Source organism: Pan troglodytes, chromosome 7, assembly GCF_028858775.2.
Source record: "Pan troglodytes isolate AG18354 chromosome 7, NHGRI_mPanTro3-v2.0_pri, whole genome shotgun sequence".
Lineage (NCBI taxonomy): Eukaryota > Metazoa > Chordata > Mammalia > Primates > Hominidae > Pan > Pan troglodytes.
In genome coordinates, this window is record NC_072405.2 from 113,347,853 (window position 1) to 113,636,210 (window position 288,358).

General features: G+C 41.2%; 3 protein-coding genes, 2 long non-coding RNA genes, 2 other non-coding genes and 2 pseudogenes across 18 annotated transcripts in view; 6 read left to right on the top strand and 3 right to left on the bottom strand.

The window, feature by feature from the left end:
* The first annotated feature begins 16,704 nt into the window (after positions 1-16,704).
* On the top strand, positions 16,705-43,478 carry LOC129135794 (uncharacterized). The gene is made up of 4 exons (XR_008536938.2): positions 16,705-16,880; positions 39,888-40,252; positions 40,454-40,652; positions 41,693-43,478. It is a non-coding gene; the product is annotated as an uncharacterized LOC129135794 (long non-coding RNA).
* On the bottom strand, positions 40,258-206,389 carry LOC112204210 (uncharacterized). Its single transcript, XR_010159320.1, has 11 exons — positions 206,305-206,389; positions 193,781-193,845; positions 141,581-153,984; positions 139,135-139,273; positions 133,648-138,725; positions 115,254-133,483; positions 110,102-110,172; positions 86,811-87,092; positions 79,244-84,311; positions 48,557-77,251; positions 40,258-40,664 (listed from the first exon to the last, which is right to left on the bottom strand). It is a non-coding gene; the product is annotated as an uncharacterized LOC112204210 (long non-coding RNA).
* BAALC (BAALC binder of MAP3K1 and KLF4) lies at positions 46,260-161,053 on the top strand. Of its 11 annotated transcripts, XR_010159315.1 has the most exons (6): positions 46,296-46,664; positions 47,169-47,217; positions 47,404-48,360; positions 90,669-90,773; positions 120,225-120,391; positions 135,284-137,603. XR_010159315.1 is itself a non-coding variant. In XM_001155565.8 (3 exons), exons 1-3 carry the CDS (start codon positions 48,201-48,203, stop codon positions 135,392-135,394), a joined length of 438 nt encoding a protein of 145 aa, XP_001155565.4. In that variant the 5' UTR covers positions 48,028-48,200; the 3' UTR covers positions 135,395-137,603. The 11 variants fall into 11 exon arrangements, 4 of the variants coding, with proteins under 4 accessions (XP_001155565.4, XP_001155628.1, XP_009454033.1 ...); XR_010159317.1 differs by lacking the exon at positions 135,284-137,603 and adding exons at positions 153,882-154,436; positions 158,973-161,053 and having other exon boundaries at positions 46,288-48,360; XR_010159318.1 differs by lacking the exon at positions 135,284-137,603 and adding exons at positions 153,882-154,076; positions 158,973-161,053 and having other exon boundaries at positions 46,288-48,360.
* On the top strand, positions 61,901-62,010 carry MIR3151 (microRNA mir-3151). Its single transcript, NR_106618.1, has one exon. It is a non-coding gene; the product is annotated as a microRNA mir-3151 (primary transcript).
* Positions 195,797-196,372, bottom strand: LOC134810829 (tigger transposable element-derived protein 1-like; annotated as a pseudogene).
* LOC134810830 (tigger transposable element-derived protein 1-like) lies at positions 196,506-197,950 on the bottom strand (annotated as a pseudogene).
* Positions 206,390-206,717: 328 nt separating the features above from the next.
* On the top strand, positions 206,718-240,974 carry FZD6 (frizzled class receptor 6). Its single transcript, XM_001156783.7, has 7 exons — positions 206,718-206,936; positions 207,890-208,218; positions 226,493-226,689; positions 232,392-233,409; positions 236,172-236,320; positions 237,766-238,176; positions 239,450-240,974. Exons 2-7 carry the CDS (start codon positions 208,042-208,044, stop codon positions 239,616-239,618), a joined length of 2,121 nt encoding a protein of 706 aa, XP_001156783.3. The 5' UTR covers positions 206,718-206,936; positions 207,890-208,041; the 3' UTR covers positions 239,619-240,974.
* On the top strand, positions 216,958-217,003 carry LOC129135907 (small nucleolar RNA ZL63). The gene has a single exon (XR_008536975.1). It is a non-coding gene; the product is annotated as a small nucleolar RNA ZL63 (small nucleolar RNA).
* Positions 240,975-279,251: 38,277 nt separating the features above from the next.
* Positions 279,252-288,358, top strand: part of CTHRC1 (collagen triple helix repeat containing 1) — an 11,449-nt gene continuing 2,342 nt past the window's right edge. The window contains exons 1-4 of one of the 2 annotated variants that reach the window (XM_003951326.6): positions 279,252-280,138; positions 280,600-280,737; positions 283,811-284,032; positions 286,108-286,324. In XM_003951326.6, coding sequence (XP_003951375.2) covers positions 279,731-280,138; positions 280,600-280,737; positions 283,811-284,032; positions 286,108-286,324 — 985 coding nt within the window. In that variant the 5' untranslated portion in view covers positions 279,252-279,730. The remainder of the gene's footprint in view (positions 280,139-280,599; positions 280,738-283,810; positions 284,033-286,107; positions 286,325-288,358) is intronic. The other variant, XM_001157002.8, reaches the window with a different exon arrangement.

A 288,358-nucleotide genomic window follows, 5' to 3' on the forward strand; every position in this document is an offset into this window, starting at 1 on the left:
TGTTAATGTTGATATTCTTTTTTCTTTTTTGAGACAGGGTCTTACTCTGTCACCCAGGCTGGAGTGCAGTGGTGTGATTTCAGCTCACTGCAACCTCCACCTCCCAGGCTCAAGCAATCCTCCCACCTCAGCCCCAAAAATAGCTGGGACTACAGGCTCACGCCATCATGCCCAGCGAATTTTTGTAAAGATGGGGTTTCACCATGTTGGCCAGGCTGGTCTTGAGCTCCTGGCTCAAGTGATCCCCCCGCCTTGGCCTCCCAATGTGCTAGGATTACAGGCATGAGCCACCACACCTGGACTTGGTATTTTGAACTCCTTCCATAAATCACAAATGTTCTTAATGGCATCTAGCATGGTAAATCCTTTCCAGAAAGTTTTCAATTTACTTGGCCCAGATCCATCAGATGCATCACTCTTTATGGCAGCTGTAGTCTTACAAAATGTATTTCTTAAATAATAAGACTAGAAAGTTGAAATTACTCCTTGATCCATGGGCTGCAGAAAGGATATTGTATTAGCAGGCACAAAAACAACATTTAATCTCCTTGTACATGCCCATCAGAGCTCTTGGGTGACCAGATGCATTGTCAATAAACAGTAATATTTTGAAAGGAATCTTTTTTTTCTGAGCAGTAGGTCTCAACAGGGGGCTTAAAATATTCAGTAAACAATGGTGTAAACAGATGTGCTGTCATCCAATTTTTGTTCCATTTGTGGAGCACAGGCAGAAATAATTTAGCATAATTCTTTTAATTATTTATTTATTTTTGAGACAAGGTCTCACTGTGTCGCCCAGGCTGGGGTGCAGTTGTGTGATCAAAGCTCACTGCAACCTCAAACTCCTAGTCTCAAGGAAACCTCCCTCCTCAGCCTCCTAAATAGCTAGGACTACAGGTGTGTGCCACCATGCCAAGCTAATTGTTTTTTTAAAAATTTTTTTGCAGAGATAGGGTCTTGTTATGTTGCCCAGGCTGGTCTTAAATATCTGGCCTCAAGTGATCCTCCTGCCTCAGCATCCCAAAGTGCTGAGATTACAGATATAAGCCACTGTGCCCAGCCTATATAATACATATATGTGTGTGTGTATATATATATATGTGTGTGTGTGTGTGTGAGAGTGCGTATTTTTTTTTGACATGTAGTCTTGCTATGTTGCCTAGGTTGGTCTTGAACTCTTGGGCTCAAGCAATCCTCCCACCTCAGCCTCTCAGGTAGTTGCAATTACAGTAGCTAGAATTACAGGCATGCACCACTGTGCCTGGCTCTTTGATTTAGCATAGTTCTTAAGGACTCTAGGATTTTTGGAATAATAAATGAGCATTGACTTCATCTTAAAGTCAACAGCTGCATTAGCCCCTAACAAGTAGGTCAGCCTGTCCTTTGAAGCTTTGAAGCCAGGCATTGTCTTCTTCTGTCTAGCTATGAAAGTTCTAGATGGCATACTCTTCCAATAGAAGGCCATGTTGTCTACACTGAAAAATCTGTTGTTTCGTGTAGCCATCCTCATCAATGATCTTAGCTAGATTTTCTGGATAACTTGCTGCAGTTTCTCTGTCAGCACTTGCTACTTCACCTTGCACTTTTACATTATGAAGATGGCTTCTTTCCTTATACCCCATGAACCAACCTTTGCTGGCTTCCAACTTTTCTTCTGCAGTTTCCTTACCTCTCTCAACTTCATAGAATTGAAGAGAGTTAGGACTTTGCCCTGGATCAGGCTTTGGCTTAAGGGAATGTTGTGGCTGGTTTGATCTTTTCCAGACCCCTTAAACTTTCTCCATATGAGCAATAAGACTCCCTTCCTTCCCTCCCACCCTCCCTCCCTTCCCCCTTCCTCCCTCCCTCCCTCCCTCCCTTCCTTCCTTCACTTCTTCCTTCTTTTCTCCCTCCCTCCCTCCCCCACCCCCACATTTCTCTTATGTGAAGTGAAGCAGTGAGAGTGGAGAAGGAACAAAGAATAACTGGTTTTAAGTAATTAGTTATAAGCATGAGCGTACTTAGATCAGCCTGGTTTCCTTTCTTATTATTCATGTATTCACTGGAGTAGCACCTTAAATTTTTTAAAAAACTTCTTTTGCATTCCCAACTTGGCTAACTGATGCAAGAGGCCTTGCTTTCAGCTTCAACATACCTTCGTCACTAAGCTCAATCATTTCTAGCTTTTGATTTAAAGTGAGAGATGTGCAACTTTTCCTTTCACTTGAACACTTGTAGGCTTATAAGTTAGTAACCCTTATTGTAGGGTTACTAACTGATGTAATTTTAATATTGTGCCTCAGGGAATAGGGAGGCCGGAGCAGGGGAAGAGGGATGGGGAAACAGCTGGTTGGTGGAGTAGTCAGAACATACAACGTTGATCAATTAAGTTTGCCATCTTATAGGGTGCAGTTTGTGGCACCCCAAAACAATTACAACAGCAACATCAAAGATCACTGATCACAGATCACCATGATAGATATAATTATATGAAAAAGTTTGAAATATTGTGAGAATTACCAAAATGTGACAGAGAGACGTGAAGTAAGCACGTGCTGTTGGAAAACGGACTTGATCAATGCAGGGTTTTCACAAACCCCCAATTTATTAAAATCACAATATTTGCACAGCACAATAAAATGAAGTACAATAAAATGGGGTATGTTTATACATAAGAGATCAAATTAATAACCTCCAAGTGCAACAGCCATAGGCCACCAATGATGTTGAAGTTATTAACATATAGAGTGTAAAGAACTGAACTTTGATTCTTACATAATTCCTGCAACAGACCTAATGGTAATGAACTGGGGGAAATTCAGCAAGGCCTGTTCAGATTCATTTCTGTGTCCCCTTGTCTTCAGGGATGAGAACGTTCCTTTCCTCTGGGTATAGGGAGGGCATCCCTTGTGTGTCCTACTTCAGGGGGAGGTCAGAAAATCCTTCCTAGGTTTTATGGCCTGCTTCATGGGAGAAGGGTGGAGGAAGGTGAGAGTGACCTTCCTGCTCCTGCTGTTTTCTCAAGTGCCAAGATGCCATAATTCAGGGTAGCGTATCCTGATTCTCATCAGCTATTTATTAAAACATAGAGCAAAACTTCATCTTTCTAAATAGACCTATGTGTATGTAAATGCCTAGGAAAGGCCTAGAAAGCACTGTCTGCTGGGAAGGGACCCAGGGTGGGAGTGAAGAGTGGGCCACAAGGACTTCTACTTGACCTCTATGGTGGGCATTTTTTATAGTGAGTCTCTATTTGAGTGTAGTATTATTTTCTTAATCAAAACTTTTTTTCTTAAGTAAAGAAAGAAGGAATAAAATATCACAAAGCCTGCTATTATAATATACTCTATAACATGGAAATTTGTTTTATTCTCCTTAGCACAATTCAATTATTATAACTGACTTAAAAATATCCTTTGTATTAATCCTTATTAATTTATAATTACCATTTAATCCAGTGTTTTTTAAGTTGAAGACTAAGATTTATTAGGAGTTTGTGAAACCAGCATATGGAGTTTCCATCAGTACTTTCTTAACGAAAAAGAAAAGAAAAAAAAGAAAGAGACCAGGCATGGTGGCTCACCACCTCATGGAGGCCAAGGCGGGAGGATCACTTGAGGCCAGGAGTCTGAGACAAGCCTGGGAAATACAGGGAGACTCTGTTTCTGCAAAAGTAAAAATAAAAATGTAGGCTGGCATAGTGGTGCGTCCCTGTGGTCTGAGTTACTCAGAGGGTGAGATGGGAGGATTGTTTGAGCCCAGGAGTTCGAGGCCGCAGTGAGCTAGGATCGAGCCACTGCATTTCATGAAAAGAAAAAAAAAAAAAAAAAAGCAAGTGAAGGAGGGAAGGAGGGAGTAAGACCTAGAGTAGAACAGAATAGGATAAAATAAAAAGCATTATTGTGCTATGCAAGCCATAAGAGGAAATATTGTTTTGCAAAACCTTGCAATGTAAAATGTATTTCTTGCTGTGGGCTGTGGCCACGAAATTTTGAAACTCACAGACAAACCACTTTCTGCTTGACTTTGCGAGGTGGCTAAACAAGACTGAATTTGTTCTTTCGTGTAGTTGTAGTGTACATTATCCTGAATAATCAAACACTGAAAAAAAAACAAGCACTGCAGTTTTATTCTTGTTCATTCTTGCCATTTTCTCATTGAGTTCCCCTTCGAAAAGCAGAACTAGGAGAGACTGTAGATGTTGATGGATGAACTTTTCTGCTCCTTACCTGGGCTCATTAGCACAGTCAAAGAATCTCTCAAAGTGAGGCATTTAAGAGACTTCTTCTGGGTTCCAAAGTGCACCATTCTTTTTTTTTTTTTTTTTAACATTCTTTTTAACTTAATGAGGAAACTAGCCAGCAACTAGATGATCAGTCAAGAATTTCTTTTGGCCTAGATTTCCTATTGCAAGATATCAAAGAGATGCATTTAGAATCATGAGTATTTCAGATTTGTCAATAAAGAACCCAGAAGTCATACTATTATCATTTCTTAAAGAACGGATGCCTTCTTTTGCCTTCAATTTGCCTTTTTAAAATTTACTTTTAGGCTGGGCGCGGTGGCTCACGCCTGTAATCCCAACACTTTGGGAGGTCCAGGCTGGTGGGTCACTTAAGGCCAGGAGTTCGAGGCCAGCCTGGCCAACACAGTGAAACCCCGTCTCTATTAAAAATAGAAAAAATTAGCCGGGCATGGTGGTGTGCACCTGTAATCCCAGCTACTGGGGAGGCTGAGGCATGAGAATCGCTTGAACCCAGGAGTTGGAGGTTGCAGTGAGCCAAGATCATGCCACTGTACTCCAGCCCGGGCAACGCAGTGAGACTCTGTCTCAAATAAAAAATAAATAAATAAAATTTACTTTTATTTTCAAACTGTTACTTCCAAATGGATCCTTTATTTTTATTTATGCATGATTCCCCCATTTTATTTTATTATTTGTATAAATGTATGGGTTACAAATGCAATTTTGTTACAAGCATAAATTGTGTAGTGGTGCTGTCAGGGCTTTTAGGGTATCTGTTACCCAAATAATGCACATCATACCCATTAAGTACCTTCTCATCATCCATGCCCCTCCCACCCCCTCACCCTTAGAAGTCATGTTATCTAGATGGAGGAATTTAGAAGATGGATTTTCTGAAGTCATGTTTTCTAGGATAAGGCATATATTGTCTTTGCTGTGCAACGATGCAGTTATATTTATCCAAGTAAACCTAGTGAATTGTATTAATCACATGGAATATGTTTAATAAGAGAAGTTTCTGAGCTGAACACACCACATACCTTTAAACATGGAAATGTAACTGTCTCTTCTCTTCTTCTTTCCCTGATTCCAAGCACCTCACCTTACCCGTTCGCCCTTGAAGCTGGACCACATTAGCAGTTGAAGCATGTGCTGCAGTACAGGGATCTTAATCAGAGCCTGGAGAAGTCTCAGTGTGACGGAGTGAATGAGGCACTGAGACAATCTCGCTTCAATATGGCTAATGCCTAATTAATTTAGTTCTCTGTCATTTCTATTTCCCGCAAAAGAGAACAATTCAAATAATCCATAATCCCACATAATTGTATTTTTTATAATGCATTACATTATGTATGTATGTAGTATATGTGTGTGTGTGTGTGTGTATATATATAGTGTGTGTGTGTGTATATATATATCATAGTTGTGATTTTTTTTAAATGTCCTATTTGGTAATCTGTTTTCACTTATCTAGCACATTCTTATTTAGTGTGTCTGATTACCCACTCTTAATTTTAGTGCAAGTGTTCAGGCTATTTCCTTTTAATAGAAAAGGAAATGGAACAAGATATAGATGATCCTGTTATTTAAATCTATATTTATCTATAGAAGCAGGGTGCCTGCTGACTTAGCTCTAAGAAACAGCAAGTCTTAAATAGAAAAGCAACAACCAGCTTTGCCTTATTTACTACTGAACTAAATTCCACCTACCAGCATTCTCAGAATCAAGTTCTATTTCCAATCTGCAGTGTTCCTTGGGCTATTCTACGTAGACTTGTGATGGGGAAATCAGTTCTAAATTCACACTTCACATGGTATTTTGCTAGTGATCATTCTGGTGGCAGGGCCTGAAGTGGCTATGAGCCTTTGATATTCTAGTATGATTGTTTGCTTGTATGATGGGGGCTGTAGAGTGCCCCACTGTCTTGGCTTGAGGAGTAGCAAAGAGTTGAATCCAGAGCAAATCCTCCAGCTAACCGTGTCCAAGGGCAAGTGTGAGATGTTTCCCTTCCCCATGCTATTGTCCTGATGGGTTCTAGGGACCTCTTCTCCTCAAAGAGGCTTTATGCATGTCCTGCAACATTAAAAGTAAGTAGAAAGGGACCAAGTCTTGGGTGCAGACAGGTGCCACTCTTGGAAGACGGCTAGTGGATGACAGACAACCTATCAGAGAGGTCGTCGCATACACTGATGGTTTTCTCCTTAATAGAGTAGCTCCATATTCCTTTTCCATTCATCCCTGTGGATGAGCTACAGAGTAGCTCCATATTCCTTTTCCATTCATCACTTTCCCCTATAGAGATAGAATATGCCAGATATTCCTAGGCTCTATTGCAGCTAGGGGAGGGCACATGTGACCCAGTTCTAACCAATGAGATGTAAGGGGAAATCAGTTGAGAGTTTCTAGGAAAGATTTTCCTCCTTGCTAAAAGGAAAGATGCACAAGAATAGCACTCCTTCTCTGCCTTCTGGGGTTCTGTCTGTGGATGAAGTTACATGAGGGTGTGATGCTTGGAGCTGTGGCAGCCACTTGCATCCATGAGGTAACAGCCTAAGAGAAAGCTCATCCCTCTGAGACAGCAGGAGCTAGAGCCTGGGTTCTTGATGGCAGTAAGCTGCTGAACCAACCTTAAGACCTCTTTTTCACGACTTCTTATGAGATAAGTGTCTCTGTTAAGCTGTCTTTAGACAGAAGTGTTACTTGCAGCCAAAAGCATTGTAACAAGAAGTCAGTGGGAACGACCTTCAGAAAGCTCCTCTGCTCTGGTGGTGTTTGGTGCCCACCAGGATGGAGAATGAGGCTGCTGAGTTAGCTCCTGAACCCATGGATCTTTCAGGAATAAGGTCCCCTTGTCTTGGGCTCCATTAACCTCTCCCTTTCTCCCTTCATCCCTGCTGCCCTCCCAGTCTCTACTTCCAACAGCCTGGGAAATCTCTTTGTTGTCTGAGAGTATAGAAATCTGACCCATACTCATCATAATTTTTCTGTGCTCTGAATTTTCTCTGGGCCTAAGCTTTTGAAACTAAAAATTGACCTATTTTTGAGGGTTTTGTTTTTGTTTTTGTTTTGAGGTGGAGTCTCACTCTGTTGCCCAGGATGGAGTGCAGTGGCACGATCTTGGCTCACTGAAACCTCTGCCTCCCGGTTTCAAGCAGTTCTCCTGCCTCAGACTCCCAAGTAGCTGGGATTACAGGTGCGCGCCACCATGCCCGGCTAATTCTTGTAGTTTTAGTAGATATAGAGTTTCACCATGTTGGCCAAGCTGGTCTCAAACTCTTGACCTCAGGTGATCTGCCCACCTCGGCCTCCCAAAGTGCTGGGATTATAGGCATGAGCCACTGCACCCGGCCAATAGACACCTCTTTTTTTTTTTTTTCTACCATAGCGTCTTTCAATTTGCAGAATATTCTAGATGCTTAAATGGGAAGAAAGCCAAGAGGATATGTGTGTATATGTTGTAGTGGAGAACAGGGGTGGGGTGGGGGAAGGCTATGGTGGTGGCGACAGAGGATGTGGCAGATAGAAGAAGAAAAACAGAAATAAAACAGTGTTGAGGAATATTTTAATCCTTGTATCCGGTTTCAAACTCTAGCCTTTTTACTTATTTTTATTTTATTTTATTATATATATTTTTGAGACAGAGTCTCACTCCGTTGCCCAGGCTGGAGTGCAGTGGGGTGATCTCAGCTCACTGCAACCTCCACCTCCCGGGTTCAAGAGATTCTCCTGCCTCAGCTTCCCAAGTAGCTGGGATTACAGGCACCCGCCACCATGCCCAGTTAATTTTTGTATTTTTAGTAGAGACGGTGTTTCACCATGTTGGGCCAGGCTGGTCTTGAACTCCTGAACTCAAGTGATCCGCTGGCATTGGCCTCCCATAGTGAAACTCTAGCCTTTTTAGAGATGCTTGTCATGAACATTCACAGTCTTAATATTTAGAGGAGGACATGAGTAAAATCACAAATAACATTTTAAAACTTTTAAATTTTGCCCTTTTGTGATCTGCCAAAAAGGCAAAGCCATTTTCAAATCCGATAAATAACTTTCATTTTCTCCAGTCATTAAAAAAAATAGTTTCAGAGCTTCTGTGTGCTAGGGTCTAGGTGCTAGGGACATAGCAGTGTATGAAACAGAAAGAAATCCTGCCATCAAGGAGTTTATAGTCTAGAGGGGCAAGGCAACTAACAAACAAAGCAAAAGAAAGAGAGAGAGAGAGAACCAGGAAGCACTGGAAGACGCTGGGGAGGGACTGTCATTTTGAATAGGATGTCAGGGTTCCTGAGAAAGTGAGAGATCTGAGCAAAGGAGATAAGGAGGAAGCCACGAAGATACCTGGGATAGGAGCTCTGGGGCAGAGGGAAGAGCAAGTACAAATACTGAAGGCAGGAGACCTCCGGGCATGGATGAAAACAGTTTATATTGGTGTGGGTGGAATGGAGCGGGCAAGGGGAAATTAGGAGGAGACCAGGTTTCCAGAGCTGATGGGCAGCCAGACTGAGGAGGGCCCTGCTTCGGGCAAGGGAAGCTTAGAAAAATGCCTCTTGGTTGACTTCCCTCTGAATGGCTGGCTAACTGACACCACATCCTGTAGTCTTGGTTGTCAGAGGTCCCAACTTGCCTCTGGGTTTATTCTATGCTGTAGTAGACAACTTTAAAGTCACCTGCATATCATGCAGCTGATGTGTAGGAATTTCTGGAGAAGCCTGAAAATTCAGACGCCATTCCCTCAGGCACTAGGCAATCGAATTTTGTTTTACTTCTTTTGTACTCCATCTCTGGCACATTTCTCTCTCTCTCTCTCTCTCTTTTGAGATAGTCTCTCTCTGTCACCAAGGTGCCAGTGTAGTGGCCCGATCTTGGCTTACTGCAGCCCGGACCTCCGGAGCTCAAGCGATACTCCTACCTCAGCCTCCCGAGTAGCTGGAACCACAAGCACACACCACCACATCAGGCTAGTTTTTAATAGAGACAGGGTCTCACTATGTTCCCCAATCTGGTCTTGAACTTCTGGGCTCAAGCAATCCTCCTACCTCAGCCTCCCAAAATGCTGGGGTTGCAGCCACCACTCCCCGTCCTTCTGGCACATTTCTGTTCGTGATATTTCTCCTTCCAGAGGCAACAGCAACATTGAATATCTGCCATGTATATATGTATATGTATATATTTGCTGTTGAAGATAAAAGGAAACCAAAGTTTGCATTTTAAAATCTTGGTAAAAGAATATGTCATCAAAAGTATGTATTTATCATCAATCCTTTAAAAAGTGTAGCACTTCGGTTGGCTTCTGTAGCCCCTTCTCCTTGCTGTGTGTTGATATGGCATCTCTCTTATCTATGCGGATGTGGCTGTGGGTAATTTTTGTTCTTCTCTTGTGGAGGAACAGATTTAGCAGGAAATCCTGCTGCTCCCTACGTTGGTCCATCTCTCCCTTTGCATTTTGTCACATTGGGTCTTTCCCCTGGGTGGTATGGTGGTGCAGCAGGGCGTCTGGCTGCAGAAGGTGAGTTGAAGGCTGGGAGGAGGCCACACTGGGGAATTCTGCAGGTTTGATGGGAACAACGGATAGAACTGAATTTCTTCTCCTGTTGTCTAGTATTGACCCCACCTGTAGTGCCTCTGAAATTTTGACCTGGTATAAAATCTTTGAATGAACAGGGATTCTGAAGGACAGCCCATTTCTGCCTTTATCATCCATACATGGACTCAAACTGTTCTTGGCAGATGGGCAAAGGATTGAATAATTCCACCATGTTAACGTATTTGTTTTTCACAATCTCTCTGCTCAGTTAACATTTACTTAATTATTTGTACCGTGTTCTAGTTAGAAATGCCCACCAGCTGCTCATCAACTACATACCAAACCTTGGTGTTCTCGAAGGGAGATCTGAGTGTGCTGAGTGGGATGATCATGTCAGTCATTCCTCAATAGACATCTATTGAGCGCCTGCTGTGTGTGGGTCATTGTTAGTTGTAGGAGTTACAGAGAAAAGAAAATATTTTAACTCTGGAGAAGCTCATGGGTGTTTTCCTAGCAGTATTGAAAGGACTCAAAAGATGGTTCATCCTTCAGCCCCAAAGTCCATTTTGATCCTTTCCTTGTGGATTGAGGATTTTTTTTTTTTTTTTTTTTTTTTTTTATTGGCGGAGTTTTGCTCTTGTTGCCCAGGCTGGAGTGCAATGGCGTGATCTCGGCTCACTGCAAACTCCACCTCCCAGGGTCAAGCGATTCTCCTGCCTCAGCCTCCCGAGTAGCTGAGATTACAGGCATGCACCACCATGCCCGGCTAATTTTGTATTTTTGGTAGAGATAGGATTTCTCCATGTTGGTCAGGCTGGTCTCAAACTCCCAATCTCAGGTGATCCGTCCACCTCGGCCTCCCAAAGTGCTGGGATTACAGGCTTGAGCCACCGTGCCCGGCTGGATTGAGGATCTTTATGTCCTACTGGGGCCAGAGGCTGGGAAGGCAGCTCCAGTTAGAGATGCTGATGATGATCTAGAAAGCGGTGAGGCTCACAGAAGGCAAATGCCACCCCAGGGTCACCTGGTGGTCTGGTGAAGATGTTGGGGAGGGATCCCAGTCATTGCACTAAAAAATATTTTGGAGACGCCTGAATTTGGAAGTAGGAGAAAAGCTTAATTGCTGTGATGCAGGAACATCTCCAAGGAGGGGGGGAGGGCTTGAAGCCTGCAGATGTTCCAGAACAGAGAAAGCTCTCTCCTCTCCTTCCTCCTCTTACCTGGCATGCTTCCTCACCCCAGGATCTGGAAGGAGTTCAGATGCTCTCCATTCTGGGGCCTGAGGACAGAACTCAAGAGTTAATCAATGTAATGTGCTTAGAACCACACCTGGCACAGAGTAAGTGCTATGTAAATGTCTGTTTATTGCTGTTATGCTATGATGATAACTGGTCCCAATGATCTAACCAGGCTTTTCATCTGAGTGGCTCATCAGCAGTGGTGTTGCTGGGCTGAACCCTACGCAGGCCACCTTTTCACAGATGGCACATCTCTGCTGCAACCCTTGCCGGTACCATGTGACTAGATCCCTCTGCAGCCTGCGATTAGTACTTACCTGGGAAGGATAGGAGCTGGCGGAAGCTTTTGGGCCCCACCCTCCTTAGAGCAGAACAGAACAGAGGGTTACAATGAGATGACTGCCATGGTCATTCTGGTTCTTTCCACATAGCAAAGAACCCCAGGACACATTTTGTACAGAGGGCAGCAAGAGGATTCCAATCACTTTGTGAGGAGGATGGAGGTTCTTATTTGGGAAGGGGGACTCTAGAATACTCAAAAAGTGTCAAGAAATCCCAACATACCCTGCTGTTGGAGAGGATGCCCTGTAACTATGGAGTGGGCAGGTTTTCTCATGTCCTTGGTGGTGTGAGACCTGTTGGGTTATGTCCTGGTGGGTTAACCAATCCTCCCGAACCTCGCCAGGACTCTTCCTAGAAGGTGCTCAAGAATTTATCTGGAAACTGGATTTAAAAAACAAAATGACAAAACAAAACCTCCCCAAAACAGGTAATTAGGGCTTCCCTGACAGCAGGGGGCTCCAGTCACCCACATGATAAATGTAAAGCAAACATTTCCATTACAGATTTGTTTTGGTAGCTTGGTTAGACGTTGAGTTTAAGATACATGCTTAAAATTCTTTTACAGAGGAAATCTTAAGACTGCCATTATAGAAGCTGCCTAAAAAGTGAGACAAGAGTAATTACTTACAGTATCCAGTATCTACCAGATATGTGGCATGATAATTATTACAAATTCATAATATCGCTATCACCCACATTTCTAGAAGGTTTGCTAAGTGGCAGGCTCCATGCTAAGAAGCGCTTTACAGTCATCATTTAATTGTCGTAACAATGCTGTGATGGTAACACATCACAGGAGAAACTAGATGCAGTATCACTGTGGCCTGCCCGAAGTCACCTTCCTCAGCCCTGTCTGGCCCCAAAGCTGTGTTCTTAGAACCACTAGGCCAGGCCATACTGCCTAATGCCTGGAAAGCCACTCTTTTCCTTATGAACGGTTATTTGTGTTCTGGAAACCAGCCAAGCCCTTATAGGAAGACTCTTGTTTTAGATTTTGAGGAGCAGGGAGAGAATATGTATCATGATCTGAAATACAAGGGGGAAAAAAGGGAAATGGTCTGATTTGTTCTGAAATCTGAAATTGAGTGGAAGGTAGAATCTTTTCAGCCAAAGTGGGTTTTTGTCTCCTGCTGGGGTATTTTCCCAGAGGTCCATATTTTCAGACCCAAAGTCCTTTTTCCTCTCCTGTTGCTTCGGGATTAGGCCAGGAGGCAGGAAACTGGCTTCTAGCCCAGGCTTCTCTCCTTAGCTTGGGTCAAATCCTTAGCCTCCTAGGATGTTCAGGGGTTTTATTTGCATGTCACGTGGGGATACTCACACTGCCCCTTTCAGAGCTCAGGTTGGCAATGCCGAGTGTTGCACAGACCTGCTGCATCACTGTGGTCAGGAAGATGCAGGCAAAGAATCTAGGCACTCAGTATAGAAGATGCACGCAGACTTCCTTTTAAGGAGGGCCTGAGTGAGGGAATAGGCACGCTAGAGAGAGCAGAAAGCTTCGCAGAGGTATATTTTTGGGACTGATGCAAAATTCCATGCAGTGACGTTCCAGTGACTCAGCCCAGTGGGTGGAAGTGATTTTAAATAATGACAGTATCATCATCTCCCTCCTCCTACAGTGTCACACATCACCAAGCACACACTCACCGGCCCCAGCTCTCCACAGGGCTGAAATGAATGGAGCCAACACATGTGGTTCTCTGAGCGACAGTGTAAAATAATACGTTTTTTGTGCAAATGCTTTCTCTTCCCTGGAAACCAAATCCAGGTAAACAAAGGGTGATTTTTAAAAAGTCACCTTGCACATCCTCAAATTTTAAACAGTCCTCTGGGAGTTAAGTGATTATAATTATAGCCACCACCATCAGGGAAGAAGCCACTTGAATTAATTAGAAAGGGAAGCCACCCAATTTCGGTTAAAAATATTTAGAAATTGGTAGCATTTTAGAAAAAAAACCCACAGTAATTGGACCAGGCAGCTTACAGATGCCTCTTTTCGACAGAACAATAGGGGAATCAGCCCAGGAAAGAGGGTGCAGGTCATGACCGGGTTTGGATCTAATAAGTGACCAGTGCACGGGGTGGCTCCTGGAACCAAAACAATGCCCGGCACAGTGGGGAGTCTTGTGTCCTCCTGGAACCCGGGGGCCTCGAGAGGGAAAGGGTCAGTTAAGGACGTTGCTGGGGCTTCTGAAGGAGTGCAGTGACCCCAACAAAAATTAAAGCCCTGGAGCTAGCAGTGGGGGAAACAAGAGTGGTTTCCTAGGAGCTGCCTCCTTGTGAATAAAAATGAGTCGGAGACAGAAAAGGTTGGATCGGAAAGGAAAAGAAATGCTGAGTGGCATCCACTGTGGGAGCCAGAGGTGGCGGGGAGGGGGGCAGGGTTGGAGCCTTCAGTTTCATCCTCACCTTTGCTCATCCCAGAGCCTAAGTCTCCAGATCGAGAGCTGGAACCAGACGTGATTTATTTTGTATGCATCATCTTAAGAAACAGTTATTGTGTACTTTAAGGCCAAACATGAATTAAAAAATTAGAGGCTTAAGTCTCCTTGTTAAAAATAGGAGATTTCTCTCCCCTCCTTTTTCTTGGAGCATTTACTTCAGAAACCTTGTCATTGTAAATACTTTCTTCTCTCTTTGAAATGTATATAAACCCTTTCGAAGTCTAGATTGGCATTTCCCAGCTTTATAACCTAGGAATGTCTTTCTCAAGGATCAGGAGGCCATCTCTTTGCAATGTAAGCATTAAGGGAGGTAGTAAACCTAGGTCCCAGTTTCTGAGGGAAGTGAGGGGCCTAACCTCAGTGGGCACCTTGCTCCAAGTTGCAAAACCACCTTCTCTCATAAAGATAGGGGACGTTGGCCAGGCGCGGTGGCTCACGTCTGTAATCCCAGCACTTCAGGAAGCCGAGGTGGGTGGATCATGAGGTCAGGAATTCAAGACCAGCCTGGCCAACATGGTAAAACTCCGTCTCTACTGAAAATACAAAAATTAGCTGGGAATGATGGCATGTGCCTGTAATCTCAGCTACTCGGGAGGCTGAGGTGGGAGAATTGCTTGAACCAGGACCTGGGAGGCAGAGGTAGAAGTGAGCCGAGATCGAGCCACTGCACTCCAGCCTGGGCGACAGAGCAAGACTCCGTCTCAAAACACAAACAAACAAACAAAAACAAAAAAGTGGACGTTTGTTCTTCTTCTGAGTAAAGCCAATTAGCTAACACAGGCAAATAGTTCTGTCTAGTCCTCTTACTTGACAACTAGTTATTGTTGATCTTGAAAACATGTATGTATGGGTTATACCTACTTGACTATATAAAGGGATGAGATTTCTTTCTGTCTTTGCAATCTCTCAGCAGATTGCCTGCAATGTGCGCTACATTCTGGTTTAATGCTTATTCAATTCTCAAAGTGTTTTTGTTTTCTATTACTTTTGTGGGGAGGATTTCTGGGTTAGGAGAAGATTTAGTTTTTGGTTATATTTCCCCAACATATCTTACCATATGTCTGGTCTGTGCCTGGCCTCCTGGACTCAATCCATATTTGGTAAGTACGATGTATGTCACCTTGGCTTTTTATAGCTAAAGTTCTCTTAAAGGACTCGAACATTTCCCAAGAGATTATCTTAAAGCTTGGTGAAGTAAGAATCAGATATTATTACTTTCATTTTGTGGTGGTCCCAGAAGGTAAGGGGCCTGTCCAAGCTCATGTAATCTGGAGAAAAGCAAGGAATTGTTAAATATTTGTACTGCAAGACACTCCATGCCTGCTGCCATATCTCCCACCCTGCAGGAACCCATGCTACGTGGATTTCCACTCTATTATAATATTACAGTTTTCTTTTCTGTCATCTGGAATATTCACTTTTCCCTCAAATCTCTGCTTCTGCTCTGTATCAGCATATTTGATCCACTCCTAAGTATAATATGTGTGCAAGACAAAGGGGGACACATGTCCACAGAAAGACCTGTTCATTAATGTTCACAGCAGTTCTATTCACGATCGCCCCAACCTGGAAGCAACCCAAACGCCTATCAACAGGCCAGTGGCTAAACCAGTTGTGTCGTATCCATACAATGGAATACTACTCAGCCACTCAAATAAACTACCTATACATACATTCAATAACATTAGTGAATTTCAAAAGTGTCATGCTGAGCTTAAAAAAAGCCAGATACAAAAGATTGCACATGAATCCATTTATGTAAATGTATGTAAAAGATTACCGGAGTCCATGTACGTAAAAGACTACATATGTGCCCATTTATGTAAAATTCTGTAACAGGCAAACTAAACTATAGTGATGGGAAGCAGCTCAGTTGTTGGCCAGGGTGGGAGTGAGAGAGACTGACTGCAAATGGACACAAGAACACTATGGGATGGAAGAAATGTTCTATCTCTTGGTTAGGGTGCAGGATGCACACACGTATCATTCGTCAAATGTCAAAATGTGCATATAAATTGGGTGTCTTAGTCTGTTAAGGCTGCTCCCCCAAAATATCACAAATTGGGTGGCTTATTAACTACAGAAATTGACTTCTCACAGTTCTAGAGGCTGGAAGTCCAAGATCAGGGTGCCAGCACGATCAGGTTCTGGTGAGGGCCCTCTTGACAACTTCTTGCTAAGTCCTCTCATGGTGGAATAGATAGGGGAGCTCTCTGGGGTCTTTTTAACAAGGGCATTAATCCCACTTATGAAAGCTCCACCTTCATGATCTAATAGCCTCCCAAAGGCCTCACCTGCTAATACCATCACACTGGGGCTTAGGTTTCAACATACGAATTTTGGGGGGAACAAAAGTAGTCCACAGAAAAGGGCATAGTTGATTGTATATAAGTTATACTTCTGTAAAGCTTATTCAACAAATAATTATACATTTTTGTCTATGCACAAAATTTGAAATAAAAAAGAAAAACAATAACAAAATGCAGTTTGCTTTCTCAGCCAAGGTGACCTAGTTCACAGATGACAGGAGAGCGACCTTTCTGCAGAGCCCTCTGCGTGCATCACAAGGGTTGCCCCTAGCCCATCCCCAATCTCTGAAAAGATGCAGACAGAGGGCTGGTCATAATAACCTGCAGCTGGGAGTGGTGTGCTCCCAGAGTTCTTCTCCCGCGAAAGCCTGCATTGTCAGGAGAATCACATGCAGCCCACAGCTGGCGGGCTTTGTGTTGAATCATGATGCTTTTATAGGAAAGAAAGGGCTGTGATTCACATGTGTCATCGTTGATGGGAATATTAAGGGCTCCCTTCTCCTGGGGGAAAAATAGAAACCTCTCTCTTTAAATATTGCATTTCTTTCAAAACAAAAAGTCACTTCAGCTCCTCCCCACTGATTCATTTGAGAGAAAAAGCTGTCAGGCCCCGTAATTGGTTAAGGCAAATCCTTTCTCAGAACAAGATAGTGCTGTGTGTAGGAAAATCACCTAACTCTTGTCAGTGTTTATCAGATGTGGAGAGAAAACCTGCTTCTCTCTTTGTCATGTGACCCATCGCTCCTGCTGAAATCGTGCCATCAGCTGAGGGGTGACTGGGTTTCCCACCCACAACAAGGGTTCAGGTAGGGGCCATGGGCCTGAATTGTAATTCAGTGTTTTGAAACAGATAGCACAGTTACTAGAGGCTGGGAAGGAAGGGGGATGAAGAAGGATTGGTGAATGGGTGCAAATATGCAGTTAGATAGGAGGAATACGTTCTAATGTTTGATAGCACAATAGGTGACTGTAGTTAACAACAATGTATTATGCATTTCAAAATAGCTAGTAGAGAAGACTTGAAATGCTCCCAACACAAAGAAATGATAAATACTCAAGGTGATGGATATCCCAAATGTCCTGACTTGATCATTACACATATATGTTTCCAAATACCTTATGTACCCTGTAAATATGTACAAATACCATGTATCATTTAAAAAATGAAAAATATAAAATAGACATCACGAAGTCAGCAGATATCAGAATGGGATCTGAGAGAGATTTTAAAAGAGGCCTTTGTACACAAATCAGATTTCTATTCACCTTAAGTATGGGCTTCCTTGAAGTCTTAAGGAAAGAAAATGAACCAGACTAGCATTTTTCAGTCCAGAAATCGCGGGCTGGCAAATGATCTAAATTCTCTCCAGTAACTCCAGGAGCAAGGGAGCTGAGAAGAGGATTGGAGGGCCTGAGGCAGAGGGGACTAATATGGGTATCAACAGCCTGAGGAGCTGCTACTGGGGACAACTGGAGGCACACCAAGGTTACCCTCTACCCTGCCATCCTCACGTCCCTCTTGGTTTTGGAAACCTCAAGTCTATGAAGCCAGTGAAGCCTCCTGAACCACCTCAGAGTGGTTGGGTTTACTTTAACAACCAAACCCATCACCCTGTCCCCAGGGAGCTTAAGACAGAGGCCAAGGTGATTGAAGAAAAAAAGGAAGGAAAAAGAATAAAGACAAGAGTCAGCTCAAAAGCTTCCCCTTTCCTGGAATTAATGGCAGCCTCAATTTATTCTCATCTGTATTAAAAATTGTTAAGTAATTAATGTGCGCATCTCTTCTGAAGCAGATGTCATGTAAGACACTAGGAAAACTGAGACCTAGTCCTTACTCTCAAAGAGTTCCCGGCTCAGTAGGGGAAGCTGATACAGAAACCCGATCTCATCATTCGGTGTTTTAGAAACAGTAACAGTGATAACAGGCTGGTGGGGTGGAGTTGTGTAGAGAAAACAGAGACAGCATCCATGGTTCCAGACATCCTGATGATGACAATAATAATAGTTTACATTTATTAAATGCCTACTGTGTACCAGACATTGTGGTAGGTTTTTATAGCATATCTTCCCTTTTCCTTCCAGCAACTCTTTAGAGGAAGCAGTATCATCATCTTCAGGGTCACCTTGATGGCAGAGCCCACTCTACTCTGGTGGCCCTGGGGGTAACAGGCATCCCTTCAGGAAGGACTGTCCTTTCACCAACACCACCCATGGCTGACAGCCAGCATGGTTCATTTCTAGCTGTGCTTGGCCGTGAAGTTCAGCTGATCCTGCTCTAGCTATTTGGTCTGGTGTTGAGCTTTGAGATGGCCCAGGGAGAGGGAAAGCAGAGACAGAGGTTGAGACCTGAGTAATGAAACGGAGCTGTCAGGGAGGTGGGGGTGGGAGTGAGAGATTTATGGACAAAGGCAGTGGTTTTGGGCTTGAATTGTGTCTTCCCCAAAAGATAAGCTGAAATTCTAACCACCTGACTCCCTGCAGGATAAGATCTTATTTAAAAATAAGATTGTTGCAGATGACTTTAGGTCATACTGGAGTGAGGCTTTTAATCCAATATAGCTGGTGTCCTCCTAAAAAGAGGAGAAAGACCCACGGAGAGAAGATGACCGCGTGAGAATGAAAGCAGACTGGAGTGATGCAACGATAAGCCAAGGGACACCCAGCATTGCCTGTTGTTGCCAGATGCTAGGAGAGAGGCATGGAACAGATTCTCCCTCAGAAGGAACCAACCCTGCTGACACCTTGATTTCAGATACCTCCAGAACTAGGAGGGATCGATTTCTGTTTTAAGTGCCCAGTTTGTGGCCCTAGGATGCTAATCATATACGCTAGCATGAGAAAGGGCTTGGTGTGTCTGAAGAAAGATCAGAAGGCTGGCATGGCTGGCGGTGCTGAGTGAGAAGATGGGAGGGCCTCCATGACCCCTCTGGCTGGGCTGTGGGCTGCTGTGGCCAGCGTGCCTGTCACTGCCCCCTGGTGGCCACCGTGGGATACTCCGAGCTGCACACTGGCCTTGGGCCAAAGAAAGAACGTTCAGATTGAGTTAAGAGAGCTGGGTTGAGCCTACCCCTCAATCTATTTCTAGTTAGGTAACTCGCATCGCCACTTTGCTCCTCTGTCACATAGGAGGATGATTATGACATTTGGCCCATCCATCTCTCAGGGTGTGAGTGGGGAGCAGGGGAAACTGTGTTTGGATGCTTATTGTGAATCATTTCTACCAGGATGTTAGGTGCAATTTCTCCTGTTACTCCACAGTTTCAGCAGAGACCCAGAGGGAAAGAAAAATAGCTGCTTATCTATGCAGGACTCATTAAACGATTATAAAATCCATTTTGAGACTTTTAGGTCTTGGTCCTTACCTACCGGGCGACTACACAAGAAGAGGCTGGGGGGACAGAGCAAGGGACAGGCAGAGGGGAGTTCTTTAGAATGAGAGCTGTTGGAGGGATAAGGCAGGAGCGTCTCCCTGTGCCCCCTTCCTGTCCCCACCACCACCCCACAACAAGCCCCGTGAGATTTTGAGGCTTCAAAACACCCCGTAGAGAGCTTGACAGGTGCACTGGGGAGTTGGAGGGACAAAGGGACTCATACTTGAGCCACATTTCAAACCCTAAAGGCCGAGCCTGGTTAGAGTGGCCTATGGTGGCAGGATGAAGAGAGGGGGCATGCAGTGAGCTGCACTCATAGCCACAGGATGCAGGAGGGTGCTTCCCACGGCTGGATGAGGACCCCACAGAAGAGAGCAGGCACTGAGTTAACTTGAATGGGACTCTGCCCCAAAGGACCATCTGCAAGGCAAGGTGATCCCAGCAGAGTAACTCAGGGGGGAGTGGACTTCAGAAGCCAGGGGCTGGGGAAGTTACATGACATAGCTTGAGGAACATCATCGGGGACCTCCAAGGAACCTACAGGAGTCCACATGGGAGAGAGTGAGCATGGGGTGTGTCATGCCCAGGGCACTGATTCCAGAAAACTCCTGCAGTCATCAAAAACTGCACTGGAGCTTTCTGCTCCTTATCCACATCCCCAAAGTTGGAGATGTCAGGAAAGTATTTGAGCAAGATAAGGAAATTGAGAGAAGTCCCCAGTCTTCTCCTTCCCTATGTTGAGTTTTTGAGCCCATATCGGTTCTGAGTTTTAAAGTGGATGTGGGATTATAGCTTTGGTAGTCAACCAAACTATCTCAGAGTAGACTGAACTATCCCACAGTTTTATGGGGCCTCATTCTGCCCTATTCTGGACTTTCCAGTATCTGAAAAAGAAGACCCTTCATTAATAAAAGGGATGACTGGAAAAGCTATGGGACCTTTCTGAGAATTCATCCAGGCGCAGGGAAAAATAATTTGAGAGAAGTTGCTCAAAGAGGTAGAGGTCAGAAAGAGTCAAGACTTTTTCTGTTGGTACCATTTGGAATATACTCTCTCAACAAAGAAGTGTGGTTAGGTAAATGTTAGCCTTGGAACCTTCTTTCCCAGAAATAAAAGGATCAACAGGGCCCACTCTCCTTATTGTATAGCCCAGTGAATATTTACTTAAGGGAACTAGCCCAGTGAGTATTTACTTAAGGGAAATGTTTTAAACAGTTATCAAATATGGAGTATTAGAAGCCATTGTTCTCTTTCATTAATTTTATTTAGATTGAATCCTGATTTAGCAATAAAAATGCACGTCTCCACTTAAGAAATGCTATTTGCCTTCAAAGAAGGAAATGAGACTTTCTTAAATTGTGCTTTGCTATGATGTTGTTGAATTGAGATGATTGGAAGATATTATGATTAAGATATCAGTGTCATATGTCATATAGGTTTGTAGGCACTTTGAAATGAATAGGAATGCATTAAGTCATAAAATATTATTAGAACAGCTGTATAGTTTACAAACAATCTGATGTATACTGAGTACCACAAATTCTGATGCTTGAGTCTCATACATACTGCTGTTGGCATTTGTCAGAAATTCTTTGGCTAAGAGTAAAAGGAACCCAATTTAAATTAGCTTGAGCTGAAAAAGAATACATTGGTTCATATAATTGGGAAGTGTCTAGGGGTGAACTTGCTTTCAGAGATGGCTGAATATAGGGCTGCCTCTCTGTGTCTCAGCTCTGCTATTTATGTTTCCCTTCATTTCAACAAACTTTCCTCTTAGGTGGGCAAGATGTCTCTTGGTCCTTTCTGACTCCCATGTTCCCTTCTTCCCAGCTCAGCAAACACAGTAGAAGGGAGGCTTGTTTCAGCAGAGTCCACAGAGCTATAAATCCCAGAGGCAATTCCACCCCTGAACCAACCTCTTTGGCCAAGAGATGGGAAGCCCTTATTGGCCAGCTTGGGTGATGTGGCCATCTCTGTAGTGGGAAGCTGGTGCACAATGATCTACAGTCCTATTAGGACCTCACAGAATGGGCAAAGATCCCTAAGGGGAACCAGCAGAAGGGGATGGAATAGAGTGCTACCTCAGCCAATACAAGCCCATTTTTCCCTTTATTCACAGAATTGGCACTTTCTTGCCTGGAATTGGAATTGAAATGGCATCCCTTCACTGTGAGCCACTATTCTTCCCATCCACTGAGTTAGTCTGCCTGTCTGAGACCAAATCATGCAACTACTGGCCTAGAGAAAGAAACTACTTCGAGTATGTGTAGTTTTCTCCCCAAAGCACCAGGGTTTTATTTTTTAACCCATCTATCCGTTTGTTTATTAATTATGTGCATACATTTGCATTTGGAGAGGATTCAAGGCATCTTATAACAGCACAAATATGATATAATCAGTAAGATGAGGGCTAAAAACAGCAAATACCAAGTAAGAAGGGCATCAGGGAGATGATTGTCTAAAAGAGTCTGAGCTAAACATGGCGACTTGCAGTTCTCCTTTTGATACTGGCAAAAGAAGCTCTCGTTAGACCAACCCTCCCACAAATTGTACCTATAAACTCTGGACAATCAATACTTGGAAGATGGAAATAGCATGGGGTGAGTTTTTTTTGTTGTGTTTTCATGGCTTCTCAGCTAAAGGCAGGCCTCATTGTACCACATGGCAGATAGCTAAAATGCCAATCCAAAAGCTACAATCCTTCTGGCCTGAAGAATCAGATGATAACATTCAGGGCAACCACAACTCCTGGAAAGTGAAAGAGGGGAAATCCAGACATGGAAAGAGCCAGAGAGCCCCGAATTCCTTATATTTTGGCCGACTCTCTGACTGACCATTAAATCATGCATACATAGTGCAAATTTCAAGCAACCCAGTGAACTGAGATTTGAGCCACACCCCGAGAGACAGAGTTTGCAGTTGGAATCCAACCAAGTTAATTCCCTGCTAAAAGAAAATCAACCTTCACTGGAGGAGTATGGCAGAATCCAGACTCTGCACAGCCCAGCATTCACAATGTCCATGATAGCATCCCAAATAACTCAACACACTAAGAAATAGGAAAATGTGCCACATCCTCAAGAAAAAAAGATAATTAGTGGAGATTGATTTGGATATGACCCAGATGTTGGAATGAGCAAACTCATAAAAGCTTAAAATAATTTTCAAAGCAGGTATTATAATTACGCTAAATGATACAAAAGAAAATATGTTGTGATGACTTACAAAAGAGGAAATCTCAGCAGAGAAATAGAACAATAAAAATAACCAAATGAAAATTATAGAACTGAAACAAATATATACTTGAAATAAATTAAGTCATTAATGGGCTTCATAGCAAAATGGAGATGAAAAGAGGGAAAAGTCTGAATTTAAAGATAGTCTAATAAAAGTTATCCTATCTAAAGGTGGGTACTTTCACTTAGCAAAGTGTAGCCCTAAGTTTACTGTCCACCAAAGCACAGAGGGAAACCAGGTGGGCTGTCAACTGAGTTGCTCACCTGAAGAGTTGTGACATTATGTTTAAGGGGCTCTAATAGCCAGCACTTGCATATCCTGAGACACACCTTGGGCCAATTACTAATCTCTTTTCCCTCCACTCCAACACCCTCCTATTCTCTGCTCTGTGATGCTGGGGTGGATATTCTGCAAACTGCATTTCTTTTTTGCTGGCTAATTCTTTGTTAGGTTCTGCCGCTTGGGCAACAGAGGGAAACTGGAAGACTGAAGGACAGAGAAGGGACCTCCTTTCTATTTGTTTGTCACTCTGTTTGCATTTCCCCTGTAGCCCCTTCCCTACAGCTGTAAGTGGTCTGGTCTGTGGTTTGTTCCAACACGCTCCCTCTAGAGCTACCAGCACCTGCTGGGCAGTGCAGTGTCTTCTTCTTAGAGGTCTGTTGTGCCATTTGTATGGGTCCGTTTTTTAAGCATTTAATTTCTGACAACTTCAAACTCTTTTCTTTGTTCCCGCAACCTTAGAAATGATAGCTGCTTCCTGCATTTACGATCTCTGTGTAATCTCAGTTTTTCTTTTGAAATTTTGAGTCCTCTAATTCTTATTTTAAATTTTCTGTTAAAACAACTCCTGGGGTTTCTATTTTCCTGACTTACCCCCTACTGATCTATATCCCTTTTTATTGACTGATGTAGATCTCTGATTACCATATGTAGGGCTGGCAGTGGAAAAAATTGTGAAGAACGAAGTTTGTTCTTGGATCCAAGATACCTCCTTTCAGAGCCCTGATGCCCAGATATCCACCACAATGATGCAATGTCCCAGGCTCCTGCCAGCCCTAGACCCCTTCCATTCCATCACTCATACCCCTAGGGACTGCATTCTGATAGGTAGCAATAAGTGATCATGGATTTTGGTGAGATAAACTAGTTCCCTAATAACGCAAGCTAAAGTGTTTCCCTCCCATATAACCTACTTCCTTGGCTTAGATAAACATACTTGTTAGAAAGGCCTTAATGGAATGTCAAAAATGGAGGAAATCTCAGATGTAGTAGCTAACCCATGGTTTTCATGCAGTAGACATAGAAATAGCCATCTCCTCTGTTCACATGTAGAAACATGGGTGCTTGGATATTCCTTCTTCTTGTGACACCTTTTTATCTGGGCCACTGGGAAAGTTAAAGGAGCTCAGGCATGAAAAAAGAAACAAAACAAAACAAAACAAACCAACAACAACAAAAACAAACCCTAGAGTTTCACAGACACTATTTGTTAGAAATACAGCAAATTATTTTTAGCTGGTTACAGATAAATTAGTTTAATTTTCTCAAGTAGTCAGTTGAAATAAAATGTTCTAAACTTTGCTTTGAGTAATTGAATGTAATTTGAATTAGGGGTTGTGTGTAACTCTTGTATGTTTGATAATCAACAACTATCCCCACTTCTTTCTGCAGAAAAGAAAGGATTTTATTTTCTGTGACTTTCAGATCACATGCCTTATGTATATTTCCATGCTCAGAAATATCCTCCTAACCCTGCAATTTAACCAACAAATCTAATGCTTTAAGATACTTCAAGATAATACAAGCAAGTCACAAGGCATATGGCTCAGTAAATGGTAACTATAATAATACTGTGTCCTATTGTATTTTCCAAAAATGGTCTTAACAATCTTTTCCTCCCCACATATTCTTTTGAAACCTTGCCACATCTCCATCAGGAAGGGGAATCTATGTCCCCTCCCCTTGAAACTGGATGGGCTTTTGTGACTGTCTTCCCTGGTAGAGCAGGAAGAAAGTGATATCTGAGACTTCTGATGCTAGGGCATCAAAGGTGATATTGTGCCTGTCTTCACGCTGGACAGTCTTCATTGCAAAATGACATAGAGATAGAGAGGGTTGCTGTAGGAACTGGTGGTTCCAGCCATCAGCTATTTGAGGCTTCTCATCCTAGGTGCAGACACACCAGTGACCCTTCAGAGAATTCTAGCCCCAGTCACCATCTGACCGTACCTGCATGAGAGAGAGAACCCCTAGACTCATGAGGTAATAATAAATTATTGTTATTGTTTGAAGCCACAACGTTTTGGGCTCATTTGTTATGCAGCACTGGCTAATGGATACAATATTTAATGTTTGGCAGGTATTGATGATGAGTCACTTACTATGCTAAATGCTTTGCAGGGATTACCTCATTTAATTCTGATTATCCCAGAGATAAGCATTTTTATCCACCCTGAGAGAAGTTAAGTGATCTGTCCAATGTCACACAACAGTCAATCTGATATTTCAATCCAGACAGTCAGACTCTAGAGCCCCGAGCATGCAAATACTAAGCCCTACCACATGCAGCGTTCCCCATATTCACTGCTTTTCTGCTGGGTAACAGCATCCCCTCTGACCCTGGCACACCCATTGCTCTGTCCTCCAGCAGCAGAGAAGCATGGTGGGTGAGCAGACAGGTGCCAGCAAGGCCATATGGATCCAGCCAATGCTGAACCGCAATATTATCATTTTATTCCTTTGGCTTTAAGACTATGTGTTGTGTTTTTTAACTGGTGGTGACAGTGGTGGATGGAGACATGCTATGTCATATTGCCCGTTTGCACTTGGTAAGGATGAGTTTGTAGGATGTCTTCCTATTGGAAGGTTTTAATGACATCTGGGGACAGGAGAGGGAAAGAAAAAGAAGAAAAAAGAGAGGGAGGGAAGGACGGAGGGAGGGAGGGAGGAAAGAAGGAAGGAAGGAAGGAAGGAAGGAAAATAGTGAAAACATGGAACAGACACCCAGAAGGGAAAGGGTTTGGAGGAGGTCGAGGTGCCAGAGGCAAGCATTCATTTGTGTAAGATTCATTCATTCATTCATTCATTCATCGTCATTCAAACATTGTGTTGAATGTCCACTGTATGCTGTGCCCTGCGTGGAATGCTAATGATGGATCTACCCTCTAGCAAAAGGTAAGTCCTACCCTAGTTCATTCATACAAATAGAGGTGCACACAATGTATCATGGGAGCACTTATTCCTCAACAGGCAGATGGATCAGAAAAGGATTCCTAGAAGAGGCGACAGCTGAGCTGAGGCTTAAAGGATAACACAGTTAACCAGGCCACAGGTGGTGAGTGTCAGGCCAGGAAACAGCACGAGCAAGGGCATGGGATACAGCGCATGGGAGCAGGAGCACTTTTGAGCTGTTGGAGGTAAAATGCAAGTTAGGAAACACTGAGAGATGAGCCTGGCTTAGAGGTGGCAGCGAGGGCCTTGGTGGTCATTGTCAGAGTTGGGGTTTTGTCTTGTGAGTGATGCGGAGCCACTGAAGGGTCTTCAGGGGACTGTGAGAGACCATACATCACCAGCTCTTCCTCTTTCTTCTGCCAAACTCTGCCCAGGAAGATTTGGTGTCTAAATCCTGCACATTGAAGACCAACCCTTAAAATGAAATTTGTTCAAATTCCAGTGGCAAAATCAGAGAGGAAAATGTTCTATCAGAGAGAGGAAATATTTCCCACCATGTCTGCAGCCCTTAATCCGTGAGGTCAACATGCCCAGCTGCATGGTCTTCTGGCAGAAGTGTTATTGCAGTCATCCACAGCATGCTTCTAGGGGCAGGACTTAATTGAATTTAACAGCAGCTAAATGCTCAGCTGAAAAGAGAAATTATGGGCCGGGTGCGGTGGCTCACGCCTGTAATCCCGGCACTTTGGGAGGCCGAGGTGGGCAGGTAATGAGGTCAGGAGTTCGAGACCAGCCTGGCCAACATAGTGAAACCCCATCTTTACTAAAAATACAAAAAATTAGCTAGGCATGGTGGCGGGCACCTGTAATTCCAGCTACTTGGGAGGCTGAGGCAGGAGAATCGCTTGAACCCAGGAGGCGGAGATTGCAGTGAGCCGAGATCATGCCATTGCACTCCAGCCCGGGTGATAGTGCAGGATTCTGTCAAAAAAAAAAAAAAAAAAGAGAGAGAAGTTATGGAAAACCGTGATGCTGCAGTGAAATGAAATCAGGCTGCTCTGTGTCAGGCTGAGATGTGGGGCCCTGTGTCCTGAGTCACACACCAAAACAGGAAATCCCCTATTCTCATCTTGAAAAATTTATTAGTAAAATAAAGTAAATAAGACCAAGAAAAATAAGGCTGCTATTATTTGAATCATTTAGTGAAAAAGAAAAGCTTTCTAGAACCAACAGAACATGCTAATGAACACTCTGCCCCCATACTTATCAGTCTGTATTGGCATTTTCTGTGTAACATACCTTTCTTTCCTACTAGAAACAGTTTCTCTAGTTCGGGATATATGTCTTATTTATCAACTCCCAAAACTGTCCCTTCTTTGAATTCCTTTGATACTTAATACCCAAGTCACTCATTTGGCATTTATGTTACCTTGTATGGTCTATTGTATTTCTATTCTGTTTATACATACTGACTCTTGAACTAGACTATAAACTCCTTCGAGGTAGAAGTCTTGCTTTGAACATTTTGTGTCCCCATTTGTTATTTGTTGAAAACAAGGCATGGCAAGGAATGTGCTAAGGGCTGGATATGGGATAAGAGACCCTGGCCTACCTTTGGGGATTCACAATCTGGGGAATTTCCTCAGGCAGGGCACAAAACCTATGAGACAATCCTGCTTTCCTGCTGAACTTGGACCTGGGACGGGGTGGGGATGGGTGAGGCTGGAGCTGCTGCAGCAGCATGCCTCCAATGCCTATAAATTTCCCTTTGGCTCTCATCCGTCTGGGCTGAATTTTCTATCAACCAATAGAAAATAGACAGGTATTATGAAAGAGGGTGTTAGGAAATCCCATGCAATTATTATACATGTCACAAATGTGTGGGTGCATATGCACCTGTGTGTGTGTGACAGACAGAGAGAGAGGAAGTGCACTGGGAGGAAATGCCATCTGAACTGAATCTTGAAAGACAAACGGGAGTTAACCAAAGATGTTCCTGAGAGAGTGGCAGGTCTGTGCTTGCATCCTGACGTCAGAGTCAGATAAATTCCAGAAGCCTCAGGGCCTCTGCACTCTATCCCAGTGCTCCCCAAACTTCTGTTGAGGGCAGACTCTTTTAGAAGATGTTAATGAATGGATGCGCAGAAGAAAACCATCTTCTGAGAACAAAATTGCTCTAGTTTCTACATTGCTGGTTTTCTCTGAACCTTTAATATGCTGATAGGCACCCAACAACAGAATCCTTTGTTGGCAGAGCACAAATTACCCTCTGTCTGTTGAACAGTTTCAGAAAGTTTATGAAACACTTTTCAATGAGGTGCGGAGTAATAAATGATTCAGCAACACTTAAGTCCTGCCACCCTAGGCCTAACTGGTTACACTGTCATGAAAATTTACAAATTACATGGTACCAAAGACACTATAAACACAATCTATTGGGTAAACAATTGCATGATGGATTACTGTAGACTTATTAATAGTTATGGCATAATTCAGTCTTTATTTTTGCATATGAAAGGCTCTCACTCAAGCATTTTTCTGTAGCTCATTGGAATACAGTATAGATGGCCTGGATCAGTGCAATGTGCAACAAGAGGACTATATCGTCTCAGTAAAAACCTTGAAGAGATGAACCCATTTCAGAGACCCAGCAAGGGATCACCTGCATATACAGGCATCAGCAGAAACAGGAATTTGGGATTTATCCTGAAGGTAGTGGAAGCTTTTGGAGGTCTTAACCAGGTGAATCCAATGATCGGGTATATTTTAGAAAGCTCATTCACAGGCAGAGAGGACTTGAAGCAGTGTTGTTACTAGAGACAAAGAAACTAGTTAGGAAGTTATTTCAGGTAATGAGGGAGACATAATTTAGGGGCTAAACTAAGGAAGCGACAATAGGAATGGAGAGAAGGCACAGCTTGCGAAGCATTTAGGTGGTAGAACTGATTGACTCAGCTCTGAGGCAGCTGTGGGGGTGAGAAGCTGGGGTGGGTGAGGGTGGGAAGATGGTGGGGAGGGTTGGAGGAGTCAAGAATGAACCATGACTTCTGGTTCGTGCAACAGAGTGAAGAGCTGAGGCCCCATGGTTTCCAGGCAGCCTGTGCCAGTGAGAGAAATGCCGAATAGAGTTTGATTTGAACTCTGGCTCTGTCAACGACTTGGTACTATGGCCTTGTGCAAGCAAGTTAATGTCTCCAAGCCTTACTTTTATCTTTTGTAAAATGGGACGATGATACCCCGCTCTTGCATGTGTGAAATAACTAATACATAGTCTGTGCTTCAGAAGTGAAGTCACTGCTACTCAGAGAACACAGAAGGAGAAGCAGTTTACAGAGAAAGATGAGTTTCATTTCAGAAACACTGCACTTGAGGTGGCTTGGACAGCCATGTGGAGGTGTCCAGTAAGGCATTAGATATATAGGTATGGAACTCAGGAGAAAGATCTGGGCTGGAGAGAGTTCTAGGGGCCACTGACTTTTTGATATTAGGCCAAGGCAAGGAGGTAAATGAGAACAACCAGAGAGAGTGTGGAGAGGGAGAGAAATGCAGGCCCTAACGGACAGCCTTGGGAGCATCACCATTCAACAGCTGAGGAAAGGAAGCAGAGCCGGCAAGGGAGATGTTCTGGAGCCTGTAGGGCTGTGCAGTCAGAAGGAGGCGCAAACCAGAATCTGAAGACGCAGGTTTGAGTCTCAGCTCCCTTGCTGACTAGCTGTGTGATCCTCGCAATTCAGGTAACCTCTGTAAGCTTGTCTTCTCATTTGTCAAATGGGAATGCTGCTGATAATGTCTACTTCCTGGAGACTTTGGTGAGCTAAGGTGTATAATTTTTTTTAAGCTAGAGAGCCTTATAAGTGGTTCCATGTGGTCATTTTTTCCCCCTAGACTGAATAGGCTTGCATCTAAAAGCAAGGTCACTTTAAGAGGGTCTCTGTGACTCTGGCCTTGCTTGCTCAGCAGGAATTCCAGCCTGCTCAAATTCCTCTAGGCAGCTCTGGGATCCCTGGGCAGGAGGTACAGTACCTGGTGCCTGAGTGCCCCAAGCCCCTTCCGAGGAAACGGGGCCTTAAGCACAGGCCCTCACGTTGTCCCACTTGACTTCACCACCCTGGCTACACCTGGTGGGAATTGGGATGGGCCCTGTTCCCAGGGGAGCTGACCAGCCGACCAGCCAGCAGCTCCCCACGTCTGCCCAGGGTGAGACAGGAGAATACGGTCTGGAGGCAGGGAACATAAGACTGATTCATGCTGACTTCCTAGAACTAAATCAAATGGAAATACTTCAGCTATTACAGGAAATATCCTCACCATTGACACAAGGCGTAAACCCAGTAAATGTCTTTGTAACTTTACTTGATCCTCTTCATTTACACAGGGCGTACACCAAGTAACCAATGGAAACCTCTAGAGGGCATTTAAACCCCAGAAAATTCTGTAACGGGGCTCTTGAGCCCCTGTGCTCAGGCCCACTCCCACCTCATTTTTAATAAATCTCTGCTTTTGTTGCTTCATTCTTTCCTTCCTTTGTAACTTTGTCCAGTTCTTTGTTCAAGACCCCAAGAACCTGTACACCCTCCACTGGTAGCAAGGGGGCCATGTGATAGAGATCCTGCCCCTCTCCTGCACGGACATTTGGACTCAGCAAGCGAGGCCAGAGTCACGGAGACCCTCTTAAAATGACCTTGCTTTTAGATGCAGGCTGACTAGTTGCCGAAGCCCAGCAACTGGCAGAATGGGAGACATGGTGACAGTGTCTGGGTGGCTCATGGAGCCCCTCACAGCCATGGGTGGTGGCAGGAAACGGGCAGAGGTGCCTGGTGCTCAGGGTGGGGCTACTCTCCACCTGCCTTTGTCAAGCTGCTTCCCAGTTTCTTTTTTTTTGGTCTGTGTTCTTGTGTGTCTCACAATGCACTCCATTTGTTAAAGTAACTTGAGAACGTGGCCGTGTCTTGTGGCTTAGAGGAGCCTAATTGTCACAGGAGACTCTCACGATCTCTCAGGAGGGAGTGGAGTTTTCTCAGAATAAAGAGCATCAGCTACAGTGAAGAATGGAAATGGGGCTAATGTCTATTGACTGGGGACTGGTGAGCAAGATCATGGCACCTCCGCACACAATGAAATCCTGCAGCTGGAAAACAGAACAAGGAAGCTCTTTGTGTACTGATAAGGAGTGATCTGCAAGATATTTTCCTAGGTGAAAAATGTGTGCTTCAGAATGGTGTAGCAAAATGAAACTCAGAAAATATCTTTAGAATATTACACTTCATCTAATGACGCTGGTTGCCTATGAGGAGGGAAGCTGGGGGCCTGGGGGCAGTGATAGGAGAAGAAATTTTCACTAAGCATTGTGTAATAATTTTCCTAAATCTTGAATCATGAAATTCAGTCACCTCTTTAAACAATCAAATCAGAAAAACATCTATTAAGAACATGACCTATAAAGTTGAGCAAGTCCTATGCTTGGGCTTGCCTCCACAATTTATTGCTGGGTAAAGTTGAGCAAGTTACTCAACCTCTCTGAACTCATTTTGCTCATCTGTAACATAATCACAGGAATAATACCTGCCTGATAGGGCTGATTGGTTATTGTTGTTGTTTTGTTTTCTTTCTTTCTTTTTTTCATTTTTTTTTTTTTGAGATGGAGTCTCGCTCTGTTGCCCAGGCTGGAGTGCAGTGGCACAATCTTGGCTCACTGCAGCCTCCGCCTCTCGGGTTCAAGTGATTCTCTTGCCTCAGCCTCCAGAGTAGCTGGGACTACAGGCGTGTGCCACCGCGCCTGGCTGATTTTTGTATTTTTTAGTAGAGACGGGGTTTCACCGTGTTGGCCAGGCTGGTCTTGAACTCCAGACCTCAAGTAATCCGCCTGCCTCAGCCTCCCAAAGTGCTGAGATTACAGCTGTGTGCCACCACGCTTGGCTGTTGTTACTGGTTTTCACACAAGGCATTTTCCATTTCCCATTTTCCTCTTAGCCTAATAGCATGCTCCTTAAGCTACAAAACTGCAAAGCAGTGCTATCCTTTGTTTGCAGTTTTCCTTTTTTTGTTGGGTGCTCTCCATAAGATAAGGGCCATTGAGGTTGGGCCAGGTAAATTAAAACCAGCCTCTACTGTACTCAAAATTATCTCTTCTATTTGGAATGGGCTCATAGTCTTTGGACCCAGCCCATGCCTGATGCTCTCTTTCTTTAAAACGAGTTCTTTTCCTAGCCCCTTCTTGGTCCCTCCTGCAAAGTTTTCTATGGATTACATAAGCACTTCTAGATTCCCGGTGAACACAGTTTACCTTAAGCTATTAATTAAAACATTCGTTATTATTATGGCACCCATTTCCCATTATCTTCAATCACAGTATTTTGTGCATTGTAGTCACTGAAGTGTGACCAACATTTCATTCCCGCATAGTGATGCCTCCAGGGCTCGTGGACTGGACAGTCTAGGGTCGTGCTCTGCTCTGCAGGAGACAGGGAGCACCCAAGCCAAGTTGGTTCCTACCTTCCCGGCACTAGGGGGTACTATCTTGTTTAGCTATTTCCTTAGTTTTATTTTTGCCTTTGAATAGATGTGCCTGCTGCATTTACATCTCCCTGCAAGGATAGCAAAAGCTATAGGAAGATGATTGTGGAAAGGAAAATAGGGTCTGTGCAACGAGCTGTCTGGCTTCCTCTCTGTGGGGAATGAGCATTAAGACATTCCCAGGCTCAGTAGGTCTGGAATGGGACCGAGATATGTGCATTCTAGTAACTATTCAGGTGATATTCAAAGCCACAGATGGGTCTTTTATTTCATTCGTGATTTGCTTTTCCCATCTTTTCTTTAAAATGTGTCTGCCGACTCTCACTCATGGTGGTATTGCCCCTCCTGGGCCTGCTGATCTCTGACTGTGTATTTATTAGATCTTCATCTGTGGGAGTCTTCTCGGCTTAGGTTAGTCTTCTCGGCTCTCTTTAGGGAAGATTTGCATCTGCTTCTTCTGAGAGCCATGGGTCACTGCCAGCTTGGAACCATTTAGAGCTCCTCGTGAGTTCTGGTTTAATGAAGGTCTTAGGTTTGGCCTCCCCTCCTCATTGCCGGCCCAAGAATGAGGATCTGGATCATTTGCTCTTAGGGTAGTTCTGCTCCTCCCTGCTTGCTCACTGCTTCCAGCTCTAATTTCTACTTATAGTTTGCTCCATTTCATGTGGAGGAGTCCCTTGGCAACATCCTCTATCTCCTACAAGCCCATCTCATCTATGTTTTATCTAGGATGTAATTGTTTTGCAGAAGGAGAGCTGTATTAGTCCATTCTCATGCTACTAATAAAGACATACCTGAGACTGGGTAATGTATAAAGGAGAGAAGTTTAATTGACCCATAGCTCCACAGGGCTGAGGAAGCCTCAGGAAACTTATAATCCTGGTGGAAGGGGAAACAAGCACATCCTTCTTCACATGGCGGCAGCAAGGAGAAGTGCCGAGCAAAAGGGGGAAAAGTTCCTTATAAAACCATCAGATCTTGTGAGAACTCACTCACTGTCAGGAGAACAGCATGAGGGTAACCGCCTCCATGATTCAATTACCTCCCACCGGGTCTCATATGTGGGGATTATGGGATTACAATTCAAGATGAGATTTAGGTGGGGACACAGCCAAACCATATCAAGGGCCTATGAGAATATTTGGTCTGAGATGTTATCAGTGGAAGTCTTTTTTTTTTTAATGTAGATGTTCTTATTTCTATGAGACAAAATGGTAATACATCTATTGTGAGGGAATTATTCATCAAACATATGCAGTTTTATCATTCTGCACTGTAGGAAGGTTGAAGGAACACGTGTCTGGGTGTAGTTTGTGTGTTACTTCTCACAGAATTACTGGTGTATTATATTATATTCTATTCTGGGTGTCTTGAGGCCTGATAAGACAAGCATGGCCATGAGAAATTCTATAATTCCACTTGTGTCTCCACCTACCTTTTTCTTCCCTTTTGTCCAGTAAAGGAGGTGTCTCTGTTGCATCAAAGCCCACCCCACACAGTGGGTTCTAGATCCCGTCCCCTTCATCTTCTCAAGGACCCTGCTCCATTGGAATCCTCCCTCTGCTGCACCATCAACTCCCTCGCAGGGAGACAGTTCCCATCCCACATTTTCCCATCTTTAAAAAACCCACCCTTGGCCAGGTTTGGTGGTTCACGCCTGTAATCCCAACACTTTGGGAGGCTGAGACAGGAGGATCACTTGAGCCCAGGAGTTCAAGACCAACCTGGGCAACATGGCGAAACCCCATCTTTACAAAAAATAAAAAATTAGCTGGGCATGGTGGCACCCAGAGAGCCAGGGGTCACTGCCAGCTTGGAACCATTTAGAGCTCCTAATGAGTTCTGGTTTAATGAAGGTCTTAGTTTCGGCCTCTCCCCCTCGCTGCTGGCCCAAGAGTGAGGATCTCGATCATGGCACATCTACCATAATTTACTCTTAGGGTAGTTCTGCTCCTCTCTGCTTGCTTACTGCTTCCAGGTGCTTGGGAGGCTGAGGTGGGAGGATCACTTCAGCCCAGGTGGTCAAAGCTATAGTGAGCCATGATCATACCACTGCACTCCAGCCTGGCTGACAGAGCAAGACCCTGTCTCAAAACAAAACAAAACAAAACAAAACAAAACAAAACAAAACCCACCCTTGACCCCACCTACCCTAATTCACTTTTCTATTCCTCTTAGGAACCAGATCTCTCAAAACATATGTCTATAGCTGCCACTTTCCCTTTTTCACTCTCCATTTGCCTTTGCTTTTATTTGGTTTCTATTTTTAGCAAGGTTATTTGCACATATTTTAAAGACTCAAGAGTTCTATAAGACTTGTTATGAAAAACAACAGTCCTCTGCTTTCCCCATCAGAGACAACTACTTACAACTCTTGTAGCTGCTTTTTCTTTTTGGCATTTAGCTCTGTGTTTCTGAATAAAATGCTAGTATTGGGCTACTTAATGATCCCTCAATTGTGAGCAGTAGCTATTGACTGCCCCTACAGAGGAGGAGGATTTAGCTCTCATTCTTTCCCCTTCCCACAGCATGCACATACATTCTTTCCACTTCCTACCATTCCTGCATGGTTACATCTTAACTTTCCTTGGTTCAATAATCCATGTTTACTTTATTTTGATTATATAGTGATATTGAGAGCAGAGTCATCTAGTAAGCTTAGACTACTTTTTCTTCCTTACACAACTTTTAATTTTCCTTGGGAATAATTTTTTATTTGCTTAGTTTTCTACTTATTACCAGTCCAACTTCAAACTGCCATAATTTATCTTTCTGCTCAAAACGTCTAGATTTATGCTATTAGTTTTGTCCTCTTGAAGAATCCCTTCCAAAACCTCTGACTTTCTCCAATTTGGATTGTCTCCAAACCACCCTCAAGACCTGGTGTAGCACTGTTTTGTTTTTTTGTGTTTTCTTTTTCTTTTAACTTTTATTTTAGGTTCAGGGGTACATGTGCAGATTTGTTATATGGGTAAACTTGTGTCATGGAAGTCTGGTGTACAGATTATTTAGTCACCCAAATACTAAGCCTAGTACCTGATAGTTATTTTTTCTGATCCTCTCCCTCCTCCCACTCTCCACCCTCAAGTAGACCCCAGTGTCTGTTGCTACCCTCTTTGTGTCCATGAATTCTTATCATTTAGCTCATACTTATAAGTGAGAACATATGATATTTGGTTTTCTGTTCCTGTGTTAGTTTGCAAAGGATAGTGGCCTCCAGCCCCATCCATGTTACTGCAAAGGACATGATCTCACTCTTTAAAATGGCTGCATTTAATGGTGTGTATGTACCACATTTTCTGTATTCGAGCTGCCATTGATGGGCATTTAGGTTGATCCTATGTCTTTGTTATTATGAATAGAACAGTTTCTTTGGAGGTCTTTTCATCAGTCTAGGGATTCCCTTCATCTTTTGCCTGGGTCCTGGCTCCAAACTTTTCTTTCCTGTTTTGGTGGAATGCATCTTCTAGTTACTTCTTCAGAAGTGCATGTGAGGTAAAATTTTTGAGACCTTGCAAATATAAATGCCTTTATTTTGACTTTTCACTTAATTGATGGCTAGGAATAAAAAATCTAGGCTTAAAATAATTTATTCAGAATTTTGAAGGCTACAGTCCACTGTATTCTAGCCTCTAGTCTTGTGATTGAGAATTCCAAAGACATTCTGATTCTTTTAAAACTTTTGTTTTTTATTTTTAGATACAGGGTCTTGCTATGCTACCCAGGTTGGATTTGAACTCCTAGGCTCAAGGGATCCTCCCACCATAGCTTTCCAAGTAGCTGGGATGATAGACACTTGTCACCATTCCTATCTGGCATTCTGATTCTTAATCTTATGTATGTGACCCATTTTTCTCTTGGAAGCCTGTAGGATCTTTTCTTTGCCCCCAGGTTTCTGAAAATTTATGATGGCATTCTTTGGGGTATGTTTAATCCGTTTTGACAGTTTAATTCTAGAAAAATTTATTGAATTATTTCATTGGTGATTTCTTCCATTCTGTGCTCTCTTATCTCTTTCTGGAATCCCTATTATTTGGGTGCTGGATCTCCTAGACTGATCCTCTAATTTTCTTCTATTTTCTTTTCTATATTCTGGGGTTTTTTTTTTTTTTTTTTTTTTTTTTGGCCTTTTTATGACTCAGTTTCGTTTTTCTAGCTCTCTACTAAGTTTTTCACTTCTTCCATCATATATTTAATTACCAAGGGCTTTTTGTGGTTGTTGATTGTTCTCTAAAGGTTATATTTTATTTGTATTCTTTTCTTTTTTTAGGGTTGTAACATCTCCTCTGATCTCTCTGAGGACATTAAATACAGTTTTCTTGACGTTTTCCTCCTCATATATAGTTTCCATTTTTTTCCAAGTAGCTCTTTTGCATTAGAGTCTTTCTTCAGATATCTTTTAATACCTGCTGTCTGCTTATCCTTGACTGTGGAAACCAAAAAGCTGATTTGAAGCTTTGTTCACCTGAGTGGAACTTACCCACTATGAGCTTCACAGTAGGGCAATCTGGCTTGACTATTTCCTTGGGCAGCCCTGATGTATCATTAGGTGTTTTCTCTGGATTGGTTGGTTTTCCAAGAGAATCTTTCCTACCTGTGCTCTGGCAGGTGAGGAGGGAAAGAAGCCTGAAAGTCTCAGCACAGGTAAGCATACAGTCTCTTAATTGTCCTATTTGATATTCCAGTCAAGAGACTCATTGTTTGATCTTTTCCAGAGAATGAATCCAGTCTTCTGCCAGGATGGGGAAGGGCATCTATTAAGAGTATGGTAGGGGTCTGCAAATATAATTCCTTTTTAAATTGCTTTCAGCTAATTCTCCTTATTTTAATGCCAATTCCCACCCACTTGCCCTACCTCTACTTTTAAAGTTTCCTGGTGCCACTAACTCCTGAGACTTTGAAAAATTTGAGGTGCAAATGGTGTTGGTTTTAAGTTTCCTCACTACTGACATAGGATTCCACCTTCTTCAGCCCACTAAATTAGCTAAAACTTCTCCAAATGGTTTCCAGCTTTCAAAATACTGTGGCATTTTTGTCCTCTCCCCGTCTTACCATCCTCATGAGTTTATGTTAAAGATAATCACTTTAGTGTTTGTGTGTGTGCGTGTTTGGCTTGAGAAACAAGTAAAATTACATGCATGTGTTCCCATCTACTCATTAACCCACTTGCTCTGGCTGTGAACCCACCCCTCCACTGCCACTTTTACCAAATTCACCAATGATGTTCCTGTTCCCAACACAGTGGGCTGTTTTTCATCCTTGACTCACACAAACACTCATGAGCCTTAGTCAAAATTGAATGCTTTCTTCCCGACAGGTGCTCTTCTCTGGGCTTTTGTGACACTACACCTTTTTGGATTTGTTTTCTGCTTCTTTTATTTCTCCTCCCCAGCTTTCTTCTCAAGTTGATTTTCCTCTGCCAGTCCTCTAAAGAGGGGTTTCCTCAAAGCGTGATCTCAGGCCATCCTCTTTCTCTCTATGTCTACCACTTTCTCCTTAGGAAATTGCACACTTTGTTCATGGCTCCAACACTGATCTTTTGATTCTTCATCTTCTCTATCTAATTGCCTACTTGTCTCCCAGGCATGTTTAACTCAAAATATCCAAAACAGACATCCTGATTTTTTTTTCTCCAAATTTATTCCTCATTAAGTCTTCCTCACCTACCTAGATATACAAGCAGAAACTGGAAAGTCATTCTTGTTTTCTCCCTCTTCATTACTTCTGACATTTAAAATATCAGCAAGGCTTCTTACTCTACCTCCAGAATGTGTCTTGAATCTATCCATTTTCTCCATCATCACTGCCACTGCCTTAGTGTATAAATCACTATTATCTCTTGCCTTGACTATTGTAACAATCTCCAAACTGATTTCCCTGCTTTTTCTCTGGGCTCCCCAAATCAGTTCTCCATACGAGTGATCTTTTATTTCTTTTCTTCTCTATCTCTCTTTTTTTTTTTTTTTTGAGACAGTCTCACTTTGTCACCCAGGCTGCAGTGCAGTGTTGTGATCTCAGCTCACTGCAGCTTCCACCTCCTGGGTTCAAGTGATTCTCCTGCCTCAGCCTCCCGGGTAACTGGGATTACAGGTGCATGTCACCACGCCCAGCAATTTTTTGTTTTTGTTTTTGTATTTTTAGTACAGACAGGGTTTCACCATGTTAGCTAGACTGGTCTTGAACTCCCGACCTCAAGTGGTCCACCCACCTCAGTCTCCCAAAGTGCTGGGATTATAGGCATGAGTCATAGCTCCCAGCCACAAGTGATATTTCAAAAACAGAAAATCAAATTATTCTCTCTTTTAATGAAAATACTTTTCATTGCCCCTAAAACAAAATCCAAACTTGTTACCATGTTTTCTGCACCAGACTTGCTTTTCCCACTAGGGCCCCTTGTTAATTCCCTGGATGCTACCACTTCTGGGTACTAGTCTCCTGCTAGGACATGGAGCTCTAGAGGTGCCAAAGCACATCTCTCTCCCACTTTTGTACATGTTGCTTCTGGTCAGAAGAGTGCCAAATGAGTGGAATCTATCCCTGAACATCAAAGAGCTTTGAGTGAAATTATTTTCCAAGTTTCACTTATAGCCTCCTCCTTTCTATAGGATTTGGCCACAGGTTCATGGAGGAAGGGAATTTGGGGAGCCGAGGAATGAGCGGGGCAGGAAGCACATATGAACGTCCTGCACCAGGCTACACTAAGAACCTTCCCTCTGATGGCTAAGGCCTTGCTTTGTGAGCAAGCTTGCTGTCCTAAAACCTTCCTCCCGGAAGGATTCTCAGTCTGTTAAGAAAATAGAGGCCACCCAAACCTTTGTCCAGATATGTTTAGAAATATTTGAATAATTTAGCTTTAACCTATTCCCCACCACCACTACCACCTACTTTTCTTTAATTCTCTAATCACCACTATTCCCCCCTAGAATATCGGCATGCATTCTTGAGGTACATTGTCCTTTCTAATGTAGGGCTTATTCAGTAGGGTGCTTTTTAAATATATTTTTAAAAATCCTAAAATTCTGTTCTTTCTTGAGATGCTTTGATAAGAGTAAAACTACCTGCTTTCTGGCCTCTGTGATAGCAGCAGTTCTCTGAGATTCATTAAATTGCTTGCTGGTAGCTGAGAACTTGAAATGCACATCAGTTAATTCAACCTTGTGAAAGAATGTATCAGGAGACAAAATCAACAATGCAGATAATTCAAACATTCTACCAGCCCACACATCATTTTTCCTAACTTATTTCTCCTCAGAGCTGCCAGGCTAAAACTCTGTGCAACATAGATAATAAACAAATTCAAATCATCATTCTTCTATTCATGGCCTGTTCCTGAATTTGGTCATATGACTGTTTATGAGGGAGTTCTCAACTGTGGAGGGAGTATTTTTTTACCCTGTTTTCAGTAACTGTTCTATTTTTCTCGATTCTGAATAGGATTACTCACAGCATAGATGCTTCTTGGAATTGGAAATTTTTTCTCAAGGCTTTAATCATTTCTGATTTTCCTCCCGTGAACTGTAGAACAGCACATGTGGCTTTCCTGCAATGGGATCGTCCTTCAAGAGGACCTCACAGGCTCTCCACCCGGACTGTGACGTAAGCAGCTGCAGCAGCCTTGGATGTTTCTGGATAACCAGCCCTATGAGAACAGCTTTAAAATAGGAGACTGGCATTGTGATGAAGTGTGGACTTCGCTGTCATATAGACCTGGATTTAAATCCTGGCTTCCGTGTTTATGGATGACGTTGGACAAGTCATTTAACCTCCTTAAGTCTCAGAGTTCTCATTATGGAAATGGAGCTCTTAATAGTACCTACCCCGTAGTGTGGTTGTGAGGGTTGAGATCATCTATGTTCAAAGTGCTTATTATACAGAGACTGGGACATGTAAGTGCTACATAAATGTTAGCTTTTATTAGTCACTGGAGGGGAGGAGAGAGGACTGTTGCCTCCTTGTCAATGTCCCCATCCTGGGAAGCCTGCCTGTGTGCACCAAGGCCCATCTGACCCATATATCAGAAAAGGTGCCCTTCTAGGGAGCGACACCCCCCACCAAGCCCCCCAGTCACTGTCCATGCTTTCCTCTAGGTTAAAAATGCAGCTGCATCTGTGCAGAAACCAGGTGTTGTCTGTGAGTTCTGCCTCGCTGGCCAGAGGTGGAAGGAAGGAGGAAAGGAGAGGGGCCTCCATACTTCCAGAGCCCCACTGGGGGTTACCTTCGCTTGCCCCCACTCTTTTTGTCTTGCTCTGAGGATGCCAGGACTTTAAGGACATTGTCAGCAAGCACGTAAGTTCACCCCTGCAAGGTCAAAGGCAGGACAGAAAGAAGACCCAAATGTCCCAGTTAGTCAAGGAAAAACAATCACAAGAATAAAACATTTTTAAAGATTAAAATAATAACTGCCATCTGTTGAGCAGTTGCTATGTGTTAGGACTTGTGTGAAACATGTTCACACAGTCTCTCTGCTTCCTCACAATACTGTGAAGTAGGTATTGTGCTTAATTGAACATAGGTTCATTTAAGAAAACAAATGTAAATATCATTCTAATCCTTGATTTAATTACCTCAAATTCAGGCAGAAGCAGATCAGCCCACCCTAATGGGCAGTGTACCAGGAGCTTCGTGTGTAGGGACAACTTTCACCTTCAAAATGCCCTGTGGGCTGCCTCAGCTTCTTTTCCACCGGCCCCTGGGCTCCCAGCTCTCTCAGGAGGCAGTGTTTTGCTGGGTAGTTACAGTGAAAGACCGGATTGTCCTGCTCATGTTACCCCCGTCTCCCTATTTACTATAATCAGGAAGTCATGTTTTTCATTTAGGATAAGGCAATTACTCTTCTGTTGACTGAAGTCCAGCAAAAAGCAAACTGAATCTCATTTCCACATTAATGCAATGGGGGCAGGATGGAGAGGCAGCCTGATTTCCTGGTGTCTCAGCCTCTCTCTTCTATATCTGTATCTCCTCTGATGGAAGCATCAGTCGTAATAGCAACAACCAAGATAGCATTGAGAGAGTAAAGTATTGTAGTCCCTTTCCCTCATCTTGGGAAATGATGAATAAAAGTCACCATCTGCTCCCCTGAGCCTTGCTGTGGTGTGACCTAACTTTACACGCAAGTACAACGAACGACCTGCCCCATCCTAAGAAGCAGTAGAATAATATGAAAAGGACTTTTTTTTCCTGCTCTGCCTGGATAGACAAGCAACTCTTTGCCAAGGGAAAGGAATAAGACATATCATGTCTCTTTAATGATTGAAGATCCAGGTTAACTGTGGTAGAATTAAGCAAAGAACAAACAAATGTTCTGAATGTGTTTTCTTTTCTCTCAGAGAAAGAATCTCAGTCATCTGGACTGCTTGGTGCTATATGAAAATCTCTGAGAACCTTCAAGAGCCCAAAAACAGTTCTCCTCCATGCTGTATGCCATGGTCAGTGGTTAAAGAGAACATTCTGTTCCACTCCTCCAGCTCTGCCTTAGAAACCCAAGCCCTGCACTCCAAGGCTCCTGGCATCGTACACCAGCACCAGCAATTTTCTGCCAAAAGCATCAGCCAAAATCTATTCTATCTATTTCAGTTCCTCTCTTTTCATCGGATTGTATTTTTACAGGTGATTGCTGATTCTCACACTGCTCTTCAGATTCATGTACAGCTGTGGTCTGAATGTGTGTGTTTTCTCAAAATTCAAGTTTAAAACTTAATCCTCAATGTGATAGTATCAACAGCTGCGGCCTTTTGGAAAGTGAAGGTGGAGCCCTCGTGAGTGGGATTAGAGCTCTTATAAAAGAGATTGAAGGGAGCTACCTAGCCCTTCCATCTCTTCTGCCTTGTGAGGACACAGTGTTCATCCCTTTTGTCTTCCCACCATTTGAAGATGCAGAAAGAAGGTGCCATCTTGGAAGCAAAGAGCAGCCCTCACCAGACACCAAGTCTGCTGGCATGTTGATCTTGGACTTCCCAGCCTCCAGGACTGTGAGAAATGAATTTCTGTTGTTTATAAATTACCTAGTCTAAGGTATGCTGTTATAGTAGCAGGAATGGACTAAGACACACATTGTCAAAATCTTCATGAGTTAAAGGTGAAGGTACAATCAGAACTGGTGCATGGAATTGGAACCATAGGTCTTAGTAAACACCGTAAAAATGCACTATTCAAATCTATAGAAAATGCTCTCTCTTCAAGTTCAGAAAGAAGCTACAATCTGCTTTTCCTTTTTTTCTGAAGGGAAGTAAAATTCTATGTTTCTGGACTAAGAGATCTACACCCCAGTCTTTCTCTTTCTGACATGTATAGTAACCTTTGGCAAATTACTCAAGCTTTCTTTGTTCTGGTGAAAATAAAGTGCACAGGACAGTATTACTAAGAGGCCTGAGCAACATTAGAGGTTGATAACGATGGTTCCAAAGGCCTTTAAGAAGGTGTAATGCTATGTGGATGTTTTTATTGAAACCTCCCCTGGGTTTTCAGAATTCTCTTTGGAATTAGTCCTGTGGGAATATGCCTTTTGGGATCTATTCTCACCTCTTATTCAGTCCCCCTTTTCTTGTATTAAAATCTATAATTTGAAGTTATTCTGTCATTTAAAAATTAGGTCCATAACCTCATCATCACTGGGTTTTCCTCTCCAGACCATTTCCAGTAGAATGTTGGTCATATTCCCATGTGAGAGAACAAATCAGTTATTCATTACATCTGATCAATGAGCTAGTACTACACCATAAGGAAGTGTAGTAAAACCAGAAACTGGGAAACACCAGAAAAAATTTGCTTTGTCCTGTGTTTTAATTTGGGGTATGATAAAGTGCCACAGGACATTAATCCAGGGACTGAGATAGACTCTTAAGTTTGGCAATCAGTAAAAGAACTTGCTGAATCTCTCTAGACTTAACCTAAAGGAGCCAGCCTCTTTTCTCACGAGAACACTTTATTTTAGGGTTAGTGGTGAATTAATTCTACAGTGTTTAATTCCACATATAAACTTCATTTTCTATATAAATGTTTTGTTGTAACATATTCAATTACTTTCTTTTGTTGTTTTTCTGAAACATTCCCTTTTTCACCTTTTCTAACCTCTTAAACCAAATAAAAAACTCACTTATCTTCTTGCTGTTGTAATATTTGCTTTCCTTTCTTGTTTATACTCTGTGATGATGTTTACCCGATCTGTCCACATCACCTGGATTCCAGGTGTACCATTCATTCCCTGGGGAAAGCAGTCATTCTTCAAGGCAACAGATGCAAGAATGAGCTCATGTCAAATGATATTTTCTGATTTTTTTCTCCAGATGTGGGGAACGAAATTGGATCTTGTGCTTTTGGGTGCTAACTTTGAGCCCTCTTCCTTTACATCTAAATGACAATTTGTGGATCAATGAGGATGTGTCAACTAGCCAAGATCGAGGACCTGGAGGGGTGCTCTGTGGAAACTGCTTTAAAATCCTTCAGAGGGAGGGCACGGAACTCTGGTTCTGGTATGTTCACTGAATCTGTAGCAGTGGGGAAACTTGCTGAGATTTGGCATTCAAGACCAAAGAGATTTACCTAGGATCTGTACCCTGTTGGCCAGAATTATTGCTACTGTTGTTCCTCAATTATGCTACTTTTTCACTTGGAAAGAGAGGGAAACTTGTAAGGCAGTGAATCTATCTTTACTCCTTTTCAGATGGCTGATTCTAAAGGCAGGTTTAGGTTCCTGCTGACCCTTCTGTTCCGTCCTGATTGTCCGCCTTACTGAAGGTCTGTTTTCTACAGCTCACAATAGTCGGGTAGAGCCCAGTGGTGCCAAGCCACAGAAATGAGACCTTGGAGGGAGAAGCACTACAGGCCTTTGCTTCAGTTTCCATAGAAATGAGCCAGAGGTGGTACCAGTCACAGGGGTTCTTAAAGCCAAAGAGAATTTATTTTGAGAATCCCATCATATAGCAAATACCACTCTGCAGTAGTTTTTACAGGTGTAATTTATTTCATTGCTCTGGATGGCTTGGGCTCAGGCTTTCCAATGCCCTGTTGCAGCATTTCTCCTTAGGAGAATTCTTTTTTTGTTGCTTTCAAACTTGATGGAAAAAGATAACCAATTCATGCCAGTCAAGCTACAGATTCTGAACAGAGGGTTTAAGATAATGTATTACATTTTACATATTTACATTTAATTTATGACATTTATTCCTGAAGGTTTAGGAGAAAATTCAATCCCAACTAAAGAGCTGTAATTAAAAGAGCACGGAGCCAGCAGCCACAGGCCCCCAGCTCTGGCTGAAACTTTAGCTCTGCCAGAGATAACATTTCCTGTGTGACCTTGGGCAATTTTACAGCTTTCTGAGCTATGATTTCCTAGTTGGTAAAATAAAAGGACTGGATTGGCTGCTCTTTAACTTTTTCTGGCTTCTGAATTTCTCTGAATCAATGGTGTTACGTAATGCCAAGAAAGAGATTCCATGAAAAAATCTAACTGCTCTGTCGATGATGATTACTTAGAAATGGGGGTAAAAAAATTTATTTGCAGGAAGGTTGTTAGCAGTAACATCATAAGGGAAGGAAAAAGAAAGGAAAGAAAAGAAAAAAACCTACCTATTTACCAAACTTGTGCAGTGTGCTAAGCAAATTCACAAACATTATCTCATGTGAAAAGACATAATAATTTCAGGGATTTCCCTCTTAAGGAAGAGAGATGACATTGTTGCTTGTTGCCCCAAAAGTGCTGTGATAGCAACATTCATGGAGTGTTTCTATGTGCCAGGCACTCTTTGAGGCCCTTTACACATACTGACACAATTTATTATTCCAATTTACAGATGATGCAATTGAGGCATAAAGAGGTTAAGTAGCTTGCCCAAGACCATCCACTTAAGTAGCAGAGCCAAACTTTAAACTCAGAGAGTCAGGCTCTTGAAATTGCACTGTTAACTGTATCCCCACCTTGTCTTTTGCTATTCATTCATTAGGCAAATATTTGATGAGCACTCACTCTATGAAGGCATTAAATTAATCCCTTTTGAAGATTCCAAGCATGTCACCATATCTTTGTCTTTAAGAAGCTTAAACTATACACAATAGATGATCAGAAATGTGTGTGAAATGAGTAACCACACTCAACCTTAGCCAGGCAGTACTTGATAACCATCTCCTGTATTCTGGAAATGTTCATAATTCCATTCAAGTAAGTAGACAGGGCCTGGCAAGAGGGGTCCCTGCTCTGGGCCCCTGCCCCAGAGGTCCCACTCTGGTTCTCCAGCCCTGGTCCTCTCTATGGCCAAGGAATCCAGGGACCACAGAATGCACGTACCTGGAGCCTGAGTCTCAGCCCCTTCTAACCTCCCTGTTGGGTAGTTGAGACCTTGCAACTCTCTTCTCCAAACCCACTGAGCCTACTTCCAGGGCTTGTACTGGAAGCAAACCCCATGAGGGCAGACCACATCCCCCAGGCACATGCTCCTCAGCCAGAGGGATGGCCAAGGGCAGCTATTTGTGGGAGGGGAGTATGGACAGACCTTAGACCCATGGGCCCACAAGGACCTGTGTGTAGCAGGACTGAACTGAGGATAGAAAGAGGAGTGGGTGGGTCAATTCCACCCACAATCCCACTGCCATGTTCAGTGCAGAACTCCAAAGACTGAGAGAACTCTACATTAGAACCTGGCCTTTTAAGTTTTTATGAAGATAACTTGTCAAGGTATGAGGACAGCCCATGTTTCAATTAAACTTGCTCACTTGGTTTATAGCTTTTACAATTTAGACATATGGGCATGTGGGTTTCTATCTGGCCCCAGCATACCCCTCCACTTCATCTCACGTTTACTCTGTTTCCTGTGCTCACCAAGCTCTAGCTCTTTCAGTTTCTTTCGTTTTCTAGAACTCCCCCAGGACGGTCCAACTCAGACACTCTTTCTGGCCTGTCTGCTCTTTGGGTGGTGACATCACGAAGTGGCTGATTATGAAAGGAGCACTGTGCCGTAGAACTGAGGAAAGCACAGGCTCTGCTAGAGATGTTAAGTATTCTCTCTCCCTGAAAGCTGGTTCTTCTGAAATCGAAATATTCAGGGGGGAAGGAAAAGAGGCACAGGGCATCTGAATTCCAAAGGACTAGGGAAGCCACCACTTCCCGGATAACTGCACTCCCTCCACCTTACACCTAAAACAAGGTTGAAGAGTCCTGTCAGGGCCATCTCAAAAGGAGAAGCAAAGCCTGCAGAGGAGGCCAGCCTGAGTCCTGGGATGCGAACGGGTGCTGGGCTCAGCATGAGGAGGAGGAGACCCTGGCCACAGTTCCATGAATCTTTGCTCCCTTCCACATTATGGATTCTGGTGAGTGCCTGCCAGAGGAATGTCTGACAGCTCTACCCTCAACTGGATCATCTTTAGCCCAAATTACAATAATTTAAGTGAATCAAATTACTATAAAAAGATACTTCATTATTAATTCACTGAACATTTACTGAGGGCCTACTATATGCCAGGCAATGCTCTGAACTTGCCCTACCTATTGGATGCTACGTGCTAAATGTTATAGACAATGTACTCTTGTACATTCTATAAATTATATAGGATATAATGAGTACTATATTCTCTATGCTTTACATGCTATATTAAACATCACACCCTATAGTCTACATACAATGGATAATATACAAAATATATTATATATGTATTATGTCTACTAGAACAGTCTTTTGCCACAATAGGAATTTAGTAAATATACATCGAATGAATGAATGAATGAATATGATACTTAATACCATATTCTAGCAGAGCTTGGTCATTGAAGAGTTATTCTTCCAAACCCTTCCCTTTCCTACCCACCTCTTGAAGGCTAAGAAGATTTTCATCTTTCACCACCTGTTCTGGATTCTTGGAACAGGTAAATTCATTGGCCTACCCAAGTCTGAGCTCTAGGTCTGAACCCGCATGGACCTGAGGGTGCACCGGGAAAAGAAAGGCTGACAACTGGATCCCGGGAATGTCAAGGCCACCCTGGGCTTGGAGGGACCGGCCATGCCTCCAAGCCCCGCCCAGAGAGGGGGTTCAGGATGCTGTGTTGTTCCAGGTGATCTATTGCTTTCTGGAGTTTAAAGTTCAGAGGATCATGAAGTACCACAGCTGGAAGGGGTGTAAGTGACACTGACTAGCCTAACTCTCTTAAAAATCATAGCCCTACTCCTGCCTCCCCAAATCGGATACGACAGGCATAGGCTGTGACTGTTCCTTAAATCTTAGTGGCAATACTCTCTGACCAGTTTTGCGGGGTGCTCCCAGTTTCATTGCTTTTGTAACAGGTGGCCAGAAAGCTTGGGGTCCCGTGATAAGAGTTTCAGTTCTTTCCAGGATGGATGGAAAGAAGGAAGGAAGGATGGATGGATGAATGAATGAGTGGGTGAGCGGATGGATGGATGGATGGATGGATGGATGGATGGACGGATGAAAAGATGGGCCAGAGACTGGGAACGGTAATGCCGGCCAGACGGGTCCGAGCCCCTCGGGAGCCCCAGCCCTCCTCCGGCTGCGGGGCCGCTGCTCCTGCTCCCGGGCCGTCACGGAGCCCTGAGGGAGGGGGCGGGCGAGCGGGGGCCCTGGGGCGGCCAGGGCGCTGGGAGGGAGTACTGGGCTGTGGGGACCGGAGGGGAGGGAGGGCCTTGGAGGCGGAGAGGAGGGACGGGCGGGGAGAGGGCCCGGACGAGGGGCGGCGGGCACCGCAGGAGCTCCGCGCGGCTGCAGCGCGGGCGGGAGCGGGGACGCGATGTCGCCGCCGCCGCCTCCTTGCGGGCCGGGGCTGCGCCTCCGGGGCTGAGCCGCCGCCAGAGCCGACAGCCGAGCAGCCGCCGGGCGCTCCCGCGGCGCAGGAGGATGGGCTGCGGCGGAAGCCGGGCGGATGCCATCGAGCCCCGCTACTACGAGAGCTGGACCCGGGAGACAGAATCCACCTGGCTCACCTACACCGACTCGGACGCGCCGCCCAGCGCCGCCGCCCCGGACAGCGGCCCCGAAGCGGGCGGCCTGCACTCGGGTAAGTGGCCGGGCCCCTGCAGACCCTCGCCCGCCCGCTACCCCGGGCGCCTTGGCCCGGGCACTGAGAGAGGAGCCGGTTCCCCGAGGAATTGATGGCGCGGCGGGGGTGGCTGGGAGAAAGCAGAGGCAGGACCTGCCCACTGATCGGTGGACAGATGCAAGCCCAGGGAGTGGGGTCGACCAGAGCCCCTTACCGAAGGCTGCGCCGATGCCCCAGCTTCCAGCAGCCCAATGCTCTTTGGCCTTGTCCAAAGCTTGCTCGCTGGTCGGGAGACCGGTGGGTGGGAGGACAGCCCACCTCCTCCGCACACATATCCCTCAGCCACCCACCCCCTGATCCGCCCAGGGCCGCCTCCGCCCCGCTTTGGCCCATCTGCCATCCCCTGGCCACCTGCGTACCCAGCCGGGTGACTTCTCATCCATTGGCCACCTGGTGCCCCTCTCTCCCTGGATTTATACACAAGGCGCCTGCCTGGGATCGCCTGGGTGGAGTCTTTCTTGTCGCTTCCCCTTTTCTCCCTCTAGGAAATGAGCCCACTCGCGGGCTTCAAAGACCAGAATCCCAGTTTAGGTCAAAATAAATGCACCCCGCCCCATCGCTAGTTCTGCACTTTAGGTTACTTTTGGAGCAGTTGTTCCATAGCAAAGGACTTCTCTCCCTACCCTATGGTGTCCCAGTGCTTTGCAGGAGGCAGGGCATACACGTGGATTTTGACTATAAATTAAATACTCTTGCCTAGGTCATTCCTCATCCAGCAGAAATCTGATAAAAGGAGATGCAAACAATTGTCTGGTCAGGTCATAAGTCAGGATATTATTTTATTTTATTATTTTATTATTTTATTTTTTAGCAGAACAAGTAATTATAGTGCAGAGATGCAAACTGTTGCCACAGACTGACCTTTAATCATAAACATATTGGTGACATTAAAAGGAAAAAAATCTCACTACTTATTACATGGATGTTGTCCAAAGCAAGGTCAATATTTGGATAAAAATGTTTTAAGTGTTTCTTCACCCACTGATATTATTGGCATTTTTGAATAATGAAATCTAAAATGGAAAATAGGGTTAATTTGAAGCATAATGTATAACATATGGAAGAGGAAGGAAATGCGAATTACTTTTACAAGGTTAAGAATCTTAAATCCATGCCTACTAAATAGAGCTGTCACTTTAATCAAGAATAGGTTTCTCCATTTTTAAGGACCAAAGCTGGCTCCTTTTCCACATTAACTTTGTGACTTGGTTTTATTTTAAAATTGAGGACTGTCTGTGAAAGCTGTACAATACATTACACTATATTTGTCTCCAGTTTTTCTGACTCACAGTGGCAATCATAATGGTTATTTTGTATTGCCAATGCTTTTAGCAAGTTACCAAATGGTGTGTTGGCTGAATTCAGTGTCAGCATGAGGATAGATATGAGCCTTTTAGAGGGACCTGGTAAATGTTAGATGTGACAGGGTTTCCCAAGGAGGTATGGTACTTCTCAGCAGAGAGTCAAAGGCCAGAGATGTACTCCAAAGAAATAAGGGTGAAAAGATCTAGCATGAAAAAAATAATAATAAAAAACAACCAAAACCCTGTAAGTACAGCTTTAAGAAATGGTTGCCGTGGTGACTGGGAGTATATAGTGTGTATGTGTATGTGCGTATATGCATATGTATGGGTATGAAAGAGTTATTATGGGATGGCTCTATATGTACATACATGTTCCTCACAACTTTCCTGACATTCCTTGATTTATTACTCTGCCATACTAATTCATATCCCATCCATCATGAGATCTGGTCACTGCAACAGGTGGGGCCTGGGACAGACACACTCATTCACGGTACCCTGCCAAACATGGGCCAGCCCTGCCAGAGAGGTGGTCCTGAAGGCCTGCATCCTCCAGAGGAGAAGCTCCACTTCAGCCCCAGGACAGCACCCTGAAATTGGCAAGACGCTTGTATGGGCAGGGTCATTTTAATTCCCCGGGAATTTCTGTTAGCCTCAGGGGAGAGGGATATTTCTGAAGACCAAGATTAAATCAAGGCCTTCCTTGGGGGTGTACTGGCATTCCCTAGGGCCTTTGGGAATGGCTTGACTTCTGTGGGTTTTTCAGACTGGGAGCTGGTCATCTTTAGTCAGAATGGGTCATCTGTGAAAGCTACAGATCTCCTGGGTTTCAGCCACCCTGGGAGACTGGCCAGGATTCTGTATTCCTTTCATCTTCTCTGCCCCCTCACTTCCACCTCACCCACCCCCTGCCAGTGCTTTACTCATGATTTTACTCCCAAGCTGCTGGGGGACACCTAACAGCCCCCAGTGGCTGCGTTGTGATAGGAGGCCAGAATGCCACTGTTTCCTGTTTACAGAAGTTGTTTTCTGATGGGAGAGGTGGGTAGGAGTAAATGAAAAGAGCTAGTAGATTCAGGAGAGTCCAGACTGTGAAATCAACAAAAATGGCTTCACTACTAGAATTCTAGAGCTGGAGAAGGTCTCTGGAAGTCAGCCATGTGAGTCAAATGAGACTCTCAGGGGAATCATCCCCATCTGAACACTCCTTCAACCACTCACAGACTTTACCCTCAGCTCCCAAGAATCCCTTCTTTCTGGGACCTTAGTGATTCTCCTTTGGTGTCAAACTGAAGCCACCTTTTCTCCTGGCTACTTCAGGACTTTTGAGGGCTAGGGGAGAAGCTAATTCATCTTTGCATCTTCTGTGCTGAACACATCTGGGACTTGTAAAAGTTTTCAGAATGAATGGATGCTCTGTCTGAACCTGTCCTCCATCCTGTCAGCTCTTCCTAGAGCTCCTTCTGCCTCTTCTTTGCAGTACTTGCTACTGAGGTTTTCCCACTTGAATCAATTTAGCCTGAATTCTTCCAACGGCCTTTCTGATCGCACAACTTCTCTTTAAAAAGTTCTCCCCAACTTTACCCTACTCCATTCAAACACCTGGCCCAACCCAAAGATTCCATTTCTTCTGTAGCCTCCCTGAACCCACAACCTCAACTCCACAAACATGTCTGCCCAAGAAAAGTCCCATTTAATCATATCTGCTTTTAAATCTCACTTGTGTTTCTCTTAGCCCAATCCAGATTGAGGGTGTGTGACATGACAGGTGTTCAGCAAATATTTGTTGAATGAATTCTGAATTTCACTGCAGGGAGGGGGCATGTTTTTCTCCCAGTTCCACAAAGAAGAGGTTTCTTGCATCTTCTTACTCAAAAAATGATCCTGAGCCTGTGGTTCCTGTTTTTGGAGATCATCTCCACTACTCAATGGAATTGAATTAATTTTTTAGATTTGACTGTTACGTAGGCTAGAATTTAAGAGCTAGCTGAAGCCATGGTATGTGATATCCATTGCTTTCCTGTGTCACCAAAGTCTGTCCCTCTGTTACAGAAGGAAATTAAATTGGTCTGACATAATTTGATCCTCATAAAATCAGTCTGCTGGATTGATTTTTAATTCTGTTGCCTGGTGGGGGTCTCCAAGGAGAAAGGAAGTCTCTGAAGTTGCCATGACCCAACCTAGCTCAGTCATTCCATTCATTAATAACTTCCTAGCTTCATCTCAGTGTAATCACAAGCCCCAAAAATTGCATCCTTAAGCACACTTTTTTTCTAATTTCTCCAGAGAAAACATTTCAAAACTTTCTAAAGGACTTCTACTTTACATTTTTAAATTGCTAAATAATTGTCTTAGTATAATAGAGGTTTGCAGAATTACAGACACCAAAATGATTTACCTAAATAAACTGAAAGATAGTCAAATAAAAAGGACAGCATTTAATATCACCATTACCCATCATTTATTAATGACTTACTGGGGCCTGGTGCTTTATTGGGCACTTTGAATTTTCTCATTGAATCCTCACTTCAGGAACGAGGCAGGAACTATAACCACCCTCCTTTTACAAGTGAGGAAATGAGGCTGGAAGTCTGCAAGTAACTTTTCCCAGTTCCAACCTGGAATCTAGTTCTATCCATTTCCAAAGCCTCTACTCCTAAATACTGCCTTCCTGATTAATAGGGGATATGCTATGAAATTCTTGATTTTACAGTTCACGAAACTCAAAGTCAAGTCTGATCTCTTGATATTCTACTCTGATCTCAGACAACACAATTGTCTTCTGCATCATCTCTAAGGATGGAATATCTTTTCCCTAAGGAAGGAGGCTTTCCCATAACTTTATGGAGCAGTTCTCCTGTGAGACTCTTCCTGCTTCCTTGTAATTTCTACCCGGTGAACTCCAGACCCGTGTGATCAAGTCTTGCACAGACAACTCTTTCAGTATTTGAAGATGGCTGTCACATCTCTTACCATTGGTCTTCCAGGTCAAATACATGCAGTTCCTTCAATCACTTCTCACACCTCATGTAGGCCTGACCACATTCTCTAAATACACTCCTCGGTTTGTCAAAGTCCCTCTTGATACAAGGGACCTATGGCTAACTCCAAGCTACTGATGTCAGCTGAACGGCATAGGGCAATACAAGGTGTGCTATGATATGGTCATTGAACAAACGTCTCTTGGTGCATGTAAAATCAGGTTAGGATTTGTTTGTTTTCCTGCTGTTGTTGTTGCCATATTACCTTGAAGACTCACATTAAGCTTATGATTAGTTAAAATCCTTAGATCTTTCTTTATAATCAAATTTAAGTTTTATGACATCAAGGACATTGTATTTTCTCTGCTATGTACCCAGCACCTGGTACAGTGACTAGAACGTAGGTGGCGCTCAATAAACGTTTGTTGAATGAATGAATTTCTTTCCTTATGAATCCTGAATTGGTATAATTGACTTCAGTAACCCAAATAAGGAATTTTTGCATTTATTTCTGTTAAATTTCATCTTATTGGTTTCAGTTTAACGTTTAAATTTGCTGACCTTGATTCATTTTGATAGAGCTATGAAAACAATATTCTAGGTCTTTGTTTCTCTGTGTTGATAGAATAAGATAAAAGACATCTTTTTTTGCTCTTTTGTTCACTGAATAGACATTTGGCACAAAGATGACCTGAAGAAGTTACTATTATAGGGAAGACAAACATAAAAGTGGATACCGTTCAGGTCAGCATGGTCCATGGTCCATACTAGAAGGGCATGTAGAAAAGCATTAGAGGCATTCAGGAACTAAGCAGTTTTTTTCTGCCTGGGGAGGGGTCAGTGTGTATACAGACCCCTGCAGGAGCCCAGCAGAGGAAGGGGGACTGTCCCAGCCAACCCTCCCACCCTGGAGAGGAACAGGAGTGCAGCCCAGCTGGCCTGACTCCATCCCCGAGAGTGAGAGCACCTGTGGAGAGGACAGCCAGGGCTTCCTGGTGGATAAACCCCCTCCACCCACACCCCAGCTGCCTTGACTTACCTGTTACCGCTTGTGGTTCTATCTTTGAATAACTAGTGATTAATGTCTGCTTCCGTCAAGGATGACTGTTAGGTTTGGTAAGGCAAGGGTTCTGTTGGGTTAGATAAGGGGTCATTTCACACACAGTCCTATCCCTGTACCTAACGCTGTTCTGGCTACATCAGGACCCTGAGTAACTTCTCATAAATGAATAAATCTAAAACTTCTGTTTGTCAATTTCTTCTTGTAGACCCCAGAGATGATGTTCTCTTTCCTCATCAGTTCTCTCTGCTCAACTTTTTGTTGTCTGTCTGATGGGCTGCACAGTAAGAAAACATCCCCACCTTCCTTACACCCCTTTTGCCAAACACAAGCCTTTTTGTTATAAGTTGTTTCTTAAAATCACTGCAAGAGACAAGTGGTAACAAACCTAGGCAGTTTGTAAAGGTTTAGGAAGCCTCATGTTCCCATGGCCCTTGTCTCCTGGGCAGAGTATCATGTTGTGCCATTGGCTCTCCAGACACTTTGAGAGTCTAGTGATGGTACCTGTCACACTGCATTGCCAGGGCTTGGTCATTCCTCTGTCTCTCTAGTTAGTCTGTGAGCTCTTCCAGGTTGGGGACCACATGATTGACATTTGCATGCCTGGCATCTTCCACACATTTGTTGAATGACTGTGAAAATGAATAAATGAATGAATGATCTAGCTGTGCAAATGAAGCTTAGTCTGTCATTCTTATAACCTCTTTCCTGAGTCTCATCTTAGATGCTTTTGTCTTAGATATCAGTCCATTGAACCTTGTCTTCATTGGACATTAGATAAAACAATTCCAACCCTATCCAAAGATGAATTTAAGGTGACTCCATTGCAGGGTGTAGTAGTATCCCAAGTGCATTCCAGAATTTCCTCCAGAATATGTAGAAAGAATGAATAAGACCTACTATTTGATAACACAATGGGATGACGATAGTCAATAATAACTCAACTGTATATTTTTAAATAATTTAAAGAGTGTAATTGGATTGTATGTAACTCAAAGGATAAATGCAGATTTTTTTTTCGCAAAAAACATTGCAGATTTTTTTTTCTTCGATTAATAGGCCCTGGTGGGAAGAACCTAGTCTTCTCTGAGTCAGAAAGGGGTCTTTTCCTGGCTCATTCTGCACTCAGCAATCCCTCAGGTTTGGACTCCTGGAGGTCCAACCTTCACCCTGGGATCTGTGCACCTGTGGTCCACAGCATCTTCCTGCTGATAAGGCCATTCTGCCCTTGTGAAGTTGGGTGTCTAAACCTGTTCTCGGACAATGGTGCTGCACCATTCATCCCAGGAGCCCTCCCATGTCAGGCCTACAGCCTCGAGACACTCTCAGCAGACCTTTGGCCTCTGCTGCAAAATCCTATCCCTATAAAGACTCCTTCAGAGCCTCTCTGGCCAGTCTATATGCCACATTTACTCTCCTCTGCAGAGCAGACTCGAGGGGTTTACCCTGAGCCCAATCATGATATAGCTCTCGCTAGCTTGGCTACCAGGAACGCTTGCTTCCTCACATGCCTGACTCCCACTCTGTCTCATGCCCAACCACAGCCATCTCTCTTGAGAATGTTGTTCTTTTGGAATGTTGTTATGTGCTGATTTGTGTCTCCCCCAATTCACATGTTGAAGCCCTAACCCCTCCTCTACCCCGGTACCTCAGAATGTGACCTTATTTGGAAAGAGAATCTTTAAAGAGGTAATCAAGTTGAAATGAGTTCATTAGGGTGGGCCCTAATCCAGAATGACTGGTGTCCTTATGAAAAGGGGAAATTTGGAGACAGAGAGACACACAGGGAGAACTCCATGTGGAGATGAGGGCAGAGACCGGTGATGCTGCCACCAGCCAAGGTGCACCAAAGTCCACTGAAAACCACTGGAAGCTCAGAGAGAGGCAAGGGACAGATTCTCCCTCCGGGCCTCCAGCAGGAACCAACCCTGCTGATATGCTTTTTCATTTTTGATTTCTGTGGGTACATAGTAGGTGTATGTATGCATGGAGCACATGAGATGTTTTGATACAGGCATGAAATGTGAAATAAGCACATCATGGAGAATGGGGTATCCATTACCTCAAGCATTTATCTTTTGAGTAGCAAACAATCTAGTTATACTTTGTTATTTTAAAATGTACAATTAAGTTATTATTGACTATAGTCACCTTATTGTGCTGTCAAATAGTAGGTCTCATTCATTCTTTCTGCCTTTTTTTGTTTGTTTGTTTTTTGTAACCGGCCTGCTGATATCTTGGTCCTGGACTTCTGGCCTCCAGAACTGGGAAACAGCAGGTTTCTGTTGTTTAAGCCATGCGGTTTGTGGCACTTTGTTATGGCAGCCCTAGCAAACTAATGCAAGTGTGTTTATGAGCACTAACACTGTGAACATTTGGAAATAATAAGAGAGACGGATTTCCACTGTTACTTCCTCACACTTTTTTCTGAGATTGGATCTATTTCCTGGCTGTTTAGATTCAAATAGCATTTATTTGAATCTACTATTTGCATTTACTATATGTGAGAATTTTTCTTTTTGACATTAGTTTATATCACCCTCCGAAATAACCTCATAAACAATTGTTCTCATCACTTGCCAGATGAGGAGCTGGGATTCAGTGAGATGAAGAGACTGAGCCAGGCCACCAGCTTGGAAGTGGGAGAGCTAGGATCAGAATTCAGGTCTCTTGTTTCTGAATTCAGGGCAGGGTCCATTGTGCTGTGCTGCTAAGCACGAATGTAGTACCCTCCCCCACCCCATCTGCCTTGGGCTTTTCTGAAAATATTAACCATTTAGCGTGGGAGCCTCCTGCCAGCGTTTACAAGGCTGAGTCCTGCAGCTCTGCGGTGCTTACACTGCCCTCTCCCTGTGCTGAGTGCCCGTGCTGCTCCAATCTCCATCTCCATAGAAAGGGTTGCAGGAGGTGCCCCAGGTGTCACCTGCATCCCAGTCACCTGACAGGCCCATTAAACAGGAACAGTCTTTAGGCAGAATCATATATTTTTTTCTGGTTTCAAATGCAGTGCATGCTCCTAATTAAACATTTAAAAAGCATAGAAAAAGCACACAGAGGAAAATAATGCCTCTCTCAGCATTTAGGTTTCATCTTTCAGGTACCATGAAGATGATGTTGTATTTACATCTTATACGTGAAGGTGATGTTTAAAGTTCCGGATGGGGGGATGGGAAAAATTCCTCAAACTGCTTGGAAGCTCAGAAACCAAGAAAAATTATATTTGTTCATTTTTGTATTTAGGAAACTATATGGAGGTAGTGGGAGCCCAAGTCTAGTTTGAATGGAGGAAGAGAAAGGGGGAAAGGTCATGGAAAAGTAAAGGGATTTTTCTTTTTTTCTTTCAATACTGGGCAAATATACTTGAATTCAGGCAAATTACATACCAGGTAATTACTGTAGGTAATTCCTCCATGTTTCCCTCTTACCTCCCCCTCAAGCCCCCACAACAGGCTCAGGCTGAGTATGCTGTTCTATATTTTTCCTAGCTGTTTTCTGGGATTTAGTCTCTTTATGGGTTGTATTAGTCTGTTTTCATGCTGCCGATAAAGACACACCTGAGACTGGGTAATTTATAAGGAAGAAGAGGTTTAATGGACTCACAGTTCCATGTGGCTGGGGAGGCCTCACAATTATGATGGAAGGTGAAAGGCACATCTCACATGGCAGCAGACAAGAGAAGAGAGCTTGTGCAGGGAAACTCCCCTTTATAAAACCATCAGATCTCATGAGACTTATTCACTATTATAAGAACAGCATGGGAAAGACCCACCCCCATGATTCAATTACCTCCCACCTGGCCCCTCCCACAACACATGGGAATTGTGGGAGATACAATTCAAGATAAGACTTGGGTGGGGACACAGCCAAACCATATCATGGATATAGAAACATGGCTGTGTGTGTGTGTGTGTCTGTGTGTATGGCTGGGTGTGTCTGTGTGTGTGTGTGTGTGCAGGGACCAGCTTTCTGAGTCTCAAATGCCCATGAGGTCAGACAGGTTGGCTGCCCAGAGCTGTGACTGGTACCACTCCATAGGCTTCCAGCTCTAGGTCTTTGTGTAAGATGGGATAGGTACCTAATGTCTGCCTACATCTCACCATGTGGCTTCTGTGTAATGAAGCAAAACCAAAAGTCTGGATAGGTTTTTCTTAATCTAACACAATCTGCTTTACAAATGATGACAACTTCTCCTAGATTCTGGGATTAGGTTGCCTACCAGTCTTCACTTGTGGTGATGTTGTGAGTCTTGGTCTTTTTCTATGTCTTCACAGGCATTTTAGTGGGCAGTTAGGCAAAGCTGATGCCCTTTGGCCTGGAAATCCAACCCAGGGATTCTTGACCTTCTTCTCTAAGCCATTATCCTGAATTCTGATACAGCCACACCCACAGGATCACCCAGCCAGATCCAGTCTCTGTTTACAATTTCATACACTTCCTCCCCAACTAGTGAGCCAGCTTTTAACAAGCATCATGACCTCGGGTCCCTGGGCCTCAACCTGCTCTCTTCATCCATCACCCTCCCTGTTACTTTGTTTGAAGATAATATAATAGTTGCATTGTTAAAGAATTTGATTTTTTTTTTTTTTTGAGATGGAGTCTTGCTCTGTCGCCCAGGCTGGAGTGCAGTGGCTCAATCTTAGCTCACTGCAACCTCTGCCTCCTGGGTTCAAGCGATTCTCCTCCCTCAGCCTCCCGAGTAGCTGGGACTTCAGGCACCTGCCACCACGCCCAGCTAATTTTTTGTATTTTTAGTAGAGATGGGGTTTCACAGTGTTAGCCAGGATGGTCTTAATCTCCTGACTTCATGATCTGCCTGCTTTGGCCTTCCAAAATGCTGCAATTACAGGTGTGAGCCACCTCACCCGGCCTAGGAATTTGATTTTAACAACAGGCATTTATCAGCTGTGTGACCCTCAGCAAGTTTCTTAGCCTCTCTGGGTTTCAGTTTCCACATTGTAGGATGGGACTTATTGAAGAATTAATGCATTCACAAGTACAAAGGGCTTAGTGTTTCAGTGTTGTGCATTCTAGCAGCCAGGATCCCCTCACATCCTCAAGCTTGCACCAGGCTTGTCATGCCAGTCTCAAACCTTGGGTCACCCTTCCCCTCTGTTCCTTACACTCTTGTTTTGGAGCTGCCCAGCATTTCTGGAAAAAGTCATGCATGTTATGATTGCCCCTATAAGCAATTCATGCTCTAGAACAATGATCCCACCACCTCTCAGCAATTCTATTCATTCCTCATTAATATGCGGTGACAGACCCCATATAATAGCCCCTGATGCTATCCTATACTTTCCCTCTGAATATAAAAAAAAAAATCACAGACTTGCTGTGAATTCTCCCATTTTTCCTTCCAGTGACCCAGCATACATCCTTCTTGCCATCTGAGCATTTCTAAACATCTTTAGCCATCCTTTCCTCCTAGTCTGTCCATTTGAATTCTAAGTGCACTGACAAGGTTGCCCCTTGTTGTAACCATATACAGGAACCTCACAGGCAGCTCCATTTGGATGAAGGTCTACTCTGCATCTCCATGGGCCCTCCCCAAGCCCAAGCCACATCCGTCTTCCACTTGAACATCTGCCATAGCCTGCTTCCATTCATACCCTTGACAATTCATTCTTCATGTCATAGGCAGAACGATCTTTTAAAAACATATGTCAGGTCCTGTCACTCTCTTGTTTAATGCCTTCTGATAGCTTCCTGTTCTACTATGTGTAGAATAAAATCCCAGTCCCTTCCTTGGCCTCCAGGGGCCTGCATGACGAGGTCCCTGCTGATTTTCCAGCATGATTTCATTGTTTACTCTGCTCTGTTTTTTGCTCAGCGTGTTCCGGCCACGCTTGATTCCCCTCTGTTCTCTGAATACATGGAGCCCCTTCCTGTCACAGGCCTTCACACTTGCTGCAATGTGCTTCCTCCCCACACCCGCCCCCTCTGTGTGGTTAACTCCTCTTCACCCTTTGGCTCTCAGTTCAGATGTCACCTCCTCAGAGAGACCAGCCTTCCCCAGTGGCCATCTGGTCATTTCCTTCCTAACACCACTGCCTGTCATTGTCTTGTTCGTTTACTGTTTATTTCTTGACTCTCTTGCTCCAAGAGGTCAAGGATCTGATGGACTCACCCGCTGTTACAGTCCAAGTGCTTAGAACAGTGCCCAGCACAGAGTAGGCACTCGGTGGATGTTTGTTGAATGAAGGGAACCCTCCACACCTTTTGTACCAGTTAGGGATTGCATCTGGCTGCCTGAACAGAAACCAACTCCAGGAATGGGATTTAGCCCATGGAAGGTCTGCACAGAGGTCTGGAGGTCGGCAGCCACACCCAGTCACGGACACTGTGGAGGAGCTGGGCTCCTTTGGGTTTATTGCTCTGCCATCCTTAGTGTGTGGATTTCATCCTCATGGCTGCGAGATGCTGCACCATCTTATTTCAAATGGGAAGAAGGAGACGGGCAGAAAGGGGCATTCTGCCTGATCTGTTCCTTATCTGTAAAATGACAGTTTTCCTCAAACCCAGTAAACTTTGCTTGGGTCTTATTGGTCAGAAGTGTATGATGTAGGTGTTCTGGGCCGCAAGGGTGTCTAGGAACTCAAAACTTTTAGCTTTTTACCCTATATTGACCAGGCATTGGATGTGGGCTTCCCCAGCAAGGGGATGTGATGTTGTGTGAGGTCATTTCCTTCCACACAGGGAACTTTCAAGCTACCCTAAAAGTATCAGGGTCCTCTTGGCAAAGGAAAAATGGGGAGAACAGATACTGGGCAGGCTGCCAGCAGAGTGGTCACTTCTTTCATCCTATAGCTGTGGTCAGAGAGGAGAGAAGATTTCCAGGAACAAGAAGGGGGAAAGGAATTAGGTAAGTGAGGAGGGAGAGAAGTTCTGCCAGAAACCAAGGTGACATGATTGCTAGTATTACAATTTTGCCATAACAACAATAATAATATTGTTTTTAATATTTTTATGTTTCAAGTAAGTTCATAAGGTGAACATTCTCTGGAAAAACCACATGTGCTAATATTGAAATAATTTTTAAAATAATGCAATACCTTAAACTTTAATCTTTTAGAATGGTCTTTTAACTTCAGACTGTGCTGTGTACATGAAATGCATGGTGGACTTTCCCTTGTCTTCTGCCTTATTTTCCTGCAAGGTTAATGCCAGCCAGAGACTGATGTGCCAGCTAGTATTCCATGGCACCAATTTCCAGTTAGTGGGAACATTTGTGGGTGTCTGCTGTGCAGGGTCACACTGCTGCTCAGGCTGGGAGCTTCTGTTGGAGAAGCAGCTCGCAGCCAACTGGCAAATTTAAAGAGTTGACAGTGTTTTCTGTGGAAGTTCAAAAAACCCAACCTGCTGCTGTCTCTAGGGCTTGTGGACTTTAGGGCATGAAGAAACTGGAAAGGCTTGCAGAAAATAGCAGGGCAGTTTGGGAAACTGGTCGCCATGACAACAGGGCATGGCAGCGGTTACAATGGAAGCAGAGATCGCCTGTGCACCCTTCCTAAGAGGAATGATTCAGGCTTAAGCACCTCAATAAACAACTGGTGTGTTTGAAACTGAGGCCTCATTAAACGATTACCTCCAAGAATCACTTTTCAAGGGCAGTCTTCATAGCAGTCAGGCTCACACTTTCTTGCTGGGGTGATAAGTGATGATGTACAAGCACAAACGAACACAGCTACGACCTCATGGTGTGGCTTCCATTAATTGGGTGCCCAGCATGTGCCGGGCTTTGCAGATTTATTACCTAACTCTGTTATTTCCATTTTACAGAAGGGGGTAGTCAGAGAGGTGGGATGGCTTGTCTAAGTGTACATGGGCTGTGAGCAGTGGGGTGGGGTTTGGAACTCAGGTCTGTCTCATTCTGAGCCCTGTGGTCTTTCCTGTACACCAGCCCCTTCATGGATTGCTAGCTTCTGTCCTCACCGCCTTTCACCTAGACATTTGCAACAACTTTTGGACTAGTCTTCACACCCCCAGTCACTCCCACTCCAATCCCCTTCACATTATTGCCAGGTGAATACTCCCAAGTACAGCTGGGATCATTATTGTGTTATTCTTCTACTCAAAGCCTTCCATGATTTCCCACTATCTACTGAATACAAATGTCTTAGTGTGGAATTCAAGGCTTTCTTTCCAGCCTCTCCATACAACCTTTGGGGTGATGGGTGGGGCAATGGGATCAGGTGCCTCAAAGGGCATCCCACCTGATCCCACAGCCCCACCTGTCACCCCAAAAGCCTGCTGCTCCTGCCCTTCTGCTTCAGTTATGTGTTCCCTGATAGCACACACCATTTAGGACACTTACTCCCTTTTGAGTTTTCTTATTTATGATTGTGACTTATCTCTGCTATTATACTGTATACTCTTAAAGACAGAGCCAAGAAACAGACTCTGAGATAAACCCTTACTGGAGAGAGCTCTAGTAACACCACCTGTGATGTGGGCCTCTTACTATCTCAAGCTATATATATATATACATGGAGAATAGTATAATAAACCTCCATGTACCCATCATCAGCTTCAACAATTATCAACATATTGCAAACCTTGTTTCATCTCTGCCTCCATTCCACTTCGCCAATTAAACATTTTTGAAGCAAATTCCACAAGTCATGTAACTTCATCCATGAATACTTCAGTATGAATCTCTAATAAACTGGGACTCTTTAAAAAAGATATTAGAGTAGACCATATCTATTAGATTGGACCAAAAAGATATTAGATGGGACCATTTTGTTATTTTTGTAGGTTGAAATAGTGTAATATTAGCAATTTCATATACTTCAAACTAATATATAACCATGATACCATCATCACACCTAAAAATTAATGAAAAGTTCTTAATTCTCTAATATAATAATTCAGTCAGCATCCCAGTTTCTCTAATAGGGTGAGGGGCACAGTCCAGGGCAGAGGGAGGAGTGGAATGGCTGTTGTAATAGGGGCTTCAGCTGATGCCCTGGGGAATGGCTGTTGTAATAGGGGCTTCAGCTGATGCCCTGGGGAGCTCTGGAGCTGGGATGGCCATTCAGCAATTGAGAAGACTGGGCCTTTTTACCCTGTATCGGCCAGGCGTTGGATGCAGTCTTCCCCTAGCAAGTAGGTGTGACCTTGGGTAAGGTCATTTCCTTCCACAGGAGCAGTGCCTGGAGAGGCACTCAGCTGTGATCCTTTAGCAGCTAACTCTCAGCAGCTGGAGAATCTGGTGCTGCAGTTCCACAGGAAGACCTGGCAGTAATCACCTTACTCATCTTTCTGCTTCCCTAGTGGCTGCATATCAGATTCACCTGGGGAATCTCAAACAAAGGTCCCACCCCAGGCACTTCTGATTTGGTAGTGGGAGTGCGGCTAGAAAACCTGCAGTGTCCCCATGTTCTCTAGTTCAGTGGAGAGTGAAATTTCATGGGTCTGGGTTGGACCTGAGATTCTGCATGTTTGACAGGCTTCCAAGTGATGCTGACGCTGCTGGTCCAGAGGTCCTAGATCAGAGGTTAGCAAACTTTTTCTGTAAAGGGACAGAGGGTAAATATTTCAGGCTTTGTGGGCCACGTGATTTCTTTTGCAACTACTCAACTTCTGTTTTTAATGCCAAAGCAGCTATAGACAATATATAAATGAATGAGCGTGTCTGTGTTCCAATGCCCACTCCTGTCCTAGATGATTTTGAAGCACAGCCAGATTTAAGAGCCACTGTCTTTAATCCCCAAGGCAGTGTGGAAGAGAGGAAAAAAAGCATAGGATTTGCAGTTACTAGTCCTAGCCCTCAGAAACATCTCTAAATAGCTCAGCACATGCTGAATACTCAAATAATGTTTCTAGAATAACGAACAGACAATGAATTTATGGAATTAAGTTCATTTCTCACCGTGAAGGCAGTTTTTAAAGTATCTTGGATAACATTTGTTCATCAAAGTATTAGAGATTTTATTATGCAAATCATGCTCTTGAGTTGGGTGGGATTCAGGAAGAATATGGCATCACGCAGAGTAAGGTAGAGGGTGCTTGAAGATCAATTTCATCTTCATAAGGGATTCTCCTTGCCTTGGGCTCTGAGGAATGTTGGGATGCCTTAATCCCTTCAGCACAGGTCACTGTTGATTTAGAGAGTTGGGTGCAGCTACCATGGCCTGAGTTGTTTTCTCAGCTGAATCAGATTCAGACAGGGCTTCTTCTGAGAGGGTGGAATGTTCTTCTAAGAGGCGTGAGGAATAATTATCTCAGTGTGTCTCTCTGAGTTTCACTTACCTTTCCTTAACTCTGTTATTGCCACAGGCTGTAATGCCAGAAATGAGGGTTTATGGAAAGTCGCTGCATGTCTGCTTGGTTGTGAGTCTGGGCAGCTGATGAATGGGTTGCTGTTATGGTGTTTACTTTTCTGAATCAGGTGTTCCTTTGCAGAGGCAGGGGGCTTCCAGCCATTATGTAAGCTTTCAGAAAATACCCAATGAGCTTAGAGAAAGAGCACCATTTAAATAGAAGCTACTAAAATCGTTAACACAGGGACCCAGAGAGAGTGTGCCCATGGCCTTTAGCCATATTTGTCTCTTTTGCACATAAATTCAAAATTCAAACGCTGACTATTCTTGGGATTCCAAAACCCTGTAGCAGTAAGCAAAAAATTAGTGTGGAATGTATATGATATACAAAAAAGTTATATGAAAAGGTGATCTGAATGTGTAGGTACACACACACACACCACACACAAATGGAGATTATATCTTCAATTGAGCATCAAACACCATCTGGTTGCAATTGCTCAAAACAATCCTAGAACCCCTTAATTGTAGCCTTAGACATTTTTTAATATAACATTTCAAACATATATGAAAATTTGAAACTTTATATGCACATATTTCAAGCTATATATATATATATATATATATATATATATATATTTGGAGAATATTATATAATAAACCCCCACGTATCCATCACAGCTTCAATGCATTGCAAATCTTGTTTCATCTCTGCCTCCATTCCCCTTCATCAATTGAGTAATTTTGAAGCAAATTCCGGAAGTCATGTAACTTCATCCATGAATACTTTCGTATGAATCTCTAAGAAATTAGGACTCTTTTAAAAAGATATTGGGGCTGTCATGGTGGCTCACACCAGTAATCCCAGCACATTGGGAGGCTGAGGCAGGAGGATCACTTGAGCCTATGAGTATGAGACCATCCTGGGCAATATAGTGAGGCCTCATCTCTATAAAAAAATTGTTTTTAAAAAATTAGCCAAGCGTGGTGGTGCATGCCTGTAGTCCCAGCTATTCTGGAGGCTAAGCCTGCTTGAGCCTGGGAGGCAGAGCTTACAGTGAGTTGAAATTATACCACTGCACTCCAGCCAGGGCAACAGAGCAAGACCCTGTCTCAAAAGAAAATTTTTAAAAAGTAAAAAGATATTGGATTGGACTATATTAAATTGTCATTTTTTATAGGTTGAAATGGTATAATATCAGCAATTCCATATGCTTCAACCTAATATATAACCACAATACCATTATCACATCTAAAATTAATGAAAATCCCTTAATTCTTAATTCTCTAATGTAATAAAAATTCAGCCAGTGCCCCAATTTTCCCAATGGTCTCATAAATGTTTTCCTATCATTGGTTTGTTTGAATTGAGATACAAACAACATCTGCATGTTGTATTTGGTTTGTATTTTTCTTGTTTCTTTCAGTTTATAGGTTTCCCATTTCCTCCCTTTCCCCTTCAATTGATTTGTTGAAGAAACTGGTTGTTTTGTCTTGTAGAGTTTCTAATTTTTTGGATTTTGCTGATTGCCTCCCTGTGGTGTTGTTTAAAATGTTGCTATATTCAGTTAGGAGGAAAACCTTCAGGAAAGCTATTGCGCAACATGGTGACTAGCGTTAATAACAATGTATTGTATAGAGTAGTTCCTCCTTATCCATGGAGAATAAGTTCCAATACTTCCAGGGGATGCCTGAAGCCACAATTAGTACAAAACCCTATATATATTGTTCTTCCTTTCTTTATTAAATAGAGAACTTTCACACTTTATTTTAAAGAAGCACTTTAGGGCTTTTCTTTGGCATATCAGAATTGCCAGCATCACTACTCTTGCTTTGGTGCCATTATTAAGTAAAAGAAGGGTGACTTGAATGTAAGCACCATGATACCTGGACAATTGATCTGAACACCAAGAGGGCTACAAAGTAACTAACAGGCCAATGGTGTCTACAGCACGGATACATAGGACAATACATATATACAATACATACAATACATACATACATACACATCCCAGGCAAGACAGAGCAGGACAGCAAGATATTTCATCATGCTACTCAGAATGGCACACAATTTAAAACTTAAGAATTGTTTATTTCTGGAATTTTCCATTTAATATTTTTGGACTTTGGTTGACCATAGGTAACTGAAACTGCAAAAATGGAACCTGCAGGGAGGGAGGGACAATTGTATTTGAATGTTTAAAAAGTAGATTTTAAATGATCTCACCATGAAGAAAGATATCTAAGATCATGAATACGTTAATTAGCTTGATTTAGCCATTCAAGAATATATACATATATCAAAATATCATGTTGTACACCACATATAAAATTTTATTTGTCAATTTAAAAATTAATTAATTAATTGAAAAAAGTTTCTGTATTCTCTGTAAACTGATAGAACAATAGGCTTGATGGAATTCCGGTTTGCTTTTTCAGTAAGAAACTTCATAGGTGATGAGGTATTCTTTCCATCGTGTGGTTCTACATCAGGAACCACACATCAGGTTATATCTTGTTTTTTGTGATCGACTTAGGCCACCTGATCTATCCTTTATAAAGTTTCTCATCAGCTTTCTACCTAATGCTTTTAGCAGTTATTGATAATCATTGCCTACATCAATTATTTCATTAGGAATTACAAAATGGTGATAGTCTAACATTTCTTCAACATTTATTACTTGGAATTCTTTTATAAAGAATAACTTTTCCCCACATCCCTTTTGGCTTTCCTGAAAAGTCTGAGTAAATGCCAAATGTTTTCCCTTTAATGATCAGTTCTCAGTTTCTCCCCTAGTATCCACCAAAGGTGGCCCGAGGAGTGTTTCTTAAAGCGTCATGATGGATTCATGGCTCATTAGCATATTGGATGGGTTTTAACTCATTGCACTTATTATCTTGTATGTGTATACTCAGGGTTTCCCATCTTTGGCTAGTGGGATCCCCTGTTTGACTCTTGACTCCTTTTCACACACTTCTAGTAGTCTTTGATAGTCCTGGCTTTCTGGTATGGTATGTTTTTCTAGGCTTATTATTATTTCTAGGCTTATTATGTTTTTATAGGCTCATTCTTTTATTTTTCTGGGCTAGGACTTGGAATTACCAATTTCTCTAAGGAGCCCTGGTTCCTCTAATTGAAGTACTATACTTAGAGCCTACAGCCTGGGCACCTAGGCTGCTTGTTGCTACTGGGTTGGCTGTTGTTTAAATCTCTTTTCACTGGACAGAGCTAGAAACTATTTTTAAAGAGACTATGTGTTTGTATTGATATTATCAATTCAGATTTTTCATCCTTTTAAAACTTTATTCTTTTTTTTTAGATGCTAAAAATCTTGGTTCCTAACAACATTATAAGTAAGAAACTAAGGTTGCTTTGTCTTATATATGTAACAGTATTGTTAACAGTGGAGGGTGTCCAGGTTCTTGGCATCTTGAACACATAATTGGACAAAATGCACAAACAAAGCAAGGAAAGAATGAAGGGATTTATTGAGAATGAAAGTACACTCCACAGTGTAAGAGCAGGCCCAAGCATAGGGGCTCAAAGGCTGCATTACAGAATTTTGGGGAGTTTAAATATCCCTTAGAGGATTCCATTGGTTACTTTGGGTATGCCCTATGTAAATGGAGAGGATGAAGTAAAATTACAAAGTCATTTACCACCTATGCCCTATGGAGAGGATGTTTCCTGTTATAGCTGAAATGTGGATCGGCCTTATGTTCCCTGCCTCCAGACTCTATTTTCCTGCCTCAGTGTGATTACTGAAAATGTTTTTAAAGATTTTTTGGGAGTTTTTTGTCTTTAGGGTATATCCCAATAGGGACATACAGTTAGATTACTGTGTTTTAAAGTAAATTGAAATAATTTATTGCTGGGTGGCTGTATGAGGGTTCTCCAGAGGAACAGAACTAATAGTCTATACATATATATATAAAGGGGAGTTTATTAAGTATTAACTTACATGATCACAAGGTCCCACAATAGGCTGTCTGCAAGCTGAGGAGCAAGGAGAGCCTGTTTGAGTCCCAAAACAAAGAATTTGGAGTCTGATGTTTGACAGCAGGAAGCACCCAGCATGGGAGAAAGATGTAGGCTGGGAGGCTAGGCCAGTCTTGCCTTTTCACGTTTTTCTGCCTGATTTATATTCGCTGGCAGCTGATTAGATTGTACCCACCCAGATTAAGGGTGGGTCTGCCTTCCCCAGCCCACTGACTCAAATGTTAATCTCCTTTGGCAACACCCTCACAGACACACCCAGGATCAATACTTTGTATCCTTCAATCCAATCAAGTTGACACTCAGTATTAACCATCACAGTGGTTAAGCCATCAACTTGCTAGATAGGTAGGTTCATTTGTTTCATTTTACTTTTGCATTTCAGGAAAAATTGCTGTTTCTTTCATTTCAGTTTAATTTTGTTTTATATTGGTCAAACATTTACATGGTTCTAAAGACAAATCTATAAAATAAGCTACATATAAAAAGTTCGCTTTCATTATCTCTGCCCCCTTTCCTCTGATTCCTTTGTCATCCTATAGATAACCATTTTATTAGTTTTTGGTTTATCTTTTTTTTTTCAAATAAGCAAACATACGCACACATACACAGAAATCTCTATATCTGTATCTATATATTTAGATGCTTTTCATTTTTAAGATAAAAGGCAGCATACTATACCTACTGTTCTTTCCCTTGGCTTTCACTGAAGACTATATCCCAGATATCACTTCAAAGCACTACATAAATTCCTCATTCCTTTTTATAGCTGCATAGCGCTCGATTGTGTGGATGTGTCCTGGTTTATTAAACCAGTCTCCTACTGATGGCCATTAGGACTGTTCCCAATCTTTTACTGTAACAAATAGTCTTGTCCATGTGTCTTTTCATTTTTTTCCAGTGTAGATTTAGGTAGATCCCTAAAAAGTGGTACAGCTGGGCCAAATGCTGAATGCAAATGTAATTTTGCTAGATATTGCCAAATTTCCCCCCAGAGGCCTTGTGCCATTTTGCATTCCCATCAGCAGCATATGAAAGTGCCTGTTTCCCCATAGCCCTGCCAGTACGGTAGATTATCAAACTTAGGGATTTTTATCACTTTAGTAGGTAAGGAATTGTAGCTCACTTAGTTTTAGTGTGCCTTCTAAGAATGAAGTTGCCATCTTTTTATACAATTCTGGAAAAACTGCCATTTCTGCCCTATATACAATCTGTTCACATCTCTGGGCCTGTTCTTTGTTTGTTTTTTGTTTTTGTTTTTTTGAAACAGGGTTTTGCTCTGTCACCCAGGCTGAAGCACAGTGATACGATCACGGTTCACTGCAGCCTTGATCTCCTAGTCTCAAGCAGTTTTTCTACCTCAGCCTCCCAAGTAGCTGGGACCACAGGTAAGCCACCATGCCCAGCTAATTAAAAACATTTTTTTCATAGAGATGGGGTTTTGCCATGTTGCCCATGCTGGTCTCCAACTCCTGGGCTGAAGCAATTCTCCCACCTTGGCCTCCGGAAGTGTTGGGATTACAGGAATGAGCCACCATGCCCAGCTTGGGCCTGTTCTTTCGACCATATTCACTAGTTGTAAATCTTCATCCTTTGAAGGTGACTGAGATATTTTGAAAAGCAAAAAGTCTAAAAGCAAAAAGTTGAAAAGCAAAAACCTAAAGTTATTTGTGGAATAAAATTGCTGGGGTTTTGCTGTCAGATGGAACAGCTGGGACTGGTTGGGCATCTCTCTCGGTACAGTCCCAGGACTTCTCCATATGCTCTTTCTGCAAGGGCTAGTTTGGGCTTCCTCACAGCATGGTGGCCCAGGGCAGTCAGCATGTTTGCATAACTGCTCAGAACTCCAGTGCAAGCCCCAGTTAGCAAGGTAGAAGCTGCATTGCCTTTTATGTCCTAGTCTCGGAAATTATACAGTTTATTTCTCCTGTATTCTATTGGTTATAAATGAGTCACAAGCCTGCCCAGATTTCAAAGGAGGGGAATCAGACTCCACTTCTTAATGGAGGAATGGCAAGTTTCTAGAAAAGCATGGTAGTTTTAATAACTAGGAAGGACCTGAGATTTTACCCTACAAGTTAGCCTGTCACAGTTTCTTGGATACTGGTAAGACACGAGACTCCAGGGTCAGAAACAAAGGACGTTACAACTGTGGCATAGCAAACCTTTTGAGCATTAGCATATTTGCATCAGTCCCTGTTCCCCCAAGTCTCACTGGGGAGAAGCAGATGGGTCCAGATAGATTCCTGCACATGTTACAGGGAATTTCCATTCCTATTAATCTACTGAAACTCTTATCACAAAGAGTACCAATTACCTTGTAAATGGAGAGTCAGTGCCCATGTCCCTTTCTGCAGCTTTCAGCACCACTGACCTGGCCAATCTCCTCTGCCTACCCTTACTACACATTTTGGAAATGGACCTTCTCCCTCAGTTTCCCTACACCACCATTTCCCTTCCACCTCTGATTATGTCTTCTCAGCCTCGTCCTCTTTTTTAGTTCCTCTTTCGTGATTTGCCCCATGCTCTACCCACGTCTCTTCACGCCCTTGCCCAGTACTCTTCTCTTATCCAGCAGGCTCTCCCAGAGAACTCACCTGCTGCTGACGTTATCCTCCCAGTGGCTGCTTCCCGCCATATCTGCTCTTGATTCCAGACCACATTTCCAACCATCACAAGGCATCCAAATACTGTCAGCCAAGTTCCTCAAATTCAACTTGCCCCAAACCAAATTAACCTCTTCTCCCTCACACTTGCCCACCCTATGGTGCCATCCCTCTCTGTTCATCAGAATCATCTCTGGTTGTTCAGGTGTAAGATTTTGGGGTTATTTTTGTCTTATTCCTATCTTTCTCTGCACATCTAATCAGGCACCAACTTCTACAGTCTGTCTCTGAAATGAATGGTTGCAGTGAATTGTTCCTTTCTTTCCAGGCCCAACTGCTGCCCTAGTTCAGGCCCTCATTAATGCTCCCCTTCAAATCACCTACCACTGCCCTTCCTGAATGTGGGGGCATCTTGGTGGCTAGGCAGTCATTCCCTTCCTCCCCTATTGCTCCATGTGTGTCTCTTACAAAATCACAAGCTCAGTTGAATTTTGTATATTTATCACACAGAAAATCCTTCCTTCCTTCCTTCCCACAAATATTCTTCAGCACCCACCCTAGAGTGAGTGCTGTTTTAGATGCTGGGGCTGGAGCAGTGGACAAGACCAAGATTCTTCTCTCAGAGCTTACATTTGGGTTTGAGCTAATGGTGATGGGTAGAGAAAGAAATAACCAAGGCAATTTCAGACATTGGTAAGCACCGTGAAGAAAACCAAGATAATAAAATAGAGAGTGACTGGAGATGGGGAAGCCTAGCAGATTGGGTGGTAAGGCGAGGGGTCTTTGAGGAAGGAGCTAACTTGTGAGTGAAGAGCAGGAGCTGCTTTGTGAGCATTAGGGGATAGAGTGCTCCAGGAGGGGCCCCCAGTAGTGCAAAGGCCCTGAGACAGGAATGGGCTTAATGTGATTGAGGCACAGAGTGAGGTGAAAGTAACTGGGGGAAACTGGGAGAGGGATGTGGGGTAGGAGAGGATGTCTGTAAGGACGTAGACTATTTAGGACCTTGTGAGTGATGGGCAGGAGTTTGGGCTTTATTCCAGTGTCAACGGAAGCAGGGATAGGATTGTGTGTCCGCACTGGAACCTCTAAACCTCTCGTTTACTTCTGACTTTTCTTCAGTTCATTTCTCACATTCCTGCCAAAGAGTCTTTCTGGAGGATGGATGTGATCGTGTCACTCTTGTGCCCAATATTTCATGACCGCTATTTCCTACTAGACAAATGATGAAATTCTTGGCATGGCATTCCAGGCCTTCAGCCATCAGGTCTGAGTCTTCTATTCCTATAAATACCACACTATTGAGTCCTCACTAGGCCTGCCCTTTCCTTCCTTCTCCATGTATTTAGTCTTGCCACTTCCTCCGATGGAACATTTTACCTTCACCCTTACTCATTGTACAAATCTAACCCAAAAGCCACCCCTCTGCAAAGCCTCCCTAGGCCCTCCCCAAGTGGAACGAATCTCTGTTTTCCCCATACGCCTTTTCTTCTCATTGCTATTTCCACTGCTGTATGGTCAGCCTTGTGCACATGTGCACAGGTCTGCCCTTCCCCAGATGAGTGTTTCTTGGAGTCAGGAATTGGGTCTTGCTCATTACCTGTCCCCTAAAAAGGCTTGCCATTACTGTTGTCTGAGACTGACAAGTAGGAACACACTAACTTTGTATCTGTCTTGCATTTGAAGAATGTGATAGGCTATTGCTTGGTTTCAAAACTGTGGGATTTGGGGCATGGCTCCATGGACATCCAGCTGTGTGGTTGCATAGCTGCATAATTGTGTGACTGTTTAGCTGCATGATAATATGGAAGCATAGCAGTCTGGCCACAGTTTGCATGGTTTCATGGCTGGGTGGCTCCACAACTTTGACAGAAAACCTTCCCTTTGCAAATCTGTGTTACATCATGATTTCTACCAGCATTCTGAAGCTGACTGTATTTTCTACAGGAGAGCCATTGGCATCTTGGGTGGGACTGCAGCAAGCGTTGCTAAACACTAAGCATCCCTTCCCGCTCCTACCGAATGCAGTATGGCCCCCTTGTCATCAAGACAACCCAAAATGCCCCTGTTCCTTTACAAACTCCCCTTCTGTTAAAATCCCTAGATTATGAGCACAAGGGGAGTAAGGTGAAGGAAAAGCTACAAAGAAATTATGTTCCGTTCATCGGAAGAAGCTTGGAGCTGAAAAAGGATCCAAATAATCATTGAATACAAACGCTGAAGTTTTTAGGAGGCAATCAAGACCCAAGAGTTTCACGGCCTTGCCTTAAGTCCCATAGTTTGTCAGCAACAGAACAAAAACCAGAATGCATTTTCTTACCTGTAAGATGAAGATTTATGACTTATTTGTTTTTGCATAACAAATACTTGTATATTTTACTTCTTCAGCCAGCCACTGTTCTAGTTGTAAAATAAAACTAATTGAATACTTGTCGCAACCTCATGGGGTCAGATTACCCCTGCTTGGCAGATGAGCCACACAGTTAGTAAGACACTTACCCTCTTTGTGCCACAGTTCTCCTATAAAATACACCCCCAGAGTGTTGAGGTGCACATTGAATTCTGTAATGTAATGTATGCTGAGGACTCAGCCAGTGCTTGATACATGCTAGCCATCATTTATTACAGCTGTGACTGTCTCTTCCCGTGTGACTGGGGCTCCTCCCAGGGGACTCCACTGCATCGAATTGTATAAGTGCAACTCCTTTCAGTTGTCCCAGGTCTAAGTATCATTCAAGCAGCTTCTCCATTGTTTGCTTTTCCTGAAATGATCACACACGGTCAGCGCGGGATGAGGACATGTCCTTGGGAGAGAAGGTCATCTTTGCATCATGTCTTTTAGGGATTCAGAATTTAATTTTCTGCCACTCCATGTCTTGCTTGATTCTTAGAGTCACTCACTTCTGTAACCTTTGTTCCTGCCAGTGTCTGTTCTTAGAATGCCACAAGCCCGCCTGCTGATTGTTTTGTTCTAGAGAGTGAGAGAACCAAGAGGGAAGAGAGACAGATAAAGAGAAGGAGAAGCTAAATTTCCATCATTGAAAAAGAGCCAAAGAGCCCTGCTTCCTCACACTCTTTTTTTTTTTAAGCCTCAGGAATATTTTCTTTGTTTCCAGGCACCTCCTTGAATCCAGGCTTGAAGTGGAGCAGATGTGTGGGAGGGTATGGGAGACAAAGGGCCTGAGGGCAGAAACCGTTTTGTTTTTTTGTTTTTGGAATGGACAGTGACACTGGCAAGGAAATTGTCCCACAGTCAGCATGCTGGGGAAAGAAAGAGAGTGATTTTAGTGTTGTCTTGAAAGATCTGATTTTATTTTTTTGAAAACCTCCAGAATGCTTAAATAAATATATTTGAATGCATCTCTGGGTTGTTGAATTTGTTCAAACCCAATGAACACATTCACTATTAATGAGGTGCTTGTGCTCCTTTGAAAGCCTGGTAATAATCCTTTTAAAAGAAAATTGTACCTATTTAATATCTTTCTTTGTGTATAATGCTAAATACAGCATCTAAACTGGATTTATAATCCACAATGCCCAAAGTGACTTCACTTGGCACAGTCAAAGGATACTTTAAGATGCTTTAAATCTAAATGGACTCTGAAAATACACATCTTCCAGGTTAATTCTAATGATTGGTTTGTAACGCAAATGGGGAACCTATTTCTAAGAATGATACCTGGGGTGAAATGGAACGCTTTGCCTTCATGAGTCTCTTAAGTCCACTATTATGACCTAAATGGTCCCATAAGTATTTATTTATTTTGCTACCTAAATTTTAATTTTCTTTGATGTGGATTTTGCCATTGGGATTATATAGAAATAGACATTACTGAAAGGCTTAAGATACTAAGATAAACCAAATATAAATGTCCTTTCAGACAGGGCAGTGGCCTTACCCTAAATGAATGAATGAATTTATTTATTCAACAATTATGTAGGGTGCACTTTCAAAGTGCTAGACATAGTCCTAGGCATTCAGGCTAGATCTAGGAGGAGTCCTTGTGGAGTTTGCAGTCTAGAGCAGCGCTGTCCAGAGACTCAATGTTCTTTGCATTGTCCAATACAGCCTTATGACTATGGATCACTGGAAATGGGGCTAGTGCTGCTGAAGAACTGAATTTTTCACATGATTTAATGTTAATTTAAATTAGCATAGCCCAGTAGAGCTGGCGGCTACCATATTGGACAGCACAGGCAGAAGAGGTAGATAGCAAACGAACTCATACAATTAATTATTATTGTTGCAAGTGCTACAAAAGAGAAGTCGGATACGATGAAAAGTCGGTATGGGGAACATTTCTAGCAAAAGGAACAGCATGTGCAAAGGCCTTGAGGCAGGAAGAGTTTGGCATTTTCCAGCTATTGGAGGATAGCAATGTTATTGGAGCATCATGCAAGCCATGAGTGAGGGGAGGCAGTGCTGGGAGCAGGAAAGGCTGGATCACATGGGAGCATGTAGGCCACAATGAGGAGCTTGGACTTCATCCTAACAGCAATGAGAAGCCTTGGATGGGTTTTGAGCAGGAAAGTCCCTTGATCCAATTACATTAAAGTTTTTAAAAGATATTCATCAAATATAGCTTCTGTTTTTAGCACAGATGCCAATATCTCAGATAAGTCTTAGCTGACCCTTAGATTAGGTGACATTTCCCAGTTTTATTTTTTCATAGTTCCTGACTTCTCTTTCAGAGCACTTACATTTATAATTAACTAGTTGTGTAAACTAGTTTTTTATTTATTTCTCCTTCTACCTGTGTTGTGCAATGTGGTAACCACTAGCTCTACCGGGCTATATACCACATGAATAAAATTTAGACAAATAGTTCTAAAAGGCTTGCTATGAAAATCAACCCTGTTATGCATCCCACTTTATCAGTTCTCTTGGAGTAACTACTGTCAACTATTTAAGCTCATTCTCGTTTCATTTCCTTGTCTCTAAATAATTGGCAAGTCATACTCTTTCTTGATGTTTCGGTCTAAGGCCTGATCTATTGATTACCCTCATGAAAGGTGAGGTTTTCACTCTTTCACCTCCATCCTACCACTGCCAATACATTGTAGCATAACTCGGTTAGATCAGTGTTCTTTGTTGGTGTTTTGTTGACACTTTTCGCAGCTAAACCAGATTAGGATTACTTTTCCTTTCACAGACAATATTTTATGTTTGCTGCATTAAAAATGTGTGTTTGTTTTTTTTTAATGTGAATGCATCACTAATTCACATCAAACCCTCCTCTGGTTGTGTAAATCTCCTTTCAACATGTTTAAGTAAATTAGGAATTCTATCACAATTTTTTCTTTTAATTGCCCTTGGAGTTTTCTGACCTGCTCCAATCTGGGCTGGTTGCTGTCCAGGCTGGCTGCATACCTCTTGGCCTTGACTCTTTCTTTGACATTAACCTGAGGATTTCCTTGGCCTCTCTCCTGTGTTGAATTGATCTCATAGTTCCTGTATTCTGTGTCTTTCTCTTCCTTGGTTTGTTCTCTTGTTTGGCCAAGAACATCCTGAAGTAGCTTTCTATGTGAGAGGTGACATTTTTTTGAAACTTTACTTTTCAAAAAATTTTTTATGCCTTCTACATTTAATCGATAGTTTGGCAGGGTATAAAATCACATTTCCTTAGGGTTTTCAAGGTGTTGTTGACAAGTCTGATGTCATTCTGATTCTCAATCCTTAGTATGAGATTTGTCCGTTCCTCCTGCCCCCATCTCCCTGTGTGCCTTTAAAAAAAATCTCATAGCCTTCAATTATGAAAACATTTTCTCAAGTTATTATTATTATTATATTTCACCCTAGCCTGGTCCTCTAATTTTCTTATTTTTCCTCTCCTATCTTCCATCCTACTTTTTTGGAGATTTCTTCCATATTTTCTTCCAATTTTTCTTTTGAATTTTTCATTCCCTCTACCTCAGTTTTAATTTTTAAGAACTCTCTTTTTGTTCTCTGAATGTTCCTTTTCATAGCATCTCATTCTTAGGTTTTTAGACGCAATATCTTTCTGATTATAACATTAATTAGGTTTTTTTCCCTTTATAGAGTTTGTTTATTCAAGTTTATGTTCCCCACCCCTTCTATTTTGTTGGCCTTTCTCTTGTTTGGAGGCTTTCCTCTAATGTCTGCTGGCCCTGAACTGTTGGCTTGTATTTAAGGAGAGGGCACTCCGATGTTGGTTGGAAGCTCCATTTATGACGTTGGGGCTTAAGGTCTGTCATCTTCACTATAGAGTATCTGGCTGGATCATTCCTTTCAGGAACTTTTGATGTCTGTATTTTCAGGCCTTTTTGAGGGAAAGGGAGTGATCAGATTCCACTGAGCAGACTCTCCCAATTTCCTCCCTGGAGGGCACATGCCTGACTGAGTAGGGGAAGAAGCCTGGAGTCCCAGTGCTTCATATTTTCAGCACAATAGCCCCGACCTCAATTGTTCTAAGTGATCCTCTGTCCAGAAAGTTTCACCAGGAAGTTTTTTATTAGAAAACAAAACAACAACTTCTTTCAGGGTGAAGGAGGGGCACTCATTCAGATTTGGTATTTTGGGGAGAGGTCCTTGGGTTCTAACTGCTTCTGAAGCCAGTTTTCCACAAATGCTTTCTCTCCGCCTTCCAAAGGTATCTAGTGGCTTCCATTCCTGAGTTCCTTGGGGACAGAGGGATAAAAAACACGTTGTACTCAAGTTTCCTTTTTTTCCCCTTAGGATTCAGATTTCTTGAACTGCTAAGATAGTAAGCACTTGCTTATCTCCTTTCCAGCTTCCAAAATTTTGTAGTACATTTTCTCTCTCCTCTTTTTCCTATGAGTTTATGCCTCTAAAAGTTCCCTTATGTTTGTTTTAGTGGTATTTGGGAGTGGGACAGAGCTCATTGCATTTGCAATGACAAAATTTGCCATTTAAAAACTGGAATTCAATGAGCCTTTTTTTTTTTTTTTTAAAGCCGCTTGGTTATATTGTAGAAAATGGACTTCATGGTTCTGTTGGTTTTGTATTGGATGGTATACAGAGTAGAATTGTATCCCCCAGAAAGACATGTTGAAGTCCTAACTCCCAGTACATGTGAGTGTGGCCTTATTTGGAAATAGGGTCTTTACAGATGTAATCAAGGTAAGATGAGATTATATGATATTAAGGTGAACCTTAATCCAATGGCTGGTGTTCTTGTAAGAAAAAGGAAATTTGGACACAGACACACAGAGAGGAGAATGCCATGTGCAGTGAAGGCAGAGATTGAAGTGATGCATCTACAAACCAAGGAACACTACGGACTGTCCACAGCCACCGCAAGCTAGGAGAGGGCGTGGAACTGATTCTCAGTTCCTCCAGAAGGAAGCAACCCTGCCAACACTTTAATTTCAGACTTCTAGCTCCCAGAACTGTGAGACAGTAAATTTCTGTTGTTTTCAATCACCCAGTTTTTGGTTCTTTGTTACAGCAGTCCCATGAAACTAATACAGATAGGTATTAAGTTACGTGATTTAGTGTTCTTAGAAATGGGGGCCCTTTGAGAAACTTTCAGTATTCTTAGAAATGGAAGATGCTTTGAGAAATGGAAGGTGATATTTCCCTGAAGCAGCAATTTATTCTCTAAATCATTTGTTATCTGGCAGTTTCATTGAGTAAATGTCTTAATTATTCTTCAACACTATAAAATTGTCATGGTATAGAACACATCTGATGTGTCTTCTTATATCTGGCTAACTTTTAAAATGCCAATCTGATTTATTTGGAAAGCTATCAAGCCAAACAGAGCCAGCTGAACACTGAGAAATCTAATCAGAAGAAAGGGAGAAAAAGAAAGGAAAAAAGAGAGAGAGAGAGAAGAAGGGAAGAGAAGGGAAGGGAGAAAGAAAGGAAAGGAAGGGAGAGAGGGGGGAGGAAGGAAAGAGAGAGAGAGAAAGAAGCAAGGAAGGACAGAAAGAAAGGAAGGAAGGAAGAAAGGAAAGAAGAGAAAAAGAAAGAAAGAGAGAAGGAAGGGGGGAGGGAGGAGGAAAGAGTGAGAGAAAGAGAGAAAGAAAGAAGGAAGGAGGAAAGAGCAAGGAAGGAAGGAGAAAGAAAGAAAGGCAAGAGAGGAAGGAAGGAAAAAAGGAAGGAAAGGAGGAAGGAAGGAAAGAAAGAAAAGAGAGAGAAGGAAAGAAAGAGAAAGAAAGTAAGAAAGAAAGAAAAGAAAAGAAAGAAAGAGGGAGTCCAAATATATCTTCATTCATTTTGACCTGAACTCTGGAAAATCTTCCAGCAATATGAACCCAATATCCAGATTCTAGTCCCTCCACACAGATTCTTCTAGGGACTTTCTGTTTTTGCAGTTGCCCTGGGGCTATAGCTTTTCCCAAAGAGCTAGAAAACACTAGTTCTAAAGGACACATTAATAAATGCAGGTGACCACAAGGACTTGTGGAGAACAAAGAGAAACAATGATAAGAGCCCCAGGAAAGACCTCACTAGCAGATTTTCTGTCTCCTTTGCATCTGTTTACCTCTCGTGTCAGAGTGAGGACCTAGCTGGATCCAGGAAACCCAGGCAAAATCTGCTTCCCAGTAGAGTTCACTATTGGTGAAGAAATAGCCCCAAAACTAGATTTCACACAGTTCAAAAGCCAGTTCTCCCAAAATAAATTTGCCAGTTAGTGAACCTACCTGAATACCTAAGGTCTTTCCCCAGGTTTTGATTCTGCCTCAACGTTGCCGCAGCTGCCTTGGCTTGGAATTGTTAGTCCAGGAATTCTTCTAAGTGTGAATGACTGGGCTTTCCTTTAAATCCATTTTTGCTGTTTTATGTCCCCTAAACTCTCTCTTTGGGCTTCTGCTCTGCTCCTGTTCCTGCCCCTGCCTGTATCTACTTCTGTTTCCATGGGGAAGTGTTTGGGAAATTGGAACCTTGGGTCCTTTTTTTACCCCTCTTCAATGAAAAGAACATTTGACTAGCTCTTGGCTAGTATTTTTGGCCTTTCAGTGAAATGGTTGTTGGTGAATTACAACTTGATAAAATGATCCAGAGGCCAGATATCCTATCCAAGAAAGCATCTTTTGCTTTAGGAAGGCAATAGAAGGTCATTAGGATTAGGTAGACTGAATTCTATTCTGGCTTGCTTTTTTTTTTTTTTTCTTTTTGAGACAGAGTCTCGCTCTATTGCCCAGGCTGGAGTACAGTACAGTGACATGATCTCAGCTCACTGCAACCTCGGCCTCCCGGGTTCAGCCAATTCTCCTGCCTCAGCCTCCCGAGTAGCTGGGATTACAGGCACCCACCACCATGCCTGGCTAATTTTTGGTAGAGACGTGGTTTCTACCATGTTGGCCAGGCTGGTCTCAAACTCCTGACTTCAGGTGGTCCCCCTGCCTCAGCCTCCCAAAGTGCTGGGATTACAGACATGAGCCACCATGCCCAGCCTCTGGCTTGTTTTTCACTCACTGAGGTAGAGCTCTATATCTCCAAGCTCCAGTTTCCCTGTAAAATGGAGATAATATTGCCAACTTCACAGATGTAGGGATTAAATGACCCTGGGGATAACTTGAATGCTTTTTTAAAAATTATGATTTACTTAAAAATGTGCATATTAAATCAGGTAAAGTTACTCCTTATAGCTTATAAACAATTATAAAACAAAAAATAATGATTTACAAAGGAGAGAGGTGCAAACCAGCCAGTGACATTCTGAATAATAGCATTCATCTAATATAACAAATGTTTTGTTTTATGGAAACTGAATCACAAATATTGCTTTTAGTGGTAGAAAGATACATTTGCTTATTTTCCATTTCACTTTTGCCCACTGGATCCTTTTGATTTTTGAGGCACAATGGGCCATCATTTGAATTGTTAACACTATCACGGTTATTTTTCATTTTAATGGTGACGCCAGCTTTAGCCATCCACAGCACTTACTGCAAGTTGGTGCATCTGAGGATGGGAACTGTGTGGCCACACAGATGTGGATGCCACTGTTTCCATCACAGGGCTCCTGCACGGGTGATGATTCAATTCTCTCACCCTCTTCTGTATTTAAATGACTCAGAAGCTTTCATCCGTGATGCCATTTTGCCATCATGAAATATAGAGATCTCATTTATATCTTCGTTTTTTCACACTTCAAGACTATTGAAGAAATTGATGCCATTTCAGCCTTTAAAACAATACATATGTCAGCACCAAATCATGGAATCCTAATAAGTTGAGATCATTTGGATGATTCTAAATTTGCTAATAATAGTTTTTTTTCACAATTACCGTGAAACAGAAGAATGATAGTATATCCTCAGATCCCCCCAGGAATTTGCTGACTGTCACATTTTCAGGCAAATTGGCCAAAATGTAGGAAAGTGTCTGGCATGTAGTAGGTACTTGGTAAAGAAAAGTTTTTTATGAAATTCATGCCAAAACCATCCAGTAAGGCCAGAGATTTCCAAACTTTATATTTAAAGTTCCATCAACTGGACTTCAATGATTCTATGTCTCAAAAAAATTAAAAAGCATTAGGGAAAATATTACTCAACTTAAACCTTGACAAAGTTGAATTGGAATATTAAGTAACTAGCAACACTGGTGCCAGAAGTGAGTAAAGTTATCTGCAGAGTGCAAAATTCGTCATGGTCCTTGCCCACAGACTTGTAGTCTACATAAGAACCAAAAGGGCGTGAAGAAATTACTGTAAAACCTATCACATTAAGGAGCAAGAGGCTATGGAAAGGACACCCATTCTCACAATGAGAAAGGCTGTCCTTGTAGAGAAACTGGAGGCCTTCACCTATAGACAATCCAGAGTGTGAAAATTACAGGGCCAGGACACAGAGCAGCTTTTGGAAGATTCAAACCCCAGAAGCTGATAGCTGCTCAGACTGTGAAAGGGATCCTGAATCCATTCTGCCGGCCTCCCCCATCAAGATGGAGTTCTCACAGGAAAGGACAAATGGACAAATTCCAATGTGGTTGTCAGGGAACCCTCTGGCAAAGCACCAAAAAAAAAAAAAAAAAAAAAAAAAAGTGCCAGTCTGTTCTGGGAATAAAGGACAAAGTCATTTGTGTGTTTTCTGGGAAGCAACTGTGGTGAGACGGTGAGACTGGACCTTCGCACATCGGGCACAGCCAGGGGCCTGATGGCAAAGGAAACTGCATGCCAAGCCCCAGGAAGGGCTTCCTTCACAGACTCATAGCATGGCCTGCTACTCTTCCAGCCATGACCTTGGGACTCTGCTGCAAGGATGCCAGTTAGCTGATTTTCTGGGCTCAACTTGTGAACTGCAAAGATGCAGGCAAGGAACAGAGAAAACCCTGGATGAATGCATTTGGAAATAGATCATAGGCAAAGGGTAATTCATAGATGTTTGGATCTGGAAGAGACCTGAGGATAGAGAAAGCCACTTTTTTAGACTCACTCCACGAAGGCACCTTGGCCATGCTTCATGGTTCGATAAGCTTGGGAAATGCTCCATACCCTGAACTCCTCTTAGAGAGCCATAGTGTACATTCCCATAGTAATGGTTGGAACTATGTCACATGGCCACATCTAGCTGCAAGGGAAGCTGGAGAACATCTTTTAGCTGAGCAGCAACAGACCATCTAAAAGCCAAGATTCTGTTACAATAGCAAAAGCAAAGGCCTCATATTGGAAGGCAGCCAGCAATCTGACAACAGTCCCCCAAATTCTGGGGCATCATTTTGAAAAAATGGTAACCACTGCTAAAGGGGGCTTTTCCCTTCCATTTTCATTGCATGGAATTAATACCAGTTGATCTGCACCCAGGATAACTCCAGGACAGAGCCTGTCAGCCTGTGGCGGAACTTCCTCACTCCCTGCAGTTACTCACCTCTCTGCCCTCCCTGCCCTAAACAGTTGAAAGCCCAGAGAACTTTTTCTCAGGCCTCCTCATTTTGACTCAGCTCTGTCTTTCTCAGGGCTAAGCACCAGAGACCTCATCTCTGCTTCACTTTCTTTATCTCTACACAACCCCAAGTTTACTTACTTTCCTTTATTAACACAATCCTCTAATAGTGTGAAATACAACAAAAGGCAATATTGTGTGCTTTCATGAAAGCAAAAATATAAACGATTGAAAATGTGTGCAATTCAAATAGCTCAGAAATGATTTGTGTTTGTTTACTTATGTTGTAATTTCAGAACTGTTTTATCATCATTTCTGAATGATATCCTTCTGTGAGGTTCCTGACATGATTCCTCTCTTTCCTAGTTAAATGGAGAAAGGAATTCATGTGTAAATCCATTAATTTGGGAGAATCTTGGAAGTCACCACCCCCAAGGAAATAGGCTTTACTTCAGCAATTTGGAAGCGGTACCTTAAAACCTTTGATTTCCATGTTCAAATTTATAGCAAGGGAGTTGAATTTGAAGCAGGATTGAATTAAGAATAACTCCACTGAATGCCAGGAAACTGCCTTTGGGTGGCATTTGTCTGGGCATGACCTCAGTTGTGGGCAGTCTCACTGGAGCAAAGAGCTCAAACCCCAAGGTGGCTTTTGAGACAAGGCCTGGGTGGAGAAGTCCTGCCTTGCCCACAGCAGAGCCACCCTGGGGGTATTGTGTATTTATATCACTAATTCTACTCTGGACCAGGTCCCTGCTTTACATAGTATCCTCTCAATTAATTTGTAGAACAGTCTCATGAGTTTAGCATCACTATTCCTATTTTGTAGGTGAAGAAATTGAGGGTTCGAGATATAAAAGAAGCTGCCCGAAGTTACACAGTTGAAAGTGCCAGACTCAAGCCAAGCTTTGCTTTACTCTGAAACCCTTTTTTGAGACCACTGAGTCCCAGACTTTTGGAATTCACTGGCCAGTAAAAAGGAAAAAAATATGTGTAAGATTTAAAAGAAAAAAAGGTGTGAGTGTGTGTGCACGCTGATCAAGGTGCTAACTTTTTATTTAGGGGGGCATGAAAAAGACCTGTGATTTATTACTTCTACCATTTCACAAGAAAGGCTCTCTCACGCATACATGCACACACACACATGCACAAACGCTGCAGAAAGCACTGTTAAATTAATTCAGCAAGTATGTACTGGCACTTATGATGTGCTAGGCACTGTTCTAGTCATTGCAGAATATAATAGTGACAAAAAAACCCAAAAATTCTTGCCCTCATGCTTAAAGCCTAGGTGCAGGGTAATAGATTTAAAAGAAAGAAGAAGGAAAGGACATAGTATTAATGTTAGAACTAAGTGCCATAAGAAAAAAAAAAAGAGAGAGGAGAGGGATAGATATATAAGGAAGCCCTTCCTGAAGAAGGGACAGAAACGCACCGATCTTGCTAAGAAAGGGAGTGAGCAACCCTAGCGCCCACACTAACCCACCACGCCATCTCATTTTTCTCATTGTACCGTGCGCCAGGGAAATTGTCTCTGTGACCCGCCTTTTGGAAACCTCTGCCCTGTGCTGTCCTAGCTCCACAGAAGTTGAAATGGGAGGGACCTGCATGAAGGGTTCAGACTCTGCTTCTGGTTCGTTTCCTCTCAGGCTTGGTTGGCTGAAGTCTTACCTTGCCTCTGACATGATCCGGGAAATTTTTCATTTTGCCCCAGTGTGAATCAATAGTTCGAAGGAAGAACTGTGAATAGAAGACTTCTGCTTTCTGAGGGCAAATGCTGCAGGGCCCTCGCATGTCTTCCTGCTGTGCTACCTCCCCTTTGCTGGACTTGCTGAGTTAGTTTGAGCTGGTGGGTACTTGTTTCATCTCCCCATGTGTTTCTAGCCTGTTGTGGGAAGAAAATTTAGACAAAGTATGCTTGTGCTCATTTTATGAAGGTTTTCCTCTGGGTTTTTGTTGAAGTTGTTAAAAGGGATATTTCTCAAACTTCATAAAGATGGAGAGCATATATGGATCTCAAAATTTCCTTTTCTCCTTTTCTCACTCTTTCTGTGTGCGGGTTTTTTGTTGTTGTTGTTGTTGTTGTTTTGTTTTGTTTTTTGAGACAGGATCTCATTCTGTTGCCCAGTGGGGTGCAGTGACGTGATCTCGGCTCACTGTAGCTTCACTCCTGGGCCCAAGTGATCCTCCCACTTCAGCCTCCCAAGTGGCTGAGGCTACTGGTGTGCACCACCACTCCCAACTAATTTTTGTATTTTTTGTAGAGACGGGGTCTTACTATGTTGCCCAGGCTGGTCTCAAACTCCTGGCCTTGAGTGATGTTCCCACCTTGGCCTCCCAAAGCACTGGGAGTTTATAGGCATAAGCCACTGTACCTGGCCTTCCTCTTCTCTAGATAGCCACCTATCCCATGCAAAATTCCCCACCATCTTGGCAGTCTGTGTTCCCCTAGGACCGCAGTTTCTGGTTTTTACTCTGAGTACAGCATTCCAATTTCTCACAAAACTCCAATTTCTCACAGTAAATAGGGCAAGGTGGTGCTTGGAATCACAGAGACTAGAGTTCTAATTGTTGCTTTACCTCTTACTAGGCTGAGACCTTGGGAAAATTACTTGAACTTTCTCAGTCCTAGTTTTCTTATCTGTTGTGTTAGGGTAACAAGAGTTCTTACCTCATAGGATTGATGTGGACATTAAATAAAATAATATACCATAAAATTTATTGTAATTTATATGTGCCATGCACTATTCTAAGAGCTTTGTGTATATTAACTAGTTGAATCCTCCACAAATTCCTTAAAATCAGAGCTATTATTTTAGAGAAGAAGGAACTAAATCACACAGAAGTTAGGCTGCTTGCTCAAGATCACTGTGTGTTCCTAGCATGTAGAGTGATGGTTTTCATTAATATAATCTCTGGTGGGGAAATTAGGAACCATCTGGTCTTGTCATTGGAGCTCAGCTATCAAGTTGCTACTTAATAGGTAGTTTCATTAAAAAGCAGAGGACTATATCAAAGTATATTTCTCAAAATGTTAAAAACTTAATTATCATACAAATAAATAGTGAGCAGGTATCTCTATCTTTTTAACTCATTGATGAGGGTCACGGCTGGATGATAAAGTCAGCTCAAAAGAGAATATGAGGATGTGATTAACAGAATCCTTGTGGTGATGGAGCTGTTCTGTATCTTGGTTGCAGTGGTGGATAAGTAAAAGTGCACATGTAATAAAATCATATAGGATTAAGTACAAATATACAAATGAGTACAAATTAAACCTGGGGAAATCTAAATAGGACGGGTGGATTGTACCAATGTCAGTACCCTGGATAGGATCTTGTACTACAATTCTGTAAGATGTTAGCACTGGGGGAAATTAGAAAAGAGCACGCAGATCACTCTGTACGATTTCTTACAACAATCTATAGATGATTTTGAAATAAAAAGTTTAATTTAGGCTGGGCACAGTGACTCACGCCTGTAATCCCAGCACTTTGGGAGGCTGAGGTGGGCGGATCACAAGGTCAGAAGTTCAAGACCAGCCTGGCCAACATGGTGAAACCCTGTCTCTACTAAAAATACAAAAATTAGCTAGGTATGGTGGCGTGTGCCTGTAATCCCAGCTACTCGGGAGGCTGAGGCAAGAGAATTGCTTGAACTGGGACCCAGGAGGCAGAGGTTGCAGTGAGCCGAGATTGCACCACTGCACTCCAGCCTGGGATACAGAGTGAGACTCTGTCTCAAAAAAAAAAAAAAAATTTAATTTAAAAACAAAATAAATAAATGGCTCAGAACAAAAGGGAATATGAGAAACTTTTAAAAATAGTTGGTGGAAAGAAGGAAAGCTGAGATAAGATTGCTAAATTAAATACAAAACTAGTTACATCCTAAAGGACAAAACAAAAACAAAAAAATTCCACAAAACCCAAACCCATAGTCTTTGGGGTTCTCTTCTCTATCAGACAGAAAAGAAACTCATCATGCATGATCAGTTCTCAGAATTGTAAACTGTTTGGCCCTAATCAAATGTGCAAACCAAGTTGCACGCTCTAGGCCAGGATCTCTCAATGCCTCCAGCACTATGGAAATTTTAGGCCCAAATAATTCTTTGTTGGGGGTGCTGTCGTGGGCACTGTAGGATGTTTAGTAGCATGTGTGGCCTCTACAGCTGAAACATCTCCACATGTCCACTGGGGGTAAAGTCATGCTGGGTAGGAGCCCCAGAACACCTTTAGGTGAGCTTGTTGGGAAGTGCTCCTAGCATAACGTTAATCATCTTTTCTGCATTATCCCAAACTCTGGATAATTGTTCTTCACACATAAAACTACCATTTGGAGGGTCACTGTGCTGAATAGAAGCACAATGTGCTCTATGCGGACTCACAGACTTTTAGCAGAACAGGATCCTTAGAGATTTTCTAGGCCGGCTTCACCCTCCTCGTTTCCCAGCTGAGGAATACCAGTGGAGATGGCTCGGCTAAAGTCACATAGCTAGTTCATGTGGGTGTGTCCAGTTCAATCCTGTCTTCTTCCAAATGGATGTGAAGCAGTCACTATGAAGTCTTTAAAACTTTGTGGGTACCAATTATGTGCCAGGCCCTGCGCTGGGCTCACAGCCAGGTGATGGCTAACACGAGGTCCTGCTCTTGAGGCACTGATGGTCTTCCTGGGGAGATAAGGATGTAGGCAAATAATTACTGTGGGAGGGATATTCAGCAGTGCAGGCTGAGGATGAAGGCTGTGATGGCTTAGAGTCTCAGGGATAAGCCCTAAGGGAGTCTGATAAGGACCAGAATTCCCAGCTCCATGATCAAAGAGAGGTGGTTGTACTCATTGCAGAGGGAAGTTGTTGTTCCTGGCTCAGAGGGAATGTGAGGCCCAAAAGCGAATCTGCCCACAGTGCAGGCCTGGGCCAGGTTCTGGGATTACTGGGAGGCCCAGAAGACAATGATAAGCAGGGGGAGTGCAGAAATGGGGAGCTGTGAAGAACAAGTGGAAGAAAGGAGCAGATTTATAGCCAAGAGATCAGGCCAAAGATAGGACAGGGTGGGCGAGTGGGAGGAATGCAATTCTGAGATGGAGAAATTAAGACAACTAGAGTTCCAGGAAGAAGAGAACAACTGGGTAAAATCACAGCAGTGTTTAGAGCATGGTGGTGTCCGTGGTTTACTGTTAGTGGTCACTATGGTTTCCAGAAATCTAACTGCATGAATGGCACCCAGGAACTGAATCTGGGACTTCCTGGCTGGCTGCACCCTGCAAGGCTCATGTGCTTGGCCTCAGAGAGGAAAGGGACTGGAACTGGGACTCAGAACAAAAATTTGGCAGAGCATGAATCCAGGCCTGGCTGGCACAGGAGCTGCTTCCAAGATATTTTACATCCAAAGCACCAACCTCACATGTTGTGGCAGTTACAGGAAGGAGGCTTCCAACTTTAGCATCCTTCAAGCCCTTGCCTCGTTCCTCGTGACTCACCAGGGAGAGAGAAACTGGAAAACAGGGACCAGAAGGATGTAGAGAGAGGATTAGACAAACTAAGGGCCAGAGCAAGATGCAAAGTGGGGATGCTGCCCGCCAGTTCTTTGGGATTCAGCAGGCAAGCCTTCCTTGGGGAAACCCTTTCAGGCAAGGAGGAGAACAAGTTGAGATGTAAAGCAATGATTGTGTGAAAATAGATAGGATTGAAAACAAACCAAGACAAAATTGTATCTGCCAACTTCTTGAATTCAGGTGACTCTGGATGACCAAATATCTATGTAATAGCTTTTCTTTTATTCCTTCCTTTCTAGATAATTGGATTAGAAAACTCTAGTAAACCTCAGTTACAGCATCCCTGAAAACACAGCTCAAAAGGGGAAAAGTTGAAGAGAGCTGGCTTTCCTTTCTCTGGGATATAAGATGTAGAGTTTAGGTTTCGTGATGAGGTTTTGAGGCCTTTCAGAATATTAAAAGGAAGAGAGAGAATTCTCAGGAAAGGGTGGAGGTGCTGTAGGAACCGACTATCCCACAACGGTTCCTTCCTGCCACTCCCCAGAGGTGAGTGGTTGTGCTCTGGAGGTGGAAGGGGAGGGAATTAGCAATTTTGGAGTGTTCATCTTTGCAAAAGCTCCCTAGGTGAGTCAGGCTGTGAGCAGGGTGTTGTAGGAATATCTTTTTTGTTGTTGTTTTTGAGACAGAGTCTCGCTCTGCTGCCCAGGCTGGGGTGCAGTGGCGCAATCTCAGCTCACTGCAAGCTCCGCCTCCCGGGTTCACACCATTCTCCTGCCTCAGCCTCCTGAGTAGCTGGGACTACAGTCTCCCACCACCACGCCTGGCTAATTTTTTGTATTTTTAGTAGAGACGGGGGTTTCACCATGTTAGCCAGGATGGTCTCGATCTCCTGACTTTGTGATCTGCCCACCTTGGCCTCCCAAAGTGCTGGGATTACAGGTGTGAGCCACTGCGCCCGGCCAGGAATATCTTTAGGTAACCCCATGCTGCTAATAAAATTCCCCATGTGCTGTAGCTAAATAGTTTCTGTCTTAGTGTACATTGATTTCCTCGGGACCTAGGGCCACAGCTACAGGGGATTTGGACCTAATAGCCATAACAAAATAAATGAGAATTTGGTTAATAGTAGCTGATATTAAAACTAATATTTATTAGCAGTTTCTATGGGCCAAACATGCTGCATACTGGTGGTGGCACCCACTTAGGTAGCAGGTGAAAAGTTGGCTTCTTTTAACCTGGGATTTTTCAACCAAAGTTAAGAACTCCAAATCTATATTATAGAACATACCTTATGCTGTTCACTGAACATAAAAAATGTATTCATATATATAACCATACTTTATATACTGGATAGATTTTGCAGTGTCATTCTGGGGCTGACTCCGAATCTCTCTCCATGAGGATTTTGGGTGAAGCACCCAGCCGGGCATGAGACATGAAATTTCCTTTCTGCTTCATCCAGAGCCTTTTCTTCTTTTATCTTCCTCATTCTGCCTCCTTTGCTGTTTCATATCCCACCCTGGTTTGCCACAGAATTAATTAGCCTCCAAGGAACCCCCATTTCTTCATCTGCAAGGGTGCAACATCTCAACTCTACATTTTCTGAGGCTCCAGCCAGCTCCCTTCCCAGTATCCTACTGTTTAGATCTGCACAAGGCTAGGGCTTTGGGCTTTTGAACATTTACTCCCCTTTGATGTGAACTCTGCAAAGTGCTTGATTCAGCTGCTCTTTTGCCCAAATGGCTTTTATTGCTTTCTGCCTCATTCTGTAGTGTTGAGAAGAGGGACAGAAAGACGTAACATGTGGTTATATACGGAACACCTGGGCTTTTAAGAGAACAAATTTTCCATCTAACAATCAATGATCTCTAGTAAGACTTAAATGTAGATTTAACATGAAGTAAGTAACAAGACTCACACTGTCTTCATGACTTCTGGAATCCAGAGGTAGGAGCAGATAGGAAGAGGTTTCCATCCTCACAGTGTTTGACTGTGAAGTCCTGATAGTAGAGACCCTATGTTATTATTATTGTGTTGTCCACTTGGTCCATACATCTCCATCAAGAAGGCGCTAACTGACCAGGAATTCCTGGGGTCTGCATGAATCCCAAGACACTTATCCGTGAGAGAGCTTTCACGGATAAGCTTTTTCAGCTGCAAGTGACAGAATGACCTACCAGGCTGCTAAGTAGCAAGGAATTTGTTATCTCCATAGCAAGAAACTCAGAGGCAGGGAGGCTCCAGGGTGAGCTAACTCCATAGTACAGGGAGGCCAGGCTTCCAGGACTTCTTCCCCATGAGGACAGGTCTTCATTCACTCTCAGGCAACACCATTCAGAGGCAGGAAAGGAAGTTTCCTCCATTATCTTTTTCCCAGAAGCCCCACAGAAGATGACCTTGACATATCATGGGACAGAATTAAATCACATTCTCACCATAGAACACATCACTGGAAAATGAGAGGATTTAACCATTATTATCTCAAACCAGTCATGTTTTATTTCCTGGGGCTGGGGGAAGTGCTGCTGGGGAGCTGGGAGAGCCAGGATTGCCATTTCAGCCTTTGTCATAGGAAATGAGGTCTGCCAAGGAGAGTGAGAATGGCTGTTGGGTGGACACCAGCAAGATGGCCAAGAGTCCTTTGTCAGAATCCCAAAGATGATGGGAAGTGGAGAAGAACATGGAATGTCTTATTTCCCTTTTGAGTCCTAACCACTTCCACTGTTCTTATTTTCCTGGTTTTGCCCATTAGCCCATTACCCTCTTGCCTTTGCACTTGCCTGGAGACACAGCAGTTTAGGGGCTCTGCTGGTTCAAGAAGGACTGTGCAGGTAGCATGGCCACACACCATGTACAGGTAAGAGAGGGTATGGGGGGACCAGATCTGGGGAGGTGGGTATGGGACAACCCTGCAAAACCAGGTAATCTATAGCTTGGGAGAGCCTCTCAGGCCCAGGTGTCATGAAGCATATTTTCCGGCAGTGGGTGGACACTCAGGCTTCAGTATGACTGCCATGGAATTGCTAGCAGTGGTCAGTTCTTTTCCAACAAAGTTGCAGTGAGTAGCTATCCAGCCCCACCACCTCTGCTCCATATCTGCTCATGAACCTAGGCATATAATTATTGAAGCTGGTTGCAGGCATAGAAGTTATGGTTGTGTCACTGCTACAGAGCACCATTAGGTATTAACTGAATTCCTGGGCATGGTCCCTGAAAACAGAATGGGAAACTCCCATGATGTCAAGTGTGTTTGTTTCCATTGCTACTGCAACAAGCTACCACAACTTTAGTGGCTTGAACAATATAAATGTATTATCTCCCAGCTCCATAGGTTAGAAGCCTGATATGTTGTCATCAGAGCTGCATGCCCTACTGGAGGCTCCTTGGGAGAATCCATTTCCTTTCCTTTTCCAGCTTCTAGAGGCAGCCTGCATGCCTTTGTTCATGGCCCTTCCTTCATTTTCAAAACTAGCAACATTGCATCTCTCTGTGCCTTTAAAAACAGTCATATCTCCTTTGAATCTCTCTCTTCTGGTTCCCTCTTTTACCTTTAAGGACTTTGGTGATTACATTGGGCCCACCAGGATATTTCAGGATAATCTATTTTAAGACCAGCTGATTATCAACCTTAATTCCACTTACAACCTGAATTCCCTTTTGCTGTGGAACCTCATATATTCACAGGTTCTGGTGCTTAGGAGTGGACATCTTTGGAACCGAGGGTTATTCTGCCTTCATACCATGTCACCAGAGTTGTGCTAATACACAGAGAGCTGCAGGGGATGAGATCTGCCATTCATTGAGCACCTTCTGTGTGGCAGACAGTGTTAGGTACTTTATAAATGATTTCACTGCATCCCCCAAAATTCAATCCCTAATTTACAAGTGAGACAATGCTGGCTCTGAGAGGCTTAGTGACTTGCCCAAAGTCACATAGCTGGTGACAACAGAACTCAGTCCATCTGTCCTCCAGTCCATGCTGCCTTGTGTTACCCTTTGCTCTCTCCCAGATAGTTCCAGAGACTTCAGCATGTGCATGAGCACATGTGAGTGTATATGGGAGAGAGGACAAAAACATAGTAAAAAGTCATCTTCTGAACTTGAAGCTAAATAGGTTCAACTTAAAATAGATGAGCATGGCAACCAGATGTGCTGACTCACCCAGGGCAGAACTGGTGACTGTTCAGCTGCTAACGACCAGGATGCAGGCTCAAGAGAACCATGTGGACTAAACCGCAGAGAGCTGTCGTTTATTCTGTTGATTTATGACTTGCCTGAGTCTGATCAGTGTGAGAACTGGCTAATAAGAATGTCTCATTGTTTCTCCAGCCCTCTGTAAAGGAGAGGTCTGTCCTTGGGCACGGTGGCATGATGGGCAGTGGAGCGGTGTTCTTGTCCCCGGCTTCACCACTCCCTAGTCTCCGAAGAATAGCCTCAACACCTAATTCTCTGTGCACTGATTCTGTACGTACCAGGCAGCTTTCTGCTTGATTTGGTATCTTTATAGCTGATTGCCTCTATTGCAAAAGCGTAATTTGAAGCCTCAGCCAGGCCCTGGTTGCTGCAAGATGATTACTTGACTCAATCTAGATGGTCTCTGCTCATTCCTGTCTTTAACCATTCTGAACTCTCCCGACTCCCATCACGGCCCCACCCTCTCCAGGGAGCACCACACTTTCTACTCATGCAAAGAAATGGGCCCATAAAATTCTTCAAATTGTCTCCTCCTACTTTTCTATTTTTTTCCTCTGTGTTTTCATCTTCTTTTGGATTGTTCCTCATATCTTATGTTTATCCCTATAACAGTTTGAAGTCTTTGCATTCTCTTTCTATTCTAATGGTTATCCTAAAGTTTATACACACATAATTTATCAAAGTATAAAGATATCAACATCATTCCCTATTTCTATGTCAATTTAATTTCTTGCTATAACAAAGACATCAGTGCTTCAGAGTAACATATGGGGCTCTGCCCCAGGCCTCAAAATTAAATGACTCCCCAGAGACTGAGACCAATGACACCTCACTGAGCGATCTGGGGAGACTGGAGGGATTGGGATTGTAAACTGGATTCTCTGTGATACTATGTTTCTTTCCTCCCCAAAATGGCACCATTTTTCATTTGAGAAAGGATTATCATCTAGCACTGGGGATGAACGTAACCAAATCATTAATGAAATAGTCACAAGTGTACAAAGGACTTTGAACTTGAAATATAAGTCATTGTGGCCATGGGCCTTGTAGGGACCTTGAGTTACTTGTTCATCTCCTTAACTGCTTAGTACATTGCCTAGGGAGCACAAGCCCAGTCTTCATCTCTTGTTCATATGAAACATTATTTGTCTTCTCTGCTTGTTCTGGTGTCTTGGGTTAGTTCTCATTGTGGCCCACATTGCCCATTTCCACACCTGAGCACAATGTGAGTGTTGAGTAGATCTGGAGAATGGGATGCCCAGCCTCTTCAGGGCAAGGGACCCAGCCTCATTCATCTGTGAGTCTCCCTCAGGGCCCATCTGGTAACAGCATCCAAGGAACACTCATCCCCTTACTGGATGTCCAGGAGTTGCTTCCCTTTATGGGGGGCTCCCCAGCATGTAGCAAGGCACCTGCTAAGTGTCAGGTCTGCTCTAGCCACTTTCTTTATGCTACCTTCACAATCATCCTGCGAGGAGGCAACTATGGTCTCTGCTTTATTAGATAAGGAAATTGAGACTTGCAGAAGGAACTTGCCTAAGATCACATAACAAGTAGGTGGTGATGAAGGGACTGAACCCCAGTGCTGTTTGACGGCAAAGCCAATTCTCATGACATTATAGCCCCTCAGCGTTAGACATAAAAGTGCCAATAAAAATGCAGTGAATAAATGGATCTGGTTACTTTTGAAAATTCCAAAGGGCCTTGCTTCTTCCACCAAGCTCCATGCCTGCCCCAATAGAGACGATTTTTTGTCTGTCTCAAGGCCTTTTCATTCAAGCTAATCTTCCTGCTACCCCAGGGACTCTTGATTAAATTTGCCCAGGAAACCCCTTCCTGCTTTCTCTCAGTATGAGCCTCCCAAACCACACACTGCAACGTCCATGCCCCAGAAATAGAGAAAGCACTGAGTTTAAACAGTGCTTTCTGGAGTTTCTTATCCTGTGGCTATAAGTAAATGAACTTGTGACTGAGCAGATGATAATGGATAATATTGAGCTGAGCTATTTCATATGGTTCAAGGTTATGCAATTTTCCAAGTTTAATCCAAATGTCCTCAGGTCCCACTGGTCTTTGGATATAAATGGGCTGACATGGAAAGCAGTGAGCTCAGAGAGCTATTTCACTGTTTCATGCCACTACTTGTTCTCTCAGGACCTTAGCCCTTTTGCAAAGTCTCCCAAAGTATTTCAGCTGGCTCTTACAGGTAATATTGGCCACGTGCTGTTCTGCTACCATTGGGGGGTCCTATTTTTGCTTTTTCTTCTTTCATTTTCTGCTTTAGAAAGTGCCCTCTCCCTCGATGTTCTTCCTCCCATCCCATACACACACACCAGGCACTGTCATATCTTCCAGGCACATTTATTTTTGTGGCTGGGCATGATTGCTGCTTCTAGTGGGCACCGAAGTCCCCTCTTTATTATTGCCACAGCCACCAATGCTTGAGAGCAGTGGTTCTCAACTGGTGGCTTCTCAATGTCTAGAGACATTTTGGGTTGTTATAATACAAGGTGGGAGTGGGGATGCTATTGGCATCCAGTCGGGTAGAGACCAGGGGTGCTGCTAAACATCCTGTAATACTTAGGGCAGTTCCCTACAATAAAAAATTACCCATCCCAAATGTCAATATTGCTGAGACTGAGAAACCCTGCTCCAGAGCCAGAGTGTGCAGAACAAACAGAGTTGCATTGTAAAGCAGGAGAGGAGACTCTCATCCCTTTTTGTGTTAAGCTATAAGCTTAGAGTGGCCCCCAAGTAGTGTTGCTTGTACTCTATGTCTTAGTTAATATTTTGGCAAACAGCTTTCTGCTTTTTGCTTATGGTCCCTCATCTCTTTGGGGTCAGGTTGTGGACAGGACACATGCTCCTCCCCTCTGACCTCTGGGGCTTGGCTTATCTTCACACTGGGTAAGGCTTGCTGGGCCTGGGTCCTTATTCCCTTAGAGGGAGTTATTTTGGTGAGACCCCTTAATCACTAATGCAGATATGCTTCTGGCACCCACCAGTTGGTCCTGACACATCTGGACCCCAGTGTAGATCCCAGCTTCCATGCAAACAAGATAGAGAATCTTTTGTGACTTAGTGTCCAAGGAGTGCTGAACTTAGGTGAGTGCTAATAAAGATTAGAGCTTGAAGTTTACACTGTGTGTCAGTTAGGACTCTTTCAGTGGCAAGTAATAAATTAACAAAGAATTTGTTAATTTGTTAATAAATTAGCAAAGAAACAGGTCTATATTAGCTCAGGTAACAGGAAGGCCTAGGATAGGGCTGGCTTGGAGTAAGGCTGGGTTCAAGTCACCTGATGTCATGGACCCAGCATCTCCCTCTCTCAAACCCCTTCTTCTGTTGGCTTCATTCTCAAAAAGGCCCTCCCTTTGCCATGGCCAGACCACTGCCACAGCCCCACCTCACAGCTCCCAGATTCAAGTCCAATGGATAGAGCCATTTTTCTAGTAGCTCCTGTAGAAGCCCTAAGATTTACTAACTCGGGCCATGCGATGCCCCTGAACCACATAGTCTACAAGAATGCTGAGTGTGACTGGCTTTGCCCTTGGTCATGGGCTCTGACCCCGCACAGTCTGAAAGTGGGGATGGGGTTACTGGGAAAAGGATAAGGGATGTTGAGGGACAGGCGGCTGCACATGGCTTAGAAGTTCAGGCTCTGTATAACAGGCTGTGGTATTAGGTCAGGAAAGGAATCACTAATGAAGAATGTATCCTTTTAAAATAATAAGAAAGGGTTGATAATTTTGTGATTTAGGAAGTCAGAATGCAGGGTGTGTGGAGCAGAGGGGCTCAGAAATGTAGAGATTTGTAAAGGAATTCTGCGAGATAAAATACACCTGCATGTTCCTCTACTTACAGTTTTCATAGCCCAGTAATCAGGCACATGCTCCCCTTCCTCAACCTTTCAGTATCTTGAAGTTATAAACTGATCTTTGCTCGATAACATGCCAAGATGTATTCAACAGTGAGAAAGGAGTACATATATTTTTAAATCTTTATTCATGTTACAGATTTTCTCTAATTGCTTGTAAAATCTCACATCTTTATTTTAATCAATGACTTTCTAAAACAATGTCTCATTATTTTCTTTGAAACATTAAAAGTGGAGATTGGAGTACCTTTTAGTTCCATTAGACTTCAAAGTGCATTTTTTGACATATGCAATACTATTTTTAAATATAACTGTTAAATAAAAATTCATTTTTAAGGAAACAAGGATAGTAGTGAGGCTTAAATAAAATAAAGCAACTAATTCAGTGCCTGGCAGGTAGTGTGTTCCCAATGAATAGAAACTCCTTTCTGTTTATGTCTAGGAACATTTACAAATTCTCATGAAGAAAAAAGAAATAGAATACATCCACTACAACTTGTAGACATGGAGATGTTCACATTTGTTAAGAGGTTATGACCTAAGATATAGCTTCACCTTAAATCTTTGGTTTTAAAATATGTAATTTAATAATTATAATTTAACAGTGTAACATGAATTAGAGATCAAATTGTGCGAGAATTTTCAAACATTATTGTATTTTTCATGCTTTATATGGATAAAAACATAGCATAAATACGATCAAAAACTGAAATACTAAAACTCCCTTGAGATCTTTCTTCTTCCAGGATTAGCAGAGACAGCTGAGCAAAGTGAGAGATTTTTGTTCCCAAGGGAATAGACAGCCCAGCTGGGGGGAGAAAACTTGGACACTTGGAATAAGCAAGGGATCATTTAGAGTTAAGCTGTGTGACACTGACTGCGGATGGCAGGCATCAGCAAGCAAGGCACTGTTCAGAGGTTGCCCCCTCACCAGACTGGAAAGGTGAAGGAGGGAGGAAGAGCATTCCAGGTCGGGGATCATGTGGAGCAATAACACCTAGGTGGGCATGAGCCTGACCTTTCTGAGGAGCCTAGGGATACCCACCTGACCAGAACCAAGCTTGGTGATTACCATGAGCCCACAGGATGGAGCTCTTGCAAGCCAGACAGAGGTGTTTGGACCAGATGCAGTGGGGCAGTACAGTGTGAGGGAGAAAGACATGCTGAGGGAAGATCCGTCTTCCTGTCGTGATTAGGATGTGCTGGACAGTGGGGAGGTGACTGGAGTCAAGGAGGCCAGCTGGAGGTTACTGCAGTAATCTAGAGGTTAGATGAGGTGAACTGTACCTTTCCAGTGGAAGCATAAATAGAGAACAAAGGGTGATTTGAGGAGATACGCAGGGATTTGTGTCAGACGTGATTATAGGGAATGAAGGAGAAGGGAAGGGAAATGATAGGCCACCAGTTTTTAAGGCCAGAGGTTAGAAAATTGGTGGCATGTCTGACAGAAATGGCAGAGTCAGGAAGGGGAACTGGCTTGAAGGTAACATGGTAAATGCAGTTTGGACGTATTGAGTATAAAGTGACTCAAGAAACCTCCATGTGAGAAAGTTAGACTTTCAGCTTGTTCTGCAGGGCTGTCAACATCACTTCCTGAATCTCTCCCTCACATCTCTCTTAAATATCTCTTGAATTCATCCTGTTCAACTCCACCCCCATCCCATTGTTTGAGTTGAGGCTCTCATCACCTCTTGCCTCCAATTACTACCATGGTAATAGGTCTAGCCAATTTTCCTCCCTCCAGTCTCACCCGCTTTCATCCATTCTCCTCCATGTCTTTGAACTTTTCTCTCATGTTTTCATTAAGCCTATATTTCTGTTTTCTTGACTATTTAGCAATTATCTAGGGATATTATAAAGTGTTGCAATGGAATATGAATGAGACTTTCTTTGCTTTTCTTTGAAAAAAGCAAGTAAAGGATTTAGATTACTTTCCAATAACTTATGAGTGTTGAACATTATTTCCTTTAATCTAATGGCACTCCGGGACTAGACCACAAGGATGACATGATTTATAAGGACTTCATTGATTTCCATTTTCAACTCCTGCCCTAGATCTGAGTGCCTGCAGGGTGAAGATGGCAGTTTATGCCTCTGTGAGTCCCCAGAGCCTGGTGAAATTGCTGGCATGTATAGAGAGTCAGCAAATACCAGTTGAGATGAACTAATGGGAGCAGAGAGTTGGGTATCAGATGTGAGTTAAATTAGTTGGAAACAGGCTGGGCGCAGTGGCTCACACCTGTAATCCTAGCACTTCGGAAGGCTGAGGCGGGGGGATTGCCTGAGCTCAGCAGTTTGAGACCATACTGGACAACATGGTGAAACCCCATCTCTACTAATAAAATACAAGAAACTAGCTGGGCATGGTGGCACACGCCTGTAGTCTCAGCTACCTGGGAGGCTGAGGCAGAAGAATCGCTTGAACCCGGGAGGCAGAGGTTACAGTGAGCCAAGATTGCACCACTGTACTCCAGCCTGGGTGACAAGAGTGAGACTGTCTAAAAAAAAAAAAAAGTTGAAAACAGACGTGGTTTCTGAGAGAGGAATATCTTAGAACAAAGAGTGGGGAACCACTTCTTAGGCTGACCACCTTCTCGGTGATGCATGAGCTGCGTGTGCTGATTTCTAGGACAGAAACTGCCAAGCCCTGGGTCAGTAGTGTAGAGTCTTGATAAGCCAGTCCCAGTTCTTCCCTAAGTCTCTGCATGACCTTGAGTTCATGAGGTTTTCCACAGGGATTCTTTTATATCTCTGCAGGGTGATCCAGATATTTTGAATGGGAAACAAAGAAATGGAAACAAATATCAGTTTTGCTGTTGTTTTACACTGAAGAAAAACTACCGTACAGGATTTCAATTTTTCTGTCTTCACATGCCCTGGTTCTAGTGTGCCAAACCAAGCAGAACTTCTGGTTCAAAATGGAATCCATGCATTTGGAGTGGGGTCAGATCACACAAGCAGGTTATGGACTTTACGGATGATGATGTTCAAACTGTTCCATCAGAAAAGCCAGCCCCCTCCATAAATATCAAGAACAGGAATATGATTTAAGGCAAAGCCAACTGCATCTACACCCAGAACTTTGCAGGCACTTGTCAAAAGGGGGAGCTCAAATTAGATTTCTCACAAGAAAAAAGTAAGCTTAAACTTGTTTCCCAAGCTACCCAGGGAAAGCTGCAGAGACAGGAATGGGGGCTTAAGAGTCAATTGCCGCATTTCAGAAATACAAAATCAAATCAGCCCACTTGGAGTTTTTGTTTTATACTTTCAGTAGAAAACCCACAGCATCAGTGTCTTATGTGACTGCCACAACAGAGAGTTTGGGTGTCACCAACTACTTAATTATTATTATTATTGTTATTATTATTATTTGAGATGGAGTTTCACTCTTGTTGCCCAGGCTGGAGTGCAATGGTGCGATCTCAGCTCACCACAACCTCTGCCTCCCGGGTTCAAGCGATTCTCCTGTCTCAGCCTCCCGAGTAGCTGGGATTACAGGCATGTGCCACCACGCCCGGCTAATTTTTGTACTTTTAGTAGAGACGGGGTTTCATCATATTGGTCAAACTGGTCTCGAACTCTCGACCTCAGGTGACCCACCTGCCTCAGCCTCCCAAAGTGCTGGGATTACAGGCGTGAGCCACTGCGCCCGCCCAACTACTTAATTATTGATAGTGAGCTATGTAGTGAGTAGGTTGTCAAACATAATCCTGTTCATCCTGACTGTGTCCTTTCTAAATTGTTACTGAAATCCTTCTCATTTAGATTGTGGCTATAGATAAAGGATTATCCTTATTAATTCACCATTGTTTTGCTTTTCCCCCTTTCTTTCTAAATAGTCAGTTGCATTTATCAGGTGAGTTTTTTGGCAAAAGCCATCATTCTGAAGTGGCACAATTCCCAGTTACAGCCTTCTGAGAGAGATTTCCAATTCGGTGAGTCCAGCTGGAAAGATAATACATTTAGATGGCCAAGGGAAACTCTAAAAGGAGGCAGCACCCCCAAGGCAAGTCTCCCTTGGCTGGACTCCCTACCTCCAGGCTTGAGCCCTTCTAATGGATCCTCCACACAGTTCCTGGGCTGCCATTGCCATGGGACAGCATCCACTCCTTAGCGAGATACATATGGCCATGCAGGACTTGGCCTGTGCTTCTCTGTGGCCCATTCTGTGCTTTGCCACCAGCAACACCTCTTAGACTTCTCTCTTACCAGCATCCCAGATATCACCACCAGGGACAAGGAATGAGCCTCTCTCCCTCCCCTCTGCACCCCCAGCCCTAGTGCAGAGTCTAGCACATCAGAGAGGTGCAGTGAGTATTTGGTGTAGAACTCCATGATCTGCAACCCCGTGGTCTGTTTTTCTAGGGCTCTGTCCACTTCTATTCAGCATAACCAAGTTTCAGTAGCTAGCCAAGCCCCCAATTATCTGTCCTTCTACAGAAGGTGAGGCATAGAAAGAGCTTGTGAACATTATGCTTTATGGCTTACCCCTGTCACAGGTGTCGCTTATCAGGCCTCTGATATGCATGCAGTAAACAGACCCTGATAGAGCAGCAATCTGCTCTGTAAATCTGGGTCTCCTGCTTCAGCTCAACCTCTGATCTCCTGGTTGGCCTCCTGGGGCCCCTTAGTATCTGGATTTTAGTTCCTTTAGGAGTCACTACATCCTGGCCAACTTGGCAGAGTTGATCTTTAGTGACATTCCCTTGTCCCTGCCTCTTTTCTCCATTTTCTTTCACCCATTTGGTGCCCTCTCTTGCTCTCAAGAAAGGACCTGAAGTCAGCCTTTTGCACATTGTTGCGCCTGGGAGTGGGGAACTGTGAAATTAGCCCTGACCGTGTGTCAGCTCACCTACTCTTTCTTCTTTGATGGGAGCAAATAGATGGGAACAAGACATCTTTGGAGTCACACAGATCTGGGTTTTGAGTCCTGGATCCATCACTGGTTGGTTGTCTTTTAGCAAATTATTTGGCCTCTCTGAGCCACTGTTTCCTAGTCTGTAAAATGGGAATAACAATGCCCACTTACAGGAGTAAATATGGCACATGGTCAATATTATTATTTAGCCTCTTCTGAAAGGTCATACAAGGGACAGAGCTGGAATTTGAACCCAGGCCTTCCTGACTCCAAAAGCAGTGCCCACACCATGATAGCACATTCTTCCCTGGTACACAGTGAACCAGCCACCAAAGACGCTTGTTGGGTGAACATGAATTTAAGTCATCAATGCAGAGATGCTTAAGGCCCCAAGAGGTTCACTTTCAAAATGGAGTCAAATTCAGAGATATGCCAATGAAGAAAGAAAAAGCAGCTCAAATCCTGCTTTGTCTCGCAAGAAAAAATATCAAAAAGGAAGTCGTTTTCTTTTGATGCAAAGAAAACCTCTTTGAAATCCTCTTACTCTCAGACTTTCTTATGAAGCAGGGAGAGATTTTCCCCAAATCTTCTTTCCCTGATACCACTCTTCTGCTTCTCCATCCCTTTTCCACCTAAAGCCTATTAAATAAATCAACTTAATGTTTCTCTTTTCTTTGACTTGCTTTCCCCTGGTTAATTACCGGGATTCCTTAACCCTGAAGCAAGCCATCAGATCATTCTAGCAAACAAGAGTCTTTTGCCTTTAAGGATTAGGGTAAGTAGAGAGACATTGCAAATACACACAATATTATGTAGTCTTTAATTTAATTCCTGTCACAGAATGATGTGAATTTATCATTTTCTCTCTCCTTCTTCAACCTAGAAGCAAACTGTGAGGTCATTGTAACAAATAAGAATCCTGTGCCTTGAAAAGATTGGGAGAGCTGAGTAAAAGTTACCATATTCCCTCTCCTGGAGGTAACTAAAATTTAAAGCTTAGTGAGAATCATAGTATAATAAAAGATCAGATTCTCAGCTGTCAGTCCATTCATGTTGTTATAACAAAATATCTGAGGTTGGGTCATTTATAAATTAAACACAAATTTGTTTCTCACAGTTCTAGAGGCTGGAAAGTCCAAGACCAAGGGGCCAGCAGGTTCAGTGTTTGGGGAAGACCCATTCCTCATAGACGGTGCCATCTAGTGCCCTCACATGGCAGAAGAGACAAAGGGCAAAAAGGGCACAAATGCTGTGTCCTCACATGGTGGAAGAGCAAAAAATGGCCTACACTAGTTTCCTTCGGCCCATTTATACAGTAGTTATTCATAAGACTCTGCCCTTATGACTTAATCGCTTTCCCAAATGCCCTACCTTTTAATACCACCACAGCTGGGGAGTAAGTTTCAACATGAATTTTGGAGGGGACACAAACATTCAAATCATACCACCTGGGCAAGGAATTTTAAGCATCAGTGAAAAGGAGGTGCATTTTTGAGGCTGGAGAGCCTTCCTGTTCTGCACAAAGTTGGCCCTGTAGACCTTCTAGTCCCAGAATCAGAAAGTTTGGGAGTCAGGCCCTCAGCACCTTACTGGAGTCCCATCATCAAATCTCCCTCTCCCCTTCCCAGCAGCGAAGTAGCCATCTGTGGCAAGAGGGAAGGAAAGCCCTATATGACTCTGGTCTACATGAACCCTCACCAGCCCCTGTGCAGCATCCCCAGCCCCATCACCAAGCTCTTCCTGTAAGCTGAGTTCAGCGTGATCTTTACCAAGCTGAGGTTGGAGAACTGCTTTTGCTACAGGGCTTTGATGTCCATGAGGAGAAGGTATTTCTCCTTCCTGCAGCACAAACCCCTAAATGGCAAATGCAATCGCTCATAACTTCATGAGGAATCTGGAGAAGGCTCAACATACTGTCCTCAAGTTTTCACTCAGCCCTGAACCCTGGAAAGACACCAGCTTTCATTGGGAGTCCCTGGGAACCATAGCAACCCCTTACGAGGAGGGTGGGATGAGTGGCTGGCACCCTATGACAAGTCTCTGTCAGGGCTGACTTCACTGTTTATGCGAGCTGTTCCTTTCACTCCCTGATATCTCCATAGGAATTAGAAGAGCAAGCATGGTTCATGTTTGCACTTGCTTTCTTTGGAATTTCAGCTGTTTGGTACATCAAGGGAAAAAATACTTTAACACATAGAGATCCATATGGCAGCTTCTTCCTGCAGTGATGATACCTGCTCTGGCAACCGGCTAAACAGTTCAAGACTCTTTCAACAAATATTGTTTGAGCAACCCAGGCATGGTCCTTGTCTTCATGGAGCTCCCAGACCAATGGGGCAAGCAGACATGGAACAAATGATACCAACAGTGATGAATGCACCAAAGAGAAGTGCACTACTGCAGGAGTGCAGGGGAGTCCAACCCGGTCTTGAGGAGGAGTCTGGGAAGGTGCCCCTTCCCCAAAAATGCATGTTTAAGTCAAGATGGAGAATTAGGCCAATTGAGAGAGCCTTCAGAATAGAAGGAACAGTGTTATAAAGACTGTGAGGTGCCTTCAATGTCCCATAAGGTTGAAGCATAGAGGACAGAGAGAAGTGCATAAGCCCATCAGGCCAGAAGAAGCAGGAGAGCTCACAAAGAGCCTTGCAGGGCACATAGGGATCGGTGTGTCTATCCCTTAGGTCATTAAGAAGTCTATGAAGAGGTAGCCATGATCACATTTATAGTTTCTGTTTTTGTTGTTATTGTTATTGTTTTTTGAGACAGGGTCTCATTCTGTTGCCCAGGCTGGAGTGCAGTGGTGCAATCTCAGCTCACTGCAACCTCCACCTCCCAGGTTCAAGTGATCCTCCCACCTCAGCCTCCCAAATAGCTGGGACTACAGGCATGCACCACCATGCCTGGCTAACTTTTTTATTTTTTGTAGAAAAGGGTTTTTGCCATGTTGCCCACACTGGTCTTGAACTCCTGGACTCAAGCAATCTTCCTGTCTTGACCTCCCAAAGTGTTAGGATTACAGGTGTGAGACACCACACCTGGCCAGATTTTTAGCTCTAAAAGAATGCACTGGCTACCCATTGTAGAATGAAGTCCACAGGCCGCCATCCCTTCTCATCTTAGTTTGGCAGCCTCTCTCAGCTCCCTTAATTGGATCACCAAAGGTCTGCAGCACCCTGGCTTGGTGAGCCTCCCTGGAATTATTTCCCACCTCAGAGCAATCCTCCCTGGAGCAGAGATTGACCAACACCAGCTGGCTGTATCCCTGACATGGGAGCTGCTGAGTGCAGAAAATGAGCCTCGTGGTGGCTTCTGAGTATTAGGGAATCAGTGTCTAATCTTTAGTGGGTGACCCAGAGGGTTGAGCTCCTGGCAGGAGAACATTTCATGGGTCTGGGGAGAAGAAAATGCACCAAGGTAGTTTAATTAAATACACTCATTTTCTCACTGGCTGCACTTCAGTGTGACCTACTTAATTCTGAAGGCAAGTTACTTGGATTTTAGATATGCTTCACCCTAGAGGAGTAAGACATTTGAACTATGGATTACCTTTAAAGCAACAAACAAAAGGCTTTCATTTATTTGATGACACCATACACCCACTAATTATTGCCTAGCTCTGAAAAGGGAAAATATGATTCATTGTAGATTTTTTTGTTTTAATAATGTAAGTTAACACAAATGCACGTGAAAGGAAAGGTTTTAGAGTCTGGCAGATCTGGGCGGAAGCCTGGCTCTGGCACCAGCAGCAGGACCTCAGGCACTTTAAATTGCCTGACCCTGAGTTTCCTCTTCTTAAAAAAAAAGAGGTGGCAGGGAGTGGGGATCATAACATCTACCTACAACATTGTTGTGACAATGAAGTAGAGCTGGGAATCAAATTCCAACTCCATGATCTTAGATATGAATTGTTTTTCGAGTCTCCATCTTTGTATCCTTAGGTCTGAACATAAGGCTGGCAAAAACCCACAAATGTATATTTCATTCCATTTCTACTTTCAACTTTTGTATTAGGCCATTCTTGTGTTGCTATAAAGAAGTACTTGAGGCTGGGTAATTTATAAAGAAAAGAGGCTTAATTGGCTCATGGTTCTGCAGGCTTTACAGAAAGCATGGTACTGTCGTCTGCTTCTGGTGAGGCCTTAGAAGTTTACAATCATGGTGGAAGGTGACGGGCAGCCAGCGTGTCACAGGGCAAGAGCGGGAGAAAGAGTGGTGGGGGAGGTGCCACACACTTTTAAACAGCCAGATGTCGCATGAACTCATTCATCATCAAAGGGATGGTGCTAAGCCATTCATGAAGGATATGCCCCATGATCCAAATACCTCCCACCCAGCCCCACCTCCAACACAGGATTACATTTCAAGACGAGATTTGGAGGAGACAAGTATCAAAACTATATCAGCCTTCATCCCAACGATGCCCAGTCTTTCCTTTTAAACATTGCTCAAGAATCCTCTGCTCTCTGAGGACTAACCATGCCTGATTTGAGCCATTAAATATCCCACAGGTTCTTATGAACAACTATAATTTTTTTCCATCTACATGCACTGTTAGGGTGCCTTGAGGAACATTACCATCTGACTGCCCTACAGAAAGTTGGGCATCCCAACCATTGATTTAAAAAGGTAGGACTTTTTTTGTAAAATAGGCATTGCAATGTATTGATTCCTATGTGGTGTTTCTGTTCTTATGTGTCATTATATTTGATTACTATTTTTGATAGCATATTTGATGATTAAATGTGATATAATAACTAAAAAATAAATAGCCTAATATTCTGGGTGAGTCTAAAGCTATTACTAATTAGAAAAGACAAAATGTGACATGGCTCTATTTCTTAAAAATCATTCTTATTTCACGAGTAATATATCAAAAAAGGTGGTAGAAATGTTATAGATAATGCCCTTTTGATCACCCCGTGATCCTGGTCCCCTGCCTTTTCCCCAAAGACAAACATTGTTATCAGTTTGTTGGGCATCTCTCTAGTTTGTTTTCTGTGTGTATATGTGTGTGTATGTATCCCTGTACAAAAATAGCATAACATAGATATAGTTTTTTAAACATAAAAGCTGGCCAGGCGCCATGGCTCACACCTGTAATCCCAGCACTTTGGGAGGTTGAGACAGGCAGATTACCTGAGGTCAGGAGTTTCAGACCAGCCGGGGCAACATGGTGAAACCCTGTCTGTATTAAAAATACAAAAACAAAAAAATTGCCAGGTGTGGTGGTGCACATCTGTAGTTCCAGCAACTCAGGAGGCTGAGGCAGGAGAATTGCTTGAACCCAGGAGACGGAGCTTGCAGTGAGCCGAAATTGTGCCACTGCACTCCAGCCTAGGCAACAGAGTGAGACTCTGAAAGCTGTCATTTGTACATATTTATGCTCTACTTGCTTTTCCATTCATCACTATATATTTCTATCTATATAAGTCTACTTTATTAGCTTTAAATTGCTATATAGAATTCCATAGTCTAGATAAACCACAATTTATTTAGTAATTATCCACCTGAAGAATGGCTACATTGATTCTATTTTTCATTATTACAGTGGTGTAAAGAACATCTTCAACAACCCCGTTTGTGCAATGGTTAAGAGGTTTTCTAAAGCAGATATTGAAGACTGAAATTGCTGAGTCATTTTGATGTGCACATTTTAAACATGAATAGGCTCTGCCAATTGCCCTCCAAAATGGACAGTTTTACCTGCACTTCCACCAGCAGTATATGAGAGAACGTGTTAACACACATCCTTTCAACATGTAATATTATCAGACTTTTTAACTTTTGCCATTCTGATGGGTAAGAAATGATATATTATTTAAATTTTGCATAGCTCTATTTTTCAGTAATTCTTCAATAAGCCATAAGTTCCCAATTAAATTACAGATACATAAAGGGTTCAGATAGGCAAGTGTTTTATATCCCCCTCTAACAGCACAGTGCTAGGCACAGGGTAAGCACCCAAGGGATACTAGATAATTGATTGATTGCTTTGAGCGATTTTAAAATTTCAAGAATTAAAACAATTCAGTTGATTGAAATCAAATTTTGATTGGCCAAAATATATTTCTTACATCTAATAAAGATATATCATCTAATTTCTTTCTTTCTTTTTTTTTTAACTTTTAAGTTCAGGAGTACAAGTATTAAGTTTGTTACACAGGTAAACTTGTGTCGTGGGGGTTTGTTGTACAGATTATTTCATTACCCAGGTATTAAGTCTAGTACCCATTAGTTATTTTTCCTGATCTTCTCCCTCCTCCCACCCTCCACCCTCCAATAGGCCTCAGTGTGTGCTGTTTCCCCCTATGTGTCCATGTGTTCTCATCATTAAGCTCCACTTATCAGTGAGAACATGTGGCATTTGTTTTTCTGTTCCTGTGTTAGTCTGCTAAGAATAATGGCCTCCATCTCCATCCATGTTACTGCAAAGGACATGATCTTGTTCTTTTTTTATGGCTGCATAGTATTCTATGGTGTATACATACAACATTTTCTTTATCTAGTCTATCACCAAGGGGCATTTAAGTTGATTCCATGTCTTTACTATTGTGAATAGTGCTGCAATGAACATGCACGGGTATGCGTTTTTATAATACAATGAGATACCATCTAACACCAGTCAGAATGGTTATTATTAAAGGGTCAAAAAATAACAGATGCTGGTGAGGTTGTGGAGAAAAAGGACACTTATATACTGTTGGTGGGAATGTAAATTAGTTCAACCATTCTGGAAGACAGTGTGGCAAAACCTCAAAGACTGAAAGATGAAAATACCTTTCAACCCAGCAATCCCATTACTAGGTATATACCCAAAGGAATATCATCTAATTTCTAATATCCACCTCAGAGAAAAATTTAGTGCCAACTACAGTTGATGTGGAAATAGCTTAATGAAAAGGCTAGTTGTACTAAGGTCAGAAAATGTCAAGGAGTAAAAAACAAACAAAAACAACCAGGAAAACAGCTGCCACTTCTTTAAAAGGCTAACCACCCCCAAAAATAATTCAACCAAAGAGTAAAAGACAACAGGGACTGTCTTCATCTGTTCTGGCTTAGACTGAAATACCTATACTGGGTAATTTATAAGCAACAGAAAATTATTTCTCACAGTTCTGGAGGCTGAGAAGTCCAAGATCAAGGCACCAACAGATTCAGTGTCTGATGAAGGCTTGCTCTTTGCTTCAAAGATGGCACCTCTTGCTGTGTTCTCACATGGTGGGTCAATGAGCTCCCTTCAACCTCTTTTATAAGGGCACCAATATCGTTCATGAAGACAGAACCGTCATGGCAATTGCTTCCTAAAGGTCCTGCCTCTTAATACTATTGCATTGGGGGTTAGATTTATACATATGAATTTTGGGGGGACACCAACATTCAGACCATAGCAGGGAGGGAAATTGCATTAGAATACTTTTTCCCTAAAGAAAAATTCCAGTGACTAAGAAAAAGAGTCTAAAGTGAAGGCCATCAAGCATCCTATCGTACTAGGTACCTTTGGAGCAGTTTAAGGGAGTCATCTCCAGGGCGTTTTAAAATCTCTGACTGATTAAATCTGCTGACTTTGTGGAAAGAGATCAGGCTACAAGCAGGGCAAATTGTCTGGATATGTAAGGAAGTGAAGTAAGAATCAAAGATCAAAGTAGGTCTCCGTATTCAAGCAGAAAGGAGGCCATGATGGGCAGGGCCTTGGCCAAGGAAAGTCAGCAACTCTTCCTGAGTAAATCAGCCACCAGAGGGGCAGTATGATTCTGAGGACCACCCCTCATGTGCAACCCCTGGGACTTTTTTCCCAGGCACCTGTTGGTCACCCTAGGGGAGCATTCCATGGTAAGGTTGCTGCTTGTTGGGATTGTACAGGTAAACAATTCCCTGGAGAGACCATTTGAGCCTGAGTAAGAAGGTGAGATCTATACTGTGTCACATGGAAGAGGAAGGGGGAGTTAGACATGTGGATGGATAAGACGTATTGCCTTCTAAATGTTCTCCACTTTGCCTTGTTCTCCCTCTTTTAAGGAGAATTAGGTTAATGCCCATTCAAATTCTTCTCTTTCTTCTCCCTCCAATGAGAATTCAGTCTTTGTCATCTATGCCCTGTATCCTCTCTGGTGTAGAATTGAGGAACTAGGCAGAGACAGGGAGAAGCAGCAAGGAAAGGAAGGTGGTTGGAAAAAGGATTTAGCTGAGAGACTGCAACCTACTGCTAAACTAGAAGCCTCAGATGTAAACCCAGCACCCAGCATAGTGCCTGGCACATAGTAGGTACCAAATAAATAGTTTTCAAATAATTAGCTGATTGAAAGACAAATGACAAAGGAAGGAATAAATCATCTGTGATGAGGAGGAAGCAGATGAAGGAAGAATGAAACAGGAGAAACGTTGGCAGATAAAGGTGGAAAATGGAATCGTATTATTGTATAGTCTCAATTTTTAGAATCTATGCATGTCTATGCACTGAAGTTTTGGGACACAGTAGGCAAAATATCAATAATAGTTATTCCTGCTAGATAAGATTATGAGTAATTTTGTTTACTTTTTTCTTACCAATATAGTACAGTTTTCCACATGAAACACCTATTTCTTATGTGAGATCATAAATGTTATTTTATAAAAAGAAATGCAAGGTAATATGGGCTGAGCTGTGTACCCCTAAAATTCATGGCTTGAAGGCCTTTCCCCAGCGCCTCAGAATGTGACTATAATTGAAGATAGGGCCTTTAAAGAGGTAATTAAGGTAAGATGAGGTTATTTGGGTAGGCACAAATCCAGTATGACTGGTGTCATAAGAAGAGATTAGGACACAGACACACTCAGAGGGAAGACCATGTGAAGACAGAGGGAGAAGACATCTATCTACAAGCCAAAGAGAGAGGTCTCAGGAGAAACCAACCTGTTGACACCTTGATCTTGGACTTCCAGCCTACAGGACTATGAGAAAATAAATATCTCTTGGTTAAGCCATCAGTCTGTGGTACTTTATTTTGGCAGCCTGAGCAGACTAATACAGGAGGTACACATTTTAAAAGTGTCAGAGAATGATTCAAGGAGACACAAAGAGGAAAGAGAAGAGCATAAGAGAAGTGTTTTGAGCAATTTGGGAGGAAGGCTCTCGTAAAATATAGAGTATTGTTACAGTCCTAGCAATATTGCATACCTTAGAATAGTAAGATATAAACACGTTTGGTGGGAGAGAGAGCTGAATTTCATGACCAAGTTGGGACACCCCACCGTAATTAACATAAAGATATGGCAGTACCTGCCTTGAAGAATCTGCTCTGTGGTGCTCTTGAAGCAAAGGTGAAGAAGTTTCAAGGAAGGGAGGCATCTCTGAGAGGAGCAAAGGGAGAGAGGAAAGTAAGTACACCCTCAGAGAAGACTGGCAGGTCCAAAGGGTAGAACTAGAGAGAAGGCAAGTGAGATTTTTACTTTTCCTTTTGGCTGCCTTCCAGTTCATTAGCTTGTCTGTTGTCTCCTGGGCATCTTTTTGGGAAGAGAAGAATTCAGGCCCATTTCGCCAAAGACAAATAGGACTCTCCTTGCTTCTGCCTCCTGTCCTGTCAGTTCCAGTTGTCGGTGTCAGCAGGCTCCTGCCTCACATGCTGCTGGGTACCATGGGGAAGCCATTTCCCCTACCAAACCCTATGGCCAATGGCAGATGTTACAGGCTGGTGGTTCATCACAGGGAACAGTGGTCTTCCAATATCTTCCTAGTCAGGACCCATGTCCTTTGGGGGCTGTTGCTAGTGCTACATTGTCTAGTATACGAGTCCACTAGTCAGTTTCTCTCCTTGATCATTGCTGTTCAAATCCAAATGTGCTTCCATATTTTCTTTAGTCAATAAACATTCCAAAATGTATTGCTCACCATTTGAAAAATGACAGCTTTGTTGAGGTATAATTCACATACCATACAATTGACCCATTTAAAGCATACAATTAAATGATTTTTAAAATTCCTGGGGTTGTGCAACCACCCCCACAATCAATTTTAGAACATTTTCATTGCATCAAAAAGAAACCCTGAACTTATTAACAGTCACTGTCATTTCCTCCCAAACCCCCAGCCCTACATAACCACTACTTTTCTATCTATAGAATTGCCTATTTCTGAACATTTCATATAAATGGAATTATATAATATGTGGCCTTCTGTAACTGGCTTCTTTCACATAGCGTAATGTTTTCAAGGTTCATCAATGTCATAGTATATATCAGTACTTCATTTTTTGTCAAACTGCCAAATAATATTCCATTGTATATACATACTATATTTTATTTATCTATTCATCAATTGATGGATATTTGGGTTGTTTCTACTTTTTGGCTATTATAAATAAGATTGCTAAGAACACTCATGAATAAGTTTTTGTGTGGATATAGCCTTTCGTTTCTCTTGGGTGTATACCCTACAGGAATTTCTGGGTTATGGTACCACTATGTTCAACCTTTTACGGAATTGCAGACTGAAAGCAGCTGTACCATTTTGTCTTCCCACCAGCAGTGTATGAGATTTCCGAATTCTCTACATTTCTGAGAACACTTATTCTCTATCTTTTTTTTATTATAGCCCCATCCTAGTGGGTGTGAAGTGGTATCTCCTTGTGGTTTTTGATATGCATTTCTTTGATAGCTAATGATGCTGAGTATCTTTTCATGTGTTTATTGGCCATTCGCATATCTTCTATAAAGAAATGTCTACTCAGGTCCTTTGCTGATGTTTTATTTGGATTATTTATCTTTTTTATTATTGAGTTGTAGGAGTTCTTTGAAAGTTAGTTCCTTACCAAATATATAATTTGTAAAGTTTTTCTCCTATTCTGTGGATTGTCTTTTCACTTTCTTCATGGTGTCCTTTGAATCACAAAAGTTTTCAGTTTTGATAATGCTCATTATATCTATTTTTCATTGTTGTTGCTTGTGCTTTTGGGGTCATTTCTAAGAAACAATTGGATAATCCAAGGTCATGAAGACTTACACCTATATTTTCCTTTCAGTGTTTTATGATTTTAGCCCTTACATTTAGATCTTTGATCCTTTTGACTTAGTTTTTGTATATGGTGTGAGGTAGGGGGTGCACTTCATTATTTTGCATGTAGATATTCAGTTGTCATAGCACATGTGTTGAAAAACTATTCTTTACCCATTGAAGTGTCTTGGCACAATTGTCCAGAAAAAAATGACCATAAATTTAAGGGTTGCTCAATATTTTCTAAGAATGTGTTTGTAATAGCCATGCAAAAGGTCACATATTATAGTATTATACATAGTATGTGGCCAACAATTTCTCATCAGATTGAAGAAATGACACTGTCCCATTTTAGTTCATTTTAAAGATGAAACAAATTCTTAGTAAGTGGCTGATCAATCACAGCTTGTTTTACTTATACCTCAGTTTAGACAAAATTATTATCTGCCATGTGTTCAGGACCTGAGAGCCCAGACAGTGTTTGATGAACCAGAGTTTCACTGGCTGTGACTTTAGGAGATTCTTTCCATATTGATTGCCAATGTCTTATACTTTGGTTTTCTGTCATTGAGGAGAATGACTTGCAGGTTGTTTCTGATGATTTTGGACCAACTCTCTGTGACCACTTTCACCAAGGAAAGCCAGGTGCTCAAGCTAAGGAGAAATTACCCCTTGACCTGCTCTCCACATGGCTTCCAGCTACCATTTTTAATTTCTGTACTCTTCCCTCCTGCCCAGCTCCATTTCCAAAATAGCAAGAAGCTTTGGCAAGGAATCCCTGGGGTTGCAATTTATCAGCAAGCTGTGGACACAGCTATTTCCTATCTTTTGGCAAAGTTCAGTGATTTGACTTGTTTCCTGCATGGAATGAAAATTTTGTGAAGGGTGTCAAACAAGAAATACTCTAGGGGTACATAAGTGTCTCCTAATTTACTGGTACAGACTTCACTATGGAAAAAATATACATGAGTACTTTGTGACCCTCAAAACTAACACGAGTGTTGATCTCTATGTCAGATAGATAGATGATAGATAGAAAGATAGATAGATAGATAGATAGATCTATATATATCTATAATATAGATGAGCCTCTGCAGTCTTTAGAATCCCCTGCCTTAGAATCCCTGGGGGTGGGATACAGGGAACTTGTTAAGATGCATATTCCTGGGCCCCTACTGAATCAGAAGTTCTGGAGGAATGAATGTAGAGATCTGCATTTTAACAGACACCCCAGGTGAGTTTCATGTAGTTTCATGCATTAAAATTTGAGAACTGCCTACTTGGGAGTTTTTGCTAATACCACAAGCTTTGGAAACATACGGAACCTGGGTTAAACTTCAATTTCTTCTTCTGTAAAATAAGGGTAATTCTCCCGTCTCCCCAGCACGAGAGGAGTGGTGTGGAGTAGACATGCAAATAGAGCCCAGGGTTTAGTACAGTGCAACTTTCACAACAATGTCCCCACTCTGGGGCACTTGATGAGCATTTTGCATAACCCCAATAGGGTTGCCAGATAAAATTGAAGACACCCAGTTAAACTTTTATCTCAGAAAAATAATAAGTTTTAAATATAAGTGTGGCAGCAGTGCTGAGGGCAGTTTCCAGAGTCTAGGGTTGGTGGAAAGATTTAGGAAGTTGTCCCTTGATAGCCTCCATGCCTCAACCTCCAGCCTTCCCAGAAACACTGTGAGCTCCCAGATTATTTTAATAAATCCTTTTTTAAAGCTTTAATTCTCCAATCAATTTCTGTTGCTTACAGATGAGAACCCTGACTGATACAGCATCTGTAACTCTCTACTCAACAACTGACCATCTGTCTTCCATTCTCCTCAGTTCCCTGAGCTCTCCCTGAAGTCATCAGGGAGACTTAATTGAACAATCTCTCAGGCTTTTCTTGCTGAGAGATTTTCTTGAAGAAGTATGTAGAGGACGTGGTCCACCCAAGACAACCTGCAAGGAAGGAGCTAGGGAAATAAAAACCTGACCTCAATGTGCCGCCGCAGACCCTTCCCCTCTAAAGCTAATTCCTCCCATTGGTCAAACCCCACTAGAAGCCGGTGGACAAGAGAGCCTGTTGACATGTGCATTCAGGTCAGTCTCCTGGGACACAGAGCAGGGTAGAGAGAAGGGGAGAGTGAGACTGGAGGGGCAGAAGAAATACATCCAACAAGCAGGGTATGTATATTGTCTTGGCTCTGGTAGTAACAGAGCCTGAGATGGAGATTTTGTGCAAGTGACTCCAAGGGGCATTCCTGGGAGGAGAGTGTGAAGGAGGGAGGGAGAGAAGCAGGATGGGACAGGACAAGGAGCTGAGCAAAGATGTGGTTTCAGGATTAGTCTAGCCTCAGCCTGATCCTATGGGTCACTTTGGAGTGAAAGGACAGAAATTGCTTAGAAGCAAAGGAGCTGGGCTGTTGTACCCACTCTCCCCACCAACAGGTATTTTTAGTTGGTCATTAGCATGGACTGCCACTGATATTAATATAACTGGCAAGGCTTCTCCTGGTAAGGGGGCTCCCTTCAGCCAAGGGAAAGCCTTAGGAGAAGAAGCCAGGGGTGAGCTGTTAGCTACCAACATCCACCACACCTGGGGATGGGTGCAGGGTCAGGTGTGTGGATCTGGGCAGGCACTAATAGCATCTGTTGGAAGGACATACAGCTCTGTTGACAGGTCCAGGGAGGAAAAAATAACTTTCTTTCCACTCTTAGTTCTTAGCTGTGATTAATTCTGTAATGAAAGACAGATTAATAAGATAAAAGCAAACAGAAGCTCATTAACACATATATTTTACATATACATGGGAGATATCTAGGCAATTACTAAATCTCAAAGAAGTGGCTTGGAATTCCAGCGTATGTAGCATCTTCAACAAAAACCAGTAAATTTTTAGAGAAGTGACAAAACAAAGGAAAAGGACTTTGAGTATCTAGGGGTAAAAAATTATGGGAAGGCAGATAGACTGTAGTTAAAGGCTAGTTAGTAAAGCTTGTTAATGCAGATTCCTCTGGTGCCCTCTCCAGGCTGATAAGGGTCTAAAGTTGTCTTCAGTGATCAACCTTTGTCTTTCCTGGTAGAGAGGGCAAGAAGCCTTTCCTCTTGTTTAGTGACCAGTGAAAAGTAAATTTATGCCCTACTTTTAGGCAAATGGCAGGGGGAGGGGGCGGGTGGGAGGCGGTGGCAGAGAACTACTTCTCCATTGCCTTCAGCTTAAAATAATCCTTATGCCAAAGTGGCATATTTTGGGGTGGCATATTCTGGTCTCCTACACAGGACATATCGCTGGGTGAGGAGGTAAAAAAATTATTTTTCCTTTGTGTTTTTCTGAATTCTAAAAGTTTTCTAACATTGAATCTATTTTTCATAACTAGAAAACATGAGTTAAATAAAATCCATGCAGCAAAATCACCCGGTTTGTTACAGATAGAAGTAACAGAAAATTACCTTATATTCCTAACCCCTTGGGGTGTCCTCTTGACCACACTGGGCAGATGACCCCTGCTCATTGTTTGGCAAATGCCAATCCCCCAAGCTGGCCCTGGTTGTCACAGAGCTTCTCTGTTTCATCATACTCAGTAAGCCAGTGGCTTAGCACTTAGCTGGTTGTGTGACTCATAAATGAGGAATGCAACCAGTGTGGCTAATGGAGAGGGGCAAGAGGCGGGGATAGGCTGTGCCACCAATAATCAGTGCAATATGTGTGCAAGCATTGTTAGAACCTTTAGATATGGTCTCACTTAATCTTTACAATCGCCCCATGAAGGTGGCAGTATTATCTCCATTTAATAGATGAGGAAGTCTAGACTGGGGGGTTAAGAAACCAAAGTTGTAATTTTTGTTTGGCCACCAATGAAAAATGAAAACTCTAGACCAAATGATGGATTTTTAAACTGTGTTTCTAGCAGCGCTTAGGCTTAGCAAAGATGCCGGGGATAGGAGGAGCTGCTGAGAGGGAAGGACTGGCCATCGGCACCTCAGTTATGGCAGCTCTGCCTTGGTCTGTTTTATGGGTTGGCGGGGATAGCTTCGCGAATGTGCAGCCAGTGCAGCCTCACAGGGCCTGCTGGGCTCACAAGGGGCCCTGCGCTTAGGACCTAATGCTCTGCAGGCACCATCATGAAATCCTTCATAATTTTGTCTTTTAATGTGTGTTTTATAAGTAAATCCAATGGACAATGGAGCGTGTCCCTGGGCTTGGAGCTGTAAATCATACTTGGCCCCACTTGCTGTTGCCTTTCTGCCTCCCTGGGATATATTCCCTGCTGCCTGCTCTTGATCCTGGTGCGTAAGGCCTCTCCTTGCTTCCCTGCTGCCCTCCTCGTGGATCAGCAACTGGATTGCATTGGGAGAAGGGAGAAGGGAGCTGTGTTTCATGTCCTTCAACCCCCAGAAGGACCTGGCCATAGGCATAGGGAGGATTGGGGTCAGGTGTGCCCCTTGAAGTGTCTCAGGTGTGACAAGGGAGTGGCCATCCCCATCCAGGCTGGCAGCATCATGGTGCATTCAGTGGATGGCTCAGTAGGGGCCTCTCACAGACCTTTGACCCAGGTACCAAGTCATGATGCACATAGAAAATGGCAACATCTGGAGGCTGGGTGTGGGGGCTCACACCTGTAATCCCAGCACTTTGGGAGGCCAAGGCGGGTGGATCATTTGAGGCCAGGAGTTTGAGACCAGCCTAGCCAACACAGTGAAACTCCATCTCCACTTAAAATACAAAAATTAGCTGGGTGTGGTAGCGCATGCCTGTAGTCCCAGCTACTCAGGAGGCTGTGGCAGTTCAGTTGCTTGAACCCAGGAGGCAGAGGCAGCAGTGAGTTGAGATCATGCCACTGCACCCCACCCTGGGCAACAGAGCGAGACTCCATCTCAAAAAAACAAGGCAACATCTGTATGGCACACTGGGGGAAACAGCAAGCAAAGGGAGCCCTGGCCAGCCTTGACTCCCATTCAGCAGCCCCAAGGGCTGAAGGCAGTTCTACCCTAGGCTTAGGAAATGGAGTCTCTACCTTGGTCTTGTGCTTCAGACACCCCTTGCCCCTTTCACCCCATGAGCCCTACCCTTCCCACAGGCTGAGTTATCCAGAGGCCAAGGGGACGTATCTACCAAAGCCTCAGCCCTCCTTCAGAATTCATTGCTTTTATTCCCCCAGTCCATCACAGACAAATATGTGGTCTTTGTGTGATTAATACACAACTCACCCCACTTGTGACTCACCCCATGAGTTTAAAAGCACTCAACTTAGTTTGCACCCTGCTCAATCAGTAAGTTCAGCCAGACAAGTCTGCCTTTGGATGTTCTGGCAATGTCAAGTTGCTATAGAAATTTGTAAATGCTTGCAATCAGTTCTTATATGTATCCCACGGCAGACAGTAACAACAGTTTGGTCCCTGGAGGACACTGAGTAGCACTATTCTAGGCTCTTCTGTGGGTGCTGGGACCCTGGAATCCAGTCTGAATGACACCAAATCCAAATCCACACCAAGCCTGCTTCCAGAGTCTTTATGGGCCTGTTTTCCTGATCTCTTCTGCAGGTGTACACTGCCCTAGCCCCAGGCTGTTTGCAGGGAGGAGTGGGCAGAGATGAGACATGTGTACTGTGGTGTTCATACACATGCATCTCAGGCCCCTTTAGGTACAGGATGGAGAAAAGGTGGGAATGGGAAGAGCAGGGGCAGGCTGTAATTGGTGGAGGAAGGAAGCCACAAGGATTTGGGACAAGCCTAGCTGCAGGAATCCATTTGTCTGTTCACCTTGAATCCATCACAGCACCCCAATGTGCTGAGGCCTGCCAGTCAGGGAGCTCAGGACCAGATACTTTCCACTGTGACTTTCAATGTTTTGAATTCTGATTTCTATCCCATGGTCACAGTTGAAAGCTCATTAGCATTTGGCACAGCAAGTGGGTGACACACAGATAGGTGTCCTGTGGACACTGCCATCTCACTGTGTGGGAACTGCAGTCTTAGCAACTCTGCCAGTCAACACCCTCCCGCCCTTGATATACAAAAATACACTGCGCTTCTGATGCCTGCCCCATGGCAAATAATTTCTCAACACCCAGGGAAAGGATTTTGTTTGTTTTTCTTTACGTTTGATTAAAAGCAAGCCCAGGCAAATACCCCAAAGGAAAGAGAAACAAATGACTTTACAATTAAAATATAAACCTACACAATTAGTCATTAAGCATATAAATAATATAACATCTTTAGTAAATCAAGAAGCATTAATCCAAGCGATGAGATACTTTATTTTTCCTCTTAAATTGACAAAGATGAAAACCAGAAAAGAAAATATTCAGTATTTGTCAGGATTTAGGGAATATTGCTGTCTTATATACTGTTGGCAGATGGTCAACAGAAGACAGACTTGTAGAGGTAAATTTGAAAATATATTGCAAAAGAATTAAAAATGTGTATATCCTTTGAAATCTTGAAAACATTGTTTCATAGTCTTCTTATGAAACAATGTTTTCATAAGATGAATGAAAAGTTGATGTCAGTCTCACTCTTGATTTTTTTTTCCTCTTCTGAAGCTGTTCTTGATATCATTGATGTTCTGAAACTTCACTAAGGTCTGTCTTAAGTTGGGCTTCTCTTGCCAAGTATTTGGTAGCCTACTTCAAATTGAGGTTTCACATCTTTCTTTGGTTCTAAGAAATCTTTATTATTTCTGTGAATATTACTTCCCCTCAATCTTCTCTAGCCTCTCATCTACAACTCTTATTAGATTAAGGCTTAATTTACTGGATTTCTACCCTGCATTTCCTAATAATGTTCAGCCCTCTGTGCTACCATGGAGAATTCCTTGGCCTGCCCTTTCAGCTCACTAAACTGCTCTTTCTGTCTATCGTGTTATTCAGCTTCTCTATTGAGGGTTTTTTCTTTCAACATTTAAGATTATTATTTCAAATATCTCTGACTGAACATTTTTGGGTAACTCTTGTCCTCATTTTGTGGTTATATTATCTCCATTTTTCTGAGCAGATTGACTATACTTATTGAAAATTCTTTTCTGAATACCATATTAACTCCATTTCTTTTGGGGATCTCCATTGCAGAGTTAGTTGCCTCTTTTTTATGGTGTTGGCCTTCCTCAAATGTTTGCTCATTCTTGTTTTTGTACTGATTTTTGTAACTGAAGTTTCCTGCTAGAATGTCATCTGCATCTATTTGAGAGAGCCACTTGGAGAGCAGGGATGGGAACTACTATTGGCCTAACTCTTGGCACTATTTTCAAAATACCAGTCTTCTTAACCTGGGTTTTTCTTTCTCGCAGGTGTCTCCAGCTCCTGAGAGCACTGCCCTTCTCTCTAGTCCCTGCCCCATACAGACTCCTCTATTGTTGCTGACTGGCCTCAGCAGGTGGAAGAGTAGAAAGTCCGGGCTACCTTGCTGCTTCTTGCCTCCCTGTAACTATGGCAGAAACTCTGTCAGCTTCTGACATCATACTTGGCATTCCCTGTCATGCTTCCTGGGCCACTTTTTCTCTTTCCAATAAGATTCTGTTCATCCTTTATTAACTCCTCAGTGTAGTCCTCTCCCTTTTCAGTGAGGCTATTTATTTAAACTTCTATCATTTCTTGGCATTTGTTGTAAAAGGCACACATACTCAGTCCAACACTTTGAGCTGCAGCTATTAAAAAAAATCTCTATATTGGCCAAGCATGTTATCTCATGCCTGTAATCTCAGCACTTTAGAAGACTTAGGTGGGAGGATTGCTCAAGGCCAGGAGTTCAAGACCAGCCTGGGCAACATAGTGAGACCCTGTCTCTACAAAAAAATACACAAAAATTAGCTGGGCATGGTGACACGTGCCTTTAGTCCCAGCTACTTGGAAAGCTGAGGTGAGAGGATCGCTTGAGCCCAGGAGTTTGAGACTGCAGCAAACTATGATCATGCCACTACACTCCAGCCTAGGCAACAGAGCGAGACCGTCTCTCTAAAAAACAAAACAAAATAAAAACCCAACATTTATATAACCTTCAAGCCAGTAATCCCACTTCTAGGAATTTATCCCAAGGAAGTAATTTAGAATAAAACTTTAACCACAAGGTGTTTCATCACAGTAGGATTTATTATGAAAATGTGGAAACAAATATCCAAGCAAAGGGGATTAGGTAAATAAATGATGACATAGACATGTGAAAAATAACATGGCAGAATATTTAATGGTATAGAAAAAAGTCATCAAGGTATCATTAAGTAAAAATTTCAGGTTACAGAATTGTTTTAAAATCTCCTTTTTGTAAAAAGCATATATGTTCTTATAGAAAAGGGTAGCTCTGCATGGTGGGATTTCTGGCAACTTTTGTTTTTTCATTTTGACTATCTTTTTCTCCACCATTTTGGGATTGTTTGCAACATCTGCCATGTGCAAGCTTCTGGTTCCATCCTCTGCTTACCTCCCCCAGGCGTGCTGGAAGATGGACTGCCCTCCAATGGTGTGCCCCGATCTACAGCCCCAGGTGGAATACCCAACCCAGAGAAGAAGACGAACTGTGAGACCCAGTGCCCAAATCCACAGAGCCTCAGCTCAGGCCCTCTGACCCAGAAACAGAATGGCCTTCAGACCACAGAGGTAGGGTTGCAGCCACAGAATCAACTGGGGACTGGAGAATGGGGGCAGGGCTTGCTTCAGGGCAGAGCCACCCAGCAGCTATGTCCAGGGAGGGACCAGGGATGGCTCATCTTGGAAATAAAAAGTCTCTGCCCCACCCATGTAAAAATTGCTGCAAACCCCACCCCAAAACCCTGCCTTGAGGGTTGCTGCTTTTTGTTTCCATGTGTATGTTTGCTTAAGTACAGCTTTATTCAAGGATCTTGTTTTCTGTGGCCACTGTCACTATGTTGATGGTGAGGACTGTGCTGCTTAGAGGAACCAGTCTTAGGCCAGGCAGCTGGCCAGTCTCAGGGGTTGGCAGGGTGGGGAGTGGGCAGAGGAAGGAAAGAGAAGACCAGAGTGGTTGGAAACAAGCCTCGCATTTTACTCAGGCCCTCCAACCAGGTGGGCATTGGAAGGGCCCCCAAGGGTGGCTCTCATAGCAGAATGTGGTGACAGCATCATCCCCAGACTGTTGGAAGAGGCAGGGCAGTGATGTCCCTGGATGTGGCGGGTATCCTTTCTTTTCTCCCAGAGCTATTGTTGGGAAGATCCTCTTATGGGTACAGGAGGGGCAGCCCAGAATGAGCGCTCTTAGTAGGCTGGGCTCAGGCATCTGCAGTCTCTTCCTCTTCCACCCAGTTCCTCCTTCTGACTTCCTTATCGTCCCTATGCCCCACCCCCTTCAAAATCCACTGCTTACCCTAGGCTCCATACCCATTTTCTCCTATCTCTTCTGTCAAAATTATACTGAACCAGGTTCATTCTGTCTGTGCACAGCAAACCGATCACTGTGACAATGGGTTTTGCAAAAGAGAAAGTTTATTCATGAGGCAGCCAAGTGAGGAGGCAGAAGAACAGATCCCAAATCTGCCTCCACAAAGATAGGGTTTAGGGCTATCTATGAGATAAAGAAGCCAGGTAATCTAAGGCATGGGGAAAAATGATTGGCAGTGGGGGAAAGTGAGATAATCAGTGGTCTGTGCTTGCATAGTCATGGTTCATGGCTCTTCACAGGACTCATGTTCAGAAAATGGCTGTGTTTGCATGATCTTCAGGAAGAGTTTTGGCCTTCTGACTTCAAAAGGTCACCTCTTGGGCATTTCTACAAACCCAGTTGAAGGGTCAGTGATCTCAACTGGCTTTAACTGGACAAGAGCTAAGCCCAAGTTCCTGAAAAACAACTTTAAGCAACTGTTACAGTGGTGATCTATATGTCAGATATGTAGTCTGTAACAAAGCTAGTGGATTGGTTAGCTATGGGACTTTTAGCTATATGGGTTTTAAGATTAACTAGAAGTAAGTGATTAAAAGCAAGCAATGCAGGTTAAGTTTGATAGGCTTAATCAGGTTAGCCCCCAGTTCCAAAAACTTGTCCTGTCCCCTCGGGCCAATGCCACCTGTTTTCTGAGAGTACAACTCATTATCTAATGATGGAATTCTTGCTCATATCAGTGAGTTGCCTCTCTAAGTTTTGGTCAGAAAACCTGTTGCAAATTCATCTCTAAAGCTCATTAACTAAAGGCCTTTCAGAAATGACTTAATCTCTCAGAATCTCACGTTCATTATCCACACAATGGAAATAATACCAAAATGAGTGAACAGATGGGCCTCCTCTTATAAACTAGGATATAGATAAGAATGGCAGTAAGGATTAACAGGGGATAGTTAGGCACACAGCACCATAATCCACTTAAATGAAACACTAATGGTGGCCCTGCAGACACTGGAGAAGGTAATGAGGGGTGTAGACTTCAGGGTTGTGGTGTCCTTAATAGAGTTCTGTATTGTCTACTTTGCCTGTGCATTAGGTGGCCTTCTAGAGACCTAATAATCATTGCCATCTCTCAAGACAGTCTGGACCCACAGAACTACGTTCAAAAGCTTGGTGACTGCTCTACCACAGGCCCAGATATTTGTCTTCTAGTCTCCTTCCCACACTTGTGCCCTTACCCTCTGAGCCAGGATGAGCCGTGGTCAAGAGGAAGCAGCTTTGCCTGGTGGATGGCATGATCCATACACTTGTTTCCCCACCTCATTTCCTGCCCCCCTCATCCATCACTTTAAAATTATGTTTTGCAGTTTACAAAGTGCTTTTAAGTCTACTGGCTCCTTAAGTTCCCCTAAGAGCATTGTGAAGTAAGCATTATCCCCATTTTATAGACAAGGAAACTGAGGTTCATTTGATTGAGTTACATGAATAAGGCCATATAAGTGTTGTAGAAGGATGTTGGTAGCTTTAAATCAGAAAAGGTTTCTATTAAGAAGATAGAACATAAGAGCTTCAAGTACATTTTAAAAATGAATAGTGTATTAGTCAGTTGTTGCCTCAATAATGCTGCATAACAAAACACAGCAACATTCAGTTGCTTGAGACAACACCTCCCCCCACCCCCACCACTGCCACCATGGTCAGCTGTAACTTAAAAAGGCTCAGTCTGACTTTTCCAGGGCTGGCTCAGTCTGTTCCATATATATTATTCTGGAAACCAGGCCAAGAAAGCAGCAGCTTTCTGGGGTATATTCTTATGACTATGGCAGAAACCCAAGGGGGCAAAACCAAACTACTTGAACACATTTCGTGTCTCTGCTCACATCATACTGACTAATATCCCATTGGCCAAAGCAAGTTAAATGGACAAGCCCAACTTTAAGCAGGGAAACATACTCTGTCCAAAGTGGAGAGAGAGCAAAGAATTAGGAGCAATAATGCAGGCTACCACATACCACATACATACACAAAGAAATGCAACTCATAACTTCAATGAATTCTTATAAGGTGGCACATCCATGTAACCATCACGCAGATGAAGACATAGAACATTATCACCAGCCCAGAAATCCACAATGTCACCATTCTTCTCACTCCTAGTATTATAGATCAGTTTGGTTTGAGACTTTTATGAATAGAATCATACAAGTGTGAGCTTTTTCATGTCTGGCTTCTTTTGCTCAACATTATCCTTGTGAAAATCACCCATATTGTTCTGAGTTGCAATAATTTTCTCATTTTCATCGTTATGTATACTTCCTTATATGAATACACTGCAATTTACCCATTTTACTTGATAAACATTTGGGTTGTTTCCAGTTTGGGGCTACTGTGAACAATACAGCTTTTAATGTTTGTGTGCATGGTTTGGTGGACAGCACTTCTTTTGGGAATATACCTAGGAGTGGAATTGCTGGGTCATAGGACAGGGGTATATTTGACTTTCATAGACATTGACAAATAGTTTTCCAAAGTGGTTATGCTGCTTTATACTCTAACTAGCAGTGGTTGAGTTCCAGTTATGGAACAAAAGAATTAAAAATCAGTTAAGTTGTGCTTAGTCTGTCTTCCTTGTGGTAGCAACTAATTAATTAATTTATTTATGTATTTATCTATTTATTTATAGATGGGGTCTCACTCTATCACCCAGGCTGGAGTGCAGTGGTTCGGTCACTGCCCTCTGCAGCCTCCAATGCCTGGGCTCAAGCACAGCCTCCCAACTAACTGGGACCATAGGCATGCACCACCATGCCCAGCCAATTTGTTAATTATTTGCAGAGAGGAGATCTCACTGTGTTGCCCAGGCTGGTCTCAAACTCCTGAGCTCAAGCAATCCTTCTGCCTCAGCCTACCAAAGTGCTAGGATTATAGGCGTGAGCCATTGCACCCGGCCACTACCAACTATTTATTCATATGTGGTCTAGGTATGACATAGGGTGCAAAGCACTTTGTTATATTATCTCTTAATCCTCACAATAACTCTAAAATGTTGACATTGTTGTCTCCAATTTACAGATGGGAATTGAGACTCAGATATAGCTAGGGAAAGCATGCCCCCATGCCGCACATACACACACACCCCACACACTTTGGGAGCTCATGGGGCTTTAAAATGGGGCGGGCAGAGTCAGCCCCCATAGGGCTTCAGCAGCAGTGGAAACTGTCACAGGGGAGTGATGACCACACACACCTGCCCAACGCAGCACCCCTGGGCAGATGATGCATATCAATGAGCAGCCTGTGCAGCTTTTGTTTTCATAATTAAATGAACATAGCTGTGTTGTAACTGTTTTCAAAATAAGATCAGGGAGCTAATAACTTTAGTTTTAACGGTTTATATTTAAAAGATAATCAGTGGTCTTTACATCCTGATACCTCACCAGTCACTGGCCATTCTGAGTCCCTCAAAGGCCAACGCAAAGGTTTTCTGTCTAAGATGTTAGTTTAGAAGCTAAGTTTACCTGTGATTGATGCTTCTGTCAGCAGAGCTACCTCATACCAACACTCAGGCAGGCTCTCAACTGCCTACTATTTGCCCAAAGAAAATACTTTTCTTCCTATTCCCTCCTGGGCCTTTGATATACTATTTTTTTTCCTAGTGTGTCTCTTAGACTCTGGGTCAAAGCTTTGTGCATTTTCAGTATCTGGCTCAGTCAGTATCCACTTGCCTCTTCCAGTCTTCCATTGCACCCCTATATGAGCTACTAGCATTTCACCGCGCTCCCCTTAGGCACCATCAGGCCACCTGGTTGGTGGTTCTTTGGCATTTTTTTTTAAAGCTTTCCTTCTCTAGAAGATCCCTTTCATGAAGCATGTGTCCTCATCCACAGGCCTACTGCAGTGCTGCCATTCAGATTTACAAAACAAATTTGTATGTGAAAGGCAATCCTTGTGAGGCCTGGAAAATTTTTTCATCAGTTCCTATAACTACTCTTAAGATTCATTCATCAAATGTTCATTGAGTGCTGTCTAGGTGCCAGGCACTGTTCTAGTGCCAAGGATCCAGGGGTAGAAAAGACAGACATGGCTTTTGCTCTGAAGCAGCTGCTAGTTTTAATGGAGGTGGGTTGGGAGCCAAATAATATAGAATAAATAAAGCATTTATAGACTCTGAATGGTGCTATGAAGGAAGTAGAAGGTCACTAGTCAGGGGTAGCAGCTACTCTATTTAATGCAGATGCCACCTCACGTTTAAACTGCTTTCCAAAGGGTGATGGGGCAACTAATGTTGCTTATGGCTGTGAGCAACAGCACCTTGTGTTTGGAGCCCTTCTCCACTTCATGTCCCATCAAACAAACCATATCTTCCTTTTTGTCAATTCCCTCCAATCCCCCCGCCTTATGCCTGGTGTTAATAGGTGTTAACTGGCAAGAAGATTGTGGCAAAAATGATCTTTCATAAATTGGAACTGACTGTCTCGGTGGGGAGCTCTTTCTCTTTCTTTATTGCACCTTGATTTCCCCAGTCATTTGGGGCCTTACTGACTCCACAGTGTCTGATAAATCATTGGCTTGGTCTCCTTCATCCTACTGCCTACCTGAGCTCAACAAACAACACGAGAGGCAGCGCTGTAGTTGCTTGTCTTCTCCCACTAATTAGTTGTTCAGGAACTTTGGGCTGCCTCCAAACATTTACTCTCTAACCTGAATGTGCCATTTCCTTAGGCTTAGGACTCTTATTCCCCCCCACCCCTTAAAATACCTCCTCAAGTATTCAGCTACAGTAAAAATGTATATGTGGCCATAGCTCAAGTAGAAAAGGCTCTGACATGTGGCTGGCCTTCCAGGGAACTCTCCTGTCTTCAGAAGCTGCATATTTTCAAGTTGCTTTATTATTCTTGACAAAGTGACTGGACCGTGCTAAAGGAACTAGCATGGGGACTGATTCTCAGCTAAGGAGTTTTCTCCTCCTCCTCCTCCTGCCCCCTCCCCCAGTGTCTGGTCAACATCATTGGCAAGGCCTGGCCCAGTCTGGGAAAGACAGGTGAAGGTCCACAGAGATAGGAGACCTGATCAAGACAGGAGGTTAGGACCAGCCCAGGATTTCTCCTGGATAACACTAATATGAGACATATCAAGGGAGAGTTTGGAAAGTAAATATGAGTCTCTCCCAGAAAAACAAAAACAGGACATTAAAAGGAGGGAGCGAACAACAGAAACCTCTGGGAAAACCAAAGAGAGGGGAAGCTATTAGAAGGGCACTTTGGTGTCCTTTCTAGTGCAAGCCTGGGGAAAAAGGAAGGAATTTAGCAATACAGAGATGTGCACCTACTTACTACTGGCTGCTACCTCTTGTAGAGATTTGTAAGACTCGGTATTCATGTAAGGGTCTGCAGTCAAACCAGTTCAACTGGAAGGCTCTCAGGGCAGAGACTGCCTTATTTTTCTTTATATTCTTCCCTTGACTTCTGAGCCTACTTTAGGGTTATGAACCTAACAGGTACTCACTACCTACGTGTTGATTAACTGAGACAGCCTAGTCATCACTCAGATTAGAAAAGGTTCCCATAGCTTCAACCCCACCCATCCCAGCTCTGCACCACTATCCTGTGATGACTGTTCTGTGGCTGCCCAGTTGCTTTTCTAAAGCAGGTTCTGCTGCCTTCCTAATGTCTGATCTTCTATCTGAAGTTCAAGTTGAAAAGCAACAATTCCTTTTGGCACTCGATACAAACTCCCAGGGTGAGTAAGTCTAAGTGTAGATGGGGAAGGGGGCTGCGGTCTGCACAGAATGTGCTCCAGGCTTGGAGGAATCTTAAGAGTTTTACCTGCAGCATAGTCTGACCCCTGCGTTCCGAGGCTAGCAGCTGGCCCTTGGTGGAGTTGCTAAGATCAAATATCCCCTGACTGACCTTGCATTAATGCCGTACAAATTCACAAAGCAGCAGCAAACACATTCACAGAATTTGAGAACAATTAGGGTGTGTTATTGTGTATCTTCCTTTCATGAGACCTGTCTGAAAAGAAGTCAAACATCTGGAGTTGCAGCTGCCAAAGCTCTCGTCTTTAATCTTTTGGGAAGGAAGAGAGGATAAAACTAATATTTTGAAGTGTCTACAACATGCCAGACACACTATGACATCATTTTTAACCCTTGCAACTCTAAAAGGTAAGCAGCATCATTTCCTACCTGGGAAAACAGAGGCTCAGAAACTAGATATCGGTCAACATGGCCCAAGGAGTCATGATTTGGCTGTGTTCAAATTCAAACTCAGGTCTGTCTCCATCTAAGCCCCAAGTTCTTCCTTCCCATTATCTGAAACTTAATGGTGGAGAATTTAGAGTGAGCTTTGGCAGAGTTGTGAGAGGTGGGATATGAAACCTGGGGCCACCATCTTTAGTTTGACTCATCACCCATATTGACATTGGCCTTGAGTTAATTGCATTTGCCTGAGTGGTTTCAGCTGCCTCATTGGGAAAGTGAATACAATAACATTCCCACCTGTCTCTCAGGGATAGGGTAAGGAATGATTAATCATGGATGTAATTGAAATCTTGTAGGAAAGTTCTGGGACACTGAGGCAGGGCAATGCACACAGTTTCTGTTCCCAGGGATTTTTCTTTTCTTTCTGAAGATTTGTCTTCACACATGTGTTCATGGTCAAATTATTTATTGAGTGTCTATTATGTGACAGGCACTAAATTAGAGTCTGGGCAATACTATAAATGAATGAAATAGACTAGGTTCCTACTGTCTTGAAGTTTACAATATGAGGAGGAAGTAAAAAAGAAGTTAAAAAATAAATGTATAATTTAAACTGTGGTTAAAGGCCAGGAAGGAAGTAAAGAATATAGGGAGAGAGAATAACAGAGCCCTATGCTTCTATATGCCTAGAAAATCCCTGCAACATTCCATAAGAAAATATTAGCCATAATTATCTCTGGGGAAGGCACTAGAAGACCTTCTCTACTCTTTGAATTTCTTTTTGCCATAATTATGTCTTCCTTTTATAATTAAAAATACTACTTATACAGAAAAATTGGTGTCTCACACATCATAATCTCAGAAGCCGTGTTTTTCTTTGTTGTATGCGAAGAACTATGAAAAGGTTTGTATAATCCCATGTTAGGTACAGATATATTTGTGGAGTTCAAGCAAAGCTGAGAACATCTCTATTTCCATTTGGGGGGAAAGTGAGAAAAGGCTGAACAAAGGTGTCTGCAGTCTTGAATCCAGGTCTCCAGGAGCAGCCCAGCTGTCCCAGCCTCCACAGGAAATGGGCTGATTATTGACATCTGAACCCCAAGATAAACAAGTCCATCTGGGTCAGAGACTGCCAAGAGGTTATCACGGTCAATGTGGTTACCCTTGAGAAATGGCAGGCTACTTTTAATTAAAGAGGCAGTATCAAGAAGACTAAAATCTATGATTCATGGGGTACTAAAGCTGCAGAAATTAAAATGAAGTAAGGAAAGAGTTGAAAAGCTGTAAAACTAGGTGAGAAGCCAGAGGTGGCCCATTAACAAGAGTCAATGGTGATAAAACTCACAAAACAAGAATGTTAGAAGTAGAGGAAGGATTGGCGCAGCTGCACGAGAAAAAGGTGCTAATTAGGCTCCTCTCATTATGGAATTGGGGGCCATACTTTTTTTTTTAAGCCAGTAATTGCAATAGAAACACATTTTCTTTTCCTGTCATTAAAAAGGTATGGGGGCGTGATGTTAAAAAAGGTTTGGCTGGCTGAAAACTACATCAGAGGGGAAAATATGTTGTATAAAGCATCACAGGCACTGAGGGACAAAATGGTGATTGTTTCTTGTGTTTATATTGCTCTTCTCAGCAGAGGGCAAAACAACTCACTTCTCCAAACTTCTAGATAAAATATCTGGCATTGTGGTTCTTTTTCTCATCTTCTTTCTCTCTCTTGTTTGGGCTTGAAATCTAAGGTTTTTGAGATGTAACTAGATTGTGTTGATGAAAAGAGTCAAACTCTAAAATATTTGAAGAGATTTATTCTGAACCAAATATGAGTGACCATGGCTCATGACACAGCCCTCAGGAGATCCTGAGAATATGTGCCCAAGGTGGTTGGGGCACAGCTTGGTTTTATATATTTTAGGGAGGCGTGAGACATCAGTCAAATACATTTAAGAAACACATTGGTTTGGTTTAAAAAGGCGGGACAACTCAAAGCAAAGTGGGCAGGTGGCGGGTGGGGGGCTTCCAGGCTATAGGTAAATTTAAACATTTTCTGGTTGAGTTTGTCTACAGACCTGGGATCTGCAGAAAGGAATGTTCAGGTTAAGAAAAAGGATTGTGGAGACCAAGTTTTATTGTGTAGAGGAAGCTCTTAGATGGTAGACTATAAAGAGAGCAGGTTGTAAATTTTTTACAGACTTATAGGGGTGGCTGGCTCTTAATTGATTATCTCCTGGATCTGGGAAGGAAGGAAGGAAAACAGGGGAAAAAGGATTCTCTATAGAATGTGGATTTTTCCCACAAGAGACTCTGTGGGGCAATTTCAAGATATGTCAAGAAAATATATTTTGGGGTAAAACATTTTGATTTTCTTCCTTGTTATGCCAGAGTCAGACTGGAAAGTAAAACACAATATACAGGGTCGAACAAAACCTATCTGATGACAATTTATGGTTTGTAGATTGTGACTCCCCAGGCCCCTTAGATAGGAATTTGGGCAAGATAAAAAAAATCAGAATTTAGTCCTCAATTGCAACAACTACCAACCTCTTAAACATCCTCACGGCTGCTTTTGGTTGGGTACTTTTCCGGCGATGTCTCAGATTCAAAAGCTTCTCTTTCATAAAACATTTCTGAGAAAATGCATTGTTGTTCTAATTATTTAATTTGCTAACTTAAATACAGTGTCATTATTTGAAAGTGGATTTGTTTATGGCTTGGAACTTTTTGAGCCCATATCATGGGAGTTACAGAACTCTAGTTTGTCCTTTATCTGGAAGCACGACTTTTAGAGTTATTGTTGTTGCCATTTAGAAGTAGTAGTAGCAGTAGTCATCGTTTCAGTATAATGAGGCTTTATATTTTAATTTGCTGTTTGACTGACATCATCTTTTTACAAATAAAATTAATGTTAATAGCTATAATTGAGATGACTAACCGTCCTGGTTTGCTGGGGCCTGAGTAGGTTTCTGGGATGTGGGACCTTTAGTTTTAAAACTTTTTGGCGGGCCGGGCATGGTGGCTGGCTCACGCCTGTAATTCCAGCACTTTGGGAGGCTGAGGCAGGCAGATCACAAGGTCAGGAGATCAAGACCATCCTGGCCAACATGGTGAAATCCCGTCTCTACTAAAAATACAAAAATTAGCTAGGCGTGGTGCACGCCTGTAGTCCCAGCTACTCCGGAGGCTGAGACAAGAGAATCTCTTGAACCTGGGAGGTGGAGGTTGCAGTGAGCAAAGATTGAGCCACTGCACTCCAGCCTGGCGACAGAGAGAGACTGTCTCAAAACAAAACAAAACAAACAAACAAAACTTATCAGCCCTGGATAAACCAGGATAAACTAGGAGAAGTTGGTAACCCTCTCAATGTTATGTGACATACTTAATTCTCTCAAAGAAAAGTAAAGAGCAGGCATTATTTCCTTCATTTTTCAGATAATAGAACTGAGAGTCAAATGTCAAAGCAACATGTCTTGTTGCAGCTAACTGGTAGCAAAGGCTTGCTCCATGTCCAGATCTATCTGGCCCCAAAGTTTGTGCTCTGAATATTTCTATTGTGCAGGCTTATGATATACAGATTTAAGAAATGACCCTATTGTAATTGGGATTACAATTATATATGTATCTGTGGCTGTTATAGGAATGACTACTTTGTAGCCTCTTAAATAGGCTTGGAAATCCAACTACTGGATTTTTTGCTTAGATTTTTAAGCTTAGAAGTACAGACTGAAATAAAGAGCTTTGTATCATCTGTGTATCATCTTTAATAAACATTTGTGAAATCTTACCAACAGTCTTTTCTACAGAAAAGCACTTCTGCAGTTTGGAACATTTCCATTTCCATTCTGGAAAACCCTCTTACCTCCCACCAATTTGAGGGGAATGCCACAGTCAATTTAGCTCACTTTAAAGAAGGCCTCTGCATTCTATTCCATGCCCCAGTCCTCAAAGCTATTTAGTGACACCCGGAATGGAAGTCAGATGGAATTGGTCTCATAATCACCACGGTTTTCTTTAGGAAACAGAATCACTGCCTTCTTTTCCTTCACAATGCTTTGTGCGTGTGTACATATGTGCATGTGCTTCTGCGTGCGTCTGTGTGTGTGTGTGTTTAGCAGGCATGGGGCAGTCCAATGTGAACTCAGAAAATGAAGTAACTACTGTTGATGAAAAGAGTCAAACTCTGTAAAATATTTGAAGAGATTTATTCTGAGCCAAATATGAGTGACCATGGCCCGTGACACACCCTCAGGAGGTCCCGAGAACATGTGCCCAAGGTGGGCGGGGCACAGCGCTTGGTTTTATATATTTTAGGGAGGCATGAGACATCAATCAAATACATTTAAGAAATACATTGGTTTGGCTCAGAAAGGCAGGACAACTCAAAGCAGAGTGGGCGGGTGGGGGGCAGGGGCTTCCAGGCTATAGGTAAATTTAAATATTTTCTGGTAGACAATTGGTTGCGTTTATCTGAAGACCTAGGATCAATAGAAAATAAATGTTCAGGTTAAGGTAAAGGATTGTGGAGACCAAGTTTTGTTGTGCAGAGGAAGCTCTCAGCCGACTTCAGGGAGAGCAGGTTGTAAAATGTTTCTTATCTGACCTAAAAGGGCACCTAGCTCTTAGTTGACTATCACCTGGATCTGGAAAGGAAGGAAGGAAAAAAAAGGAGGGGGAAAGGGGATTCTCTATAGAATGTGGATTTTTCCCACAAGGGATGGCTTTGCAGGGCCATTTCAAAATATGGCAGAAAAATGTTTTGGGGTAAAATATTTTTATTTTCTTCCTTGTTATGCCAGAGTCAGATTGCAAAGTAAGTCACGATATACAGGGTTAAATAAAACCCATCTGATGAGAATTTATGGTTTGTAGGGCATGACTCCTCAGACCCCTTAGATAGGAGTTGGGCAAGATTAAAAAAAATCAGAGCTTAGTCCTCACTACTCTTAGAAAGAATGTTTTAAAGGACAGGAGGAGTTAAAGACAAATAACAAGAGATGCTTAGTTTCAAGGTCGTGTGATTTTATCAGTTCTCTGCTTTTGGGGAAAAATAAGCCCATAAAAGTCTTTGCTAGCCCTAGTGCCAGTTCAGGCTCAGAAAACCTGAGTGTAAGACTGAGCCCTAAATAGTATTGCCTACTGGTTGTTAAAGCAAGGGTACACTGACAAGTGTGGTGCATTTATTCATTCATTCATTCACTTATTCAAACAAAGTTAAACTGAGAGCTTATGATGTCTCAGAACTGTGCTAGGCACTGGGAACACACAGAGGAAAGCAATGACATCCTATCTCATGAAATAAATAGATAAGACTAAAATTATGTAGAGTCAAAATTATCCTTAAATGTTCCTCAAATCACCCATAAAGTATGATCTTTGGTTAGGTTCCCTAAACGCAGAACCTGAGATAAGGATGTAAGTAATTGAAAGGATGCAAGTAATTCTCATGCAAGTAATTGAAAAAGTACACTCAGGTGAAACCTGCATGGTAATGGAGGAAGCAGGGCAGGGCAGGGGATCAGATTCAGCAAATGTGTGAGTTCAGTCAGGGGAACAGCTGTAGTCTAGCCTCAGCCTGATCCCACAAGGAGCCCTGGGGCAAGCAAAGCACCATGGATTTGTACCCCCAAGAGGCAAAGGGGCAGCCTTTTTTATCCTAACAATCAGGCATGGGATATGGGCCTATCCAGGATATGGGCCTGTTTGGCATTCCTGGAGGAGGTGGTTCCAATCAGATGAGGGCAATTCTCAAAAGAAGGGTGTGCTGTGAGCAGTTAGCAGCCAACAGTCACAGCAGCTGGGAGGGATGCTCTGGCAGAGTAAAGGGGATCTAGAGAGGGGTGTCGCCATCAGCTACACAAGGACACAGGATTTATGTGACATATTAGAAACATACATATCGTTTGCTAATAAATACAACAACAATGGATTTTTCTCCATCAGTGCAATAGTTCACCATTTATTTGGATGCACTACAGAGGAAGTAGTTTGTGTTCAGGGGTCATGTTGTTTGAAAAATGTGCATCTCTCAACACCCAGCACAAGGAGGTGCTCATGCCTGGAGGGGTGTTCCCACAGGATCTGAGGCAGACTATGTTCCCAGGAGGCAGACCAAGATGTCATTATACAGGATGTTAGGAAGTGCCCTTGAGGCCAACACCTGTGGAAAGGGATGATGGAAGCAGGAGTGGGTTAAGGGAGAAGTCCAGCCACAATGCAAGCTGACAACAGCTTCAGCGACCCCTGCCCCATGCAGCTAAATGGCTTGTGGGAGCTGACCTGTTTAGGGCCCAAATGGTCAGACCTTTATGCCCTTCCATTTACCTGCACATTGGCCCATCTTGGGAAGGGCACAAACTTGAGTGAGGTGGCTCTCTGCAGCTGATGCTGTCCCCAGCTGGAGGCTACTTGCTGACTGTTCTCCCTGCAGCGAGGCAGCAGGTCCTTTCTGGAATGGGGCTGGGCAGCAAATAACTGTGTCCATCCACTAGTGGAGGTGACTCACAGGCCCACTCGTGTTCACCCCCAGCACACAATCACAAGAATAGGCACAACACTGCCCCTCACCAATGTTGTTTTCTCTTTTGGGGGATGGAGAGTCAGGGACTGGACACATATACTTAAAGAACCTACAATTTAATTAATGCTTTAATGTTTAATATTAATTCAGAATTTTTGTCATTGGTTTATCCTTAGTTAGAAGTAGATAGTCTATCCTACTTTTTAAGCTTATTTTTTCCCATTTTCATTTAGTGACAGTCATTGTACTAAGTACCTTACATGCATTACCTTATTTAATCCATACAAAAACCTTATGAGAGAGATAATATTATTATTCCCCATTTTACAGATAAGGGTTAGAGAGTTGGAAAAACTTGCCCATAGTGAAATCATATAGCCAGTATTTGAACCAAAGTCTCTCTGACTCCAAAGCTCAAACAGTTAACCACTCTACTAAAGCCAACTATGAAAACTTTCACATTACCCTTTGATGGACCATAGCTCATTCACTCAACAGTGTTTTAATAAACATGCCCTATTCCAGGCTCTGTGCTGTGTTGGTATTAAAGATTCAACAAAGAAACCTCTGATAGGAAGCATATGTGCATGCGTTCTTGTGGGTCATTCTTCCTGACCGTGTGTGTGCGTGTATGTGTGTGTGTGTATTTGTGATAATCTCGAGAGATTACTGCAAATTGTGAGGACCTTCGCATATTTCTGTGAAAGGAAAATAAAAATCTCAGGACCCCAAACTCACTATGGAAAGGGAAAAGTTAAGGTTAGGAGCTAAGCCACCCAAAACTGCCTTCCATTTTGTTCCTAAACAGATAACTGCAAAGATAGAAGGCCACATACCTTCCAGGGGGACTCCCTCACAATTTCTCACAAAGAAATTCCTTGTGGGCCCTAAGATCTTTACCCTAAAACAGAGTTCTGTTGGATTTCACCCCATGTAAATTAACAGCTTATCTTCACAGGTATGGGACAAAGACAGGACTAGGAGTCATCCCTCTGCTCACTTGAGACAAATGCATATTTTACTCATTAACTATTCTATATGTTTCTTTTATCTTATGTAAAAAATGCAAGTTCATTGAGCATGAGACAAATGCATATTTGACTGTTCCTCTATCCCCTCCTTTCACACATAAAATGTGGATTCAGTGAATGCTCATCAAAGCCTCAAAAGAATGTAACTGTTTGCCCCTTTTCTCTACCCTCCCTTTTCCTTTCCTCTTTCCCTTACTGCCCACTCTTTCCTCCTTAAATAGTGAAGTCCTCAAACCCTCTTTGGGAATTTTTGCACAGATCACAAATGTTCCTGTGATTTGTGTTCCTTTTTCCCAGGCACATTCTCAACTATGGCACAATAAACCTCTAAATTGATTGAGACTTGCCTCGGTCATTTTCTTTGGTTTACATTTCCTAGTAACTCAATTCACTGTTTTCAACTTAACAGGCTAAAAGAGATGCTAAGAGAATGTCTGCAAAAGAAGTCACCATTAATGTAACAGATAGCATCCAACAGATGGACAGAAGTCGAAGAATCACAAAGAACTGTGTCAACTAGCAGAGAGTCCAAGCAGAAGGGCAGATGGACTTCTTCAGTGTCCTTCACGGCACTGGATCCCATCAAAGAACCTTGAAGAAGTCGCTGCCCCTTGCTGGACCTGAATGCTACTGAGTCCCTGGCAAGACTGTCTTACCTGGCAGCAAACTGCTGCCTGATTTGTTGGGACCTTCTGAGCCTTCTACTTATCATGTAAATGTATTGGCACAGTGCTTACATATGTTAATAAACTGCAAATGTGCAGTTCAGTTTGTCTCTTTGCAACTCCTGTAATACGGTCTGGTGTAAAAGTAGTGAGTTAAAGCTACAGGTCAGTTTATGAAACAGAAAAGTAGGAATGCATTTTCTAGGTGAAAGAGTCACACCTTAGTGCTATAAGTCTCCTGCCCATGATAGTGTATTCTGTTTCAGGCAAGCTTATTCTTTCCTTCTTTCATTTTAAATATATTGTCATTAAAAATCTTACCAGGTTCACTTAAAAGCTGGCTTTCATCCAACTCTAAACCTACGTATTGAAAAAAATCAAGGTACAGGAAAACTCCTTGTTATCCTTGTTTCCTTAGCTTGGTATGAGACAGATCGGATCCAGTTTCCCATGCACCAACCCACTGCCCATGGCATGTCTTTGGGAGGTGTCTGTGAAGCAGTCATACCTGCTCCTCATCTGCCTGGAAAGTCCTCCTATTCCGGTGTCCATGTGTGCCTCCAGTCCTTAATGTCACCGTGCTTGTGGCCAATGCATCCAAATAAGGATACCCCTCAGGGCTCAGCTAGACATTGCAATTTTGCATAGCTTTCCAGTTCCCTTTGCTTGTCTTCTTGACTGTCTTCCCTCTCTATCAGGGTCACTTGCAATTGTTAATCAAAGACTGAACACTGCGTAGGAGAGGGAGATGATCCAGAGACATGTGGCAGCAGGCATGGCTTCCCCTTGGCCTCTCTGTACACTGACCCAGGACTGTCATTTTGGCATCTGCAAAGGAATCACTTTAGAAAGCCAGCACCTGGTTGATGTGTATTCATACTGACATTAGATTGACGTGCACTGCATTAGAAATGAGGTAGCTGACACAGAAAAAGGATGTTTTGATAGGAATAATTTTCTAGTATGTCTTGAAACATGTTCATCTGGAAGTATTTTCCTCCAAAGTAATGTAGCATGATTTTTCAAGGATTGTTAACATGCCTGGGATTGGGAAAGATAGGACTAAAGTTGTGCCAAACTATATCAATAAATTCCATGTTTAGCAGAAATAGGCAGCCTATTGGTGTTATGTTTATGTAACATAGTCCAGAGAACTGACATGCAGGTCAAAAGTCAGATACGCAACCTCCTTATCTGCTAACTCTGTTATTCTTCAAACACAAGTGGGTAGTGTCATTTTACCTTCCTTCCTTCCATTGGCAGATTGTATATTTATTCACTAAACATTAAATGTCCATCCTGTGCCAGGTACTATGCAGATGTTGAGGGATTTGGGGTCTGGTTAGTCGTGACTATCTATCCTGAATCTAACAGTGACTTCATAACTAGGAGACTGAATTAGACCCTTAAGGTATAGTGTTTGTTGCAAATCACTCTGCAATGGAAACTTTTATATTCAGGGTAGGTTTGTATCTTAAACTAGGTGTTCTAATCAATGTACAAGACTTTACCATACACGAAACTATAGTTTTTCTAAACCTTCATCATTTTGTGATTCTTTGAGAAAGGGCTTTTAGGAACTTTATGTTCTAAAAAATGTTTTTAATAATAATAAGATAAAAGAAAAACCTGTGATTCATATGTCCCCACTGGCATTACTCAGCAGGAGCCCCCAGCTGCCAAAGGTTGGCAGTGATCCTGCAAGTTCAAGGGCTCTTTCTCCCTGGGGATGTGCTTTGTGGCTTCTCTTTACAGCTTTGTTTCTGCATCAGTTCACTGCTGCATGTTGTTTGGAATTTATCACCTTAAGAAAGTGTCTCTGTTTTATATAGAAACACTTTCTCACTTACAGGGGAGAAGGAAATGCAGGGCACATGATCTGGCCCTCCCCAGAACAATCTGGATTTCATGGAGACAGCAACCAGAAGTTAAACCATGTGACTAAAAATGCATCTGGCTACTTTTTCATGTATGTATGAGACAGAAACTAATCCTTACTATCCTATTAGGATAACACTTTTCATTGCAAAGTTTGTGTCAATAAAGTCATTAATTTTAAACATATATGGGCAGTTACAGAGAATCTTTACTGAAACCTTAAATTTGTATGCAGAACTATTTAGACTATTTTTTAAAAATGAAGACATTTTACGTAAGTGAACCCTGTGAATCCTCCAAAAAGCCTTGTGAAGTAGGTAAGAAGAATGCTATTAGCACCAATTTACACTTATGGAAATATTTATAGTCCAGTCAACTAGTACTTTTGGTGCAGAGATTCAAGTGGGGGAAGCCTGTCTGCAAATTCAGTTCTTTTCCTGCCACCACATGGTGCCACCATGGCAAGAAGGTCTGGTGTAACTGAGAGATGAGGCCATTTAGAGGGGAATTGTCATGGAGCCTCAGGCTGGGCTGAGTCCAAGTCTAAAAGGACAATTGGGGTGATTGGAGGGGGCTAGAGAGAGAGGATTGAAGAGGGCTGGTAATGAAGATAGTGATTGGAAAGGGCCAGTGAGTTCTCAGGGAATTTGGTTCTGGTCCAGGCTCACTTATCCCTCCAGAGAGAGTGACCTTGACCTGGTATGAGAGGTCAGAACACTGAGAGGGACTTTATAATTCAGAGAAAATAGAAATTGCACCCCTTGGAATATCTGCTTAGACCTAAAGGTAAGGGAAGCCAGGGACCTCCCACGTTGCTGCCAATGTCCTGAGCACAGCTTGGATGTACAGGTAAGAGAGAGTAGCCCCTCACCCTTTATTCATGGCCCACTTTCACAGTGCTTTCCACAACCCACCCCCACCTCCCAGGGTACCTGAACACACCCCCGTTTGCACTGCCTGTCTGAGTCCTGCTAACCTGCATCTGTTTTTGATCCTCACCAGCCAGACTTGCGGGCTGCCCCATGTGACACTGAAGTGCATCCCATTCACATTTGCTGCTCTAAGCAGGGTTCACAACACTGGAAGCTCCTCTGCTGAAATCAGGTGACAGAGCTGCTGTGTTTAGCTGTCATGGTGTCAAAACTTACTTAGGAATTTCACATAAATAGCCAGCTGTGGCATAGACTCCTACTTTAGAACTCCAGTATCCATCCTTCCCTTCTTTCTTAGTTGAGCACATGTCCACTTAGAACAAACATTACACTTTCCAGCCTCCCTTGCAGCTAGAAGTTGCAGCATGATTAAGTTCTAGACAATGAAATGAAATAAAAGTGAGGCATAGAAGCTTCCAGGAAGTCAGGCTCTTTCTTTCCCCTTTTGCTTCCTGGTGTGCAGAATGAGGAGGTAATGGCTGGAGCTACCTCAGTCCATTGGGCCATAAAGCAACTTCGAGAATGAAAGCCATGCCAAGATGAGCAACAAGTTAGAAGAAGCATGGGTCCCTAATTCCATACAGTTTCATGAGTCTTGGACTATATACCACAAACCTCTTTTTGTGGGAAAGAAATATACTTTACTTCATTTAAGGTGCTGTTTCAAATGATTACTCACAGCCAAAACTGATTCTTTTTCTTTTCAAGTCTGAGAAATTGAACAAAACTAATTCTAATTTGTATGCATATACTTCCATCTTTCAAAAAATTGGAAGATCACTCACCCTTGGGGCCTTGGCTGCTTGGCCACATCTGGCTGGAGCTGATGAGTCTGCATTAGCTGGAGCTGGGAGGGTCTCCAGATTGTGATGGTCGCAACCACTCATTGTGGCTTACACATGGTAACCTCCCCATTTCTGTTACCTGCCAGAACCCAGAGACATTTGAGCTTGTAACTCCTGCTCCACTGTATGTTCCCAAACATGTTGTTTTTACACTCTTTTCAGGAGTCATTGAGATATACAAGGTCCTTTTCTCCTGTTTCACCAGTCTGGGAAGTGGCCAATCTCAGGAGAATTTTCTGAGCAAATTATGAATATTACCTAATATTTAAAATCATGCATTCACTTGCTCATTTATTTAATCCAAATGTATTTACTGAGACTCTTCAATGTGCCAGAAGTTGGGATGTGGTGAGAGATACAACAGATCTGGTCCCTACCCTCACGGAGATGGCAAAATAGTAGAGGAAACAGAAAATAACGACATAAAGAAATAAGTCATTACAGTAATTTAAGATGGGGATAAATGCTGAAAACAATGTTAATAGGAGAATGAGCTGGATGGAAGCAGGAAGCGAAGCAGGAGACCGTTTAGGAGGCTACAGCTATAGTCCTGGGAAGAGATGTCAGTGCAAGGAATAGGGTAATGGTTACAAAGACGGATGAAAATAGGTGGATGCTGAGAACATTTTGGAAATGGAAACATTGGGACTTGCTGATGGACTGGGTGTAGAAAGTGAAGTCAAGGGAGAAATCGGGGTGATTCCTAAGTTTTTTGGTTTGAGCAACAGGGTTTTTGGCAAGATAGGGGAAAACAGGGTGGGAAAAGTTTTTTTGGGGAGGCAGTGAAAATCAAAAAGAACCATTTTGGACCCATTAAGTATGAAATAACCAAGGGGAGGTGTCCAGTAGGGAATTGGATGTACGAGTCTAAAGTTCAAGGAATTGGTCAAGGGTAGAGCTGTGCATTTGGGGGTCATCAACACATGGAAGATATTTAATGGCACAGGAGTTAGTTCACCTGATGAGAAGCTACTGAGGAAAGTCTAGGGCTGTGCCGGGAGACACCCCAACATTCAGGGAGTTGGTGGTGGAGGAAGAGTCAGCAGAGGGTACTGAGAAGTGCTGAGGCAGTTAGGAAGAAAACAGGGAGCTCATTTACTGAAGCCAACATTTAAAAAAAAATGTTTCATGAAGGGAGAAATGGTCAATCACGGTGAATGCTGCCAAAAGGTTAAATCATGTGAGAACAGAGATGTGACTCCAACTAGCACCATGAAGGTGACTGGTGATCGTAACAAGAACAATTCCAGCAGAGAGGTGGTCATAGAGCCAGACTACAGAGGATGATGATGGGAGGGGTGGTGAGGAAGTGGAGGGAATGAAAAAAAACTGTCTTTTGAGAAATGTTGCTATGAAACAAAGCAAAAAAAGGCCAGCAATTGGAGAAAGAGATGGGTCAAGAAGAAGTTGTAAAACGTGGGACACACTAGAGTATGTTTCTCAACAATTGCAAGGATTCCTTAGGGTGAGGTTGAAGCTGGAAGGGTAGGGGCATTATCCACGGAGTAAAAAAGTCCTTGAGGAAGTGAGAAGAGAACAGATCCAGGGCGCAGGTAACCACATTGAAATTTAAAACCTCTGTATGATAAACATTCACATAAAGATGAATAACAGTCTATTAGAAGATATCTACAGCCCATGTATCAAAGAGTTAGTATAGTGATATACATTTTAAAAATGAGAATTTCATAAGCAAAAGACAAATGACCAAGAGAGAATAACATGAACAGGCAGGAGGAAAGGTGAATGGCCAAGAAAAATACAAAAAGATCCTCAGTGTCATCAGTAATTAGGCAAATTTGGGTTTAAAAAAAAGAGATGCCACTTTTTAACCTATCTGATTAGCAAAGTTTTTAAAATGTGATAATATCAGTGTTGGGAAGGGTGTGGGAAAGAAGTAATGTCAGACGCTGCTGGTTGAAATGGAATTAGTGATACTATGTTGGATGGTGTAGGGCAGACAAAGCTTTACCTCTACCTTCATAGGAACCCCGGCAGGGCCTGAGAATTAGATTGACACAAAACAGACTAGCAGGAGAGGAACATACAGATTTACTTAATTTTAAGTTTTATGTGAGTTGAGAGACTTTATAAAGAAACGACGGCCCAAAGAAGTTGCAAAATCTCAATGCTTTCCTACTATGTTGGACAAAGTGAGGCAATTGTGAAAAAGTAATTAAAATATACAGGAAAGCTACAGAAAGATAAGAGTTGTTTTAACAAAATTCGATTGTTTACAGAGAATTGTCTCTGTCTCTGGTGATAAAGATATTTCTTTCCTCCTGGTACAGAGAGGGCATCTTTTACATGGGAGTTTTATATGCTTTCAGGAAAAAAAGAGAAGTCAGAAAGTTCTGCTTGAAGAACTGAGCACATTGGCTCATACCTGTAATCCCAGTACTTTGGGAGGCTGAGGCAGGAGGATCACTTGATGCCAGGAATTTAAGACCAGCTTGGGCAACATAGCAAGACCCCATCTCTACAAAAAAAAAAAAAAAGAAAGAAAGAAAATTAGCCAGGCATGGTGGTATGCACCTGTAGTCCCAGCTACTTGAGAGGCTGAGGCAGGTGTATCACTTGAGCCCAGGAGATCAAGGCTGCAGTGAGCCAAGGTCGTGCCACTGCCCTCCAGCCTGGGTGACAGAGTGAGACTTTGTCTCAAAAAAAAAAAAAGTTCTGTTTGCACCCACTTTTTAAAAGTGCTTTTAGCTCAAAATAACCCTTATGCCAAAATGGCATATTCTGGAAAAGCATATTCTGCCACTCTTCAATGTCAACTTAGCCAACTTATTCAAATTTAAAATGTGTATATTATTTGGCCAAACAATTCCATTTTTAAATATATACCTGTCAAGGGCTGAACTGTGTCCCCGCCAAATTCAAATTCATATGTTGAAGTCCTAACCCCCAATACCTGAGAATGTGACTGACTGTATTTGTAAATAGTGTCTTTCAAGAGGTAAGTAAGGTAAAATAAGGTCATTTGGATGGGTCATAATTCAATATGACCGGTGTTCTTATAAGATTAGGAGATTAGGACAGGCACACACAGAGGGAAGACCATATGAAGACAAAAGAGAAAATGATCACCTACAAACCGAGGAGAGAGGCTTCAGAAGAAACCAACCTTGCCTCAGACTTCTAGCCTCTAGGACTATGAGAAAATAAATTTTTGTTTTTCAAGCCCACCGGTCTGCAATATTTTGTTATGGCAACCCTAGCAATCTAATACAGTACCCTAGAAAAATATCTGCACGTTTTTATGAGGCAGATATTTGTGGGACAGGACTCAGACTTGTAGAACTTGATTCAAAGGAATCAGAATGGCAGAGGACAAAAGAGCACAGGACTACAGCAGACACCACTGGCTCTACCTTCCCTTCAACCCCTTTACTGCATCCATGCTGACTTCTAACTGAGGCACCTGCTGTCTGTGGCCTGAAGTCTTTATCTCACCACTCCCATGGCAGGAGTTGCCAGGGCATTGGCGCTATTGATGCTTATTCATTCCTATCCTCATCCCAGCACCTGTCAATCAGTCAATGACTGATGAGAGCTCCTTCAACCTTGGGTGGGGTAATGCTGAGATACGTATTTTACGCAAGCTCCTAGAGTTTTCCCAGGTGTATTAAGTTCCAGCTACCCAGCATGTAGCTGGTTTAATAATGCATTCCTTTACTGGATGCTTCCTTGATCAATCTCCAGGGTAGAGTCATTGTTGTAGTTGCAGGCTTCTATATAAACAGCATCATTTCTCTTGTCTTTCTTTTTTATTATCATAGTCAAACATCATCTTTTCCACAACTTGGTTTCCACCAGTAGATAGTCCTCCACTTCCTCCCTAGCATGAGATATACATCCCACTGCCACTGGTCTATAAATGTTCTGTTTATGTATATTGTACCACAATAAAAGATGTTAAGACCAATAAATAAGTAAATAAGTGTTCTGTTTTGCTACAGAGGGAATCTCTGATTTATCCCAGATATAAGAAGTTACTTGGAAAGGAGCCCCAAGAGATATCTTAACAGAAGTCACAAACTACATGCTTTCAGGGTACAGGCAGGTGATATAAAGGGATGCTGTAGGGCATTGTGAGTAGTGGGAGCTGGGACGAGAAGGAAAATGCATACACACTTAAGAGCACCACACAGTGAGCCTGTCACTCTCCCTGATGAAGAAAGATATTTGCAATAGCTGACTCAACTAAAAATTGTTAAGATGGCGCTTCAGGAAATGTGGTGCCCAGTACAGATTTACTGACTAATTGAGATTTCATAATCAGTAGTTGCTTGGGATGCCAGAAAAGTCTTCCATTGTCAGTGAGCCCTCTGCTCCATAGCTCCACTTCATCACTTTGCATTTCCTTCTCAGGCCTCTACCATCTCACTTCTGATTCCACTACTCCAACTGAAACTACACTCTAGGGTCACGAATACTCTAATTGCCAAAGTCAATGACACCATCTAAGTCCTCATCCTGCTGGACCTCTCTGCATCTGTTAAAATAAATTTTCATTTTTAAAGCCCACTGTTCTGTGGTATTTTCTTAGGGCAGCCCTAGGATGGGTTTCCTCAAAGTTTTGTCAACTTTTGCATTTGGAAATGCTACCCTGCTTTTGGTCACCCCCTTCTTTCTGATTCTACTCTTTGTCAGTCTCCTTTGCCGATTCCTCTTCCTCTGCCTGTCCCTTAATTTCTGGTATTCCTCAAGGTTCCCTTTTCAACCTTTCCTCTTCAGACTCTACCCAGTTTTCCTTAACAAGTTCATCTGATCCCATGGCCTCAACAATTTAGATGCTATTTCCACTCTATCCCAAGCTCCTATGCCATATTTCCAAATGACCATTGCACACCTCCCCTTGGATGGCCTGTGTGGCAGGGATTTTGTACCTATTCTCTAAAGCCCATTCTCTTCCTTCCTAGGAACCCAGCTTGGCTATATTTCCCAAGTTCCCTTGCAGTGAGCTCCCAAATTATTTCAGCAATATTTGATTCTTCTTAAATTACTTCAAAATGTCTCACAATTTGAATTGTTATGGTCTCCCACGGGAGACCATAAAAACCAGCAGCAGAAAAAATTTATGCTTAATTCTCTTGGGAATGTGCATCTGATGTGATTAGACAATGGCTCGCCCAGGTTTTTGTTTTGTTTTGTTTTGTTTTGTTTTGTTTTGTTTTTTAGCTCAGCATAGAGCTAAGGCTAGGAGTACTTAAGCCAGAGGGAGCTTTGCAATTTCAGTTTCTTAGATGGGTGTTCTCCAGGTAGAGCTCCACCTTAAAAGGAAAAGGGGTAAATGATAGTGCCCTTTCTGAGCCAAATAGACTTTTTCATAACATTGTCATGTGCTTGGAAGATAGCTGAAAATTTGTTTGCCTTTTAAATTTGATTCCATTATCCAGAGACTCCCTCCCTCTGTTCTAATAAATACATCAGCTACGGGATGGCCTGTGAAGCAAGGTATGGCAGCCAGCCTTCACAGGCTTCAGGTACAGAAGACCAATCCTAACTGGATGTTTCATGGCTCTGTGCCTTGGGGCAAATTGTGGAGTCTCTCAGGGCTCACCTCCATCAGTGAAAATAATACCATCTTTTTGAGGGTGTATTGTGAAGATAAAGGGAGATAACAAATGTGGATAACATGGTGTCTGCCACCTGATCATAATTATCGCCATGCGTCAGATACTATACTAGATGCTTCGCACACTATCTCATCAATCATACAGTCCTGCCAGGTAAGGCTTCTCAGCCCCTGCTTTACAGATGAGGAAATGGAGACTTAAAGGCCCAAGGCCGACCAGGCATGGTGGCTCACGCCTGTAATCCCAGCACTTTGGGAGGCCCAGGAGGGCAGATCACCTGATGTCAGGAGTTCAAGACCAGCCTGGACAACATGGTGAAACCCCTGTCTTTACTAAAAATACAAAAATTAGCCAGGCGTGGTGGCACATGGCTGTAATCTCAGCTACTCGGGAGGCTGAGGCACAAGAATCGCTTGAACCCGGGAGTCGGAAGTTGTGGTGAGCTGAGATGGCGCAATTGCTCATCAGCCTGGGCAACAGAGTGAGACTCTGTCTTAAAAAATAAAAACAAACAAAACCAAAACAAACACAGCTAGCAAATTGCAGAGTTGGGATTTGAACCCATGTCTGCCTGTCTATGAAAACCCATGTTCTGTCTGTTAAACCATGAGTAAGTGCTCCATAAATATTCATTTCCTTTTTGTCACTATGCAAGTAACTTCACAGCCCTTTGTATAGCATCACATCTTGGCACTTCCAAGTTGTCAGTGCCTCTCTAGGATCAATTATAGCACCCTAGACACAATTATGCAAAATTTCAGCTTTGTTTCTTTTTTTTCTTAACAGTAATAAAGCAGTAGCAGTCTTTCCAGTTGTGCCACAATATTAAAATTCATTTGAAGGTAATACTAATAAATTTGTTTTTTTTCTAAAACATATTACAAATCTAAGCATTATCTAGGTACCATAGTAATCACTTTTTCCTCTTCCTTCTTGAATAGGAAAGTGAAGGCCTGAGCTAGCTGGGTCTCCAAAGAGAAAGGAAATGCAAATATAGGAGGTATACAATGTCTTGTACTCATTGGCCTCTTAACTATTGCCTGTGGAAAGCAACAAATATAATTATTTTCTAGTTTTAAAAAATAACAGGTGGAGGCCAGGTACAGTGGCTCACACCTGTAATCCCAGCACTTTGGGAAGCCGAGGTGGATGGATCACCTGAGGTCAGGAGTTCAAGACCAGCCTGACCAATATGATGAAACCCTGTCTCTATTAAAAATACAAAAATTAGCCAGGCATGGTGGTGTGCGCCTGTAGTCCCAGCTACTCAGGAGGCTGAGACAGGAGAATTGCTTGAACCTGGGAGGCAGAGGTTGCAGTGAGCCAAGATCGCATCACTGCACTCCAGCCTGGGCAAGACAGTGAGACTCCACCTCAAAAAAAAAAATAATAAAATTAAAAAATAACAGGTGGAAAGAATTATGATTGTATAGCACACTGACTGGCAATATGGCTGCACATTGGAATCACCTGAGGAGGTTTAAAAACTATTGCTGCCTGGGTCCCACCCCCTAGAGATTCTGGCTTAACTGGTCTGGGGTACAACCTAGAATCAAGATGTTTAAAAATTTCCCAGATGGTCCTGATGTACAGCCAGGTTTGAGAATCACTGGCTCAGCAGATCACAGATGGAATTCATGTCTCAAAAATTCCATAAGGCAGCCTTAAGTCAGACTTCCTGGGTTGAATGCCAGCTACACCACCTACTAGGTTTGTAACCTTGGCAAGTCATTTCAGTTCCCCATGTTCCCTTTTGCCCATTTAGAAAATGAGGCTCAAAATATCTCATGATATCGGGAGGATTTAGTAAGGATATATTGATAAAGCACTTAGCACAGTCTCTAGCATAGGAAGGTAAACACAAGGTTATTATTGTTGAACTGTGATTCAGCCCTGAAATTTTCAGGACATGAGCAAGCCTGGCATAGAAAATTCAGCTCTCAAGGGTAAATGTACCAGAAGGCTGGCCCTTTATTTAAGTACTTTGTTCTCATCCACCACAAAATGAACCTGTTTTCAAGATAAGCACTTCTTGTCTAACACAAAATGGACCTTAGACATCCCTGGGGTGAGGAAAGTAATATCTTCAAGAAACCATCCTAAGGAGCATGTACTTGTTGGTTCTGGGAAGAAGCACTGACTCCAGATAATGTAGAGGAAGAAATCTCTTTAGTTGGTTTGGGCTCTAGGAACTTTATGATGTCCCTTTAAACTTGACATCTTTCATTTGCAGACTCTTTGGCGGGTAGTTTTCCCCAAACTGGTAATCGGCAAGTGAGACATGATTTTGGATGTAAAGATGTGATTTGTTAGGAGTTGTAGGGCAGTGAATTTGGGGCTTTCACATCTTTCCTTTGTACAGATAAACTGCCTAAAAGTTAGCATCAAATATACAATGTTGTTCTCCAGGCAGACATAATACTCATACCCAGCAGTGTGACAAGGCCAGCAACACTCCCTGTAGATCCAGGAAAGACTCAAGTAAATATGTATATTCAAATACATCAATTGAGTGGGCAAAGAAAGTTAAATTAAATCCCTTTAAACAAGAGATGCTTCTAAAACAGTTTTTTATTTGAGATCTTCGAAAGACAAAGAACGGGAGTTAGAGTTTTTATTTATTTATTTATTTATTTATTTTATTTTTATTTATTTATTTTTGAGACAGAGTTCTGGTCTTGTTGCCCAGGCTGGAGTGCAATGGCGTGATCTCGGCTCTCCACAACCTCCGCCTCCTGGGTTCAAGCAATTCTCCTGCCTCAGCCTCCTGAGTAGCTGGGATTACAGGCATGCGACACCACACCCGGCTAATTTTGTATTTTTAGTAGAGACAGGGTTTCTCCATGTTGGCCAGGCTGGTCTTGAATGCCCAGCCTCAGGTGATCCTCCCACCTTGGCCTCCCAAAGTGCTGGGATTACAGGCGTGAGCCACGGCGCCCGGCCAAGTTTTTATTTTTAAAGGATCCCTCTGACTACTGTTAGCAGAAGTAGATGGATTTGGGATACATTTTAGAGGTTGAACTGACAGAACTTGCTGTTTTGGCCTGGAATTGGTACAGAGAGCAGATGAGAAAATCAAAGAGGATTCCTAGATATTTGGTTGATGTCATTTTGTGGGAAATAGAAGGTATGGGGAAGAATAGGTTTGGGAGAGAAAATCAACAGTTCTCTTTGGGCCTAGGCACAGTGGCTCATGCCTATAATCCCAACACTTTGGGAGGCCGAGGCAGATGCCTCGAGACCAGCCTGGGCAACATGGTGAAACCCTGTCTCTACAAAAAACAGAAAAGGAAAAATTAGCTGGGTGTGGTGGCATGCACCTATAGTCCCAGCTACTTGAGAGGCTGAGGTAGGAGGATCACCTGAGCCCAGGAATTTGAGGCTGCAGTGAGCCATGATCATGACACTGCACTCCAACTTAGGTGACAGAGTGAGACCCTATCTCAAAAAACAAACAAAAAAGAATTCTGTTTGGGCATGAAAGTGTTTAATGTTTATTGGGCATTTGGGTGGAGATGTCGAGTAGGCAGTTGGAAATTCAAGTCTGTAGCTTAGGGATGAGAGCAGGTGGTCTCTCAGCAGTCATTGGCAATACATGATTCGTGGGACTGCAAGAGCTCATCACGGGAGAGAATATAAAGAAGCCCTTTCCCCTCATTCTGTAGATGAGGGAACTATGCTCAGAATAGACGTATCTGTTTTCACAGTGAATCAGCAATAGAATCAGGATTAGAATCCAAATCTAATACCACTGAGGGATTCCAAGGTGCAGGACTTGCAGTGCTAAAACCATGGAAGTTCCAGGCAGCCAAGGAGGGTTGATCACCCTATTCCTAGGCCAGTGATTACCTAACCATTTTCTCCTTTGGCAACCTGGAAGTGATTGATTGCTGTGAGTGCTTTGTTTATTCTTGTTTTCAAGAGAAGATTGTTTTCATTCTTTTCTATGTCAATGAAATATTGTGTTCATTTGGAAGAAGACTTAGCTTTTACGGAGAGGAAATTACAAAGTGGTAATTACCATGTTTTCTTGCTCCTCCTGGAATAATCAGAGCAAGAAAGACAATATTTTTGATGGTGGCACACGATTAACTCTCAAGACAAAGCTGAAATCTCAGCTGGAGGAAGAGGGGCAGGAGAGAATAAAGTGCCTCAAACTGAGCTCAGCATCTCCCTGAACTCAGCCACTCCTCCTGACTCTTCTGTTTATGTTGCTATCACATCTTTTCTCTCCCCTTTATCTCTCCCTTCCTGATACCACTCCAGTTTCTTAGTTCTATAAATTTGTCCTCATCAACATGCCTTGCATCTGACATTCAATGACCCACTATACACAAAATTGCTCAAAACAGAAACTCTGGAGTCACCCTTGACCTTCCTTTCTCCCTCTCTGATGGAATCTTTTCTCCCACACTTCCCAAATGCCTTTTATACCTGTCTTTTCCTCTCATGTCTCACAACCACCACCTTAGCACAGGCCACCAAAACCCCTGGATTTCTATAGAAGTCCACTGCGTTCTTTATCTCCCACTTTGCCTCTAATCCAGGCTCCACACTGATGACAAAATTCTCTTTTTAAAATGCAAATCTGATTATAGCACTTGCTGCCTTCATCATTAATGCTTTTTAAATTTTAAAATTTTTATTTATATATAATAGTTGTACATATTTTGGGAACGCCAGTGCTATTTTGATTCCTGTCTTCAATGTCTAATGATCAAATCAGGGTCATTGGAATATCCTTCACCTCAAACATTGATCTTTTCTTTGTGTTGGGAACATTACAATTCTTCTCTTCCAGCTATTCTGAAATACACAATAAATTATTGTTAAATATAATATCCCTACTGTACTATCAAATATCAGGACCTATGCCTTTTCTCTAACTGTATTTTTGTACCTGTTAAGATTTAGACTTTACTAAGACTGGCTTCCTCCATATTTACTTCAAAATCTGGCTCCTTCCATCACTTCCAGTCAGTTTCTATATTCAGATCAGATCTTTTTGGATCCTCTCATTGGGAAGACGGGAGATCGTCTTATGTTCGAGGTTGCTTTGCTTGTGGCAGTGATTCAGTGCCTGAATGTAAAGGAAACATCTCTCATTCCTCTCAGCTGGGATCCCTACCTTCAGTCACCCTCGCTGCAGTTCAGCCTATCCTGCTGCACAGCGAGAGGAGTGGCTGTGGTGTGCTGGGAGTATTGATCTTGGAGTCAAGAGACTCCAGTAGAATTCTAGCTCTGTCACTTTCAATCCGTCTGACTTTGGGCAAATCATTTAACTTGTCTGAACTTCATTTGCCTAATCTGTAAAATGAAGGCACTCCATAAATGTTAATTAAAACTGAAACTTCCTTGCTCTAAATTTTTAGTAACTCTCATTGCCGGACTTACCCAATTTCTCAGTCTGGCTGTTTTTCAAAACCCTCCCTCTGTCTGCAGCTTTAACCAACTTGCACATACTTTGTGCTACACACCAGGCTACTGGCAGCCCTCTGGACACCCATCACACTGTGCCTTAGGCAAAAATGTCCACTGGAGCATCCCTCTCGTCACTGTTGTCACACTCATTCACCTTCTGAGGTTCAGTTCCATTGCTACCTCATTCTGCAATGAAACTTTTCTTAATCCCTCAACCAAATGTAATCTCTCCCTCTGCTAAATGCCCCATCTCTCTATATATAGTTTATGGTACCAATCTATTCATGTTATAGAAGTTCCTGTGCTTGTCTAGTAAGTGATTAGGATCCTCCACTTTATTGTAAGGACCTTAGCATCATAGGACACATTATGTTGAGCATTCTATGTCCTCAACAATTATTTATTAAAGTACTTATGGGACAAGGGCATTAGCAAAATCCATCATCTAAATGCCTAATTAGGAATCTATTAATTCATTTGTTCACTTATCAAGCATTCACTGAGTGTTTTTTTAAGTCCTGGAGATTTATAGAGAATTTTAGACAGAGTTCCAACCTTGAATGATCTCATAACATAATCAGACAGCTAAAATATAATGTGATAAATACATAATAGGAAATCAGCAGATAAATAAACATGATTACAAATACTTTATTTTATTGATTATAGTGAAATGCCTCAAAAAATTCCATTTTAGTCTTTGTAAAGTCCTACAGTTTAGATACACAAACCCATGCATGTCTGCTTAGGCAGAAGGAGCAGGGAATTACTATTTGTTGAATGCCTATTAGGTGCTGTATTAGTTCTTGTACTGCTATAAAGAATACCTGAGGCTGGGCAATTTATAAAGAAAAGAGGTTTAATTGGCTCATAGTTCCACAGGCTGTACAGGAGGCATGGCAGGGGAGGCCTCAGGAAACTTACAATCATGGCAGAAGGTGAACAGGAAGCAGGCACATTGAACATTGCTGGAGCAGGAGGAAAAGTGGGGTGGGGAGGTGCCACACACTTTTAGACAACCAGATCTCACGAGAACTCTATCATGAGAACAGCTCTAGGGAGACGGTGATAAACCATTAGAAACCACCCCCATGATTCAATCACCTCCCACCAGGTCCCACCTCCAACATAACAGATTACATTTCAACATGAGATTTGGGTGGGGATACAGATCCAAACCATATCCGGTGCCAAGCAATATATACACATTATTTCATTGTCAGAGGTATTGTGGGATATTGCTATAATCCCCACTTTACAGCTGAGGAAACTTAGATTAAGAATTGTCACATAACTTGTGTAAGGCCTTACAATTAGAAGTCCTGAGTCAGTTTTTAAACCCAGGACTCTTTGATATCAACTGGCCTGTGACATCAACTTTTTAGACGACAACCAGACAGCAACTTGAGGGCCTGCGGGTAGTCTGTCCCAGGAACTTGAGCTACTGATTTGGAACTACAGGAATTTGCTTCTTGGCCAGAAGACTTAGATATCAAAGGGACCAGGGATATTTGGCCAGGCTAAGATAAGATTTAGAGGAATCATTCAACCAGGAAATATGGTAAGATAGTCCAGGTGACAACTCAGGAAAGAATTGCCACTTTGAAGCCGGAACACAAAACCCTCTCCCTGAAGTTCTATCTTTGAAAACTTCACCTCTTTTGAAGCACCCTCCAAGGGAAAGGAGCCAAGGGCTGCTCCTGTTCTATGTTTTATCTGCTAACCTCAGCTTCCACTCAGTCACCTCATTAGAACAATGGAATGTGGTGAAACTGTAAGCACAGAATGATGAAGGTGGGAGTGCCGTCAGGAGGAACACCACGCTGTGATTTCCAAGAATGTAGAAAAAGAAGCTAACATTCTCAAGACTTTGTGGAAAGATTAAGGAGACAGCTTTCTAGGGGGAAAAAATGCAATAATTCCTCTAACAGATGTGTTTGCCACAAAATAGATAGAAACAAATTATATTGTATAATGCGAAAATGCTTTCAAATATTTGTACAAAAAAAGTGAGGTGGTAAATAACAGACTTTGCTATTCTTCTGTCTTTACTCAAAGATCTCTAAATTCCACTAAAGTTATGTTTTCCACTGTAGAGGGCAGAGCTATGGCCAGACAAGGCTCCTTCTGCATTCAAATTGAAAAGTGGCGAGAACTGTGCTTATTTCTGCAGCTGGTGCTAATATCAGTCCATAGACTTAGGTGTTCAAGAAATGCAAAAATTTGAGTTTTATAACTCAAAATCTACCATAGTCTTCATTCTTCCAGGTGAAAGAAACTTAATCTCAGCCTATTTAGGGTTTCTGCTCTTCCTAAGAGTTATATCTTTGTACCAGGAATACCAAAAGGCTGGGGTGGGAGTGCACACGAGAGACAGTATCCAGACATCTGTCCCTATCCATCCACACTGCCATCCACTGAGGTAGACTTTGGTCTGCATGATGACTCATTCCAGTCTGCAAGGTCCTTTCCTATCCAGTGGTTTTCTTACACTCTTGTAGGTGCACAGGAAACATTTTGTGGCTTCCAAGCCACACTGGGTCCAGGAAAGCAACCCCGTGCTTCTAAGACCCTATCTGCTTCCATGCAGTTTGGGGGCCTAAGAAGTTATTCCATTGCCCTGTGCTATGCAGGGCTGCAATAGCCTCTGCTGTTCAGGCCCTTTAGCCAGGACCAACCACACTGCCCCTTCTCCATGGATATTTTCCCTCCCTTCTGGGGACTCACTTGGGAAAGCACTTCTAGTACCCTCACTGTCTTACCCCAATCTTCCAAATCTATCTTGAGATGCTCTTGCTCTCCTCTCCCTCTCAGGACCACACATTTAAAACTCCAAAACCAAGCGGATAATCTGTGACTGGAAGGAGAGAGGGAGGTCACAGGGTAGCAGAAAGTATGAGGGGGAAGGACCAGGTAGGTCTTGTCTCAAAATGGCACTCACAGTTTTCTGTTTTGTTGTTGAGTCTAAATGATCCTCTCTCCCCAAAACAAACAAAAAATATGTTTTTTTAAAATTTAAGGACATATTTCAAACTGTTTATAGCCCAATTCATTTAGCTTTGATGATCTCTCCTATTTCTGACAGTTACAAATGCAAATGTTCTCTTTGGGAAATCAAATGTTACTTTGAGTTCCTGGGATGTTTATGCAGAGCTATCAGAGAGGGAGGCAGTTTATGACATGGGAACCCAAACTTAGCCAGGGGTAGGGGGGCACATTTTCCTCACACTCTAAGACAGGGCTAATAGCTATAATTTCACCTGCATTCCTGGATACCAGCCCTTTCTTGCCCCAGGCTCTGACACGATGCCTCCCAAGATAAGGGTCTGATAACAGACCTGGCTATACAGGAAAGCAAAGTAGGTCATCCTAGTTAAGTGATTTGAGGGCAATTACCTTCCATTTGAGGATGCCGCCTGCTCCAGGCATCTTCTTTACCAGCTCACTGTGGGCTCTCCCCTTCCTCTGGGGAAAATTTGTTTCATCAAGGTTATTTCTTTGTTTTAGAAAGCATAGATTTGAAGACACTGCCTTGACTCCATACAGACAGAAAGCCCTTCCAGGCGGCTTTTGATTTTTCCTGGTACCTGCAGACTGCAGGGCAACCAAAGGAACTGGGATGCTTGCAGAGTGTTCTCTATTCATTCACAGAGTCTTCCCACCTCTTTTCTCCCTTCTCCACAGCAAGTCCTCTTCTGAATCCTCATTGCCAAATATCTGCATGTTGTTATGGAGCTGTCTCAGCACGGGGTCTTTGACGCCTGTATCCTCACACCCTTAGAAGATCCTGAGAAAGGAAGATAACGTGAGAAACTTCAATGTCTTCCTGCCATAAGCAATGTCTTCCTGCAATCAGCTTCCAACTGTATGCATCCAAAGGTGGTAGAATTTGTTAGCTCTTTTTTCCTTCTCAGCAAATTTTAGTTACAAGCTGGAGCATAATTTTCTTACCTTTTATGAAGTCCTTCAGAACTATAGGTGTTGAAACAAAGTGCTGAAGATATTCTTCATTGGAAAACAATTTCTAACCCACTCCAGTTTCAAGAGGAGCCCTGGGAAACACACAAAGACTGAAAATTCCCTTATTCACCTGCCAATTTCTCCATTTACTAAGGAGGTAACCTGGAGAAAATGGTTTGAGTCTTTGTGCTCAGTTCCTACTCGGAATTCAAGTTGGAGAGAACAATGTTGATTACATTTCTAGCAGCAGCAAATACAATGGGAAGTAAAGCTCTTTTGGTATGTGTCAGGGTAATTTTTATCATAAACAATTGGGTTGTCACACATTAGTCATACATAAGTATTAGATCCATAATAATGTGTTCATTCTCCAACTTTGACATTTAACATTAAGTTTAGAATAGAGATTTTTCAACCATAGCTGCACATTAGAATAATCTGGGGATTTTTAAAGCAATAGTTAAGCCACACACAATCTCAGAGATTCTGACTTAATTGCTTTGGGGTGAAAGTCAAGGTGTCAGCATTGTATTAAAATCTTCACAGGTGATTCTAATCTGAAGCTGGGGTGTGGAACCACTAATAGAGAGAACATAATGCAGGCTTTGGGGTTGGACAGACTTCGGTTCAAATCCCTGCTCTACCACTAATTGGTTGTGTGATTTGGGGGGAATTACTTAATGATTTTAAGCCTAAATTTCCTCCTCTGTCAAAAGGAAGATGGAGTAGTCATATAGTTTGAATATATGTCCCCATCAAATCTCATGTTGAAATTTAATCCCCAAGCTGGGAGGTGGGCCTGGTGGGAGGTGTTTGGGTCATGGGAGTGGATTCCTCATGGCCTGGTGCTGTCCTTGAGCTAGTGAGTGAGTTCTCACAAGAGCTGGTTGTTTAAAAGTGTGGCACCTCCCGCAATCACTGCTGCTCCTGCTTCATCTTCTGCCATAAGTAAAAGCTCCCTGAGGCCTCCCCAGAAGTGGAGCATATGCCAGCAACATGCTTGTACAGCTTGCAGAACCATGAACCAACTGAACCTCTATTCTTTAAAAGTTACCCAGTCTCAGGTATTTCTTTATAGCAACACAAGAACAGCTTTATACAGGTAGTGTTTAAGGGGCGGTATTAAAGATTAAATGAGGTAACCGGCATATGTAAAACATGAATTGCCTGGCACAGAATAGGTATGCTATAAATATAGGTGCTCATCCTCCCCTTTTATACTTGATCATTTTTAAGATTCAAGTGCTAATCCTTGAGGGAAACGGGGGAAACCCTATGGACCTAGTGCTTGGAATTGAAGTGAAGGTAGATTTGGTGTTGATCAAAGTAGAGAATAAGGAGGATGAGGTCAAATCTCAATTTTCTCTGTGATGAATAATCATACAAGGGTTGCAAATCACAGTTCCATAATCGCAGCTCTCAGAACATTCTGGTACAGTTTCCTTTTTTAAAATTAAACCTTCTGGTATCATACTGTAGAATCTATATTTTAAATTTAATATTCAATAAAGTTTTCCTGAGGTGTTTTCAGATATGAAAAATCACTTGGATATTCTGTTCCATGCACTTTATTTGTTCTCTAATATTGGCTATTAGTAGGAAATTTACAACTTCACACTTGTATTTACAACATTCACAAAAGATAATTTATTGAAGATACTCCACCTGTTCCTCCTAAACTCCTATTTTGCCCCCGTGTTGTGCTGAACCCTTATTAACCTCAACAAAGAAGCTTCCATGTTTAAGAGGCCAAAGAAGAGACCCTGAGCCAGGACATGAGACATGGGGTTTTATTAGGGGCTCACAAACAGCAGAGAGAGCCCAGTGGCGGTGGGCTGGACAACGTATCCACCTTCCTGCAGTCCAGTGGCAGTGGGCTGGACAGGAAAATTGCAATGGCTTGCAAACATCCAGTGTACATAGTATTTTCACTTAACACCCTCCCCTTAACAACCTCCACTTGGCAACCTTCATATAACCCAAAACTCAGGGCCTCAATCCCCTGCATGGCCTATGTTCCACAGGATGAGACAGGGGCTTAGATATTCTTCATAGACAAGGAGCAAATCTCAGGGTTGGCCACTCCCAGATTCTATAGCTTGAAACACTCATTCAGGTGTATCTGCCATATAGGGTCATGATCAGGGTATGCTTACATTATTGCTATCAGGTACATTTCCTCTATACCACCTGCCAAGAAAGAGCCTGAGATTGCTTTCTAAATGTCTTAAAATAAAAGCTGTGAAGAAAGACGATGCCATCCAGGCCATCAACAAATAACAAAAACCCTGTGAGCAAGAACATGACTCATGCTCCGTGCTATATCTTTGAGGGCTCAAGGTGATCTTCTCTGGTAAAAAGCTCGAGATGCCAGAAAAACCCCTGGACAGGCTGAGGGCAATTGGAACAAAGAATTCAAAAGAACAGAAGAGTGAGGAAGAGCAGGTTTGGGGACAGTGGAAAGAAAGACATGCTCCAATGCTTGAGATAAACCGGGTAATGTGGAACTGGGCCCAACTGATTGCTTTGTTGGAAACCAGCTGAGCCAAGAGTCTAAGAATTTGGTAATTCTGGGTCAGATCCTTTTCCTCTTAGCACTAACAAATTAGGACCTAGCCTAGCACAGGGAATGACTCGTTGTATTGCTTTCTTTCCTCACCTCCCCTCTCCTTTTTTAAAAAGTGGGGACAGGGTCTTGCTTTGTTGCCCAGGCTGGTCTTGAACTTCTGGGCTCAGTTGATCCTTCTGCCTCAGCCTCCCAAAGTGCTGGGAGTACAGGCATGAGCCACTACACCCTGCCTTTTCCCTCTTTTTAAGGATGTAGATATTAGATACTAATTTTTTAAAATTAAATAGCTAGAAGGGAACCTGGGTCATTTCATCTAGACCGTCTTCAGCAGAGCAATGCTCAACTTATAAATAAATCTCCAATTCATACACACACACACACACACACACACACACACACACACACACACGATGGGGTAAAATTTCCTTATAAAAGTTAAAATATAAATATATTTTATGTCACATAGTATAGACTAAGAGCTTTGGCTCACGAGCAGCACAAATGTGTATGCTAATCCCAGCTTCCAAATTACTAGCCATGTCGCTATCTTGCTAAGCCTCAGTTTCCTCATCTTTGGAATGAGAATAATAATAGCATCTACCTCACAGATGTGATGTGAGGATGAAGTGTTAGTGCTGGACACAAAACGACCACTCCAAGTAGTGAGCTATTGATGTTAAAAATATGGGGAAAATCACATATTTATAATTGATGACATATGGTATGGAAAGCACTTAAAACAGTGTCTGGCACACGGTAGGTGCTGATGTCATCACCCTCTTCTTCCTCCTCATCACCATACTAGACTGCATTTCATTTCCTAGATGATATTTAGTCCAAGTTATTTTTGTGATACCTTTCTTTCTTTCCCCTCTAATTGCCAATGCACTTCTCCTAATATGAGTGATATGTATCTCAATATTTCCCAAAATGACTCAAAAAAGTATTAAATCACCTCCACATAGCCATGAGATAATATTGGATATATAAATAATATATATTTTTAATTTGTATTTCAAAATGTTATTTCCATATACAGTTATTGTATTTTGTAACCCAAAAGTCAGGATACAACATTATATCCATGGTCTGACAAGGGGACAGAACACTTAGAATTGAGCCTTCCCTGCATCAGCTTGACTACATTCAGTGATAGAAATGTATTAGACTTGACCAAGCTTTGTCCTCAAAATTGCGTCCTAATCAAATTCTGGCCTAGGAACTCCTTGGCATGCCTCCATGCAAAGATGGAATGGGTCTCTTCTTGAGGAGAGTACTGGTGGGTTCCTCCCTGGTGCAATAGGATGCCAGCCTTCCTCTTCACTGTCTGGTTTCTAGGACATCTGCTGTCAAACAGGGTCTCTATCTACCAGTATTCCAGAGCCTTGCAAGAGAGAGTAGCATCAAACAGTCTGGTCTGCTTCTATCAAAAGCCTCCCCAATAAAAAAGATATATACTTGTTATTGGCTGAAGAATATACAGTTTTTCACCTTTCCAGGTACTCTAAATTACAGACTTGTATCACGTTGAATCCAAGGCTGCCTATACATACTAACAACTGATGTTTATTGAGCACTAACTAGTGCTAGGCATTATATAAGCACTTTACTTACATTATCTCACTTAACCCTCTCTCTCTTTATATATATATATATATATATATATATATATATATATATATATATATATATATATAGCGGAAATACAGAAAGAGCCTGGACCCAGAAAACATCCATGAATAGCTGCATTGGCCATGGATGGCCCAACCTTGTGCTACTCCTGAGCCGAAGCTCTTAGTCTATACTATATGACATAAAATATATTTATATTATAACTTTTATAAGGAAATTTTACCCCATTTTGTGTGTGTGTGTGTGTGTGTATATATATATATATATATATATATAGTGTGTGTGTGTGTGTGTATGTTTTTTCTTTTTGGAGGCAATGCCTTACTCTGTCACCTAGGCTGGAGTATAGCGGTGTGATCATGGCTCACTGCAGCCTTGACCTCCTGGGCTCAAGCAATCTTCCCACCTCAGCCTCCCAAGTAGCTGGGACTACAGGTGCATGCTACCACACCTAACTAATTTTTAAAAATGTTTTGTAGAGACAGAGTCCCACTATGTTGTCCAGGATGTCAAAATAAGTCTGAGTGACAGTCTCTTATTATCCTCCTATGGCTGATGCTGTATATAGGCTACTCATAAACAATGTACATTTCTTTCCTCCTTCATGACTGAAGTGCTGATGTGAGAATGAAGGTGCCACAGCCATTTTGCAACCATAAGGGAACAAGCATGAAGACAGAGGCCTCCATGCTAAGGATATCAAAGCAGAAATACAGAAAGAGCCTGGACCCAGAAAACATCCATGAATAGCTGCATTGGCCATGGATGGCCTGACCCTGGACTTATTATATCAGAAAAATAATCCCCTAAGTAATTCTGATAGATTTTTTCGTTCTTGGAGCCAAACACGTTTCAAATTGATGCACTTCATTTTATGAATAAGGAAACTAAAGCTCAGTGAGTTTGGGTAATTTCTCCAAAGTCCTGTGGCCAGTAGATGCTAGAAACAGGATTTGTACCCACATCTGCCCAGCACCAACACACATGCTCTTACTCACAAGAGCACTGAAGTGCCCTCCCATCACTGTATCTGCATCAGTTCACCACGTCTCATCCTTCCCAAACCATGTGTCACAGAACTCAGATATTATTCATAGATATGCCTCAGCAGAAATGTTTTGGTGGTAAGTTAAGTTCTAAGAACACAGAGTTTTGTATTCCCTTTTTGTAGAGAACCACAAAGCATATCAAAACGTCAGTTTCCAAAAAAAACCAAAAAACCTATTATTAAGAAACCTGCTTGACTTTGATTAATTCAGTGGTTCCCAAACTTATTTGAGTACAGAACACATTTTTTTAAATGACTTTCCTATAAATATCTTCCAGAACATTGTTCCCTTGAACGCCAATTTGGGAGATCACTCACTGAATTTTAAGCATTATTTCCTCAGCTTTGGTTTAAAGTAAAAGGAAAGTGAGTCACAATTTTGTCCATTCTGCACCTCCTGGTCCCCTATGAAGTCCCAAAGGATAAATTTCTTTGAGAATCTGGTGCTCAGGGCAAAATATGTACCTCCTGAGGAAGTTATTTGCTTCCTTTTTAAAAATAAAAGTATGTGACTTACAGAGCTTCTCCTTTTGTTTTGGCTTTCTGGAGGCTGAGACAAATGGGAAGCAATTATCAGCTCAGGTTCCTGGGTTTTACGGATTTGTTGTTGTTGTTTTTTAATCTGATCTTGATTTTTCCTCTTGATCTTCCCTGTCTTAATTCTGTATTTGAGTTTTATTTGGCATTATTGTATATGTTCTTGTGAATGACATTATGTTTGTGGAATAGAGTGGAGTACAAATTCGTTAAATAAAAATCAAGACTGACCTGAGGCTGGGCGCAGTGGCTCATGCCTGTAATCCCAGCACTTTGGAGGCTGATGTGGGTGGACCACAAGCTCAGGAGTTCGAGACCAGCCTGGCCAATATGGTGAAATCTCATCTCTACTAAAAATACAAAAATTAGCTAGGTGTGGTGGTGGGCACCTGTAGTCCCAGCTACTCCGGAGGCTGAGGCAAGAGAATCGCTTGAAAGCAGGAGGCGGAGGTTGCAGTGAGCCAAGATCGTGCCACTGCACTCCAGCCTGGGTGACAGAGTGAGATTCTGTCTCAAAAAAAAAAAAGACTGACCTGAAAAATACAAGTCATAGGCCCTGTTTGTCAACATGATTGTACTGATAGTATCTGATCGAAGAATCGGTGTAGTTTTTAATAACTGATACTATAAAACTTGAAATTACAGCTTATGAATATCTAATGAGAGGAAGGAATAGATTTTCAAATGGGGATATATTCTTGGAGATAGAACATAAATGTCTTTGCTGAATTTTTATTGAAATTAATTATACTTTTCTAGATTGCCAAGCTAAATCAATATCTATACCATCAAATTCAGTAACCAAATTAATCACAACCTTGCAAAAATAAAATAAAATTAAGAAAGACATGCCCTGTGATACATACCTATTTCAGGAAACCTAGTTAACCATGGTTGAATAGCCATCACTTCCTTAAGAAGGAATACAATTTGCTATAATTGTCAACACAGAGGAGCAGTAAGTTATTTGTGAAGTTGGTGACTTGTGCCATTTATTGAAGAGTCAACCCAACAAGCCCCAGATCAATAAACAAATGTCAACTAAGGGACATACTGTGAAATACAGTAGGCAATACAAAGAAATATGATCTCGCGGCTGCTATGAGAGAACACTCAAGTATTAAGAAGGGGCTAGGAGAAGCAGCTCAGAATGTTATTTGCAGCTTTTGTTTTAAAACGAACTCCTATAGCACTGCTTTCAGACATCATCAATTGTATTGATAATCTTTCATTTTTCTATATGGCCTCTCTTAGATCTTTAAAACCCTAAAGTCCAGATTTTAATCCGAGACATGGTGACTGCTTAGATAAATTTCATGTGTGAAGATAGAACATTTTAAAATATTAGCATTTGTTTCTTTCTCTCTACTTTTTCAGGCAGCAAAAAGATGTCCTCTTGGTGGCCTTCAGAAAAGGGTTCTTGCAATATAAATGCAAAGAAACAAAAGGGATCTGATTTTATCTTTTGAGTTTCTATGTCGATCTTTGGACCCATGGCTGAAAAAACAGCTTGAGAGAGAAGAGTTTTCAAGAACAAAAGCCAAATCCCTCTTAGAGTTGGTTAGCCTGCATAAAACAGAAAATGGAAAAGCTTGAATACAGTTTATTTCCCTTTCTTGTAGAAGAAGTCTGGTAGATAGGCTAGAGCAGGTGTGGTTATCAGAGATTCAGACTCTGTCTATATTTCAGTTACCTCCTAGTACTAGCTTGCAGCCTCAAGATTACCTGCTGGTACAAGATGGTTGCTAGAGCTCCAACCATTATAACTACATCTGAGGCAACAGGAACTAGGGAAAGGCAAAGAGAAGACCTTCCTGCTGAGTCAGATCACTTACGCAGCCGTCTCAGAAGTACCAGGCAACCCTTACGCTTATATTTCATTTGTCTGATTGTAGTTACATGACCATGCTGGGCTTCAAGGGAGCCTGGAAAACATAATTTTTTTAGCAAGGCACACACCTGATTCAAAAAAAGAAACCAGCACATGTTACTGAAGCAGAAAGGGAGAATAGATGTAGGGTTGCAAATAACAGTCCTTGCCACATCTCTAAAGAACCCAAGGGGGTAAAGTTGATACCGTAAGTGTAAGTTGAGAATAATTCTTGATTATGCAGGTGCAAATTTTCTAACCCTAGATGAGATAAACATCCTTTGGACTGGAGGATGAGCAAAATAACAGAAAGGACATGAAAAGAAAATAGATGTTGTGCATCCCTACGTGGGTCCCTGTGCCCTAAGAGTCATCATCAGATCCTCCAGAGGGGGCACCAGAAACCTCAGATAGACTGGCAGATCCAAACCAGAGAAGTCCTGTGCCTTGCACCTGATAGAGGCCTGGTAGATAACAAGCTTCATGGCATTTCTCCTGACCTGCCTGGTGAGATGTCCATACTGGAAATGGCAGCCTGGCATGTCTAGGCAGCAAAGCCTGCAACAACTCCATGAGATCCCGTGTGATCCTACAGTAGTTTGGAAGAGCACCCAAAATGTCCCAAGGCCTTCACACTCCCTTATGAGGGGCTCAAAAGTAGCTGAGAGGGGCCAGCAGGTTTGAAGACTAAGTCAGAGATGAGAAGGATATGGGGTAACCTTCCTGGACCAACTACCAGAAACCAGATGGGGAACCCAGATGTCCTAGAAATTTCCTTTGGGGATGATGTACAACTCCACAGATGCCAGCAGGGACAGATGCCTCCCTCTCCCTCAACACGTGGCTCTGTGAAAACTCCTCAGAATTTAGACATGATCTAGGGAACAGAGGGTGGTAAAAACCCTGAACTGACTGGGGTTGGGGGGAAGGCAGATTTGAGAGTGAAAATTCTGATTTGACTGTGTTTTCTTTAAAATGGCTGGGGTTAAATTATCCTACCAGGCAGAATGGAGATTTAAAATTAAAATTCAGTTATAGAAAAAATTATTTTATAAAACTGAGTGTATGACTTGTGAAAATTCATCTGCAAAACATGCTTTCTCAGTTTGTCAATTCTCACTACTAAAAGTCACTTTTGAAAGCTCAGAATTTTGGCACATTCTTCATTGATGTATGAAAAGTTGTAACAAACAAGTATTTTGCTGTTTCATCATTGCTTCAATAATATTGTACCTCATACTCATGACTCACAAATACCCTTTTTAGCCCTTGCCAACAAGCCAGGCATTGTTGTATTTGTACAACAGATACAAATAAAATTTGTATTTCCCAACACTTTAGCTGCATCTAAGTGCCCAATTTGTCCTAGCTTTTTCAGGACTTTACTGGTTTTAGCAATATAGTCCAGTACCTCAGAAATCCTTCCAACAATCCCAGACAAACCAGGATGGTTGGTTACCCTCTCTGCATCAGAATCACCTGGAGGACTTGTTAAAGCACAGATTCCTGGGCTGCACCCCTAGAGCTTTTAATTCAATAGGAGTGGGGATGGGGGCTCTAGATCTTTTATTTGTAACAAGCTCCCAGGCTACAAATCTAGGGACCTTGTTGCACTGACCAAAGACACAGGTCACGGTTTTTTTCCCCAACATTAACATAATAAAGCAATTGCGTCAATCCATAACCAACATAACAATGACAAATCAATGATGGATTCTTAGCAAAAACTTTGACCAAGGTCTCAAGTTTTTCTCCTTTTCTTTTATAGCAGTTCCCTGAACATGGCAGCTCTGTGGAGCTGTACCAGAGTTCATTCGTGGGAGGTAAGCTTAGAACTTGCCCCTTAGCCCTTCCAGAGGTTCATTAAGCATCTAATTTTTCATATTAAATCCCTTTCTGCTAAAACCAGCAAGAGTGTTCTGTTATCTGTAACTAATCTTGATGCACACATCATGGGGACACTGGGTCACAGGGTTTGATAAGTGGTAGAAGAAGGGGGAAAGAAGTTTGTGCACATTTCAGGGACAAGAGGAAAAGGAAAAGCAGAGATTTCCTGTGAGTGCAAAGGCCTGTCTAGGCAAAGATGCCCCTGCCCACCTTGGGCCATTTACAAGGAAAACACTTACAAACCCAGCAGTAGAAAACCATATCAATACATTCCCAAACAATTACTACAGTCAGCAGAGATGACATCATTCTCCTTCCCATCAGAACAATAAGCCTGGCTCTAACTCTATAAACAGTAAAAGCAAAATGTGTTTCTCTAACAGATGGAAATGAATAGGTTTGAAGTTGATAGTGATCTTTCTGTGGTCTAAAAGGCCTCACCCAATACAAATATCTTACCCTAGACAATAACAAATGTAAACACAACCAAACACAGTGAACCCCCTTGAGCCGAGTGAAGGCTGCCAGAACCAGAGACCCAGGTCCTGGCAAACTCAGACATTTAAGGACAATCTAGAAGAAAGGAGTCCCTAAATTTTCACACAACTCCAAAGAAATCAACTTCAGAGCTACTCCTTTTGAATTTTTATTTAAGCCTTAAAAGTTAATTCACCATGTAAGGTAGAGAGGCAAAAAGAGATGACAGATACACTCTCCACTACCAGCTCACTAATCTGCTAAATCAAGCATGGCAGGGAAGCAAGTAAACCATGAAATCTCAGTGTAGACGACCCTTGATTTTAACTCAAATATGCCGATTAAATCCTTGACATTGGATTATGCATATGTAAGGAACCAGTGTTAGATGTTAAAGCTAATATTTCTCCTGATGAAGCAGCACCTTTGCTAGGACTTAGTGAGTTGGTAAGCGTGCACTGACAACCCCGTCCTACAGCAGTGGCATCCACACACTCAGGGAAGTACCACACATCGCTATAGTCTGATTCTCTTATAGTGTTACAGGCAACTTACACCATCTCTGATTCACTTAAAAAATTCTCGGCTGACTTGCAAAATAATTGCAACAGACTCTCTTTGTGTAAACTTGATTACTATTTTGTAAGGTCCCGTTTCTATAAGGCCAAGGAATCCGTGAAATCCGTATTTTTTTCCTTCTTTTAAAACTTGAATTTTTATCCCAATAGATACTTTTTACCCATAGGACTTAATACAAAGTATAAAATTGTCATATGTTATGGTTTTTACAGTTTTATTTCTGCTTTTCTTTCCTGCTGCACTTGCAATGAACTTACTGTAATAATTGTATCCATTCATTAGAAGGCACTTTATATCCAACAAATCTTCAAGTCACAGGGTTTGTAAGAGGAAAAGAGTGGTTAAGAATATAATGACTAGTTTCTACTCTTGAATATCTCCAATCTTTCCTCAACACAGCAGCAGGCCCGTTGTGAGATTTAAACCCAAACACGGCTCTCTCTGCTGAAAATCCCTCAATGGTTTCCCATTGCGTTCAGAATAAACACAAGCCCCTTTACAAGGCCTACAATAAGAGGCCGCTCATCTAGGGTGTTATGTGAGTTAATAAATGTAAAATTCTTAGAACTGTGCCTGGCACACAGCAAGTGCTCAGTGAATTCTAGCTGTCCTTCTCCTTCCTTCTCGCCTTTTCCCTCCTCCTCCATGCTTACCTGGCAATGCTTCCCATGACCTCTCCCTTGCCTCACTCTGCTGTCAGCCACCTTCTCCCTCCTCCAGTATGCTGCATTCACACTGGTCATCCTCCAGATTCTTGAACACATCAAGCTTTTGCCTATTTCAGAACCCTTCCCCAAGCGGTTCCTTCCCTGTCATCCAGGTGGCCACTTCTCATCTTTTAGGCCTAAATGGCTCCTCCTCAGAAGAACTTCCTTTTCTGCCTAAATTGGTCCCCCCTATTATTTTCCCACAGACTAAGTTCTTTTCTTTTAGTGTCCTAATTACAACTTGTAATTGATACTTGTTTGTTTTAAATGTTCAGTGTCATTCTTTCCCATCAGCCCTTAAACTTTCTCTTTTAGGAAAGAGGACAGATGTTTTGTTTGCTAGTTATTTAACACTGTGTTTGCCATCTAGAGGAAACTCAATTAGTATGGAAGGAGAAAAAGAAAAATTATTTAAAAGTAAATTCAATATTTATTAAATGTTTACCATGTGGCTAGGCATTCTACTAAATACTTAGAATGTATTAGCTCCTCTAATCTTTCAAATATCTATGAGCTATGTTATTATCTCTTTTTCACATTTGTAAAAAGTGGAACTCAAAGAATTCATGTAAGTCATACCGGTAATAAGTGTCAGAGCTGAGATTTGAACTGAGGTCTTTGTAGCTCCAAATCATTTGCTTTTCCTCTCATACCAAGTTGCTTCCAGTACCAAGGGAGTGGAAGTATGTGAAATTACACAATATGATAAATAGCTCCTTCTGCCTCATTTATGGCATGTAAAATTTCCCTGAGTAAGTGGTTCAGTTGTCCTTCTGGAATTGAAACATCAATGAGACAATTTTGCTGACATGTAATGAGCTTTTCCCCGGGCATGTGCTATATCTTTTATCAGCCCAAGTAATACTTCAGGGCTTGTGTACTTACCATGTATTAATTGTATGACTTTAAAATATTGAGTAGTGCTCCCTCAAGGGCATGCTCCCTCAAGGGCTGTGTTTTCTGTCAGGTGCCATTGTGGACTTGGGTTTGTTAAATGAGAAAGTGATCAATTTCCAGAGCAACCAGAAGAATACCCTGCAGAGTGAGCTCAATGGAAAGAAAGCAATCAAGTGTTAAGGGGTAAGGGGAAATAATGGCAAGAGGTTGGGGATGGCAGGGAGATCTATTGGTTCCAAATCAGATGCGCTCAGTCTTAAAATCAGTAACATCTCAAGTTATACCAGTGATTACTCCCAGACTAAAGGCTCTTTGACTCCCATTTCATTTCCCAAATAGTGAGATGTTCTTGAATATCAAATTGAAAATTAGAAAGCCAAGAAAACAAGAGGGAAATAATAATATTTAACATTTACTATGCTAGGTCTTTTACATGAATTAACTTATTTTGTCCTCAAAAACCCTCATGGTAGACACTAATATTATTCCCAATAAACAGATGAGTAAGCTGAGGCACAGAAAGGTAAAATAAGTTGCAGTGTGGTCTTACTAAAAATTGTATTGGATGATGAAATCAGCAAGAATGATGGAATAAGAACCATTGAATATCATCTCCTCTACAAAAGCAACAAAAACACTAGAAAATATTATGTCAACTTCTTCAGAATCCTGGATATTAACCAAAAGCTTGCAACAATTCAGGAAGCATTAATTCAAGAAAAATGACTGAATCTTAACAAATTTTTTTTGACATTTTAACTTGCTTTGTTTCTATGCCTCTCTCCCACCTCTGTGGTAGCCTTGAAAACCAATAGCCCACTGTTACTGTGAAAACCAGAAGCTTCTGGGGGACACACATTAGGGGTGGAGTTCTTTCAAAGCCTCATTTTCAGAGAATTGTCATTGCTTGACCTGTCTGCGAATTCCCTGGAAAACCCCACTTGCAGAGTTTGTCTTTATCTGACCTACTAGAGCTTGCCCAGTGACAACATTTTCACCAAGAGTGTTTATTGAAAACAATCAGTGGCAGTTATATACAATGAAACAGCTATATGAAGCAGCAATAACAATTTGGGTAAGCAAAAAATCGGACCAAAAAAACTTAGAAAAATCTGGGGAATGACATTCCATAGGGGGCTTTGACAAGTTCCAACATATTCCTGGAAATCTGGAAGTCCATGCATGTGTATAGAGCTGTGTACAGGCCCAGGAAATACTTAAGAAAGTCCTAAGCTCATTTCTCTGGCTGACCTTGAGGCTCTGCACAAGCAAGAAGTAGAAATTTGGCTGGGTATAGTGGCTCACGCCTAGAATCCCAGCACTTTGGCAAGTTGAGGCAGGAGTATTGCTTGAAGCCAGGAGTTCAAGACCAGTCTGGGCAAAATAAAGAGGCCTCATCTCTACAAAAAATGTAAAAAATATCCAGGTATGGTGACACACACCTGTAGTCCCAGCTACTTGGAAGGCTGAGGCTGGAGAATCTGTGAGCCCAGGAGTTGAGGCTGTGGTGAGCTATGATTATGCCACTGCACTCCAGCCTGGGTGATACAGCAAGACCCCTATCTCTAAAAATAAAATAGGCCAGGCGTGGTGGCTCACGCTTGTAATCCCAGCACTTTGGGAGGCCGAGGCAGGCAGACCACCTGAGGTCGTGAGTTCCAGACCAGCCTGACCAACATGGAGAAACCCTGTCTCCACTAAAAACACAAAATTAGCCAGGCGTGGTGGTGCATGCCTATAATCCCAGCTACTCGGGAAAGCTGAGGCAGGAGAATCGCTTGAACCCGGGAGGCGGAGGTTGCGGTGAGCTGAGATCTCGCCGTTGCACTCCAGTCTGGGCAACAAGAGCGAAACTCCGTCTCGAGAAAAATAAAAAGTAAATAAAAAATAAAAAGAGGTTGAGGTTGTAAATGGTGTGCCTAAGCATTGACGGTATGTCCCAATATGTACACAAAACCTCTTAGCAAAGGCTAGAACACTTACTGGTTTCAGGTATCTAAGGATATCTATATCCAATTATTAGCTGACCACAAAGCTGACTGAGCAGATTTCAATGGCTATACACTATAATGAATATAGACCTTGCAGAATAAGTTTAGAAATGCCATTAAACAAACAACAATAAGAAAAAACAGAAATAACAACAATCCTGGGGAAGAAGGAAGAATCAGATTTTCAAAGTTGCTATATTTTATAATTTAAAATGTCTAATTTTCAACAAAATAAGAGGGATATTTAAAAAATCAAGAAAGTGGCCGGGCGCGGTGGCTCATGCCTGTAATCCCAGCACTTTGGGAGGCCAAGGCGGGCGGATCACGAGGTCAGGAGACGGAGACCATCCTGGCGAACACTGTGAAACCCCGTCTCTACTAAAAATACAAAAACATTAGCCAGGCGTGGTGGCGGGCAACTGTAGTCCCAGCTACTCAGGAGGCTGAGGCAGGAGAATGGCATGAACCCGGGGGGCAGAGCTTGCAGTGAGCAGAGATCGCGCCACTGCACTCCAGCCTGGGCAACAGAGTGAGACTCCATCTCAAAAAAAAAAAAAAAGAAAAAAAAAATCAAGAAAGTATGGCCCATACACAGAGGGAAACAAAAGTAGTCATTATAAATATTCACTAAGGAAGCCCAGATGTTGGACTTAATAGCCAAAGACTTTAAAATACCTATTTAAATATATTCAACTAACTAAAGAAATATTATGTCTAAAGAATTAAAAGAATATATGAGAACAATTTCTCACCAAATAGAGAATATCAATAAGGAGATGGAAAGTATCAAAAAGAATTAATAAAAATTCTATAGTTGGAAAGCAGAACAACTGAAATTTAAAAATTATCTAGAGGGATTCAACAGCAGATTTGAGCTAGCAGTAGAAAGAATCATCAAATCTAAAGATAGGCCAGTTGACATTATCCAGTTTGAAGATTAGAGAGAGAAGAAAAAAGGAATGAAGAAAAATAAACAGAGCCTTAGACATCTGTGGGACACATCAGCATGTCAATATACTCATAATGAGAATGCCAGAAAAAGAGAAAAGAAACAAGAGCAGAAAGAATATTTACAGACATTATGACTGAAAACTTCCCAAATTTGATGAAAAACATTAATTTACAATCCAAGAAGTCACTACAAGCTCCAAGTAGAATCAAACTCAAAGAGATCCACCCATAGACACATTATTGTCAAGTTGTCAAAAGACAAAGATACAATTTTGAAAGCAACAAGAGGGAAGTGATTCATCACATACAAGTGATCTTCAATAAGATTAACAGATAATTTCTCATCAGAAACTGGAGGTCAGAAAGCAGAGGGATGGGGTGGGAGTTGGGCGGGGGGGCATCCTGTCAACCAAGACTTTTATATTCAGCAGAACTAACCTTCGAAAATAAAGGAGAAATTAAGATAAACAAAAACTGAAAGAATTTGTCACTAGCAGACTTGTACTACAAGAAACACTAAAGGGAGTGTTTCAGGCTGAAATGAATAAAAACCAGATAGTAAGTCAAATACAAATGAAGAAATAAAGAGCACTGATAAGGCTGGGCTCAGTGGCTCACACCTATAATCCCAACATTTTGGGAGGCCAAGGCAGGAAGATCACTTGAGGCCATAAGTTCAAGGCCAGCCTGGGCAACATAGCAAGACACTGTCTCTACAAAAAAATTTAAAAATTAGCCAGGTGTGGTGGCATGCACCTGTAGTCCTACATACTTGGGAGGCTGAGGCAGGAGGATTCCTTGATCCCAGGAGTTTGAGGCGGTAGTGAACTATGATGGCAACTGCACTCCAGCCTGGGCAACAGGGCAATACCCTGTCTCTGGAAAAAAAAAATAAAAGAGTGCTGGCAAAAGCAACTACATTGGCTGATATAAAAGATAGTATAAATCTTTTGTTTGTAATTCTTTTTTTCTTCCTATCTAATTTAAAATGCAACTATATAAAGTACTAATGTAAATCTGTTTTGTTGGGCAGATAATATATAGAGATGTAATCTGTATGACAACAATAAGACAAAGGAGTGGTGGGGCAGAACTATATAGGATAAAATGTGTGTATACTACTGAAATTAAGCTGGTATTAATCCTAACTAGATTGTTATAAATCAAGATATTAATTGCGGCTGGAAGTGTTAGCCTCCCGAGTAGCTGTAAACCAGGTGGTTTACAGCTACTCGGGAGGCTGAGGTGGGAGGATTGCTTGAGAACAGGAGTTTGAGACCAGCCTGAGCAACATAGCAAGACTCTATTTTTAAAATTTTTAAAATTTAATTTACTTTAAAAAAGATACTAATTATAATTCCCAGGACAACTACTATGAATGTAACTAAAAACATGTATAGTAAAAGAAATAACAAGGGAATTAAGATTATACACCAGAAAATATTTATCACAAAAAAGGCAATAATGGATGAATAAAGGAATAAAACATAAAAAATGAATAGAAAACAAATAGAAAAATTACTTACATAAATCTTACCTTATCAGTAATTACATTGAATGTAAATAAATTGAACATTTTAATTAAAAGACAGAACTACATTTTGTAAAAAAAAAAAAACAAAACAAAACATGATCCAACTTTATGCCAGGTACAAGAGACTCCCTTAGATTAAAAGACACAAATAGATTGAAAGTTAAAATATGGGGAAAATATACCATGTAAACAGTAACCGAAAGAGAGATGAAGTGGCTATACTAATATCAGAGAAAACAGACTTTAAAATATGATGGTAAAAGACTCAATCCAGCAAAAAGATACAACAATATACATACATATGCACCTAACAACATGAAGCAAAACTGACAGACTTGAAAGGAAATGAAAATAATTCAACAATAATAGTTGGAGACTTCAATATCCCACTTCTAATAACAGAACAACCAGACAAAAAATCAGCAAGAAAACTGAATACTTGAACAACATTATAAACCAACTAGACCCAACAGACATGGATGAACCTTGAAAACACTATGCTACACTTTTTCGAACAAAAAGTCACATATTATGTGATTCCATTTATATAGATTGTTTAGAACACAGAGTACAGAGAGTATATTAGCGGTTTCTGGGAGTTGTGGGGAGGAGAAAAAGGGAAGTGACTACTAATAAGATTTTTTTTTTTTTTGAGATGGACTCTCACTCTGTCACTAGGCTGGAGTGTGCAGTGGTGTGATCTCGGCTCACTGTAACCTCTGACTCCCTGGTTCAAGCGATTCTCCCGCCTCAGTCTCCTGAGTAACTGGAATTACAGGCACGCACCACCATGTCCAGCTAATTTTTGTATTTTTAGTAGAGATGGGGTTTCATCACATTGGCCAGGATGGTCTCCATCTCCTGACCTCATGATCTGCCTGCCTCGGCCTCCCAAAGTGCTGGGATTATAGGTGTGAGCCACCATGCCCGGCCATAAGATTTCTTTTGAGGGTGATAAAAATGTTCTGGAATTTGATAGTGGTGATGTTTGCACAACAGTCTGAATATACTAAATACAACTAAATTATAAGCTTTAAAGGGGTAAAATTTTATGATATATAAATTAAATCTCAATAAAAATTATATGAAGTTGGGAGTTAGTTGTGTCTTAACACACCTTCAGCTATTTTCACTTGTGGATTATCTAGAAATACACCATGTATTATTCAAGACTTCTGAGGGTGCTCCATTACCAATTCATTACTTTATATTAGATATTGCTGTCCCAGAGTTCTCTTTTAAAACATACATCAATTGCCTTAAGGGTAATTGCCATATGAAGTCTCTAACTCCCTCATGTGAGTGGATTTTTAGTCCCCAGAGAATGGGCAGAGAATGGGCAAAGAATGGGACATCAGCTTTTTCAGGCTCAGGACTCTGTTTAGCCTGGAGGGGAGGAGAAAGAAACATTCCTATCTCCAATTATCAGATAACTCTGTGTCCTTAGAAATGAGTTTTAACCTTTCTAAGCATTTCCTTGTAATTTGCTAAGCGAAACTAATATTAATTGCCATTCATGTGTCACTGGAGTTTCGCTAAAATTTATGAGATATTAAGCCTGAGTCAACCAAGCTGGGAAGGGCAGTAATGGGGCCCAGCAGGGAAGGATGAAGAATGGAAAAGAAAGACAGAAGAAAAACCACTTTCTCTTTATCCACAAAATAATACTTGTTTGGCCCACATCACAGGGCTACTGCAAAGATCAAAGGATGTTGTGTCTGTGTAAGTGCTTTGCATCCACAATATGCCACACAAATGAGAGGAATCATTACTGTTTAATGAGCTAGAGAAGCAGTTCACTACATTATTAGTGGTCTGAGTTACTGTTCAGTTCTCACGTGCAGGATCTTGCCCAAATTTTTCATAGAAAAAATTGGTCTTTAAAAGATTGGTGTGTTATAAATATGAAATAATAGCATTGTCATTAATGATTATAAATTATTCAGCAACTGTGACTGAATTACATAAAAAATTTGTCTTTAAAAGACTGGTATGTTACAAATATGAAATAATAGCATTGTCATTAATGATTATAAATTATTCAGCAACTGTGATTGAATGACATATCAACAAAAGTCTAAAGTACATAATCAAACGTTCTCAATATGTTGACAGAATTTGAGCAGAATCAAGACAAAGATTTAAAAGCACTTTGTTAATGGGAAAATGCCAAATAAATGCCAGTTATTATTATTAATTGAACTAAGAAACTTTTATTCATTTTAATTTTTAAGCTCATCTTGAAAAATATTAACCAATTTCTAATGCAGTCCCATGACAGTATTTATTGTGCCATCTGCTGGAAGTTTCTGAAAAATTGATGAGGTGAAGATGAACAAAATGATAAACGGCACAGCACATTGTATTTTAAGTACACATATTCCTATTCTTCACATATTAAAATGAATGTAGGTTAAGTTCCTGGCATGCATTTCTTGTATTAACATTTGCTATGTAAAACATTTTAATGCTAAATAAATGAATGTGTGTCTTGAATTATAGCATCATCATTCACTCATTCACCAATATGTTTTGAGTTCTTGCTGTCTCTGCCAGGCCCTGTGCTAAGAACCAAGCATGCAAGGAGGTATAAGTCACTGTCCCTGCTCACACGGCATTTAGGGCCTCCATTTGGTGGGGGAGAAGACAGATTCACAAACAACTAATGTAACACACTGGAAAACAAAAGCTCCATGGGGGAAACTGAGGAGGGGCCTCTCAAATCTAAGGGATGGTAGTTTTTTCCACAAAATATTGAAATCCACTATCTTTGCATAATTGGGGGAAAGAGAGAAGAATTATGGAAGAAAAATCAAACTAAGGAAATGAAGCCACCAGGCAAGTAGAAAATAAAGGTATAAAGAAAACAAAACTTTCTCCAAGCCTGTGAAACATCACAGGTGTCAAGCGGTCTCCATGATCATCAGATTAGATTTAAATTAGTCTAGCCTTCTGCCTATTAAATGCACCATAGATTTCAATACAGAATATATAAACTCTGCAGACCAATATATTTATGATGAAACCCCAACATAATTTGCCCTGCAATGAATTCAGACATAAGACAACTGTAATGAGCTTTCATCTTACTCAGCAGGCTCATCCCAATCAGTTTGCCAACCCCACAAAAATGCAATCCTGCATTTTACATGACTGAAATTTTTGGACCCCACCCAGGGAGCTTTAGTGGGGACTAACAGGTATGTGTAATAAAAGTTATCTTTAGACCAGTGGTTCACAAACTTTAATGTGCATAAAAATCACCTGGAGAGCTTCTTAAAATGCCGATTGCTGTCCCCTTCACCCCTAACCCCAAGAGTTTCTTATTCAGAAGGTCCTAGGCATCGTCTGAGAATTTGCATTTCTAACAAGTTCCCAGGTAATGTTGATGCTGCTGGTCCAGAGACTACACTTGAGAACTACTCCCTCAGACTATGGCAACACAAAGGAAACAAAGACAAAATATTCATCAGCTTTATAAGCCTTTTAAAATAACTTATGGTGGTTTGTTCTGATTTTAAAAGAAATACAGGGTATATTGAAAAAACTGAAAAATAGAGACAATTACAAAGAAGAAAAGGAAAATCACTTAAAATTTCAACACCCAGAAATAACCACTATAAACATTTAATATCTTTTGTTCCATATTTCTTTTGATGTGTGTATGTCCACACTTATACAGAATTGAACTCATTCGGTGTATACAATTTTGGCATCTGATTTTTTCTTTGGGTATCCTATTTTGAGCATATTCCATATTATCTAAAAATTAGCCAATAGAGAGTACATCAATGATCAGGAAATTGCCTTGAGCAGCTAGGGTTTAAAACATGGGACCTCTGAAAAACGGGTAGAACACACCACAGACTTGACCCATTCAGGAGGCAAGGAAGCTGGGGAATTTATCTTATATTTTTTCTTTGTCATTAGTTGAGGGCCAGTGCTTCCAAGACTATTAACTTTTCAATACTGCTGGCCTTCCAATGTTTGGCCAAGAGAAAGCCCTAAGAAAGTCGCAGGTGCTTCCAATAGGATGCCACTGGTAGGTAAAGGAATGATGAGTAAGTATGGATAGGCTATGGGCGGGTAATCAATAAGAGCTGCTACAGGCAACACATCTAGAGTGAGGATGAAGCCTCCCACAGAGAGGACTTTGAGAAGCACATCCATCTAGTCTTCTATTACGTTCATTTGTTTTTTAAAATATCAGTCCTATTATTAAAACAGTTACATCTTGCATTCTTTCTATTGAAGCAGTTTTTATAGAGATTGTCTTTCAGGAGATGTTCTTATGAACTAAGCCTTACATCCTGCTGTACTCGTGGCTTGGAAATGAAGGACCCTCCATCAGCTTGCTCTGACCCCATACCTTCCAGCATTCCTTCATGCTGCATTATTTTCTGTAGTAGTTCAGCGTATCTTAGACTGCCTGTGGTTGTCTCCATTTTAGCTCTCTTTCTACAGGTGGTAGAGTTTTCTGAGATTAATGTATTCCAGTTTTCTCCAAATCGTTTAAGCTGTCTTCCAGTCAGTACCACCTCACTATGGGTAGGGCAGCTCCAAGCTGTTTCCATGTTTATCTTCTTAGTGTGATTTTAGGGATGCTGAAAATCTTGCCTGCCCCAAATTCTGGCCTGGTAGAGACAGCCTGTAAGAGAGCTCATGGGAACAGTTATATCTAGGGGCCAGTTATTCTATAGCAATTCCCTTTTGGAGTCCCTGAGCTGTCAAGAAAGTCTTAGCTGAGCTATGGGAAGTTAAAAGGAGAATCCATGCATGTGGGAAACGAGAGTCAGAGTTCCCTGGGGGCACTGTGGTGGTGACAGCTGTGATGAATGTGAGATTCCTAAGGGAAAGGAAGATCTCAGAGGACAGGAGATAGGGCTCTAACATCGGCTGCCTTTCAGTGTCAATTTCCCACCCACCGATAGCTTTAGAGGATGACAGTGTGGTTTTATTGAGGAAGATGATAGTTCCTTATATGTGTACTGAACATCATAGGCACATGAACTAAACAATGGATAGTAAATGAATCTCCAAAAGCAAGAGATGAGTTCCCTTGCTCAAGGAAGTGATACTGGACCAGCCTTAGCCACCATTAAAGGAGCACTAGAGAATGGTAGAAGAGCAGTAATAGACCACTCAGGCATTGAGGATAGAAAGGGTTATACTTGCTTGAGTTCAAACCACTTTGAGATCCTCAATAATAACTGTGTCTCTTATATAAGGCTCAGCAGTATTCTTCTATGAAAAATAAGCAAGTCACATAAACCCTCTGAAGCCAAGGCTACCTCATACATAAAATGGATGTTGGGACTATACTAGGTCCTATAAATGGCATCCATATTTCCCATTCAAGTTCAAAACCAATCATGAGATAGCCAAAGAGGTCAGATAGCTAGAAACTACAACGCCAACTTTATTACTAAAAGAGCTGATACTGGAAAACCTGGGCTTAGGTGCACAGCAACAGTGGGCTTCCTAATACTGCATGCTAGAATTGGGCAGGCATATTCACCCAGTCACTGGCTCAGATGGACAGCAGAGACCTCTTCATTCCTTCCTTCAGGCATGGAGAGGCAGGAGTAAATGCACACTAGCTGTTGGTGGGCAGATTTGACAGAGACAAAGACAGAAATGGGAGAGAAATAGGAGAGAAATGGACCAACAGTGCTTGTAAAGATCTTTCTTCCAAACTCTTCCTGTAGGGAATAGAAAGTTACTGGGTGTATTGTACTAATGAAAGCTTCTCTGCCTGGAGACAGGCAGAGTAATAGGAATAAGCAATCATCCTCTCCAATAAGGATAATCCTACTTACTTGGCAGAGTTTGCTGCAAGGCTTAAATGAGGTAAAATCACATTCGTGGTTCATCACATGAGCTTAAGCTTCCAACAGCTCTGAATTTGGAACCATGCTCTGTAACTTTAGCTGGCCTTGGCAGAATACTAAACTCTTTAGCCTCAGTTTCCTAATAAATAAAATGAACATAATAATTGTTTATTTCAGAAGGTTGTCTTAAGAATCGACAAAGAGCATTTAGCACAGAGCTGGGCACATAAGAACTCCATACCTACTAGATATTTAATCATATTAAGGCATGTAACACAGTATCTAGCACATGGGCTTAGTAAATAGCAGTGGTGGTGGTAATTATTGTTGTTGTTATTTTTATTGGCCTAGAATTGTTCCTAGGCCTCCTAAAATGCTATTATTTTCTAGGAAAGGAGGTCTTTCCAGTACTGTTGTTAAGACTACTTTCATTGGTTTTGACTTCTAACTTCAACACAGCCCTACTTGCAAGGAGTCTATAGAAACTATCAGCTGAGTCAGGACCATTTCCTGAGCCTTTCCCAACACCTCTGCTATTTAGAGGTCAGATGTCAGCTGCAACTCAAGAAAAAGATGCCCATATTAGGAGAACTCTCAGATCCCCATGGAGCTACATTGCCCAACACCATCTGTGTTGGTTTCATGCCGTTAACACTCATCAATTCCCAATTGACAGCAGCACTGGTTCTATTCCAGTAATTGTGACAAAGAACATAATACTCAGAAACTCCAGGGGCAAAGAGATGTATGTGTTCACTTAGTGTGGATAAGGGATTTTTGCTCTCTAAACTACCAGAGATCTAATAAACATTCCTTGAACCTGTGATACAGTGTCCTATATCCAACTTTCTCACAATCTCTTACTTTTGCTAAAACAGCTTTATTAAAATATAATTCACATACCTACAATTCACCCATTTAATTGTTTTAGTAGAAACACAAGGATGTGAAACCATCATCACAATCTAATTTTAGAACATTTTTGTCTCCCCTGAAAGAAATCCAGTGTCCATCAGCAGTAATCTCCATTCCCGTTAGGCCCTCTCTAGCCCCACACAAATGCTAATATATTTTCTGTCATTATACATTTTCTTATTCTGAACATTTTATATAAATGGCCACATATAAAATGTGGTCTTTTGGCTCCTTTCACCTAGCATAATGTTTTCAAGGCCCATCTATGTTGCAGCGTGTGTTAGAACTTCATGCCTTTTTATGGCCAAATAATATTCCATTGTATGAGTATTCTACATGTTATTTATCCATTCACCAGTTGATGAAAATTTGGGTTGTTCCTACTTTTTTTGGCCGTTCTGAATAATGCTGCTCTGAACATTTGAGTACAACTTTTTGTGTAGACATAGGTTTTTAATTTCTCTTGGATAAAATTTCTGCGTCATTTGATAACCTTAATTTTTTAAAGAATTGCCAAATTGTTATAGAAAGCAATTGCTACATTTTACATTCCCACCAGCAAAAATGAGCATCCCAGTGATATAATTTGGCTCTGTGTTCCCACCCAAATCTCATGCTGAATTGTACTCCAGTGTTGGAGGAGGGGTCTGGTGGGAGGTGATTGAATCATGGTTGGGGGATTTCCCCTGTGCTGTTCTCATGATAGTGAGTTCTCACAGAATCTTGTTGTTCAAAAGTGTATAGCACCTCCCCACTTTGCTCTCTCCCCTTCCTCTAAACATGTAGGATGTGTCTGCTTCACCTTCACCTTCTGCTATATTCTAAGTTTCCTGAGGCCTCCCCAGCCATGCTTCCTGTACAACCTGTGGAACCGTGAGCCAATTAAAGCTCTATAAATTATCCCATTTCAAGAAGTTCTTTTTAGCCATGCGAAAATGGACTAATATAGAAAATTGGCAACAGAGAGGTGAGTCATTGTTATACAGATACCTGAAAATGCAAAAGCAATTTTGGAACTGGGTAACAGGCAGAGGTTGGAACAGTTTGGAGGGGTCAGAAGAAGAAAGGAAGATGAAGTAAAGTTTGGAGCTTCCTAGAGACTTGTTAAATTGTGACCAAAATGCTGACAGTGAAATGGACAATAAAGTCCAGGCTGAAGTTGTCTCAGATGGAGATGAGGAACTTATTGGGAATGGAGCAAAGGTCACCTTTGCTATGCTTTAGCAAAGAGACTGGTGGCATTGTGCCCATGCTCTAGGGATCTTTGGAACTTTGAACTTGAGAGTGATGATTTAGGGTATATGGCAGAAGAAATTTTTAAGCAGCCAAGTATTCAAGAAGTGACCTGGCTGCTTCTAATATGTTCGTATGCATGAGCAAAGAGATGATCTACAACTGGAACTTGTATTTTAAAGGGAAGCAGAGCATAAAAGTTTACAAAATTTGCAGCCTGACCATGTGATAGAAAAGAAAAATCCATTTTCTGGGGAGGAATTCAATCCAGCTGCAGAAATCTGCATAAGTAAAGAGGAGCCAAATGTTAACAGCCAAGATAATGGGGAAAAGAACTAGAAGGCATTTCAGACCTTCACAGCAGCCTCCCTCCCACATAGGCCCAGAGGCCTAGGAGGGAAGAGTAGTTTCAGAAGTCAGGCCTGAGGCCCTGCTGCCCTGTGCAACCTCAGGACATTTCTCCCTACGTCCCAGACAGTTCAGATCCAGCCTTGGCTTAAAGGGCCCCAGATACATCTCAGGCCACTGCTCCAGAGGGTGCAAGTCATAAACCTTGGTGGCTTCCATGTGGTATTAAGCCTGCAGGTGTGCAGAGGACAAGAGTTGAGGCTTGGGAGCCTTCATCTGGATTTCAGAAGCTATATAGAAACATCTGGATGTCCAGGCAGAAGTCTGCTGTGGGGGTGGAGCCCTCATGGATAACCTCTTCTAGGGAAGTGTGGAGGGGAAATGTGGGGTTGGAGTTCCCACACAGAGTCCCCACTGGGGCACTGCTCCTCTGTGAGGAGAAGGCCACAATCCTCCAGACCCCAGAATGGTAGATCCACTGACAACCTGCATCATGTGTCTGGAAAAGCCACAGACACTCAACACCAGTCCATGAAAGCAGCCCTGGGGACTGTACCCCACAGTGGCACAGGGGTGGAGGTGCCCAAGGCCTTGAGAGCCCACCCCTTGCATCAGTGTGGCCTGGCTGTGAGACATGAAGTCAAAGGAGATTATTTTGGAGCTTTGAGATTTAATGACTGCCCTACTGGATTTCAACTTGCATGGGCCTGGTAGCCCCTTTGTTTTAGCCAATTTTTCTCCCTTTTGGAATGGGAGCATTTTCCCAATGTCTGTACCCCCCATTGTATCTTGGAGGTAACTAACTTGTTTTGATTTTACAGGCTCATAGGCAAAAGGGACTTGCCTAATCTCAGATGAGACTCTGGACTTAGGCTTTTGAGTTAATGCTGGAATGAATTAAGACTCTGGGGGACTGTTGAGAAGACATGATTGTGTTTTGAAATGTGAGAAGAACATGAGATTTGGAAGGCGCTGGGGGCAGAAAGATATGATTTAGCTCTGTGTCCCCACCCAAATCGCATGTCAAATTGTAATCTCCAGTGTTGGAGGAGGGGCCTGGTGGGAGGTGACTGGATCATTGGGGCGGATTTCCTCTTTGCTGTTCTCATGATAGTGAGTGAGATCTAATGAGATCTGGTTGTTTAAAAGTATCTAGCACCTCCCCATTCACTCTCTTCCTCCTGCTCCAGCCATGTAGGGCATGTCTGTTTCCCCTTCACTTTCTGCCATGACTGTAAGTTTCCTGAGGCCTCTCCAGCAATGCTTCCTGTACAGCCTGTGAAACCATGAGCCAACTAAACCTCTTTTCTTTATAAATTACCTTGTCTCTGTAGTTCTTTACAGCAATATGAGAACAAGCTAGTATACACATTTTCTCCACATCCTCACCAACATTTGTTATTGTCTTTTTTTTCTCATAACCATACTAGCATGTGTGAAGTGGAATTTTGTTTTAGTTTTTATTTCCATTTTCCCAATGATGTTGAGCATCTTTTCATGTGTTTATTGGCCATTTATGTATCTTCTTGGGAGAAATTACTATTCAAGTACTTTCCTCATTTTTTACCAGGTTATTTGTTTTATTGTTGAGTTGTAAGAGTTTTCCATATGTTCTTGATACAGTAACTTTATTAGACACGTGATTTCCAGATTTCTCCCATTCTGTCAGTTATTTTTCATTGTCTTCATACTTTCTTTGAAGCACAAAAGGCTTTAATTTTTCGGTAGTCCAATTTATTTATTTTTCTTTGGTTTCTTGTGCTTTAGGTGCAATATCTAAGAAACCACTGCCTAACCCAAGTTCATAAAGATTTACTCCTATGCTTTCTTCTAAGAGTTTTATAGCTTTAGCTTTTACATTTAGGTCTTTGATGCATTTTGAGTTAATTTTCGTGTATGATGTGAATAAAGGTCTACATCCATTCTTCTGCATGTGGATATCCTTTGCAGAAAAGACTATTCTTTCACCTATTGATGTCAAAACTAAACTAACCAGGGATTTATGAGTTTATTTCTGGACTCTCCATTCTATTCCATTGATCTATATGTCTATCCTTATGCCTATAACACACAATCTTGATTACTTGAAGTTTGTGGTAAGTTTTGGAATCAGGAGTGTGAGTACTCCAAATTTGTTCTTTTCATGTCATTATTATTTTGGCTATTCTAGATATCTTTCATTTCCATATGAATTTTAGGATCAGGTTTTCCATGAGGTATATACCATAAGTTTTCATATATTATGTTTTGTTTTCATTCATCTTGAATATTCTCTAATTTTCCTTGTGTTTTTCTTCAAACCATGGTTAATAACATGTTGTTTAATTTTTACTTATTTGCCAGTTTCCCATGTCTGTTATTGATTTCTAATCTAATTCCACTATGATTGGAAAAGATACTTGGTATTATTTCATTCTCCTTAAATTTATTGAGGTTTGTTTTGTTACCTACCATATAGTCTATTCTATAAAATGTTCCATGTTCACTTGAGCAAAATGTGTATTCTGTTGTAAATGTGTATTCTTGAACAAAATGTTGATGGAGTGTGTCCTATAGATCTCTGTTAGGTCAGGTTGGTTTATGGCCCCATTCAACTCTTTCATCTCCTTATTGATCTTCTGCCTCATTTTTCTACCCATTATTGAAACTGGAGTATTGAAATCTCCAACTATTATTGGGAATTCGGGGGGAGGTTTTATTGTCATTATTGTTGTTTTGAGACAGGATCTCACTGTGTTGCCCAGACTGTAGGGTAGTGACCATTATAGTTCACTACAGCCTTGAACTCCTGGGCCCAAGTGATCCTCCTGCCTCAGCCTCCCAAGTAGCTGGAACTATAAATGCACACCACCAAGCCCAGTTTATTGTTTTTTGTAGAGACAGGGTCTTGCTATGTTGTCCTATTGCCTTCTGGCCTTCACTGTTGTGGTGAAAAACTGGCTGTTAATCTTAGGATTTCCTTGTATGTGATGAGTTATTTTTATCATGCTGTTTGCAAGATTTTCTTTTTGTCTTTCCACATTTTAAAAGTGGAAAGTGATTGTGTTTATCTTACTTGGAATTCATTGACCTTCTTAGAGGTATATGTTTTCTATCAAATTTGGGAAATTTTCAGTCATTGTTTCTTCAAAAATATTTTCTGTCCTTTTTCTCCTCTAATTTGGTGACTCACACTAATGTATATGTGGGTGTCCTTAATAGTGTCTCACATTTTTCTGAGACTTTGTTCCTTGTTCTTTATTCTTTATTCTGTCTGTTTTTCAAACTGAATCATCTCAAAAAATATATCTTCAAGTTCAATGTTTCTTTCTTCTACAAGCTCAAATCTACTATTGAACCCCTCTAGTGAATTTTTGATTTCGGTTATTGCAATTTTCAACTCCAAATTTCCACTTGGTTATTTTAAATAATATCTGTACTTTTACTGATATTCTCTATTTTATGAGACATTGTCATCATACCTTCTTTTAATTCTTTAAGTATGGTTTTCTTTAGCTCTTTTAACATATTTAGAATTGCTTCTTTAAAGTCTCTGTCTGCTTAGTTTATCATCTGGGTCCTTTTGAAGTCAGTTTCTATTTCTACTAATTCTTTTCCTACGTATGGGTAACAGTTTCCTGGTTCTTAGTATGTCTCATAATTTTTTTGAAAACTGGAAATTTTAATTAATGTAACAACTCTGGATACAGATTCCCTCTCACCCCACCCCAGGAGAGTGTTGTTTTCCTTGTCATTTGCTTATTTGTTAGGTGATTTAGCTGAACTAATGCCATGACGTCTCTTTCCCCTGCAGTGTGCAGCCTCTGATGTCTCTGCTCAGATTTTTTTCCCCTTGATTTTATCTTTTAACCTGGATACCTACAGATTGTCCTTGGATTGGCATAAGCAACTTACTGGTCAAAGGTTGTGCTTAAGTTCTTTCAGCTAGTTAGATTTGTACTCTAATACTGGATGTATGTGTGATTTGTAAACTATTGTCACAATTCAGGGAGTTTATTTATTTTTGTCCTACATTTAGCCAGTGATAACTAGCTTGAAGATTCCCTCTCTGATCATTCCTAGGAGGACAAAGCTTTGGGCATGCACACATTATTCCAGAGAGCCAAGGATGACTATGACTATTTTTAAGCCTGACTTCCTAGGAGTCATCCTTGTGGCAAAGTAGTATATTGGGTAGTCAGTATTTGCTCATGGGGTTATGTTTATGTCATTTGTGTTGATGAGTCTGTGTGCAGGTTGGGGAATGCTTTCAAGTCTGTGCATGTCTTGCTCTGATTGCTCCTGAGTGGGTGCAACCTAGCATAGGTACACAGCTTTCCTGATCCCCAGAGTTGTCTGTAATCCCAGAAGAGCTCTTCTTAGTATCTCTTTGCTGTCTCTTGGTTTTTCTGCCACTTTGCTTGTGGCAGAGCTATCAGCCTCCTCTTAATTGTTCTCCACTAAGATCTTCACTGTTTTCAACAAGGCTTTTCTCTATTCTCTTTTCCAAATAAAATCGGTTCCTCTGGCAGAGCTCTTTGTCCTTATGATCTGCCTTTCCTTCTGTGCAAAAATCCTATACAACTGCAATGAAGCTGAAGATAGAGATATGCTTTATCTAGTGTGGCACCCCCACCCTATCAGTGGACATGTGGGCAGGTTTACCAGCCTGTGGTCTTTTGGACTTGTTCCTTCTGGTATGGACCCTTTATTTTATGAGTTGGGGTAGGGATGAGTTGTGGTCCCAGTATCTTTTGTCTGCAATGCCTGAGATAGAGCTTCTGCTTATCAACAGTGACTGGAAGGCAGAATAGAGACCCAGTTCTCTCAGCCATGGCTGTCCAAAATTACCTTTTTCTGCAGAATTACGTACATTAAATACAACTCTTTTTAATTACATACATTACATACACTAAAATAATTTGTCTGCAGAATTACAGAGATTCTGCAACATGGTACTGAGGGTTAGGGGAGAGAATTTCTAGTGGCCTGCCCTTTCATGGTGAACCATGAGCCCAGTCTGAGAGAGAGAGACGGAGCCCCTGTCTTCTTAGCTGCAAACACTTGGAGTAGAACTTTTGTAACACAAAACTGGAGGCAGAGGCGAGAGTAATGTAGCTGGTTGCAGCTCAAATGCCACAAGCTGCCACTGTTCTTAACAAAATTTAGTAGACTTTCTTGAATGAATGTTTCTTCATTGTCATATTCCCTCCAGATACTTTGAATGATTTCTTAAAAATAGTTTTCATCAGTTATATAACTGTTTTGCTGGTGAGAAGCTCCATGTAACTCCTGAGCTATCATTTTGGAAGTCCCACCTCATCCTTTTTTACTATTTCTGTCCCTGATCAACAGTTGGTGGGAAGAGCATGAATAAGCAGGAAGTCAGCAATCAAATGTCTCCTTTGTGGAAAGTTCTCTTAAGCAGTTAGATTCACAGAAACTATAGATTCTATAGAAACTCATAGATACTATAGATTTCTATATTGTATATTATGGATTTATCATTAGAAATAATAGGAGAATTTACATTCTGGGATCTTCCCATCCTCTGTATCTTCAACCCCTTTAACCATTAATGAGTAGTATTAACTTTGAATATGTTAAGTATAGTAGGTGTAAGCTGTAATTTTTTTGAGGCCAAAATCAGCTGATTAATCATGGAATTAATGTAATTGATTATTTTAGTATCCCTAATAAATCTGATTTTAGGTTTGTCAATAAAAATTTAGGGTAAGATTAAAGATCAAGGGAAGATCCGTAACTTCTAAATTAAAAAAAATATTTTTATGTAAGTAATAAATGTTCACCACAGAAAAAAGAGTTATAGCTCTGCTTCTCAAAGTATTTTGATTGTTTAGGCTTTCATTCTAGCTAATATTCACTCCAGCTTTGGTCTAGATAATAGTCATTCTACATTTGGTTAAATCTTAACACTTTTCATTTTCTTTCAACCATAATTTACTGGTTAAGATCTTAGACTCAGAGTTGGAGTCTAGTTAGAAACAATCCAGGTATTTCAAATTGAGGAGTTAATAGGAAAAATAGTTACAAGTGCTGGAAGGGCTGAAGGAGTAAAAATGAGACTATGAGATAACTGAGAAATTAGCAACTGCAGGAATCTGCTACCACCCTAAGGCTGGAGCAAAAGAAAGGAAGAAATTGCTGTTACCAGTCCTGTCAGGCATTCATCTCTATTACTGCTGAGGCTTGCTATTGCTGCCAGAACTACTGACACATCACCGGGGCCTGCAGCTGCCACCACTGCTACACACTGCTTACCAGCAGCTATAGCCCACAGCCAGTGATGCTAAAATTGCCAAAGGACACCGGAGTCTGTAGCCATCAGAGGTTGTTAGAGGAAGAACAGTGGTTTCTCCCACCTCCCATCAGTGCTTTCCATTGGCACTGAGAGTTTATTGAAAGAAAATGTTGTTTACAGGGTCTAGAATTCAGGATTCTCATAAGCACCTCCTGATATGAAGCAGAATTTTCTGCTGTGATGGAAATGTTCTATGATCTGTGTTGTCTGATACAATAGCCCCTAATTACATGGGGACTATTGAGCACTTGAAATGTATATGAGATGACTAGGAACAAAATTTTAAATTAGTTTAATTTAAAGAGCCACATGTGGCTAGTGGTTTCCATACTGGCCAGCATAGATTTAGCATCTACGATGCAAAGCAGATAATAGAAGTGTGAGATTGGAGCTAGGAGTAGGCAGGCATAATGCTCAGATCATAATAATCAGACAGACGTGGTTCCCACCCTGGCTCTGTCACTCACAAGCTGCGTAGCCTTGGGCAAGTTCCTCAATCTCTGCGAGCCATCTGGAAAAGTGACAATAATAATAATACCTCTTAGGATTAAAGAGTTATTGGAACAACTAAACAAGATGATGCAACCATTCTGCAAAAACCTGACTCATGGTAAGTGCCCAATAAATGTTCATTATAATTATCACTTAAAAGAAATATTTTCAAAACTTTGATCATGGGGAACAGAGTAAGATGCAGAAAGCCTATGGAGAGATGGTAGTCCAATTTGTCTCCTAATGTTTCTTTTAGCTATAATTTTGTGAATGTATTTGCTAAATATTTTCTTTCTCCCTTTTTTCTATGTTATTGTCTTTTTGTCTAGCTGGTAATTTCAATGTCTTCTTATTCTTCTTATATTATGGATCACTTTTCCTTGACTTAATTGTCATACATTGTGGAAGTTTCATACTATTATGGAAGACTGACTTAATTATCATATGTTATGGAAGTTCATGATTATGTCAAAATAATGTTTGTTGGACCTGACACCATGATATAAGCTTTCTTGCTCTTTGCTCTTTTGTTCCCAGGGGTGATTTTTCTGACACCACTCTGACATGCTAAGACTTTAACCAGAACACACTGCACTGTTTATGGTGACTTTTCCTTATCATATGCTTAAATATTAAAAAGTTATAAATATTTACAAGTGTTTTATAATAGTTCTAATACATTTCAGAGGCTTAATTTATTAAGAAATGTCATATTTTGTGCCAAACCTAGCCATCTCTCTCATAATCTCTTTTGCTCTTTCAGTGGTTTAAGAGAATAGATGAGCATCTAGAGATATATCTCTTAGACAAATAATGTTGATACAGCCTATATATGGTCAGCTGCTTAAAGAACAATATTCCAATTGAAATGACAGGAATCTCACAAGACAGAACCACTCTTGCAACTGTGTTAAAGGAGCACCTTTGTTTAAGTCAGAAACGGTGCTAATGAGACACACCTGGGAGTGAAATGCTTTTCTCATAGGGGCAAAAAACAACAATAAAAAAATAATTTCATTGCTCAACTACATCTTAGACATAGTATTTTTCTTAGATAACTTACAGTGAGACTTTGGAAAAAGAAGAATAAACATAAAACAATGCTGAGTCCTAAATGGAACCAAACCCAACAATAACAAGATGAGCTGCATGCAGCTACAGTGGGCTGCTATTCATAATATGTGATGGCACATCAGGCCTTTCACCAAAGTCAGGCAATGCTGTGTATTGCACTGAATGTTTCCTGTGGATCCTCTATTAACACTAGTGGGAGCTCTTTACATTAAAAAAGTCGTAAGTCCCACAACTGTTCTGCAATCCTCTCCTCATATTAAATCTACTCATCATGTCTGGGGGAGTTATCTTTAAGGAAATCATTTGCCAAGACTCAGATTTTTAAAAAACATTCTAAGGCACTAGAATATGGAAGGGAATAATTTGCTCCAATCTTCCTTTCCACCTCTGAATAAAATGTAGCCAGTGAAAGGAAATTAGCCCCTGGTCATTAGTGCTTTTCAAAACAGACTATCTAGTTGCCTGCCCTTTCAGTTACAGCTACTGTGACGCCCCATATTCTGTTTAACACCATATATAACTCCTGGCATAATGCCTGGACAAAGGGGGCAATTTCTCTCCAACTTTGACTTTCCAGATAGTCATACTTGATCACCAAAGCCAGGGTTGCCTGGCACATTCTTGGGTAGCCAAGATGCTCAAAATTATGGGATTATTTCATCTAGAAGGGCTGTGAATTTCCATTTTCATGCACTTTCTACACTCCAACACTCCTACATAATTCTATTTCTGATAAAGGAAGTGAAGGAACAATCTGGAGGAAGCAATTGCTGGGCTATCAGGTACCCTGGGGACCACAGAACTGGTCCCCTTCCTTACACATTGAGGTGAAGACTCCAAGAGCTGGAGTGAATTGACCTGTTTTCTTCTGATTCTTTCCAGGGCACCGTGCTACTCATAACAAAAATGCATTGAATAAAATGCACAGCTTCCACTTAGTGGAGAGTGGGAGTGCAAGGACACACTAAGTGTCAGGCACCAAGCTAAGGGTTTTATATACCTTCTTTCTTATAATTCTCATGCCAAAGCTTGGAATTCTTCTTTTTATTTTGCAGATTTATACACTGAGGTTTGAGGGTTTAAATAACAGAGTTAGTAAATGACTGAGCCAGGATTCAAATACAGATATGTCTGACTGCAAAGGCCATTTTCTCAAACCACTATGCTATACTCTAGTGTATATGCAGAATAATACTCATTCTAAAGAAGGAAGCATTGTTGGTTGGGCACAGTGGCTCAAGCCTTTAATTCCAGCACTCTGGCAGGCTGAGGTAGGTGGATCACCTGAGGTCAGGAGTTCAAGACCAGTCAGGTCAACATGGCAAAACCCCATCTCTACTGAAAATATGAAAATTGGCCAGACACAGTGGCTCATGCCTGAAATCCCAGCACTTTGGGAGGCTTAAGGGGGTGGATCACCTGAGGTCAGGAGTTCGAGACCAGTCTGGCCAACATGGCAAAACTCCATCTCTACTAAAAATTAAAAAACTAGCCAGGTGTGGAGGCGGGCGCCTGTAGTCCCAGCTACTCGGGAGGCTGAGGCAGGAGAATGGATTGAACCTGAGAAGTGGAGGTTGTAGTGAGCCAAGATCACGCCACTGCGCTCCAGCCCTAGGCAACAGAGAGAGATTCTGTCTAAAAAACAAAAAAGGAAGCATTGTCAAGACATGAAGAATAATTTGAGATCACAACAGGAGATGGTGAGATCACAGAAAACATATCCAGAATATTATTATCCCTTAATAATAATGATTAATAGCTACCATTAACTGAGTGTCCAGTATAGGCCAGGCACTTTATATTTGTTATTTTATTTAACTATCATAATCTCCCTGTGAGGTAGGGATAATCATACCCATTTTTTAGGTGAGGAAACTGAGAATTAGAGAAATTAAATAACTTTCCCCAGTCTCACACAGTTGGCAGATAGTAAAATGAGGCTTAAATCCAAATCTAAGTGACTTGAAACCCCACACCTCACTTACCTTAAGATGCATTCCTGACCCATGGAAACTGCTTAATATATATTGAGCACATGAATAAATAAAGGACCATGAATAAACAGTGGCTGGAATGGAGCATGTATCTGTTATGTAATGCCCATGTTGGCCTTGATTAGAAGCTCTTAAAAACAAATGAGTAACAAATACATGTTTTGTTTTGCTCCAAAAGGTATAACTGGGACAGATCAGTGGAAATTGCAGACTTCCTGTGGCTTCCTGTACAGGAACCTGGCTTCAAAGAGTCCATTGCCTGAATGACCTTCAATTCTGTGATTCAGAGATTCTGTGAGAGTCTGTGTCTCTACAGAGGGATAATAACGGAAAACATTCCCACAGTGAGAGCTGCCTAGTAAAACAGTGAGCTACCCATTTTGGAAGATGTTCCAGGTACATGACTACATGCCAGAAATGCTGAATAAGAAATTATTAAATTGTGTGGTGCAGAAGATTGTTTGGAAAATGGCTGCAGTTATTCCCTTTCCTTTATTCATTCTCCTTTGCAAGATGACTCTTAAGCTCCTCCCATTGAGAGATGGTATTTCCCCAACCCTTGAATCTGTGTTGGCCTTGTGACTGGCTTTGCCCAAAAGAATGCAGCAGAAGACATTTCATGCCAATTCTAAGTCTAGGCTTCAAAAGGCCTTGAATAGTTTCAATCTCCTTTTTGAAACCCTGAGGCTACCAAGTGAACAAACTGTAGCTAGACTAGCCTGCTGGAGGATTAGAGGCTACATGGAAGAGAATAGAAATGTCCCAGTGAATAGTTAGCCAACCTCTAGAAGCAGAACCACCTAGCTGCCTTGTAGCTCACCACATATTCATGGGCAAGCTCAGTGGAGACCAGAAGAACCAACTAGTTGACCCATAAACTCAAGGGCAATAAGAAATGGTTGCTGCATGATTCTCATAAGCACCTCCTGACATGAAGGGAAGATAAAAGGAATGCCTGATGTCCCTGTCAGAATAGTTCATGCCACTATCATCTGCCTGTATGTCAGAAGGCCTCCAGGGGCTTTCCTCAATGGACATAGCAACATCCAACATTAATTGGGCATCTTACTACTTGCCAGGAAATAGTCTTAGTGTTTTGCATAAATTAATTCTTAAGCCTCACAACGAGCAGCGAAAAATTGATTATTGTTATGAAACTGATTTCACAGATATAGAAACCATGTCAGAGAACTTAAGGAACTTACCTAAGGTACAGAGTTAGTAAATGCCCAGCCCAGTATTGGAACCCAGAAAGTCTAAAGCCACAGTTCTTGCTATTAGCCACACCACATTGCCTCCTGCTAGTCGTCCTAAGGGGAAGGTTGTGTGCAGGAACTATACTTGCACTCACAAAACCTACTAGTTGTATTTCCTGATTATTTTCACCAGGCTTTCTTTGCAGAGTCTGGGATGTCACCAAATATCTTGTTCATGTTCCACGCTTCTCCCACCTGAAAGTCATTTTCTTACTGCCTGTTTCTGAGTAATCTCACTATTAAGCTTGAAACCTAGAATCTATGATCAGGAGAAATGTTTTAAAAGACTCATTACGAAAAACACAGGAGCAAGTAGAAGAAACAGTCCTTTTCCAAAAGAGAATTAGTTCTCCAGTATGAGAGTTTCCATTCTATTCACAGTTGGAAACGCGTGTAAATCAGGTTTAAGAAACATATGAGATGGGCTTATGCGAAGGCCTTAAGTAGGGAATCAAATGCTAAATAAAATGTTAAAAGCAGGTTTAATAATCATGCCTGACATCCAAGATGGGTCAGTTTTTTTTTTCTCCTATAGTTTCCCTGAAGCTCAAGATAATTACAAAATGTCTTAAATCCCTGTTTTTCTTATTGAATACAATGGACTGCCAACATTTCAACTACAGTTAAACCAGCCCAACAGGAAAAAAGCCAAGGAATGTGTCTATTCCAACATTTTCTGCAAAGTCTGGTAGTATATAGCTCTCTGTTTTGAGAAATCTTAAATGGAAATTCCATTTACAAAACTGGATGAAACATGACCAACCTATATATACTTTTCTAGAAATTTCTTCTGCCTTATCTAATTTCCCCATTAGAGGAGGCAGTATCACTCACTTCCCTGCCATTGTGGGTTTTTTCCCAGATACCTCTTGGGGCCCTGGTGCAGTTTTCCCCACCCCAAACGCACACACACAGAGTACAGCTTAGTAATTGTTGACTTAATTAATGTGGGGCAGTGGAAATCCCCTAGGACCCCCATACCCACCCCCCGCCCACTGCTAGGGATTTGACCACTGCCTCTAGGCAGAGTAGTGTCAGTGCCTGTGTGTCTGCACAGACCTTGCTTTTATTTCACCCACTATGTAACTGATGTTTTAGGAAACTCTGGTAATTTCAACTCCCTCTTGCCCATGGCTTTTTAAGGCCCAGATAGGAGCCCCCAACCCCTTCCATCCTTTAAATTAACCACCAGACTCTCGAAAGCAAGATGTCAGTCTCGTTCTGGGAAGTTTTCATGGAATCCTTCCTGCGCCCTCCTCCCCTCCCCTCTCCTCTCCTTTCCTTTTCAACTGTATTTTTTTTAGAAGCTTTAGGTTCACAGCAAAACTGAGCAGAAAATACAGCGATTTCCCATATCGCCCCCTGCCCTCACACATGCACAGCCTCCCCGACTATGAGCATCCCCCACCAGATGGTATATTTGTTATGATCCACGCACCTACGTGGACACATCATTATCACCCAAAGTCTGTAGTTTGTGTTAGAGTTCACTCTTGATGTTTTATATTCTGTGGGTTTTGACACATGCACAATGACATGCAACTGCCATGATAGTATCATACAGAGTAGTTTCACTGCCCCCAAATCCTTTATGCTCTGCTTATTTATTCTTCTCTCCCTCCTAACCCCTGGCAACCACCAATCTTTTTTTTTTTTTTTTTTTTTTTGAGACAGAGTTTTGCTCTTGTTGCCCAGGCTGGAGTGCAATGGCACAATCTTGGCTCACCGCAACCTCTGCCTCCCGGGTTCAAGCGATTCTCCTGCCTCAGCCTCCTGAGTAGCTGGGATCACAGGCATGTGCCACCACAGCCGGCTAATTTTGTATTTTTAGTACAGACGGGGTTTCTCCATGTTTGTCAGGCTGGTCTCAAACTCCTGACCTCAGCCTCAGGTGATCCACCTGCCTTGGCCTCCCAAAGTGCTGGGATTACAGGCGTTAGCCACCACACCTGGCCCAATCTTTTTACTGTCTACATAGTTTTGCCTATGCAGTTTTCCATATTTTCAAAATGTCACATAGTTGCAATCATACTGTAGTATTTTGACTTTTCAGATTAGCTTATTTCACTTAGTAATATGCATTTAAGTTTCCTTCATGTCTTTTCATGGCTTGATAGCCCATCTTTCTAGTGCTGAATAGGATTCCGTTTTCTGGATGTACCACAGTTTATCCATTCACTTACTGAAGGACAACTTGGTTACCTCCAAGTTTTGACAATTATAAACATAGCTGCTATAAACATCCATGTACAGGTTTTAGTGTCAACATACATTTTCTACAACTTTGGGTAAATACTAAGGAGTGTAACTGCTGGATCATATGGAGAGAGTATGTCTAGTTTTATATGAAACAACCAAATGGTCTTCCAAAGTGACTATACGATTTTGCATCCCCACCAGGAAAGATTGAGAGTTCCTGTTGCTGTACTTTTTTGTCAGCATTTGGTATTGTCACTGCTTTGGATTTTGACCATTTTAATAGCTGTGTATGGTATACCATTGTTGTTTTTACCTTTGTGTATTTATTTCATTTTTGCCTTTTGCTTTTGTGTATATACTATACTGTGAAATTTTCCTATTTTCTTCCAACATGTTTTCATAAAAGTCATGCATGATTGATGTGAAAGAAAGGCAACAGTCTCCTTTCCACATCAGACTCCCACTTATTCCATGCAGCCATAAGGGACCCAAAGTTAATAGTTTCTTATACTGGCTTGGAAATACGTATTCTATCTCCCCTCTTTATGTCTGTCCCTCCCATTATATTCCAGTCTCACCCAACTCAAGCCTAGACCTGCCAATTGTGTGGTTTTTTTTAACTTAAGAAAATTTTATGTAGGAAGACATACTAGAACTTTCAGTTTGTCTTATAACTATAGTAAGACCATAGAATGGCTTTTACAATCTCAGATGTCTCTAGTTGTTAAACGTCCCATATAATTCTCCTATTGTCATTTATGTTACAATGAATTTGTTAATCAAATTAAAGACAACATTTATTCTATCCAGAGTTCTAAGATAGAAATATTTTATAAATAAGATTCTTGTTTAAATCATCTCTCTCTCTTGAATATTATCTTTAAGATTATAATCCATTCAATTTGAGCAAATGTATAATTATTTTAGTTACGGCCATGTTTTAAAATTAAAAATAAAAGTGATCATCCAAAATTACATTTAAAAAGAGTCAAGACTGACCCATGTTTTTATTGTGAATTAAGTTGTTCATTAGTGGAGTTACTTGGAGGCTGAATTCACATTGAGGATAACTCAATTCTACTTTCAGACATGGCAGTGTGGGGAAAAATCCAACCCAGGGAAAGAGGATAATGAAGAGGACCATTTGATGAAAAGAAATTCTTCATCATTAATGGAAAAGGTGGAGGGCCAGGCCGAGCAATGAGAGAGAAGAGTTTCCTCTTCCCACAAATTCTTCCTTTGGCAGCAAGGAACTCTGGATTGGAGGAAGGAGTGGAGGGACAAAAGCTGGCAGGGCTTACCTGGTTTAAAGATCTCTGCAATAAAGATCTTCCATGTACATGGGCTGCTCAGGGTTCCGTCTCCCCTCAAATAAATAAATGAATAAATAAATACATAGTTTTAAGTTTTGTCAAATTTATGCATACAAAAGTTAACTAGTAATACAAGGTTTATTATTCAAAAAATATATGTCAGCAACCTCCTATTCCACCATTTTCCCTTTCAAAGGAGAAATCAATTAAACTCTTCTAGATGTTATTAACTGCCTCAAAACTCATCTGAAATACCCAACTTCCCTGGTCTCCACTATATTATTTTCCTCCATTCAAGAAGAGTGAATTTTGATTGTGAGGTTCTTAAACTTATACAATTTTGAGACCTTTTTAAAGAAAAAGAATGTAAGATTCCAAAATATCAAATTAGATAGAGCCTTGGAAAGGTCCCTGATGCTTAAGCTTCATTATTCATAGTACATCTGCTTCTGCCTTCAAGTGAGAACATACAAGATCCTTTGTATTAAATTATCCCATTGCTGCCTCTAAACCATCTCCCCATCCACATACCATGTCGAGATCACCAAATCTCTCAATAATTTGACATTCAAGTAGCTCCCCAAAGCCCATCTCCTCTATAAAATCCGTTCTATTGAATTGAAATATAGTCATATTTCTTTAATTCCACTTTCTCTAAAAATTTAACTCCATGTTTTCCTTCACTTATCAACCTATGATACTACTTATCCCATTGTGCTTATTTTTTGTATTTCTTTTTCCCTAGCTTTATTAAGGTAGAATTGGCAAATAAAAATTGTGTATATTCAAGACATACAATGTGATAATTTGATATACATAAACATTGTGAAATGATTACCACAATCAAGTTAATTAACACATTCATCACCTTACATAGTTACCATTTTGTGGTGTGTGTGTGTGTGTGTGTGTGGTGAGACACTTAAGATCTACTTTCTTAGCAAATTTCAAGTATATAATACAGTATACAACTATAGTCACCATGCTGTACATTAGATCCCCAGAACTTATTCATCTTATTTTTATTTATTTTATTGAGACGGAGTCTCGTTCTGTCACCCAGGATGGAGTGCAGTGGTGCAATCTCGGCTCACTGCAACCTCTGCCTCCCAGGTTCAAGCGATTCTCCTGCCTCAGCCTCCCGAGTAGCTGGGACTACAGGTGCCTGCCACCACGCCCAGCTAATTGTTTGTATTTTTAGTAGAGACAGGGTTTCACTGTGTTAGCCAGTATGGCCTCGATCTCCTGACCTCGTGATCCACCCACCTCGGCCTCCCAAAGTGCTGGGATTACAGGTGTGAGCCACCGCGCCCAACCCAGAACTTACTCATCTTACAACTGAAATTTTTTCTCCTTTGACCAACATCTTCCCATTTCCCCCATCCCCCTAGCGACCACCTTTCTACTTGCTGCTTCTGTGATTTTGACTTTTTTAGATTCCACATATAAGTGAGATCTTACAGTATTTGTCTTTCTGTGTCTGGCTTATTTCACTTGGTATTACGTCCTCCAGGTTCATCTGTGTTGTTGCAAATGGCAGGATTTCCTTCTTTTATGGCTGAATTATATTTCATTGTATACTTACATCATGTTTTCTTTATCCATTCATCTACCAACAAATGCTTAAGTAGTTTCTATATCTTGGCTATTGTGAATAATGCTATAATGAACATGGACGTGCATATATCCTTTCAACATACTGACTTCAGTTCTTTTGGATATATAACCATAAGCATGACTGCTGGATTATATGGTAGTTCCATTTTTAATTTTTTGAGGAACCTCCATACTGTTTTCCATATAGCATACAGGTAAACCTAGGAGATATTTCAGGTTTGGTTCCAGACCACCACAATAAAGTAAATTTTGCAACAAAGCAAGTCACATAATTATTTGGTTTCCCAGTGCATATAAAACTTTTGTTTACTATATACTGTAGCCTATCAAGTGTGTGATAGCATTACATCTAGAAAACAATGTAAAATACCTTATTGCTAAAAAATGCTAACAATCATCTGAGCCTTTAATGAGTCATAATCTTTTTGCTGGTGGAGGGTCTTGCCTTGATGTTGATGGCTGCTGACTGATCAGGGTGATGGTTGGTGAAAGCTGTAGTAGCTGTAGCAATTTCTTAAAATAAGACAACAATGAACTGTACCTTATTGATTGACTCTTCCTTGCACAAAAGATTTCTCTGAAGCATGTGATGCTGTTTGATACCATTTTACCCACAGAACTTCCTTCAAAATTGGAGTCAATCCTCTTCAGCTGTGTTGCTGCTTTAACTAAGTTACATAATATTCTAAATCCTTTGCTATCATTTCAACAATATTCACAGTTTCATCAGGAGTAGATTCCACCGCAAGAAATGACTCTCTTTGCTCATCTATAAAAAGCAACTCTTTATCCATTAAAGTTTGATCATGAGATGGCAGCAATTCAGTCACACCTTCAGGCTCCACTTCTAATTCTAGTTCTCTTGCAATTTCTACCACATCTGCAGTTTCTTCTTCCACTTCAATCTTGAACACCTCAAAGGTCATCCATGAGGGTTGCAATCAACTTTTTCCAAACTCTCATTTATGGTGGGGTTTTTTTTTTTTTTTTTTTTTTTTTGAGACAGGGTTTCACTCTGTTGCCCAGGCTGGAGTGCAGTGGCACAATCTCGGCTCACTGCAGCCTCAACTTCCCAGGCCCAAGTCATCCTCCTGCCTCAGCCACCCAAGTAGCTGGGACTACAAGCACGCACCACCATGCTTGGCTTTTTTGTACTTTTAGTAGAGATGGGGTTTTGCCATGTTGCCCAGGCTGGTCTTGAATTCCTGGGCTCAAGCAATCTGACCACCTCAGCTTCCCAAAGTGCGGGATTACAGGCATGAGCCACTGCGCCCAGCCTCTGTGTTGATATTTTGACCTCCCATGAATTATGAATGTTCTTCATAGCATCTAGAATGGTGAATCCTTTCCAGAAGGTTTCAATTTATTTTGCCTAGATCTATCAGATGAATCACCCTCTCTGGCAGCTATAGCCTTATGAAATTTGTTTCTTAAATAATAAGACTTGAAAGTCAGAATTACTCCTTGATCCATAGGCAGCAGAATAGATGTTGTGCTAGCAGGCATGAAAACATTAATCTCCTTGTATATTTCCATCAGAGCTCTTGAGTGACCAGATATATTCTCAATGAGCAGTAATATTTTGAAATAAATCTTTTTTTCTGAGCAATAGGTCTCAAGAGTGGACTTAAAATATTCAGTAAGCCATGCTGTAAACAGATGTGCTGTCATCCAGACCTTGTTGTTCCATTTATTGAGCACAGGCAGAGTAGATTTAGCATAATTCTTAAGGGCATTGGAGTTTTTGGAATGGTAAATAAGAATTGGCTTCAACTTAAAGTCACCAGCTGCATTAGCCTTTAACGAGAGTTATTCTACCCTTAAAAGCTTTGAAGCAGGTATTGACATCTTCTCTCTAGCTACGAAAGTCTTAGATGGCATCTTCTTCCAACATAAGGCTGTTTAGTCTCCATTGAAAATCTGTTATTTAATGTAGCCACCTTCTTCAATGATCTTAGATATTCTGGATAATTTACTGCAGTTTCTCCATTAGAACTTGCTGCTTCACCTTCCACTTTTATATTATGGAGACGGCTTCTTTCCTTAAACCTCATGAACCAACCTCTGCTAGCTCTGCAGCTTCCTCACCTCTCTCAGCCTTCATAGAATTGAAGTGAGTTAGAACCTTGTTCTGGATTAGGCTTTTGCTTAAGGGAATGTTATGGCTGGTTTGATCTTCTATCCAGACCATTCAAACTCTGTCCATATCAGTAATAGGGCTGTTTTGCTTTCTTATCATTTTTGTGTTCACTAGAGTAGCACTTTTAATTTCCCTCAAGAACTTTTCCTTTGCATCACAACTTTGCTAACTGTTTGGCACAAGAGACCTACCTCTCCGCCTGTCTCAGCTTTCAACGTGCCTTCTTCACTAAGCTTAATCATTTCCAGCTTTTGACTCAAAGTGAGAGATATGTGACTCTTCCTGTCACTTGAACATTTAGAGGTCACTGTAGGATTATTAATTGGCCTAATTTCAATATTGTTGTGTCTCTGGGAGCAGGGAGGCCCAAGGAGAGGGAGAGAGATGGGGAAAACAGTCAGTCAGTGGAGCAGTCAGAACATACTTAACATTTTTCTGATAAGTTCGCCATCTTCTATGGGCATGGTTTGCAATGCTCCCAAATAATTAAATAGTAACATCAAAGATCACTGGTCACAGATCACCATAACAGATATAATAAAAATGTAAAAGTTTGAAATATTGTAAGAATTTAAAAAAGTGACATAGAGACATGAAGTGAGCACAGATCACTGGGAAAATGGCACCAATGACTTGCTCCATGCAGGGTTTCCAGAAATCTTCCATTTGTAAAAAGCACAGTATCTATGAAGCACAATAAAGCAAAATGCAATGAAATGAGGTGTTCCTCCACTAATTTACATTCCCACCAGTAGTGTGCCAAGTTTCCCTCTTGTCCACATCTTGCCAATATTTATCTCATCATGTTGATAATAGCCATCCTAAGAGGTATAAGATGTATCTCATTGTGGTTTTGATTTGCATTTCCCTGATGATTAGTGATGTTGAGCATCTTCTCATATACTTATTAGCTATTTGAATGTTTTATTTGGTGAAACATCTACGCAGCTCCTTTGCCTATTTTTTAGTTATTTGTTCTTTGGTTGGTTTTGTTTTGTTTTTGTTTGTTTGTTTTGTATTTTTTGCAATTAAGTTGTATGGGTTTCTTATATATTTTAGATATTAACTTCTTATCAGATACGTAGTTTGCAAATACTTTCTCCCAGTCCACAGGATTGCCTTCCCATTCTGTTGATTGTTTCCTTTGCTGTGCAGAAGCTTTTTAGTTCGATGTAGTTCTACTTACATAATTTCGCTTTTGTTGTCTGTGCTTTTGATGTCATATCGAAAAAAATTATTGCCAAGACCAATGTCAAGGAGCTTTTCCTTATGTTTTCTTCTAGGAGTTTTACAGTGTTGGCTCTTATATTTAAGTCTTTAATCCATTTCAAGTTAATTTTTTCACATTGTATAAGAAAAGGGCCCAATTTCATTTTTTGGCATGTGGATGTCTAGTTTTTTCAACATCATTTATTGAAGAAACTATCTTTTCCCCTTTGTACATTCTTGGTGCCCTTGTCAAAGATTAGCTGATTATATATATATAATATATATATAATATATATAACATGTATATAATATATATAACATGTATATATTATATATATATTATATACATGTTATATATTATATATTATGTATATAATATATAATATATACATTATGTATATAATATATATATAATATATATATAGGCTTATTTCTGAGCTCTCTCTACTGTTCCATTGGTCTGTTTTTATACCAGCATCATACTGGTTTGATTACTGTAGCTTTGTAATACAGTTTGAAATCAGACAGTGTGATGCCTCTAGTTTTGTTCCTCTCTCTCAAGATTGCTTTGGCTAGCCAGGGTCTTTTGTGGTTCCATATGACTTCTAGGATTATTTTTTCTATTTCTGTGAAAAATGTCACTGAAATTTTGATATAAATTGCGTTAAATCTATGAATTGCTTTGAGTACTATGGACATTTTAACAATATTAGTTATTCTAATCCATTTGTTTTTAATGTAATTTTAAAAATCAGAGTTATTACCTAGGAATCCAACTTACAAGGGACATGAAGGACCTCTTCAAGGAGAACTACAAATCACTGCTCAAGGAAATAAAAGAGGATACAAACAAATGGAAGAACATTCCATGCTCATGGGTAGGAAGAATCAATATCATGAAAATGGCCATACTGCCCAAGGTAATTTATAGATTCAATGCCATCCCCATCAAGCTACCAATGACTTTCTTCACAGAATTGGAAAAAACTACTTTAAAGTTCATATGGAACCAAAAAGAGCCCACATCGCCAAGTCAATCCTAACCCAAAAGAACAAAGCTGGAGGCATCACGCTATCTGACTTCAAACTATACTACAAGGCTACAGTAACCAAAACAGCATGGTACTGGTACCAAAACAGAGATATAGATCAATGGAACAGAACAGAGCCCTCAGAAATAATGCTGCATATCTACAACTATCTGATCTTTGACAAACCTGAGAAAAACAAGCAATGGGGAAAGGATTCCCTATTTAATAAATGGTGCTGGGAAAACTCGCTAGCCATATGTAGAAAGCTGCAACTGGATCCCTTCCTGACACCTTATACAAAAATTAATTCAAGATGGATTAAAGACTTAAATGTTAGACCTAAAACCATAAAAACCCTAGAAGAAAACCTAGGCATTACCATTCAGGACATAGGCATGGGCAAGGACTTCATATCTAAAACACCAAAAGCAATGGCAACAAAAGCCAAAATTGACAAATGGGATCTAATTAAACTAAAGAGCTTCTGCACAACAAAAGAAACTACCATCAGAGTGAACAGGCAACCTACAAAATGGAAGAAAATTTTCACAACCTACTTATCTGACAAAGGGCTAATATCCAGAATCTACAATGAACTCAAACAAATTTACAAGAAAAAAACAAACAACCCCATCAAAAAGTGGGTGAAGGACATGAACAGACACATCTCAAAAGAAGACATTTATGCAGCCAAAAAACACATGAAAAAATGCTCAACATCACTGGCCATCAGAGAAATGCAAATCAAAACCACAATGAGATACCATCTCACACCAGTTAGAATGGCAACCATTAAAAAGTCAGGAAACAACAGGTGCTGGAGAGGATGTGGAGAAATAGGAACACTTCTACACAGTTGGTGGGACTGTAAAGTAGTTCAACCCTTGTGGAAGTCAGTGTGGTGATTCCTCAGGGATCTAGAACTAGAAATACCATTTGACCCAGCCATCCCATTACTGGGTATATACCCAAAGGATTATAAATCATGCTGCTATAAAGACACATGCACACGTATGTTTATTGCGGCACTATTCACAATAGCAAAGACTTGGAAGCAACCCAAATGTCCAACAATGATAGACTGGATTAAGAAAATGTGGCACATATACACCATGGAATACTATGCAGCCATAAAAAATGATGAGTTCATGTCCTTTGTAGGGACATGATGAAACTGGAAATCATCATTCTCAGTAAACTATCGCAAGAACAAAAAACCAAACACTTCATATTCTCACTCATAGGTGGGAATTGAACAATGAGAACACATGGACACAGGAAGGGGAACATCACACTCTGGGGACTGTTGTAGGGTGGGGGGAGGGGGGAGGGATAGCTTTAGGAGATATACCTAATGCTAAATGACGAGTTAATGGGTGCAGCACACCAGCATGACACATGTATACATATGTAACTAACCTGCACATTGTGCACATGTACCCTAAAACTTAAAGTATCAAAAAAAAAATCAGAGTTATTAGCAGCCCATGAACCACAATTGGTATAAAGTTACTTCTGCACATCAAAAAAAATTAATTTAGCTATTGTCTAAATTACTAAATTGGGGCAAAAAGCCCTTTTCTAGATGCTACAAGCTTTATAAAGGGAAAATACTATTTCTAATATTCGACTTAACATGGCTGCTTTGGTTAAAAAAAGGATAACATATTAAATATTTAAAATGACCAGATGGTAGGTTTGAATCCACTGAAAACAAACCCAGCAGGGCAAACTCACAGGCACAAAATGTAACTCAAAGCATTAATAGAGCTGAGGCTGTTTTTCTTTAGCATTATGAATCTCTTATTTGCAATGACTATACCAGAGCTCCAAAGAGGCAGTCTTATACATCAAACTGTCATTAAAATATGTGGCTCTTTCCTGCAGTGTCATGTTACTACTGCACTGAAAATTTTATTTTTCCAGTAACACCGGAGGTAGTAATTAGAAGGTCTATTATTTCTGGCCAACCATAATGGATACAACCATAATGGACACAACCCAAAGGTTAATTGCTGTGCTACAAACACTGCAGCAATTAGCTTTCAGAGTAGGGAGTGACAGGGAATGTATTTCAAGTGAAAGTTGGTTTTTAAATAGAAACTATCCTCTACGTCATGCGCATAAACTTCCCTAAATTAAGTCAGTGCATGATCAAATTCACAATGTTACATGGAGGGAGTGAAGCCATGGTAGAGCTTTCAAGGGTTAGGGAAAGAAGTATTAGGGAGAGAACTTCATGAGGGAAGGGGTTCATACCACTGGAAGTTCTAACTGCTTCCTCCCAAGTTCCTCTTTGCTTCTGTACTCTTCTATGCCTCTGCTCAGCCCAGCCTCCTCCAGCTGGAGTCCCTCTACTGCTGTTTGTTCCTCAAACTGCTAATGTCTCAGCATCAGGTCAGTGGCCACAAGCCGGCCTATCCCCCAGTATGTGTACAGGGCCCAGGCAGGAGTACAAAGGAGGACACCATGCTATATGTCTACATAGCTAAAATTCATATATCAAACGAACAAACTGCTACTTGAAATATGTTCTATCCTCCTACCTTGAAAAAATGTACCTTTATAAAGACAGAAATGTTTTTAATGTGTAAAGCTATGTTTTAATGAGTAGGCAAAATATCAAAAGTAGATAAATTCAATTATTATGGCACGTGTTTGCATAGTCTGGTGATAGGCTGGAGATGTTTGGGTAAGTAATTAAATAAAAACTTACACAGTTTACAAGTTACATATTTACCCCTGTGAAATTTACTTTCTTCCCTTCATTTTAGCAAAATCCCTTAATTATATTGTCATAATAAAAATTTTCATATAGTCAGTCTTCTATGAATACTAATGCCAAATTACATAACTTTTCTGAATTATTGCAGCTCTTGGGATTTTTCAACTCGATTTTAACTTGGAAAAACTTTGCTCTGCTAAGGCAGTAGCAACTGGAATTATCAATAAAATTCTTAAAGTCATACCTATTTTTAAAAATGAGAAATTAAGGTTTGTAGTGTGGCATGTAAGGAGCTTAGCTGTTACTCTGTCCTGACAAAAAGTAGAAAGTTGAACAAACTGAAAATCAACAACTCTTCCTAGATCTAGCAGAGAAGTGAGGACACAGAGCAAGCCACTGCCCCCAAAGTTGGAGAGACAAACAGGCAGATACACAGAATCACAATTTACTAGAGCAGAAACCCGCCGGCAGAAACCTCCAGGGGCATGAGTACAGGGTAGGAAGACCAGAACTGTAACTGATGAATTGCTAGAGGCTCAGGGTGGTCAAGACTAAGAGTTTAAAACTCCAGGGGGTCAGCTGGGCTCGGTGGCTCACGCCTGTAATCCCAGCACTTTGGGAGGCCTAGGCAGGGAGATCACGAGGTCAGGAGACAGAGACCATCCTGGCCAATATGGTGAAACCCCGTCTCTACTAAAAATACAAAAATTAGCTGGGCATGGTGGTGTGCACCTATAATCCCAGCTACTCGGAAGGGTGAGGTGGGAGAACCATTTGAACCCAGGAGGCGGAGGTTGCAGTGAGCCAAGATCACGCCACTGCACTCCAGCCTGGCAACAGAGTGAGACACACACACACAAACACACACACACACACACACACAAAGGGGGAGGGGGCCTAGTCTTTGGAGGGCACACTCACACTTTTGTAAGTTTTACCTCCAGGAGCTCTTCCAGGTTCTCTCAGTGAAAATCAAAGAAAAATCACCTCCTACATCCAACAGGGAGAGGTGAAAAGAACCATTTTGAAATATGTCAAAATATTCTGTTCTTTTTAACAAGGCCTGCCCTCAAGAGAAACTACCAGAGCCTAACCTATTACAGTTTTAGCAGAGCCTAACCAAGCTGGTAGATGGGAAATATCCAACCCCAGCCCCCTCTAGACATCCTGTCCCACCCAAGAAGGGGGATAAAAACTAAGAAGCACTTGTGAAGTTTCCAGCCTAGGGACACAAGCTCACTAAGACTGAAATCTAATCATAGGTCTATAGAATGCTTCCCCTCCTCCTACATCTTAACACTGCATCACTAAAGCCCATTTACTCCAGTGCCTTTCACCCAGTGCATCATGTCCAGCTTTCAACTAAAAATTACAAGGCACACTACAGAGCAAAAAACACAGTTTGAAGAGGCAAAGCAATCATCAGAACTAGACTCACATATGGCACAGATGTTGGAACTATCAGACCAGGAACTTCAAATAACTGTGATTAATATACTAAGGGTTGTAAAGGTAAACGTAGACAACTTGAAAGAACAGACGGTTAATGTAAGCAGAAATGAAAATTTTAAGGAAGAATAAGAATTGCTAGAGATATAAAATTCTATAACAGAAATGAAGAATGCCTTTGATGGATTCATTAATAGACTGGACATGGTTGAGAAAAGAATCTCTGAGTTTGAGGATATGTCAATGGAAACTTCCAAAATTTAAAAATAAAGAGAAAAAGGACTTAAAAAAAAGAAACAATATCCAAGAACTGTGAAACAACTACAAAAGTATAACATATGTGTAACAGGAATACCAGGAGAAGAATTAAAGAAAGGAACAGAAGAAATATTTGAAGCAATAGTGACTGAAAATTTCCCCAAATTAATGTCAGTCACCAACAATGTTAGACCAATTATCTAAAATCTCTTCCAGAAGATAGAAGCAGGGGGAATACTTCCTAGCAGCATTGCCCTAATACCAAGACCAGACAAAAACATTACTAGCAAAGAAAACTATAAACCAATATATCTCTTGAACAAAGATGTAAAAATCCTCAACAAAATATTAGCTAGTAGAATCCAGCAATGCATAAAAAGAATTGTACAGCATAACCAAGATTTATCCCAGGTATGCAAGGCTGGTCCAATATTTGAAAATTCATTCATGTAATCTACCATACCAATAGACTAAAGAAGAAAAATCACATGACCACATCAATAGATGCAGAAAATGCATTTGACAAAATCCAGCACATTTTCATCATAAAAACTTTCAGCTAACTAGGGACAGAGGGGGAACTTTCTCACTTGCTAAAGAACATCTACAAAAACCCTAAGGTAACAACATACTTAATGATGAGGAGCTTACCTATAGAGGAACAAAAATAAAGAACGACATCCAACTTCTCAGAAACCATGTAGACAAGAAGAGAGGTGGAGTAAAAGTGTTCAGAGAAAAAAACTACCAACCTATAATTCTGTACCTTGCAAAATTAGCCTTTAAAAGTAAAAGTCTGTTTCTTCTACTTTTGGTCACCACTGTCCCCTAGCATCAGCCCAGAGGAACAATGCAAAGAGAAAGAGAAGGAAAATGAGGAAAACTGTCAGATAGTTCCATATTTACAGATGAAGAAACTAAAGAGGATCTGAATAATTTGCTCAAGTTCACACAGCAAGTAAATGCTGGAGCTAGGTTTTGAACCCAGGGATTTTGAACTCCAAAGTTTGTGTTCTTAATCTCGTACCATTGGGATGAAATTGTACAGTGAAAGACAAGCGATGATATAGATGATTGCCTAAGTATTCCAAATGCATCCTGACCAAAAAAAAAAATCATTCTAGTTCATCACTGCTCACTATATAATTAAATACAATGAAAAATAAAACAGGCTTTACTTCTGTATAAATCAACTTACTACAATTTTTCCTTCCAAATCATGGAACAAGTATTCACTTGAATTTCAAAACTATCGTTTTCAAATGATACTTTAAAAGTATCGTTTTCAAACGATATTTTAAAAAGTATCGTTTTCAAACGATATTTTAAAAAGTATCGTTTTTAAATGATACTTTTAGTGATACTTCACTGCCTGGTAGTCACTAGAGCCTGATCACAAAAAGATCTCATTAAGTTCGTAGAAACTGGAGAGAAATAGTCTTCCAATGTAGAAAATTAGAAATTTAGGGGAAAATATTCTTCCTACATAGAAATTTATTCTGCAATACATCAACTATCCAGCTCTTAATGATGTTAATATTTCTTCATCACTACCTGTCTCCCAACATCAGTAAGCTTTTGATAAAACTGGGGAGGAATTCCCCACTCCAAATTCGTCTTTCCTCACAGATTCCAAAACTCTTACTCTGGTTGTTCAGGGTTGTCCTTCTAGGTATGGAAATATGACATTCCTTTTCTGCAACAGGATGATTTATCTGACAAGAATAGCCTCCATCTACAAGTTACTTTGCATTTTTCAAAGTACTTCTACAAGTTCATTTGCTTCTCATACTATTCTGTCTGTTTCATAGGAGGGCCTTACAGGTTAGGTGTAAACACTTGTAACGAACTTGGCACTATTTGACTTACAGCCAGTGCTCAATTAACGTTAACCATCATTACAACTATTGTCATTCCTGTATTGTGAGGAAACTATGCCCCTTAAAGATTAGGGTAATTTATCTAATATCTATGACAGAGTTGGTACCCCAAACTAGGTTGATTTCTACAGCAGTTCAACTTCCTATTGGGGTTTGTATCAATAAAACTGTGGGACCCGCCAGGGCTGGAATCCCACTGCTACCTGAGCATCCAGTTGGTGACCAGGCTCCCCGAATTAATAAAAGTATTTGTTGTTGTTTTTATAGCACTTGTCCAGGAAGTATCTCCTTTCGAACTCAAGTCACTTGGGCAATTGGCTTTACAAAGCAAATTGGCTCCGTTTAAGGATTCTTGACTCCTGAAATCCGCAAGGAAGTGGGTTCTTTTAGAGCCAGCGCCAAGAGCTTCAAAAAATCCTTCTAAGGTGAACCCCTCCGGACCCGGATAGCGAGATGGGGCTCAGCCTTGCGCCTCGGGGGTCGTAACAGACGGCAAGGTGGAGGTGGCTTCCCGGCCCCGCAGCCGGACCTCGGCACCCCGAGCCCGTTCACCGGGGCCGGGTCCTGGCGGGCCGCGGAGTGAGGCCGCGCGGCGCAGCGCAGGCGGTGCCTGGGCGCAGGGCCAGTCCCACCGCCGCCGCCGCCGCCGCGAGCCCGGACCTGCCCGCCCGACCTGGCGGCGCAGTCTCGCGGGATCGCTCAGCTCTCGCTCCCCGTGCGGCTCTCGAGGCAGCTCCAGTCCCGGACGCAACCCCGGAGCCGTCTCAGGTCCCTGGGGGGAACGGTGGGTTAGACGGAGACGGGAAGGGACAACGGCCTTCGACCGCCCCCCGAGGTGAGGCTTCCACGGCTGGGACTGGGCAGGGGCCGGGCGGGTGCCGGGGGAAGCGGGGAGGGCCTCGAGGGGCGAGGGGCCGCGGCTGGGATGAGGCGCGCCGGGAGCCGCAGGTGCTGGGGAGGCAACGGCGGGACGGCCCGCACCTGAGTTTCCTCGGAAGCGGGAACCGGCTCTGAAAGGCGATGCCGGGGCCCCGCGGCGCCGCGCAGGCCAGGAACGCTGCTGTCTGGCTCTAGGCCTGGGGCAGGTGCCCGGGTGTGGGGCGCTGGCAGACCGGGCATCAGTGTGTGTTGGGGCGCGGGTAATTCGTAATCCGGGGCCTACAGCCTTCCTCCCGCAAGGGGACTGCCTTCGCCCTTCCCCCGGGACAGATTTGCGCACTTTCCTTTCGACGGCAGCACTACACCCTCCTAGCCAGTGAAAACTGCAATGTTGCTCCTCCACTGGAGGAATCCTAAAAGTCTCCCTCTAGTTGGCCTTACGAAAAGCGAGAAAACTACATACCCAGAAGACTGCCACAAAAACTGACTCTTTAGAGTCTTTTACAAGTTTAAGAACTCTTTGGGTCTTAAGGAATTTCCCAGGGCCTTAGTTTTCTTGTACTTAATAAGCTTTCCAACAGGGGCCCTTAGATTGTATGCTTATATTAATCCTTTATAATTTACTCCGAATCACCAGCTTTCCTTTTTTCCTCCATCTTACTCTTGCCATTCCCTCTTTTTAACCCTGTCTTCCATACAGCACCAACCTCCTAGCATCGGTTTCCTAGAGGTGCAGCTTCCTTAGCAAATGATATATTCCATGCTAAGGCAGGTGGAAGAGTATCTCATTAGGACAGAATTTTCCGTTGTTTTTCCAGTGTTTGTTACCTGGGGTGAAAATCTTAACTTTGACTCCACATTTGAGTTTATGACAAATGTTGCTGATACACCCTCCTTTTGTTTTTACAGTAATTGACCCAGGACTCATTTTTAGGAAAGCCTGAAAATGAGTAAAATAGTGAAATGAGGAATTTGAACATTTTATCTTTGGATGGGGATCTTCTGAGGATGCAAAGAGTGATTCATCCAAGCCATGTGGTAAAATCAGGAATTTGAAGAAAATGGAAATGTTTACATTTTTGTTGACGTGTATTTTTCTACCCCTCGTAAGAGGGCACAGTCTCTTCACCTGTGAACCAATTACTGTTCCCAGATGTATGAAAATGGCCTACAACATGACGTTTTTCCCTAATCTAATGGGTCATTATGACCAGAGTATTGCCGCGGTGGAAATGGAGGTGAGTAGTGCTTCATACCTTTATTGAATAGTAGTTTATGCTCTGTTCTGGAATAAACTAGTAAAAATAAGTCTATTTTTAAACAGAGCCGATTTCTTCAAGTTGTGTACAAGTTGTGTTTTGAAAAGTCCTTTTGAAAATTAAATCCCTCTACTGACTTATGTTTTGTGTACCTTTGCGGCCCTGTTTAGTAGATTCGTTTAAATAGGGTTCATTTTATATAATGAAGTATGGTTACACATGATTTCTAAATACCTTGTACCTAGAAAATATTTTGCTTTCCTGAATCAAGTATGATAGTTCTTCTAGAAATGCGAATTCTGAATATTTTTCTAATTCACTGAACATGTAATATTTATTGCCTGGACTAAAACTGAAGAAATTTACAAGTTTTTATAAGTAGTTGTAATATTCACCTGGTATAGTTTTTCTGAAATAAATAATCAGAATATTTTGTTGCTGTAGACTGTATTTTAAGGCTATCGCAAAGTCACTAAAAAGTGACTTTGTTTTCTAAGCATAGCACTTACATGTTCTTTATAAGATACTTGTTAAAAGAAACCACTTGGGAGGAGTACAGTGACACTAAAGATTGCCTTAGGTGCCTTAGTTACCTGTCTCTGGTTTAGAGATATGCAAATTACTAGGGAGTGTGAGAAGAAAGCTACCTGTACAGACAGGAACCTGCCTTCCCATACAGATTTGTTAGGTTGTTAAGTCTCCTGAAGGAAACTAGACTCATGCATTGTTTTTGTAGTTTTTCTCCAGAAAAACAGAATAGTAAAGGCTTTTTTCCCTCAGATTGTTGCTAAGAGAGGAAATCCCTACAAATTTAATATATATACTATTTTTAAAATTGATTAGATTTGATTTTGCAGCTTTGAAAGTTTTCTATTGTTGTTCAGTTGAATAGTTGTCTGACTGCCTCATTGTGGACTCATGTCTGGAATAGGAAAGCTTATAAATACTAAGTAGATGTTATTTAAAAGGATAGTACAGATTATATTATTGTTATCTTTCAGTGGTTTTTTTCAAACTGATGCTAGATGTCCTTTTGAACTGAACAAATGATGCACTGAGACTTTCATTAATCAGAACCATTTTGATGGTTCAATCTGATTCAATATGAAGTATATAGTGAGAACACTGTGAAGCAATAATTACATCATTCATTCACTTTTTTGCTGATGATAATATGTTTTGTAGTGTTCATGTTTTAATAGTGTTCCTAAATTTTTTAAATCTAATTTCCTTTGTATGTGGTAACTACATACATTTTAAGGTTTTTGTTTTTTCTTTTAGAGATGGGGTCTTACTATGTTGCCCAGGCTGGTCTCAAACTCCTAGGCTCAAGTGATCCGTCCTGCCTCAGCATCCCAAAGTGCTAGGATTACAGGCGCGAGCTACTGCACCTGGCTGACCATTTTAAGTTTGAATGCTAACAGTGACCTTATAAATTCATATCACCTAGACTCAAGAGAGATGCATCCCTGCTATTAAATGCCTGTAATTATAAGATGGTAGCAACTAGCTTTGTTCTGCACGTCTTTTTAAAAACAATTTTTTTTTACTTTCAAAAAAATTACTTTTTAATTTACCTAGCTTCTTTCCCAAGTAGTTTTGTGCCTGGATATTATCAAGAAGGCTTTTTGTTCTTACCTCTTTTATATGATTGCTAATACTACCAATCTCTTCATTATATAATTTTCCACTTATAACTAACCTTTCTCATAGCCTTTACTAATGAAGTTTTTTTTTTTGCTATAAATCATACTTCAGTAAATTTAAGGATACAAAAGAAGAGAGCCATCAAGCAGTCACAATACCAGTATTAACCTAAGTCTATAGAAGAAAGGAAAGAGAAATGAAAAGGCAAAAATAATGTCAACCTGGGTCAGACTTTTAATCCCTATATGTAATTTCTTAGTGTATACTATTGTGTTTTTCCTACTGCCCCTTTCCTATTTATCCTTATACAGTAGTATTCTCTTTTAGTTCCTGTATTTGAATGTCCAAAATCCTATAAGTTGAGAGTTGTAAGTGACCCTAAAGATCATATAGAGCTTCTTAACCTTTTTTATGCCATTAACCCCTTCTCAAGAGAAGTTTTAATATTTAAATAAATAAAATGGGTAGGATTACAAAGAAAACAAATTATATTGAAATATAGCTCAGGTAAAGAACCCCTGAACCCTTCATTATACAGATGAAGAAACTGAAACCCAGAAAAGCTGCGATTTGTCCCTTTGAGCACTCTAATCTGATAGTCTTCTCTGTCTACATGGACCATAATGTCATCTTTAACTGGTTTTTTTTTAGGCCCTTGTCTGATTGGATAAACAAGATAATATTTCTTATGATTTAGAATGCAATGTGTAAATTTCAGACTTTGCTACTTATTTGCAAACTTCATTTAGATAAAAATTAAACTGGGTGATTGTTTCACCTCTGTTTAGCTCTGTCTCTCTTTTTCCTTCTTACAAGTGCCTTGAATACAAAGTCTTGTTAGACCAAAAATAAAATCTCTGTGGCGCACACCTGTAGTCCCATCTACTCTGGAGGCTGAGGTGGGAGGATCACTTAAGCCCAAGAGTTGGAGGCTGCAGTGAGCTATGATCGTTCCACTGCACTCCAGTCTGGGCAACAGAGTGAGACTTCAACTCAACAAAACAAAATGAAAACAACAAAAACAAAGCAAAAGTTAACTCCCTAATCTTCAGTCTCCCTAGTGGTGCCACAATGATTTTATTATAATTCAAATTTGTGCAGTCCACTTTAGGGTTAAAATCCTTCATCATTTTCCCTAAAGCTGGGGAAAAAAAGACCTGATTCTAGAGCACTCCAGGCCCTTCATGTGGGACCCTGGCTGCTTGTCCAGTCTCTCATCTTGTACCTTCCCACATTGCACACTCTGCTTCAGCCAACTGACCTATTTGGAGAATTCAAATCCATATTACTGTCCATCACCTCTGTATCTTTACACACACTCTATCCTCTGGTGAGCCGTCTGTCTACCTACCTTTCTTCACCTGCTCAATTCCTTCAGTTCTCAGTTAAAGCAATAACTGTTTTTAGCGAACCCTTCTTTCACCTTTCTCCTGAGCAAATTTAATCACCCCACTCTACACCCTTACAGTACTTATAATGTACAGTTGTTCTTATGCTATTTTACAGTGAATCTACATGTCTCTAGATTGAGAGTTTGTTGAAGGTAGGGATGGTGTTTTTTTTTTTCATCTGTATCCCTAATACTAAGTACAATGCCTCTGAGCATGGTAGAGGCTACATAAAAGCTAAATAAAGAAAAAGGTAGGATTTTATGTCCCAATAAGGTAGCAAAGGGAATTTTCCCTCCAAATCTTTACATTCCACTTCTATCATCTACAGTGTCCAAGTCAAAGACATACTAATATTTTTAGGTGGTTTACGTATCATTCTTTTTCATTCTGTCTGAGCCTAGCTGTAATGAAATATATCAGTTGACATCCTCTATTTTGTTTCCCACATTAGCTCTACACATATTCATTAGAATTTGCTTAAAGAATTTGATTTTTAACCATTTCTAGTTATTTATATGAAGTAAAGGAATTCAACTTTTGATCGGACCGTTGGATTATAAGCTATATGAGTCAGTTTTTTTTTTCAAACATTGTACTTTAGTCCTTAAGTGTATATTCCAGTTGAGTACTAAATTATAGCTGCTTGTAACTTGGCTTTTACTAAAAATGTGTTTTATAGCTTCTCTAAAGATCAGATTGGGTTTTACACCTCCAACCCGATTACCTTTAGTTTCTGCTGGTTCCTATTGAATTTCCAGGATTCACTGTGAATTAGTGTTAGGATGAGGGGCTGAAAAATTGCCTGATGGCTATGGCAATGAATTGTACTCTCTTAGTCACTGAGAATTCCGTATAAGTCAAAAAATCTATCTCACTCCTTTTTTGTTCCTAGTTTTCATTTTGTAACAGCTAGCCTGTTTTATAGAATTTAAGCATTTATGGTCATTTTTAATCTGTGATTATATGAGATGGTTTAGAGCAGTGGTTCTTAAACTTTAGTTCATAGACCAGCAGCTTGTGAGCTTGTTGGAAATGCAAGCTCACAGACTCCTATCCCAACTTACTGAATCATGATCTCTGAAGATGGAGCGCAGCTGTGGTTTCACAAGCTGCCCAGGTGTTTCTTTTGAGTGTTAAAGTTCAAGACCCACTGGTTTAGAAGTTTGGATTGCAAATTTTTACTGTAAAAGACCAAATTATTTTGACTTTCCAGACCATACAGCCTCCGTCACAGCTATTCAACTTTGAAATTGTAGCACAGAAGCAGTCAGACAATATGCCAACAAATGAGTGTGGCTGTGTTTCAATAAAACTTTATTTACAAAAACAGGCAGTGGGCTATATTTGGCCCAGGGGCTACAGTTTGCTGAACCTTGGTTTAAAGTACTTGAAAATGTTTTAAGGATAGTATAGAATGAAATAAGTGGACATTATTGTGCATTCTTATGTTAATACATTAACTGAGTTATATGTTACTTACTTTCCACATAAATTTTTTAAAGTAAAATTTATCACAAACCAAAAGGATCTGACTGGGACATCTTGGTTCTTCAGTTTTGTTTCAGAGATTGCTTAAAATGAGGGACTTCAGTTTTTTCCTAATTTTATTATGTGAACCTGAAATCATTTGTATTACAAAGAGTTAATTTACAATTCTGCATAGTAACAGGGCTTTGTAATGAAAAGGATGTACAGTCTAACTCTCCCAAGTGGAAAAACAAATGGCTACTGGTTTTCCATTGTGTTCCTTTTGTTTCATATCTAGAGCATTGTGAGATTGAGGTCCCTTGAGAGACTGATTTCATCCAGAAAGAGCTGAGACTGATCTAGGGAAAATGGAAACAGGAATGTTGTATTTTTCTTTTTCAATTGCCTTCATTGAGGTCTAGGCAAAAGCCAGGTCACGTATTGTGTTTGGAGCAGCAAGTGGTCATTCCCTTTTTAAACAGTCTAAAGGGAAGTGGGCCAAAAGAAAAAAAACAACTTAACTTTCCACCTGTTAATATGTGCTGTTAGAATGTCTCTATTCAGTTAAAAATAAATGGAGAAAAACTGGATAAACAGACTTTTAAGGAAAATATCTATTTCTGTTGTATATTGGCTTTTAAGCATTTTTATTTTCCTGCTTTTAGAAGAGTCCAGTCCCTTCCTGCTTTCACCTTTCTTCCATATTCTCTACCCTTGTATGTCCATACACAAATAAAGAAAATGTTTAGTGAGATTAACCTGTTTGTTTTTCAGGAAAGACTATCTGAAAATAACTGTAGCTATTCTGAAAGTAAGACATTAATCATATAAAATGAAATAAATACTGAGAAGTGTTCCAAGCCAGTTGCATGTATAATGACTACTGTTGTGTTTTAAAGGTAGAAACCTTCCTTCGTGATGTTGCATTGCAGTAGCAGGGAAAGTCCCTTGACTCCTTCTTTTGAAACTGCAGAATAAGGGCAGGCCTGTATGTGAAGAGAAAGGATATTTCTCCTGGGAGGCTCTGCTGATAAGCACAAGGTTCCTAGTCCATTCCTTAGTATTCCATGGGAAGACTGTTGTGATTATTTCCTTTCCCCAAGAATGTGGCATGTAAATAATGAAGCTTTATTACTCTAGGTTATATATTTGTCATGTGTTCATTCATATTTATTGAATATGTACCTGAATATGTAGCTTTCCCAGAATTACAGTTTTTCAAGTTCTAAGGTTTACATTTAAAAAGTAATTTATTCTAGACACATTCCTTTGTAGTATCAATCAGTTAATATGTACATTTGTCTAATTTCCAAAGGTACTCTCTTCTGGAGAAATGATTTAAATTTTCTAATGGTCCCTCACAAGAAATAGTTTAAAAATAACAAGTTTTCCATTATGGAAATAATGTAAATTCCTGCTTTTTGTTCTCTTGTATTCCAGGCTCCACTTTACATTTTTTAAAGAAGCTGACTTGCCTGAGATTGATCACATTTGTGAAAATAGGTAGCAAAATTTGCACCACTTTCCTATACAGTAGTCCATTGACATTCTCAAAGAATTTACTCAAGACTTTTGTAACCACTTAAACAGTATTTGCCCAGTGAAGTCTAACTGAAAACATTTAAGGGCCCCTTTAGACTTTAGTGAGCCTGTTGTTTTGCTAAGGTTCATCACTTTTTTTTTTTTTTTTTTTTTTTTTGAGACAGAGTCTCGCTCTGTCACCCAGGCTGGAGTGCAGTGGCGCCATCTCACTCACTGCAAGCTCCCTCTCCTGGGTTCACGCCATTCTCCTGCCTCAGCCTCCCGAGTAGCTGGGACTACAGGCGCCCGTCACCAAGCCCGGCTAATTTTTTTTGTATTTTTTTAGTAGAGACGGGGTTTAACCGTGTTAGCCAGGATGGTCTCAATCTCCTGACCTCATGATCCGCCCACCTCGGCCTCCCAAAGTGCTGGGATTACAGGCGTGAGCCACCGCGCCTGGCCCCAGGTTCATCACTTTTTTTCAATGACATTTTAAATTTCCTTCACTCAGTTTTAATCACCATCACTGTAAATCGACTTTGTTTTTGGTGCCAATTTAGAGCAAGAAATATAGCTTTTCTCACTGCATGGGAGTTACTGTGTATGTCACCATGAGTAGAAAGCACAAATCCTGAGCTTAGGATCAGATGCTTTGGAGTCACTTGGTCTTGTTCACTGGTGATGTGGCTTGCTTCCATGTACCAGTGGGATTCTGATTCATGCTTCAGAAAAGTGACAAACGTTTATGTATCCCATATTTTCAGTACTCAGGGAAGCAAGGCACTGCCAAGATACTGCCACAGGACCACTCTGCTTAGGTTATGCTTTATATATTTTTAAGAAACCAAATAGTTCCTTCTTTTGACCCCTCTCAATTAAAATTCCAGCCCAGACTTTCCCTTCAGGATCTTACAGCGCCACCAACCCCAGGCCCATATTATGGTTCCTTTCATTATCATATTATAGCATCAGAAGCTAGCTGGTCCTTTCCCTGTATATTTCACTGAGACTAGCTGGTGTTTATTCATTCAACAAATATTTGAATGCCTAAATAAATAAATATTTGAAGCACTGTTCAGATACTCGACATACAGTAATGCACAAACAGACCTATATGCCCTCACAGAATTTATATTCTAGTGGAGGGAATATAAAACAACCTATCTGTTTTTGTCATTGTACTTTCAGTTCTACTTTTTGACAAAGGCTTATTTTCTTAGATTACTTTTTTGCCCTTGTTTACTCATTTCCAAAAAATACTTTTAGACTTATTTTAATATTATTTTGCCCTGGTCATTCTTTCATTGATTTTATATAGCTCTTAATTCTTTTAACTCTGAAGAAGGAGCCTCCTTTCCTTGTGTTCTAAGGTGTGTTTTTTTTTTTTCATGTCCTTTCCATCTTAGGGTACCCAGACTGGTTAAGCAGAAAAGGAATTGATTATAAGAGTAGCAGGTAGCTCATAGAATTGCCAGGTGGGCTAGAATTCAAGCTCAGGCTGTAAGGAAACATGCTACAGCTAAGATGCTGGCACAGGTATGATCTACTTGGGAACTTATAAGCAAGGGATTTCAGTGAGGACAACTCTTGGATGGAAAGGATCCAGGATACTTCTTAACCTGACACTAGATAGTTGGTTGATCCTGCTGGAACATGATACCATATTGAGGGCTTAACGTTGGTTACTGCTCTGCTTCTGGCAAATGAACTACTCAGCAGTAGCCAGATCACCCCAAGAAGGAAAAGTCTATGCTATTGGATCTGGGCACTCTTCTGCCACCATGGCCGTTTTGTTCCTGAGCCTGTTAAGCCTATACTGGTGCAACTAGAGAAAAGGCTGATTGACATCCACAGAGTAGATTATTTAGTCTATACATTTAAGAGCCTCCTCTGTCTTGGGGCCTTTGGGTTTGCATTCACATGCAAAAAAAAATCTTTTTTGAGATTATAGGCCCATTTTGGAGAAGTCCAGTCACATACTGCTTTTCCGGACTCCTAATACCAGTTCTGTAGAACTCTTCCAAGCTCTTGTTGCTTGCAAGTCCCTATCTTGTTGTACCATTAGCTATAGCCCATGAATCAATGTAACTTCTTACCTGAGACCATCTTTCTGCTGATAACATAGACAGTGATTGAAGTTCTGCCTGCTAGGGCCACCTCTGAATGGAGTTATAATCCTATAGTAGCTCACTTACAATAGCTGGGGCCAGCTATTGTAAGCCAGGCTGTAATTGTTTCTTCATGAGTCATTTGGTGAGAGGGAACTCTGCTTGAAGACGTAGGTGTGTTTTAAGGAAAGAATTATAATATGGCAGAAGCAGGCATTCTGAGAATGCAAGCAATATGCTACTTTCCCATATCTTTGAGATCTATCCAGCCACTTGAAGATGGAATGCAGTTGGTCCCTGACATCATGAGTAGGTGAGTTCAGTAACACTCAATTCATGAGAGGTAACTTGACTTGATGATCTCTAGATGTTCTCTCCTGTTTAGTTTCTATGAGGAACTAGTAGCAAAAGCCAAGGTCCCTTTTAATTATGTAGGGTTAATCTCCTCGTCTGCACTCGTATCTTACTATGGCATCTAGGGTACATGTCTATGGCCTCATCAGCTTTATGTCTTTGATAAGTTAGATTAGTGTGATGTCCTGTGAAGTCGGTGATATGTTTCACTGACTGAAATTGAGGCACAGAGCTGAAGAGCTGATGATGTTCCCCTAAAGCTGAAGCTCTTAAGCTTTGGTGTGCATCAGAATCATCTGAAGGACTTGTTAAAACACAGATCACTGGCTCCATCCCTGAGTTCCTGAATCAATAGGTCTGGGATGGGATGGAAAAATTCCACATCTAACAAGTTCCTAGGGGATGCTGATGCTGCTCACTCAGGGGCCACTTGTTGGGAACCACTGCTCTAAGGCAAGTTGGCAAAGATATGCTGCTGTCCCTGCTGGGTGAGAACAAATTGCTTTTGTAGAAGAAAGAACTGGCTAGCTTAGAGAGGCATACAAAGTGCCTGAGCTTTACTATTTGCTACAGGAAAGAGACCACATCTGGAGAATCACCTTAGCCAATTGAGTTGAGGTTGCTTAAGACAATCCACTGGAAAGTTGAAACGAGGAGGTGGTAGGAACTGTTACCCCTGAATATGTTTCTAGTGGTGTTGCCAATCTCTGAAAATCCCCTTGATCTGCAGTATTGTTTTTGATTTTCTTTCATGGTAGGGAGGGAGACCTCTAATGGTTTTTGTTTGGCCCCTACCATAATAACATTTATCCAGGAAACAAATATGCCTATTGTGTTTTTGCTAAATACAGCTATTTTAGGTGTACATACATGGACTTGGAAAATTGCAGTGGGTTGGATTTAGGTCTCACTGAACCCCTGTCAGAAGCCCATTTATCATCTTACCTCCAAAAGCCCAGTCTCTGAAGCTAGCACACTGAATCTAGAATCTCTGAGAAATAACCCCATGTCAGTATGTCTTAGCCCCATCTAAAATTGTATTCTTTCCTCCTCAATTCGTAACCCTCAGAAACCAATATAAATTAACAGTCTTACAACTAGTTTGTAGGTCTTTTTTTCAGATTTGATTTTGACTTGATGCTCCCAAGGCGTGCTGGGGTGAAACTCTAGTTACAGGTTGAGACATTGAAGACTGGTGGGATGGGGCAGGGGGCTATTTATTTTCTTCTTACAGAAAGGGTCTACCTTGAGAGCTGCAGGTTCAGAGCACTCTGCGATATCCTGAGCCTTGTGATATGTCCCCACTACAGAACTCTGGGTCTCAGTTTCCTAGTTACAATATCACCAGGTCTCTTATGTGAATGGGAAGCACATTAAACTGATATAATTTAGCCACCTGCAGATCAAACTGTGCTTGGTTTTCAACTCCTTGAGCCTTAAGTCCTTTTTGTCCTTTTGTGTGTGTGTTTCATTTTTTTTAAAGACAGGGTCTCACTCTGTTGCCTGGGCTGGAATGCAGTGGCACAATCATAGCTCACTGCAACCTGGAACTCCTGGGCTCAAGTGAACCTCAGGCCTCAGCCCCGGAAGCAGCTGGGACTGTAGGGCTGTGTGCATTGACAACCTGCTATTTTTTTTTAAGAGACAGGGTCTTGCTATGTTGCCCCGGCTGGTCTCGACCTCCTGGCATAAACCAGTCCTTCCACCTTGGCCTCCCAAAGTGCTGAGATTACAGGTGTGAGCCACCATGCCCAGCCTAGTGTTTTACTTCCCACCTTGAGTCAAAAATTCAGAGATGCCAGTTTGTTATTCTCTTCCTAAACCAAGCAGTACCATTAGAAGTCCTCACCCTACCCTACAATCTGATAACTCATGCTCGTTATATTATTTTCTGGTTCTCTGGCAGCAGGCACTCTTTTGATCTCCCACAGCCTCATGTTCATGGGGCATATCATTCTATTATGTACAGAGAAGCTAAGCTAAAACCAAGCTAAGTGGTTACAAGGATAATTTAATTCACTTTGCCATGGGTTGCCAGATTTCCATCTTTAAATACTAACAGGATGCTCACTGCCTTTGGCCTTAGACCAGAAACCCAGTTCCAGAGTTCCTCCTGTTTTGCTGAGATCATTTGCAAACCATTCTTTATGTTTTTTTTTCTGTACTAGTTGGTCTTCTTGATTACAAACAACAGAAACCAATTCTGACTAAGCAGAAAATTGATGGATTTTGGACAGCTTGTAAGATCAATGGGAAGGCAGGAGAACCGGGTTCAAAATGTAAGGAGGAGCAAAGGGAACTGGGGCATAGCTAAGGTCATACCATAGGATTAGTTTGTCACCAGTGCCAATACCATTGGATACTTCCTGAGCCATTGTCACTGGATGCTTATTTGGCCACTGCAAGGATTACGGATCGCATTGCAGCTTCCTCAAATAATCTGACTATATCTGTTCTTTTGCATAACCCTCTCCCCAGGAATCACAATACCCAGAGTATACAAATGGCCAAGCTTAGATTAGGTGCCTATGTTTTCATTGCCAGGCTGTATCCCTGCATCCCTCTTAGCTTCCATGGTGTCTTACCTACTTTTGGATTCCCCCAAATAGTAAATATTCACTCTAGAGCACAGTGTAAAACAGTGTTACTCTCTGGGAACAGTGGTTCATACCTGTAATCCCAGCATTTTGGGAGGCTGAGGCAGGAGAATCACTTGAGCTCAGGAGTTCAAGATCCGTCTGGGCAACACAGACTCTATCTCTACTTGGGAGGCTGAGGCCTGAGGCTCACTTGAGCCCAGGAATTGGAGGCTGCAGTGAACTATGATTGTGCCACTGCACTCCAGCCTGGGCCACAGAGTGAGAACCTGTCTCTTAAAAAAAAAAAAAAAAAAAAAGTGTTAACTTACCAAGGAGAAAATTTCACCGTAGCACCTACAGTTGTTTTGAAATTGATCTCTAGTTCTTCTACTCAATTCTTTGTTACCCTCTTCATAAACTTTTGAGCCATAAATCTCCTTAGTGATCATCGAGTTCATCACTGTCACTTTACTGATGGATACTCTGAGACTCAGAAACAGAAAACTACCTGCCAAAGGTAGCACAGGTAGTTAAACTAAATAGTTAGAATGAAAGTATTAGAATTAAATAAGAATTAGAACTTAGTTAGAAATAAAATGCTAGCATTATTTCCAGCGAAGGATTATATAAAATACTCTATGTATTTTGATTCTCATTTTTCATTTATCTTACTGTTGGCTCAGGCTGTTTTTCACGATAGAGATGTGAATTGCCTTCTCACTTGCCCTCTTCATTCTCATCTCTGCCAGTACTAATAGTAACTGCTATTTCCAGGGATTTCTGCCAGGGACTGACCATTTCCTTAAAGGAGCCTACCTTTTATTTCTTGATTTTTGAAACTGTAATTAATAACACTGTTTTAGTTATTGAATGGTAGAATCTCAGAACCAATATTAATAGTTATTAGATGAGTTTTTTGAGAATGAAATTTGAAAGGAGGAGTTTATAAGTCAGATCATGAAAGCACTGGGTTACTAAGAGAGTTGAAGAAGGTGGTATCACTAAAGGTGAGTAAAAGGAACAGACTGATGCGACCAGGTTTGATATTTGCTCAATTCATAGATTTGCACTCTAATTCATGAGTTTAATTCACAGGTTTGGCACTTAACGTGCTAAATCCTAGTTTAATGATGTGATGAAATTCATAGCATAAAATTAAGGACATAAGAAATATCTCAATGAGTCATGTTAGATTTGGTTTCTGAGAATGGTACCCAGGACATTTTGAGGAAGAACATAAAACATTTCAATCACGATTTTTACTTCAAAAGACTGTGAAAATATGTTCATCCCAGTTATGTTTCAACTGATTGGTATAATGAGTTCAATACTAGGCTGACTACCCATTATTTAAAGTGCTGTGATTTGTTCTGAAAGTACTCCATATGATGGAATACTTGCTCTTGCTTCAGGAGATAACGCATCATCTGGAATGTGATCAACATAGCTTGAGGTTTTATAGTCTTTGATATGTATCCTGTGAACATTTATTTTTTTTAACTGAAGAGTTTCTTTCATGTGGAAGAGTCCCAATCCTCTTGATATATTTTCTTCCCTTCATCCTCATTGGCATTTTTGCCTGTCGCTGTGCTTTGGGAAAGGGTAATTTTCAGGGAGAAATGGGTAGCAGCACAGAGTGAAGGTTAAAGAGGACATACTCTGGAGACATAGGAACATAGGTTCATATCCTAGTTCTGCTTCTTACTACTATTGTGACTATACAAGTTACTTAACCTCTCAGAGCCTCAGTTGCCTCAGCTGCAAGGTGGAGAGAAGAACAGGTTGTGATAAAGGAAAATGGTATATGAAAAAGCACAGTGCCTGGTTTATGGTAAGTACCAAATAAGCCAAAGCTCTGATTTATTATCAGTAGCCATAGAATTGGTAAAAGTAGCATTCGATCAGGAATAAAGAAACCTAGCTTCTAATTCAGAGTACATTTTGGAATGTGAGTAACAATTTTAATAAGAAATTGGCTTCAGTTTTCTCACTTGATCCAAGGGCTTAGATTAGGTCAGTGGTTTTCCAATTGTGATCTCTGGAGGTGCTCTGAGGTCACTGGTAGCAAAGGGGAATGGTGAGAAGTATCTCAGCAGGGAGAGCTTCCTTTTCAGCCCAAGAAACTATGCCTTTATTTATTTAGTATATCGGCCTCCTTTTAACTTCTTATTTAAAGAAAATGTTTCTTGGCAAAGTGTGCATGTGTGCACACACAGACACACATACACTTTGAAAATAATTAACTTAAAGGTTTTCTCTCAAGTCCCTTCCAAGTCTAAAATTCTTTAAGTCTATTCATCTGCAACTGAACTTGGAAGTTGGTAGCCCACACTGGATCTGACCTGAGACTTGATTTTTCTGTGTGTGTGTGTGTGTGTGTGTGTGTGTGTGTGTGTCAGGGAAGGGGGGGGCCCTGTTTCAAATGTATAGATTAAAGTGCCAAAATCTAAAATTTGGGAAATTACACATAACAATCTAGGTTCTGTTTTCTTAGGAAAAATGGATATACCTGACAGTTCTATGCCCCCATTTCCAAATAATAGTCTGCTGGAGTTGAGTAGCAGCAGCTTCCCAAATACTCCCTATCGTCTTACAGGCATTTGCATTTACCTGCCTGGCCTCTGAAGGTATCTGAGTTTTCAGCATTCAGTTTATCCTCTACACAGTGCAGGAACATCAACGTTATTGGATTAGCCAACTTTGGCACTGTAAAAGAATTAAATTAGGGAAGTGACTTGTGTTTTCCATGTAAGAAAATTGTTTTTGTATAGCAAAAGTACATGTATTGCATTCATTTTGCCTGCCCTTGAACTATATAATTACTTCTTAAGTGCTGATCACCAGTTAATCATGGCTTCTGGGTCAGAAGAACTAAATAAACATAGTGTGTTTTAATTCTTTCCACCAAAGGATCTGATTACCAGATAGTCAAAAAATTTAGGAACTAGGCTTTTTTGGGACAGTAAACAAAGAGTTTACCACAGTTTACTAGTTGCCCGCAGCTCCCCTTCTCCTACCTCAGGCTCAGAGAAGGATTTGCACACCGTCTGGGCACTCTCTCCCCTTCACGATGGAGGAAACTGAGAAAAGTACTGTGCTGTTTGCACTCCAAGTTCCTGTGAGGTGACAAAGGATCCAATCTCAGAGCATCATTCAAATAAAAGCAATAACATATGTCAACCATGGCAACCCTGTCTCTGCTCAGTCACTTGCCCCATCAGGACAGGGGAACTTCCCACTGGTCCAACATCCTTCATAGCTATTGTCCTCTAATTGTTGGGTGTGGGTTCTGTATATGCCCTTTAAGTCAGACTTGTTAATTGTAGTCTGTAATCAAGGCTTATATTTACCTATTAATTTTTGTCTGCTTGACCGTTCATTTACTAAAGAAGATATATTGAAATTTCTCATGACCATGGAATTGTCCATTTCTCTTTATAGTTTTATTGCTTTTTGTTTATATGTTTTAAGGCTATTTTTAAGGTGTATACAGTGCTCAGCAATGCATTTCAAAGTATATTTGTTGCACTTTATCCAGAACCTGAATGTTTTGTGGCAGGAGATATTTAGTTGGCCATACTGATGAAAGAAGTTGTCATTCCTTCTTTTTATCTTTCAGAAATTTCCCAAAGCTTATAGGGAGCCCTTTCTTTATTTTTTTAATGCAGTTATGGATTTGTTTTTTACCTTTAAACCTTTTCTTTCATTTCAATGGCATTTCGAGTGGAAGGAGATGCTAATATATAGAGTCAGTGTATTTCCCTTGAATCAGAATTTTCATCTTCTCTCACTCTACTTATTCTCCTTAGGTAATTTCAGCCAGTTATTTCAATTACCACTTTTATACTGATGACTTGTAAATCCATATCCTTAATTTAAAGTCTCACTTCTACGTAGCTTTATTTAACTGCCTGCTAGTAGATATTTCACACTCAAATGTGCACTTCAGACTGTCCATCAACTGGTAAATGGTTAAGAAAATTATGGTACAGCCACACAGTGGAATATTACTCAGCAATTAAAAGGAATGAACTACTGATGCATCAGACAACATGACTGAATCACAAAACAATGATGCTAAGTGAAAGAAGCCAGACAAAAAAGAAAACACACTATATGATTCCACTTACGTAAAATTATAGAAAATACCACTCCGCAGTGACAGAAGGCAGATCAGTTGTTGTCAGGCGTGAGAGTTACTGAGGGGGTGAGGAGGATGGAAGGGCAGGAGGGATGACAAGGGAGCCAGAGGAAACTTCTGGTGGTGAGGGATACATTTATTACCTTGATTGTGATAATCATTTCAAAACTTATCAAATTGTACACTTTATACATGTTCAGTTTATCATACATCAGCTATACCTGAATAAAGCTGGAAAAGAAAACCCTCAATACTAAAAGGCTTTGAACAGAAAAATAACAGTCCTTGCCCACCCTTTTCCACCCATATCCCAGTCCTGCCCTTGAGAGGCAGCCTCTTTGAACTGTTTTAGGTGTTCCTCTGCTATGCAGGCCACATTCTAACTAACAGGTTTACTCTGTTGGTTATAGATTAATCAGTTTAGCACTTTAGGCCGTTTCTGTTTATTCTTTCCTATTAGGGTAATTGATAATTCATTTCTCTTACCCTGCCACTTTTACTTCTCCTCCTGATACAGTTTTTGATTAAATGAATAGTCAGTGATAATATTACTAGAAATATTAAATATTGTACACTGCTGAGTCAGGTAGTATACTTTGATTACATTTATTTTTTTAATACCCTCCCAACAATTAACACAGTAGTTGTATTTTCGTTTGTTTTTTATGTAACAATGTCTGACTATTTTTAGATATCCTAACAGACTTGTCATACACCTAGCAGCAATTTTCCTGGTGCTCAAAATAACATATACTCTGTCAATCTCAATCCCCGCTCCTTTCCCTTGGAGACCTTTCTTCTTCAGCCATCTGCCCTTCTGTCAAATGTGTTCTGATTACTTCTGGACTAGATTTGTAGTTGTCACATGGAGAATTTCTCTTGTCATTCTTCAGTGTTGAATCAGCTAATTCCTGGGTCCCATATTATTTTCCTTCCTTGTTTATTCATATATTCCTTCAATTTGTTTCAGGAATATTACATCTTCTAGTTGCTTCCTAAACAGGGATACTTGAAAGTTTAAATTTTGTATTCCTTACAGTGCCAAAAATGTCAGTAGTCTACTCTCTAAATGTTTGGGTGGATCTAGAATTCTAGGTTGAAATGCATTTTTCTTTAGAATTTTATAGTCATTTTTTCATTTTCTTCTAGCTTCTGATATTGTCAAATATTCACAGTTTAATTTAGTTACATGTATTCTGGTTTTTTTCCCCCTCTGGAAACATTTATGACCTTCTCTTTGTCTTGATGCTCTGAAATGTTTTATTGATATGCTTTGTCAGTGTTCATTTATTGTTTTGGAGAATCATGCATTTATTCTGTAAATATAGAGAAATGGCCATGTAGCAGACACTGCTTTAGGCACTGGAGATAGAGCAGTGAACAGAATAGACAAAATCCTTTCCCTCTTTGAATTTACACTCTAGTGGTGAAGGCAAAAATTAAATAAACTAGTACATAATGAAATGCCAGATAGTAATAAGGATTTAAGAGAAATGCAAACCATGGTAATGGGAAAGATAAGAGCAGGATAATTTTAGATAGGATGGGCAGGAATGCCTCTTTGAGGTGAATTGAGTGGAGACTCAAATGAGGGCACAAGACTCACTATCTGGGTGAAGAGGTGAGGGGAACAGCAAGTGCAAAGACTCTGAGACAGAAATACACATGGAACTATAAGAAGTAGAAGTCCAGTTTAGTGGCAATGGAGTAAATAAGAGACAAAGTGGTCAGAAATGAAACTGGAGACATAGCGGGGAACACGGAAATTTAAAGGCTCATGGGAATTGGAAAAGACTTTGGAATTTATTTTATTGGAGTCTTTGAACAAGGATAAACTTACATTTTAAAGAATCGCATTGGTTGGAAAATTGACTGTAAGATTAGCAAGTGTGGGAAGTAGTGAGACCTGTTAGGCGGCCATTTTAATAGTTGAGGTGAAAGATAACAGTGGCTTAGACTGGGTGGTAATAGTGAGAAATGGTCAGATTTGGAATATACTTTAAAGGGAGAGCCAACAGGATTTGCTGATGGGTTGGAGATGGGGTGAAAGAAGAGAGGAGTAAAGAATAAGTTGTAAGACCAGCCTGGCCAACATGGTGAAACCTCGTCTCTACTAAAAATACAAAAATTAGCTGGGCGTAGTGGCATGCGCCTATAGTCCTAGCTGCTTGGGAGGCTGAGGCAGGAGAATTGCTTGAATCTGGGAGGCAGAGGTTGTGGTGAGCTGAGATTATGCCACTGCACTCCAGCCTGGGCAACAGAGCAAGACTCTGTCTCAAAAAAAAAGAAAAAAAAAAAAAAGAAAGAAAGAAAGAAAAAAGAATGAGTTGTAAGATTCTTGGCCTGAGCAACTTGGTAAATGGTGGCATTATTTACTGAGATGGAGAGTACTAAGGGAGTGTTTGGGAGGCAGAGATACGGTGGGATTGAGTTGTATTTTGCATACTTTGGGTTCAAGATGCCCATTAACAGCCAAATGGGGTTGTCCCGGAGCAGATGCTCATTCAAGTCTGTGGTTCACAGTAGACATGGGGACTGGATGAGTTTCCCTTGAGAGTCAGTAGAGATAGAGAAGAGGTCTTGGGGACTGAGCTCTGGAGCATTTCAATGATCATAATTGGGAAATGGAAGAGGACTAGAAAAGGAACAGCCAGTAAGACAGCCAGAAATCCAAGAGAATTCGTGTCCTAGAAGACAAGTGCAAAAGGGGCCTCAAGAGGAAGCTAGGAGTCACTGTGTCGATTGCTGTTAAGAGCTGAGTAGAAGGGATGTTCAGAATTTACCATCAGATTTGACAATGTGGAGTTTGTTGGTGACTCTGGCAAGTGATTTCACTGGAATAATCCATGTCTTCTTGAAAAATATATGATTGAATAAAATAGTAGTATCCCATTGTGTATGAAGAGTTCATAAGTCTGATAGAGGGAGATTTAAAGATTCTTTTGGAGTATAAGTGAAAAAGCATATACTTTAAACAGTAAATATATTAATTTTATTCATTTGTTATTAAAATGTTTTCTAACTGTATCTTGATGTCTTTAATAGCATTTTCTTCCTCTCGCAAATCTGGAATGTTCACCAAACATTGAAACTTTCCTCTGCAAAGCATTTGTACCAACCTGCACAGAACAAATTCATGTGGTTCCACCTTGTCGTAAACTTTGTGAGAAAGTATATTCTGATTGCAAAAAATTAATTGACACTTTTGGGATCCGATGGCCTGAGGAGCTTGAATGTGACAGGTAAACAATGTTTTTCATGGAAAGCTACTAATGGTATTTTACTACTGGTACTAGCTCTCTGGGATGTTAGTGACAAGCTTTCATTATTTAATTCCATAAATGTTTATTACACACTTAATATATGTCAGGCACTATGGTGCTAAGTGCTGTGGACACAAAGGTGGGCAAAAAACAGACTTGGTTCTTGCTCTCAGGGAACTTACAGTGAGGTGAGAGGGACAGACAGTAATCAAATAATTATGCAAATAAGTGCAAAATTATGACTGTGATAGATACAACAAAGGAAAGGTAGATAATTCTATGAGAATATATAATGATACCTTTGACCTAAACTGGGGAAAGGGGAAGGAAATGACTGTTGAGCTAAAGTATGAAGGGTAAGGGTAAGACAGAGGTAACTAGGCAATGAGAGGAGGGAAGAGCATTTTGGGCAGTGGGAATAGCTTATTTAGAGACCCTGCAGGGCCCCTGAACAGGGAGTGAGGGAGCATGGCATATACAGGGAATTCAAAAGCTAGTATAGCTGGAGTGATGAGAGTGAGAAAGAATATGGTGCAAGATAAGGAAAGAGAGAGAAGCAGCAGTCAGACCACCCAGGGCCCATCTTTCATATTTTTATGCTGAAAGCAGTGAGGTCTTCAATATTTTAAGACAGGAATGGGTAGCACAATCCTGTGAGCTTCTGTGTAGAGCATGGCACCTGTGTCAGTCTCCTGATGGTTGGGCAGCACTCTGTGGCAGTTTCTGTTAGGAATCCAGGACACTTCCATCCTCCAACTCTGTCAGCCAGGTGGATGGGAGAGAGAAGGTAAAGAACTCACGCCTTTTCTTGAGTGCCTCAGATGGGAAGTGTTATACCTTTTCCACATGCATTCCTGTTGGCAAGATGTCAGTCATGTGGTTATAACTGAAACAAATAGGGAAAATAGTAAATGTGTGTCCTGAAGGAAAAAAGCATTCAAGGCAGAGGACATGTCAGGTGCTGCCAGTCAAAAAGAACATTACCTTATGCTATTTCACTAGAGTGACTGGGGCAAAGGACAGATCGCAGTAGGTGAAGGAGTGAAGAGGAAGTAAAGCCAGAAACAGAGTTCTTAGGGAAGCTGGCTATAAAAGAGGAAAGTTTATGAGTTTAATGGGAAAGAACTATTTTAAGAACTACTAGGAAAAAGGAAGAGGCAAGCATATACGGGGTAGAAGAGGTCATCAATAGTAGTTTTCTAAGAAGGAGATAGGATCCCAAGCATAGATGACATTTTGGCCATGGATGGGAGGAACATCTGTTGTAACAGTAGGAAAGGATAGGATGGCTGTGGATATAGGTAGGTTTGTGTGTTTGGTAAGAGTTGTTGCAATAATTTCTTTCTGATGGTTTCTATTTCCATTGTGACATAGTAAGAGTCAAGGAGGTCCTCTGTTGTGAGTCTGGGAAAGAAGGATATGTGTTCGAGAGAAGTGGTCATCATGGAGCATGGGAGAATGAGTCAACTAGAGAGGCTTCGTAACATTTTAGGTAAATCAGGCGATCCTGAATGTGTGGATCTCATCTGGCCTGTTGAGAACTTCTCCAGCTGTGGTGGGATGCTTGGGGCTAAGCACAGAGAAGGCAGATAGTTGTGCTCATCTGTGGTTGGGGTTTTGTCAGATGGATTCAGTGCAAAGATAAAGGTGCACTAACAAATGAAGGATAATGAGAAGGGTGTTACTGAAACAATAGCCTATGAAAGTCTAAATAGATGGGGAGCGAAATGAAGAGAGAAATGAACTAATGTATGGAGACAAGCTGGAGGAGATCTATCCCAATGAGGTTTTTTTTTTAAAGGCATAATGAGGATTTTTTAAAAAATGAATTGAAAGGATAGGAGCTTGCAGATGAAGGGCAGGATGCTTGAGTTGATTTTTGGAGATAGTGTGTACTTGCAGGTTGTGGCAGGGTTCCTTGTGTGACTTTGATTACAGGTGGCCACTGCGGGTTAGGGATAGTCATTGGAGATGAGGAGGCTAAAGAGCCGAGAAGCCAGAGTGTGGATAGCTTATTCTTGGTCAAGTCACCAAGGATGATGACAGCAAAAGGAAAGGAGACAAAACTGATGATTCATTCAACTCATATTTCTTGCACTCTTACTGTGTGCCAGGACTGTTCTAGGCACTAGAGTTACAACAGGCAAAAATTCCTGCCATCATGGACCTTACATTTTAGTGGAGGGAAGGAGAAGATTCAGTAAATAAGTTATATTTATATGAGAAGACGGTGAGGCCTGTGGAGAAAATACTTGCTCTTTCATTATGAGATTGCCTACTCAGTTTCAAAGCAGGGGAGGTTATAACTTAAAAAAATTTACACTGGCACCTATGCTTAATTTCTAACTCTGTTGGAGTTTTGGTCTTCGTAACTTGATTTTTGGAGAAATGGAATTAATCTAAATCAAATTTATTCGTGTTTGAGAATGCTTGATACATTGAATTGGGAAGTAGAATTCATTTTTTAAAATTATTTAAGCCCTATATTAAACCATATCCCATTAATATAAAGCAAACCCATTAACATCCTTTTATACAATGTTAGTTGGGTCAGCTGCACATAAAAATAATTCTAGTATGGCCTATACTGGAGAATATTTTTTCATTTCTATAAATAAGACCTTCAGGCTTTTGTGGCATCTTATTTACTTTGAAAACACACACAAAGAAAGAGGGGAACCTCTGATTAAAACACAAAATCTAGCTCATTGAAAGATTTCTAGCATAATGAAAGATTTAACATAACTGTGGTAAAAACATGAAGGCTGCATCTATTATTTGAGAAACGGCAGAACTGTGTGGTTATGGCATGCATTAGGCTCTTGGTTCCCCAGGAGGATGCCTTTGCCTTGGAAGAAAAAGGTGCATTCATTCTTTGAGGTCTGCAGTTTCCTCAGCTCATCAGAGCACAGGCACATTCTTTTCTACGTGAAGAGTTTTGTAAACTGAACTTTGTTTTCATTTCCGGCTCCAGCCATCCTCGGGTAGCTTGCCAATAGATGAATCCCACTCGTTTGACCCATGACGCTCCTTCTTTTCATTTCTCCCTCTTTCCCCACAGCAGTGCATGTCCACCATACCACCTGAGAGTCTGTGGAATCTAATTTTCTGTTATACTTCTTTCCTTACACTCATTTTCCTGTCTTTATTATGATAGTCTAACTTTTTCTCCTCAAAGGTATAGCTGCCTTGCTTTCATGAAAACACACTTTCCTAATGTGATTTATCAGAGGCCTTTCCATACCTCAGCCACTATGCTATGACAGATTTTATAATTAATAAGTGCATTTCAAAGTGAAAACGTTACAAACATGCTTAACAGATGTTTTTATAACATGAAATATTCTACTGCGTTAAGATCAAAATGCTGACTATACTTGTTCCGTATACCTTCAGACCACTGTTAATGTAATATTTTGGCAAGGTGAATGGTCTTTTTTGGATATAAAAATCTCAGCATAAGCCAGGCATGGTGGTACACAGCTGTATTCTCAGCTATTTAAGAGGATTGCTTGAGTCCAGGAAATCAAGACCAGCCTGGGTAACATAGCGAGACCCAGTCTCCATTAAAAAAAAAAAAAAAAAAAAGAATCTCAGGCATATACAGGCATATATTTAAAAGAAATATTCTATCTGGACCTTTCCGTGATAGTGAATAAACTTGATGAATACTGACTGACTTGATCATTTGCAATTAGAGTTCATGTGGAGAAAGTAAGATTTTAAGCACAGTTAACTTATGAATGAATGTATCCATTCACTGACCTTTTCCACATTAGTCTTGATTAATTTTTTTTTCCTATTCTCTAGACAGTGGAGGCTGCTAATTTATTCTACTGATACAGTGAGACCTCATATAATAAATTGGGGAAAGAAACTGGTTAGCTTTTTGTTTTATTTTTAGGCTGAAGAAACTATAGAACCTATGTGGAACTTACACACTTCTGGTAGATACATAATCATTTTCAAGAACAATTGAGTAACATATAGTAAAATGGCAGATGCTTAACCCTGCATCCTAGGAAATCCCCTCCCATAGAAACTCTTACACAGAGAGTCGTGCACAAGAATATTGATTGTAGATTATTCCTAATTCTTTTAATGGGAAAAAATCTAAAAGTCCATCATAGAAGAATGATTAGTAAATTGTGATGTACTTACACACTAGAATACTACCATACAGTTGATAAAATGAATGTAGTTGACCCACATCTGTTGACATGGATAAATCTAGAAAATATAGTGTTAAATTTTAAAATGTAAGTTATAGCATGCTATATACAGCATGGTGTCATTTATATAAAGTTCAAAACCTGAAAAACAATACTTTATAAGGTTATAGTTAGTAAATAATGTAATAAAAATATTTTAAAATGCTTGAGAGTAAACACCGAATTTGTGGTAATGAATACTTCTGAGGAGAGAGAGAAGGAAATAAGACCAGAAAGGGTCCCCACTGTATCTATAATGTTATATTGCTTTATTTTAAAAGATATAAAGCAAAATTGACATAATATTATGTTTTAATAAAGCTGGTAGATTTTTTTTTGTATTTCATTTTATGGGCATATGTTTTAGTCTGTTCTTATCTAAGGTATATTTAAAATGCTTTCTCATTTAAAACCTCCAGTACTTTTTTTTTTTTTTCCTTGAGACAGCGTCTCTCTGTCTCCCAGGCTGGAGTGCAGTGGCTCGGTCTTGTCTCACTGCAACCTCCGCCTCCCAGGTTCAAGTGATTCTCCTGCCTCAGCTTCCCAAGTAGCTGGGATTACAGGCACCTGTCACCACGCCCAGCTAATTTTTGTATTTTTAGTAGAGACAGGGTTTCGCCATGTTGGCCAGGCTGGTCTTGAACACCTGACCTCAAGTTATCCACCTGCCTCGGCCTCCCAAAGTGCTGGAATTATAGGCATGAGCCACTGTACCTGGCCAAAACCTCCAATACTTTTTAAACCATTATAGATCCCCCAAAATAATACTGGTATGTACAAACTCAACTTAGTGATAAAGAGATGGAAATATCTCCATCTATCACTCAGGACTGTCCATAAACAAGGGAGGCAAAGAGCCCAACCTGAACAAAATGGTGATGTTCATTAAGCTGGTCCTCAGCCTGCCTCTTGCTGGTATACTTGCCTTTCTTTAAAAACTTGAACTCTATCCTGTCAATCCAGGGAAGGATCTCATTTCATTCATTTTAATTATCATCACTTTAGTTATATGGTTGCTTTACTTTTCTTATGGACATTAGAAAATAAAAGTGAATAGACAAGATATATTTCATATGATATAAAGACATATTTCATATGCTATAAAGAGACAAGCCAGTACTTATCTGGAGCCTACCAATTAAGATAAATTCTTTTAAATATTTAGTCTTAAAAACAGAAATTATTTTAAAATTATGAATTGGCTAATTTTTTCCAAGTAAGTGCATTTTCATGTTCACCTGCTTTGTATTTAATATAAATTATTGTGTTGAGGCCCCATTAACAGCCACAAGTTTTTAGTCAACTTCAAAAATTTCTACTCAACTCTTATCTGTAATCCATTTAGATTTGTATCTCTTCCCATCAATCATGAATACATAAGGTAATATTTTATAGTTGGAAAGCATTGCTTAATATATTGAATCAATAAAAATGTTGATTTCATATATTTAATTTTTATAATCTTTACAGATTACAATACTGTGATGAGACTGTTCCTGTAACTTTTGATCCACACACAGAATTTCTTGGTCCTCAGAAGAAAACAGAACAAGTCCAAAGAGACATTGGATTTTGGTGTCCAAGGCATCTTAAGACTTCTGGGGGACAAGGATATAAGTTTCTGGGAATTGACCAATGTGCGCCTCCATGCCCCAACATGTATTTTAAAAGTGATGAGCTAGAGTTTGCAAAAAGTTTTATTGGAACAGTTTCAATATTTTGTCTTTGTGCAACTCTGTTCACATTCCTTACTTTTTTAATTGATGTTAGAAGATTCAGATACCCAGAGAGACCAATTATATATTACTCTGTCTGTTACAGCATTGTATCTCTTATGTACTTCATTGGATTTTTGCTAGGCGATAGCACAGCCTGCAATAAGGCAGATGAGAAGCTAGAACTTGGTGACACTGTTGTCCTAGGCTCTCAAAATAAGGCTTGCACCGTTTTGTTCATGCTTTTGTATTTTTTCACAATGGCTGGCACTGTGTGGTGGGTGATTCTTACCATTACTTGGTTCTTAGCTGCAGGAAGAAAATGGAGTTGTGAAGCCATCGAACAAAAAGCAGTGTGGTTTCATGCTGTTGCATGGGGAACACCAGGTTTCCTGACTGTTATGCTTCTTGCTATGAACAAAGTTGAAGGAGACAACATTAGTGGAGTTTGCTTTGTTGGCCTTTATGACCTGGATGCTTCTCGCTACTTTGTACTCTTGCCACTGTGCCTTTGTGTGTTTGTTGGGCTCTCTCTTCTTTTAGCTGGCATTATTTCCTTAAATCATGTTCGACAAGTCATACAACATGATGGCCGGAACCAAGAAAAACTAAAGAAATTTATGATTCGAATTGGAGTCTTCAGCGGCTTGTATCTTGTGCCATTAGTGACACTTCTCGGATGTTACGTCTATGAGCAAGTGAACAGGATTACCTGGGAGATAACTTGGGTCTCTGATCATTGTCGTCAGTACCATATCCCATGTCCTTATCAGGTAAAAGCTATCACTTGGATTATGTCTCTATTTACATTTAATGTAGAAAATGTTTCATGGAAATATACTTGTCATGGATGTAAAAGTTGATTTCAGGTGAGAAAATACAAGAGCCATAGGTAAGGATTTCCTATACATCAACTGAAACTGGGATGAATGTTTCATGACTTCCTTCCTCAAGCTTTAGCTTCAGTTGTATAGTAAAGCACTTCCTTTATTCTCTGAAAAATTAAATTGAGCTGCAAAGGCAGATTAATAGCAATAAAGAGCAGAGTCAGAAGAACAGACCTTGACATTGGGAGAAAAACAGAAGTCACTTTTGTCGCATTGGCAATTATTTTTAATTTTTTAGTTAGTAGTAAAAAATCTTATTTGGATATATTTAATTTGATCATATTATCTTATAGCTTTTTACATAGTATATACTTACAAAAACAGAATTTGCTTTTTGCCTGACTCATCTGTCATTTCTCAATTGAAAAACACACAGTTGTAACAAAATATGCTTTATCTATTTCTGATTCTTATGATTAGTATAAGGGTGGTGTTTTTAAAATTAATAAAAGTAAATTTCTGAAAATATAAAATTTCTTAAAGCATTTTAGTTGAAGTTTTGTAAATAGAAATTTGGTTTTGTTTTAGTAGATTTTAGACATTATTCCTGACTCTGTGCTGTATTAACTGCATTGAACATGAGCACTGCCATCACAGTGTATCAAATTAAGCAATGGGAATGTCAAACTATTTCATATAATAGCTTATATTTCAGAAAGTTACTGCTTTATAACATTGTGGAATCTATTTTTTATGTTGGTATGTGGGGATACCAGTTTTACTTGCCTTATACGTTGTCCATAATCTATTATCCATAGTTTGTTTTTACTATATACTTAATAAGAGGCTGTGTCTTAAAGTGATCCTGCTATATTAATAATGACTCCTAGATTCCTCAGTCTTTTTGGCAAGGTCGGGGAGAGGAAACTATTACATTTTATTAAAAAGTTTAAGATCCATGGTTTTCAAGTTTAAGATTTGTAGTTATTATGTTTTATGTAAGAAACTGTAAAATATAATAGAATTAGAAAATTATAATCTTCAAGTGGAGAAGGATATAATATTCCTGTAGTTGTAGGAATTATAAAAGATTGCTAAATTTGACTAAGTAAAAAAAAATTTTTTTAAAGAGTCTGCGTGACCAAAAAAAAAAAAAATCCATTATCAATGTCAAAAGACTAACTGGGAAAGTTTATTTGCATATGACATCATAGTTGAAAGGCTAATTTCTCTAATTTATAAAGAGTTGCTACAGATCAATAAGAAAAAAACCATCCATCTGATATAAAAATGAGAAAAGAGTAGGAAAAAGGTTCACAGGAAATAAAAATGAAAAAACTATTCTTAAACATGTGAAAAAGTTATAGTAAAATAAATGTAAAATTAAAATTAAATTATATTTCCATGTATGATGTGGCAAACATTTTAAAGGTGTTCTAACCACTGTGTGGTGAAACAATAAATAGCAAAATACATATTTTCAGACTTTGCTATTAAGAGTTAGTTCAACCTTCTGTTGAAGCAATTTCACAGTATGTATAGATGTATAATGTGTGTACACTGATACTGCCCTTCTGGGAATTTATAGACAGATTTGCTTACAAATATGAGAAATTAAATAATACCAAGATAGTCACTACAACATTATTTGCAAATGACAATAGATTGGAAGTAAGTATCTATTAACAGGGATAGTAGAATAAGTTATGGTTCACTCACACAATGCAACAGCCTTTACAAAGAATAAAGAACTCTGGCCGAGTGCGGTGGCTTACGCCTGTAATCCTAGCATTTTGGGAGGCTGAGGAGGGCGGATTGCCTGAGCTCAAGAGTTCAAGACCAGCCTGGGCAACATGGTAAAACCCTGTCTCTACTAAAATACAAAAAAATTAGCCAGGCATGGTGGCGTACGCTTGTAGTCCCAGCTACTCGGGAGGCTAAGGCGGGAGAATTGCTTGAACGCGGGAGGTGGAGGTTGTAGTGAGCTGAGATCACGCCACTGCACTCCAGCCTGGGTGACAGAGTGAGACTCCATCTCAAAAAATAAAAATAAAATAAAAAATAAAAGAAATAAAGAGCTCTATTTGTATTGATACAGAATGGTCTCCAAGAAATATTAGTAAGTAAAAAAGGCAAGAAATGCAGAGTATGTAATATCTTGACCCTTGTGCAATGTTTAAGGTTAGAATTTCAAAGTTTATGCCTAAATGAAAAGTATAATTTCAATTCTTAGGAAATTTTCGCATTTTACTGATACTTAATTTACTTTAACCAAGTTTTTATAATATAAATTAATAACGTATAAAAGCTGTAAAATATTTGTTATGATGAGTTTAAATGTATTTTTGTGGTAGATTATAGTGGGGGGAAATAGGTAAATATTTAGAGGCAAATATTCTGGCAATTATAAGAGGCTACTGTATCTATCGAGAAAAAAATGCGAGGAAATCATGCCATGATTTAGGAGATTATTCTTAAATATATTTCAGTATTTTCCCCTTTCCAGAGATTTGGTACATAAAGTTTCTTTGTTCAGCATTTAGATAAAAAATGTGTTGCACTTAGAGCATGCTTCATTATATTATTTCAAACCTTTTTAGTAAAACAGTTAAAGATTTATAACTTTTGTTCGTTTTATATTGACAATATAGACTTCTTTCCACTTTAAGTGCATCACTGAAAATATTATTATTCACTATTTTTTGTAGGCAAAAGCAAAAGCTCGACCAGAATTGGCTTTATTTATGATAAAATACCTGATGACATTAATTGTTGGCATCTCTGCTGTCTTCTGGGTTGGAAGCAAAAAGACATGCACAGAATGGGCTGGGTTTTTTAAACGAAATCGCAAGAGAGAGTAAGAAACTATTGAATTGTCTGACACAATTTTTAAATAAATAGATCAAAATACCAAGGAACTGTTCAAATCAATGTACTAGAGTTTCATTATATCAACTATTATTTCAATTTGATTTGCCAACTGAAGTTTGGAAATTTTTTTTATGAAAGAGACGTGCTTTATTTTTGCATTTGTTACAATAGTCTTTGACATATACTATTTATCATATAGTATATGTCTGTGACATATACTATTTATCATATAGTATATGTCTGTGACATATACTATTTATCATATAGTATATGTCTGTGACATATACTATTTATCATATAGTATATGTCTGTGACATATACTATTTATCATATAGTATATGTCTGTGACATATACTATTTATCATATAGTATATGTCTGTGACATATACTATTTATCATATAGTATATGTCTGTGACATATACTATTCTATTTGAAATATGAATGAATGATTTATGAAAGGCATATTTTCTTTTCATGATTTATAGTATATCCAGTATTATTACTGCTGTCATTGGATTCATTATTTTGGGTACAGCATTTTAAATAATTTTATCCTTTTTATCAAGGATAAAAGATTAAATAAGACAAGTATATATAAAGAAACCTATAAAGTATGATTCAAATATAAGTGATGTGTTATGGTCATTATTTACTAACTTTAAATCTTATTACACACAGCTATGACCTAAAATTTCACTTATTTGTCTTACTTAAGATGTTAAAATTCAAACTTATGGAATATCCTATAACAAAATTGATTTATATTTATGAGTAATTCATTTTAGTTATATATATATATATATATATATGCACACACACTATATACAAGGTACTATAGCTTTTTAAAAATTGTTCCCCATTGGTTTGATTAACTCATTTCAGAACTGTAGACCATTTCACAAATAAGTTTCTGAAGTCTGAAGAATTGTATTCAACTGGATTTTTTTGCACTATTATTATATGTCTATCTCATATTTATATACTCACCCTAATTTCAGTGTAACTTGCTAACTTTTAATGTTAGAAAGAAAAGACTTACATTTAAATGAAGACTGTTAATTATATTCTCCTTTTCTTCTGCTTTACTTTTATATTACATATTTATATATTATACAAATACAGTATTATGTATAGTACGTTTATGCTGTTTTGAGCCTCCTTGCCCTCATCCTTTGATTCTCGCCTTTTTAATTTCTTGCCAGTTTACTATTTATACTGACAAAAGCAACTTACAGTGTATACACAAAAGATTTTATAAAATCAATTTATGTCCTAGTATTTATAATCCCAGATTTTATAATATAAACCATAGAATTTTCAACTTTAGTGACTAAGGATTTTTGGCAAAAGATATGTGATATCCTTTATATCCTCTACTTTATAGCCACACTTCTAATTTGAGTAAATCATCTCCTTCAATTTTCTTATAGTCCAATCAGTGAAAGTCGAAGAGTACTACAGGAATCATGTGAGTTTTTCTTAAAGCACAATTCTAAAGTTAAACACAAAAAGAAGCACTATAAACCAAGTTCACACAAGCTGAAGGTCATTTCCAAATCCATGGGAACCAGCACAGGAGCTACAGCAAATCATGGCACTTCTGCAGTAGCAATTACTAGCCATGATTACCTAGGACAAGAAACTTTGACAGAAATCCAAACCTCACCAGAAACATCAATGAGAGAGGTGAAAGCGGACGGAGCTAGCACCCCCAGGTTAAGAGAACAGGACTGTGGTGAACCTGCCTCGCCAGCAGCATCCATCTCCAGACTCTCTGGGGAACAGGTCGACAGGAAGGGCCAGGCAGGCAGTGTATCTGAAAATGTGCGGAGTGAAGGAAGGTGAGATTTGATTTTATGTAAAATCATCACTATTTTAAATACTGCATTACACATTTTTTATTAAAGCATAACACATTTGGAAAGCATTTTGTGATATATTATATCTGTGCTCTTACCCCAAGGAAGTTTGGGTTCAGCCTATAAATATGCTATTTAGTAGTTTAATTCTTAGCTTTGAGAACAGCTTTAATATAGGTTGTTCAAGTAGGAATGTTCATTTCTGTGGCAATTGTTAAGAGTTCCTTGTACATTTAAGTAAATGCAATTTACCCAAAATACAGGCTAAGTTTTGATTAATACTACATTATAATTCTGTCTAAAAAGTGTCACCTTATACAAAATTATAATGTGTCATTTTATCTAAAATTATTTTATTTTCTGAACATGAAAAGATATTGACATTATCTTTAATGAATTTTCTCAAATGGCCATAGGTGACCAAAACACAGGTAAGCCAGAATGCAGACAGCTAATTGCATTAAGATCTCAAGGTTATCTTACCTAGTCCTCTCAGACTAGGCTAAATGCACCTTCTCTGTGATCCTATGGCAGCTTTTCATATATTTGGATTGTAATTAGATACATGCTTTATCTTCTCGTAAATTTGTAACCTTCTTAATGGGAGAGCTAAAGTCTTACTCATCTTTATGTTCCCAGTTTCTTACATGGTACTGATCCATGGTGGGAAATCAATAAAACATTTGTTAAACTGAGGACAGGAATCCTGCCTTATTCTATTCCCCACAAGATTCCATGTTCAGCCCATATATGAGTAGTGCTTGATGAAGTTTCTGAAGTCAGTGAAAATTATATTTTAAACAATTATTTGGCCAGGCACGGTGGCTCACGCCTGTAATCCCAGCACTTTGGGAGGCCAAGGTGGGCAGATCACAAGGTCAGGAGATCAAGACCATTCTGGCTTACATGGTGAAACCCCATCTCTACTGAAAATACAAAAAATTAGCCAGGTGTGGTGGCACCCACCTGTAGTCCCAGCTACTCGGGAGGCTGAGGCAGGAGAATCGCTTGAACCCAAGAGGTGGAGGTTGCAGTGAGCTGAGATCGCGCTATTGCACTCCAGCCTGGCAACAGAGTGAGACTCTGTCTCAAAAAAAAAAAAAATTGTATTTTGAAGTGTTAAAGTACACCTGAAGACTTTTAGCTACTTATTCTCTGATAAAGGTGGACACTGGTTAGGGGTAAAACTCATGAAAAATGGCATCATATTTGTGTTTGTGGATGTGTGTGTGTCAACTTTTTTTCTTTTATCTAGGATTAGTCCAAAGAGTGATATTACTGACACTGGCCTGGCACAGAGCAACAATTTGCAGGTCCCCAGTTCTTCAGAACCAAGCAGCCTCAAAGGTTCCACATCTCTGCTTGTTCACCCAGTTTCAGGAGTGAGAAAAGAGCAGGGAGGTGGTTGTCATTCAGATACTTGAAGAACATTTTCTCTCGTTACTCAGAAGCAAATTTGTGTTACACTGGAAGTGACCTATGCACTGTTTTGTAAGAATCACTGTTACGTTCTTCTTTTGCACTTAAAGTTGCATTGCCTACTGTTATACTGGAAAAAATAGAGTTCAAGAATAATATGACTCATTTCACACAAAGGTTAATGACAACAATATACCTGAAAACAGAAATGTGCAGGTTAATAATATTTTTTTAATAGTGTGGGAGGACAGAGTTAGAGGAATCTTCCTTTTCTATTTATGAAGATTCTACTCTTGGTAAGAGTATTTTAAGATGTACTATGCTATTTTACTTTTTTGATAGAAAATCAAGATATTTCTCTGCTGAAGTATTTAAATCTTATCCTTGTATCTTTTTATACATATTTGAAAATAAGCTTATATGTATTTGAACTTTTTTGAAATCCTATTCAAGTATTTTTATCATGCTATTGTGATATTTTAGCACTTTGGTAGCTTTTACACTGAATTTCTAAGAAAATTGTAAAATAGTCTTCTTTTATACTATAAAAAAAGATATACCAAAAAGTCTTATAATAGGAATTTAACTTTAAAAACCCACTTATTGATACCTTACCATCTAAAATGTGTGATTTTTATAGTCTCGTTTTAGGAATTTCACAGATCTAAATTATGTAACTGAAATAAGGTGCTTACTCAAAGAGTGTCCACTATTGATTGTATTATGCTGCTCACTGATCCTTCTGCATATTTAAAATAAAATGTCCTAAAGGGTTAGTAGACAAAATGTTAGTCTTTTGTATATTAGGCCAAGTGCAATTGACTTCCCTTTTTTAATGTTTCATGACCACCCATTGATTGTATTATAACCACTTACAGTTGCTTATATTTTTTGTTTTAACTTTTGTTTTTTAACATTTAGAATATTACATTTTGTATTATACAGTATCTTTCTCAGACATTTTGTAGAAGTCATTTCGGCAGCTCACTAGGATTTTGCTGAACATTAAAAAGTGTGATAGCGATATTAGTGCCAATCAAATGGAAAAAAGGTAGTCTTAATAAACAAGACACAACGTTTTTATACAACATACTTTAAAATATTAAGGAGTTTTCTTAATTTTGTTTCCTATTAAGTATTATTCTTTGGGCAAGGTTTTCTGATGCTTTTGATTTTCTCTCAATTTAGCATTTGCTTTTGGTTTTTTTCTCTATTTAGCATTCTGTTAAGGCACAAAAACTATGTACTGTATGGGAAATGTTGTAAATATTACCTTTTCCACATTTTAAACAGACAACTTTGAATACAAAAACTTTGTTTTGTGTGATCTTTTCATTAATAAAATTATCTTTGTATAAGAATTATGGAGTATTCTGTGGTTAGGTATAGTAGTTCTGGCCAAGGAAGTAGTGTAATTTTTTAGATTAGTGACTCCATGGCTGGTAAGTCAGAGGCTTCTTTTTAACCTTGAAGGAGAATGCAGTCAAGATTCTTGTTTTTTTGTCACTATGTCTTTCCAAAAATGTAAATTATAAAGCTATATTAACTGTAACTTTTTAAAGCCAGTGGGAAAGATCTGGAGTACGAGGGGTGAGGCAAAAGGAACCCAGGACCCAGTTTTCACTCCTAACAGTGTATTAGGTGATACAGACAAACCTCCCAAAACAGAAGGCTAGAATATGTGGATGAAATAGAACAATAGGCAGATTTCTGTGATGGGGGAAAAAAAGAAATAAAATAATATAACCCCCAAACATTAAACAACTAATAAGATAGTGAGGAATTGCCAGGTTAAGATCTGGGAGAAGAGAGAAATTCTCACTACAAAGCCCAACATTTGGAGCTGTTTTGCCCAGGAGCACTTGATGACTTGGAAAGGGCAGCTGAGAAGTGGAACAGTGCTATTGACAGCCTCAAAGGGCTGGAAGACAAGGGGTCTGCAACCACCCTACATTTAGAATTGTGACCTCAGAGGGTTGGATCTTAAAAGTACATGTGAGTTGTACATAAAGCAGCCCTGCTTCAAGTTGTCTGGGTAGATAGAAAAAGTTCAAACCCTGAAATTAGATTAAGGTAGCTCAAGCACCAGGTAAATGAAAATCTTCTCTGGAGGAAGAAAATGTTATTTTATATACTCTAAAAGTACCACAGTGCTCATCATACAATCAAACAATCAGGTATGCAAAAAAGACAATTTTTTGTTCATTAAAACATGAACAAGAATTGGCACAAGCAAGAGAAAAAGATCCCCAGGTACTGCTGATGTATTACTAGACATACATCATGTAACCTAAAAGTACAAGCAAGGAAAACAATAAGATACTACACACCTATAAGAATGGACAGCACATAGTGACTTCCTTCCAAAGAATCCAAAGTACAGGTGGTACAGGGAGAGTAGCATTTACAGTGGAGAAACCTGACAAACTCAGCGAGAGGTACCTCACTACTCAGAAGGTGATCAAAGTCAAAAGAGAGGTAAGTCATGTTGAGAGTGTTACCTTTCATATGATGTGATGAAAATTGCAGTTTACCTCTGATCTTCCCAAAACCTATAACCTCACTCTAGTTGTGAAATATGAGATGAATCTCAGCAGATGGACATTTTACAAGATAGCTGACCAGTCCTCCTCAAAAGGAGTCAAAATCCTCAAGAACAAGGAAAGTTTGGGAAACTATCACAGCCAAGAGGAGCTGAAGGAGACATGACAACTAAATGTAATGTGGTATCTTGGAAAAGAAAAAGGCACATTAGATAAAAACTAAGGAAATTTGAATAAAGCTTAGTCATCCAAATCAGCTAAGTGTTCTTTATAATTTTCTTCCTTCTGCTTGCTTTTTCTCACTTTTTAGTCAGATATTGGACTCCTGGATGGATCCTTTAATTTTCTCATCTTTCCTCTCCTTTTGCCCATCTCTTTGGATTTTTTTCTTTGAAACTTTATCAAATGTATTTTTAAATTTTTGATTGAAGTTTTTTTGGCTATCATTTTTTAATTTCACAGCATTTTAAAAATTTTGTTCTTTTTTCATAGTACCTTTTTGTTTTATGATTATTTTATATATAATGTATTTCAAGATACACAATTTACTTTTTAAAGATCATATAGGAAACATTAATTTGTAATATTTATTTTGTAGCAGATGACTTTATTAAAGTCCCTCAATCCCTCTAATAATTTTGCAGTTGATTTTTCCTGGATTTTCTAGGTGGATGATTTTTTCCTCTCAAATAATGGTAATTTTATTCCTCAGCTATTAGCTGGAACTTCTAGCCAGTTAACATTAATAGTAGTAGCAGTAGACATCCTCATCTTGTTTCTTTATTTTAAAGAAAATGCCTGTAGTACATCATGAAGAACAATGTTGGCATTTGACATAAGATAGGTATTTCTTAATGAGTTAAAAGAATCCTATTCCATCTTATAAGTTTTTAAAAATGAGGAATATGTACTGAATTTTATCAAATGCCCTTTTGCTACCAGGATTAGTCAGTATGAGGCTAACTTCTGTCACAATCCTCAAAATCGCAGTAGCTTTAGAAACTTATTCATGCGACAGGTGTGAATGTTCTTGAGGTAGCCTTCCAAATTCAAGCAACCACCACTTCCATCTTGTGGCTCTGCCATCTCTCACTGAGTAAGAAAGAGAGAGAGTAAATGACTGCACAGAAAAAAGCTTCATGAGCTAGAGTTGAAAGTGACATGCAGGCCGGGCGCAGTGGCTCACGCCTGAAATCCCAGCACTTTGGAAGGCGGAGGCGGGCGGATCACGAGGTCAGGAGATCGAGATCATCCTGGCTAACACGGTGAAACCCCGTCTCTACTAAAAATACAAAAAATTAGCCGGGCGCGGTGGCGGGCGCCTGTAGTCCCAGCTACTCAGGAGGCTGAGGCAGGAGAATGGCGTGAACCTGGGAGGCGGAGCTTGCAGTGAGCCAAGATCGCGCCACTGCACTCCAGCCTGGGCGACTGAGCAAGACTCCTTCTCAAAAAAAAAAAGAAAAGAAAAGAAAAGAAAGTGCCATGCAACATTTCCAGCTGCATTTCATTTACCAGAACTCAGGCATAAATCTAGATGTCTTCCTGAGAGGGAGGAGAAACAGATTTACTAAGCCATTGGCCAGCATTTCAATCTATGAATGTGTTGTGTTAAATAAATTTCCTAACATAATGCCATCCTTTAATTCCTTGAATAACCCTACTTGATCATGATGTATCATTTAATACTTCTGGATTTGATTTGTTAGTGATTTATTTAGGAGTTTTAAAATGTGCATCTATATGTACCTATATTCTAAATTATTTACCAGCCCTGGGCAATATTACAATATTTGTAATAAGTAAGTTTGAATTTTAAAACTATATTTAATAGCAAAATTCAGAAGCATTATTTAATTTTTTTAAAAAGCAGTTTTTCTTTTTCATGGGACCAGAGTCTTTGAGGCAAAAAAAAAAAAAAAAAAAAAAAAAAGCCTGCTGTCGACCAGCCTGACCAACATGGTGAAACCCTGTCTCTACTAAAAATACAAAAATTAGCTGGGCATCGTGGTGGGCGCCTGTAATCCCTGCTACTCAGGAGGCTGAGGCAGGAGAATTGCCTGAACCCAGAAGGCAGAGATTGCAGTGAGCCAAGATTGTGCCATTGCACTCCAGCCTGGGCGACACAGCGAGACTCCGTCTCAAAAAAAAAAAAAAAAAAAAAAAAAGCCTGCTGTCTCAGAAAAGGTGACATTAATTTTTATAAGAATTACATAACAGTTTTCAGCCAAGAAAGTTGGCTTAAATTACATATTTACATTTACAATAACGAAATTGGCACGAGCACTGTGCAGGTAAACCCAAAGCAGCAAAGTCTGCTAGAAACCCTCACTTTGAAAGTCTGCTACAAACCTTCAACAAAATTTTATGAAATGCCATGTTTCAAAAAGACCCAGGATACCCAATGGGATCCACCACTGCTATGCTGTTTATGGTTCTGAAGAAATCTTCCCTACACTTTCTTGATCAGACTAGACTGAAAACAGATCATAATTGCCAGCCATCATCAAAATCAGTTTTAGTGCTTTCTTACTTTTTTTTTTTTTTTTTAAGTGCTTTCTTACTCTTTCATCTTCTCAGAAACTTACCACAGGTGGGTGTTTCCAGTTCCTACTGCTGGAAAGTTTTAACCTTGCCAAGCAGGCAGTTACTCTCAGGAAATGAAAGATACAATTTGTAATAACCACAAGAAGTTCTGCAGTTGCTTTTCTGCATGGAAGGCATGATATTGAATACCTCACTGCCCACTGCACAAGTCAGATACTTAAATTCCAAGCTTTAACCGTGGCCCCTGTGATCTGTCATGTGCAGAAGAATCAAAACTTTCATTAACTTACAGTGAAAATGTGTCCACAAAGAGCAAGAAAAAATTAAAAGATTAATCCAAAATGATCAAAGACATTGGGATCCAGAGCCAGGCGGTAGTGGAGAGAAGCATAGTGAAGTTCGTTATGAATATTACTGCAGGATGGGAGCCAAATGGAAGCAGTATGGAAAGAAATACAATGAAATGAAAATGAGAAAGACTTGCGGCAGTAAATACTAATTAGAAATAAAAACAGATGGAAAATTATTGCTAAGGTGAGTAAATTTAGCAGCCAATTCTGAGATTTGTATTTTCTATCCCTAGAAGGATAAAAGAGCCAGAGAAAACGTTGAAGAGCAGGTTTTCTAATTTTCCACCACAAAAAGAAAAAGGACATGAAGGAGGACAAACCTAGTTAAGTCTTGGTAGAAACGTCTTAGAGAAAGTTTTCAAATAAATTATTTTCTAAACACATGCCATAGTTCATCTTCATTAATACTGAACACACTTTAAGTATTTTCTACTATTTCACGTAGATTAGGTTTTAACAAACATACCTAGTGTAGAGTCTATTAAAGCTTACATTTAATACCTATGTTTATATACTATTAATTATAAGTATAATTATAATACATTTAGAATATGTTGAAAAGAGAGGCATAAAATCAATAGAGATTAAGAAAAAATTTTTTTCTAAAGTTTCAAGAAAATGAAATATCTGAATATCTTTTTTCCCAAGTGCTAACTAGAGTAAAACCGTCTAGTTTGTGGGTTTTATTTCCTTAGGGACCTATTCCAGGATCGAATTAGTTTCACTGTGAGGAAATAAGTCTGAATATACATACTACACATTATCTAGAGAAACTCACCAGCAAGGTAAGAGCTTCCCTCATGGTTTTAGTCCTTCCTAACTGTCAGCCCAGTGTCCCGTCATGAGAATTCTCATAAAACAGAAACCTCCAGACTTGTAAACAAAGTTGACCACTGGCAAAACCCTTGCTGGCATTTCCAGCCTCTTAACTGCCACCTCTATTAGTGCAGGCTCCACGTGAAAAAGAATGACACTCTGTGTTTCTGGAGCTGACCTTGTTGGCAGGCTGTGGGCAAATAAAAGGATGCAGTAAAACAAAACAGGAGGGCTGTGTTTCCTCAACTGACAGGCATCACTGCCTCCTTGTCACGCATCCTCAGGCTCTGGGGAGGCCTTTCCAGGCTTACCACATGGACACTGAGCAATCCAAAGGTGTTCTTTTACGAAAGCAAAGACCATGAACGTAGCATACAACACAACCAAGAGTTGGGGGAGGGTGCCTCGGGGGCACTATAGACAAGGCAGAGTCTGGCTACCTGGACACTCCGAAGAGATCAAACACAATATAAAAACACAGCCTTCACTCAACAAGAGTACGAGTGACAGGGGAGACTGCATTCACCCTTGCAAGGGGGATGAACATCTAAAGAATTAGCAGGTAATCCATATGAAATCTAACTGCACGGACACGGAAGATTCTTGTATTAGTCTGTTCTCACGCTGCTCATAAAGACATACCCAAGATTGGGTAACTTATAAAGAAAAGAGGTTTAAATGACTCACAGTTCCACATGGCTGGGGAGGCCTCACAATCATGGCAGAAGGCGAAGGGGAAGTAAAACACATCTTACATGGCAGCAGGCAAGAGGGCACGTGCAGGGGAACTCTCACCATCAAATCTCGTGAGATTTATTCACCATAACAAGAAAAACCTGCCCCCATGATTCAGTTACCTCCCAGTGTGTCCCTCCCATGACATGTAGGGATTATTACAATTCAAGGTGAGATTTGGGTGGGGACGTAGAGCCAAACCATATCAATTCCCAAAATATTTTTAAGCACAAAAAAACTTGGAAAATTACACTTACACAATAATACCATGTATACAAACTACATCCACCCACAAAACCACACTAATATTTTCTATTATTACTTATAAATGTATCTACATGCATAATGATACCATGTGTGTTAACAACCTTCACCCCATAGAACAATACTGTATGTTTTCTATGGTTACATGTATATAAATGCATAGGGGAAGTTCAGGAAAATATAGAAACATGGGTTATCTCTGTGGAGGGTGTCAGTACTGTAAGTGATGAACAAAGCAGACTTTAGCCTGATCTGTAATGTTTACATTTTTATAAGGAGACTCTATTAATATATCATATGTCATCATTAAGAATCTGCTTATTTATTTATTTACTTATTTATTTTGAAACAGAGTCTTGCTTTGTCACCTAGGCTGGAGTGCAGTGGCACAACATTTGCTCAGTGCAACATCCACCTCCTGGGTTCAACTGATTCTCCTGCCTCAGCCTCCTGAGTAGCTGGGATTACAGGTGCCTGCCACCACACCCAGCTAATTTTTGTATTTTTAATAGAGACAGGTGTTCACCATGTTGGCCAGGCTGGTCTTGAATTCCTGACGTCAAGTGATCCACCTGCCTTGGCCTCTCAAAATGCCGGGATTACAGGTGTGAGCCACCACACACAGCCAAGAATCTGCTTTTTTAAAAAGAAAATCCACTAAGCACAAATCTAGCTAATTCGTGGATTCAGCCACATCTACCTGAGTCTGAGCCTGAGGCAGCCATTGTTTCTGGGGATGTGGGCCACACACCTGCAGGCCAGGAAGGGGCAGCCCACACCGCTGAGGTCGGGAAAAGCCACCGGTGCATCCAGTTCAAACTCCCCTTGGCTCCTCAATCCTGCGCTTCTCCTTTCTCTGGAACCACAGTCTCTTTAGTTGGCAATCACCACATGTTTATTGGGAACCTCTGTGCCTGCTTCTTTCTCTTCAGTCCCTTCTCCAGATTTGACTCCCACCCCCACAAATAAAGCCCAGACCTGCTGATTTGTTCCCGCACAGGGAAGACAGAGGAGCCTCCCAGGGTGAGACATCAGGGACACAGGTGAAGGAGAGGAAGCTGAGGTAGGCTGCATTCAGTGGAACACCCACCAGGGCCGATTCCTCCTGTCCACACCCTAGTGCACACACCACCAGTACCTCAAGTGCCCCCAGCAGTGGGCAACTCATCACCACAATTTACTTCTATATGCTTCAACCTCAAGTTGAGAAACTGCTCAAAAGTGAGATCTGAGGTTAGGGAGAATCTAAGGCATTCGTGGCTTTCTGCAGAAGATAAACCCCCGTTTTTCTCTGGAAACTCCAGCAATATATTCACCCATGTCCCTTAGAGTCATGCAGTTGACCCAGGCCCTTGAGTTCTGACAGAGGCACAGGAGCCCATGGAGCTGAGAAAGTTGTCTGTTTATAGCTCGCTTTGTCCTAGTAGCCATGGCTAAGTGTTCATGGGGACCATCGAATTTTGATCAGCAGTTCCCAACTTGATGGATAGTTCCTACATAGGCTGAACTGTGAAGGGCCTAAGTTTCTTGTCTGTACTTGCCTACTGCCTAAGCTGCTAAGAGATTAGGTTTTGATTTTAGAATTTAACCTAGTCCTTTCCCTCTAGACCAGATGAGTCAACTTTTCCTCTTAATATGTTTGCCAATAGCAAAAATAACTTTCCTAACCATCTGACACTTAAACCAAAGATTCATTATTTTTAACCAAGAGGACAAAATGTTCCAATAAGAATACTTAATACATCAGTGAAAGGTAAGCCCCAGCTGTGGCCCGGGAGACCACTAGAGTCTCCCAAAGATATTCTTCTATCACTGCTAGATCTGCCATTCAACCTCTAGAATATAGCCAAGAAGAAAAAGTATATGATATTTTGGCAAGATAACCTGCACACTATAGACCCTGAACTCAGTGACTCTCAACAGCATTTTTCTGTCTTTAAAATTTTTGTTTTGTTTTGTTTTGTTTTGAGACAAAGTCTTGCTCTGTCACCCTGGCTGGAGTGCAGTGATGTGATCTCATCTACTGCAACCTCTGCCTCCCAGGTTCAAGTGATTCTCCTGCCTCAGCCTCCCAAGTAGCTGGGACTACAGGCACGTGCCACTATGCCCAGCTAATTTTTGTATTTTTAGTAGAGACACGGTTTCACCATGTTGGTTGGCCAGGATGATCCACCCACCTCAGCCTCCCAAAGTGCCGGGATTACAGACATGATCCACTACACCTGGCCAAAAATTTTTTTAATTTTTTAATTGTTTAATTGACACATAATAATTGTACATATTTGTGGGATACACAACAACGTTTTGATATATATAATGTATAGTGATTACATCAAGGTTTGGGTTGATTTTATGTTTTTTCAGGACTAGAGGCTGGTATTCTGACTGGGATGCATGTCACAGTTCCTCCTCCTCATTTTCTGGGAGTGGGAGGAGGTGATAAAGTCCACTGTCATCTGTACTTCAAGCTCTAGACCAGGTCCTCACGGCACGGAACTTGAGATATACCAAGGAGTTAAGATTATGTCTCATACATAGAACAGAGACCCATGGGAATAATAGAACCTTATGATTTTTAAAATATTTTACTAAGACCCTTCTTCCATATTTCTCTGGATTGGGACATGGGACCATTTACTGGTTATAAAGCCCTGTTTACTAACGCAAACAAAAAGGTGTAATTGGCACCCTAGGTTTTAAAATTTATAAATATCAAGCGCATGTCTGTGTGTGTGTGTATCTGTGTATCTGTGTGTGTGTGTGTGTGTGTGTGTGTGTGTGAAGCTTTTGGAACACCACTTAAGAATTCCTAAGAAAACCACACGTCAAGCCTCTATCACACACACTCAGGTAAATGGGTCTGTTCTGAAGACCAAATTTTGCCTTGGGTGATGTGTTCTAAGATCTAATCTTGGGAAGATCAGGAGGCCAGGAACACAAGCAAGCCCATTTGACTCTCACAATAAGCCACATTCTCCAGTGGCAGGTTTAACATCAACATACATTCTCAAAAATCAGGGGGAGGTATAACTAAATGAGCACTCACTCAGACAAACTACAGAGGTATTTGGTAAATCTATTTGTGAATAAAGTGAAAAAGAAGAGGCTCTGCTTTCTTCTTAGCCCTGTGTTGATAATCAGTTAGAGAAAAGATTGAAAGAGGTCATATGCACAATCCTGTGTCAAAATAAGAATTCCTTTTACGCTGGAACAATACTCTGGCTTCTCACTTACATGAACTCTTACACAATAGTTGGTCCAGAAGCAATTCAACTCATCAAAAAATGAATAGCAATTTTAAAGTGGAACTGAGGACCTATACAATAAAGCTACAAGAAAAAGAAAAGAAGAGAAACAAGACAAACAAATGACAGACACAGAATACCTCCCAGAAAATATTGCTATAGGGTAGATAACATGTTTGACAAAACGTATCATTTTTACAAGTTTTAGAAATCAGTGAAACAATCAACACTGTAAAAGAAATACACAATATAAGAGCTTGGAGATGACATGGGGAAAAGATACAAGGAGGCAAAACATGAATTACTGCCAAAACTCTGGAAAGAAATAGAAAAGAATTGGAAGCAGCACAGAAAATAAACATTTCCTATAACATGATAATGGACATAGAGAAGAGGAATGAAAATAGTAAAATAAATAAAAATGACTAAGAGTTAAATAAATTGAAAGAGAAAATGGCAGTTACAGAAGACAAAGAAAATTAATATTTATATAACTAGTGACCCCAAAGAAGATAACCAAAATAACAGAACATATAATATCTAATAAGAGGCCAAGCGTGGTGGCTCATGCCTGTAATCCAGCACTTTGGGAGGCCCAGGCAGGCAGATCACTTGAGGCCAGGAGTTTGAGACCACTCTAGCCAACATGGCAAAACTCCATCTCTACTAAAAATACAAAAATCAGCTGGGTGTGGTGGCGCATGCCTGTAGTCCTAGCTACTTGGGAGGCTGAGGCAGGAGAATCACTTGAACCTGGGAGGCGGAAGTTGCAGTGAGCTGAGATCGCACCACTGCACTCCTTGGAAAACTGTGGCAACCCAACAAAGACAGGCCCACCAAGACCTTAATCATTTAGGAATGACAGTTTGTGTCTTCACTTGGAAAAAAGCCTCCAACCAAATGAAAGGCTGGCGGACGAAGAGGGAAACATGGGGTGGGTGAGGGAAGAGGCAGCTATAGGATATCAGCTTAGGCCTCAGAATTTCCCCCCTTTCTGACACTACCTAGATGAAAGCATTGGTTTGTCACTGATTTAAGTTTTATTTCATGAGCATAATCATTACCCTACAGTAGTCATGGTGATATTTAAAGGATTTTGTTACTTTTATCCAAAAGAAAAATAAATATTTTAAAGTTTTTTGTTTTGTTTTGTTTTTTGAGTCTCACTCTGTTGCCCAGGCTGCAGTTCAGTGGCACAGTCTCGGCTCACTGCAGCTTCCACCTCCCGGGTTCAAGCGACTGTCCTGCCTCAGACTCCCGAGGAGCTGAGATTACAGGCACAGGCCACCACGCCTGGCTAATTTTTGTATTTTTAGTAGAGACAAGGTTTTGCCATGTTGGCCAGGATGGTCTTGAACTCCTGGCCTCAAGTGATCCCCCTGCCTCGGCCTCCCAAATGCTGGGATTACAGGCATGAGCCACCACACCCAGCTTAAAGTATTTTTATATCAAATAATTCTTGCTGTGCAGCTCCCAACACATTGGATCAATGAAGGGCATTCATTCCCTCAGGAGAACATCAGATACAGCCAAGAACACAGGGGTCAGGGGATGCGAGTGACTAAATGTGTCCTGGCCCCATACAGCCAGATTGGTTGCAAAGAGGAAAGGTGCCAGGGTGGGTGTGGGATTCCTGAGACCTAAACTGGATCCTGGCTTTCAGACTGGAAAGATCTCAAGGCATCAGACTCTCCAAAAAGAGAACTGCTTGGGCAGGAAGGAGCTCTAAGGGCTGAATGTGGGACGAGGCAGGGAGAGGACCAGAGGCAGCCACCTCTCCAGAGTGCCCCTTGACTCGCTGCATCATTGATGGACTCTAGAAACAGCCAAGTGATCCCAGAAATAACCACAAATTATGGTATCTGTCAGGCACCATCTCAGGGATAAGGATCTAATGGAAAACACTAAAGGTCCTTGCTCTCATGAAACTTACATTCCAGGAGGTATCAGGCAATAAGCAAGTTACTGAATAAACAAACAAGGTCAATTCAGATTGGGAAGGTATTAAATAATGGAATATTACTCAATGATATTAATTGAAGCATCATTTATAACAGAAGCTGAAGTGTCTACAAATATGCAACTGGTTATATAATTTATTCCATTCCATGGAATACTGTGAAAATACTAAATTAATTAAAAGACAAGGAAGAACTGTAAGTGTTCATAGGGAAAGATGTCCAGGATTCACTGTTAGTGAAAAAAGCAGGTTACAGAATAATATGTATATGATAATCCTATTTGGTTTATATTCTAATGCAGTTGTATATGTATAATGACTAGAAATATATGTACCAAACTACAGACAATGGTTATTTTGGAGGAGTGAGATTATGTTGGGGGTCAATAGCAGGGAAAACTTTTACTTTCTACATTATGCACTTCTACATTGTTTGATTTCAAAATAAGCATATACTATTCCCCACCTACCTCCAAAATAGGGGTGGAGGAAGACAGTGGTAGCTCAAAGTGGCAAGAAAGAACAGCCTGTTTTGCAAACTTCTATTATTTATTTAATTTGATGCTTCAGGTAAATTGAGGCATATTGCATTTCGAGCTATATATCAAGATATAAATGAAAATAAGCACCTTTATGAATTTCATTATCTTAAACACTGTTCTAGAAGTTTCCAAATTATTTCTTACCAGATAAACTTTTTTTTCAATTTTGTAAAAGATAAAATATGCTTGTTTCTGGAATACAACATGTAAAATTTCATTGATTCTATATATGATATTAATGTATAAAATGCAAAGTTGGTTTTTACCTTCTACTGTAACTTGGTTTAGAACTTAACTTTGATGAGTGTCCTGTGTCTCTGGATAGAGATCTTAGAAACATTTGATGTGTTTTAGTCCTATACAGAATTCTAAGTTAAATATTTCAAGATGGCTTTGGTCAGCCAAGCCTGACTGCTGGTATGCAGACATGAGCAAATCACTAAGAAAAATAATTAAAACCCTTACTTTGGATAGGCAACTTGGAAACCAGCATATCTGTTGAATGTATTAACAATGACTCATAACCACATGAGTTAAATATACTGAGGAATTAAGTGTTTAGCTCATAGTTCTGGGTGTCCTGAGGCCTGGGATTACTATAACTCCAACAGAAAATAGTGATTGGATTAGATACTGGACTCAACTCCTAACTTCAAGGCCAAGAGTTTGCTAATAATGTACCCTGTAGGACTTAGACAGGAGGGGAACCTCCCTGCCTCATTCTGCCTTCTGTTTTCCAGGACTCTGTCAGGCAAGAGGGGGAAAATATCTTTGCAGCAGGCTGTCATGTGATTTGGATTATTGCTTCAGATGCAAAGTCCAAAAATCTCAGAACAAAAGGAGTTCTGGTGACAAGTTGTAAGGAGAAAGAAAGTTGTAGATGACAAGTTGTAAGGAGAAAGTTGTACTTCCTCACCATCTTAGGGGATCCCCAGGAGCCCTCAGTACAATGCAACTTGTATCTGGGCCTTCTCCAGCAGTGGAAGCAGCAGACAGGTGTCTGCTAGCAATCTGTCATCTTCTCTTTCTGCGTGCTCCTGACCTTAGGAGTCACAGTTCTGCAATGGGAACACTCCAGAGCGCTGGGCCTCCAGGGACAAACTACTCTCTGGAAAGGAGCTGATGTGCTTGCTCACCTTAAACTGTAAATGCTGTTGGGGTGTAATCTTCCCAGATACATGGAAAAAAACCATAGAATTTTGCTAAGTTAGAAAAAGAAAAAACTACTAATACATGCAACAATGGATGAATCTCAAAAATATTACGCCAAGCAAAGGAAACCAGACACAATGTGCACACAAAAAGCACATCATCCAGAAGTGGGCGAGTGACAGGTTAGCCTGGGAAGGATCATATGGTTGTATAGGCATGTCTATCATCTCTCCATAAAATGTGTGGGCCTATGTCATCTATTTGGGCTTCACCAAAAGTTCTGAGGAAAAAGGAACAGTCATCTTTAACATATCTGTGTCCTCAACCAAAAGCTGTCAATTGCCAACTCAATATCCATTCCCCCATTCTTTTTCATTGCAAAACTCCAATTTATTCAAGTAGGAATTCTATTCTACATGGGGAAATTAGTCCCAGGAGCCCAGGAGACTTGATTTGTCTAAGTCTATTGTGGTTATCTCATTCACGGGATTAAGAATTATTATAGGGCTGAGTATGTGGCCTCCTTCTAGCCAATGAAATGTGTATAGAGCAGGGGGCTCCTGAGACAGATTCTCTTCCTCGAGAAAGAAATAATGCAAGAGATGGTTCTTTTATTCCTCTAGACATTGTTGCATCCATCAGGGACACCTGAGTCAGCTGTCTCCCAGGGAGGATGATAGTGTGAGGACAAAGCCAGAATCTTAAAGTGGCAGAACCTAAAGATGGAAAAAAACTTGAATCCTTGATGATGCGGTTGAGCTCCGAGTTAATTCAACCCAGAGCAGCCCTCCTTATGAACTTCTTGTTAAAATAGAAAATAAATTTCCTTATCGTTTAAGTCATACTGAGTTGGAGTTTATATTACACGCTGTTGACAGCACCTTAACTGATTTAAAAATCAAATTTTTGGGGGGTGATGCATATTTGCCAATATAATGTCTATCACATAAAAGACATTCAGTCAATGTTTTTTGAAATATTATAAGAAATGTATATGGCTTGGCATGTGGCTCATGCTTGTAATCCCAGCACTTTGGGAGGCCAAGGCAGGCAGATGACTTGAGGTCAGGTGCTCAAGACCAGCCTGGCCAACACAGTGAAACCCCATCTCTACTAAAAACACAAAAATTAGCCAGGCATGGTGGCACACACCTATAACCCCAGCTACTTCGGAGTCTGAGGCAGAAGAATTGCTTGAGCCTGGGAGACAGAGGTTGCAGTGAGCTGAGATAGCTCAACTGCACTCCAGTCTGGGTGACATAGTGAGACTCTGCCAAAAAAAAAAAAAGTATATATCAGACACTTTGATAACTACAGATACATCATTCCACCCAAATAAGTCTGAATTTGAGCTTATTTATACTGCAAAATGAGTAAAAAAGTAAGAGGACATGTAGGATTTATGTGGAGTGAGGCCATCTGGGAATCACTGATGGTCAGGTGTATCAGGGAGCCAGGCACAGTGGCTCGTGCCTGTAGTATCAGCTACTCAGGAGGCTAAAGCAGGAAGATAGTGTGAGCCCAGGAGTTTGAGGCTGCACTGAGCTATGATCACGCCATTCCACTCCAGCCTGGGTGACAGAGAGAGACTCTGTCTCCAGATAGATAGATAGATAGATAGATAGATAGATAGATAGATAGATAGATAGACAGACAGACAGACAAATGAATGTAGCAGGGAAAGTAACAGAAAAACCATCTGGCTGGGGAAATGTGATTTATAACTACAGGAACTTCAACCTTCAGTATGAAATCCTTGAAAATTCTGCTGTAAACATGAGGGAATGATGGCAAGGCAGGATAAGTGACAAGCTGCAAGCTTTTCTGAATCTGAAGCTTCGTTAAAATTAATCAAACAGATACTGAGCCTCTAGAACAAAAGTTTGGAAGCTTTTTGTTATGCCCTGAGTTCCTCTACTCTTCTGTACTTAGATAAATCTCACTCCATACAGATCTGCTTTGCGTATTGCCACAGCCAAAGCGATTTTTACAATGAAGGTGATGGCAATTCCAGTAAGCCTTTGTTCAAAAGATTACCCAGAGCCATGGTTTCGTGGGGACCTTAATCAACACTGTACTATTCCACCCAATCATCCCCATTGATTTAAAATGGACTTTATTTTCTTAGAGCAGTTTTAGGTTCACAGCAAAGTTGAGCAGATGATGCAGAGAATTCTGAAATCCTCCCTTGCCCCTACTGTCAACATCCACCACCAGAGTGGGGCATGTATAGCGAGTGATGAGCCTATATTGATGCATCATTACCATCCAAAGCCCATAGTGTACATCAGGGTTTACTCTTCATGCACTTGGCAAATGTATAATGACATATATCCACCATTTTAGTATGGTACAGAGTAGTTTTGATGTCTTGTTGATAAGCTTATAAAATGCATATGCATTTCATTTGTACTGGTGTAGTTAACTACAGCAGGCAGAATAGAAGAGGGAATGGAACAATCACCTTACACCACTTTCAAACAGATAAACTGGTGGAGGACTCTATAAGTGAAGATTTATCACAAGAATTGAGCCTTTCTTTTTTAGTGTACAAAGAACACACCACTGGAAATAAAGACTAGTATGGAAACAAACAACCAGTGAACTGAAGTGCAATAGTGATGATGATTATAGAGGTATGGTAGCAATCATGAAGAGCAATTTGAAATAAATGCCTAATAATTGAGTTTCTGCTAAATAGCCAATACTCCAGGAACTTAAAGACATACTGAGTCTAGGAAAAGAATCTGAGCATTGTGAGAATCTGAGCCTAAGTTTCATCTGAGGAATTAGCAAGAGATAACAAACTGCTTGTGGAAATGACTAACCAGAAAATCCAGTGTGTCGGTGACATTTTCCAGACATACACAAGGCTTCTTAGTAAGAGGGGCCCCACACATGATCCTCCAAAGAGAAAAAAAGCGCATTCCATCAAGAGTATTGTAGAATCCTGCAGAGACAGGAAGCAAAGATAATATGGACAATCCACTGAGTAAGTGGGGAAGTTTGCAAAGTTTCTTGGATTTTGCACAAAATATTTATAAAAATCTTCTCTGGAACATTCCATTGCAACCACAAATAAGCTGGGGCTACTTACCTAAAAACAGAGCTGGGTTCTGTGATTAGCTTTTGTGTGCTAGAAAAACTATTGGTACAAGAAGAGAGCAGGTATCATGGGTTAACATCTATGAATGGCTCTTGATGATACATCCTTCAAACCTGGGGACTTATTTCCCCTGGTGCTTTATCCTAAGCCCAACTCCTGGAGGTCTCTTATTTCCAAAAGACAACTAGAGCTGAAAAAACTGGTAGGAGGTTGGGTAAACAAGCTAAAGACTTTGTTGTGGTTGACAGGAAAGGGAAAATGGTAAGAGGGTCACTGCTGAGTAAGACTATGTTCCGTGGCAGACACTCTTGTGTGCTCAGCAGTCAACCACCATGCCACCACTCACCCTTCTTTTTTGCTATAAAACCCAAATGTTGTTCATTATCCTCCAGGTGGCCATGTCCTTCAGGGGAGACACTGTCTCTTTCTAGCCTCAGGGGGTTAATATCCCTTGCCAAGTGACTTGTTTTAGGAAACAGGCATGTGAGACAATTTTGGCCAATGAGACTGGAGGGAAGCCTTCAGGGAGGACTCTGGGAAGAATTTTCCCACTCTTGAAAGGGAACACACAAAGGACCCTTTCATGTGTGGGAAGGTCAGGGAGGAGGAAAAGCATGCTGTGGACAAAGGCTAATGGCAAGTAGATGGGCAGGAGAAGAACAGCATCAGGGTGCCAAGAAAATCAATGAACTCCAAAGCCCAAGAGATCACCAAAGATTCAGGAGACGATGCAGTGCCAAAGTCTCAGGCTGAGGAACAGAATCAATAGTCCAAGAATCTGGGAAGACCAACAGGTGCTTCACAGGGTGACACTTACTTCTGATCTCATACTAAGGATATTTGTTCTCTGTTGTGAGTTTAACTCCATTGCACAGGTGTGTGCGGGCTCAGCTGCGTGTGTGAGGTAAAGGAGAATCTGAGTTATTCCCACGTGGGTGGATCTTGATCACAGCACAGACTAAGGTTCTGCTCCTATCACAGGGCCCTCTCCCTGTTTTTCTCCTACTTCTCTGGCATCTTCAATGGAGCTCTTTCCTTCTTCTGCCCATCTCATAGTCATCTGTTCTCAAAACATGGCCCAGGAACACTTGGGTGTCCCTTGGGCACTTTCAGGGAGAATGTGACAATTAAAACTATTTTCATAATAATACCAAGGTGTTATTTGCTATTTTCACTCTCCTCCTCTTACACATCCAATAGTAGAATTTCCAAGAAATATGATGTGACTTTTTTTTTGTTTTGAAAATATTGCTTTTTAAATTAAAACCTGTTATTTATTCTAACAGATAATGGGTTAATTACTGCTATCTTAAAATGAACTAAAAAATAATTTTTAAATTTCTCAGTTCCAATTTCTATTGCATGGTTCCTTGACTAGCACCGTCAGAGCTTATTAGAAATGCAGAATCTTGAGCCAGGTGCAGTGACATGCACCTGCAGTCCCAGCGACTGGGGAGGCTGAGGCAAGAGGATCACTTAAGCCCCGGAGTTTGTGGCTGTAGTCTGCTATGATTGCAACTGTGAATAGCCACTGCACTCCAGCCTGGGCAACATATCTATACCTTGTTTCTTAAAATAAAAAAATAAATAAATAAATGCAGATTCTTGGGCCCCTTCCCAGAACTATAAACTCAGAAGCCCTGGAGGTGGGGCCCAGCAATCCTGTTTCACAAGCCCTCTGGGGGATGCTCATGCACATGGAAGTTTAAGAACCTCTGCTGTCATACACCGGTCCCCCAACATTTCTCCAAGGTGAGCAGAAACACATTCCTGAGTCTTCTGAACACAAGTCCCCAAGAAGCCGTGGCTCCCACATGGGTTATGCACCTGTGTTAGGATACTAGGGCTGTCAATAACAAAATACCTCAGACTGGGTGGCTTAAACAACAGAAATTTCTTTCCTACTGTTCTGGATGCTCAAACTCTGAGATGAAGGTGTCGGTAGGTTTGGTGTTACCTGAAGCCTCTCTCCTTGGCTTGCAGGCGACTGCCTTCTCCCTGGAGCATCACATGGTTTTTTCTCTGTGCAGGTGCATCTCTAGTGTTTCTCTGTGTGTCCAAAGTTCCTCTTCTTATAAGAACACCAGTCATATTGGACTAGGCCCACCCTAGTGACCTCATTTTAACTGAATCATCGCTTTAAATGCCCCGTCTCCAAATACAATCATGCTCTGAGGTTCTGGGGGTTAGAGCTTTAACATATCCACATTTGAGGAGACACAATTAAGCCCATAACAGCGTCTAACTGTTAATAAAAAATTTTATTTACACTATTGGTGTGGGAGCATCCAAGAAAGCTGGCAGGCTCTAGAAACTGAGGCTTCAGAAACATCCTGCTCAGAAATTGCTCTCCTGTCTACTCACAGAGTACTTATGTTTACTGTTTGACTTGTTAAAATGCAAATATTCCTAGGAAGCATTCACTGAAACACCAACTGCTTTCCCCATATAATCATGTTGCATTCTCTCCAGCTGAGATTAGGTCTAAGGAACTAGGAATTCAGGCCCGATGTGAGCTGTAAAGTACAACAAAGTCAGTAATCCATGACGGCAATTTGGAGATGGGTGGAGAGACAGAGACGCTATGGAGGGGATCCCTGGGGGGAAGGTGGGTCTATTTGGGCTCATTGCTTAGATCACTGTGGAGCAGGAGAAAGGGAAGTGGTGAAGGGCAGTTGGCTTGGATTTTCTGAGTGTTTCTGCAGAAGGGTAAGGAGAGTGAGAGCAGGCACATAATGAATGGTTACAATCGGCATTCAGAAGGAGAGGTCAAGGGGAAAGTGAGTGTTACGTACAATGATGGCCCCTACTATCATTGGCGGGGTCAGTTAATCACCCTGCTCCCAGACTCTAAAACGGATGGGAAGAAAATGTCAGTTTATTAATGGTAAAGCAGGCTTATACAATGCAGCTTGGACAAAAGCCAGCCTCCTGAAGCACCTGCTGCTCCCAAACATTGCTGCAAACCCAGCCTCAATATGTCAGATAATTGGCCAAACCCACCGGAAGTGATGGTGACAGGAGCCCAATAAATAGGCCCAAATCTTCACCATCTGCTCTGCCACTTCATCACAGTCCTTCCCCATGGACAGACTACTAGATTTCCTTTTTTGCTTCTCCATCTCCTTTCTCCACAAAAGATGCTTAAACCAGGCCCTGCATGTCTCCAAGCACCACAGTTCTAGGATAGAGTTGAACATTACATAACATGTGCATTTCCAGACAAGACTAGACCCTGAAGCCCAAAGGTTTTTTATTGTCATTGTTGTTGTTTTTGAGATGGAGTTTTGCTCTTGTTGCTCAGGCTGGAGTGCAATGGCATGATCTCAGCTCACTGCAACCTCTGCCTCCCAGGTTCAAGCAATTCTCCTGCCTCAGCCCCCAAAGTAGCTGGGATTACAGGCATGCGCCACCATGCCCGGCTAATTTTGTATTTTTAGTAGAGATGGGGTTTCTCCATGTTGGTCAGGCTGGTCTCGAACTCCTGACCTCACATGATCCACCTGCCTGGGCCTCCCAAAGTGCTGGGATTACAGGCATGAGCCACCATGCCTGGCCAAAGCCCAAAGGTTTTCACCACCCATTCTGAGCTCTCAAAACTCATTGCCATTGCATCTGTAAACACATTTACTAAACTTCCCTCATCCCAGAACTATAACATAATTTGCACATTGGTTTGTATCCATACTAAAATGCCACACTTCCGTATTCGGGGTATCTGCCCTCTAGGATGAGGCATAAGAAATAAGTCGAGCTACTTAGCCTCAATGTACCTTCCGGCCCTGTCTTCCTCAGCTACCCTGCTTGGCTTGGTGGTCATCTCTATGTTGATGAGTCCTCCACCAAGCTTCAGAACTGTCTTTCCAACTGCCTATAGGACAGCTTTCTCAGATGTTCCTCAGGCACCTTCAACCAAAAAGGTCCAAGATTGCATTTGTTTATTTATGCCCTGAAAATTGTTCCTTTTGCTATACTTTATATCCCAATTTATGATCACAATCCATGGATTGTCCCCTAAGCTAGAAATCCAGAGAGGGGAGAAGAATCACTGTGGTCTTCTCACTCTGGTTGCATTTCCTAGATTTTTCTCACCACCCAGCTCAGTTCCTTGTCATCTCTAACCTCTACTAGTGGGCCCCAATCTCTTTTCTCCCAAGAAACAAATACTCATGCATCATCACAGCAGATGTGTGCAGGGCACTCTATGGCCATCAACATGCAGCACTGATGAAACAGGCTTCAGATCGTGGGCAGTTTCCAGGCCCTGCAGGAACCAGAGACCATCCTCAGACTGATCAGACACAGCACTGTGGCTGAGAGCCACTGGCTTGCATGACAGCAACAGCTTTCTAAATGATCTTCCTGGATACAACATGGATCCCTCAAGTCCTGCCTCTCCATGCAGCCAGAAGTTTCTGCCTAAACAAACCTGACCAGGCCAGTCCTAGTTAGCAACCACCCAAAACTTCCAACAGACTCCAGGACAAAACCAGTCACCTTCCCAGGGAACACAGAGCTCACCATGCACTGACCCCCGCTACCCCCTCCAGCCTCATTTCTGGACACTCTCTGCCTTGCACCATAAGCTCTGGCAACCCCAGCTGTACAGCTTCTTGAATGTGGTGGGGCTGTTCCCTGCCATTCCTCATACTGCCACCTTAACCAAATGCCCTTCCTTTCATTACTCTCCATGTTGATTCCCCCAAATCCCAGTATCTGCCCTTTGCCTGGCTAATTCCAACCTGCTATTTATAATGGCCAGGTATTACCTCCTACAGGAAGCCTTCCATGGCCTCTTCCTCTCTTCAATCTCCCCATCTCGGGCAACCTATACTCACTTTTACCATGGCACCAATCACCCTGTTCTGCACTCACCACATTAGAAATCTTTCTTTCTAAGCACAGAGTTCTTTGAGGACAGAGACCATGTCTTTTTCTTATCATCTTTCCTCAGTGCCTAGCACAGGAACCTAATGCATAGCAGGTGCTCCATAAATGTTAGCTGAGTGAATGAATGAATGACTTCCAGGAATAACGGAGAAACCTCATGTGACAGAGTTAACAGGGCACCATATATTAGAGGCAGTCCAAAGTGCAGGAGGTGATTTACATCGTTGCCAGGTGAGGCAGGGCTGGGGGTGGGGGGAGGGGTGTAGGATATCCTCACAATGAAATGTCCTCCAATAAAATCGAGAAAAAAGTGGAGTGCCTAATCCCTGCTTTTTAAAGTATGGGGTCTGTCCCCTACAGCCTTGCCACTCTTAAACTGTCCGTGATTCAAGACTGTTTTGAGACTAGGCATTCATTTTCAGTCCCTGAGACATGTACTACCTACCAAGCTCAGTTTCCGGGAGTTAAACATTGCCCTCTCATATCCTATTTCTAGAATATAATCTTTATCTTCCAAGATCAACCACAATTGCCATATGCAAACTACCCTCAAATAGGGGGCCTCACAGAGGTACCGCTGCACATTTAGACAGTACCTATGTTCCTGCCTACTCACCACCAGGGCAACTGGACTATTATCACAATGCAAACATCAGCCCAAAAAGCTCGCTTCCACTCTTGGCACTTCCTGGAACGCAGCAGATCATCTCAGGAAGGTTACACCATCCCCTTGAGCACAACAGACCAAGGCTTTTCTCTCCCTTCTGGGACAGCCCTTCAGGTTTTTGCGCCTTGCTTCCCTTAGCTAGGCTTCTCCATTTTTTCAACAATTCCTTCTTTTGAGACGGTTTCTAAACCCCTTCACAATCATGCTCACTTTACTTAGAAGCATTCCTGTGCTGTATTCACAAAATGTTGCTCTTAAACTGTGTTGTCTGGAGTAGAACCCAGTACTGGAGAGCTGTTCTTAAGCATGCACAACAGTTTACATCTGTCAGTGCACTTATTTATTATAGTGGTTATAGTGCCACTAAGATTGCCTTGGTTTTCAGTAGCCATATCAGCCCAGCCTTGATAATTGCAAATATGGAGCAGTATAATGATAATTAAGCCAGGCCAGGCGCAGTGGTACACACCTGTAATCTGAGCAGTTTGGGAGGCTAAGGCCAGCAGATCACCTGAGATCAGGAGTTTGAGACCAGCCTGGCTAACACAGTGAAACCCCATCTCTACTTAACAAAGACAAAAAATTAGCTGGGCATGGTGGTGTGCGCCCGTAGTCCCAGCTATTCGGGAGGCTGAGGCATAAGAATCACTTGAACCAAGAGGCAGAGGTTGCAGTGAGATGAGATCATGCTCCTGTACTCCAGCCTGGGCGACAGACTGAGACTCTGTCTCAAAAATAAAAAAAAAAAGATAATTAGAGTAGAAATGCAGGATTTTGTCTTTGTCTATGTGCATGAATATGGGGTGGCAAGGCAGGGTGACTGGGAGGTAGCCCAGGAATGTTATATTCCAGCCATAAACTTGAAATGTTGTCAGACACTTAATAAAGGGTTACCAAGATGCAGAGGTTCCTGGAGACATATTAAGCAGATGCTGAGGATATACCCCGGCTCTTAGAAGAATTCTACCTGAAAGGAAAGGTAGAAAGGAGTAAGGCAAGGGTGCAAATTTCCTGTGATACCCAAGGGAGCAATCACCTTAACAATTAAGGCCCATGCCAAGCACTCCAGTTATCTGATGAAGAAATTTTACCATGAAACCATGAAGGGGTAGAGCCCCACGTCATCCCTTCTTACCCCTAGCATGAGAGCCACATACAACTGGTGGTAGCATCTAACCTGGTGCATTTAAACCCCAAAAGAAAATTTGTATATAGCTGGGATTAGTAGATGTGTATATCTGTTTAATGGATACATGAGAATTTTTATTATCTCTCATTTTTCAATTTCCGGTGATTTTCTTCTGTATAAGAATTCATTGGTTTTCACTTAGCTAGTGAGTAATTCAATATCTGCATGCTTCCCCCTCCCCATTATACCCTCATCTATTCAGCTGATATTTTTCTTGCTTTGGAGCATGCAGCTAGAGCATTATATTGCTATCTCTTCTAGCTTTGGGTCATCTATAAATTTTGAAGCATGCTTTTCTATACAGTCCATAAATTAAGGGATCAACAGTGTCCACAAAAATAGGAATCATTGGCCAGTTGCCATGGCTCTTGCCTGTAATCTCAGCACTTTGGGAGACTGAGGCGGGCAGATCACTTGAGCCCAGGAGCTCAAGACCAGCCTAGGCAACATGGTGAAACCCCATCTCTACCAAAAAAAAATTACAGAATTTAACCAGCATGGTGGTATGTGCCTGTGGTTCCAGGTACTTGGGTGGCTGAGGTGGAGCCCAGGTGGAGAAGGTTGCAGTGAGTCGTGATTGCACCTCTGCACTCCAGCCTGGGCAACAGAGTGAGACCCTATCTCAAAAAAAAAAAAAAAAAAGTAGGAATCATTAACTAGCCAAGAGTTAGAAGGAAAAGGTGACAGGAGGATGTTTCTGATAACTCTGATAATACTACCATAGCATCTGATAATATTGCCAATGGATTATTTTCAAATCACAGTAAAGAACATGGGAAGGGAGTTTGCCTAGACTTAATTTTAATTTTCTACACAGTGGTTAGCAAGTCTTCACAACCAGTAATCTCTTTGCCATATTGACAATGAATTATTCCATTATCTCTTGTTTTGTTCTTTGAATAGTTACCAATTTCTTGTTTCGTATGTGTATTAGTCCATTCTCACACTGCTATAAATACCTGAAACTGGGTAATTTATAAAGAAAAAAAGGCTTAATTGGCTCACAGTTCCACAGACTGTACAGGAAGTATGGCTGGGGAGGCCTGAGGAAACTTCCAATCATGGCGGAAGGGGAAGCAGGCATGTCCTACATGGCCGGAGCAGGAGGAAGAGAGTAAAGGAGGAAAAGCTACACACTTGTATTAAACAACCAGATCTCTTGAGAACTCACTCACTATCACCAGAACAGCAACAGGACAATCCGACCCCATGATCCAATCACCTCCCACCAGGACCCTCCTCCAGAATTCGGGGTTACAATTCAACATGAGGTTTGGGAGGGGGCACAAATCCAAACCATATCGGTATCCAAACCTCTTAATCTTTCTCTCTCCTGTCACCCATCAATTGCATTTTTTCACTTTTTAGCATTATCTATTGGATAGTTTAGGGAAAGGTAAAACTATATTCAGCTTGCTTTGCCATTTACTAAAATCCCTGTGAAGTGAGGGAGGAGATTAAAATTATTGGCTTATTTGAATTTCCACTACAATAACATGACTTTATACCAACAATGCAATCGCATCTCTAACAGAGGAGCTGGAGAAGAAAAACAAGAAATCATAGTGCAGCTGATGGAGTTGGAGATTTGTGGAGGGAGACTGGAGAACTGGACATATTTTTTAAACCTAAGTGTTTTGAGATGCCGTTTCAAAACTCCTGCTTACTTTGGCTTCCTTTTATCAAAAACAGGTGGTTCTTTGTACTTTGAAAGAGACACACAGGCTGCAAAGAGTCATCTGAACTGCTGAGAAATGTCTTTAATCTTGGCCATTTTCAAACACAGATCTCCACAGTGAACAATTTTCTGAGGAATTCTTACAAAGCAGAGTCTGTTCAGAGGATGCTGATTAAAAAAACCTCTGTACACAGAGCATAATGAAGAGGGGAAGAAAGTGCATGGCTTTGTGTAACTTAATAAAAAGGGAGAAAATTTGACCGGAAATGAAAGACTACCCACGTTGAAAGCATATAGTATGCTATGATTCAGAATAAATGAAATAGAATTCTTCCGGGTCTAAGAAACCAGCACTTCCCCCCAGGCACTGCAGAGAGTGTTAGCTTCCAGTTGTATAAATATGCAGAAATAAAAAAGGATGCATGTAGAATGTACTTATCATAATGGCAGGCCAGGGACTTTCAGTTATCTTGCACCAGTAATTTAGGGTCTATGATTTTCCATCAACTTGTATTCTCTTAGAACAACAAAAATTCCAATCACTCATAAACTGGTAAGGATGGTGTATATTTAATGTCTATCAGTACAGAGTGTGGGTAGGTTGACCATTTAATACCAATCCAAACAGCCTTGTAATCTAGGTGTTTAGGAATGTGGGTGAAGATGCCACACTGTTGGATTTTATGGCTATTTGTGTGCATGTGAACATGAGCCAGTGAAGGGAGAAATTCAGTAACCTCCTTCTGGGACGGATTGGTGCTGTTTGCCTTCAGATCCATTCTTTGAGCTTCCCTGGCTCTGCTCCAACCTCTGCAGGCTATTTCCCAGGCTCCTGTTTCATAGGCCTTCAGTTGGGCATAGCCAATCAAAGATTGGATGATAGAAATAAGAGAGAAGCCAAAATATTCCTCATCTGCCTTCTCTGCTACAGGTGGCTTTTCTGGCAGTGGCTTCATCTTTTTCACAAGCCCAACATGATTCCAACTTTGACTGGACACCGTAAGTCTCTCCATCTTAGGGGTGGTAGCAGTTTACAAGCTACTGCCAATTTGGGATGGAGGTGCCTAACTGCGCTCTGTTTAGCTTGTAGTCTGTGTGGATGATCCATTTCTCACATTAAATTAACTCTTCTAAAATAATCAGAGTTGTTTCTGTTTCCCAGATGGACCCTGAATGATAAAACTGATGTATAGGTTAGGTGTTTTCCACTGAATCATGACTTCCTTTAATCTAGATGGAATCCCCCAATTATCTAACTAAAGTAACAATAGCTAATATGTCTTGAGCACTTTTTTTGTTTTTTGTTTTTTGTTTTTTTTTGAGATGGAGTCTTGCTCTGTCGCCCAGTCTGGAGTGTGGTAGTGTGATCTCGGCTCACTGCAACCTCCACCTCCTGGGTTCAAGCAATTATCCTGCCTCAGCCTCCTGAGTAGCTGGGATTACAGGTGTGTGTCACCACACCCAGCTAATTTTTGTATTTTTAGTAGAGACAGGGTTTTGCCTTGTTGGCCAGGCTGGTCTCGAACTCCTGACCTCGTGATCCACCCACCTCGGCCTCCCAAAGTGCTGGGATAACAGGCGTGAGCCACCGTGCCTGGCCTCCCAGTTGGTCTTCACATAATAATTGTATGAAGAAGGTACTAACACTATCCTCATTTGAGGAATTTGAAATTCAATTAGATTTTAGGTAACTTGTCCAAGATCATGCTCATTAAGTAGCTGAGTCAGAATTCAACCATCGTTTGTATAACCAAGGTCCAGTGTTCTCACTTTTAATCACTGTATTATGTTGCCTTTGAACATATTGTACTTATAAAAAATGTAGCTAGGCTGGGTATGGTGGCTCACACCTGTTGGGAGGCCAAGGCAGGAGAATCACTTAAGGCCAGGAGTTTGAGACCAGCCTGTGCAACATAGCCAGACCTTGTCTCTATAAAAACAAAAAATAAAAATTAGCCAGGTGTGGTGGTGTGTACCTGTCATCCTAGCTACTTGGGAGGCTGAGGTGGGATAGGATTGCTAGAGCCCAGGAGTTTGAGGCTGCAGTAAGCTATGATCATACACTGCACTCCAGCTTGGGCAGCAGAGAAAGACCTTGTCTCAAAAAATAAAAAAAGTGGATAAAAGTCAAGTATCTTACAATTAAAACACTCGTGTTACAGGAAATAAAAGAACTTACGGAATCATATTACTGAAAAGTACCAGCTCACTTCAAGGCAGGGTCCAAACAATGTTTTGGGTCTTTATGTCTTTCTTTCTCTCTATCTCTTGGAAGAGCTCTCTCCAGTGGCAGACAAAACAGCAACTGGCAGCCCAAACTCATACTCTGCCAGCTTAGGAAGGCCAGCAGAAAGAGCCAGCATTTGCTGCAAATGGCTTTAAAAATAAAAAATCCTAGGGAAAGCCCTGATTAGTCTGGTTAAGATCATCTGCTCATCTCTGAACCAATTACTGTGGCTAAGTGAATGGGGCCCTGCAATTGTTGGGGCCTGGATAACACGCCCCATCTCAGTGGTGGTGGGTCAAAGCCCTACTTGACCTACAGAGAATGAGAATGGGTTCCTTACTCTAAAGAAGAATTCTGTCACCAGAAGAAATCAAAGTGGTTTTAAAAACACAAAGGCAAAGGCTGTTCAACAGAGGAGAGTTCACATCCCTTCTGGACCACAGAAATATAATGAATTCCCTAGATATTTCCCACTCTTGGTAAACAATGTTTGAAACATATTTTCCTCATTTTGCACACGTTCTTTAGTTTTTATATTGTCATGCCCTGGGTTATTTTCTATTGTTTTCAACTCTAAGCCCTCCCTCTATACCCTGCTCTGAAATGCTAGGTCTGGAGGCTAAAAACTACATCTCCCAGATGTTCTTACCAGCTGGCTTCCTGTTACGGTGTAATGATTGGACAACTGGAGGCACTAGAAAGACATAGCAAGGCACAAGGAGAGAAAAAGTAACTCATTTCTTGTTACAGATTCCTGCTAGCTCCACACTGACAGCAAAGCCTAGTCCAGCTTCTCTCACCACTTCCAGTGCCAGCTGTGATTTGCCCCCGTTGATGGTTCAATCCCCGTGCACTTGGTGCTCCAGGGAGAAGTCTAAGAACTGAGCCGGAGTATGGGTGGAACTTCTTCTAAGTTCAAGCTTCTAGGACCTCCTCACAGACACTTCCTCCCTTTTGTTTTTCCAGCCCTGCAACTGGTAGCCGCTTCCATCAGTACCTATCTGGCTTACCGCAGCATCCTGGTTTTCCAACAGCTGGGTAATCAATTTCCTGCATCTACTGTGGTTGAAATATCTAGCATGGTTTATGTTACTCTGACTAAACAGGTTCTTGTTATCTTCATTCCAGTGACTGTCCCATTGATGCTAAAAAATTGGCACTTGCAGCCCATTTATATCTCTATTTCAGCTATACAAAGTTTACGAGCTCTTATAACTAATATCACCACTTTTTAATTGTTTTCTTTTTATAAAATAGGAACATACAAAATAGTGGAACAATTGCACAAATACTGTTATACAAGGATAGACATGGTGTTGGAACTAAACTTTTGACTGGCAGGCAGTAATCACATGATACTTTGAAATGTTTATCATTAGCCGATACATGAAAGATACACTTGGTACAAGGATGACTGAAAAATATGTGACCACCTAACATTTTAAAAGTTGAGAATTGCTTGTATTTGCTTTCCTGCAAAGGAAATATAAAAACTTCAGTGGCCACCTACGGCCACTAGTGTAATTAGAACGTTTTTATTAACCATCTTGATCTTCTTGAGCAAGCCTGATACAATTTTGTGCTTTAAGGAGACAAGTGATGAAAATCAAAAACTTCTAACCATAGCTAATCACCTCATACAGTAGGCAGAGTTCTAAGATGACCCCCAAAATTCCTGCCTTCTTGTAGACAAGTCCTGCATAATCCCCTCCCTTGGGTGTGAGTGAACCTGTGACTATGATATATGTCACTGTCATGATTATATTATATTATACAGCAGAAAGATTTTACAGGTATAATTAAGGTCCCCAGTCAGTTGACTTTAACTTAAAAGGGATATTATCCTTGGTGGGGCTGACTTAATTGTGTGAGCCCTTAAAAGGGACTACATCCTTCCTTAAGTCAGAGATTTAAGACATGAGGTAGAGCTCCTTTAAAGAGGGCCACATGGCAGGAATCTGAGACCAATTTCTGGTACCTGAGAATGATCCCTAACCCACAGAGAGCAAGAAAATGGGAACATCAGTCATACAGCCATAAGGAAATAAATCCTTCCAACATCCTAAAGAAGCTTGGAGGGGATATTTTTTTTTTCTTCCCCCAGCCGAGCTTCCAGATGAGGATGCACCTGGTGGACACCTTGACTTCAGCCTAGGATAATACTGAGCAGGGGACTTAGCTAGCCATGCTGAACTCCTGACTCACAAAAATGGTGAGATAGTAAATTTGTGTTATGTTAAGCCACTACATTTGAGGCAACTTGTTACATGTAATAGAAATGTAATATAATATATAGGAGGGTGGGAATTCCTATTGCAATAGCAGCAAAATATATAATAGCCACAATAAGAAAAGGGCACAGTGGCTCATACCTGTAATCTCAGCACTTTAGGAGGCCGAGGTGGGCAGATCACTTTAGCTCAGGAGTTTGAGACCAGCCTGTGCAACACAATGAGACCACACCTCTACAAAAAAATACAAGCCAAGCATGGTACTGTCTGCCTGTAGTACCACCTATTCAGGAGGCTGAGGTGGGAGGACTGCCTGAGCTTGGGAGGCAGAGGTTGCAGTGAGCCATGATCATGCCACTGCATTCCAGCCTGGGCAACAGAGTAAGACTTTGCCTCAAAAAAAAAAAAAAAAAAAAAAAAAGAAAGAAAGGCATAAGAAGCTAAATTTTAAAAATTATAAATCTTCACTGATCAATAAAAGGGAATTTAGAAAAATGGGGAGGCATATTACATCCCTATGAGGAAAGATTAAGTGTTTTAAGTACATCAATATTTAAAGAATTTTTATGTCCAATAAAAATGCATTAATAGCCCAATAGAAAAAAAAGTGAAGGACTTGAAGAGAAATGTTGGAAGACTTGGAAATAGCCAATAAACTTGGAAATGATCAATAAATATGGTCAATTTTAAAGTGGCAAACATTTCAAATACAGTAATATTTAAAGTTGAGGGTATAAGAGATGTGTGCCCTCATCACTGCAATGGGTGTATCAAGTGGTGTAATTTTTATAAAATGTAATTTTATACTGTATATCAACAGTCTTTGAAAAGTTCATCCTCTTTGATTTAGTAATTTCACTCTAGTATTCTAGCCATAGGATATAATGATATGTGTGCTAAATGATTTTGTAGAATGATATTCAATGCAGTGTTTTTTATGAGTTGAAAATAACCTATGATAGCAAAATTTCCAGCATCTATTCCACTTCAAATGATTGAGCTAAGTCAAACTACACTCATTCCCCTGGATAATGATTGGTTGGGAAACTGACGTGTGGTCCAGTCCTGGTGGAAGACATGACCAAGTTCTGTAACGACTTTGGAGGAGATTCCTTGCCTTTAACAATGACACAGAGAGGAAACTGTAGCTCATCTTTTCTGGATATTTCTGTGCCTGAATGTGGTGTCTGAGACTATCTGATTATCAGGAGTGGAGAAAGCCAGAGGGTAAAACTGACCCACTGAAGATGACAGAACAGGGGCTTTGCATTGGAATACCCACTGCCTGGAATGGTCTTCTCATAGATACCTGCACAGCTTACTTACTTCCCTACCTTCAAGCCTTTGCTTAATGCCACCTACTTATGAGACTAAGCCTGACCACTCTATGCAAAATTACAACTGGCTTCCTCTATACTGCCACTAAACTTTTAGTTCCTTTTCCATCTTCTATTGTATTCCATAGAATTTATCACCGAACATACTTACATAATGCATTTATTATATCTATTGTTTACTGCCTGTCATGACAAACTAACTTGTAAGCCCTTTGAGGGCTGGGATGTTTATTATTATTATTTATTGATAAATCCCTGTAGCCTTGAACAGGGCTGAGAACATAGTGGGACTTTGATAAACATTTGTTCAATGAATGAATGAATGAATGAATCCAGCAGTAGTGATGGATTCAAGGTTCAAAACTTGGATCTACTGACTTCAAATTTCACAACTGCCCCCCTTGATGGTGTGCTGCTTTCAAACAGAAGAAAGACTATTAAGGGCACAAGTGAATGGACTTGCTATCTATAGTTTTAGAAAGCAAAACCAGGGCATATGGATCAAAACTACATGGAGCTTCCTAAGGGAACAGCTTCTTCGGCTAATCCCCACCCACATTCTCCAGAGTGCAGCTTGCTGCTAACTCTGGTTTTACCATTCCCTTGGGGCCCTTTCACTTTAATCCCTTTTTGTCCTTATGACAGCTGAGTTCAAAGGCACTTTTTTGCCTTTGTTTCTTGTTTTTGTTTTTTAGAGACAGGGTCTCATTCTGTCACCCAGGCTGGAGGGCAGTGGTGTGATCATAGCTCACTGCAGCCTCCAACTCCTAGATTCAAGCAATCCTCCTGCCTCAGTCTCCCAAGTAGCTGGGCGTATTGGCACACAATACCATGACCAGCTAATCTTTTTATTTTTTGTAGAGATGGGGAGTTCACTATGTTGCCCAGGCCGGTCTCGAACTCCTGACCTCAAATGATCCTCCTACCTCAGCCTCCCAAAGTGCTGGGATTACAGGCATAGGCCACCATGTCTGGTCTTCTTTGCCTTTAAGCCTTTCAACACAATTCTTTCCTCAATCTCCAGTAGTCACACTGTGGAAGACTACAATATTCAAAAGGAATATTATTATTATTATTATTATTATTATTATTATTATTATTATTTTTGAGACGGAGTCTCGCTCTGTCGCCCAGGCTGGAGTGCAGTGGCGCGATCTCGGCTCACTGCAAGCTCCGCCTCCCGGGTTCACACCATTCTCCTGCCTCAGCCTCCCGAGTAGCTGGGACTACAGGCGCCCGCTACCACGCCCGGCTAATTTTTTGTATTTTTAGTAGAGACGGGGTTTCACCGTGTTAGCCAGGATGGTCTCGATCTCCTGACCTCGTGATCCGCCCGCCTCGGCCTCCCAAAGTGCTGGGATTACAGGCGTGAGCCACTGCGCCCAGCCTCAAAAGGAATATTATTAAATACTGTACATGAGGTTCTCCAACCTTAGTACAACCCTGCTTTGACGCTTTGACCTTTGGAAAGTTCTTTGAGCTCTCTCAGTTGCCTTTAATTTTGTGCATCAATTGTAAAATAAATGGATTGAATTAGATTATCTCTAAAACTCTTGTGAACTCTCAAAACCTATGATTCTACTCTACCAAAGAATTAGAACTTGCATCACATGAACTAAGTAATGATAAACTATACCCAACAGTCTTAATTAACCCATTCATTTCCCTTTCCAATTCCTTTCAATAGAGATTTTTTTTTTTGGTTGGGAATGGGCATTATATGCGCATGAAAAATACTACTTGAAGCTACTTCTAATTATTAACTACTTAAGTATTTAAATTTAAAAACCAAGTTTTTCTTAAGTTTTTAAGCTCAACATGGAAGATTCAGCTTCAACTTACTCATTTATTTAAAAGATTCAATTTACCTAAAATTTAGCTATATTTAAAAACTGAGTTAAATTATTTTACACATTTTAAACGGCACTTACAAATTTAATATATCTAATTTTCTCAAATGCCAAATGCCCATCAGGGCAAACTTTAAAATGTAATGAGAAAGCCTGGCACGATGGTGCTGTAGTTAGTCCAGCTACTCTGGAGGGTAAGGTGGGAGGATTGTTGACCAGGAATTCTAGACCAGCCTGGACAACATAGTGAGACCCTGCCTCAAAAAATGAAAAATAATTTTTAAAAAATCTAGTAAGAAGAATAATTTAAAACACCCAAGCTCTTCTTTTAACTCTAATAATCAAGCTTATAAATATAGTAGTTAAGTTTTATCAAACATTTAAAACCTTTACAAACTTGACTAAATTTTGTTATTCATTTCAAATTAATATCAGAAATCTAATGTGTTACATTTTCTTAAATGTCTCAAATGTTTCAATAACATTAGAATGTTAATGTTTAACTAAAACATGTCATCATAATTGTTAAAAGAGTTATTACTAAAATTAGGCTTTAAAATTAGAATCTACAAAAGGCTGTTTGTTACTTTGTGGTTCAGAAAGGGTCACTCTGGAAATAGCCTTCAGGATACAAAAATAACCCATAATCTCTAAACAGAACTAAAATCTATAATGGTAGAATGAGCTCAAGTTTTAGACCAAGAAAACTCGGCTGGACTGAGAGAGTAAATTCCAGGGATGGAAAGATAAATGCCTTTGCAAACCCGTAGAAGTATAAAAGTAAGCATAGAGACAGTGTAGTTAATAAACCTATAGTGGTATACTTTTGTGCTAATTTTAGGACCTCGGAGACAGGATATGTGAAAATCCTCTTAATGCTGTAAAGCATTTATACATTACTATATATTATCTTTAAATTCATGGTATCTGGCTTACTTTACATTGTAATTTGGTTAATTCTGAGAATGTATAGTTTAAAAATGCCTGGATGTTAATGCAGGGCTAGTGTTTTGCTGAAACCCAATCTGGACCCTACATTTACACAGAGCGGCCATCTGATGTCAGTGGGTGATAGTTGCAGTAACAGCAACAGCAGGCACTGGAATTGGAATTGGCTAAAAGACAGACTCTTTGGTGATTCCCTGCTCTCCTTTCCAGATACTGCTGCCATTATAGTGGTTTGGCTGCTAAAAGGCAACAGCTGGGACTTTGTTCAGTTTTATACAGAGCCAGTTTCGTTTCTTTTCTTTTCTTTTTTTAGTACTTTTAAGTTCTGGGATACATGTGCAGAACGTGCAGGTTTGTTACATAGGTATACACATGCCATTGTGGTTTGCTGCACCCATCAACCTGTCACCTACATTAGGTATTTCTCCTAATGCTATCCCTCCCCTAGCCCCCAACCCTGACAAGCCCCGGTGTGTGATGTTCCCCTCCCTGTGTCCATGTATTCTCATTGTTCAACTCCCACTTATGAGTGAGAACATGCGGTATATAGTTTTCTGTTCCTGTGTTAGTTTGCTGAGAATGATGGTTTCCAGCTTCATCCATGTCCCTGCAAAGGACATAAACTTTTCCTTTTATATGGCTGCATAGTATTCCGTGGTGTATATATGCCACATTTTCTTTATCCAGTCTATCATTGATGGGCGTTTGGGTTGGTTCCAAGTCTTTGCTACTGTGAATAGTGCTGCAATAAACATACATGTGCATGTGTCTTTACAGCAGAATGATTTATAATCCTTTGGGTATATACCTAGTAATGGGATTGCTGGGTCAAATGGTATTTCTAGTTCTAGATCCTTGAGGAATCGCCACACTGTCTTCCACAATGGTTGAAGTAATTTACGCTCCCACTAACAATGTAAAAGTGTTCCTATTTCTCCACATCCTCTCCAGCATCTGTTGTTTCCTGACTTTTTAATGATCGCCATTCTAACTGGCGTGAGATTGTATCTCATTGTGGTTTTGATTTCCATTTCTCTAATGACCAGTGATGATGAGCTTTTTTCCATATGATTGTTGGCTGCATAAATGTCTTCTTTCGATAAGTGTCTGTTCATATCCTTTGCCCATTTTTTGATGGGGTCATTTGTTTTTTTCTTGTAAATTTATCTGAGTGCCTTATAGATTCTGGATATTAGCCCTTTGTCAGATGGATAGATTGCAAAAATTTTCTCCCATTCCCTAGGTTGCCTGTTCACTCTGATGGTAGTTTCTTTTGCTGTGCAGAAGGTCTTTCATTTAATTAGATCTCATTTGTCAATTTTGGCTTTTGTTCCCATTGCTTTTGGTGTTTTAGTCATGAAGTCATTGCCCATGCCTATGACCTGAATGGTATTGCCTAGGTTTTCTTCTAGGATTTTTATGGTTTTAGGTTTAATGTTTAATTCTTTAATCCACCTTGAGTTGAGTTTTGTATAAGGTGTAAGGAAGGGGTCCAGTTTCAGTTTTCTGCATATGGCTAGCCAGTTTTCCCAACACCATTTATTAAATAGGCAATCCTTTCCCCATTGCTTGTTAGTGTCAGGTTTGTCAAAGATGAGATGGTTGTAGATGCGTGGTGTTATTTCTGAGGACTCTGCTCCATTCCATTGGTCTGTATCTCTGTTTTGGTACCAGTACCATGCTGTTTTGGTTACTGTAGCCTTGTAGTATAGTTTGAAGTCAGGTAACGTGATGCCTCCAGCTTTGTTCTTTTTGCCCAGGATTGTCTTGGCTATATATGGGCTCCTTTTTGGTTTCATATGAAGTTTAAAGTAGTTTTTTTCTAATTCCGTGAAGAAAGTCAATGGTAGCTTGATAGAAATAGCATTGAATCTACAAATTACTTTGAGCAGTATGGCCATTTTCACAATATTGATTCTTTCTATCCATGAGCATGGAATGTTTTTCCATTTGTTTGTGTCCTCTCTTATTTCCTTGAACAGTGATTTATAGTTCTCCTTGAAGAGGTCCTTCACATCCCTTCTAAGTTGGATTCCTAGGTATTTTATTCTCTTAGTAGCAGTTGTGAATGGGAGTTCACTCATGATTTGGCTCTCTGTTTGTTACTGGTGTATAGAAATTCTTGTGAGTTTTGCACATTGATTTTGTATCCTGAGACTTTGTTGAAGTTGCTTATTAGCTTAAGGAAATTTTTGGCTGAGACAATGGGGTTTTCTAAATATACAATCATGTCATCTGCAAATAGAGACAATTTGACTTCCTTTCTTCCTATTTGAATACCCTTTATTTCTTTCTCTTGCCTGACTGCCCTGGCCAGAACTTCCAATACTATGTTGAATAGGAGTGGTGAGAGAGGGCATCCTTGTCTTGTGCCGGTTGTCAAAGGGAATGCTTCCAGGTTTTGCCCATTTAATATGATATTGGCTGTGGGTTTGTCATAAATAGCTCTTATTATTTTGAGATAAGTTCCATCAATACCAGTTTATTGAGATTTTTAGCATTAAGGACTGTTGAATTTTGTCAAAGGCCTTTTCTGCATCTATTGAGATAATCATGTGGTTTTTGCTTTTGGTTCTGTTTATGTGATGGATTATGTTGATTGATTTGCATATGTTGAACCAGCCTTACATCCCAGGGATGAAGCCAAGTTGATCGTGGTGGAGAAGCTTTTTGATGTGCTGCTGGATTCAGTTTGCCAGTATTTTATTGAGGATTTTCGCACTGATGTTCATCAGAGCTATCGGCTTGAAATTTTCTTTTCTTTTTTTTTTTTGTTTTGGTTTCAGGATGATGCTGGCCTCATCAAATGAGTTGGGGAGGAGTCCCTCTTTTTCTATTGTTTGGAGTAGTTTCAGAAGGAATGGTAGCAGCTCCTCTTTGTACCTCTGGTAGAATTTGGGTGTGAATCCATCTGGTCCTGGGCTTGTTTTTGTTGATAGGCTATTAATGACTGCCTCAATTTCAGAACTTGTTATTTGTCTATTCAGGGATTCGACTTCTTCCTGGTTTAGTCTTGGGAGGGTGTATGTGTCAAGGAATTTATCTATTTCTTCTAGATTTTCTAGTTTATTTGTGTAGAGGTGTTTATAGTATTCTCTGATGGTAGTTTATAATTCTGTGGGATCAGCGGCGATATCCCCTTTATCATTTTTTTATTGTATCTATTCGATTCTTCTGTCTTTTCTTCTTTATTAGTCTGACTAGTGGTCTATCTTTTTATCTTTTCAAAAAACCAGCTCTTGGGTTCATTGATTTTTTGAAGGGTTTTTCATTTCTCTATCTCCTTCAGTTCTGCTCTAATCTTAGTTATATCTTGTCTTCTGCTAGCTTTTGAATTTGTTTGCTCTTGCTTCTCTGGTTCTTTTAATTGCGATGTTAGGGTGTCAATTTTAGATCTTTCCCATTTTCTCCTGTGAGCATTTAGTGCTACAAATTTCCCTCTAAACGCTGCTTTAGCTGTGTCCCAGAGATTCTGGTATGTTGCGTATTTGTTCTCATTGGTTTCAAAGAACTTATTTATTTCTGCCTTAATTTCGTTATTTACCCAGTAGTTATTCAGGAGCAAGTTGCCCAGTTTCCATGTAGTTATGTGGTTTTGAGTGAGTTTCTTAATCCTGAGTTCTAATTTGATTGTACTGTGGTCTGAGAGACTGTTTGTTATGATTTTCATTCTTTTGCATTTGCTGAGGAATGTTTTTACTTCCAATTATGTGGTCAATTTTAGAATAAGTGTGATGTGGTGCTGAAAAGAATGTATATTCTGTTGATTTGGGGTGGAGAGTTCTGTAGATGTCTATTAGGTTTGCTCGGTCCAGAGCTGAGTTCAAGTCCTGAATATCCTTGTTAATTTTCTGTCTCGTTGATCTGTCTAATATTGACAGTGGGGTGTTAACGTCTCCCACTATTATTGTGTGGGAGTCTAAGTCTCTTCGTAGGTCTCTAAGAACTTACTTTATGAACCTGGGTGCTCCTGTATTGGGTGCATATATATATTTAGGATAGTTAGCTCTTCTTGTTGCAGTGATCCCTTTACCATTATATAATGTCCTTCTTTGTCTTTTCTGATCTTTGTTGGTTTAAAGTCTGTTTTATCAGAGACTAGGATTGCAACCCCATACAGGGCCAGTTTCATGGGCATATGACCTGTGCTGTCACACAGGGCCAGGCACTAAGAAGGACCCCACATGTGATTTAATGCTCCATTGACACCATTTTGCAATTCTGAATAATTTTTTAACAAAAGCTCCTGCATTTTCATTTTGCACTGGGCGGGGCAAATTATATAACCAGCCCTGGCTTTACAGTTCATTTGGATTTTTGCTGCTTCTAGAAAAACAAGTGAAATTTACCTTTAGTTAGTTACCAGCCCAGGACTGGGCATTCGCAGAACTGCCGCGACCTGCTTCCCTGCTAGACTGCTCCCTCTCTTTAACATCCATCAGCTGGACTCACCAACTCCGGAAAACCTGCATGGGTCTATAGGGAGACCCCTGCTGAGCTGAATTTGACTTCACAGTATTACCATCCGTCACAACCTCGTGTTGTTATGGGTGTGGCAAGACTTCTGTTATGCCTGATTCCAGCCAGTTATATATAAAAGATCTCCTGCTCCAACCTGGCCCTACCTGGTGGGTAGCCTGGGCCCTGAGAATGTTTTCTTCTACAATGGACAGGCCAAAGGAGGACAGAGGGGGTTACAAAAAGATAATATCCATCAGAGGCAAAGAGTACTCAAAAGTGAACTTCTACCATTTCCACTGGATATTGATTAACTTCCCTGAGCCTCAGTTTCCTCATTCGTTTATGAGAGTAGCCCAGGAGGCATCTACCCCTCCCAACCCGCCAGGATTGCTGAGAGGATAGAGTACGCGTGCAAGGTTTTGCAATGTGCCAGAGCTTAGTAAGTGTTAGCACTTATGAAAACAGCGTTTATATATCATTTGGGTCATGGGACTCTTGGAAAACCTGATGATACCTATGGTTTCTTCCTGCCTCCGCCCCACCCCCACCTTCCAGCCTCCAAAAATGTCACCTCCAAAAAACAAATAAGGCAGGGCGCGGTGGCTCACGCCTGTAATCCCAGCACTTTGGGAGGCCGAGGCGGGCGGATTACAAGGTCAGGAGATCTAGACTATCCTGGCTAACACGGTGAAACCCCGTCTCTACTAAAAATATAAAAAATTAGCCGGGCGTGGTGGCGGGTGCCTGCAGTCCCAGCTGCTCTGGAGGCTGAGGCAGGAGAATGGCGTGAACCCGGGAGGCGGAGCTTGCAGTGAGCCTAGATGGCGCCACTGCACTCCAGCCTGGGCGACAGAGCGAGACTCTGTCTCAAAAACAAACAAACAAACAAAAAACAAATAAGACTCGCCGACCCATGCCATAGATTGACGACCCTTGAAGGTGGCTCGTGTATCCAGGTTAAGCCACGTGTCTCTAAAATGTTCATTTAGGCGGCGCTGTGTTACCTGCGGGAATCCCCGACCTGCGGCTCCTGACCACGGGCCACCCCGCACAGACCCTGCAGGCGGGCTCTCCACGAGGGTCTGCGCAGCCCCGCGGGGGTCGTGACAGGCCGAGCGACTGCAGTAGGAGGGGGCGGGCCCGGCTGTCGGTCCGCCCCCACGCCGGGCTCGGGGTGGGGGCTCGGGGCCTATTACGGGATGGAAGCTCCGGGTGTCGCGGGGGCGGGAGGAATTAAGGGAGGGAGAGAGGCGCGCGGGTGAAAGGCGCATTGATGCAGCCTGCGGCGGCCTCGGAGCGCGGCGGAGCCAGACGCTGACCACGTTCCTCTCCTCGGTCTCCTCCTCCGCCTCCAGCTCCGCGCTGCCCGGCAGCCGGGAGCCATGCGACCCCAGGGCCCCGCCGCCTCCCCGCAGCGGCTCCGCGGCCTCCTGCTGCTCCTGCTGCTGCAGCTGCCCGCGCCATCGAGCGCCTCTGAGATCCCCAAGGGGAAGCAAAAGGCGCAGCTCCGGCAGAGGGAGGTGGTGGACCTGGTGAGTCCGAGGGAGCCGAGCCGGGACCGCCGCGCTGGTGGAGGGGACCTGGCCGCGCGCCCCACGGGCAGGGCGTCAGTCTGGCTGTTGGGGGTGTCTGTCTGTACAGCTGTGTGTCGTGTGTCTTGCTGCGCCGGGGTGTCATGCTTTTTATTTACAGATAAAGAAGGACCTGGTTATGCGTGCAGTGAGTCTTGGAACTCAGAGGGGAGACCAAAATGGGAGGCCATCGTGGAGCGGACATGCGATATGGGCCCGGTGGGTCTCCCCGAAGTACAGGGAGTCCCCCAATAATTTCTGGCCCCAGGGGGACCCCTTGGGAAGGGTGGGAGGGATAGGGCGGCAGTGAGAGTAGGATGAGGAGCTTGGGTACGTCCGAAGTGGACCTGGGAAAAACCCTGGCCTCGCTGATCACATGGACCTGGGTGGGCCTGGGCCAGGGCGGTGCAACGTGTCCTTTGTTGGGGCTGGTGGCCACGTCTGCCTGCGAGAGAGAATAACAACCCCCACAAAGCATCCGTCCAACTCTTTGTAACTTGAAGACTATGAGTCACGTTGGGTCATCTTCCTAGGGAGTATGGGCTGCAATTTACTTTGTTGGACAACCACAGCTGGGGCTAGGAATGGTTCAGAAGGTTTAAGGCCGGAAAGGGAAATGAAGGGGCCCGGCGCTAACCCTCTAAGGACCTGTTTTGCTTCTGTTTAAACCAAATGGGCAGTCAGTCATTACACACACCCTGGGTCTTCATATGTGGCCGCCAGGTAGGAGCATCACAGTCAAGCTACGGGAGAAAACAGTTTCCAGGAAACTGGAAATGAACGGCCTGAGTGCTTTCCAGGGGCTCATCTGTGGGAAGGTATGTTTGCTTAAAATCCTTCCCTCTAAAAATCAACAAACCCAGTGGAGGGCGGAGAGGTTCTCTGGCCTGTGGTATGAGGGAGCCTTTCAGAGCTACCGTAGTCCTTGGCATATTATAAACTTCAGTCTCACTTGCAGACAAACATGATTTACAGGCATTGCAAGACATAAGTTCGGGCATTTTTTTTTAATTAAAAAGAAAGTTTTGAATTTGTTAAGCTGCCATTTTAAACTGAGCTAATATACCAAGTTCCCTGGCAGCTAGTTCTATATTGGATTCAAAAGTGCTGGGAAAAAAATTCCCTCCATTTCACACAGCACTTTTTGGCGGTAGGCTGTGTAATTTTGATCCACAAAAGGGGACTATGTGTTCAGGCAACAGTTCTATTTTAAGTGTCCAAATTATTAAAACTGTGCCAAATGAGTATGGTTCATGTGTAGTTTGCATTTTATGAGTTTGTAGTTATGATACACAAAATACCCATTTTTCCTGTGAAGCTTGCTATTTTCCCCCCTTCAAGGATTTACAGCACCTGTGGTTTCCCACAACTCTAGCCAGACTTGGAAAAGAGTTTGCAGTCAGGCTCAGGTGCATCCTGTAGGTTGGATTTGGTTTTGCTGACAGAAGAAGTCCACAGTCATTAAGGTTTCAACAGATTCTATAAAGCAACTTCTTTGTATAGGATCTTTCAAAGCGTTCCTTTCAAGCTTCCACAAAGCTCTGCCCCCTGGTGGCCAGTGAAAGAAACAGGGGCGTATAAAAGTGCGCTTCCCTTCACGTCTTTTTTTTTTTCATTCCACAGACATTTATTGAGAGTAGTAAGCATGTGTTGGGTTAGCATTTTAAAGTAGAAGACTGATGTAACACCTGCGGAATCGAGTCAAGTAAAGTTATATAGTCTTTGAAATGTATCTTTTAGATGAAAAGGTGAATAAAAATTCCCAATATGGCACAATGGACATGTTGGGCCAGATAATTCTTGTGGGGACTGTCCTGTGCGTTGTAGCGTGTTTAGCAGCATCCCTCGTTTGTACATACTAGATGCCAGTAGCAATCCCCTCTCCCAAGTTGTGACAACCAAAAATGTCTCTAGACATAGCCAAGTGTCCCCTGGAGGACAAAATTGTCCCCAGTTGAGATCCACTGATATATAATGAAGTAAAATTTAGTCTATGTAGCATCTTGCCCTGAGGGGAATAATAGTGAAAAAAATCAAAGAATATCAGAAGCAGTCTTATTCCCATTTGAAATGTATGTCTAAACATTGTATATATCTGCTTGTGAGAGTGAATTAAATTACTAAAATAAAAATAAAGTCTAAAACACACCAAACTATTTTGAAATATTTTGCACTTTTAAAATACTTTACTTTGTGTGTCTTTGAATACTTTTGTAATTGTTAAATGCTTTTTCTTGTCTTTTTTTTAACTATTTCTCTGACAGTAAATAAGTAGTAGTGTCTTTTTCTTCTTACAGTCAGGAAAATGGCGATGTCAAAGACTTAAAAAGTCATTTATCAAACCAAAACTCAAACTGGCGATGGAGACACAAATTGATTAGCAAGCATCAGTCTAATTATATAGGATTCTTCCCAGACAACTATTGGATTTTATCATCCAATCCCAGATACTGTAGTCAAAAGATAAGCTTTGAAGTTACTTTAATATCTAAGAAACTTTGTTTTTTGTTTTCATTGGGAAATATACAGAATAATACTAGGCAACTTACACAAATAGAGGAAATGTTAGAGTAAACATTTAAATGGATTGCATTGGGTTTTGGAGTGTCTAATAAACGGCACCTTTGTTCCTAGCTGAACCAATTCAGGTGTAGACACAGGAATTAGACAGGTGGGGCACAGGATATCACCTTTACCACTGATCATACAGCATTGGCATGTATGGCTTATGTGTGCTAGGCTGGTGGGTTTGCTAATGCTCTCTTCCCCAGGTCTAAATCCTGAAAGGTCCACCCAGGGCAGTGGACACATTTACCCAGAGTTGCTGCCTTGCACTGGTCCTGGGGAACATAGGAATAATAATGGCTGACACATACAGTGTTTACTGTGTTCCAGGCATTGTTCTAAGCACATTTCATATATTATTCACTTAAATCTCATACAAACCCTATAAAGTAAGACTCTTTATTATTATCCACATTTTACAGATAAGGAAACAGGCACCAAAATGTTGAGTAATTTGCCCTATCTCACAGAGCTAATGTAAGGTGGAGCCGGGATAAAATCCAAAGAAACTGGCTCTAGAATCCATGCATTTAAATGCTACAAGATGTCCTTCTCCAAACAAACAGAAAATCATAGTCCTTACAGACAGTTTGACAGATTGTGGATGGTCCCCTATTGAGAACTAATGGTCACTTGAAACTGGGTCACTTACTGCTTCTCCTTGGGGAAGAGGGGTGGGATGAGAGGCCAGAAATGTTATCCAAGCACTGCTTCCCCCACTTAAAAACAGGGAGAAGCAGGGATTTTCATACCCAAGTTGGAGCTATTGCCAGTACAAGATAATTATGGACTCTTAAGATTTTATTTTATAATTATGTCCCTAGGAATTTATCTTAAGGAAATAATTCAAAAGAAGAAAAAGGCTGTATGGATATTTTCATTACAATAATATTCATAATAAAGTAGAAATAAACTATCCAAAAATAGTGCAATGTTTGCATAAAACTGTTAAAATCCAGGTCCCTTTGCAAGATAGAGTTAGAAGAAAAAAGCAGAATATCAAATTATTTCCACCTTGGAATACAGCTATTTAAAATTGTGTATGCCTATAATGAGCAGTAGAAGGGAGCAGGCAAATAATTTTGTCCTCCTCTGATGTGTGTGTGTGTGCGTGTAAAGTCTGTGCACTAAAAAATATGAAAGAAATCACAATATTTTAGAAATAATTTGAAAATGAATTCTCTGTAATAACTCATCTAGAACACGGGCATGTGGTATGAAGGGATTCTTGACTCCAAGGGCTCAAAATAAATGCATTTCTAATCATACTGAGTCTTTGACTCTTAAGTGGTGAGAGTTTTCTTTGCCTTTTCTTTCTCATTATAGTATAATGGAATGTGCTTACAAGGGCCAGCAGGAGTGCCTGGTCGAGACGGGAGCCCTGGGGCCAATGGCATTCCGGGTACACCTGGGATCCCAGGTCGGGATGGATTCAAAGGAGAAAAGGGGGAATGTCTGAGGGAAAGCTTTGAGGAGTCCTGGACACCCAACTACAAGCAGTGTTCATGGAGTTCATTGAATTATGGCATAGATCTTGGGAAAATTGCGGTAAGTAAAGTTTGAATTATTTTAAAATTGAAGCAAGATTTAAGGGTTTTCATATTTTAGTGTTAATTTTTAGGTGACATTTTATTTTTTTTAACTAAAAGACTTAAAAAAGAGAAGTGGGTAGCATGTGACTTTTAATTTAAAACTAATGAAAAAGTTTATAACATTTCAGAATTTCATAAAGATATTTCTAAGACAAATGCTTATCATTTTAACCATAGTGTCTAAAATAACGTACTTTTTAAAAATGCAAACAAAAGAGAGCATATGTGTCTGTGTTGGACAGTAAGCAACTTTCCAATCTTATCCTAAAGTAAATTTAAATTTAGTCTAAGAAATTCTGCCCTGGCTTCAGACATAAAGGTGGGAAAAAATTTCCAAGAAATTACCACATTGATCTGGAAGCAGAAGTCCATTGGTGTTTGTCTTTATTTAGGAAGCATGCCCAGCTTAAAATTGCTAAGCCTAAGAGAAGTGAAATGGGTTAGATGTGAGGTACTACAGTGATTATTTTAAGTTATTCTGCAACATTAAGGCTGAGTGGCAGAGAATTACTCAAAATAGCCTGTCCGGTCATGTATTTTGACTAATGTTTCAGTCACTTTGATTAGTGTTTGCTTCAAAAGTAATTGGCAAGTCCACTGGGATGGAAGAGAGTTGAAGAAGTTGATGCTATTTATAAGCCTCTTTTCTCTGTTGATGAACTCTGTACATGGTTCCATATTCACAACATATTACTTCATGATTTTACTGCTACCATCAAGCAATTACAAGAAATTTGTTTCATAAAACTCCAAGATTTTAAGATGCACTCTGTGTATAATCCCTGTTCCTTATCTCAGCTCTTTCTGCTCTATTAAGAGTTTGAGACTGTCTTAATTGTTTTGTGATAGAATTTCCATGTAGCTTCCATAGTTATGATGACTATGACCTTTTCTGTGTTCATGTGTGTTTCTAGAAAACATTTTGTTAAAATGTTCCCTAGTTATTTAAACATCTAACATTGATAGACTGGTTGTTTATTTATAGTTGTTCATCAAAAGTTACTGAGTTCTTTCTAAAAGCTATCCTTGTGGGTTCTGAATTATTAATATGTTTTCAAGTTCCTTTTAGCAATGGTCAGGATGGGTATGGTAACCTTCTATGAGTAAAGGATAATAGGTCCATGAGCCAATAGACAGACAAATTTGCAAAGACCAATGAGAAAATAAGCAAACAAGAAACCTGGGCCTTATCATTGCATCATATAGATAAAGACTAAAAACCCTGCCTATCCTTTACTCCCTCATACTGTTTGCTGTTGCTCAAAAAGAAACACGTCAAGAGTCAATACGAATGGACAGAACTAGTCTAGAATGTAAGTTCCATGAAGGTAGGGATTCTGGTTTGTTAACGGCTCTATCTGTACCATTTAGCACATAGTTGGGGCTCAGTAAATATTTTTTGAATGCAAAAAAAAGAGGAAATATATAAATTGATTTTATCAAAAGTACTGAAGGCTAGCCTTTTTTGGTAAAACTGAAAGATACCCTCAATGGGGCGAAAAGTTCTAAGAAAGCTGCAATTTGATTTTCTTAGAGTTCCTATATCAAAATCTCTTACCTAGCTTGCAGAAAATCTCCCTCCCTCTATAAAAGTTAAGCTTTATTTTTGTTTATTTTAATTTTTTTGAGACAGAGTCTCACTTTTTTGCCCAGGCTAAAGTGCAGTGGCACAATTTTGGCTTACTGCAACCTCCACCTCTCGGGTTCAAGCGATTCTCACGTCTCAGCCTCCCGAGTAACTGGGATTACAGGCGTGCACCACCACACCCAGCTAATTTTTTGTATTTTTAGTAGAGATGGGTTTCGCCATGTTGGCCAGGCTTGTCTCTAACCCCTGGCCTCAAGTAATCTGCCCCCCTCGGCCTCCCAAAATGCTGGGATTACAGGCATGAGCCACCACGCCCGGCCAAGTTAAACTTTTTAAATACATTTTGGGGAAAAGGATAGTTAAGTAAAATTCACCAGTCTCAAAAGCTCTTTTTAATTAAAATAGAAAATGTTAATTAAATCCCATTTCTATGTTTGTGACAGGAGTGTACATTTACAAAGATGCGTTCAAACAGTGCTCTAAGAGTTTTGTTCAGTGGCTCACTTCGGCTAAAATGCAGAAATGCATGCTGTCAGCGTTGGTATTTCACATTCAATGGAGCTGAATGTTCAGGACCTCTTCCCATTGAAGCTATAATTTATTTGGACCAAGGAAGCCCTGAAATGAATTCAACAATTAATATTCATCGTACTTCTTCTGGTATGTAAAATTGTGACATTGCAAGATGTGCCTCAGATCTAAGTAAGATTAGTTTTGAGTCCCACTATCATGTTGGTTCACTAGCCTACTGTAAAGGGACCTCTAGCAAGTTTTCAATGCATGATTCTCCATCCTGGGTTGTACTGCTGCATTACCTCTCGATCTTTTAAAAATACATAGATGCCTGGGCCCTATCTCTGATGAACTAACGCAGAATCTCTAGCAGTAAGACCACAGCTTCTGTGTTTTTTAAAAGATCCCCTGGTGATTCAGATGTGCCCCAGGCTTGAAAATCAGTGAGTTAAATGACATGGCAAAATAGCCAATAATGCCATAGAGCAGTGGTCTTTCAACCTTGGCTACATATTGGGCTCACTGTAGGAACTCTGGGAACTTTAAAAAGAAATGCCTATCCCACCCTTCCAGGGAGTCAGATTTAACAGGTCTGGGTGCAGACTTGGCAATGGGACTTTCGAAGTATCTCTTGGTAGGCTGGGCGTGGTAGCTCACACCTGTAATCCCAGCACTTTGGGAGGCTGAGACGGGCAATCACTTGAGCCTAGCAGTTTGAGACAAACCTGGGCAAGAGAGCGAAACCCCATCTCTACAAAAAAAATACCAAAAAATTAGTCCCAACTACTATGGAGGCTGAGGTGGGAGGATGGCTTCAGCCCAGGAGGCAGAGGTTGCAGTGAGCTGAGGCTGCCCCACTGCACTCCATCCTGAGTGATGACAGAGTGAGACGCAGTCTCAAAAAAAAAAAAAAAATCTCCTGGTCATTCTAATGTTCAGCCAAAATTTAGAACCACTGGCTCAGACTAATAAGGAGACTGATTTTTCTGCCTTATCCTTTAAAAGGGTGGATACGGTCTGCTGAATTTGTAAAAGACAAAATTTTTATACTGTTTCTGTATTCTGTTTCCACCTAGTATGAGAAAAAGACATTCAGTGGTCACTTAAACTGTCAGAAAAATATCATTGGGTTGTTTTATGTACTTATGTATTTGTTTATTTATTTATTTATTTTAGAGACAGGGTCTTGCTCTGTTGCTCAGCCTGGAGTACAGTGGCAGGATCATAGCTCACTGCAACTTTGAACACTTGGCCTCAAGTGATCCTCCTGCTCAGCTTCCCAAAGTGCCATGATTACAGGCATGAGCCACCATGCCTGGCCTGTTTGTTCTATTTTAAGATTCATTAAAGAAAGTTTAGAAAATACCAGAAAATAGAAGAGTTAAAAAAAAAAAAAAACTATTAATCTCATCCTCCAGAGACATCACTATCAATATTTTGTTGTCAGCCATTTTGGTTTCTTGAGTTGCAGTGGATGGCACACCATGGTAGCATCAGAAAGTGTACAGACTGTTATATTCATATGCCTTTTCATAGAAGAAAAATAAGAAACTATACATACGGTTAGCATCATTTCCTTGATTTCCTGAAGAGATTTTTCACTAATCTTATAATTAAAAATGGTTGAGGGGAGGGAGGAGATAACCTCACTCTTCCCTTCCCTCAAAATAACATTTCAGCATTCTTTGGGGCTCCAAGTCAGATACTGAACCCCAAAACCAATTTATTCCTAAGCAATCAAGGGCATCCCCTCCACATTTTCCCTCAGATCCCCACAATATCCTTGAAACATAAAGAAGAGATTTTAACCCCCTCTCTTTGCATATTGAGAAACCCAGGGAAATACAGCGTCTTACACGGGACAGTAGAATCAGCGTTCAGGAGAGCAGAAACCAACGCCCTGTTCTCTTGGCTCCCAGTTCTCTTTGTAATCAGATTAAAAACCCTCTTCACTAAGTACTTAGATACATGTGCTGGAAAGGAAGAAGTGCTTCCCATCTAAGAAACAGTCTTTAACATAAGAAGAATCTAGATATTAAAAATAAAATTTGATTAGGAAGTGATATGTTCAGACAGTCGTTGATATAAGCAACTTACATTCTATTCTGTTATCTTTAAGGTGTGTGTTAATATTTTGCTAATGTAAGCCCTTAGGCCCAGGAACTGTGTCATATACATGCA

Bases quoted from the DNA above. Each gene is read 5' to 3' on its own strand.
- BAALC (XM_001155565.8), top strand. From the start codon at position 48,201: ATGGGCTGCGGCGGAAGCCGGGCGGATGCCATCGAGCCCCGCTACTAC. The intron at 48,361-120,224 runs GTAAGTGGCCGG...TACCTCCCCCAG, and splicing joins AGCGGGCGGCCTGCACTCGG to GCGTGCTGGAAGATGGACTG. The intron at 120,392-135,283 runs GTAGGGTTGCAG...TCAACTTAACAG, and splicing joins ATGGCCTTCAGACCACAGAG to GCTAAAAGAGATGCTAAGAG.
- FZD6 (XM_001156783.7), top strand. From the start codon at position 208,042: ATGGAAATGTTTACATTTTTGTTGACGTGTATTTTTCTACCCCTCGTA. The intron at 236,321-237,765 runs GTAAGAAACTAT...ATTTTCTTATAG, and splicing joins AAACGAAATCGCAAGAGAGA to TCCAATCAGTGAAAGTCGAA. The intron at 238,177-239,449 runs GTGAGATTTGAT...TCTTTTATCTAG, and splicing joins AATGTGCGGAGTGAAGGAAG to GATTAGTCCAAAGAGTGATA.